At 47.5% G+C, this 281,545-nt stretch overlaps 5 protein-coding genes across 10 annotated transcripts; 3 read left to right on the top strand and 2 right to left on the bottom strand.

Moving 5' to 3' along the window:
- The first annotated feature begins 104,644 nt into the window (after positions 1-104,644).
- DUS3L (dihydrouridine synthase 3 like) lies at positions 104,645-118,482 on the top strand. Its single transcript, XM_074939775.1, has 13 exons — positions 104,645-104,747; positions 107,203-107,509; positions 108,104-108,715; positions 109,841-109,882; positions 110,040-110,192; positions 110,397-110,513; positions 112,064-112,129; positions 112,219-112,329; positions 112,826-112,922; positions 114,647-114,722; positions 116,159-116,347; positions 116,495-116,623; positions 118,340-118,482. The coding sequence occupies exons 1-13, from the start codon at positions 104,707-104,709 to the stop codon at positions 118,410-118,412; spliced, it is 2,013 nt and encodes a 670-aa protein (XP_074795876.1). The 5' UTR covers positions 104,645-104,706; the 3' UTR covers positions 118,413-118,482.
- A 15,544-nt stretch (positions 118,483-134,026) lies between these two features.
- On the top strand, positions 134,027-137,364 carry PRR22 (proline rich 22). Its single transcript, XM_074939648.1, has 3 exons — positions 134,027-134,153; positions 134,391-134,453; positions 136,053-137,364. The coding sequence occupies exons 1-3, from the start codon at positions 134,027-134,029 to the stop codon at positions 137,225-137,227; spliced, it is 1,365 nt and encodes a 454-aa protein (XP_074795749.1). The 3' UTR covers positions 137,228-137,364.
- A 12,892-nt stretch (positions 137,365-150,256) lies between these two features.
- Positions 150,257-156,607, bottom strand: LOC141977865 (la-related protein 6-like). Its single transcript, XM_074939615.1, has 3 exons — positions 156,441-156,607; positions 153,929-154,139; positions 150,257-151,318 (listed from the first exon to the last, which is right to left on the bottom strand). The coding sequence occupies exons 1-3, from the start codon at positions 156,605-156,607 to the stop codon at positions 150,257-150,259; spliced, it is 1,440 nt and encodes a 479-aa protein (XP_074795716.1).
- A 9,159-nt stretch (positions 156,608-165,766) lies between these two features.
- LOC141977972 (CD209 antigen-like protein C) lies at positions 165,767-172,371 on the top strand. The gene is made up of 6 exons (XM_074939807.1): positions 165,767-165,845; positions 166,488-166,592; positions 167,586-167,750; positions 168,105-168,256; positions 169,366-169,478; positions 172,028-172,371. The coding sequence occupies exons 1-6, from the start codon at positions 165,767-165,769 to the stop codon at positions 172,179-172,181; spliced, it is 768 nt and encodes a 255-aa protein (XP_074795908.1). The 3' UTR covers positions 172,182-172,371.
- A 5,716-nt stretch (positions 172,372-178,087) lies between these two features.
- RFX2 (regulatory factor X2) lies at positions 178,088-275,951 on the bottom strand. Of its 6 annotated transcripts, none has more exons than XM_074939710.1 (18): positions 275,817-275,951; positions 229,396-229,505; positions 225,381-225,470; positions 224,522-224,601; positions 222,103-222,367; positions 213,837-213,911; positions 206,108-206,289; positions 200,317-200,436; positions 197,726-197,841; positions 195,851-195,969; positions 194,733-194,845; positions 190,507-190,658; positions 188,033-188,130; positions 186,804-186,953; positions 185,392-185,600; positions 184,751-184,904; positions 179,958-180,000; positions 178,088-179,239 (listed from the first exon to the last, which is right to left on the bottom strand). In XM_074939710.1, the coding sequence occupies exons 2-18, from the start codon at positions 229,498-229,500 to the stop codon at positions 179,130-179,132; spliced, it is 2,181 nt and encodes a 726-aa protein (XP_074795811.1). In that variant the 5' UTR covers positions 229,501-229,505; positions 275,817-275,951; the 3' UTR covers positions 178,088-179,129. The 6 variants fall into 6 exon arrangements, with proteins under 6 accessions (XP_074795811.1, XP_074795810.1, XP_074795813.1 ...); XM_074939709.1 differs by having other exon boundaries at positions 229,396-229,508; positions 275,817-275,939; XM_074939712.1 differs by lacking the exon at positions 275,817-275,951 and adding an exon at positions 274,922-274,944.
- Positions 275,952-281,545: the final 5,594 nt, after the last annotated feature.

The following is a 281,545-nucleotide window of genomic DNA, read 5'->3' as shown; positions in this document are numbered from 1 at the left end:
TTTTTCACGTTACATATGAGGAGCTCAGGTATTTGACCAACCAGCCTCCAACTTCTTCCCAACATCCTCAATGCAAGTTCAGGTGGCTTTGACTATCTGCTCTGTACGCCGGAGTCCAAACAGTCCACCAGCTTTATGGGTTAGACCCAACAAAAGCTGGATGGAGAAGACGGTGTGGAAGGCCTCATACATGCTGGAGGTATGTCATGGCTTCCAACCTTGCAGTATAGAGCAGGCTGCAACATTGGCAGGAGACCAGAAAATGGGTGATCTGAAGTGTGCGCTGTACACTCCATAAGCAGGAGAATTAAGGAATGAATGAACGTCTTGGGTCTCAGTGCAGTGACCTGTCCACTAGACCATGCTTACAGCATCAAGGCCTGCTTGCACAAACAGCTGCCTTTGTTCTCCCTTTATGCCGCATCCAATGTTCAGATCTGAAAGAACATTAGTCCATAAAGGGCTTTATCTCCTGATCTAATTAGGCTGCCTAATTTCATAATTGCATGTTCTCATGACGCAACCAATCTTAGTACATAAGGTTAGACCACAGCGAGAGATGGGAGCTTACAAGCAGAGCCTGAAAACATTGGACCATCATATCAATAGTACCGATTCCCTGGAGAAACAGAGCCAAAGATCAGAGTATTCTCAATAGTGGGCCACTCCTGACTGTTCCTAACTGGGAATACACTGCCAGCATTCATAGATTTGTAGTTTAAGGTAAGAAGGGACCATTTAGACCTTTTAAGTCTGACCTCCCATGTATCACAGGCCATTAAATTTCACCCAGTTACCTCTATATTGCGCCCAATAACTTGAGTTTGGCTGAAGCAGATCTTCCAGAAAGTCAGCCATCAAGTGATGGGGAATCTGCCACTTCTCTTGGGAATGTATTCCATCAGTTATTCACCCTCCCTGTTAAAATGTGTGCCTTACTTCTAATTTGAATTTGATAGCTGGGCCGGATGAATATAGACCACAAACAAGGAGACTGTGCATTCGGACGCTAGTGTACTAAATAAAATCCCTTCTTCTGAGCTATTCCAGAAGGCTGATTCGACTACATGATAGCCAGGAGAGATATAAACCCAGTTCCTGTGACAGGCCTCAGTTCAGCAAAGCACTCAAGCATGTTCTTAAATGTCAGCATAGAAGTAGTCTCATCCCTTTTCAGCAAAGTGCTTAAGTGTACGCTTGATTGCTTTGCTCGCTGGGGATGGGTTATTGTGCTTCGCCGAATCAGGATCATATTTAACAGACTTGGTCTGAACCTTTCAATTTGTTCAGGTTAAGGACTGCACATCTCTTTCCCCACCTATAGGGGTCCCTCAGCTGTAGGTGCCGCTCTACAGAAAAGCTGAAGTTTTCTAGTTTAAGAAGAAGGCCCCGTTTCTTTCCCCCAAAGGCTCTGGAATGTGCAGAGCTCTGGTGCTGTCCTGCCAAAGGGCAAGTCTGAATCTGACAGAGACAAAAGAAGCAATGAGCATTTTTGCTTTTTCTGGCCCAGCCACTCCAGCGAGTCCTGATCTTGGGAGATGTCCAGCCTCGAAGAGTTTGGACAAGGTAAGGAGGAGCACAGCCAGATGGACTCTCTCCCTGCCTTTGGACAGTCCCCCATTGTCACTGGATGGTGTGTAATGATTTTACGTGAGGCTGTCTCACCGCCCTGTGATGGGCCAGAGCATCAATCTCCCCACTGCATCATCCTGGAGTTTCCAAGTTTGCTACTTCCTACGAGCTCTGTCTTGAATCTCTGTGTGTGAACAATGTGTGTCTGTGCACTACTACACTCTTCTACATGGAATACGGCATGTACGAAGAGACTTCTCCCACCGAGCTTACTGGAGAGAGGTCTATGCCTTTGGAACCAGCAAAAGTCAGTTCTATTCCCACCTGGCACATGGTTGTCTGACAGCCTCGGGTTCTGAGACTGGACAGGTGACCATTGTCAAAGTTTGACTCAGACTCACAATTTATCAGACCACTCTGTTTTATTAGCAAAGCTGCTCTGCTAATACATTTAGAAGTGAGCCCCCCGAGTGGGGCTTGTGTCTCTTAATTTATACAGCTTGCTGGAGAACAAGTTACAGAGAAGTTACAGACAAAAGAAGAAAAAGATTTTAGTCACCACCCTTCGAGATTCCTGAGACCAGTCATGTATCTTCAATTACCTGCCACCCTTAACAATCTCCTTTAACAGCTTCCAGTTAACTTAACTAATTGCCGTTCACACCTTCCATTCTGATGCCTGCTTCTTAGACGTGCTGGCTCTATCTTAATTGCTTTTCCATTCAAAAGCTAACTGTCCCTACGTGTGCTCCCTCAGATACTTTGTAACATGTTTTGGCATGCCCTCTCATATACAATGTATCCAGCATGTCCCCTTATACAACGTTATACTTATACAATGTTATACTTCCACACCATGAAGCCTTCAACCACGGTCCTGCTTCTGCTCTTGCTTAGCCCAGCCTACATCAGGAAAGACTCTGCTGAAGTCATCAGAGTTACAACGGTTTGGAAGTGGGGTCGGAGTGAGGAAAACCAGCCCCGGTGCTTCCACGCCACAGCTGTGGCACCTGCAGACTTTGCATTCAGTTTAACCTTGTGATCGTGCGAGAGAGTCACAGGAAAGTAGAGTGACAGATATTGCAACTGCACACAATATCTTTGGGGATTGTACTGTGTACATGGTTTATGTTACACAGTTGGCCAGGGATTGGATTTTACTCTGGGGCGGGGGGGTTGCACATACTGGTTCAAACTGGTTTTTCCAGAAATCAACAGCCAAAGAAAGGGCTTTGGATATAACAAGGCTGGGTTTAAACTGGCTCAGGGCCTTCTTTCTGAGCCAGTGAACAGACAGGACCTTCTGTCCAAGGGGAGCCTAGCCCCTGTGGAAGGGATGGAAAGACCTTGACCTACCAGAGACCCATAAGACTGATAGGTGACCTTTGGTAAGCTCTGAGCATGTGTATAGGAACTTTGGTTGTTATACGTTTTCTTCTCAATGCTTTTACCTTAAGACTAAAGGTACTTGCTTAGAAAGAGCTGGGTGGTAACTGGTAATGGCTGACAATACATGGGTCAGAGCCCTCAGAGAGAAAGCAACATACAGGTGCTGGTCTTTGGGCAGATTGGCTTGCTGGGGATATCAAAGCTTATGGCAGGGAGATGGGCAGCCTTAAAACCCCCTGTGAGGAGGAAATGTCCCAGAGACAGGTGGCAGCTGGAGACCTGAGACCACTCCTGGAATGGACCGTGGAGTGGGAGGGATACACCTGCAGCTGTGACAAGTAGCATCTCCTTGGAGACAGATGCCCGAGAGAAAAGTATCTGTTATAATAGAGAGGCAATGGTGTGTTTCCAAATAGGGCGAAAGCCCCTAGCTGCTTTATGGGAATAGCTTCCTATTCCTGCTCTGAGGCTCCCCAGATGCACCACACTGGCATCTTGCTGCTAAATTATTTGCACTGGGGTAGCAGCTAGGAGCCCCAGTGATGGGCCAGGGCCCCATTGTGTTAGCTGCTGTACAGACACACAGACAGTCCAAATCTGTCCAGCAGCAACACAGAAGCAGCAGGATTTGCCTCCCCTCGCGTGGCCCAGAAAGCCGTTTGCAACCCTACGTGAACTTGGATTTACCAGCGAAATAAATCTGCTTCACTTTGCGGCTGCTTGTTCAGGGCACTCTCGTCAGGCCGGTGGCTCCCATAAAACACCCTTGTTTTGGCACCCACAGCAACATCCAGCTGCTTGAATTATAGTGGTTCCTGTGGCCCAGTGAAAACCAGTCCGTTCCCAGAGCAGTAAATTAAAGGGCTGCTGTGACCAGGCTTGCTGGCCATATAGCTGTACGGCGCTGGTTCCACCAATCACTCCACACAGGGGGACGTTCCAAAGTGGGAGCTGTGATGCTTCCAGGACAAGTGGGTTCGAAAGGCTGCGTTTCCCTCCTTTGATCTATGCTGTTGGAATTCCCTGGCCTATGCCCCTTGTTTTGGCATCCCAGGCTAGAGGAAAATGAGCAGCAGATGTGCCCAGCACACCTGGATTTCATATTTCCGCACTGATGAACGGGGAGAGGGAACGCGCTCTCTAGCGACAGCACGGCCCAGTGGATCGGGCCCTGAGATCTGGAGATCTCCAGGCTATTCCAAGCTCTGTAACTTTGGCCAAGGCACTTTACTCTTCTGTGTCCCCTCCCACCGTTTGTCTGCCTCATCTTACTTGTAAACACTTCAGGGCAGGAATTGTCTCTGGTCATAGAGCAGTTTTTAAACTAAGGGCTGGGGGGAGGGCTAGCTCAGTGGTTTGATCATTGGCCTGCTAACCCCAGGGGTGTGAGTTCAATTCTTGAGGGGGCCATTTAGGGATCTGGGGCAAAAATTGGGGATTGGTCCTGCTTTGAGCAGGGGGTTGGACTAGATGACCTCCTGAGGTCCCTTCCAACCCTGAAATTCTATGATAAAAATACAAGTAGGATCTGATGAAAAAGAGGCCCATTCAATTACATCACATAACGGCAGACAGATAAAAAGGGACAATTTTTTTTACGTGCGTATATACAAATGCTAGAAGTCTAAATGATAAGATGGGTGAACTAGAGTGCTTCGTATTAAATGAGGATATTGATCTAATAGGCATCACAGACACTTGGTGGAATGAGGATAATCAAAGGGACACAGTAATACCAGGGTACAAAATATATCAGAAGGACAGAACAGGTCATGCTGGTGGGGGACCAGCACAATATGTGAAAGAAAGCGTGGAATCAAATGACGTAATAATCTTCAATGAACCAAACTGAACATTGTCCATTCACAAATCAGGCATATTTGAAACCAAAAAGGTGGGGACTGTGTAAAATAAATGTCCTATCAAAATACACAACACTCAGGCTGGTCCTGGTTGTAATATTTATTTACATCATTCATTCATTAAAATCTGCTTTTTAAAATGTATCTGAGGTTCTCGTTTGTATGACACCTAGAGGCCCCATCGTACAGGGTCCTGCAAAGACACATATTGAGACACAGAGCCTATCACAAAGAGTTAATCTAAATAGGCAAGGTGGCCAGAGGAGGAAAGTTCAGATCCACAGAGGTATTTAGGCACTTAACTCCCCTTGAAATCAATGGGAATTAGGCACCTAAATACCTCTGAGGATCTGGGCTGTAACTCCCCTTGAAATCAATGGGAATTAGGCACCTAAATACCTCTGAGGATCTGGGCTGACATGGCTTGCTCAGGGTCATGCAGCAGGTCATTGCCAGAGCTGGGGATCAAACTCAAGTCTTCTGTGTTCCAGTCCTCTGCTCCATCCACTAGGCCACACTGCCAGGGGGATGCTGCTGCAGAATCGCTACCTGAGTGCTAAAGACACCCAGAGCTTATGTGGGGCCTTGATCATAGAGAAGTGACACCTAGTACAAGCCTCATATTGCTCCAGTACAGCACCATCTACAAGTATCCCTTGTACGACGAGCCTTGAGTCACATTCACCATAGACCCTTTTCTATTACGCTCACAGCTGTCTCTCCGAGGGGCTTTAGTACCATGTATGGTATGAAGTGCAAACCATACGAATATTTCTCCCCTTGCGTCACCTCCTCATTCCAAGGGGAGAGAAGACAAGGGAAATACCCTTCCCTCCACCCCCTGCCGCACCAGTGCGGATGTTGCAGCCAAGCCTCTCCTTCTATCACAGGCAGGGGAAATTCCCAGATGCCAGAGGAGTACCCACCTGAAATTAATTATGGGAAGTTTCCAAACAAAATAAATAAAGGATTAAAAACTGATGAGAGGGAGAGGGTGAGAATCTGGAAAGGGTCTTCCGGGAACATGGGAAGCATGACAATTTCACATGGCATCTTCTGTAGTATCTGAACTGGTTGTACAGGTCAGATTCTATAGGGCTGGATGGGGAGTCCAATGGGGTGCTTATCCCTTTAAGGTTTGTTCCCGACCATATTTAAGTAACTATTCTCTTAACCTCTCTGTGCATGCTGCCAGGAGTGAGTACCCCTTTAAGATCAAGGCATGATGGGAACCCCTTCTAGGGTGTAAAGCAGAAGGCCCTCCCTTTAGTAGAGGTGCTGAACAGAAGACAGGTTTGAAGGAAGCAAAGGGCTTGAAGGCCCAGCCAGTGGGATGAAGCTGACTTCATGGATGGTTTATTCCCTCTTTTCTCCCTTCTCTCCCAAGTTTGCTTCCGTAAGTATTAATATGCTGGGATTGCTTTCTGTTACACACACACTGAGTCCTTGCATTTCGTCTGGGAGGTCTGGGATCCTGATGGCCCCCATCACAGGGAGAATATCATGAGAGGTCCTGCAGTAACATAGCACATTACTCTTCCATTGCCATAGTGCGCAGAGCCCCAGTCTCTCTCTGGGTCGGTACTTTCGTGTCGGGAGGGTGTTTACACTGAAGCCGATGGGCAAACTTGAGGTGGCAGCTGTTGGTAGTGCTGAGCTGAACATCACTCTGCTTGGCAATCTCAAATATGCCAAAGACATTGTCTTGCTGGCTCAGTTTGGCGAATCGCTGTAGCTGGCGGCCAGTCTGGTCGGGCAAGAAGCACATTGGGCTGGTTATTAATCTGGATAAAACGAAGTCCCGGGCCACTATCAGCCTCCATCTCCAGCTTACAACCAGCTCAGAGAGGCCTCTGTGCAGGCGGCAACTGTCAGAAGGGACCAACTGTCAGAAGGTCAGAAGGGACCATTATGATCGTCTAGTCTGACCTCCTGCAGAACGCAGGCCACAGAATCTCACCCACCCACTCCTGCGGAAAACCCCTAACTTATGTCTGAGCTATTGAAGTCCTCAACTCGCGGTTTAAAGATTTCAAGGTGCAGAGAATCCTCCAGCAAGTGACCCCATGCCCCACGCTGCAGAGGAAGGCGAAAAACCCCCAGGGCCTCTGCCAATCTGCCCTGGGGGGGAAATTCCTTCCCGACCCCAAATAGACCCCATTCCCCCCACTTATCCCAACTCTATTGCATGGCGGTGGAATGGGGCCACTGAGGAAAACTGGAGAGCCGCAGATTGACTTGGTCGTCTTCGTCGGCTGCTTCAGATTAAGTGGCAGGAGAAGCTCAGCAATGAGGATACTCACAGGTGAGCCTAGCAACCACCTCCATCGGCTCCTCCACCTCCATCAGCACTGGTTCGACTCCAGCGGTCTTTTTGGTACGGACGTAATATTAGGCCGGAAGACCAACAAACGACAAAGCGTGTGTACCAAAAAATGCCACGATGCAGCCAGTGATTGAGCAGGCACCAAACGCTTCAATGGGGCGAGAAGGTCGCCAGAGAGGAGCGCAGCCTGAAAAGCCAGCCAGACCATCTTAAAGGACCTAGCTAGAGACCGATCTAGGTGGTGCTTTATCTGCTCCATCCATCCCTTTGGAATTTGCCTGTGCCACACCAGGGTCAGTCATTGCATCACAGGACTTGCTGGACTGGTCCCTCTCTCCACTGCAGCAGTCAGTCAATCAGCAGGATGCAACACAAGGCTCTCACAGAAAAGTCACCCCGGCTGGGCTGCAGAATCCCCCGCATGTGAACGAAGGCCGTTCCACACGCAGCCCCCGGGGCCCCCAGAGAGAAAACAAAGGCCACCAAGGCAAAAATGTCCTGCCAAAACCGGTAGCTGCTAAACAAACAGCTTAATGCAAAGCAGCCTAAATGGAGCGGAGGGGAAAGTGCCTGGGAAAACATCGATGAAATTACAGTGCTGGAGCAAAAGGACACAGAGCAGGGAGGGATAGAATTAGCGTTTTATTTACAACAGGTCGAATACGAAGCCAGCAGATAAACATCATAGGAAGACTTGAGAACTCAGCCCAGAGCTGTGAGCAGAACAGTGATTCGCTAGCTAGCTTGGGGATTTATACTGCTGCCCATCACTGTTGTATCTGGGTGTCGTCCATGTAAAGGCAAAGGCAAAGTCCTAAGGGGATTTCAGGGGGTCTCTGGGTCTTCTCCCTCTTCACGGTCAAATCACCGCTTGGGGGAGGGTTTTTGGTTTGGACTTTTAGATTGTATTGATCTCATTTTTGGTTGGTCGGGGAGCACAGGGTTGTGAGCATCATCCTTGTGGTGGAAAGACATTAAAGACAAGACAAAGGCTGCAAAGGTATAAAGCTAGCGTCGTTCTGTGTGGATCTCGGGAGGAGTTATTCCTGATTTGCATGAGAAGAGGATGAGGCCCACAGAATAAGTCAGGGGTGTCTCTTTCAGGTCACCAGAGATTACTGTTGAGTGAGCGTCATCAGCAGGGGTAGGCGGTGCACAGTGCAGAGACAGACACCCTGCCGCAAGGAACTTACACTCCTGATCAGAGGGACAGTCCATGGAAACAATGCGCCCTCTAAGGAACTACTCCCAGATAAGCAGACAATGCACCAATGTCAATAATTCTTGGCTCTTATATTGCACCTGTCACTGTAAATTTCCTTTAGAAAAGGAAGGTGAATGTTGTTATCCCTATTTTACAGATGGGGAAGTAGATGCACAGAGAGGGGGAGTGACTAAGGTCCCCTAGCAGGTCAGTGGCAGGCCTTAAAGCAGTGCAGGCTCTTCCCACCCACCCCCGCCTTCCCTTCTCTTGTGCCATATGTTTGAAAGCCTTTACAGGAGCAATGTCGAGGAAGGAGGGGGTTGAAAGAGGGGAGTGTAATTGTATAGGGATAGGAGGAGAGGGAAACTCCTGAGTACAGCGCGGGAGATGGAAGAAGATCTGAAGAGCATGAACCAGATTCTGGCCCTTGTGCCCCACTCTGGCAGCATCTAGGCGCTATAACGGACTTATAACAGCCAGGACGAGATTACCCCCCAGTGCAGGAGTAACATAGGACTGACATACACAATCCGACACTGCCCCCTCTTGCAGTGCCAGGCCTAAGGGCATGCCAGGGCCAGCGGACAATGAGGACAAGTCACAAGTTAGGGGAGCCCCTGGGGCTGCTCTGACTTACGTCCTGGGTCACACCAGCCCCCAGACCTGGCAGACACTAAGAGGCACAAAGGTGGTTGAAGGCCACCTTTGCCCGCTCCCCACCTGGGCCGAGCCTTCTGTGCCAGACCCCAGAGGGGAGCAGCACCAGCTGTAGCCCTTTGGGTTCTGTGCTTGTCCAGCACCTACTGCGGCCCATAGCTAGCGCTCCTGTGTCCTATGGCAACACAACTAGTAAATAATCTATCTAGGCATCCCTTGCTCATCACCAGGGTGCCTGAATGCCTAGAGAAGGAGGGCGGACAGGGTACAAGGAGGAAGAGATTGCTTCATTGTACCTTATCCGCCTAATACTGTGACTGCAGCAGCTGTCTCTCCCTCAGCTGAGGTTTGGCCTCCTTGCAAACATCCCATTAGCAACTCTGTTCTGTTGGATAACCAGTGCCAAGAGGTGGTGGAAGTTTTATTTAGGGTCTGATTTTATAGCCCAGCCTGGAACGCGCATGCTTTTAGAGAGACTCGCTATACAGGTTTGGGCTGAAAATAGCATTCCTGATGACACTGCTGCCTGATGTTGCCTCGCTGGGACAGATGTTCCTTTGGACACACGTGTCCAACATGTGGCTGCTAATAAAAGGGTTGCTCCTAGCAACAGGGACTTGAAAGCTCTCCTCGCTTCCTTTGAGATATTTGGACCGTGGGGCAGATTGGTGAGGGGAGCAGGCCGGTTAAAGCCGTGGGGACAGGAGCAGGGGGAATGAAACTGGCTGGGTCGGCCATTGCAAAAATGGGATGTTGAAACAGGGGGCATTGCCCAAGGTCCGGCTGGTGGGAAATGGAGACCCGCTCGCCTCAAACGACTCCAGATCCCAGGGGACCCTCTCAACGACAGGCAGGGAAGGGGCGGATCCCGCCCAGTTCCCAGGCGCGCCCCTTCTCACCAGCAGAAGCAGCAGGTTGCTGGAGGAGCGGGGACAGCCTCTCCCAAGACGCTTTCACCCCGCAGGATTTGGGATGATTCATCCCCTGGAACATCCTTTCCCCTGCTGCGCTGGATAATTCAGCCCAGTGTCGAGCCACGAATTGAATTGTGAAGGTTTCCATGGAATCTCCCGGCAACCTCCCCTCAGTGCTGCTCACGTCCCAAACCCCCTCCCCTCTTGCCCCCACTCCCCCCAGTGCCGCTAGTGCCTCGAACCCCCTCCCCTCCAGCCCCCCCAGTGCCGCTAGCGCCCCCCGTCGAACCCCCTCCCTTCCAGCCCCCCCAGTGCCACTAGCGCCCCCCATCAAACCCCCTCCCCTCCAGCCCCCCCAGTGCTGCTAGAGCCCCCCCTCAAACCCCTCCCCTCCAGCCCCCCCGGTGCCACTATCGCCCCCCTCAAACCCCCTCCCCTCCAGCCCCCCCGGTGCCGCTAGTGCCCCCCCTCAAACCCCTCCAGCCCCCCCAGTGCCGCTAGCGCCCCCCTCAAACCCCCTCCCCTCCAGCCCCCCCGTGCCGCTAGCGCCCCCTCAAACCCCCTCCCCTCCAGCCCCCCCAATGCCGCTAGCGCCCCCCTCAAACCCCCTCCCCTCCAGCAGCACCGTATTCATCCCAGACTCACCGCCCCAGAGCGCCTCCTCGTGGCGACACCCAGCACCGCAGGCCTCTGCCTCCTCCTCCTCCTCCAGTGATCTGGGGTCACGTCACAGGGAGAGTCCCAGCCCTTCCAGGTGCACCACCTCCCAGTTCACAGCTCAGTGGAACGAAAACCCCTCCACCCTTCCCGGCCTCCACCCTTCCCGGCCTCGCGCCTCAGTGGACAATTCCCCCCTCGCCCAGGCTCTGCAGAGTTCCTCTTTGCTCTGTTAGGCAGCGCTTTGCCCAGGGCTTTGCCCCACTGGCCCACCTCCTCCAAAGCCACAGGCACGCCGGGCTTCTCCCCTGAAGTTTCCCCAGCCTGCCTGAGGAGTCTCCAGCTTTCCCTTCAGAGACAGCTCCAGCCAGGACACAGGCTCCTTCCCACAGGCCCCTCTCTGGTTCCTTTCCCAGAGAGAGGAAGGACCCCAGGGCAAGGTGGGGCACAGAGGCAGAGACCAGCCCGTCCAGGAGAGAGGCACATGGGAGTTTCCGCTCTCTGATTCCTTTCCCAGAGAGAGAACTCCCACATGCCTCTCTCCTGGACGGGCTGGTCTCTGCCTCTGTCCCCCACCTTGCCCTGGGGTCCTTCCTTTATGGAAACCGCCCAGCCTAGATCCCCTCAGCTGGTTCTAATCCTTAATAACCCGCCTCCCTTAATTGGGTTCAGCAGCTCCCCTTAACCCCATCACTGCCAGGGTGGCGTTGATATCCCCCATCCCAGCAGGACGATATGCCTAGGGGCCCAATGGAGATCAGAGCCCCACCGTGCCAGGTGCTGTACATACACACAGTGCAAAGAGATAAGACAGACAGCGGGCAGAAGGGGGGAATGGAGCTGTGTAGATGTTCAGGTTTGGACTGGAGCTCTGGCTCTGAAGCCCAGGGAGAGGGGTGGGCTCCAGGCTCCAGGCCCAGACATCTACAAGGCTATTTTTAATGCCACAGCGCGAGCCCGAGTTTGTAGCCCTGAGCCCTGAGATTCACTGCTGCGGGTTTCTGCTTGCCATGTAGACATGCCCAGAGCGGGGAAGGGACTTGCCAAGGGTCGCTCAGCAGTTCAGTGGCAGTGCTGGGAATAGAAAACAAAGTCTCCTTCACCGTCACGCAGCTCGTTCACCATTGTACCACACTGTCCCTCCTCTCTGCAGCCCTGCTGCTCGAACCTTGAACCCCGCTGCAGGTCCTTTGCTGCCCCCCCCAGTCCTGACCACTAGCACTGCAGCAGAGAGGTTGTTCTGACCTCTGGAGAAGCACTGAGACTGAGACGGCAGGCCTGACTGTCCTGTCTCTCACCATGTCAGCTTGCCCTGACTCCTGTCCCTGATCAGCAGCCAAGATGAGAACCGGAGCCTCCAGCCAGATCTCTGTCAGCCTGGGCACAGGCTAATGCGGCTCCCCCGGAGTCCGCGGGAACTTTTATGCCAGGGCTGAATTTGCCCTATTGCGTTTCATTGTTAATAAATCCGATGCCAGGTGTTTGCAATTACTTGATTTCACAAGGGGAATTAAATTATTGGGATTGGAGGAGCTGACGGATTTGATGCTGAAAGTGTCACCAGCGTATAAAACTGCAAGCCCCGCTCTGCGTCTGTTTCAGAGTCGTCATGATTTCCATGTGCTGCTGCTGAAACCCGAGGAGCTAAAGACCTTGCAAAGGGCATTTCACACACATCTCCGTCCCCCACGTCCATGCTGCTAGTTTAAATATTTATGCTGCCTTGTCAAATGGGAGGAGCCCACAAATGACTGAGACCCTGCCTACATGAGGGAAATTTACACCAGTGCAGCTACCTGACCACGAGTAATACCTCACTGTTATGTAGTGCTGTTCATCAAAGGAGGTCAGTGTCATTATTCCCATTTCACAGATGGGGAAACTGAGGTACGTACAAGTGAGGTGACTTTCCTGAGGTCACACAACAGCAGACTCAGGAATGGTATCCAGCTTTCCTGAGTCCCAGTCAGGGCTCTATCCACAAAGCCATACTGTCCCCCTAACACAAACACCTAATGTAGACACAATGCACCAGAGCAAAATGTGGTTTACATCAGTGCAATTTCGGACTTGTCTACACAGGGACAGCCATTAATCTGAATTTGCTAAAGGTGTGAATTTGAAGTGGAGTAGTTAAACTGCATTAAACCCTGCGGGGATGCTGTGATTCAGAATTAAAGTGGCCTTAATTTGGTTTAGTTTAATTTACTTCCTCTGCAAATTTCCCTCATGTACACAAGGCCTGAGTAAAGGGCTCCTAAAACATCAGGTAACTCTTCACATCATAGGGTCCAGTGCTGCCCGAAGAAGTCCAGGCTAATCTTTACCAGGTTTGCACTTGGGCTGAAACCCATCCCAACATGGAATATTCCATGCAATTTACGCCCCACTTACGTAAGGGGAGGGAGCAGGTGGGGTAACTATGTCATGGGCCTCTGATTCCACCCCCTGTAGGCATCAGGGGCTCTCTAAACAGGCCAGCAAAGAGGGGGTCATTGAGGGCAGCTTGGGGCAACTGGATCTGAGTATTTATAACTAATGGCCCAAAAGCCACATGGTTGGGGGGGCGGGGCAGCAGCCACTGGCTTTGGTGGGGTTATGCCGCAGCCTGTGTGGAAGCTGGGGAACCAAGCTGGGAATTTGCAGTGTGCAAAGAGGGGCGGCTTTCACCCTGTGGCCGGATTCCATCTTGATGCTTAGTGACGGGGAGGGGGAGAAATGAGGCTCTTTGCCTGTGAAGAATGCCTGTCTGATGCCCCTGGAAACGGGGCTTCCAGACCGAATCCCCAGCATCCATAGCAGCACCGCATGCTCTTCCCACCCCATGGCTCTGCCCCAATCTGTCAGAATAGCGCCCATGGGCAGGAAGGGCAGACCAAGTCCTACCGGTTTATTCACTCTCTGCTGGGAATGACGTTTGGTCCCTGTCAACGGGGGCTGCATTTGGACTAAATTTGAGCCAACTGGTTTGGACAAACTAAGAATCTACATGAGCCTGCACCCCAGACTCAGCCCCTTGGCAAAGGCTGGCGGAAGTGCAGGGCCGCGTTTGTTTTAAAATGACTGCAGGTTGTTTTTGCAGGAGCCTCGGCCTGCCCGGGTTCCAGCCGGGGCTGGAGCTGCAGTACAAGTGCTGGGGGAGAAGCCAATTCTGACCTAGCCACAAGCACCACATGTAGGAGATGTCACAAGGAAACCGGTTCTTGCGAGATGTCAGGACCAAGACGAGGATAAACCTCTGAGCATTTTAGCCTCCAGACCTTGGGTCCAATCCAGCTCTCACCGAATACAATTGGGAGGGAGGCTTTCCACTGACTTCGATGGGAGTTGGATCAGACTCCGGCTGAGGTTCTCCCACCTCTGGCTTGTACCAGCAGCCTCACAGTGAACGCTTCAGAGTCACGTTCCCAGCCCCCTGAGCACACGCCTGACTTGGTCCCACCCAAAAAGCCCCCATAGCACACAGCTGACCTGGTCCCACCCCAGTACAAGGCAAATCTGTCTGAAAATGGAAAATCCAGCACTTGCCAGCCCTTCCGTGCAATATTGCACTCTTGGAATAATTGCACAAAAGTCCCCATATGAACCTCAGCTTTGCCTACGCTTAATGGCTTCCCTGAATGTGGATCTGAAATGCTAACGGCCAGCAGTGCACGGGACGCGGATTGTGGCGTGGCAGGAGGCATGATAAAAGCACAGCGGGGGCCTTGCACTGCATCTTTGCAAGCCAAGCTAGCGCTTAGCACGTTTCAGCTCCCCCCTCCTCTCATTACTCAGAGTCCAGAGTGACTTGAGCTAAGACGGAGACGGAGCCCATTACGACGGCATCTGCCCAGGGCCAAACTCTCTGGGGACCCCAGAGTGTTCCCCAAGAAACTGTCAATGATCATTTGGGTGGGGAAGAGCTAGGTTTTCCAAACTGGCATCCAAAACTGGACGTGCAAAATATGCACGTGCAAAAAGGCTAATTGCATGTAACCAGATCTGCAGACCCTGGGGCGCTACCTGTATTCACAGTTATTGCTGCTCGTGTGGGATGCACAGGGTGGGGAGGAGAGGGGCACAGGGAAGCCTTCGCTGCCAGGCACAGCGAAGGAAGAAGCAGCCAGACTGCTGGGACATGCACACCTTGCCTTCCAAGAGCAGGACGCGAGTGAAGCCAGCAGTACTAGCACCATGGAGAGTGGGGAGTGGGAAAGCCCTTGGTCTCCACCTTCTGCACCAGCGGGCAGAGGACATATGGCACCTTCATACAGGATCGAGCAGGGTTCATTCTTGGGTGCATCTTCCCACAGCAAACCCTCCTGCAGGCAGAATAGCTCCAGGAGCTGCCCCGCCATGCAAACCCCAGTGGCTTGTAGAGCCCTTCGTTCGTACACCCACCAGCATTGCTCACGGGCACCGCTTCGCAAAGGAGTCTGGGTTTGGAAATATCGGGCTCGGTCCTGGTCTTGCCCACCCTGGTTCGAAACTGGCGGAAATCCAATGATGCGAGATGGGGTGACCTGATTTACAAGTTGACCACAAATGGTCATGGGTGGTGAACGCCTGGGAAACTTTGAGCATTTCCCTTTCCCTTGGGAGCCACCTCTCCCAGACAGCCAGTCTCGATGTGGAGATCGAACATAGGCGGGCCATTGCGTGCGGATGGTGGATGCTCGTCTTCCAAAGCAAGTCCTCTTTTCTCAGCTTAGTCATGGTAAGAGGACCTGCGGCGGACAGAGGAAATGCTACTAGGACACCCTGAAAGGAAGAAGGGAGGCGCTGACCCCACGACTTGGGAAGGGCTGGCTGACAATAGACTGCAATGGCATCACATCACATATTCTGCCTCAGCCTGTCTGGAAGAGACTCGTCTTGCCCAAGAGGCTGAGAAATGTCAGAGGAGGAAGGAAAGGAAACAGCATCTGGGTCAGCATTTGTGCTGTCGGCAAGCAACCACCCACCACATGTGGGGAAACCTGTAGAGCCCAGACTGGACTCCTCAGCCACCTTAAGTCTCATCATTGAATCTTCCCCTGGCAGACATCATCCTCGTTTCAGTGTCCCATGTCCATGACAGCAGGATCACACTCTTGAATCTGCACCTCACTCAGTTGCACCAACGTCCATCTAGATCAGGGGTCTCAAAGTCCCAGCCCGCGGGCCATCTGTGGCCCAAGAACCTCCCCACCATGGCCCGCAGAGGACAGACGCATGCAGACACGCTGCTGGCAATGTCTGCTGCAGGCGCCGCCCCCCCCCCCGCAGCTCCCATTGGCTGGGGGAGAGGGACAGCAATACCATCACTAGTCGCCGGGCAGAATCAGCCATGGAGGCAGCATCATTGGTTGCCGGGCAGACTCAGCCAGGGAGGTGGCATCACTTTTCCCCCACAATGAATGTAAACAAGTCAAAGTACCGACCACAACTGTCTGATGCCCACCTCGCTGCAAGCCTGAAGGTTTCAACTGCTCAGTCACGCAACAAACGGACAGAACTGAAGCGTTGCCAGGTGTCTGGCCAACATGAAAAACTCTCTGGCAGGCGAAGAATCGTCTAAAGTTGTGTGACCGTTTTATTATTTCTAAGCAATTCGAAATAAAAAGCACAATATAAACGGTTTCTTTTCTGAACACCATCTTCAGGGACACGATTGACCCGCTGGGAGGAGTTGGGGACTGGCAGTGGCCCTAAGGTAAGCTGAGTTTGAGAGCCCTGATCTAGATTAACACCATTGACTCCAGCGGAGTTCCTGTATTTACACTGGCATAAATAACAGCTGGATCATACCTAGGGCTCCACGGCCACGAAAAATGCATGATAGACCATGAAATCTTGTCTCCCACCATGAAATCTGGTCTTTTGTGTGCTTTTACCCTACACTATACAGATTTCACGGGGGAGACCAGCGGTTCTCAAATTGGAGGTCCTGACCCAAAAGGGAGCTGCAGGGGGGTCACAAGGTTATTTGGGGGGGGGGGGTTGCGGTATTGCCACCCTTACTTCTGCGCTGCCTTCAGAGTTGGGCTCCCGGCCAGCAGCCGCCATTCTCCAGCCGCCCAGCTCTGAAGGCAGCGCGGCTGCCAGCAGCAGCGCAGAAGTAAGGGTAGCAGAACCACAGCCCCCCCTTCCATAACCTTGTGACCCCCCCCACACACCTCCCTTTTGGGTCAGGACCCCTACAATTACAACACCCTGAAATGTCAGGTTTAAATAGCTGAAATCGTGAAATTTACCATTTTAAAAATCCTCTGACCATGAAATTAACCAAAATGGACCATGATTTGGGTTGGGCCCGAATCATATCCCATGGCTTTTTGATATTTCTAATTGGATCAAATCACTCTCACACAGAAGTCACTGGGGTGGAACCGCCATGGTGTTAGACCTTTGTAGCTACCAGAGAGGAAAACTCTGCTTTTCATTTTTCTTGGTGAAGAAATTTAAATCCTGAGTCTGTTGTAAACATCATGATTGGCAATAATGTGTGTGTGGGGGGGGATTCAACCAGGAGCTGGTTACAGGGAGCAAGGAAGGGAGAAAGTGGAGAATCGGAGCAGGGAAGGAGCAAGTGTGAGAGGAATTAATGAAGAAATCTAGGGCTCAATCCTAATTTAGAACCCCCTCCCAACCTCCCCAGGGCTGGACTCTCCAGTGTTGCCAACTCCTGCGATTTTATTGTGGGTTGGCTGATATTTGGTGTTTTTATTAAATCCCCAGCTTCTGGGGTCATGTGATTACAAGAGATCCTCAGGTTTCTTTCTTTTTTAAATGTGTTTCTAGCCCTCATGGTCGCAGAGAAAAGCTGGCAAACGTGACCAGAGGGTGTCCCAAAGGCTCAGACGCCAGAAGGCAAATAGGTAGAACCCAAAATGCGTTAGTTGTTAAAAATAAATCTCATGATTTTTAAGCCAATCTCATGGCTGTTTTGAGATCGGACTCCTGTTTTGAATTTCAAAGGCTGGCAATACCAGAGCTCTGCCAGTGCACGTCAATCCTCCCCTGCAGCCTCTCCTATCCCAGTGCTGGGCCCCCAATGCCACTCAGTCCTGACCCACAGCCACCACCTCTAGTCCATTCCACAGCTCCTCCAGCACACACTTTCGCTGATGCCTCTCAATCTTGACCCGCAGCCCCCCCCCCAGTTATTGCAGTCCCAGGCTTGCTGCTTTCCTCCGACACAGCTCCACCAATGCCCCTCTCTCGTGACCCACGACCCGCCCTGTTACTCAGGGCTTAATTTGTAATGAAAGAGGTGCCAGGGCTCAAGCAATTTTTTTACTTTCATAACTGATGCGGCAAGCCCAGAGGTGCTGGGGCTCTGAACTGCCAAGCCCAGAGGTGCCAGGGCTATGAACGGCCAAGCCCAGAGGTGCTGGAACTCTGAACAGCCAAGCCCAGAGGTGCCGGGGCTCAGCCCTGGTAAGCCCTGGTACAAATTAAGCACTGCTGCTAAGTGCTGGGACCAGATGCACCACTGAAGCACCCCGATGAAGCTGATCATAGACCTGGCTGAGGGCCAGGACTTTAATTAGTGGCAGGTCACAAGAGTCCATTTCTCCCGCCAGTATTTACACATGAAGATAAAGTACCAGAGTGACACAGTGCAAGCAGCATCAGTGGTAAGGACCCTTGAAAGTCTCTTCCATATAGAGACTTCTTAAGAGGAGTTTTCTAAGCACCCCTCCTCGATTCAGATGTCATTCCGACACTTTGGCATACACATTCCATGTTAAATATTTCTCTCGTCCACCTCCCAGATCCCAGTTAATTCATCAAGCCATGTGGGAAGGGATGTTTTAAATACATGATACACAATAAAAGGAGACACTGGAATGGAGTGAAAAACTTGAAGGCCGCCGGAAAGTGCTCAGTACATAATGTCTCAGTCAAAATCTAATATGAGCAAATCTCCATAAACATAAAGGGAAAAATCTAAGCAATTAAGTCATTGGAAATGTCAGCTAGCCCGTGGACCCCACATTCTGACATGACGGATGGATAAAAACATAGACATTAAAAATTCTTGAAAACTAATAAAAGAACAGTGATTAATCTCTCCCTGTTCCTGGGCAATCGCATTATATACACACAAAGGAGCCATAAAAATTCCATGATGACGGAACACAAAGTCCCTGAAGAGCTTCACCGGTGAAATACAACCATGTTTGAAGAGGCTGGAAGCATTATGTATAGGGCTGCGCCTCGGACTGGCTCCCACTTACGGAGGGTGCATGATAGACTCTCTGGAGCATTTCACTGCAAGGTCTAGAGTAGACCGTTGCTAGTAAAAAAAATAAAAATAAAAAATTCTGCTATGCCACTGTAAAGGATCTACCCAAGCTTGGTGGCAGGAATAGCGCGCAAGCCCCTGCCACTTGTGCGAAAGGTACCGCTGTGTTAGGTGCACAGAAGTAGTAGGCTGTTATCCTGCATGTGAATCTACATGAGAATGTACATAACCCCATGGAGAAAGAGATGGGCGGAAGGTGTCGGAGCTGCCCCTCTCATCTCCCACAAGATGAATGACCCGAGGAAACCAGCCTCCAACTGGAGCAGTCAGACCTGACTTTGAAGGGCTTATTAAAAAGCAGGTCAAGGCACAGTTTGACTTAACTTGATGTCGTGAAGAAAAGAAGATGAGTGCCTCAATGTTCGCACTGTATCGGTTTGCTAAGGACATAGAGTCATAGAATCATAGAATATCAGGGTTGGAAGGGACCTCAGGAGGTCATCAAGTCCAACCCCCTGCTCAAAGCAGGACCAATCCCCAATCAAATCATCCCAGCCAAGGCTTTGTCAAGCCTGACCTTAAAAACTTCCAAGGAAGGAGATTCTACCACCTCCCTAGGTAACACATTCCAGTGTTTCACCACCCTCCTGGTGAAAAAGACTCGATCCTGGGAGCTGTCGAGAACCTCTCGGGAGGTGTACCACGCTCCTGAGTCAGTGCAATGCCAAGTGTGAGTTGAAGGGTTCTCAGGTCTGGCTCCTCAAAGGTATTAAGGCACCTAACTCCCTTTGGCCTCAGCATCATACGGGACGAGGCTCGTGGGACTCAGCTGCACCAGGCGATGCTGGCCGCTTTCCGGTCCTCTGTGCGCGGTCTAGCCTGTCAGTCACGTTGAGAGGCTCCTGCCCCAGGCCTGAGCGGTCAGGGCAAGCCGGCAGAATGCAGTGGGAGGCAGGGAGCCCCTGCGCACTCACCATCATTGCTAAGCCAGGGAGGCGAACCTAGAGAGCCATTCACAAGAGGCTGAATTTCCAGAGCAGGCTTGGGTAATAGTACCTATGAACAACTGTTCTAAGGTAACAGCTGGAAGCCCAGGACCTTTGATTTCCCACACACACGGGGGGGGGGGGGGGGGAGAGAAGGGGGGTAGCGGAGCAGGAACCAAGTCTATAAGTCAGGAAACACTGGGTCCTAGTCCTGATGCTCTTCTGGCCTGGGACAAGTCCTTTCAACTCTGTTTCTCACACAGACTTTTACTACCTGTATAGCTTCCCAGCTCCCAGACGCATGCACAGCACCTCGCTCAGTGGACTCCGGGCCTTGACTAGGTGCTACTGTCATATAGATAATAATTCAGTGGAGGGGGATGCCTGTCAGCGTCTCTTTTTCTAAAAAAAGTGGGTACTGGTTTCCATTGCCAGCGTCCCACTTCTCCACTCCTGTCAGAGGGGCCCCGTCACATTCTGTCTGGAACGGGCGGATCTGTCCAGCAAAGCGACATCTGGACTCCTTGAGCCAGGGATCCCTTGTGGATCACACCGCGTGACTGAGATTTTCTGGCTAAGGAAAACAGTTCCCCAAAGAGATTGATGGAAGCCCTAGTACTAGAGAGACACCAGGGGCTTGGCACATCTGCAGCTGGACCCAGCGGTGCTTTGCTGTGCAGTCGTTTGGCAGAGGAGCAGGTCAGGGGCTCAGCAATGCTTCGACCCTCACAGTCGTCCTGCTGTTGGAACCTTGGTACCCAGCAGAGTTTGCACCGGACGCTTCACCCTCTCTTCACCCGTCGTCTTTGAAGATGCTCTGTGCCTTAGGCTGGGTCTGTGCTACACAGTTATGCCGGCGAAGAGGGTGAAAAAATCACGGCTATGTCGGCTGGAAGGGTGAGAAGATCACCCCCCCTTCACTGATATAGCTAGGCCGGGAAATCCGCAGTGTAAAAGCAGAAAGCCGCTGCTGTCTGCGCAGCTTGTGTCTTTCTGATCAGTGGTGTTTCTGCACCATCAGAACTCCTCCTTCTGTTGGCATACGCTGGGTCTACCCTAGGGAGCTATGCTGGCATTGGCTCCGAACAGCAGACCTGGCCTTAGACGCTCAGGATGAAATTCACCTGTGCAGAGGGTCAGTATAAGGCCCTTGGGGTTAAATGGGATTTCAGCCTCGCACTTGGTCCACGACCCCCGAGCACACCTTGTACGCCTCAGCCTTGAGTGCTCTGAAATGCCTTACAGTCCCCATTTCACGTGCTCCATTGTGGCACTGAATGGCACGTACCTGGTGCTTCGATCAAAGCCACCCACACAAGGCCCGGGGCTGCAGCAGAAGCTGACAGAGCCAAAATGATCAGGCCGAGGTCTGCGTGACACAAAATCTTGCAAGAGGGAAGCATAGCAAAACACTGTGCCGTCGACCGTAGAATTCTCCCTTGGGGACAGCTGGGATTCAGACCCATTCATGCAGTAACAGAGCAGGGGGAGAGATTTTTTATTGTCACGTAAAAATGTTACATTTTTGTTTGTCCACATCCCTTGTTATTCTTTTGGCTTGATTTCTGGGTCACGGGGTCTAGTTTCTGGTAATTATTGTTTTAACATTCTATCACGCCCCAGGTGTTTGAACTGAGCACTTTGGGACATCATGAAATTAATGGATAGAGTCAAGTCATTTCAATCCAAGACAGATTTTCTTTCTTTCCTTAATGAAAAGAGGATGTTCCAAACCAAAACCACAAAGAAAACACCATTAAAAGAATTAGAAGAGGCCATGGCTTAATAAAATAATACTGGTTGTTTGCTTCTATGTGGTGCCTTTGATCTGGGAGCCTCTCAGCACTTGGCAAAAGTTCCCTGAGGAAGTCTCTCAATACCTTCATGAGGCACAGAAGGCAAGTATTATGGACCATGCCATGTCTTAGCTTACCCATCTGTAAAGTGAGTGGTAGGTCTCCGGGCTTGATCCAAAGGGCACTGAAGTCAAGGAGAAACTTTCCATTGATTTCAGTGAACTTTTGGATCAGGTCCTCTGTGACATGTTGAAGGACACACAACAAATTGGCGCAAAACCCAAGAGTCCTGACTGACATAAGAACATAAGAATGGCCATACTGGGTCAGACCAAAGGTCCATCAAGCCCAGTAACCTGTCCTCTGACAGTGGCCAATGGCAGGTGCCCCAAAGGGAATGAACAGACAGGTTACCATCAAGTGATCCATGCCCTGTCACCCAATCCCAGCTTGTGGCAAACAGAGGCTAGGGACACCATTCCTGCTCATCCTGGCTAATAGCCATTGGTGGACCTATCTTCCATGAATCTATCTAGCTCCCTTTTGAACCCCATTATAATATTGGCCTTCACAACACCCTCTGGCAAGGAGTTCCAGAGGTTGACAGTGCATTGCGTGAAAAAATACTTTATTGTGTTTGTTTTAAACCTGCTTCCTATTAATTTCATTTGGTGGCTCCTTGTTCTTGTGTTATGAGAAGGAGTAAATAACACTTCCTTATTTCCTTTCTCTATACCACTCATGATTTTATAGACCTTTATCATATCCCCTGTATTGTGCTTCTCCCCAGAACATCCTGTCCAAACTTGTGTAAAAGGGAAAGACAGACAGTTCTGTCTTGCATGAAAGAACTGAGAGACAAGATGGGTGAGGCAGTGTCTTTTAGTGGACTGACTTCTCTTGGCAAGAAAGACATGAATAAAGGCATCTGGCCGTGACAAGGATGGGAATAGCATAAACAGGCAGACAGTGGGTAGGACATGTAGACGCTGGCAGACAGAGACTACGCCATTATGTGTTACCAAACACAGAGAGCAATCAGACTGGCAGTGTGAATGGTTTTTGTGTTAGATTAGGGGAAAATATCAACCACGACGGAACCAAGATCCTCGGCCGATCTCCGAGCAACTGCGCCTATATGTGTGTGTGTGTGCGAGAGAGAGCGCACTGTGTGCCATCTCCATAACACAGGCATAACAGGTGTGTACTACACACGTTCTTCGTAAGCCTCTGAGCCGAGAGACCTGTTTTCTCCCAAAGCAGCTACGTTCTCTTTAAGCTCGCTGCCATATCCTGAAGAAAGCCCTGCGCATGGGGCGGGGGCTTGCAACCCAGCTGTGTAGCTTGGTAATGACTCACTCACCGCTGGAGTCCAGCTGTTCTGCACCTGAGCTGGGACCCCAGCTGATAAAGAGGTTGTTCTCTTACCCTAACGCGCTGTGAAAATTCTAGGACCCTCAGGATACGGAAGCACGTTCGCCAGGCCCTGACCCACAAGGATTGGTTTCAAACGTGTCAGGAAAATCATCTGGCCCGTGGCAAAACTACGTGAAGCAGCCTGAGTGTGAGCAGCAGGGAAAATCCAACAGGAAGACTCCATGTGTGGAGTTGGGAACGCTACCAACCTCATCTCACTGGGGGGACCGGAGTCTTTGCCAGAGAGGAAGGCTGGTCCAGGGATTAGGGCATTAGCCAGGGGCCTGGGTTTGGGTAGCATTGCCCTGCCTTATAAGGGTGCGATTGTGAGATTTTCAGATACTATGGCAACCAGGGCCAGCCCACATTTTGGCACCTGAGGCAGGGAGCTCAAATGACGCCCCCATGCTCCTCGCTTGGGCCAAAACTTTGAAACACTGGATCCTAGTGGCACCCCCCTGCAGTCTGGCACCTGAGGTGGCCACCTCAGTTCGCCTCATGGTAAGGCCAGCCCTGATGGCAACGGGGTGGTTATACGTCCCTCAGGCAGCTCTGCCATGGAGGCCTTCTCGTCACTAGGAAGCAACATCAGGTTTTCACCATGTGTTAGCGAGCCTGTGTTAACTAACATGCATTATTCTATATTATTTGTTCTGCGGTAGCTCCTAGAAGCCCCATGATGGACTAGGACCCCAGGGTGGTAGGCACTGTAGAGAGAGAGAACAAAGAGATGGTCCCTGCTCCAAAGAGCTTCCAATTTGCAGAGTAAAATCCTAGGTGAGAACAAGATGGTTAGCAGCTTTCATGTGTGTTAGCTGGTGGTGGGATACCCTCCCCTCCCCTCCTCACATTTAACTTGACCTGGTGAGGCGTGAAAATGACAAACTCCCTTGTCTTACTAGGATTTTAGCTGAAGTGTGAGAAAAGCACCCGAGAAACAGCATCTACCAATGCAGAGGGGACTGGATTGGGAACTAGGAGACCTGGGTGCGATTTCTGCTGTGCAACTTGGGGCCATTCTCTTCCCGCTCTTTGTCTTGTCTGTTGGAATGTAAATTGCTGGGGGCAGGCACTGTGTATATACATCGCCCAGCACGATGAGGCCTGGATTTGAGTTGGAGCCCTTAGAGGTTACCAGAATGCAAATAATAGTCAATTGCTGAACCAGGTCTTCATGGGAGCGATGCCCATTCCCCAAACAGGGGGGACTATTCCCATCAACCACTTCCTTGCAGATGCCATGAAGATCCCTTGTAGAGCGGTGCCCGGCCTTGCCCCAGTTCCTCCCATTAGCTGTGCCCGCCCCCAGAGTGGCTCGTGGCGAGAGCCATGTGTTTGTATTTCCTATCTGAATTGGGCGGTGCTGGTTGTTTTTCATTTCCAGGCGAGATGGGCGGTGTGAGCATCATGGTAACAGTTACACAAAGCAGCAACAAAATTCACAAAAATCACGACTATCTCACTTAGTCTGGAAGAGGCAAAAGAGGCCTGGGACCAGATCCACTGGCCCTGGGAAGTGTTTTTAAATTTTGTAGCCCATGTGATCGTCTGGCCTCACCTATGGCCTTTGTTTTAGGAATGTTGCCTCTTTCACTTACAGCAGGTCAGCTTCTGATCACAAAGAAACCCTCCCTATTTTTCCCCTCTTGCTTTCTTCCATGTCATTCTCTGCACTTTCACTCATTCTCTGTTCCCCAGCCCCTCTTCCAGTTGAGTAAACAGCCTGGAAATTGAAGCAAAACCAATTTGAGAACCAAATCTGGTACCTTCAGGCATTCCCATGCCAGATGCAAGCTGACCCCATCAGTCTGCGGTGAATGAGGGCTATCATGGGACTACCCCACCCTCCTAAAGACATTGTCCATGCCTCTCAGCTCTCCCTGAAAGGGGAAATAGATTAACCCTTCGGCATGCCCTAAAGGTCAATATGTTCTGGCTATTTGGAACATAGGACTTGCCAGACCCCCCTTCTCAGAGAAGCGGCTCATCTTGTCCAGGGTCCAGTGCCTGTGACAGTGGGCAGCAGTAGTCTTGTGTGGCTTGAGACTTTGCCAGCTGGCTCGCACACCCATGCCCCAATCCCTGCCTGACTAGGGAAGGCTCCCAAGGAACTATCTGTGCTGGGCAAGGTGGAGCTGTTGAGGTTTGTGCCCTCAAGAATGACTGTCAAGGAAAATCTGAAAACTCCTTGGGTTTCAAAAACCATTGTCAGCGGAAAAACATCCAATGTGACCCAAACCCACTTTTATTTTATTTTTACAAACAGAATAATCACTTTTGGTTTTTCATTGGAAAAACTGGAAAATTTCAATGAGGAGGAAAGTTTTCCAAAAAATGTTGCCCCGCTCTGATAGTCCAAATCCATCTCTCCTACCTCCAAATCCAGCTCTCCTAGCCATTTATGTCTCCCACCTAACATCCCCCAGGAACAAAAACTTAATTTTCCCTTGTGTCCACAAAAAGGGCAAATGGAGCACTGTATGAGAGGCAAGCTAGTGTCTGCTTGGGGGAAGGTATCTGTAAGAGGGGACAAAGAAGTGTGGGTTCGAGTGTATGTAAGAGGGAGAACATAAGAACTGCCACACTGGGTCAGAACAAAGGTCCATCTAGCCCAGGCTCATTCACCTACACATCTACCAATGTGATATATGCCAGCATGTGCCAGCAATGCCCCTCTGCCATGTACATTGGCCAAACCAGACCATCTCTACGCAAAAGAATAAATGGATACAAATCAGACATCAAGAATTGTAACATTCAAAAACCAGTAGAAGAACACTTCAATCTCCCTGGACACTCAATAACAGACTGAAAAAGCAGCAATTCTTCAACAAAAAAACTTTGAAAACAGACTCCAACAAGAAACTGCAGAACTGGAATTAATTTGCAAACTGGATACCATCAAATCAGGTCTGGATAAAGACTGGGAGTGGCTGGGTCACTACAAAAAGTAATTTTTCCTCTGCTGCTGCTCACACCTTCCTGTCAGCTGTTTGAAATGGGCTGCCTGGATTGCATTGGCCTCATTAGCACTACAAAAGTAATTTTCCCTCCCTTGGTATTCACCCCTTCTTGTCCACTGTTTAGAATAGGCCACTTCCACCTTAATTGAATTGGCTCGTTAGCACTGACTCCCCCCCCTTGGTAAGGCAACTCCCATCTTTTCATGTGCTATAATATATATTCTGCTTACTGTATTTTTCACTCCATGAATCTGATGAAGTGGGTTCTAGCCCACGAAAGCTTATGCCCAAATAAATATGCTAGTCTCTAAGGTGCCACAAGGACTCCTCGTTGTTTTTGCTGATACAGATTAGCATGGCTGCCACTCTGAAACCTGTCTTCCAACAGTGGCCAGTGCCAGGTGCTCCAGAGGGAATGAACAGAACAGGTCATCATCAAGTGATCCATCCCTTGTCACCCATTACCAGTGTGATAAGTTCCCCCACCCGAGCTTCCACCTGGAACTGGGGTACCACTGAGCCCCCCCCCCGCTCCACCAGCCTGGGCTCCCTTTACACTGTATTGCTGTGACCAGCTCACTCCAGCACACATCCAAGTAAAGACACACCCAGCTGCAATTACATGCAGACACTGTGATCAGCCCTGCATGGGAAGGGTCCAGGCACGCACCCCCTCTGGAGTGTAAACCCAAAATTATACCATCTTGTGCTGCACGGGGAACTGTACAGGGTAAGCTTATGAAATTTGCACCTTCCCTCAATGTAGAGAGGAATATACAACAGCTTTCTGCCTCGAGTTATGACTCCCACACACTGGTTTTAGATAAAGCAAAAACAAGTTTATTAACAGCAAAAGATAGATTTTAAGTGATTGTAAGGGATAACAAACCAATCAAAGCAGATTACCTAGCAAATAGACCTAAAAACCAAACTGAGCTTACTATACTACATAGATAGGACATGAATAGCAAATTCTCACCTTAAGTGATCATATAAGCAGACCGCAGATTGCTTACAGCTTGGAATCCCCAGGTTTAAAAATCCCTTTAGCCTGGGTCCAGCACTTCCCCCAGTTCAGTCTTTGTTCCTCAGATGTTTTCAGGAGTCTCTTTGGGTGGGGAGTCAGTGAAGAACCACGGTGATGTCACTTCCCTGCCTTATACAGCTTTTGCATATGGCAGGAACCCTTTGTTTCAAAGCTTGGGTCCCTCCCCAGTTAGTGGAAAAATACTGATATCCCAAGATGGAGTCCAGCACTAGGTGACCTGGTCACATGTCCCCATAGTGTCACAGAAGCCATTACTCAGAGGTTGTCTGCAGTGTCCTCAGGAAGGCTCCCCAGGTGGGAAATAAGTTTCTTCTAAGGCCTACTGTTCTCTCTAATGGCTCATTAACTTGAATGGGCCTTTCCCAGCCATCCAAGGTTTCTCAAACTGGGGTCCGTGGAGAAGAGGAGGGTCTGCAAGGGTACTCCAGGGGGTCTGTGAGTCATGTCCGGAGCTGCCAGCCCCGCTGATCAACTCCTCCCCCTCCCTCCCAGTGCCGCCTGCACACTGCGGAACAGCTGTTCAGTGGCATGCAGGAGGCGCTGGGAGAGAGGGGGAGGAGCGGAGATGGGACACGTTCAGGGGAGGGGGGTGGAAAGAGGCAAGGAAGAGGAGGGGTGGGGCCTGCAGGGAAGAGGAGGGGTGTGGCCCTGGGGGAGGGGGAGAGGGGAACAGGGCCTGAGGTTTGGGGGTCCGCAAAAATTTTTAAATAAAAATGGGGGGGTTGGGGTTGCTAAAGTTTGAGAACTGCAGATCTAGACTGAGAGCCTTTTGCCTAGTAGGCGTTGCCCAGGAATAGCTACAGGTGAAATAGATACACAGTCTATAGTCATAACTTCGCATACAAAAATGATGCATGCATACAAATAGGATAATCATAATCATAACCTTTCCAATGACATCCCACATGATTTATCTTGCATAAAATACAACATAACTATGCCATAATCAGATCATAATAATGTCACTGTGAAGAATGCGGGGTGCAGTGTCACACCCAGCTTCTGGCAAACCAAGGCTAGGGACACCATCCCTGCCCGTCCTGGCAAATAGCCATTGATGGACCTATCCTCCATGAATTTATCTACTTCTTTTTTGAACCCTGTTATAGTCTTGGCCTTCACAACATTCTCTGGCAAAGTGTACCACAGGTTGACTGTGTGTTTGTGTGAAGAAATCCTTCTTTTGTTTGTGTTAAACCTGCTGCCTATTCATTTCATTTGGTGACCCCTGGTTCTTGTGTTATGAGAAGGAGTAAATAACACTTCCTTATTTCCTTTCTCCACACCAGCCATGATTTCATAGACCTCGATCATATCCCCCCTTAGTCACCTCTTTTCCAAGCGGGTGGGGTTGAGGAAGAAGTATGTATAAGGAGAAGTATGGTGTGTGGGTGTGGGTGTGTGTGAGAGAGAGAGAGAGGATGTGTTGTGTGGGGAAGGTAGATTACATACATAAGGCAGACCTGGCTGAAATGAAGTCTTAAGAGGGCCTTACGCATAAAGTCAGGAATCTGATGAGAACACCCTATTGAAATTATTTTACTGCAAGTCCTGTTATTGGAAGGGACCGACAAACTCCCACACATAGCCCATGAATTAGGAGCATGCTCGGGTTGAAATGTGGCAGAATAAACCCTTTTTCTTTTCACCCAGGGCTGGGCACTGGACATATGATGGACCGCCAGGGAGTTGCTCCACGCGCATCTCTTTGATTAACGGGTCAGATTATCAGCAGGTTACAAATTCAATTGGCAAAGACCCGATTCACTAAGAGCGAGCCAGAGCCATCGGCAGCGCTGGGAAGCCCAGGTAAAGGGAGCAAACTCTGCAGCGAGGCATTTCTTTCAGTCTTCTCTGTGCCTCTTCCATGCATAAGCCATTTGGAGTGCATCTACCCAGGGAAAATTTGGGAGCCGAGGGAACAGGAAGCTTTGTGGTCCAGCGGCTAGGGCACTAAAGTAGGAGCCAGGACACCTGGGTTCTGTTGCTAGCTCTACTGTGTGATGTGGGTCACATCATTTCTCCAGGGTCTCCCCTCCCATTTGGCCTCATCTCTTAAGAATGTAAGCTCCCTGAGGCAGGGGCCATCTTGGATTCCGGGTATGGACAGAGCCCAGCACAATGGAACCACTGTAGTACAAATAATACAGCTCCCCCCGCTGGAAATGGGTAGTAAAAGTGGCCACGCTGCCCAGTGGTAGGAGACGGTGGCGGGCAGGGGGTTCTACCAGTGCTGTCCTCCCCATGCCACTGCTTCTCTAGGCATGTCCAGGGAGATGCTGACATCTCCTCTCCCCATCCCCAAGTGGCTGCCAGGGGGACTGTGGAGTGGCTCTTTGCTCCCTCCTCCACCACCTTCCCTCCGTCCAAGGAACAGGGTGGTGGGGTTGGGGAGCATCCCAGGGTGGTGCCCTGAGAGTCCTTGCCAGCCTCAGTGACTGACCACCACAGCTCCAGGCGTCCTTAGCCACCACTGCACTTTTTTACATCCCTGTAGGAGCCCCACCACCTGCAGGGCTATTTGCATACTGGGTGTGTCATTCTGTACCTCATGGGAACACCCAGCACCCCCATGTTCATCTTTGTAAAATGATTGTGTGGTATCCAATGCAAAGTTTATCATGTCAGGTGTCTTCAGAAGGCTCGTGATGCACTGAGCATTGTTGTTATAGGGATGTTATAGTAATTGTTGTTACAGTAATGTTATAGGTTGTAATTTCATGTATATAGTTATGAGGCTGAAAATGTGTCTTCATGGCTTAAAATAAGCCCAGCCAAAAACTCTCCAAGAGCAGAGGGACAGTTCACACCTCATCAAGTACATGTATGGGACAAACCTAACCAGGCCTCACAGGAACAAAGGACACTGGCCTAAGCACCAACAAAGGATCTGTTGGACTCTTGAGTGAGTCACCCCACTTCCTTTGGTCAGTTTGGGACTGTGATGAGGTAATGCTGACTCTGAAGGGTGGGGGTGGGGGGGCAAAGTCAAGAGGGAAGAAGGAACATGATAAAAGGGAGAGATGTTTGCCATGCTCTTCCTCTCTCTTCCACCTCCATCTACAGACACCACCACGAAGTGACTGAAGCGCGGATCAAAGGGGAGAGCCTGGCTGAAGGGCAACCAGCCAGCCTGTGGTGAGAAGCATCTAAGTTTGTAAGGGCACTGAAAGTGTTAAGATCAGCTTAGAATACATCCTGTTTTTATTTCATTTGACCAAATTTGACTTGTTATGCTTTGACTTATAATCACTTAAAATCTGTCTTTGTAGTTAATAAATCTGTTTGTTTATTTTACCTGAAGCAGCGTGTTTGGTTTGAAGCATGTCAGAGACTCCCCTTGGGATAACAAGGCTGGTACATATCAATTTCTTTGTTAAATTGATGAACGCATATAAGCTTGCAGCGTCCAGCGGGCATCACTGGACATTGCAAGACGGAGGTTCCAAGGGTTGTGTCTGGGACCGGAGATATTGGCTAGTGTCATTCGGTTGCACAATCCAAGGAGCATCTTACATGCCAGAAGCTGTGCGTGAACAGCCCAGGAGTGGGGGTTCTGACAGCAGAGCAGGGTAAGGCTGGCTCCCAGAGTCAAGGATTGGAGTGACCTAGCAGATCTCCGGTCCGGATAACACCAGGGGAATGTCACAGTGGGCACAGTCAGTAGCCAGCTTCCCCCCCACCCAACCCCCAGCGGTGGCAGCAGCCAGCCCTGCCTTCCTTCGGGCTCCTTCCTCTTATCCCTGCCTGCCTACTTAGCCCCAGCTACTGAATACAGAAGGGATCCTTGAGTCTGGAGACAGACCCTGTGGCTTTCTGGGGATTTGCAGCTCCTACTGTTGCCACACTGGGTTTTCCTAAGACATGGCCCGAGCAGAGATGGAAGGGACTGCATCAGGGATGTACCCAAGGTACTCTGCAAAGCCAGCTAGGGGACGGCTTCTATTCCTATTCTGTTCTTTTCTACAAAATACTCTGAAAGTTGCTGGTAGCTAGAGATGCTGGGACAGAGTGGGGACAGTCTGGGATAATAAACCATCTGGCAGTGGAGAAATATATATCCTGCTGGGCTTGCTATGGCAGTGAACAAGGTCCATCTCTTCACCACCGGGCACCTGAGAACCATGGTGGTCTTTCCACTGTCCCAGGCAGAGTTAGTTGCCTCTCCAGTTGACATGAGGAGTGGTGGAGCCTCCATGCAAGATTGGGACAGGAAAGATGGGGTGGGAGTCTGTGGCATTTCCAGGAACAGTCTTGGGTTGCTGGTGGTTGGACACCAAAGGGAGGGGCAGCGCAGAAATTACTTAGGTAGCTTAGACAGGCCAATTTCCTTCCTTCCTGAGAACCTGAACTCTGGCAGAGATTGGTTCAGCTGCCCATTTTGGAGTTTGCCCCTCCCCATTTGTGGGCTTGTTAGCTCCGTGGCAGGAAACACAGCGGCAATGGTATTGCTGGCAAGAGAACAACAGCTTAATGGGATTCTCTTAGCGATGGCTCATGGGAGGGCTGCTGTTTCGGAGGATTTATCTAATGCCCTTGATGCCGTCAAGTACAGTACCCTAATCTCCATGACAAGTGTTCACAAAAGGAGAATTGCATTAGTCCCGCTCTTATCTGTCTAATGGGAAACATCTTGAAAGGAGCAGCCTGGAATCTGATCTTCACCTCCGGCAGCTGAGCCAGCCCACAAGGAGCTGTTCCTGGGCCTGTTTCCTCTCATTTGTACAGGAATAACTCGTGTCCTGATCAGAGAGTCCTAATTGCCCCTTGGATACAGATGAGCGGAGGGATCCAGTTACTGAAACGCACTGGGGGCTCCGGGATTGTTCTCTCCTTAGACATAAATCTAATAATAAAGTGGTGACTTCGTGATGCTTCAGGCGTGTTTTGCTCAGCGCCAAGCCAGGGGGCTGCTCCCAGCTCCTGATTTCTGTTTTATAAACAAGGGAATCTTCTGGAGACTGCCAAGGTTCTTCCTCGAAAGCCAGGCATCTTCATAAGAACTACACACAACGATTGCAGAGTGCCTACTCCCACGGGAGGGCCATTACTGGCAAAAGCAGTACCCTGAACAGCAGTGGGAGGAAGGGGTTCACGGTCTGGCCAAAAATAGTTTCCCTGTTGAGTCCTGCCATAGTTAAAAATAAAGGGCTAGATTGGCACCCTTACTCACTGTGAGTAGTACCCTACTTTACAAGTAGCCCCATGAATTCAGGGGAACTACTCATCGGGGAAGTTACTAGACAGTGTGATTAATGGTATCCCCCATCTGGCCCGACTTAATTAGGCCTTGATCGTGGTTTTGCCATAAGCGCCGTGCATGGGGCAGCGTTGTACCTGGGCCACATCAGATATCAACGGGGGGAGCTCGACTCACCCCTGGACAGCGCCTCCTCCTGGCCGTTCTGGGGATTAGCTCTGCCAGGCCAACATCCCTTCCGGTGGTTGCACTCCATCACTCTGTCTTTTTCTCTCTCTCATTCCAGCCTCCTCTTCATGACTCAGTCCACAGGCCAGGCCAGCACCTGGTTTCTCCATCCCCGGGGATGTGTGAAAGTCCTGTCTCACCAGCAGCCTCAGGCAGTCTTCCCTTTCCCCACCCCACGGTGCCACTCCCTCAGGGGCTGGTGAGGGAACCAGGGCCTGTCCTCTACTCTGGGTCCTAGCTCAGGGACCATCTAATGAGCAGCCAAGGTCTGTTCCCTCTTGGATTTTACTCCCTTTCCCCGAGCCCTTTCCTTACCATCTGGCACTATGGGTCTGCCAGCCTCCTCCGTGGGAGTAAATGTGAGCTACCCTGTCTCTGTAGCTCCAAACACACCTCCCTCCTCCCAGAAAATCATAGCAACCTTTCCCAGCTGTACCCCCCTTCTGCAGCTGACTTCCTGCCTTTATAAGTTCAGCCCAGCTTGTTCCTCCTCAGCTGGGCTCCCTCACTCAGCCAGGGGATTACTTAGCCACCTGATGGCCCTCAGCTGTGGCCTGATTGGGTTAATTAGCCCCCTTCTCATAGACTATCAGGGTTGGAAGGGACCTCAGGAGGTCATCTAGTCTAACCCCCTGCTCAAAGGAGGACCAATCCCCAATTTTTGCCCCAGATCCCTAAATGGCCCCCTCACGGATTAAACTCGCAACACTGGGTTTAGCAGGCCAATGCTCAAACCACTGAGCTATCCCTCCCCCCTCAGTTTGCACATGTGGGGTGAACACCTCATCACTATGGGGAAGCAGATAGTCCACTCTCCGAACTGGCTTTGCAGAGGACCTTGGGCATGTCCCTGTTGCATGTATGCAGTCATAATGCCCTTCCAGGTCTGCCTCCTCCAGGCCAGGAGCTAGGGAAACCCAGTGCGGACCTCAGGCAGCAGAGGTGGGGAGCTAGAGACCCAGAGAGACCCACAGGATCTGCCTGTGGCCAGCAGCCTCACGAAAGAAGTCTCCTTAAAACCACCCCAGCTGCGTCCTGCTTGTTCCCACTGCAGCATCCAGTCTCCAGCCTTTGCTCTCTCATTGATAAAGGATGCTGGAGCTCGGCCCGGCGCTCCTTCCAACAGAGCAACATGTGAAAGGCTCACCTGACACGCTCACTTTGGGTGGCCCTGCCAGGATCCTCTCACGCCGTGAGCCACGCTCACTCCCCTGGTTTACATTCCACCCCACGGCTAATCCCTGTAACAAAGCACAACCAGTTTGAACGTGCTGCCTTCCTGTTTTATTGGCCCGTCTTGCGAGCCCGGCGCTGGCTGAGCTTTCGCAGCTGTAACCTGCCTGCAAGAAAGCAGCGGCGAAGGCCAACGGGGAAGGCTTCAGTAAGGAGGAACTGAAAGCCTCGGAGGTGTGCAAGGACCCCGTGCTGCTCACCACGCACGCCATGGGAGTGAACCTCTACAGACAGGGCCCGGAAGAGGCTCTGAAGGACGACTCTGAGTATCCTGACCCGCTTTTCCAGATGCACCTTGGCCCCCCCCAAGACACTGGAGGAGCTGGACCCTGAGATGCCTCAGTACTGGAGGGTCCTGTGGAAGCACAATACCTGGTCAGGTTTCTGAGCCTTGCCTCGCTGCCCTGGGAGCAGCCGAGCGAGGACAGTGTTTACTCAACGAGGTTGGACTGCGCTCTGCCACCTGGAGCGAGAGGGATGGAATTCAGACATGCCAAAGGGGTCTGCAAGGGAACCAGAGTCCACCTGCAACTCACCCCCTTTGGGGTTTTAAAAGAACACGTCGCTCATTTTTATTATTAATATTGGGGTGGCAGCTAGAAACACGAGCTGAGATCGGGGGCCCGTCTTGCCAAGCACAGGACACATACATAGGGTGCATCTCCACAGCAGTTAGGAGCTGTAATTCCCAGCGCCGGTGAACGTACGTGCCCTAGCTCACATTAAACTGTGGAGATAGTCACTGGAGGACGTACCTATGGCCTCGGACAGTTAGTCTGTCCTGCCACCCATGCTGCCACGGGCCCACTGCTATTTTTAGTGCACTAGCTCAAGCAGAACTAGCTTGCGTACGTCTACCGGAGCTGGGATCTACACCTCCCGTCTGTAGCACCGACGCAGAGCCCATGAGCGACTGTCCTTGCTCCCAGAACTTCCAGTCTAAACAGACACGGGGCGAGAGGAGAAACAGGCGCAGAGAGGGAAAGGGACTTGACCATGGTTACCAGCAGGTCAGTGGCAGAGTGGGGGAAGAACAATTTAAAAAAACCCCCCACCGCCGCGTCTCCCAAATGGTGAGTCGTGACCCACCAGTGGGTCGCAGGAAGGTTCTAGATGTGTCCTGGGGCCGGTGTGCCGTGGGTCAGGTTGGAGAGCGAGAGCCAAGACAGAGAGGCAGGCGAGCCAAGCAGCCCTACAAGGTTGCAATGCTTGGAGTGGGGAGCCAGGCTCACCCCATGGGACAGGAGCCACCACTGTAGGGTGAGGCAGGCCAGGCTCACTCGCCAGCCCTCCCCCTTAGGGCCTCCCCACTGGGCTGGACCGAGGCACTGGGGAGGAGACTGCTGCTGAGGGGGGGTTGGTGCAAAGGCCATGGACTCTGCTCCTGAAGCCCTTACCAAGGGACTGTCTATACCTGGCATATTTGTAACCAAACCGATATAGCTGTCTCTCTGCCCAGGTATGATAAGGGGCTGACACTGCTGTGCCTTGCCCCAGTTTGAAAGCAGGCACCAGCGCATCTGGGCGCCTCCAGGGGGTTGGTGTATTACACGCCTTGCAAATATCCCCAGGATCACCAGGCCTTGGGGCAAAATTCCCACCGGTGTCAACACACGGTATGCAGGATCAAGCGCCGTCTTTGAGTGGTGAGCGCGTAACCCATTGATCAGCACATTGCGGGTCCCCCTTGGTGGATATCGGTTTATTCCAGCGCTGTGGAGTGGGGGGGTGCTTCTTTAGCTCACAGTGTGAAGACTTATGCTTTCAGGTCTAGAGGTCGCAAGTTCAATCCCCGAGGTGTAGGGCAAGATGGTGCTTAGCATAAGTGCACTTAGCCCCTCTCTACGAGTCTTGCATCTCCCAAGCAAACTCTCTCTTCGCAAGCCGGAGAGCAGTGTGAATTAGCCCTGGGTGCAGGGCAGGCCAGAAGGGTGGCTTCTCTGGGCACCACCATCTTCCGGGGGGCATGCTGCTCGGATGGATCTGGGGTTTTTTGGCTCAGCCACTCCAGAGGGAGAGTCAACAGTTTTATGAGCGGAGTGCATCCTTGTGAAGGAGTCAAATTCTAACAACCTTACCCCCAAATCTCCCTTTGTTTGCCCAGCGACCGCCTGTGTGAGGCAAGGGAGGGGAGACGGTGAATAGCTCCTGAAAATGGAGTCGAAAGTCAACTCCCAAAACCTCTTAGATGAGTAGGAGAAGTTCCCTTTCCAGTGACACATGGCCTGACCTTCCTTGTCCAACTGACCGCGGAGAGTCCAAGTCAGGCTGCCGGTGCCCTCTGACTGTCGGAAAACTATCACTGAGAATGCTCTTGATTTCTGAGTGAATTAGCAAGGCTTTGTACAGGAGTCGCCTACTCTGGCTTTATAACTTGCATCCCCCACTATTCCCCTCCCTAAACTTGCAGGACTCCAGGAATATCTGGCCAAAGCACTTTCTCCTCCCACAACAGAAGCATGAAATAGGCTTCATGCCTTTGCTCTGGAATCTGCCGTCTGCTTACAGCTGTGCAGAGAAAACCTTTCCTCCGGGCCTGCTCTAGAAGGCACCTTTGAGGATTGCTCCTCTCCGTCATAGCCTCGTGGCACCAGGGTAGTCGTGTATGTGTGTGCACTGCACTGGGCTGATAGAGTAAAACACAATTAGCACCACACTATCACAGAGCATCTGCCCTGTGGGTCTACATCAGCATAGCCACATCAGTATAGACAGGCCCTTACGATCACTGTCTCCTGGGGCTGGATTCAAGCTGGCAACCTGGAGAGAAATAGCCATGATTAGCCTCCAAGACAAGTAGGACTTCAAGTGCTATCCAGCAGCTGGGTAATTAGGTGGAACATGAACTTAATTTCCAGGAGGGGAAAGAAGAAGGGGGAAAAAAGCAAATAGGATTATATTTGACAGGAGGAAATTAAAAGTCACTTAATCACTGAGCAATTAAAGAAAGTGTCCTAAACTGCACAGCTAGTAAAGAATGCCTCCAGCTACCTAGGATGGGGGGCTACAGCACCCCATGCAGCCTCTATCTGCACTTCATGCCAGTTCAGTCAGCACAGAGAGCTCTTGCTACTAAATGCCCTTGTCTAGGTATCTATTCCTAAAGCACCCCTCATTTTCTAAGGCCAGCTTACCCCGCCGGCTTGCCTTTGCTGGGGAATGATGAGAAGGCGCTTGGCTTGCAAACATGTGCTGCTCTCCGGCCACATCTCCTTGGGCAATGCTCTTTTCAGCTCAGCGTGGCCAGACTGGTGGTGAGACGGGAGGCGGGGAGGTAAGGCAGGGCTGGTGGTAACTCACTCTACAACCTGAGTCAGTGCCGCGGTACCCCCCCACCCCCAGGACAGAGAGCTGGGGGAGAGGTGAGGCAGTGAGAGTCAGAGGGCTTGATCCTGGCTGAGGATGGAGGGTTAGCTGAAAGCCGGGCTCCCCGGGGCGTGGGGTCACGTAGCCAGAGGTGCATTGATTTTGGAGACCGTGCGGCTGGTTCCAATGTGCCTTCCCAGCAACTGCTTCTAATGTAAAGGTTGTTTTCTGAGCGTCCTGAGCAATTCTAGCTGACACCTTGCAGCCCAGGGGCCTTCTGACCAGCGGCTAATGAGACGTGATGGTGACGGACAGCTGGCAGTCCAGCACAGGGCTCAGTGGGAGGGCAACTGGCTGCGCCAGCGCAATGGGGCAAAACCCAAGCGACGCGTGAGCGATGGCTAATGCCAGCGGAAAGAGAATTGCCAGCCAGATCCAACTTAACGAGCTGCTCCGGGCCAAATTCCGCCATAGGCACCAGCACCAAGGTGGGCTTGCCAGGTCTGTGCCAGAGTGCGACGAAGTGAGCTGTAGCTCACGAAAGCTCATGCTCAAATAAATTGGTTAGTCTCTAAGGTGCCACAAGTCCTCCTTTTCTTTTTGCAAATACAGACTAACACGGCTGCTACTCTGAAACCTGTCAATATGCAAGGCACTGCATTTAGCCGTATGGAGTGGAAATCTATCAACAAAAAAAAAGGAATGCATCCGATGAAGTGAGCTGTAGCTCACGAAAGCTCATGCTCAAATAAATTGGTTAGTCTCTAAGGTGCCACTAGTCCTCCTTTTCTTTTTACGTTCCCCTTTGGAGCCGAGTTATAGGAGACTCATGCTTTTAGCCCTGGAGATCCCGGGTGGAGTTTCTCATGGCAGTCCAGAGGCTGGCCATTACATGAGGAGGGCTCATCTGGGATTTGAACCACTGGGAGCCTCAGACCCTCGGGCTGGCCTGCCTGGGTCCCCAGGAATATGGCATCCATGGGTCAGTGTGTTCCAGGTGCCCGATCCACAGAGCGTATGAGTCTGCTGTGGCTCTGGGCTAGAGACCCTGAGTCTTTGGCTCCAGTGGGAGCAATTCATGCCTTTAGCACGGGAGCCCCAGAGCACCCGCTGCTGGGAAGATAAATGCCCCCGGGGTGGTGAGAACCCAGCGCCAAAAGGTGCTAAGCGAGACTAGAGCTCCTCCCCAGGGAGGGAGGGACAACGATTATTCGTAATATGAGACCTGGGCCAACAAGAAACCAGCTGACTCCTGGCCCCAGCCCCAGCCCCAGCCTTCTTGCCTCGGTAGCTCACTCTCAGCTCCCGTGGCCCTTTCCTTCTTCCCCACTTTCAAGTCCCCCGAACCCTCAGAGCCTCCACCGCTAGGATCAAACTGGGCTCAGCACCACTGTGTCCTGCTAACAAACCCTGGCCTCTGCCTTGAGCCTTCCTCCAGGGCTCCCCTCCACTGCCTCCCAGCTCCTCTCTGTGCCACTGGCGCTCTCTGAGAACTGCCCACTCAGCACCACTCCGAGCTGCAGCAAAGCCCCTCGGCTCCCCCTCTGCTGCATTGTCACTTCCCTCTGCTGCGCCTCTCCCCGGGGCGTGGGAGCCTGCGCCCGCGCCGGGGGCCTCTCCCCGGGGCGTGGGAGCCTGCGCCCGCGCTGGGGGCCTCTCCCCGGGGCGTGGGAGCTCCCCCTTCCTCCTATAGTGGCTCAGAGCTCCCACCCTCTGTCCATCACCCCAGCTTCTAGTGGCCCTTGTGCAAGTCAGCCAGCAGGGCCATGGGAGAGCTCCCAGGGCTTTGCTGAGCCAGTGGTGAAAGTGGGGCAAGCTGGCAGCCAGAGAACAGGGAAGGGCTGGGGCCTGAAGGCAGCAGGCAGGCCTGTTCCGACTGATGATTCCTTTATTGCCCGGTGCCACTGGGACTGGAGGTGCTGCGGGAACCGCAGGCGCAGAACTAGGAGTACCTGAGCCGTTTCCCGTCCCTTTCTGCCCTGGCGGCTCGCCCCGACGAGCGCTGTTGTTCTCCGGCAGCATTCGCTCCACCTAATGCCTCGCATTCTCGGTCCTCCAGCCTCAGTTCTCGTCTCCTCGCCGGGGAGCGGAGACCGGCTCTTCCGTTGGGGGGCGCGGCGCACAAGCCTCGGGTTAGACTTGCTGAAATCCCACCAGAGGATGGGGTAGGACCACTAAATCCTAGTTCTGATGACTATTCCACCCGTTCGTCTCTGCCCTTCAGCATCCAGCCGGTTAGAGTGTTTGTTCTTCTTCTTGTGGCTTTTGTGACCCAAGGACCTCCTGATGCCAACTGGCAGAGGGCATATGGGGTGCATAAGGGACTATAGGGCTCTCCTGGGTCTGATGCCTACATAAAAGTGCACCGTGGCCAACAGCCAATAATGCAGTATGGCCGTTCTTATAGGTCACCTTTCGTTGCCATCAATTATACTCGCTCCGTCTTGAAGCTCTGTTCATTGTTAAATAAACATATCTAAGTGCAGTGTGTTAAGCGGAGCGGTGATCCTGCCGTGACACTGGTAAGCGACTCCTTTGGGAGTAGCAGATCTGTGAAATCGCTGCCTGCCCAGTTGACCAGGGGCCTGACATTCCAGGGGGCACTTGGTGGGCACAGGGGTCGGAGCGTGCCGATTGCTTCCCAGCAGAGAGACAGCGGAGCCCGCATAGGCTGAGGGGTGTGTGTGCTTGTGTTGCACATGGTGGAGCCAGGGAGCTGACCCTCACACTAAAGGCAGGTGCCACACAATGCTGGGGACCCCGGGAAGCTTCACACCTTTCCACCTCTTCCAGGCCGATTTATCAACAGCAGCTCAGAGAATTTGCAAGAAAAAAAAAATCAAATTCCATTGGGATCCCCAAAAAGCCTCCCTTTGCAGTAAACCCCAGAGTCCTCCCTTCTGCCATGTGACCCTCTCCTCCAAACCCACCTCTGCCATGATGCCAACCAAACGCCCCACTATGGCTAAGAGAGGCAAGACACCCACACCAATGTGGGTTGTGCCCGTTGGCTGCCTGTGTACCAGCAAGAGAAAAATGCCAATTCCAGCAGCTATAGCTCACTAGCATCCAGTTACCACGTGGACACTTCCACGGGTGTCCAGTCGATAAAATATCTTCCAATAGACAACAAGGTGGGCACGGACTTCAGTAAAAGGATGGGAACAACAGCATGAGACAGGGCCTGAGCGAAATTATAAGAGCGCCCATTTGTTGGATGCTGGGATCCCGGGAGGTAAATACCACAGAAATGCCATGATCACAATCTCATGTACTTGTCCTGTTACTGCTCCAACACAATGGTGTTTGTGTGTGTATGTTTCTCATTATCCAATGACAGCCAGTGAATAGATTGCTCCAGCAGAGACAAAACCCTAAAGGCACCCTAGAAACACTCAGAACTTTGCCTCGGTTTTGAAATATTTCTTTGAGCTCCGACAGCGGACCCAGATGATCATCTGAAGTAATGGGGCTCGCAGAAGGCTGCAGGCTACCCTGTTCTCACACAGTGGTTCCCAAACTTTTCCCCCCTTTGGTGTCTGACTAGATGCCCCAGGCCCCTTTCATTTCCAATACTCCTGGAATGCCTCCGTCATCATGGGAATGCTCCAGCCAGCGTGACCTCTCGCACACAGTGCATACGAGGTCATGCTGTACAAAGGATGCCTCCATTTTGTTTTCAAGTGTGCCAGAACACTGGTCCAGCCCTGGCTCAAGGGATACTCCTGCACGACCCAGGGTGGATCCCCAGCAGTCCGGGGACCCCACTTTGGGAACCGCTGGTCTAGCAAATAGGGCAGAAATCTGGGATTGAGGAGACCTGTGTTCTAGGATTGAGACCTTGAGCAAGTAACTTAAGTGCCCTGGGTCTCAGATGTGATGGAAGTGCAGCTCCTCAGTAGTCATTTATGAATGCTGGGTGACGACCTGGTTATTGGGATGCTTACTGTGTGAATATGTCGGGGTAGCTTAATAGAGGGGCTGGAAGGAAAACAAGCTGGAAAAAAACAGCATGGCTCAAGGTAAGCCACTTCTCTGCAAACACAGGAGGGTTGTTAAGAGACAATGCCAGGACGGGAAAAGGCCAGGGACCTTTTATACAGAAGATCATACAGACTATAGTAGTTTAAAAAGGGACTCACATAAAGGTGGGGGTTGGGGGTTGTTGCTGGGAAGCAGAGTAAGCCTGCTGGGAGGTCTGAAGAAGACAGACCTGCCTAGCAACTCTCAGGGGATGAGGCAAGCCTTTCAGTAGGACAGACATGCCTGTAGACTATTGTTTTAAACCCCTTTTCCTCAAAACGCTTTGTTCCTATCGTTAAAATAGTCAATACCATGGTTTAAGAAGGCTGCCTGGTCGCTGTACCTGCTCTTATACGTGCATAGCGTTACCATACAGCTGTATTTTCCCAGACACGACCTCTTTTTTTGATCCTCCGATCTCTGTCTGGCCACATTTTTTGAAATATGAGCAACACGTCTGTGATTTTGGTCTCGCCACCCTTCCTTCTGCGCGGCTGCTGGCGGCGGCGCTGCCTTCAGAGCCGGGCGGCCGGAGAGCGGCGGCTGCTGGCCGGGATCCCCGCTCCGAAAGCGGAGCGGCCGCCAGCAGCAGTGCAGAAGGAAGGATGGCCTGGTACCTCCACACCCCCTCCAACTCCACCTCCCCCCGGCAATGTCCTCTATTTGGGAGCTTGAAATATGGTAAACCTATATATGCAGGAATCGCGGACGGTGGAGCAGGAATGCAAGTTGGCCAGCAAAGCAGCCAGCACCCTATATATTTATGATGAGGCACCAGAAGTATCTGCACAGCCCTATTGACTGGCTATGCCCTCTGGGGCCAAGAGAGGGTTTTCTCTCAATGCTCACTCAGTCCTCGGCCTGACTGGCAGGTCTGCCAAGCAGGGGGCAAGTTAGTTCCCGTTGCCGTAGTGGAAACTAGCCTGAGACCTACCAACTCATTTCCCCCAGGTCACCACACATCTACCAGACAGCAATGACCAATTTGGGCTGGATTTGAACAGCTGATTGGAAACAAAAGGCTTATCATAGAATATCAGGGTTGGAAGGGACCTCGGGAGGTCATCTAGTCCAACCCCCTGCTCAAAGCAGGATCAATTCCCAACTAAATCATCCCAGCCAGGGCTCTGTCAAGCCTGACCTTAAAAACCTCTAAGGATGGCGATTCCACCACCTCCCTTGATAACGCATTCCAGTGTTTCACCACCCTCCTAGTGAAAAGGTTTTTCCTAATATCCAACCTAAACCTCCCGCACTGCAACTTGAGACCATTACTCCTTGTTCTGTCATCAGCTACCATTGAGAACAGTCTAGATTCATCCTCTTTGGAACCCCTTTCAGGTAGTTGAAAGCAGCTATCAAATCCCCCCTCACTCTTCTCTTCGGCAGACTAAACAATCCCTCAGCCTCTCCTCATAAGTCATGTGTTCCAGTCCCCTAATCCTTTTTGTTGCCCTCCACTTCTTATCCCATTGCCAAACCCCTGGCGCAGCCAGTTCCCCTGCTAAAAATCAATCTTTCAATCTGTAGACATTGGAGGGGTCTGCTCACCGAAGGGCTCCCAAGTGGCTTGTTTATTCTTTGCTGCGTGTCTAGGACGAGGCTAAGAAGAAAGACGCTAAATGAGTCAGCAGCCAAAGTGTGGGGCTTTGACTGGCCAGCGATAGCTGGAAAGGGTTCAGGGGATGCTAATAGTTGTCCCACATCCTTCGCAACCTCACGCTGAGCAGAAGAGCTGAGCACATGGAACATGATGCTATTCAGCTGTTACCTTTGATGTCAAACTCGGAGTGATGCTAACCAGATGTTGAGGACATATTGTTCTCTCGACATCACTTCCCCAACACCTCCAGGCCCAAGCATCTGTACGGACAGTTACGAAGCATTTTCTATGCAAAGGGACACTCCCGTGAAGTTGAGCTGCGCTCCTGTTGATGCTCTTATGGGAAGGCAAAGGGAGGTCCAGGTTAGAACAAGGCAGTCTGAGCGGAGAGGGGTGGGGACTCTTGGGATCCAATCCCCTTGGACTGGGTATGCTAAAGCCCTCAGAGCAGAGCAGAAACCCCCGAGCGCTGCTGTAAGCGGTAATGGAAATTCGATAGCTGACTTGGCTCCTTCCAGATCTGTACTGACCCGTTCTCCCATCACGGTGCCAGGGGCACAGCGTTGATCGGGATGCTTTGGAGGAGATGCCAAATCCAGGTGGCCATTAAAGATCCCACGAGAGGAGAACCTGGCCCGTTATTTAATTAATCCTCAAAACAGTCCGGTTAGGTCGGTCAGCATCCCAGGTGCCGATTTTCCAATGTGCTGGAGGGTGCTCGGCCCCTGCGGCTCTGCCCCAGGCCCCGCCTCCCCCAAGGCCCCACCCCTGCCCTGCCTCTTCCCACCCCAGTCTGCCCCTCCCCCGAGCATGCCAGGTCCTCGCTCCTCCACCTTTCCCCCCAGAGCCTCCTGCACGCCGCAAAACAGCTGATTGCAGTGGGCGGGAGATGCTGGGAGGGAGGGGGAGGCGCAGACCAGCAGGGCCCGCCAGCATGCAGGAGGAGCTGCGGGGAGGGGGAGGTTCTGATTGGGGGGCTGCTGGTGCGTGCTCAGCACGCACCATTTCCCCCCTGTGGGTGCTCCAGCCCCAGAGCGCCCGCAAAGTCAGTGCCTATGGTCAGTATCATTACCCCACAGTCACAGGGAAATGAAGGCAGAGGGGTCCAAAGACCTCCCAATGGCTACAAAGGGAGTCAGGCCTGCGCTGTGCTGAAAGGTTATATCAGCATAGCCACATCAGTCAGGAGTACGAAAAATCCCATGCCCCTGACTGATACAGTTACGCCGACATTGCCCTCAGTGTAGACACAGCCGTGTTGGCAGAAGACGGCTTCTGTCCACGTAGCTCACTTTGTTCGGGGAGGTGGTGTTGCTACGGAGACAGAAAAACCCCTTCTGTTGGGGCAGGCTGCATCTACACAAGGGGGCTGCACCAACCTAGGGCCGCCAGTGTAGTCTCCAGAGTGTAGAGGTACTTTCGGGGCTGGTCTACACTGAAAACTTACATCGGCATAACTACGGCAATGAGAGAGGTGAAAAATCCACACCCCCGAGAGAAGTCGCTCTGCCGACCTAACCTCAGGTGTAGATAGCGCTAGGGTGACAGAAGAATTCTTCCGTCAACCGAGCTACCTCCTCTCAAGGAGGTGGATTAACTACAGCGATGAGAGAACCCTTCTTGGCGTTGTAGCGAGTGTCTCTGGCGAAATGCTGTCGCATTTTAAGTGTCGACACAGCCTCAGTGTCAGAACAGGAGTTCCTGGCTCAATCGACTAGACAGACAAGAGAAACGTGGTTTTCCCTGTTTTACAGATGAGGAACGGACGCATGGAGAGAGTAAGTGATTCGCCCAAAGAGAAGAAAATTGTAAAAATGAGGAGAATTGAACCTTCATCTCAATTGGACCCAGATAAATGCCTTTTAGCCACAAAACCATCCATCCCCCCAACCCCACGCAGAAGTGCATGTTTGCATTCCTTTCTCCCGGTGTTACTAATAATGACTATTGTATGAATTTCAATGTCTTGCTCACTGCATTGTTGGTTTTGGGGAGCGGGGGGGAGAGTCTTTGTTACTTTACATGGAAAACATTAATAATGCAATAGTTTTAAATTCTGCTCTGTGGCTAGGGAGTTTTTAAAAACTTTTCTGCTCTGCCAGCCCCGCTGGAGCTAACTTGCCCAGGAATGGAAAATAGGTGTTTGCATCTTTGGGGAAGGGAGAGCTCAGTGGTTTGAGCATTGGCCTGCTAAACCCAGGGTTGTGAGTTCAATCCTTGAGGGGGCTATTTAGGGATCTGGGGCAAAAATTGGGGGATTGGTCCTGCTTTGAGCTGGGGGTTGGACTAGCTGACATCCCTTCCAACCCTGATATCCTATCTTAGGAAAGCAGCTGGCCTGGGTCAGGCTTTTGGCACAGTGGGACCTATTGAAACTAGGGAGAGTTTTGCTATCACCTTAAGTTGAGCTGTATCGTACCTGAATCACACAACCTTTGCTCAGAAAAGGAATCTGATCTGCAAATTATCCTACTGAAGTGAAAGGGGCCTCTCCCAGTCCCAGGTCACAGAGCTGGCCTAAAAAGGGGTTACTCCACTAGTGACGGAGGACTTGATCCTCCATTACTGCAGCCCTGTGTTTTTCACTAATGAAATGGCTACCGAAGCCTCTTTTTGCTTCTCCTTATATTTCCCCAAAATGGCCTGTTTTGACCCCAGAGACAAGACCATCCCTGCAGCTTCAGTCTCGGCTGATTTCACATCCCCTCCTCGACCTGGCTTTTCCTGTTGACTCACATGCAAATGAAGCTTCCTTTGTGTTGGTTTCCCAATGCACATCGGAGGCAAAGAAGTAGCCAGTCTGAAAGAAAACCTGTTTCCCCTGGTGTTTGAGGACAGACTTTCAAACATAATATCAGCAGGGATCCACGTATAGTATTAACACACACATTTCACAATGATCTTAGCAACCAGTGTGTCACCAGCTCTCTTCGCTACCTTACAAGATGTTTTGGGGATAAGCACTTTTGAAAACAGTGTGTTAGGTGTAGTGAGTTTGTCAGGCCTGATAGGAGTTGCTGGCCCTGGGTAGCGAACCACCCGTGGGCCTCTGCGTTGCAGCGTTATTTTGCATTTACGAAAAACCTGGGGCTCTAGTGACAGCTCAAGGTGCAGGACAGTGTAGAATCTAGCCACAGCCTTTACTGCTAGTCTTAATGGATCATTATTTTAGGACTAGTGTCAAATCCCATTCTTCCAAATCTCAATTATCTGAAATTCTCACTCATCATCTCTTCACGATGGGTTTGTCTGCTCACTTATAGAGGCATGCAGGGAACAAACACTGCATGCCTCTGTGACGTTCCCCTCTGGTGTTATCCGGACCGGTGATCTGCTAGGTCACTCTAATCCTTGACTCTGGGAGCCAGCCTTACCCTGCTCTGCTGTGAGAACCCCCACTCCTGGGCTGGTCAGGCACGGCCTCTGCCATGTAAGCTGGTCCTTGGATTGTACAACCAAATGACACTAGCCAATATCTCCAGTCCCGGACACAACCTTAGGAACCTCCCTCCGCTGGACTCTGTAAGCTTATATGAGTTCATCAATTTAACAAAGAAATTGCTATGCACCAAGCTTGTTATCCTAAGGGGAGCCTCTGACATGCTTCAAACCAAATGCATTGGTAGGAGTTGGGCGCCTAACTCCCCGCAACTCTCCAGAGAATCCCAGCCCTTGGACCCAGTGAGGTGGCCATCTGTCCACTGGAAACTGGAATGACTCCCCCCTTGCCAATTCACTCCACAAGGGCACCAAATTTTAGTCCCCACTGACCTACTAATGGAATCCAATAATTCCCTGCCAGTTATAGGATCAGCTCCAGTTGAAACATCCTGGGCAAAATGTTCAAACTGGGATGCCTGAAGGCAGGTTTTAGGTGTCTAAGTTTAGACTCCCATGTCTGAAAACTCCGACTGCATTGCCTTGCTCGTGGGTAACATGCTACTCAGCTGATCAATACGACATCCAGTTGAACTAGTGCTCTAAATACACTGGGAAGTGCTGACATGATGGCTGCGATAGAGGGACACGCGGAATCTAGGACGTTGCTCTTAAATGCATCCGCACCCAATTATGTTCTGGAAGTCAAGCATGCGCTCACTCTGAAGGGCTCACGACCTTCCAGTAGGCTCAGAAGTGTCTATCTCTGTCTAACATGAAAGCCTTGACAGCTCACATGGGTTGATGAAACCCAGACGGGGCGGGCTGTAGGTTTCAAGTTGGCCAAGGCCAAGTGGGAAATGGCTACCCTTCCAAGCCCACAGTTGCTCCCACAGCAGAGTCACTGAAGATTTTGCCATCCTGAGTGACTGGGAATATTGTACCTGGCCCTGGACCCAGAGGCGGCCAGCAAGGGGGGCCCAGGAAAGTTCTCCTACTTCTCGCTCTCCCTCCCACCTAGAATTCCCTGGGTCACTGGGATGCTTCAGCTGGTGCCAATGGATATGTCTACATGGCAGCCGGGATCGTGCTTCCCCATGCAGGTAGACAGACACGCGTTAGCTCTGCTCAAGCCAGCACGATAAAAACAGCAGCGTGGGCAATGGTCTGGGCTAGCCACCCAAGCACAAACCCTCCTGAAACCTCGTATAAGTTCTCAGGAAGCTAGTCCGGGCCATCACAGCCACGCTGCTTTTAGCATGCTATCTTGAGCAGTGCTAGATGAGGTCTGTCTATCCATGCTGGGAAATATGCACCCAGCTGTGATGCAGACATAGAAAGGAATCATAGAATACCAGGGTTGGAAGGGACCTCAGGAGGTCATCTAGTCCAACCCCTTGCTCAAAGCAGGACCAATCCCCAATTTTTGCCCCAGATCCCTAAATGGCCCCCTCAAGGATTGAACTCACAACCCTGGTTTTAGCAGGCCAATGCTCAAACCACTACGCTATCCCTTCCCCCTTATGCCCTATATCACGCGCAGGCTGCACCTCCCCACTCAAGGTCACCTGAAGTACATACCTCCTTCTCCCGATTTAGCTTAATCTGCTTCCAAAGTGGATTAACCTAATTGGGAAAAGGCATTCATTAGGCACCCAACACCCACTGAAATTTGGTCCGAGTTGGATGCCCACCTCCCTGCAGTGCTTGGGTGAATCCCAGCCGGTTGTGATGCTGTCCCCGGTGACATGAGGTGAGACAGAATGGGAGGGATGTGTTAGGGACAACAAGGCCATTTTGCAAAGAAAACAAGTTTGCTGTTCTGAAAATTTCAGCCAGCTCCGCCTACCCTGCCACTTACTGCTTAAAAACCATTCCCCTCCCCGCCACTATTCTGTGCCAACTTGGCCCAGAGGTACACAGGTGAGGACAGGACAGGGTAAGCTTCAGTGAAAGCTCCATAATCTCAACTGGTTTTCCAGAGGATGCTGAGGTTTGGAGAAGCCAGTGTTTTTGTGTATTCATTTGCCAGGTGTTTTGCATTTAGGAAGGATCTCCAACACAGCCGTACCTCGCACCACAAAGGACAGGATCCTTGTGACAGTGCCCAGCTGACCCAGGAGAACACAATCTTATGGCTCTGGTGAGAGCTCAGTCCACGTTGAGGAATTGCCCCGGCCTGTATGTCAGGCAGGGTAATTATATCAACACTTGCCTCTGCGTTTGCATGGCATGATCCTGTCACTGCTCCCTGCATGGGTGTGTGACGGGGTCCTCCACTCGCCACAGGGATGGCACCTCCTCCTTGCCATTCTGGGGATTAGCTGTGCATGGCCAACACCCCTTCCTGCACTTGCACGCTGTCTCCCTGTCAACCTGCGGCTCCTCTCTCACTCCAGGAATCAGTGTCCTCTTTGTGACTCGGCCCTCCGGCCAGGTTGCTCAGCGTTCCCCCACTTCCAGGGTACAGTCCTTCAGAGTCTCTGTCTCCCACAGTGACCCAAGCAGCCTTCCAGTTCACTGCCCCACCGGTATCATTTCCCCAGGGGCAGGTAGGGGGACCTGGGCCTGCCCTCTACTCCAGGTTCCAGCCCAAGGACCCTACAACATGCAGCCAAGGTCCGTTCAGTCCCCAGCCTTGCTGATTACTCCCTGAGCTGCTTCCTACCCCACGTCCCAAGGGCTCTCTTCTCTGCCCTGCCTCTGGGCTAGCCCCCAGGGTTCTACTCTCCCTGGGTTCCCTCCTTCCCTCTCTACTAAGCAGAGGGTGACCACAAACTCCCCCCCAGTCACCCTTGCTGCTACCAGTTTCTTAGGTTTATACGAGCCCAGCCCACCTCTGGTGAGCTTCCTTCTAATCAAGGCTCTCTTCCCAGCTCTGTCTCCCTCGTTTGCTGCTTAGTAGGTTAATTGGCCCATCTGGCCTCCATTAACCCCTTCAGGGCAAGCGGGGGGGGGTGGACACCCCATCACAGGGTGAGATCACTCATTGGCCAGTTGCAGGAGATCAGGATGGAGCTTTCCTATGGCCTGGGGCTCAGAATCAATAGCACCCCTATTCCAAGGATGTGGAGGACATGCTGAAACCTGGCTCAGTTCTCAAACACTTCCATTCTCCTGACCAGCTACGAGGTACTTTTACTAAGAGGTTTGGTGACTCTAGGCCTCTCTTTTGTGGTCTCCTTGGTTTCTTTAAGCTCTGATTCCATATGGGCCAAATGGGGTCACGCCATCAGCGGACGGGTTCACGGCAATCCCTAGTGTGCAGAGAATGCCATTTTGCTCTGCACGGCCTTACCTCGCATGTACAGTGTGTGTAAGATCACAATTGTCAAGGCTGAATCCCCACTCTGGTACTTCGAATGCAGAAGGTGGGGGCCCGCAAGGATTCTAAAAATTAATACTGGCCTGTCAAGTTTCCTTCCCCACTCTGAACTCTAGGGTACAGATGTGGGGACCTGCATGAAAAACCCCCTAAGCTTATTTTTACCAGCTTTAGGTTAAAACTTCCCCAAGGTACAAACTATTTTACCTTTTGCCCTTGGACTTTATTGCTGCCACCACCAAGCGTCTAATAAATATATAACAGGGAAAGAGCCCGCTTGGAAACGTCTTTCCCCCCAAAATCCTCCCAAACCCTACACCCCTTTCCTGGGAAAGGCTTGATAAAAATCCTCACCAATTTGCATAGGTGAACACAGACCCAAACCCTTGGATCTTAAGAACAATGAAAAAGCAATCAGGTTCTTAAAAGAAGAATTTTAATTGAAGTAAAAGAATCACCTCTGTAAAATCAGGATGGTAAATACCTTACAGGGTAATCAGATTCAAAACATAGAGAATCCCTCTAGGCAAAACCTTAAGTTACAAAAAGACACACAGACAGGAATATACATTCCATTCAGCACAGCTTATTTTATCAGCCATTTAAACAAAACAGAATCCAACGCATATCTAATTAGATTACTTACTAAGTTCTAAGACTCCATTCGTGTTCTGTTCCTGGCAAAAGCACCACACAGACCGAGAGAGCCTTTGTTTCTCCCCCCCTCCAGCTTTGAAAGTATCTTGTCTCCTCATTGGTCATTTTGGTCAGGTGCCAGCGAGATTATCCTAGCTTCTTAAGCCTTTACAGGTGAAAGGGATTTTCCTCTGGCCAGGAGGGATTTTAAAGGTGTTTACCCTCCCCTTTATATTTATGACATGGCCTCTCCAGGCTTGTATTAAACTCCGAAGGTTACAGTTTCTCTCTGACCTTGGATGGGTAGATGCTGCTACCACCCAAATGCAAAAAACTCCTTTGAAACCAGAAAGGCGTACTTGGGAATTCCTTCCTGTGGGGTACCCTCAAGCCCTTTCACACACACACACCCCGCCCCTTGGGGGAAGAGCTGAGAAAGACAAACAAAGGAAATCAGCTGTTGCCACCAGCTAATTAAACATCATCTGCACAAACCTCTTAGGACACCAAAAATCCAATGCTGTTCTTAAAAAAGGTACATTTTATTAAAAACAAACAAAAAAAGAAAATACATCTGGAATCTACGGGTTAAAAAAACCCACTTACAAAATGTAAAGATCAAGAATAACCTTTTTGAGGTCCAGCTTAAAGGTTACAAGCAAAACAAAAAAAGCATTTGGGGTTAGCACAGAGGAGTCCACAAGCCAATAAAAAAATAAAGAAATAACCCTAATCCTGCACATTCACTAATTTACTTACATTTTGGAGGGTTTAGATAAGCAATCTTTAGGTATGATCTGATGGTTTTTCATACCTGGCTTTCAGCTTCTCACAGCATAACTGCTCCCTGTTCCCCTCTTTCCCAGAAAAACACAACACACAGACAAAGGGAAGTTTTTTCCCAATTTTAAAAAGTTCTAGCCCTTCCATTGGCTCTTTTGGTCAGGTGCCCACTCCTTTCCTTTTACCTGTGTGTTTGTTAACCCTTTACAGGTAAAGCAAGTAGAGAACAGATACTAACAGGGGTTTTAGAATCATAGAATATCGGGGTTGGAAGGGACGTCAGGAGGTCACTTGTCCAACCCCCTGCTCAAAGCAGGACCAACACCAACTAAATCATCCCAGCCAGGGATTTGTCAAGCTGGGCCTTAAAAACCTCTAAGGATGGAGATTCCAACAATTCCCTAGGGAACCCATTCCAGTGCTTCACCCCCCTCCTAGTGAAACAGTGTTTCCTGATATCCAGCCTAGACCTCCCCCACTGCAACTTGAGACCATTACTCCTTGTTCTGTCATCTGCTACACCTGGGAATAGCCTAGCTCCATCCTCTTTGGAACCCCCTTTCAGGTAGTTGAAGGCTGCTATCAAATCCCCCCTCACTCTTCTCTTTTGCAGACTAAATAACCCCACTTCTCTCAGCCTCTCCTCGTGAGTCATGTGTCCCAGCCCCCTGATCATTTCCATTGCCCTCTGCTGGACTCGCTCCAATTTGTCCACATCCCTTCTGTAGTGGGGGGACCAAAACTGGATGCAATACTCCAGATGTGGCCTCACCAGTGCCAAATAGAGGGGTTATAATCACTTCCCTCGATCTGCTGGCAATGCTCCTATTAATGCAGGCCAATATGCCGTTAGCCTTCTTGGCAACAAGGGCACGCTGCTGACTCATATCCAGCTTCTCGTCCACTGTTTTATAGCTAACTGGCTGGGTGGGTGACCATAAAAGGGAGCTCCCCCCCGCCCCCCGTTTATTTATCACAACAATGCATGGAGGATGGATGCCATTTTGCTCCACAAAACGCTGTCCTTGGTGCTGTCCGGGGTCCTGGGAGGAAATAGCTCATTAAAATGGGGTTGTGCCAGCAAAAAGTTTGGGAACCCCTCAGCTAAGGGCTGCTGGAGCAGCAGGGGGGAAGCAGCTTCAGGTTTGGGAGAGCTTTAGGAGAGTAACATGGAGCAGCAGCCTGCATTACCTACCCTCACCTCGCTCTCTCTGACTCTCACTTTCGCTAGCACCGACCTTTCCTTTGGGCCTGGAGCCAGACTGAAATCTCGTCACTGGAGAATACATTCCTTGACAGTTTGCAGAGCCTGGCTTCCAGCTCAAATGCTTTGGGTTCCTTTGTTTCCCATCACCCGGAAAGCGGGTGTGAGAGGAGCTAGTGTCCCCGAGTGACTCCCCTGTGACCTGGAGGTGTCCTTCAGCTGTGAGGCGTTCCCCACGTGGCCTGGAAGGAAGCCAGAGCCAAACAAACAATCAAAAGCTGAACGCACACATGCTAGTTAACAGAATCTGTGCCTGCCCCAGCCAGTCCAGTCACTGCAGAATAATTCCCCGCTTCCTGCACTGAATGCAGCCCATGGTCTGGGGCCCTCCTGCCAGACCTTGAGGCAATCGGCTGAAATGCAGTCAGAGAGAGCTGTCAAAAGAGGTGGAGCTGGAACACAGGGGCTAAGTGACATAAGAACAAGTCCCCAGGATGGGGTGGTAGAAATCCAGAGGGAATATCGGCAGGAGTTCTTCTGCCCGTGTAGGAATACCTCCTCCCCAAATGATGTTAGCTATGGAGACAGAAACCCTCTTCCATCAACACAGCTGCATCTACAGTAGGGTTTTTGTTGACATAGCTGTCGGGCGCGGGGGGGGGAGGTGGTGGGTTTTCACATTCCCGATCTATCTTTGCCGATATCACATTAAAGCGCACACCAAGACGAAGAACGAAGTGGCCAAGCGGGTAGCAATAAAGTGCCATCTTTCGTTAGAATCGGCTACAACGCCGGGGACGGAAGGGTAGCGAATATCACAGCTATCTTTTTGAAAGCCAGCACGGATCGTTTGTGGATAGAGAACCCAAGAACCTCGGCACCAGCCACACAAGCCCCTGGCACGTTAATGCAAGGAGCAGCGGCTAACTTGAGTAAGCAGCAGGCTGTTCTCCCCAGCGCAGGTGGAGCAAGGAAGACGCCAGCCCACACGCGTGGCTTGGCGCTCTGTTTCGTCCCACCTATGTAAACGGCCGCCGTGTGAACTTTGCGATGGTGCCACGCCCTCAGGCGTGCACAGCAGTTCCGTGCTCTCAGGTGTGCACGATGGTTCTGTGTTCTCACGTCTTCAAGAGGGTTCTGTGCTCTCAGGCCTGTGTGATGGTTCCCTGCAGTCGTGCATGTGTGCTACGTGCGACAGCCAAGCGGGAAGGCAAAGCACCACCCCTCCCCTCCCACAGCAGAGCCTCACTGAGGGGAACTGTGCTTGGGTCAGTCTTCTCCCAAGTGCCCCCTTGTGGCCTGCGATGGCTCTGCGATGCCCTGCCTCAGTTTCCCCTTGTGCTCAGGACTCCTTAAGAACGCCACACCACAGAAGGAGAGTTTGTTCTGTCCCCAGAGAGGCTGGGCCCATCTCCTCTTAAAGGGGCCAGCCACACTGGGACAGGAGCACCCTGGGCTGGCTCATCACCAGTCCTCCATCCCTGTTTAGGCTCACCAGGACCCATTCCAACAGGCTGGCCCCAGCAACACACACACACACACACACACACCCCAACCATGTGGAACGGCAGGCTCCAGCATACTCTGAATGTGTTGCTTCTTGCAGGCAAGCCTGGGCCAGGCAACGCACAAAGCACAGTCTGTCCTGCACATCCGCTCGGGTCTGGGGCATGCGCTGGAACAACCATTTGCTATTGGAAGCTGCTGGCTGTGGAATGCAGCGATGCCAAGGCAGACATACCAGGTCTGGGCTTCCTTTCTTCGTGATGCCTGGCTCTTAAAGGCCTTCAGAGATGACACTGTCCCCAGAGCATCTCCCACATTCTTCAAAACAGCAACATATGGGTTTTTCCCCTATGACAACTTTACATCAAACAAACAGTCTTTCCCAGAGCAGGAAAAATGCATTTTCTGTTAAGAGAAATGCTGCTGGCAAACGCTGGAAAGCGCATGGTGTTTCCCTGGTTGGGGCAGCTTGTTGTCAGCAGCCAGGGGCCCAGCTGTTCTTCAACGTTTTTTGTTTTTTTTTTTTAAAACGCAGATCAAGCTACATAACATCAGCTCTTAAAGAGATACAGCTAGAAGGCAGCGTGGTTTAGTGGGTACAGCACAGAACACGAGACCTGGGTTCTACTCCCAGCGCCACCTCTGAGCGGCCATGTGGCTTTGCACAAGTCACCTCCTCTCTCTGTCTGTTTCCCCACCCATTTTCCATTTAGACTGGAAGCTCTTTGAGACAGGACCTGGCTCTCACAGTGTCTGTGCAGCACCTGACCGAATGGGGCCTTGGTCTCAGCTGAGGCTTCTCGGTGCTAGTGGAAGAAGTAGAAAAGAAAAGTGAGGCCTGAAAATCAGAAATGGACAAACACACACATGAGCCCATGGGGGTTAGCTGGACAGTCAAGAAGAGGGATGGTCTTTCTTGGGCAAGGTACCAGAGCAAGATTCAGGGCTTCAGCCTGAGCTTTCTTTCTTAGCAGGTGGAGAAGCCAGCAGCCTCTGGCCAATTCCATCTTGTTTAGCCACCATGCAGGGCTAATGCGGGGGTAATGAAAGCAAATGAGCTCTGGGTGAGTGGCAGTAGGAGGTGGAGCAGCTTCCAGCCAGAAAGGCATCATGAAATGAATCCACGTCACTTTCTTTCAGGCACTTTTTCAAGGGGCCTGATTTGAGCAAGGCAAGTGCTCAGCATGGCCTGGAAATCAGGCCTTTGCAGGTATCTCAGGCTGGATATTCAAAATCACACGTCCTGGTTTAAAATCTTGGCCATCAAGCACAATGGAGCATAGCAGAGACAAGAAACACCTGGGGGAAGATTCACTCTTTCAGTGGACATGTTCCCTCAGCTCAGCATCCTGGGCTTTCTTAGCTTCGTGAGGTCTCCATTCCAGCCACAACCAATCAAGGGACAAAAGCATAAGGACCCGAGATGGTTCCATAGCTGTCCCATAGGTGACATGTCCCATGCATGACAGTCCCATGTTTATCTCATGCGTGAAGTTCAGGACATGCCCGTCGCTCTCCAGGATGCGTGATAGGATCCTACGGTAGCTCACTGTGTGAGATGTTTATGTGGAGCCCCAGCTGGTGCTGCTGTTTTTTCAGACAGCTTATGTGCGAGGGGGTTTTGGCCAAAGGTGGCTTTTCAAATTAAAAAAAACAAACAAACCACCCACCCAGAGAGGAGCAAACATCTGGCACAAGATCCCTTTGATTCATTTTAAAACTTTCTAAAAATGGCTCCAATTCCCCAGAAGTTTCACAAACTCGAAACATACAATCAACCTCTTGCCATCAAAGAACATGTCCTCCAGCCCTAGAGAGGAGGGGTATGTGAAATCCCTTTCACCTTGAGATAAACTAAGGACAGGGGCTTGGTTCCCGTTATTCATTAGCTGGAGGTCTGAGGTTTAACCAGGGCTAGGATTTGCATTTGGCTTAACGTCTCATGAGCTGCTTTCTTCAGCCAAGATGGCGACGGCTTCTGACATTGGTCTAGACAGCCACCTATGTTTCCAGGGAACAGGGCCCTGTATTTGCTGTCCCAGCTCCGTGGTCTGCATGTGGGCTCTGGTTTCTGAGGGTCTCAAGAGGTTAATGGAAAAACTGCCCTGAGTTCTTAATGCCTCAGCAGAGCCTCTGCCAATGAGCTTATCTGAAGCGCTTTGTGAACAAAGTGAACCCTGGGAGGTGATGAGGCTCAGTGACAGGATATGCAGGATACAGGCCAAGTCTTCTGCTGCTGGTGGGAAGAGAAACTTCCATCTTAGAGGAGGGACTGGTCCAGTTAGCTCACATGCCCCATCCCACACGTTCTCAGCCTTCCAGCCTAATAGCTGCCCTCCTAGTGGGGCAGCTGAGTGGCTCAAAGTGCTGGCAATGCCCCACAGAGCCTTTTCCTCTACAGGCTACCAGCTGGAATCCAGTCCAGGTTGGTAGCATGTCATAGCAGTTTGTTGGCCTACAGGAAATGTGTGTGTAGTCTTCGGTTCATTTCCTACTAGGCAAGTATCCACCATCATAATTAGCACTAACGTTGTAGTCACTGTAGAGAAGTGAAGGCTGGAATAGAGCATGGAAACCAAATGGTCTTAGTTTAAAGATGGTCTTGTCATTAAGGCACTGACTTGGGCTGCAGGAGATCTTCATTCAGTTCCCAGCTCTGCATGACCTTGGACAGCTGACTTAATTTCATTATGCCGCAGTTCCCCAGCTGTAAAGTGGGGATCGTTGCCCTTGCTTGGGTGGCTCCAGAGCGTAGTGGTTCTCGGCTTGGATTTGCATACAGAATATCCTGTGGGGTCAAGCCCCAGCAGAAGCAGGAAGCCACAATGGTCCCTCCAGGCCTTAAAACAAACTGAACTGAACAGCATAGCTAATGCATGGGCAGGAGAAATCCAGTGCAGCCAGCACTTCACGGAAGCCAAGTGTTGATGTTCTCTTTCCAAATTCTCAGTATGTCACAAGGACTGGAAATGGAAAGAGAGTGAATCCAGCCGAGTGCTCTTTCCATTTGCAATGTAAGTGTGGTGTAGATAAAAATCATCTGTAACTGAGTGCAGACCAGCTATAATTTTGTTTATTTATAAGCGGGTAAATCTGCAGTTCCAAAGAATCAGGTCCTGCCAATTCCTGGAAACAGAATCTGCAGATCTCTTCTCTCGAGCTACTGTGCATGGCTATGTGAAACAGGGCTGTGGAATCGCAGCCCCTTCAGCACAGCTGGGAAAGAACTGGGAAACAGCCACCCTTGGCCTGGGTTTTACTGTTCTTTGTAACTTGGAAACACGTCACAGCCTCAGTCAAGCTCCATGAGCAAAGCACGAGGGAAAGTCCCTGCGATCCTGCCTGACGAAATGCAGAGAAAACCACTGTGTGCACAAATGGAACCCAGCCCAGCCCTGATAGGACATGTCTGCAGTCAAGACACTGCTGGGATTGACACCAGGTGCTGAGCGCAGCAGTATCCCTGCTCCTTCCCCAGTTTGGTGCTGGAATCTCTGTCCAGAGAGAATGGAGTCCAGCATCCACCGTGTCTAACCTGTGATTTAGAACCCTGATGCCGTCTCAGGGTAAGGCTACCCTGCCGTCACGGGGCGCGTTTGCAGCTCAGGTGGAAGTTACTGAGCTAGCTTTGCTCTCGCTCACTCAGGTATTGGAACGGTGAAGCTGCCGTAGCACACACATCAACATAGGCTGTACAAGTCCCCAGAACCCCAGGTTACTATTCAGGCAGCTAACCCATGCTGCCGTGGCTTCGCATTTACCGGTATCCGAGCTAGGTAGGTTAAAAGGAACTGAGTGCGAGTATGTCTAGGAGAGCTGCCCCCACACCCCATGACTGCAGGGTAGACATCCCCGCAGTGTCACTGTGTTTCCAAAGCATAGGCCCCAGCTCTGCTAGGAAGTGGTGTGGTGGACAAATGTACAGAACAGAGATTCTGCTAGGTTATGCTGGTGTCAATCTAGAGTGACTCCCCTAAGTAGATAAGTCTGATTCTGATCTGACTTACACCAGGGCAACTCCATTTATTTCTGTGAAGCTACTCCAGATTTACACTGGGGTCAGTGAGTGCGGTATCAGAATATAAGCGCCAGAACCCAGTCCTGCCCCAGGAAGTAATTTTCCCAAAGGCAGGTAGGTGTACATTGTGCAGCCAGGGACACCGGTTTCCTCCAGAGCAAGAAAAGCATATCCCTGCACTAGCTATCCAGTGCTTCAAACGCACTGGACACATTTCCCTGGTGGGAGCCAGCCCAGTTGAGCATGGACTGAAGAAGCACCAAAATTACATGGACCAAGATTGTGAAACATAATTAGTGTTTTGGGGGTCCAACCTGAGACATCTTCCAAGGGTCTGATTTTCACAGGCTGGATTCAAAGCCCACGTAAGTCAATGGGTGTCTTTCCATTAACTCTGATGGGTCTTGGGTCAGTCCCTTAGGGCATGGGGTGATTCTCAGGTTGGAACCAATGGGGATTTTGCCAGTAACGTCACCGTGGGTTGGGTCAGCCTTCAAATAACTGTATGGCTCTCGAGGGTGCTGCAAGAGAAGGAATTCATGCAGCACAGCTTCCACCGAGCTCCATGGGGCCACGAGGACTTCCCCAAGGGTCTTCCTCTTTCCAGTTGGTCGGAAGAAGGAGGAACTCTCCATCTGGGGCTTTATTCAGCCTCTGAACTCAATCTAAGAAATTCAGAAAAACACCTAGCCAACAGACAGGATTGTGTACGGAAAGATCTTGAATTTCCTTCCAGCGTATCCTCATGGGCCCAGCTTGCTAAGTGCTGTCAAAGTTCCACAGTGTGGTGGAATCTAATCACGTGGCTTCAGGTTCTCCGGCATCATGGAGATGAGCACAGTGTGAACCTGAAGCCCAGAGAGAGGTTGACGAACCTGCTGCAGGCTTGGCTAACAGAGCAGTGTCTTTCATCTCAGGCTCATGTGTTAATAATCAGAGATCTTAGGTTCAGCGCCACTGCTGATAACCCACCAAGGGGCATGGTGTTACAGCTCCCTACATGGGATCAGAGGAGCTGATGACACAGAACTGCTGTGTCCCACTGGATATGCTGACTCAGGGATTTGACTGCCAGTGTAATTGATGGTGCAGTATTAGGGGGTTTCAAAGGTGCTGGTTAATCACTTTCTGATCGATTGAATTGGTGTTTTACCTTCTTGCCTTTGCAAAACCCTCCTAGAAGCCAGAAAATAAAAGGCCAGATCCTCAGCTGGTGTAGCTAGGCAAATGGAGTCAATGGAACCATGTCTATTTGCACCAGCTGATGTTTTGGCCCCAACTTGCTCTTCTGAGTAACTGTGACTTTTCACCCTAGGCAGAGTCTGACATTCCCCCCCTGTGTTTTGAAGCCAGGGTCAGTTGGTGCCACTGACAGTCCAACAGTTGCAGAAAGAAAAGGAGGACTTGTGGCACCTTAGAGACTGACCAATTTATTTGAGCATAAGCTTTCGTGAGCTACAGCTCACTTCATCGGATGCATTCAGTGGAAAATACAGTGGGGAGATTTACATACACAGAGAACATGAAACAATGGGTGTTACCATACACACTGTAATGAGAGTGATCAGGTAAGGTGAGCTATTACCAGCAGGAGAGTCGGGGGCGGGGGGGGACCTTTTGTAGTGATAATCAAGGTGGGCCATTTCCAGCAGTTGACAAGAACAGTGGGGGGGAAATAATCAAGGGGAAATAGTTTTACTTTGTGTAATGACACATCCACTCCCAGGCTTTATTCAAGCCTAAGTTAATTGTATCCAGTTTGTATCCCCCCCGCTCTCCTGCTGGTAATAGCTCACCTTTCCTGATCACTCTTGTACAGTGTGTATGGTAACACCCATTGTTTCATGTTCTCTGTGTATATAAAATCTCCCCACTATATTTTCCAGTGTATGCATCCGATGAAGTGAGCTGTAGCTCACGAAAGCTTATGCTCAAATAAATTGGTTAGTCTCTAAGGTGCCACAAGTCCTCCTTTTCTTTTTGGGGATGCAGACTAACACGGCTGCTACTCTGAAACCAACAGTTGCAGCTTACTCTGACACTGAACATTTGTGAGTGTGTACTAACACTACCAAGGGTGGTTGGATGGCACATCCACGACATGGCTGAGCTGGGAGAGGAGCACCGACCAACAGGACAATGGCTTCTCCTGTACTGGCTCCTACAGAATTGGTGCCCTCCTCTTCTCTTTCATTGCACTCATTTCTTTGTAGCTGCCAAATGTTGTTTATGGATCCAGAGGTGCAGGACTTTTTAGGGAAGCATCAGCTTCCCACTAGCTCCAACCTGCGAACAATGGCAGATCCGATGGCAAAAGATGCCAGAGAACAAAATCTCACAGACTGCTCCCAAAGTCTGTCTCTTGCAGTCGGTGGAATGGGCCGGCTGGTGCCAGAGTAGCTGTGATGTTCCCCTGGTGTTATCCGGACCGGTGATCTGTTAGGTCACTCCAGTCCTTGACTCTGGGAGCCAGCCTTACCCGGCTCTGCTGTGAGAACCCCCACTCCAGGGCTGTTCACGCACAGCCTCTGGCATGTAAGATGCTCTTTGGATTGTGCAACCGAATGACACTAGCCAATATCTCCGGTCCCAGACACAACCCTTGGAACCTCCGTCTTGCAGTGTCCAGTGATGCCCGCTGGATGCTGCAAGCTTATATGCGTTCATCAGTTTAACAAAGAAATTGATATATACCAAGCTTGTTATCCCAAGGGGAATTTCTGACATGCTTCAAACCAAACGCACTGCTTCAGGTAGAATAAACAAACAGATGTATTAAATACAAAGATTGACTTATAATCACCAAAAATCTAAACAAAACAAGTTGGATTTGGTCAAATAAAATAAAAGCAAAACACATTATAAGCTGATCTTAATATTTTCAGTGCCCTTACAAACATAGATGCTTCTCACCACAGGCTGACTGGTTGCCCTTCAGCCAGGCTCTCCCCTTTGATCAGCGCTTCAGTCGCTTGGTGGTGATGTCTGTAGATAGAGGTGGAAGAGAGAGGAAGAGCATGGCAAACGTCTCTCCCTTTTATCATGTTCTTTCTTCCCTCTTGGCTTTGCCCCCCACCCTTCAGAGTCAGGTGAGCATTATCTCATCGCTGTTCCAAACTGTCCAAAGGAAGTGGGGTGACTCACTCAAGAGTCCAACAGATCCTTTGTTGCTGCCTAGGCCAGTGTCCTTTGTTCCTGTGAGGCTGGGCTGGGTTTGTCCCATACATACCCTGACGAGGTGTGAACTGCCCTTCTGCTCTTGGAGAGTATTTGTCTGGGCTTGTTTTAAGCCATGAGGACACATTTTCAGCCTCATAACTATATACATGAAATTACAACCTATAACATAACATTACTATAATAACAATTACTATATCATCACTATAACAACAATGCTCAGCACATCATGAGCCTTCTGAAGACACCCGACATGATAAACTTTGCATTGGATACCACACAATCATATTATAAGGATGAATATGGGGGTGCAGGGTATTCCCCCGAGGTACAGATCATCACAAACATATTCATAGAATCATAGAATATCAAGGTTGGAAGGGACCTCTGGAGGTCATCTAGTCCAACCCCCTGCTCAAAGCAGGACCAATCCCCGATTTTTGCCCCGATCCCTAAATGGCCCCTCAAGGATTGAACTCACAACCCTGGGTTTAAGCAGGCCAATACTCAAACCACTGAGCTATCCCTCCCTGAATGGCAAGTTTTCCAATATTAGTGTTCCCAAGTTTTATCAATATCTGGGATCAAATGATCTCAAACTGAAGTCCTTTGCATCAAGAATTCTTTCCATGGTTGGGAGCACATGTGTGCGCAAATCATTATTTTCCATCGTAAATATCCACACATTTAAACTATGTTCTCCACAGACTTACTCCTGAGTTCTATACTCAAGATAGCCTCAGCCCAGTGGTTTGCTCCAAATGTTGATGCATTGGTTCACGCTAAGATGTGCCAGGTATCGGGGAGCAGCAGTCCCTAAAATCAAAAATAAATGTCAATAATGACAAACATGATCTATTTCTATTTTAATAACTTTTGCTGAATGTGGCAGGGTATCGGAGCAGGCCCTGCCACATGAAAGAAGTTTGACACCCTTGCTTGAAACTAATTACAGCCATAACTCTGCACCACTCTTCTGTCTGGGAATCTTAACTGCTTTGCTGCAAAAGTTTTCTTTCTTTCCCGGGAGAGCTGTATCCTGGCTACCCTGTACTGGCACCTCCTCATTTTGTTACTGAAAGCTCCTGTCTCTTTCTCTTGCCACACGTTTTAACCTTGCCAGTGCCCTTCTTGGAAGCATTTCAGAGATTAGCACTCACTCAGCTGGGCTCTTCCTTCATGCATCAGGCCTCTTGTGCCCTCTTATCAGACAGCAGGGAGAGGTGCTCACGCTCTGCTAACCCCACGTGCTGCCGCGCAGCCTGCATCTGCTGTTTGTCTGATAACTCGCTCGCTGGAGCTGAAGTGAGGCGCTTGTCCTTTGCTGCTGCCCCCTGATTTACGCAGCAGCTTGGCACCGTCGTATTTGCATTTTCTCTGGTAGGTCGTTAACAAGTATTCGGTGATCTCACCCCGCATGGCTGCTCAGGGCAATTCATGGTGGCAATTCAGAGTCACTCCTAGTGACAACGAATAGTCATTGGGCCAGTGAAAGAGTGTGAGACTGATTCTACAGCTTGGTGATCAGGGCATTTACCTAGGATGTGGGAGACTTTAAGTCCCTGCCCCAGTGACTACTTAATTATTTACAAAAAGTGAAACAGCTTCAGCAGGAAAGATTGAGGGAGACCCAGATTCGAGATACTCTCCTGGAACATGGGAAACCCACATGCCAATCTTTCCTCTAGGTGAGGGAGAGGGGTAGAATTGAACTTGGGTCTGCTACAGCCCAGCTAATGCCTTAACCCCGGAGGTAAAGGCTACCCCTGCCTAGCTGCTGCCTTATGAACAACAAAATTGTCTGAAACGTGTCCGCAAACTCATATCAAATTTGTGACTAATTCCAGGTCGACCGAAAGTGCATTTTTCAGCCGATGAACTGTGTGTCAGAAAAACTTCTCCCACCTCGACCCTGACCATGCACCCGCCTGGGGGAGAAAGGCCTGCCCCTCCAGTCCCTTCGAGACTACCTGCATCACCGAACCGGGTGCTCCTCCCTCGTTGGCACAGACGGACAGGAACTGGGAAGGCAGGGAAAGAGTGTGGCCAGACCCTTGGCTCCAGCCCCCCAGGATGCCAGCTAATGGCACCGCGGGAGAAGCAACGCATTGCGTCATTGAAAGAGCCGCCACACCCCCGTGGAGCAAGGGGCCGCAGGCACTAGGGGAGGACTCCGATGAGTCGCCATTCACGCAGCCTGTCACGCTGGCTGAATGGCCCGGGGACGAGACAGCCCTTCATTCCTCGCGCCGCGCACTTGAAACCCCACCTTGAGTGTGACTCGGCTGCTGCAGGCCAAGCTTTAGCTGGCTACACTTCGCTTGCTGGAAGTGCCAACCGGCTCATACTGTGTTTCTAAACTTATTAACTAAATTACTCACGGTGCTTTCTGTTCTCCTAACGCCCCAGCCAGAGCCCAAGAATATTTTCCTTGGCTTTGAACCCCCCCCCGCCCCGCACACTCCATGCACAAACGACAGGAGGAGTGCATATTAGACACCTAAGCAGGCCGTCGGGGTAGAAGGTCTCAGGCTACATGGCCACAAGGTCTCAGGAGCTCACTTGAACTTAGAGGGTAGGTCTACACTGCAATGAAAAACCCGCCAGCTGACTCTGGCTCGTGGGGTTCGGGCGAAGGGGCTGTTTAATCACCTGCTGGCTCCGGCTGCAGCCCCCCCAAGCTCCAGGACTCTCCCACCTTGCAGGGTCCGAGAGCCCGGGCTCCAGCCGGAAGCCCAAACGTCTACACCACCGTTAGACAGTCCCTTAGCCCGAGCCCCAGGAGAGCGATTCAGCTGGCATGACGGGTTTTTCATTGCAGTGCAGACATACCCAGTGCCTCACTGGCCAAAGCAGCCGTGGTCCTGGCTTCGCGAGTTACAGGCAGCGTTAGTCAGGCCATTAAGAACCTGACTCTGCCCCAGGCTGCAGCTTGGATAGATGAGGGGTCAGCCTTAGGCTCAGCCCAAGGGCCTAGTGTTGATACTTGGCCCCATCAAGCTCCATACCCATCCCCGCTGTCGTGCCCCACAGGGGTGGGCTTGCTGCAGAGGCCACCTGCTCTGCCCCTCCAGAGCGGGGAGCGCCCCACACGTCACGACAACCCCTGCAGCAGCACTGAGGGGGCTCAGGGGAGAGCCCAGTCCAAGCTCCCTCCTCCAGAAGAGAGGCAGAGCAGGGAGAAGAAATACCAGTGAGGGCACTGGGAATTTCCACAGCAGCCGTGACTCCTCCGGCATCTGCAGGCACAACACCCTCGTCGTTTCTGTGGACGGTTGGGGATTCTGGGAGAGACTGGACCACTACGGTGGGGGGCAGAGGGTAGGGGAGGGATGGAACGAATGGAGAGGGCCAAATTCATCCTCGGTGTCACTGTACTGAGCTGGCTGCAGTTACACTGGGACGGGGGAGCTGAGATGGTGCAAGCTGCCTACGGGGTTTGGGTGCCCAGTTCCCGTTAAAATGGACAAGATTTGGGCATCCAAGTCCCATCAGTGGCTTTGCAAGCTCAGCCAGGACAGGACAGACTGTCCAGGGAGCTCTGATCGGCTCCAGGGAGGGGCCTCGGTACTTGACCAGGGAGTACCTCTCCTGCCTGAGCGGGGCTGTTCTCAAAGGAACAGGAACATGGAGCCCCATCCCCTAAGGGGCAGGAGCCTAGGGAAGCAGGAAGGGGCAAGAAGAGGAGAGGAGATGTGGTAGATGGAAAGTGTGGAAGATGAAGGGGGCAGCGGGGCAGGGGAGGGGCAGGGCAACACACAGGATCAGGCCCCAAGGGGTTGTATAGCAAACGGCTGAGCATTATGGCACAATTTGTTCTCAAGTTAGAGAGGCCCCATCCCTGCAAAAGCCCCCGCCCCACCCCCCCGGGGCAGAGTCCTCACCCAGCCTTGCAAGCAAGCTGCACCCCTTTCACACACCCCACCCCCTCTGTGCACCCACACAGGCCAGGTGCCGTCCGGCCCTAACAGCTCATGTGCCGGAAGAAAAACGTGCTAGATCCACAACTGGGCCCGATTCTCATTCACACTGGAGCTACTTTCCACTGCCAGAGCAGTGTGAATGCGACCCAGGGCCTGCTTATTTATATCATCTCCAGGAACGATGGGACAGGTCCCCAGCTAGTGTAAACTGCCAGAGCTCAGTGGAGCTACTCTGATATGCTCCCCGAGGACGGGGGGAGGGGGCAGTTATTCCTTGTTAACAGAGAGTTGTCTGTGGGTCTGTCGGTGCTACTCAGTGACGGTGTCACTGTAGCACTGACAGGCACACCCATAGCTAGCAGAGGTCACAAGCGTAGTGCAGATGGGGCAGTGCAGGCTGGCACCCAAGCACAAGCCCATCAGGAAGTCGAGTTGCTAGCCCATGTTGACCCCTGAGCCGCCGTGTCTTCACTACAGCTTCACGACACGAACTTGTGGGCTCTTCCTGGTTGTGTGTAACCAGAGAACTGACTCCACCGCGCATTAGGGTCCTGGCCGTCCCAAGGCGTTTGCAGCTCCATTCCCCTTGACTCTTTCTTTTTCCGGGCTGATGTGCTGCACGTGTGCACCCGGTCTGAGCAAAGCCCGTCGGCTTTGCCCTGTCCTGTGACACACACACTTTTCAGAGCTACCAGGGGATGCAGCTGGAAAATAGTCTCTTCGTGCCAGTCTTTGCCTGGATCTAAGCCAATGAGGTCTGTTACATAACGGCTGTATGGTGACGGGAACGTTTCACACTCGTGGGCTTAAAGGGAAACAATGTGGTTTATTTTTTTTATTTTATTTTTTTCCTTGAGATGAAAATTTTTATTGACATCCTTAACAGAGTAACAAAAGGTTATGATCTCGGTCTCTCCTTCTTGCCTTTGCACAAGGCTAAGAGGGAAACATTGCCTACTTTGACTTTAAGAACAGCTGGATAAGGTGCTCAGACTTGGTCCAGATCCTGAGCTGGTGTAAATCAAAAGTCGGTAAAGCTGGGGCAGTTTACACTAGCTGAGGACGAGCCCTATTTCTATATAGATGGCATTAGCCCTGCAAGTAGGCACCCCATTGTGCCAGGCACTGCCCAGACACCTAGTGAGAGACAGATCTTACAATCTACACAGACAAAGCAGGCAGCGGGGGAAGAAACAGAGGGAAAGTGATTGGCCCAACCGTACCTGAACCAGGAATAGAACCCAGCTCTCCTGCATCCCAGGCCAGTCCAGTGCCCTTTCCCCTAGAGAGCACCTCCTCTTGGCAGCTTCTTTTTAAGTGTACCCATTACAGAGGAAATTCACCCCAATGAACAGGCTCAGCCCGAGAGCTATGCACCATACGAACCGCACTTAAGTCCTCACTCTATAATGGCTTGGAGCAGGGGTGTTCCCATTTACTCAACCCAGTGGCTGAGAAAGCCCATTTCTCACCCTTCGTCATCTCTTGGGTGAATATGGAAATAGAGATTTTCATTTGGGATGGGCATTTTCTGAGCCTCCCTGATGGAAAAGTGACACCTATTAAGATGAGAGCCCCACCGGGCGAGGTGGAGCCAGCCGGGAATTTTTTGACACAATTTCTTTCGAGGGAAAATGCTGATTCATCCAAACGAAAACTTCTCGTGGCTATTTATGTCTCACTGACACTTCCTCGGGCCCAGGATGGAAGTGAGTGAGCACCCCAGTTCCAGACAGCCAATCGCTTGGTGCTGAGGGGGCTCACGTGGGCTGGAGAAGACCAGCTTTGAGTCCCTGCTCTGCCTGCATCAGAGCCCAGGGTTGTGAGTTCAATCCTTGAAGGGGCCATTTAGGGATCTGGGGCAAAAATTGGGGATTGGTCCTGCTTAAAAATTCTTTTTCGGGGGGAGGGATAGCTCAGGGGTTTGAGCATTGGCCTGCTAAACCCAGGGTTGTGAGTTCAATCCTTGAGGGGGCCATTTAGGGATATGGGGCAAAAATTGGGGATTGGTCCTGCTTTGAGCAGGGGGTTGGACTAGATGACCCCCTGAGGTCCCTTCCAACCCTGATATTCTATTACCTGAATCTGGGTCTCTCCCATTCCAGGTGAGTGCCTAGACTATGGGATCTTTCTCTTGCTAGTTTTTCATTAAAAATTTCCACAGGTCTTGGGTTGGTCCTGACGCGAACAGAGCCTCTGACGTTTTTCATGAAACCCAATTCTTGTTTGCTGGCCAGCCCGAGTGCTAGGCATACTACACTTGTACATCATGAAAGATTCTCCTTGCCCCAAAGAGCTTATAGTTTAAATAGACAAGAGAGACAAAGGCTGTGAGAGGCAAAGTGAGGTGCCCAAGGTCACGGTGAGGACTGGACACAACTCTTCCAACTCTCATTCCAGAGCCCTAACTATTGGGCCACATGACACTGTCCATCTTATATGTCCTGCAACCCCATCTGAACCCGACAGGACCCAACGACAAGTGTCAGGTTTGAGTCAGATCAGAAAACAACCCAACCCTCTCCGGCTTGGTTCGGGGCAGTTCTCCTTCTCCTACCCCCGGGGAGGGGGGGGGGTTGGGGGGCTGCACACCCCGTTCCTGCCAGCCGCTGACACCTCACTGTGCTGCGTGTGAGGCAGAGTTAGTGCACAGAGGAGTCACAGCTCCTCTCACTGCCCGGCACAAACCCAGCGCAGCAGGGGATTGCATTCACCGTTGCCTGAGGTGATGCTGACTCAGGTTCGGGTCAAAAAGCAATTCAACTCGCTCAGTTTGGCTTCAGCCCAGACAGCCCTCTGCCCTGGACGTTATGGGAAGTGATGTCAGATAGCTTGAACCCAGTTTCCATTCTGGGTAAACAGGGAAAACTTCACCACACCCTATGAAATACTGAGCTCTTCTGCAGATGCTTTAGTCACGAAGCAGGATGGAAACTGGTTTATTTCACGCTGTAACTCTCACAGATGATGTCATTTTATTTCCCCTGCAAGACGGTGGCCAAAAGCCGGCAGCTCAGAAACGCCAATTTAATTACAAAAATTATTCCAAGTATTATTCACAGTTAATAGCTGGCACGAAATACTCACCAAGTGAACTTGCAGATCACTGTCCTGCAGAATAGGGGACGATTTCTTTTCAGTATGTGTGTGTATGAAACCGTCTTGGACTCCATCGATGTATGAAAATTTTAAACCAACAGGCACTAATTGCAACATATCACTTGAGTACATTTTAGCACCCTGGAGCCCTCAAAAACATCTCTTACATTGCGTTGGCATAACTGAAGGAGACAGGGGAACATACAAATCTTCCATTCCATTAGCACTGGAAAGAATGGCGAACTCCATGGTTAGGATAGGGCGCAGACTATTGCAGATTACGGATTGCTTCCTTGATAATAAATCTAACGTCACGAAACAGTGCATATTAGATATTTTACTTTGCGGTCCTGGCTAGTGCAAATTGTCACTGTCACTGCTCCATTGATTTGTCCTAGATGAAAATATGGTCCCTAGTCTGTAAAATAGTCAGACCTAAAGACTAGATATGGGGCTGATTCTCCTTCTACATTGGTGTATGTCAGGAGTAACTCCATTGTCTCCAGTGCTGCTGTAAAACCCGTGCACATGAGAGGCGAATCAGACCTATGACATATATACAGCGGCTAGGTACAGCAGCAGGAGCATACGTCAGTGAAAAGAATTATGAGTCTGTTTCTGGTCTCTAAACAAGTTTTATACTAGAGACTTCTACTAGCTTCAGTGGAGTTACTCCAGATTGACACCAGAGTGTGTGAGATCAGAATCAAGATCCGAGTATACCTGGGGAGGAATACCATACCTAGGGCACAATATCATCCGTTGAGTCTGAATGTTCTTGCTGGAGAAACATCTCCTCGGAAGCACTCCAGCTCCAATGATCCCACATTAGAATGGGTTTGTTCATTTCTGTCTAGCACCTGCTCCTGTCCCTAGTGTGTAAGCTCTTCCAGAGAGGGACTGTCCTATCACCAGTCACCTTACTTGACAGGAGGAACTGGAAGAATTAGTACATAAGCTAAATTATGACTTAATTGGCATCACAGAGCTTTGGTGGGATAAATCTCATGGCTGGAATACGGGTAGAGAGGGGCATAGCTTGTTCACGAAGGAGAGGCAAGAGGGAAAAAGGAGGAAGTGGTGTGTTATATGTGAAGAATATATACACTTGTTCTCAGGTCCAGGAGGAGGTGAGAGGCAGACCAGCTGAAAGTCTCTGAAGATAAAAAGGGGAGGAAAAAACAGGGATGATGTCATGGTAGGCATACGCACCGACTCTGTGGGTGCTCCGGCCCTGGAGCCCCCACGGGAAAATATAGTGGGTGCCCAGCGGGTCAGCGCTTCCCCCACCCAGGGCCTCCCGCCCACTGTGATCAGCATGCTCTGTGGCATGCAGGAGGTGCTGAGGGGGAGGGGGTGAGGAGATGTAGGATGGGGTGGGGGTTTGGAGGAAGGGGTGGAGTGGGGGGCGGGGCCTGGGACAAAAGTGAGAGCTGAGCACCCCAGGGATCTGAGTAAGTCAGCACCTACGATGGCAAGGGGTCTACTACAGACCACCAAATCAGGAGGAGGTGGTGGATGAGGCGTTTCAAGAACAACTAACAGAAATATCCAAAAGACAAGACCTGGTAGTAATGGGCGACTTTAAATACCCAGGCATCTGCTGGAAAAGTTATACCTCAAAACATAAAATGTCCAATAAGTTATTGGAGCGTACTGGGGGCAACTTTTTGTTTCAGAGGAAGTAACCAGAGGGACAGCCCCATTTTAGACTTGATTCTGACTCAGAGGGAGGAACTGGTTATGACTCTGAAGGTTGAAGGCAAGTTGGGTGAATGTGACCATGAAGTGACAGATTTCAAGATTCTACGGAAAGGAAGAAGCAAGAGGAGCAGAATAAGGACAATGGAGTTCAAAAATTCAGACTTTGACAAACTCCGAGAATTGGTAGGTCAGGTCCAATGGGAAGAAAATCTAAGGGAAAAACAAGTTCAGGAGAGCTGGCCGTTTCTCAAAGCGACAATGTGAAAGGCACAACAGGAAACTATCCCACTGAGAAGGAAATATGGGAAGAAGTCACCAGTGTTGCTCCATCAGGAGCTCTTTAATGGCCTGGAAATCAAAAAGGAATCCTATCCAACGTGGAAACATGGCATGGACAAATTGCTAAGGATGAGTTAAAAAAAAAATAGCACAAGCACGTAGGGATAAAAATCACAAAGGCTAATGCACAAACTGAGTTACACCTAGCAAGGGCCATAAAAGTCCATAATTAAGAGATTCTATAAAGACATTAGCAGCAGGCGAGAGAGGAAGGAACGTGTAGGTCCCCTGTTATTCTGGGAAGGAGAACTAATAACAGATAACATCAGCAAAGCCGAGGTGTTTAATGTCTATTTTGCTGCAGTCTTCACTGAAAAGGTAAATTGTGACCAGATACTTAACACAATTAATATTAACAACAAAGGGGAAGGAACACATCCAGGTGTGATGGGGCTGTTGGTGGACAATCTGGACAAAAAAAGAAAAGGAGTACTTGTGGCACCTTAGAGACTAACCAATTTATTTGAGCATAAGCTTTCGTGAGAGCTCACGAAAGCTTATGCTCAAATAAATTGGTTAGTCTCTAAGGTGCCACAAGTACTCCTTTTCTTTTTTTGCGAATACAGACTAACACGGCTGTTAGTCTGAAATCTGGACAAAGAGTGTTGCTTCTTTTGTTGATTGTTTATTTTATCTTTTCACGCAGAAACTATGCTTGCAATGCTGCATCTGCTGCATTTTGTATGCAGGCGGTGTATTGGCCTGGTGGGTGACAATCAGTCATAGGCCTGGAAGGGACCCCGAGAGGCCTTCTAATCCAGTCCCCTGCACTCAAGGCAGGATGAACATAAGTATAATCATACTTATTAGCAGCTGCTACCCACAGAAACCTCAAAGAATCTACTGGTAGCATTAAGTAGAAGGCATCTCCTTTCGCTCAAGGGATAGGGCCTTGTGCCATTGACGCTGAAGATCCTGGATTCTGTCCCTCCTAAGGGTCAGTGGTATCTGTACATAGGTAAGTGGATTCTTATAAAAAGATATCCCAGATCCTCCTGCTCTAGAAGTGCAGGTCCCATCCACTAGAGCAGCAGTTCCCTAGCCATGGGTTGTGACCAAAGGGTTCCAGGAGGGTCACGGGACATGCATGGGGTGCAGTGAGAAGCAGCGGTGCACCCCGTCCACCACTGCCATATTATGTGGTGAAAGGCGCTGGGGCACACACAATGGCTGGCCCGACTGAGGCTTGCCGTCACTGCCATGCCGACCCCATAGGCAGGAGGGGAGCCCACCCAAACTGAGCCCGAGGGAGTCGGGTTGTGGTCTGACCAAGCCAAGCAGACACTTGTTGCCAGGTCCCATCGGGTTGAGGTCAGGTTGCAAGGCTCTTAGACCCCAGTGAGTCGTGTTAACAGTGGTGAGCCCAAAGGAGGTTGTGGGCTAACATAGTTTGGGAACCAGGGCACTAGAGAGCAGCGGTGAGCACTCTATGCCAGCCAGCTGCTTAAACACAGGGTGTTTCTGGCTAAAAAAACCCCAGGCCCTTTTGTTGCCTTTGACTTTGCTTTTGAGGCAGTACAATATAGCCGCAGCAGTTTGGGCCACTTCCCTTCTCCTGGTCACAACTCCCAGAGCTGTGATGTCAGGAGAAGGATGGAGCTTCAGCATAACTCATTCAGGGATGTTGGGTTGGGTTTTTTAGCTGAGCCAGAAGCAAAGATTTTTATTTTTCCAAGGCCAGGAAAAGCAACTTGAGGCTGATAAATCTCTGTCAGCAAAATACATTAGCAGAGTAAATGAAGTCACCAAACCGTAAAAAGCTGCCGTTTCTAGTGAAATTGTTCAACAGCCCTCCCCATGAGGTATTTTTAATGCATTAAATATTTTCCATAGATTTGCACAACAGTTGTCCTGTTAGACGGTCTGATCATCTGAACTGACCTAAAATTAAAAGCGCATTTCTGCATCATGAGGACTAAACAGCTGCTTGACATCTGCTTTTTCTTTTGACACTTTCCAGTCTGATATGGTGACCACCAGACCAGAGATTGAACCTCCAGCCTTGAAAGCTTAAGATGCTATAGCTTGAGGCCGTATTTCCTAATAGATAGAGCCTTGAACTGGGACACAGGAGACCGGGTTCTATTCCTGGCCTGCTAGGTGACCTTTGGCACGTCACTTTGCTTCTCCGTGCCTCCGTTTCCCCATCTGTATAATGGCGATAAGGATGTAAAATGCTGGATAAGAACTAGGGATTATTATAACTGAGCGAGACACCCAGGCTAAACAGCTGGGGGCTAGAACAGACTCACATCCTCTGTAGATCAGGCAGAGGGAAGATGTATCAAACACACTCACTCACCCCCATTCAGGAAATGTGCACTGGCTGTAACCGCATCATACAGTGTGCGCCCCTAAGGCATCCTACGAAGGCACAAAGCAGAACACACACCGTTGCAATCTCATCCAGTAACATCCCAAAGTGACCCGCACCTAATGTGAGCTCCCCCTTGTGCTGGCTCAGCTCGCCCGCTGGTAGGCACTGATGTCCTTATGTCGAGGTACCGTTCTGTCATGCAGGCAGGGCCTCAATCAGGAGGCTCTGGCAGCTCACTCCAGAGGATGTTGTTAAACACCTCTGTTAAAGAGCCTCTCTTTCCAGGTTTTATCTGATCTGGGACAGTGAGGCAAAGACTCAAGATTTCAGCACAAATCTCATGATTTGTGGTGTCTTTTCTTAAAGCCCCAGCTCCCGGAGTCATGGTAATCTGTGAGAATCTCAGCCTTTATCTTTTCTTAAAAAAAGGGTTCTAGCCCTTGTGATTGCAGAGAAACATCTGGAAACTCGACCTTGAAGGGTCCAAAACCAAAAGGCAAATAAAAAAGGACCCACATTTGATTTGGTTTTTTTAAATCTCCTGGTGGGTCCTGACTCCCCACTTTTGGATGCTTGGGGTTGGTAATACGGCTCTGGTATTTACAGACCGCCAAGCACCATCGCATCTGATCGCTTCTCCTCACTGCGTAAAGCAAAAGCAAATTGGTTGGACAGCAGCATCCCGCTGTGCCCATCCTTGTAATCCCTTGCCACAGAGAACTGTAGGGAAGCTCTGGTGAAAAATCCTGCTCCATTTGAAATCAATGGCACCCCTTGCCCCACCCTCCCAGATCTCGGCAGGACTGGACTCAACAGGACTGATTCTCCATTGCCTTGCATCATGGGCAGTCAGCCGCTCCAGCGCAAAGCGGGCGTATGATACCACCATTCTGATTTGTTGGTGTTTCACACCTGGCTTGCACTGGTGTAAGTGACTTCATGAGGCGTAGGACAGCAGAGAATCAGGTCCTAACAAGAGGGGAAATACTGAGAAGCGAAGGAAATCAACAATGCTCTGCACAGATGTTCTGCGAAGGAAATCTACTGCCTGCCAGCTTCTAAAGAGGTGGCTGGAGAATCAGTAGCGGCTCCAGGCTGCGGAGCTGAATGGGGCGAACCAAGCGGTGAAGGAAATGTAATAAAACAAACTAAACAGCTGCAATTGTCTGAATAAGGCAATAAAGAAATTGTGCTGGATCATGAAAATTCCACTTCCTAGGCTTTACACTGTCTGGGTCAAATTCCTCCACTGCATTCAGTGGAGATGTAGAAGGATGAATTAGGCCCTGTTGTAAAGGGGTGCTGGGCCTTCCACAGCTAAAGGAGACACTGGCTTTTGTGGTTTTCAACCACTGCCGATTCCAATTTCACCCAAACTAAATGGCTCCCCCTAACGGCTGCAGGTTACATCTCATCCTAAGGTAGATTTGTATCAGACAAGGAGCTTCCAAGATTTGGGGCTTTACCAATCTCTTTTCTAGCTCATCCTGTCTCTGGAAGAGGTTCAAACATCAAGCCCTCAAGAATTCCTGAGAGGATCAAAGCTTCCCATGGGTTTTACAGGAATTAGGGAGATACTTAAAGGTGTTCATGTGAGCGCTCAAACACCCAGACATCAATGTATGTTCTATAAATCAAACCGTCCTTTCCAAGGGGCTGAGTCTGCTTACATGCAACCCCAACCCAATTCAATATCTAATTATAAATTCTTCCCCATTTACTAGTCAGGAGGTAGCACACAGCAATTAGTTCAAGGTCACAGAGACAGATCTTCTGATTCCCCAGCCTTTGTTTTTGCCCCAAGACCACAGCAGCATTTAAACATTCACCTGCTTATCGGAAAGGTCCCTCTTTGGAGGTTCCCTCATCAGGACTTACAACTTGTGTAGTCAAAGTGATCAGCAAACAATTTTTGGGGGGCCCAACTGGATACCACTGAAATGGGAAGGTCTGATCTTCGGAAAGTGCTGAGCCTCTGGAAACCTGGGCCCTGTAAAGTGTCTTGAGTTGGGCAGCTCAAATCACTAGTCACTGCTGAAAATCATGCCATTGGTTCCTACAAGGAGACACCACGAACTCCTTCCTTACAGAAGCCTTCAGATGCAAGAGGCCTGGGGGCCACCGTGAGGGACAGATGTTCAGTGAATAATCTCTCAACCAGAGATTGAAGAGTAGGCCTTTGAATTCTACCTTGCTCCATGGGCCCCAACACTGCTGCGGAAATCTGAATGCAGCTACAGCTCAGCGAACCACTTGGGATACCCTAGAACCCTCCCTCCCCTGTGATCCCCTCTGTCCCGCCTTCCGGAGGCTCCAGAAGGTTTCTCCCACCATCGGTTTTCACTCTCATTCTCTGCCTGTGCTCTGCAACTCCGGCCGATCACAAAATCGCCTCATGGATAATTGCCTTCACAGTATTGCCGGAAGCAGGAAGCACCAGGTGTGAAGGGAGAGAGAGATTCCCAGCCCAGTTCTGCACACGCCTGAGACATCCAAACGGATGGAGAAAGCCCAAGCACTGGACCCAATCCTTCAGCAGGAGGGAAAGTGCTGCAGAATCAGGGACCAACCCCTTCCTCCATAGATGCAGAGGGCAGGGGAAGCAAGGTGATGCTATGGCCCCTCTCCCCAATGCAAGGGGGCATGTTAGAGCTGTAGGAGCCTTGGAGAGAAGTCTCTTCCCTCTGTAGAGCTACCTAATTCAGCTGCTGGTCTTGGGTCTGTGCACTGGGACAGCATCTCTAAGGTACATAGGAGCTAAAGCCCCATGTTCCTAAGAACCTCATGATTCGCTAAGGGGGGAGAAAAGGGGGGAAACTCTGTCTGCTTGCAGAAAGGTGTCAGGGGCTCATGTACAGCCAGGCCTCAGCGTATGTCGGCAAGGAAGGGTCTGATGGACCCTGACAGGTTATTTCATCACCTTAATTCAGGGCTTTCCCAGCAGGTTTGCAGATGCACCGCAGGAAATTGTGCTCTGCTGAGCTCAGCTGGGTGGACGGCCGGCAGACACCGGGGATCCCAGACTCCCAGCAATCAGTCTTCAAAACTTCAGCCACCCAGTAAATGAAAGGGGCCCACTGCTGGAGTTTGGAGCAGGGGAAAAGTTTTAGGTTTTTTCATAGTGTTTTTATACAATAAGCTCTTGGGGGCAAGGTCTGCCATTTACAGCATGTTCGTCAGCACATAGAACAAGGGGGCCCTGTCTCCATCTAGGCCTCTAGGTGCTCCCACAACACCAATACCACCAACCCTGTTCTCCAGTTGCCATTAGCTAAATCTAACCAAACCCTGAGGAGGACGACGATGGTGATTTGTACAGCGGCAGCATCTAGGTACCCCAGTGATGGACCAGGGCCCCACTCTGCTAGGTGCTGGAAAGACACAGAACAAAAAGATGGCCTCTGTGCCCTGGGAACCAGAAGGCCTGTGCTGTGGCTTCTCAATGAGGCCTTGTTGCCATTACCCTGACCTACCAAAAGAAGCAGCAACCCCCTGGTACCTTTTTGCAACACTCCTGGGGATCATTGTGACCCCCCGGTTGAGAACCCAAGAGACAGACCATGGATCTAGTCTTCTCATCAGGATGTCAAACAAGAGGGAACCAATTGTTCTGTCTGATTCCTAGGTAAGATTTTCTTATTTCTCTGGGGAGAGCATGAGAGAAAGACTAAGCCTCACATGACAGATGCGAGTCACGTCGCATAATGCAGGACCAGAAAGTTCAGATACTCGAGCAATTAGGAAGATTATGAGCAGCTATTCGGTATACAATAGTCTAGAAAGGAACATTTTCCAAAGAAATTCCCACCTCCCCCAAATCCTCCCCTTGTCTAGGATTCACACGTCGGGAAAACTTATGGCTCCCCTGCCCAAACGAGAGGCAAAGGCAAACCATTCTGTGAGATTACCGCCCTCTAATTCCAGCCAATAAAGTGTTTTGTGAACAGCTTAAGAAGCCCATATGCCAAAGATCTGCTAAAGCTCCCATCACCTTCTTGATCCCTCCATTCCACCCATTTGCTGAGCAGGTATCACTTCCTCCCATATGGACTTTATCCAATTCGTCCTTCTGCTAAGGACAGGCTTGTTCGTGCACACATCAGCTGTTCACTCCCCCAGCTGTACTTTAATCATGGCTCGAGCACTGTAAAGCTTCAGGGCTACTGAAAATACTTGGCAGGGCAGGGCCATTCCATCTGCAATGTGTACAGTGTCAGAGCAGAGATGGGCCTGTAGATCAGGAGGAGGCAGATCAAGAGCCTTTACTGCCTGATGGAAAACTCTGACAAACATTCTATTTAGGGAGTGTCTGGCTCTTCTCTCCTGCTGCTTTCTGTCCTCCCCTTCCTACAGAAGATAACCACATGATAAATAGGACCTTGCCTCTCAAGAGTTCCATCTGCTCCTCGGGCTCATTCCCAGCCCGAGGTCAGAATCTTATGTTCTGGGGACGAGAGAGGGAAGGGAACAGAGCTTTTCCCAGCTCGGGAAACAGGTTAAAGCAATGGGATCTGACATCTGTCAAAGCTCTTTTTATCTCAAAAGAAGCCAAAGCTCTTTAGACGCCATGAGCTACTGACCCTGCAATCCTCACCCAGGTGAGTCAATGGGCAGGATTCTCCTCTGACCCCAGTTTTACACTGGAGTAACTCCACCATCTCCAGTGGGGGTGTTGCAAGATGCACACTGACGGGAGAGGAGACTCGGGCCCTGCGTTCTGTTCTGAGTTGGACTGGCGTAAATTGAATTATGCAGGCATAAATCCAGCATCACTCTATTGAAATCCGCCCAGCTACTCCAGATCTTACACAGGCCGGGCAGTTGTGCCTTTTGGAGAGGGGGGGAAACGGAGACACTGATGTGGCATATGACTTGCACAAGGTCATGCAGACAGACTAGACCAGCAGTTCTCAATCTTTTGGGGCTCAGGACCCATTTGTAAATGGTTATGTGGGGGGTCACAACACAGTAAACAGTTTGGGGTGGAAGCCCTGGGTGGTTTCAGTCGGATCCTGCCCCCCTGGGGGTGTTGGGTCCTGCCTGGCACTTACTTCACCGTGGAGGCTCCTGCAGCTCCTGTGCTGGGGGCTGGCTGGGCTTGGTTCTCCGCTCCGGGTGTCGCAACCTCTGGGGTTGCAGCTCCGCTCAGGTTTGCCCCTCACGCCCACCGAGTGGACCAAATTTGTCTGAGTGGAGTTGTGACCCGACCCATGGGGTGGCGGTGCCACTCACTCAGATTTGGCCTACCCGGACTCCTGTTGCCATGAGGGCTGGGCCAAACCTGAGCAGCGCTGGGACCCCAGAGGTTGTGGTGCCTGGAATCAGTAATAAGGTGAGTCACTATAAACGCTCCCGACCGCGGGAAACGAGGGGCTGGGATTTAGCCAGGGCTCACTTGTCACATTCCTCCGTGGTTGGAAATTGGGGCATCTCTGCTACAGAGCAGCGCAGCCTATTCTGGGAACAAAACAAAACAATCATAACAGCTGATACGCTGGATGCCGGATGAGAGAGCTGACAACATTTACAAGGTGCCAGCGTGACGGGCCCAGAAACTGGTGGTTGCTGCAGCCAGATGCCAGATGTCACTCCCAGGCCACCAGTGTCACTGCAGTGCAGAAACCAGCTATCTCCCAAGGCAGGCAGAGAGGCTGCGGCAGATTTTGCTCATGGGGCAGGCGTGGGCGGGAGGGGGGGGGGGCCTGTTTTGCACTACACAATGCTCCCTATCAGCAAGTCTGCATCGATAACAATCCCAGGACCTGCTCTGGCAGCCAACACAGCTCAGTTTAGTTTATCCTCGAAACCAGCCAAGAAAGGCAACGCACAGGGGGATGGAGAGAGGGATGGCTCGGGCCGGCTAGGGCTCCAGGCAGCTCACTGGGTTTGTGTCATTGAGCATCGCTCCCCCTGGTGGCTGGTTCAACGGACTCACAGTCAGAGCTGGGGGAAGGGGAGAATCAGAATTCCCTCCTGTTGAAAATTCTGCTATTTCCCGAATTTGGTTTTGCCCCAAATTGGAATAAAACCGTGGAATTGTTGAAAGCTTTCTGAAAGTTCTGGAAACATTTCTATTCAAGGCACTTCGCTTCAACATCCCCCGAATCAAAATATTTTCGTTTCAGCTCGACATTAATCTGTGTCCCCCCTGAGTGCCGCACGCAAGGTACAGCTCCAGCGCCTCATGCCCCTGTTCTCCACTCTGGGCAGCTCCCCAGCTAGGCTGAATCTCCCATGATACACCAGGGTCTCATGGACTTCAGTGATGCACTACTTTGATTCAGCCAGAGAAGAGACACCTTGGGGGCCATAGTCCATCTGATGACATATGCCTGATCAGCTCCACTCACTCTTAAAGGCATCACTCCTGGAGCAGCTTGTGCTGAAGGTCTGGGGTTCGATCCCTGCTGATGACTATAGCGTCTATGTACGCGGCCCAGAAAACCTGGATCTCATTTCTGGTCTTGCTTGCTGGATTGGGAGTCCAAGAAGGAGCATCTCGCATCACTCAGTTGCGACTCCTCTGGCCAAGAAAGGATCAGCATTGATGTGTGAAATGGAGCTTTTGAGAGAGTGAGCATGTGAGTGAGAGAGTGAGAGAAGCAGCGAAAAGGATATGGAGGAGGCCTGGGTGAAAGAAGCCCTCTCAGAGTCCATATGAACTTTCCACAGGCAGGATAAAACCTAACGGGAACTCCCTTTGTGAGTTTGGTAAAGCTGGAGAGCCCCATCCAGGGAAGATCCCAGGGGGAATTCCAAAGAGTCCTGCTTGCCACTCCACAGGCATCTGGTACTTCCCTGCTTCTGGCATTAGGAGGCACTAGCTACGCAGGGGCAGGGAAAGGAAACATCTGGTAATGAGGGAGACTTGGTGGCACGTATCTTTCTGACTCCAGGGACGGTGACTTTGAAGAGATGAGAAACACCCTAGGGAAGGAATTTTGACTGGAGATCTTTAGTGTCTGGGAAAAGGGGTCCAGAGATATGGGAACAATCTAGCAAACAGCTGGGGACTGGGGCTGAGATCCATCCTGGATCATTCAGGACAGAGGAAAAGGCACCAGAGGCCAAGGCGGTTAAGTAGGGATATAAGGAGCAGCATAAGCAATCAGCAGAAGGCTTTTAAAACTATAAACACTCTGCCGTGGAGGAGCTTTGTATTTAAAATAAGCAAAGGCAAATTAAAAAAGGGGAACCAGGGGAATGGAGACAGCGAGAGGGAGTGGGACTGAACAAAGACCGGCAAACCCTTTCAGGTGAAAAGAAAGATCTTCCAATGCATTTGCAAGAGATTAATGGGAAATGGCCTGAAAATGGCTGGCTAGCGGGGCCTATGAGAGAGAACACAAGAAATGAGTGAAGGGCTCCAGAGTGAAGGGGCCCCACGTGCTGGCATGGATGAGGAGCTAGACAGTTCTGCACAGAGGTTCTTAACTGCTTCCCTGCTGGGTGAGTGAACCAAGGAGCCATAAACCAGCAGAAGCTGACACTGGTTACTGCCAGAGAGCAGACTAGGAGGATGCGGCTGAAGATGGCTTGGTGTCTGGTCTTCACTCTGACCTGCTGCTGGGTTCATTTCCAGGGGGGTTTGTTCAGCGAGAACACAGAGCAGTCACCTGGAGCCAGTCAGCACCAAGCCTAACCAGAAGCCTTTCCTGTATGGTTGCCAGACATGCTTGAACTCGGGCCAATATTCCCCCCAGGCCTTCCTACAGGAGAGGTCTCCTCACCATGCCTAATGCAAGTGACAGCCCTCCAGACAAGGGAATCTACAACCCTGCCCTGCAACAAATGGGCAGCTGTCTCCCAGAATGATCCTGGTTAGACAGCCACAGTGAAATGCAACTGGCAAGGAGGAAAAGCCAGAATCCCAGCTTGTGTGAAGTCCTTATGCTGAACTGGGGGATTGCGCCCTTGCCTCTATATGAGCTGCAGAAATACATGGGTTAAATAGTTAGTGTAGAATCTAATAACAGGGAACTATCTAGACAGGCGGGCTGCTTGCTCATTAGCACTGCAGAGCAGGGGGTAATCCCCTTGCAAGAAACTTGCCTTTGTCACACAGCCCGGACAGTGACCCGAATGAGCGGCTGGAGGAGTGTGATCCATTAGTCCAAGGAGTTGGGTGGAAATGCAGACAGGCCAGAACTTTAGTTAAAAAACTCCGGCTAGAAGTAGGGTACAGAAGACCCAGAGCTTTCAAATATTAAATTGTATCTTTGTTTGCATTGCAGTAGCACCTAGAGGCTAAGATCCCGGCCCCGTTGTGTTAGGCCTTGCACAGACACACAGTAAAAGACAGTACTTTCCCCCCAAAGAACTGAAGATCTAAGCAGACAAGGTGGGAGAAGAAACTGAAGCACACAGGCTAGGTCTTTGCTGCACAGTTAACTCAGGTGATTGGCTGAGCATCACCACAGCAAAGCCTTACCCATGTTACTGTGTCCTTACTCTTCCTGCATCCACCCAGGTGTATCTAGGGGCATATCCCATGGTTCTTTGTGCTGAGCTTGTCTAGGATCCTTCCACAGTCACTTGCAGGAGAACTTGTCTGTCCTCCAGGTTGTGGGAAGGCATTGGAGGACTATCAGAACTCCAGTGATTTAGCCTGCAACCTCACAGCATAATGGAGAGAATCTAGCCCAAGTTAAACAGAAGCCCGGCCTTAAACCTTGTGCAAACCTGGATGTGATGGGGTGTTCACCCCGCACCAGCCCCTGAGAGGGTTAAGGTGGCTAGGAGGGCCAATTAACTGCCTATACTGCACCTGGAGGAGCCAGGAAGCAATGAAGAGTAATTAAAGGATGAAACTCATCTGGGCAGGAACAGGCAGGCCTTGTATAAAGCCAGGTAACTGAGAGCAGAAGTGGGCTGCAGGAAGGAGGTTTTTGCAGTCGCTTTCCCGGAGGGTAGGGAGAGAAGGGAGCTAGGCCTAGAGGGAAGGGCATATCTGAAGGAAGGTGGAAAAGGAGCCTGACAGAGGCATTGTAGGAAGCAGTCCATGGAAACAGCAGCAAGGTGTGGGACAGTGCAGACGCTAGGCTGGATGCACTCCAAGGGTGAGTAGGACACCCCGTGACACTGGATCAGAGGTTTATTTGTGTGGATGGTGGGGGGAATTGGACTAAAACCTGGGTTAACTGTGCAGTGAAGACATATCCATAACAGTGGGATGGAATGACTTGCCCAGAATACACGGATTCACCCGGTACTGCACTGGATGCAGAGAATCTGCTCTCAGATTTTTTTTTTTTTCAGCTCATTTTGCAAACTCGGGTGCTCTAGATGGTCTGGTGAGACTCCAGACTTCAGGATATTTATCCAAAGCCAAACTTCAAACTCCTCCATCGCCTTGCATTCCTAAATGGTCACCTCTGCATGGGTTGCATTACTAGGCAGCAATCGATGTGTTCAGAAAATATTCTTCAGACTCCCTGAAAGAAATACAAATAAAACACCCAGCTCCTTTAAACCCAGGAGGCCCCGGCAGCTTTTAGCACTGCTGGGAAGCATGGGAAAGTTTAGCCCAGCCAAGACACTAATCAGACCTACATAAACTGTTGAGTCAGGAAAACTCAAGTGATTTGCAAGAGGCCAAAAGCTTAATGTCGTCGCAAGCATTCCCCTTCCACCCAGCTCAACAGGTTTAATGACTGCACCAACCGCAAGCCAGTGGGAAAGTTGTGCTCAACTCATGTCATTCCATCGCAGCCTTGCTCCCGGGGGGACAAGGTCCATTCAATTAGACAGCCCTGGAAGCTTGCTGCAGCTCTTGATGATGGGCCTCTATCGATCAGCCCCTGGCTCTTGGTTTTCTATCTCCATTTATCAGGCCTCCGCATTCCCTTAATCCCGTCCCAGACCTCCCCAGAGTCAGGAGATAAGCAGCAGGCTGGCCAGGCTGATAAAAGGGAATCACGCAAATCCATTAATGCGGCTTCTGTGCTCGGAATTACAAACCCGGCCCTTGTTAACGATCTCGCCCGGCGAGAGCCTTGAGACACCAAAGGCCAAGAATGGGGATGCTTGCTAGCAACTTGCTATGTGAAAGGGGGTGTAATGTAGCAATTAAACTACGACTGGGGAGCCAAGACCCCTGGTTTCTGTTCCCAGGTGTGCCACTGACTTGCCACATGAGCTTGGACAGCTCAATTAGGCCAACATCTTTAGGGTTACCATATCTGAACATTCCAAAGAGAGGACACTCCGTGGGGGGTGGTATTTGCTCGTGTCCCCCAGCTCCGCCCCAACTCCACCCCTTCCCCGCCCCCATTCCAACCCCTTCCCCAGAGTCCTTGCCCCAACTCCGCCCCCCTCCCTGCCCCATTGGACCCCTTCCCCAAATCTCTGCCCTGTCCCCGCCTCCTCCCCTAAGTGTGCCCCGTTCCCCCTCCTCCCTCCCAGCCATGCGAAACAGCTGTTTCGCAGCTCAAGCGTTGGGAGCTAGGGGGGAAAAGCGGGCACTCTCTAGAGTGATCAACATTCACTTTCTTTCTTGAATGATCAACTCTTCTTTGGGGAAAAAATAATAATGGCAAAATTCCAGACGTTTTTAGATATTTAAAAATACCTCCTGGATGGCAATTTAAGGACCAAAAAGCCGGACATGTCCGGGAAAATAAGGACGTATGGTAACCCTAAATATCTTCAGCCAGAGGCCTTAAGGTCAACAGCTAAATGTCATGGTTCCCAAGGGTGCTAAGCACTTGCAGTTCCCACTGAAGTCCCTGGGAGCTGTGGGTGCTTGGTACCTTGGAAAAATCAGGCCACTTTTATTTAGATGCCTGTGTCAAATCTAGGGGTGCTCTTTGGTGATTAACACTGTACCTGGATCTGTTACTAGCGTGGGATGATTGTAGCATAAACACCGGTGGATATTTCAGTCTGTCTGGGTAGCAGAGCCTAGGAAGAGAGGAAGCCTTTCTAAGCGTTGTCTAACAGTGTACCCTTAAGGGTCATTAAGAGACAATGCAAGAGTGGGCAGCATTAATGGCTCTAGCCACCTCAAGGGGAGCTGCCAAATGAGTTTGAACAAGAAAGAACCAGATTGAGGGCTTGTCTTTCTACATAGGGGAATTGGCCTGAATAGCTATTACAGAATAAGCTATTCCACTCTAGCTCTGCTGGAATAACTCCTCATGTGGACACTGTTCTTGAATAAGTCACCGTATTCCAGAATCATTCCTCCACGAGAATAGCTTATTCTGCTGTTGCTGTGCCTGTCGATCTTCCCATGTGGACAAGGAGGATGAGCACTGGCTAAGAGAATGTAAGTGGCTTCTGATCTGCCCCAGTAACTTAACAAAAAAGCCTGTCTAATTTACAAGTTTCAGAGGGGCAGCCGTGTTAGTCTGTATTGTAGTCTTATTGGTCTGTGTTAGTCTGAATGCATCCGATGACGTGAGCTGGAGCTCACGAAAGCTCATGCTCAGATAAATTGGTTAGTCTCTGAGGTGCCCCAAGTCCTCCTTTTCTTTTCGTCTAATTTAGATCATCATAGACGATTAAGGTTGGAAGAGATTTTTGGAGGTCATCTAGTCCAACCCCCTGCTCAAAGCAGGACCAATCCCCAACTAAATCATCCCAGCCAGGGATTTGTCAAGCTGGACCTTAAAAACCTCTAAGGATGGAGATTCCACCACCTCCCTAGGGAACCCATTCCAGGGCTTCACCACCCTCCTAGTGAAATAGTTTTTCCTAATATCCAACCTAGACCTCCCCCACTGCAACTTGAGACCATTATTCCTCGTTCTGTCATCTACCACCACTGAGAACAGCTGAGCTCCATCCTTTTTGGAACCCCTCTTCAGGTAGTTGAAGGCTGCTATCAAAGCCCCCCTCACTCTTCTCTTCTGCAGAAGAAATAAGACCAGTTCCCTCAGCCTCTCCTCATAAGTCATGTGCCCCAGCTCCCTAATCACTTTTGTTGCCCTCTGCTGGACTCTGTCCAGTTTTCAGCCCCCCCACTACAGAAAGAATATGGACAAATTGGAGACAGTACTCCAGATGTGGCCTTGCCATTGCCGAATAGAGGGGAATAATCATTTCCCTCGATCTGCTGGCAATGCTCCTACTAATGCAGCCCAATATGCCATTAGCCTTCTTGGCAACAAGGGCACGCTGGTGATTTATATCCAGCTTCTCGTTCACTGTAATCCCCAGGTCCTTTTCTGCAGAACTGCAGCTTAGCCAGTTGGTCCCCAGCCTGTAGCGGTGCATGGGATTCTTCTGTCCTAAGTGCAGGACTTTGCACTTGTCCTTGTTGAACCTCATCAGATTTCTTTTGGCCCAATCCTCCAATTTGTCTAGGTCACTCTGGACCCTATCCCTACCCTCCAGCATATCTACCTCTCCCCCCAGTTTAGTGTCATCTGCGAACTTGCTGAGGGTGCAATCATCCCATTATCCAGATCATTATTGACAGATCCCTGAGATTTCAAGCATGAGTGCCTCAGGGGTCTATCCTGGGGCCGGTTTTGAAGATACTGGCTGCCAACTAGACATGGAGCTGTGGATCACTACCCCTTGAGCCCAACGATCTAGCCAGCTTTCTATCCACCTAATAGTCCATTCATCCAATCCATACTTCTTTAACTTGCTTGAAAAAATACTGTGGGAGACCGTATCAAAAGTTTTGCTAAAGTCAAGGCATATCATTGAGTACTTCAGCTTTTTCAACATCATCTGTCACTAGGTTGCCCCCCACCCCATTCAGTAAGGGTCCCATACTTTCCCCAACAGTCTTCTGGATGTTTACATACCTGTAGAAACCCTTCTTGTTACCCTTCAGATCCCTTGCTAGCTGCAACTCCAGTTGTGCTTCAGCCTTCCTGATTTCACCCTTGCATGCTCTAGAAATATTTTTATACTCCTCCCTAGTCATCTATCCAAGTTTCCACTTCTTGTAAGCTTCCTTTTCGTTGTTTAAGCTCACCGAAGATTTCTCTGTTAAGCCAAGCTGGTCGCCTGCCATATTCGCTATTCTTTCTGCACATCGGGATGGTTTGTTCCTGCGCCCTCAATAAGGCTTCTTTAAAATGAGTCCAGGAGAGCTGGCTGTCTTTCCCCCTCATATTAGCCTCCCAGGGGATCCTGCCCATCAGTTCCCTGAGGGAGTCTAAGTCTGCTTTTCTGAAGTCCAAGGTCCGTATTCTGCTGCTCTCTTTTCTTCCTTTTGTCAGGATCCTGAACTCAACCATCTCACGGTCACTGCTGCTAAGGTTGCCACCCACTTCTACTTCCCCTACCAATTCTTCCCTGTTTGTGAGCAGCAGGTCAAGAGGAGCACGGCCCCTAGTTGGTTCTTCCAGCACTTGCACCAGGAAGTTGTCCCCAGTATTTCCAAAAACTTCCTGGATTGTCTGTGCACTGCTGTATTGCTCTCCCAGCAGATGTCAGGATGATTGAAGTTCCCCATGAGAACCAGGGCCTGTGATCTGGAAACTTCTGTTAGTTGTCCGAAGAAAGACTCGTCTACCTCCTCCTCCTGGTCTGGTGGTCTATAGCAGACGCCCACCACGACATCACCCTTGCTGCTCTCACTTCTAAACTTAACCCAAAGACTCTCAGCAGGCTTTTTCCAGTTTCATACTGGAGATCTGAGCAATCCTACTGCTCCCTTACATGAAGTGCAACTCCTCCACCTTTCCTCCCCGGCCTGTCCTTCCTGAACAGTTTATACCCATCCATGACAGTGCTCCAGTCATGTGAGTTACCCCACCAAGTCTCTGTTATTCCAATGACATCCTAGTTCCTAGACTGTGCCAGGACTTCCAGTTCTTCTTGCTTGTTTCCCAGGCTTCTTGCGTTAGTGTTCAGGCACCTAAGATAACTAGCCGATTGCCGTACTTTCTCAGTAGTGATGCATAAGAGCAGAGGAGGCTAGCTAGGTGTACTTTGTTGGTTTAAAATCTTTTCTCTAATGCATTCCTCTAACTACTGCATACAAATACTTCATTTTGAGAAGGCTGTTGTTGGTCACTATATCACTGGTCACAGATTCCCAAAGGGAAGCAACACGGGTGCCCAGACTGCAGTCGGACATATAATGTGATAAATGGTCTGGCTGCGTGGGGCACTGTACCCAGGTCCTGGTCTGAGAGTGGAAGAAACCTGAGATTCCACCCCGAGATGGGTAAGGGCAAGAGGCTGAAGCTCCAGACCTGTGCTGGTTGCACTCAGAGCCCAGAAAGGAGGCAGAAGAGCAGGAAGTCTCATGACCTTCTGTAGAAGACTCCATGGTGAGCATGCCCAACCTTGGCTGGATGTGGCGTTGCAGGGCCTTCCCTCTTGGTCACCTTGTCCTGACGACCGCTCAGGCCCTGTGGTGGTCTAGTTCTAGTGACTCAGCCCTCCGGCTAACTCACATACAGTCTTGCCCTTCCTGCATCCGATGAAGTGAGCTGTAGCTCATGAAAGCTTATGCTCAAATAAATTGGTTAGTCTCTAACAAGTACTCCTTTTCTTTTTGCGGATACAGACTAACACGGCTGCTACTCTGAAGCCCATCCCAATGTATCATGTCTCAAATAAAGTGTCCAGAACAATATTGGTCATCAATACCACGTCTTCCACCCCTCCAGGACTCCTCTTCAGTGCCAGCTTTCCCACAGCAGAACTCAAAGAGCACCAAATAAAACCAAACACAATTTAAGCCACTTTGCCTGGAGCTTGAGCTCAGACCCTCAGGGTTCTCCTCAGCATCCTGTTCCTCTTCTGGAAGAGCCAGCACAGGGATACTCCATTCCTATGGCTTCCCTGTGGTTCCATTCCCAGGGAGAGGGAACTCTAGACCCCTTTCTCCTAGGTCTGGCCCACATGAGTCTCCCCAGCTGGGTCTGTATAAGGAATGAAGACGCAACAAAGTGGTATACAAAGGTATACACTCCATGACACCGTGACAATGCCCGACAATATGTATTTCAATGGTGAACTTAAGCACCCAGGCTTGAAAATGATGGGATCCCCTTCTCTCTGCCTCACTTTACCCATCTGTATTATTGTTATGTGCGCTACAGTAGCGCCTTGCGGCTCCCACCAAGACCAGGGCCACACTGCGCTAGGTGATGTACAAACACATAGTAAGAGACAGTCGTGTCCTTAAAGAGCCTGCAATCTAAACAGACAATATGGGAGGGGAAACAGAGGTATGTAGAGGGGAAGGACATGCCCAAGATCACACAGCAGATCAGTGGCAGAGCCAGGAACAGCACCCAAGTTACCTGTTTCCCAGGCCAGCACCCTACCCACTGGACTGCCCAGGTAGCCTCTGTAAAGCCAGGAGCACAAGAGTTCTGTGATCCTGGAAGGACATGGGCTTTTCTAATTTCTGGGGAGACACTTGCACTTGTGATGTTTGGGGAGTAGGAAACTCTAGAGGTCTCAGTATCTACCTTATGAGCCAGTTCTGGAGCCAACAGCAGGCATTAATGAAAGGGGCTTTTAAGCCTCATCCTCCCTGGATGGCAGGAAGGAACTTCCACTGACAAGAACTTCAGTCTCCCTTGTGAGCAGTTTGAGAGATTGTTAGGAAAGAGACCTAATTATGTTTGATGGATTGGTGCTGGGGACTATTATTCGTCCCTGGGCTGGAGGCAGAACATTACGTATATTTTACAGAAGAGTTCAAGCTGCTATTGCACGTGACGTACCGGATTCTGACCTCACCCTGCTTTTACACCTCATTACTTCATTTACACTGCCTTCAGCGGGGAGATACTCCTGATTTGCACCAGTGTAAATAAGATCAGAGTCAAGCCCCTTATGTTCAGCTTCATGTTATCTAGCTCTTAAGTTTTGCATTCTCCCACCGTGATTAATCTCTGTGTCTATGTACTCTGGCTGTGCACACGATACCCATCCATCCACCAGCAGGTGACAGAAAGCAACGCTGTCTAAATATGAATAGCACTAGAGACACACAGATGGATAGAACTAATGTCAGACAGAGCTCAGCTTATATATGGAGAGGCTAGAACAATCAGATGTGTACAAGGTGCAGGTACAAATGTGAAAAATCATTTCTCGCCAACAGAACCATTCAATCTTCCACCGAATCGGAACGACGAGGAAAAGTCTGTTTATTATTTCCTACACTTCAAATGACTCCACACATCTCCCCCTGAGAACCCAGCCCTATCTCTGAAGAAAGGGACACAAGGTGATGGCAGAGCAGGAAAGGGAAATCGACATGCTTTTAAATAATTAAAATAATCATTTGTATTACATTAGTGCCTGTAGGCTCAAACAGAGATTGAGGCCCCCCCCGTGCTAGGTGGAAACACACAGGAACACATACTAAGAGACAATCCCTGCTCTCAAACACTAACAGTTTAAACAGACAAGACAGAGGAACAGTGGAAATGGAGGAACAGAGACAAAGTGACTAGCAGGTCATCAGCAGACCCAGGAATAGAACACAGGTTCCCTGACTCCCAGTTTAGAGCCCTTCCCACTAGCTTTAACCCCAAACCAATGAAAGCAAACAACTGTGCAGGATCTTAGCTCCTGAGATCAGTGGTTTGTTTTTCCAACCCCTGATATGCAATGCGCACTAAACGGTCAGGTTGACGGGAAGTGGGAAGAGTCTTCTATTGACATTTCGTTTATGCAATTGGTTTCACACTCTCATTGTAACACTTATTCAAATATCTCCTGCTTCGGGTGGTTTGGCATGCGAGCGGTTTGACATGTAATGGCAAATCAGAGCCTTGGATCAAAGTGAATTGCAGAATTGAGTCCAAAAGTTAAGTACATAGCATATTTCTTTCCCCCCCAACAAGAAAAACTACCTAATTAATGGCAGGTATTTGGTTTCCCACTCCCCGATGTTCCCACAAGTCAGCTAGATGGCACAGAAATGTACCTTCAGAGTCACTGATGAACAGAAGTTGTGGGCTCTTTGAAAGAGGGCATGTAATTAAAGAAGGAAGTGTCTGATACCGAACTGGATGGCTGTAAAATATGGCAGAGGATATCATAAGTTGGGGGAAATAAGGGCTTTTTATACCAAGGCAGAGGTACAAAAACGGACATTTTCAAGCTGTTATTATTGTTATTTAATAAATTGTGGTTACACCTAAAGGCCACAGCAAGATTGGGTCCCGTTGTGCTAGGTGCGGTACAAACCTAGTCAATAAATGTCCCTGCCCCAAAACGCTTACAAGCTACAAGGTGGATGAGACAAACAAGCGCGCTGCAGGAGACAGGGTAGCAAATATAAGTGGACGTGCCCAATTCCTCGCCATTCAGTAGCAAGGATCACACACGCCACCGGCCTGGCACTTTAAGAGCATGGCACATGTCAGAGCACCCACTGGGACCAGGTAAGGCAGCGTTGGGCTCATTGAGAGTAAAATGGGCTCCAGTACATCATGTTCCCTCCAGCCCCTCACCTGCCCATTTCACTTTATTTACACAGACGTTTTGGGGGCCCCCCAAGCTCAGGGCCCCAGTATCAGTGTCTTCCCTGTCCACCCTCATTATGCTGGTGGAATGGGGTGCTCAGTCCAAAGTATCTTTCCAGATGCCCCTGGGATCTGACCTACCCATCAAGGTACTTATTTGGCCCCTGTTACCACAGCATCTGAGCACCGCCCTCCCCCCAATCTCCAATGGATTTATAAACACAGCACCCACCGGGCAGAATGGCAGTGCAATTAGCCTCCACTTCAAAACTAAAAGATGGAGAACTGAGGCCCAGGGAGACTAAGTGACTCTTCATGCCCCCTTCCTTTAACTCCTGGTGATTGTCAGTTATGAGGGTGAAGCCACAGCAGGGCAAGATAAGGGAAGGAGGCTTCCGCAACCCATGCCGGCAGCCCCTCCTCAGCACCCCGCTGAGGGACAGCAGTTGATGGGAAAATGTGAGCGACAGGGCCGGAAAGCCGCTCACTGCCCTTCAGCGTGGGCTGTGAAATTAGGCTATCTGTGAAGGTGAGGCCTTGGCCTGATTCCATTGTTGCCGAGTGCAGGTGATGAGCTGCTCTTACGGGGCCTTGTCAACACACTGCAGTCCTGACCTGCTGCCCCTGCTCTTACGACTCCACTACGCTCATGGCTCCTGCCTGTGGCAACAAAGAACCCACTGCTCGCTGAGCCCCCTAACCGTGCTCCTCCTCCAGCTCAGCATCTCGTGGGATCAGGCCCTTCTCTGAGCCCAGAGCTGTTTAGAGCACTGCAAAGCATTCATGCGGACGATCTGCAGAGACACAGGAGCTGAGGGAGCTGTGGGGAGACAGACCCCCTGGAGCCAGAGCTTAGAAACCACTGCCCAGTGCAATGTGCCCCTCGAACGGTTCTCATTTTACGGAGAGACGGCTGAGATTTTCAAAGGTGCCTAGGGAGCACGGATGCCATTTTTAATGGGGAATTGTGCCTCTAACTCCCCTCCGGTTGCTTTGAAAATCTCACCTTTGTGTTTTTTAAGCCAATCTCATGGTTTGGGGAGCTGGACTCTTGATTTTTGAGCAGTTGGGGTTGGTCAGACTGCGTTATTGGCGGAGCACGGCCCGAACAGACTCTGTTGGGTTCATGTCTATGCCCCTTTTTCTCCATGCATGCTTCATTTAAAACACATGAGTATTCTCTGGGACTTGCTCTGATGCTCAAAATTAAGCACATGCTTAACTGCTTTGCTGATCTGGGGCTTCACGTTGGCTGAACACTAAAAAACCAATTGTGAATGGCACCCTGTCCAAGAAGGGAGTAGGGGCAGAAGGAGGGGAACGAGTGGCTAATGGACTCCTCTGCTCAGCACAGCCGAGGGGGACGGTCCTGAAGAGTTCTCGTGACTCAGCTCATGCTCAGATTCAAAGTCCCCAGCCAAAGCCCTTTTACTTGCTGCTTGACTTCTACAGCCTGCAGCTTGCCAAGGCCTAATTGGAAAAAGCTAACGACTGTTTCCCAGCGCTGCCAATTCCTCGCCCTCCAGCAGCAAGAGCAAAGCTGCCAGCGGCTTTAAGAGAAGAACAAAAAGCCAGAAAGGATCGCTCGCCCCACATAAACACACTGGGATCCTAAAGCTACCATCTGATATTTATTAGGGCTGCTCAGCCCAGGGAGTTTCACTGCTCTCCTAAGGGCTGGGTAGGAGGTCAGGTGACATTCTGATGCCTCAGTGAAAATAAAGTGCACTGCAAAACACTGGCTTCTCATTCTTGTTTTTCATTTGCATATCATTGGGTTTGCATTATATGGAATATGGCCCCCATCCAGAAAAGGAATTAATTTAGCATGCACTTAATTTTAAGCATGTGATTAAGTTCCATTGAAGTCAATTTGGCGCGTGCGTAAGTGCTTTGCTGAATCGGGCCCTTTACAAGAAATCATTTCAAATGCTACGATAAATCTGTGACCGCCTCGGACTTCTTCCCAGTCCCCTGACAAAGTGGGGCAGACAAATGAGACCCTCCCGCTACGAGGCCACGCAAGGCAAAGGAAAATCTCCATTAGCAAAAGGGCCCCATGACCCACAGCAGCACAGTTCCGACTGCACCCAGGAAAGGGCAGTAGTGACAAACGAAATAGCCCGTTCATCAGAATGCATGCTGATGGCAGGGCCACTCGGCTGCCTGTGCCCGCTTCTTGTGTACTAGCTCGAAGGGACCTAGCGCCTGTATGGCGACCCTTGCAGCGGGGAGGTGTGATTCCCAGCAATGTCAACAGAGCCGGCGTTTGATTTTTTGTTATTTTTATTTTTTAAAGGCAGGTGGCTAGCCTGCTGTGCTATTTTGTCCTATGGAACGCAGATAGGATGAGAGGGTGTCGCTACATTTGGGATATGAGATGACAAGACAGAGGCAAAACTGGGGGTGGTGGTTTTGAGTTTGGCAAAACCTCGACGGGGGCCACAGGAATGGCTCGGATTGTAGCGTGTGTGGCTCCGGGTTCAGTTAACTGTGGGTCTATGTTGCTGCACCTTTCCGTCAAATATGGAGACAGAAAATCAACTGGGGTTCCATTTATCTGCCTCTCCCATAAAGTCAGAGATGAGGGGGTTCCATAAAAGGTCTGGGTTTGTCTCACCTCTCGGATTTTTTTTCCAACCTAACTAAAATTTGAGATTTTTTTCTTTATTTTTAGTTTTGTAAACTCTTACCCCAGAGATGAAGTTAGCCTTTAGTCTGGATTTCATATTTTAACGAGTTCCTCTTCTTTATCGTGTGTAATAGGAGAGATGGAGCAGGAGGGTGAGATGCTGGATCTAACAGTGCAGGCGGCTTGCAGGGTATCAAAGCCATCTGATAGTCTGGACCCAATTCTCCGAGTTACACACGAAAGCAGTGGGAACAGGCTCATGCTGGCAATGCAAAACCCACCCTCCATATTGGATGCCCCTAGGAGGAAAGGTTGTACATGGGAACACTAAGGCACAACGGGCTATCAGCTCTGTTAAACTACAAGCAGAGGGAGTACCGGGAAAAACAGTGCTTTTGGCGTGTGCTGCGATTGCTCCCCTCTGCAGCTGGCTGGTGTGGAAGTGAGGGAAGGAGAAGGTCACGGCCTTGTTTTCTCCCCGTTCTTTTGGGGAAATCACTAGCCCTGAGTGGGAGAGGGGATTGCAAGGGCTGCAGTTGTGGCCAGAGAACATCCAGAATGGATCGACCCAAAAAAGAACACATGTGGAGCGCTCCGAAGTGGGGGATTGGGTTCCCCATCACTGGAAATGCCACCTATCTGTCTGGGGGCCATTCCTCCTCATCTCGTGTAATAAACTAAACCAAACCGGGTGCAACTCTATACATCAAATGATGTTCTTTGGCTCCGAGTCACACAACAGCCATAGGACCAGCTACACTATGACGGTACAGCAGCCCTGCTGCAGTGCAGACGTGATGCCCTAACTGCTCGGATTGTACATAGGCAGAATAAAAACCACCTCATGTCTGTGGCATGCCGAACGTTTAAAGCACTAGGCAAAGCCATTTGTCTGAGCCCTGTAGCACGTAGATGTCAAAACAAAAGTAACACATCCAGGTTTCTATTTCACTTCTCTAGGCTGTGTGGATGCCCCCTCGTGGTTCAGAGAGATTCTGTTTTTCAGCTAAAGTCTGCAGGTAGCCGGTTGAACTTTGGGTGACACATCTGACTATTGCTTGCAGTGATGATGTAGCCGTGTTAGTCCCAGGATACTACCAAGTGGGTGGGGTAATATCTTTTATTGGACCAACTTCTGCTGAGGGAGAGAGACTAGCTTTCGAACTTATACAGAGCTCTCCTTCAGGTCTGTGTAAGTTCGAAAGCTTGTCTCTTTCACCTACAGAAATTGGTCCAGTAAAAGATTACTTCACCCACCTTGTCTCTCTAACATTTGACTGTTGCATGGGAGACGGTATTTTCATTAATAAACAGGTCTTGTTTTTCTTGGCCATTTAAATGGCTGAACTCTTTCTAACTTGGTTCCCTTTGCATATGTCACATCTGCCTGTGACTGACCTTTCCCTTTTCTGATGTGGCCTTTCAAGGCAAATGAAGTGGGTGGGGGAGTGGGTTTTTCCCCCTCTTTAAGTGGCTTTAGTGCTGATGAATGATGTTGGGTTGACAGCCCTGGAGAGTCAAGCCCCATGTTTATCCACAGAACCAGTACAGAATGGGTAGCAGTACTGGAAGCTTGATACTCATATGCTCCATCCACCGGCCCCAGGACCCCAATGTGACCTGGGTAGCAGTAGGGGTGAGTGGGGAGTTAACTCTCGGGGGCCCATTCAATTCTGCACATCCCTGTTGAGACTGCCAGCAAGAGGGGCAATGGATGGAGACCCACGGACTCATTTCCCATATGCCACTAAGCAGCCATTGATTAATTTCAAGCACTTTCAACATGGGCTTGAGTTAAGCTGGCCACGTGGAGGCTCCTTATTCCATTTTCAAAGACCCTAAACCAGAGTCCCTCAGGAAAGTCACTTTAGATTCCATTTCCTGTGCTGCACTGGAGGGGATCAGAATATGGAGGTCTGTGACCTCAGCCAACCGCAGACAGAGTCGGAAGTGGATTGCTCTGACTTTGGGCTTACTGCTCCATAATAACACCGGTGAAATTACTTCATTAGTCCCCAGGGCCCCATTTCCTTCCTTCCCTCAGCCAAAGTGAAGCTGAAAATAGCGGTTTGCATTTCTCATATTTCTCTCCAAAACATATTAAGATCCAATCAACCAAAACCTCTTCTCCTGGCAGCCAGTCCTGAGCATGTGACCTACACCTCCCCCCCCCACCCCTTCAGAGAAGGAAAGAGCTTTTCTGCTACCTCAAAAATTCCATCCCAAATACAATTCTGGTGGAACATGGAGGGAGGAGTCCCATTAAGTCCTCAGAAGTCAGGAAATACCAGGGATAAAGCTGCAGGGGCAACCTTAACTCTGCCCCTGTGTGCATGTACACCTGTCTTTAATATGTGATTAAGGCTACGATTTGGTCACCGAGGTTGCGGAATCGGTGACTTCTGCAGACCACCGTGAATTCAGCCCACAGCAGCTGGGAGTTGCAGGGTACCCGCACTGCCCGTGGTGGCTGGGAGCTGCAGGGCACCCAGGGGATCCCCCACAGCTCCCCAGCCTAGGGCAAGAATCCCCCAGAGCTCCCCAGTCCCCGGGCGGTGGGGGATCCCCCATAGCTCCCCAGCCACTGCGGGCGGGGATCACTCCCAGCCACTGGGCAAGGGCAGGGGGCACAGCTGCCAGCCACAGCAGGACAGGGTGCTGGACCCTCCTCCCTCCCCATTTTGTCATGGACATTTTTTGTAAAAAAGTCAGGGACAGGTCACGGCTTCCATGAATTGTTGTTTATTGCCTGTGACTTTTACTAAAAATGTCCATGACACAAATCACAGCCTTATATATGATCAAATGCTAATTCTCAAATGCAACAAGGAGAGCCCTAGACTGTATCGGGGGTCAAATGAACCCCCACCAATACCTACATATGGGAGACACAAGTTGCTTCTTGGAGCAGCTATTCTGGAACCCACAAGGGGAGAGGTGATTCTTAATTTAGTCCTAATTGGAACACAGAATCTGGTTCAAGACGTACCTATAGCTGAAACACTCAGTCATAGTGACCATAATGTAATTAAATTGAACGTCCTCGTTGGGGGGATAATTCCAAAACATCCACCAGGATTACATTTAATTTTAAAAAGGGGACGTACACAAAAATAACGATGCTTATTAAATGGAAACTAAAAGGACCTATAGCAAGGGTTAAAAGTCTGCAAGCAGCATGGGGGCTATTTAAAAACACCATAAGAGAGGCTCAGACTAAATCTACACCCCAAATCAGAAAAGACACTAAGGTGATCAAAAGAATGCCACCATGGCGAAACAGCAGAGTAATGGAAGCTGTTAGAGTCAAAAAGACACCCTTTAACATTTGGAAGTCAAACCCTAATGAGGATAATAAGAAGGTGCACAAACTCTGGCAGGTTAAGTGTAAAACTATAATACTGCAGGCCAAGAAGGCATTTGAGAAGCAACTTGCAAAAGATGCAAAAACTAACAGTAAAAAACGGTTGAAGTATAGCCAAAGTGCGAAGGCTGCCAATGAGGCCACTAGATGACAAAGATGCTAAAGATGCATGCTTCACATGCATCTGATGAAGTGGGTATTCGCCCACCAAAGCTTATGCTCCAATACGTCTGTTAGTCTATAAGGTGCCACAGGACTCTTTGCCGCTTTCACAGATGCTAAAGGAGCACTCAAGGAAGACAAGGCCATTGCAGAGAAACTAAATGAATTCTTTCCATCGGTGCTCATTGCAAAGGATGGGGGGGGAGATACCCACACCATAGCTATCATTTTTGGGCAACAAATCTGAAACAGTGTCCGGCACTGATGTGTCAATAGAAGAGGTTTTAGAACAAATCGATAAATTAAACAGTAATAAGTAATCAGGACCAGATGGGATTCACCCAAGAGTTTGAAGGAAGTAAAATATGAAATTGCAAAACCGCGGTATATAAACTGGTTTCAGAGTAGCAGCCGTGTTAGTCTGTATCCGGAAAAAGAAAAGGAGTACTTGTGGCACCTTAGAGACTAACCAATTTATTTGAGCATAAGCTTTCGTGAGCTGCAGCTCACTTCATCGGATGCATTTAGTGGAAAATATAGTGGGGACATTTAGCTCACCTTAAGTGATCACTCTTGTTACAGTGTGTATGGTAACACCCATTGTTTCATGTTCTCTGTGTATATAAATCTCCCCACTGTATTTTCCACTGAATGCATCCGATGAAGTGAGCTGTAGCTCACAAAAGCTTATGCTCAAATAAATTTGTTAGTCTCTAAGGTGCCACAAGTCCTCCTTTTCTTTTTGAGTATATAAACTATCATTGAAGTCAGCTTCTGGACCAGGTGACTGGAGGATGACTAATGTAACATGGATTTTTTTTTAAAGGAGGCTCCAGAGGCGATCCTAGCAATTACAGACCAGTGAATCTAACTTCACTACCAGGCAAATTGGTAGAAAGTATGGTAAAGAACAGGATTATCAGACACAAACATGACCGGTTAGGGAAGAGTCAACCCAGCTTTTGTAAAGGGAAGGCATGTCTCACCAATCTATTAGAATTCTTTGAGGGTGTCAACAAATGTGTGGATAAGGGTGTGTACCGGGGTGGTCACCTGCTCTGGCCTTAAAGGGCTTAAAACAGCCCAGGAGAGCGCTGTGGCTGGGAGCCAGCAGTTCCCAGGCTGACTGGGGGAAGCAGGCTCAGCTGGGGCCATGCCCCAGTCAGGGCTCAGCTGGCCCTTATAAGAGGGCCGTGGGCCAGGAGCAGATAGTCTCTTCTAGCTGTAGAGGGAAATGGGCCTGGCTGCTGGGGAGCGTACCTGAGGTGGAGCAGGGCTGGGGGAGGGCCAAGGGAGTGCCGGCCTGGAAACCCCGCAGGTTGCAGGCCTAGTGTAAGGCCGGATAGGTACTGGGGTTGCAGGGGGCAGCCCAAAGGTAGGTGGAGGCAGCAGGTGCAAACCCCCCTTGTCTGTGGCTTATACACTGCAGTCCACCCCAGTGTGTGGGGGCTCAATGGTGACTGGCAGTAGCCAAAGACTGAGGCGAGGTGGGGATACTCGGTGGGGGTTTCCCGGAGAGGGGAGACCCAGAGACTGTGAGGCACTGCCAGGGGGCAGCACCCCAGTAAAAGGGGCACCGGGGTCCGGGAGGGACACAGTGGCCAGCAGCAAGCGGGACACCGGCCTGCAGAGGGCACTCTGGAGGCTGGAAGAGCTAATTCCCTGAGAGACCAGCAGGAGGCGCCACAGGGGTGAGTCCCACACCGTTACAGGGTGATTCTGTTGATATTAGATTTCCAGAAAGCCTTTGACAAGATCCTTCATCAAAGGCTTTTAAGGAAACTAAGTAGTCATGGGATAACAGGGAAGGTCCTCTCATGGATCAGTAACTATCTAAAAGATATGACGCAAACGTAGGAATAAATGATCACCTCTCACAATGGAGAGGGTTAGACAGTAGGGTCCCCTAAGGATCTGCACTGGGACTTGTGCTGTTCAACATATTCATTAATGATTTGGAACAGGGAGTGAACAGTGACGTGGTAAAGTTTGCAGATGATACAAAATTATTCAAGATAGGTAAGTCCAAAACTGACTGCGAAGACTTACAGGGAGAATCTCGCAAAACTGGGTGACTGGGCAACAAAATGGCAGATGAAACTCAGCATTGATAAGTGCAAGTAATGCAAATTGGAAAAAATAATCCCAACTATACCTACAGAACGATGGATTCTAAATTGGCTCTTACCACTCAAGAAAGAGAGCTTGGAGTCACCCTGGATAGTTCCATGAAAACTTCAGCTCAATGCAGAACAGTGGTTTAAAAAGGCTAAAAGAATGTTAGGAACTAGTAGGAAAAGGATAAAAGATAAGACCGAAAGGATCATAACATCACAATCTTAGAAATGCAGGGCTGGAGGGGACCTCAGGAAGTCATCAAGTCCAGTCCTCTGTGCTGACGCAGGACAAAAAACCTAAACCATCCCTGACAGGTGTTTGTCCAACATGGTTTTGAAAACCTCCAATGATGGAGACTCCACAACGTCCCTTGGAAACCTATTCCAGAGCTTCACTACCCTCATAGCTAAAAAAACCTTTCCTGATATCTAACTTAAATCTCCCTTGCTGCAGATTAAGCCCATTACCTCTTCTCCTGCCTTCAGTGGAGATGGAGAACAGTTGATCACCGTCCTCTTTATAACAGCCCTTAACATATTTGGAAACTGTTATCAGGTCCCCCTCCTCAATCTTCATTTCTCAAGAATGAACGGACCCAGTTTTTTCAACCTTTCATCATAAGTCAGGTTTTCAAAACCTTTTATCATTTTTCTTGCACTCCTCTGGAATCTCTCCAATTTGTTCCACATCTTTCCTACAGTGCGGCATGCAGAACTGGACACAGTACTCCAGCTGAGGCTTCACCAGGAAAATTACCGCCTGTGTTTTACATACAACATTTCTGTGAATACACTCCAGAATATCACCCATTTTTTGCAGCTGTATCACATTGTTGACTCATTCAATTGGTGATCCACAATCACTCCCAGATCCTTTTCAGCAGTACGACCGCCTAGCCAGTTTCCCCCCACACTTTGTAATTGTACATTTGACTTTTTCCTTCCTTACGTGAAATACTTTGCACTTGTCTGTATTGAATTTCATCTTGTTGAATGCAGATCAGTTCTCCAATTTGGAGGACAGAATTAGAATTCAAAATGACCTTGACAAAGTGCTTGCAACCCCTCCCAGCTAACAGTCATGTGCAAATGTTATAAGCATACTCTCCACTCCATTATCCAAGTAATTAACAAAAATCCTGAATAGTACTAGACCCAAGACTGACCCCGGGGGATCTCACTTGATACAGCCTCCTAGTTGGACAGCGAACCACTGACAACTACTCTTTGGGTGTGGCCTTTCAACCGGTTGTGCACCCACCTCTGGGTGGGAGCCAGCATCTCCTGCCAATGTTTAGAGCCCAAAGCAGCAGTTACACCCTTAATAGATCCGGAGGCTCGAGGGCAACAGCTGTACCTAGCTGGTCCTCCCACTTCACTGGGTTCTGACCCAGGGCCCTGGGAGGCTGGTTCAGCTTCACTCACCCAGCAGTGCCTTGCATCAGCCTCAAGTCAGCTTCCCTAGGTCATCAGTTCCTACCTCATTGTGCATCCCAGCTGACTGCTGTCCACCCCTGGGTAGCACTGCATTCCAGGCTTCCAGCCCTGGTCCCAGTCTCCGGGAGCTGTGGCTCCCCCATCCCCTGGCTTAATGGAGGAATCAGGTCACATCCTGGCCAGGAGCTCCCAGAGCACATCCTTCTCTCTGGCCTGCCAACCCAACTGAGTTGTCTGGTGGCCTTTTAAACTCCACCTCCAACCCAAGCATGCTCAACATGGGCAGAGGGGCAGGGCCTCCTGAGCCCAGAGTTGCTCCCTAACCCCAACCCATCCAGTGCGGGGTTTATACATCCCGTCACACCACATAATAGTAATTTCATCGAGACCGCATTTCCCTAGTTTGCTTATGAGGATATCATGTGGGACTGTGTCAGAAGCCTTACTAAAATCTAGATATATCGCATCGACTGCCTCCTCCCATCCACGAGGCCAATAATCCTGTCAAAGAAGGAAATTAGATTTGTTTGTCACGATTTGTTCTTGACAAATCTATGCTAGCTATTCCTCAACCATATTATCTTCTAGGTGCTTTCAAAGTAATTGTTTAATAATTTTTTTTCCAGTATCTTTCCAGATATTGAAGTTAGGCTGGCTGGTCTATAATTTCCCAGGTCCTCTTTATTCCCTTTTTTAAAGATAGGTGCTATGTTTGGCCTTCTCCATTCATCTGGGACCTCATGCATCCTCCAGGAATTCACAAAGATAATTGCTAACCATTCTGAAATTGCATCAGCTAGTCTCCTTAAGTATTTTAGGATGAATTACATCTGGTCCTGCCAACTTGAATACATCTAACTTACCTAAATATTCTTTAATCTGTTCTTTCCCTGTTTTGGTTTACATTCCTTCCCCCTTGTTGTTAATATTAATTGTGTTGAGTATCTCGTCACCATTAACCTTTTTAGTGAAGAGTGAAGCGAAATAGGCATTAAACACCACAGCTGTCCAGGAATGGAAGACTGGGCTGGATAACTCCAAAACTGCCCTGTTCTGTATATTCTCCCTGTAACTCTGGTACTGGCCATTGCCAGAGACAGGATACTGGGGCAGACGGACTTCTGGTCTGGCCCAGTACGGCAGCTCTTATGTTCTTATGCCTCCTTTTTATCCATGAACTGGTGCCTACAGCGGCACACGAATGAATCTGTAGTTTTGGGCCTGATTTCCAGCACTCACTGAAGGCAACGGGCAGCATGTGATTTCAGTAGTTCAGTAGCAGGTCCAGCCCTTTTTCTCAGGACTCAGTGCTCAGGGGAGAATTTGAGAGCATTAATCATCTTTATTTTGCATCCTGAACTGACACCAGCAGGCCAAAAATATTAGAAATGACTCTTCAGCTGGTCTGAGAAGAGTCTCAGTGCCTTCCTGCCCTGTTGATTGGGCAGTTGTATAATGTATTAGGCCCAGATTTTCAAATGTATTTAGGTGCCTAACTCTCATTGATTTCAGTACCTAAATACTTTTGAGGATCTGAGCCTCAGTCCTTAGGATTTCTGGCAGCACACAGAACTGCAACCAATTTACACGATGGCTCAAACCTCCATGAGAAGATGATCCTGATTCCCACGGCCTGGGGGTATTATCTTGTGACCTCTCAATGTATCCTATTACCTAAGCACTTTGGGAGCTATCTCTAGGAGGAAAGCACTAAGCCATGCAGGTCATTGAAAGGAGTGTACGGAAAGCAGACAACCTCGTCCCATTGGCCATCAGGGACAGAAATACGAAACCTTCCCGGCTTGTTACTTGGGCTGAAATGGAAAATGTTTCTAAATGGTAATATGGAAAATTCTGTTAGCAGATCAACGGGCAGTGAAATCCTGCCCATGGGAACTCGCAAGAGTTGAATTTACTTTTCTGCTCAACGTGGGATAGTTCATACCCTCAGTTTAGATAAATGATTAGCAACTGGCGTATATCTTGCATTTGCCACCTTAAAGAGAATGATCTATGTACCATAAGCAAATTTAGAAATTTGGGAAATGACCTTAAAAAGCAAAGCGTCTTTTAGGGCAGGGTTAGCTAGGGTGGAGCTCCATGATACAGTCTGAAGCTACAGTTGTCTTTAACAATAGAGAGGAAGGACTTCTGCAGTTCAAACACAGCACTGAGAGTCAGGTGATCTGTGTTCTATTCCCCACTCTGCCATTTACTGGCTATATGAAATGGGGCAAGTTACTCCACCTCTCCTTATCTAAATGGGGATAAATAATACTTCCTTACTCCGCAAGAGTGCTAGAAAGCGTCAAGTGCTTTGAGATCCTTAGCTGGTAAGTTCTAGAGAAGAGGAAAATGTCATTATTCTTTAATAAGGAGGAGCAGCCCGTGGAGAGAACATTGCACCCAGGGACTTAACCCCCCCCAGCACCCCTTCTGACTTAAACATGAGGTTGACTGCATTCTGCCTCACTTTTTGGAAAACTATTTAACTCCTGGCCACCTCTCAATACAGCAACCCATCATCCACCTCCTACTTGGGCCAGTGGATTTAATCAACAATCAGATATTCTTTGAGGTGGTGTTGTAGTCATGTTAGATATTAGAGAGACAAGACAGGTGAGGTAATATCTTTTATTGGACCAGTTTCTGCTGGTGAAAGCATAGGTGCTGACTCCATGGGTGCTCCAGGACTGGAGCACCCACGGGGGGGAAATGATGGGTGCTGAGCACCCATCAGCAGACCCCTATCAAAACCTCCCCCTCCCCCTAGCGCCTCCTGCCCCCGGTGGCCCCGCAAATCAGCACCTCTCCCCCTCCACATCTCTTGCCCGCCGCAATCAGCTGTTTCGCGGCTTGCAGGAGGCTCTGGGGCCATGGAGGGAGGAGCAAGGATGCAGTGCGCTCGGGGGAGAGGGCGGAACAGGCCAGGAAGAGGTGGGTGGGGTGGTGCCTGGGGTAGAGCCAGGGGTCGAGCACCCCCCGGCCCATTGGAAAGTCGGTGCCTGTGTGAAAGAGAACAGCTTTCGAGGTACACAGAGCTCTTGTTAGAATACAATGAATTTCAGGGATGGAGATGAGATTCAGAGTTTAAGAGTTCATAGACTATCAGGGTTGGAAGGGACCTCAGGAGGTCATCTAGTCCAACCCCCTGCTCAAAGCAGGACCAATCCCCAACTAAATCATCCCAGCCAGGGCTTTGTCAAGCTAGGCCTTAAAAACCTCTAAGGATGGAGATTCCACCACCATTCCAGTGCTTCACCACCCTCCTAGTGAAAAAGTTTTTTCCTAATATCCAACCTAAACCTCCCCCACTGAAACTTGAGACCATTACTCCTTGTTCTGTCATTTGCTACCACTGAGAACAGTCTAGATCCATCCTCTTTGGAACCCCCTTTCACGTAATTGAAAGCAACTATCAAATCCTCCCTCATTCTTCTCTTCTGCAGACTAAATAATCCCAGTTCCCTCAGCCTCTCCTCATAAATCATGTGCTCCAGCTCCCTAATCATTTTTATTGCCCTCTGCTGGACTCTTTCCAATTTTTCCACATCCTTCTTGTAGTGTGGGGCCCAAAACTGGACACAGTACTCCAGATGAGGCCTCACCAATGCCAAATAGAGGAGAATGATCACGTCACTCGATCTGCTGGCAGTGGTCCTACTTATACAGCCCAAAATGCTGTTAGCCTTCTTGGCAACAAAGGTACTTTGTTGACTCCTATCAAGCTTCTTGTCCACTGAAACCCCTAGGTCCTTTTCTGCAGAACTGCCGCTAAGCTGCTCGGTCCCCAGCCTGTAGCGGTATATGGGATTCTGCCATCCTAAGTGCAGGACTCTGCATTTGTCCTTGTTGAACCTCATCAGATTTCTTTTGGCCCAATCCTCTAATCTGCCTAGGTCACTCTGTATCCTATCCCTACCCTCCAGCATATCTACCTCTCCCCTCAGTGTAGTGTCATCTGCGTACTTGCTGAGGGTGCAATCCACGCCATCCTCCAGATCATTAATGAAGATATTGAACAAAACTCGCCCCAGGACTGACCCTTGGGGCACTCCACTTGATACTGGCTGCCAACTAGACATGGAGCCATTAATCACTACCCGTTGAGCCCGACGATCTAACCAGCTTTCTATCCACCTTATAGTCCATTCATCCAATCCATACTTCTTTAACTTGCTGGCAAGAATACTGTGGGAGACCATATCAAAAGCTTTGTTAAAGTCAAGGAATAACAAGACCACTGCTTTCCCCTCATCCACAGAGCCAATTATCTCATCATAGAAGGCAATCAGGTTGGTCAGGCATGACTTGTCCTTGGTGAATTCATGCTGACTGTTCCTGATCACTTTCCTTTCCTCTAAGTGCTTCAAAATTGATTCCTTGAGGACCTGCTCCATGATTTTTCCAGGGACTGAGTTAAGCCTCAACCAATTTATTCTCAGCACTCAAAGGCAGCCATCATCCCACACTAAGGATGAAGACAGCCCCACTGTGCTCTTTCCACAGGACTACAGCTCTTCCAGGACACCAACCTTTTGAGAGTTTTCACAAACCCACACTGCAGCCTCTTGAATGGACACATCCAACCACTCAGCCCCCAAAGAGCAGGTTAGCCCCCTCAGCTCTTCACCTCTACCTCCCTGTGACGAGGTGTCAGCAGGTGCTAGGATGATGCAGGGCTGCCTTGCTCAGTTTGCCAAACCCAGGCATCCAAAGTCTCGAGTCAGGCCTCCCAAAATCAAGAGATTGCCTTAAAAATCATGAATTTCCTCCCCCCAAAAGAGTGTGGGGACTCTTTCTGGTTTTTGAGTCCCTAGGCAGTATGTTTTCACGCTGTTCTCCCACCACCATAAGGGCTAGAAAACTTTTTTTTTTTTTAATGGAATGAAAGCGGAGTCTTCCAGGAGCACATGACTCCAGGGACTGGGGCCTTAAGAGAAACCCCAAATAGCACCAGCCTCATGACGGGCTCACGCCAGCTGGCAGCACCGTGGGGCCTCAGTTGGCTCCAGTCCAGAGGGATGGAGTGCCCTTCCCTACGGCGGAGGGGACCCTGCCAGCCAGTGCCTGGAGAACCCAGAGCACCAGCCAAATTACAGAGCCAGCATGGCCAGGGTGCAGCCCCAAACAGAGGGTCATGAAGGGAGTCTGGGCAACACCCAGGGTGGTGGCTGCGCTTCCAGCAGCTGGGGCAATGTCCCAGGGTCACCTGCCCGCTGGCTGCTGGGCAGGCCCCTTGCCCCAGGCTCGCCCCTTGCTCCAAGCCCCTTAGCTTCGTCTGGGGCTGCTGCAGCCTCTGCCCCATGCCTGTGCCTGGAACTCTGACCCACCCCAGCCAGGCCATTACTGTCGTCCCCTATTATCCGGGTCACATGGTATGACCTGGGTCCCCCCCATCCTAGACCACATGATACGGTCCTTCTCCCTTGTTTCCTTCCTCTCAAGGCAGCCCCGGCCCCGCCCCTCGCGTGCGCGTGACCCAGGCGCGCGCGCGCTCTAGGAGCTCAGCGCGCGCGCGCGCCCGCCGTCGTGGGCGGAGCCAGCCAGCGAGCGGGCTGGGCCGGGCCCTTCCCCGCGGCATGGAGGCGGCGGGAGGCGGCGTGGCGCCCATCAGAGCCCCGTGAGTACGGGCCGCCCGCGCCCCCACTCGCCCGGCCAGGCCTCAGCGCCGCCCCACTCCTGGGCCTCCCCTTCCCCCGCCTCCTCAGGGACCCCCCCCCCGACCTCTCCGGGGTCCCTTTCCGCCTCCTCCTCAGGGATCCCCCCCATCCTCTTCCTCAGAGACACCCGCCCCCGGGGTCCCCTTCCTCAGAGACACCCCCCCCGACCTCCCTGGGCCTCCCCTTCCCCCGCCTCCTCAGGGACCCCCCCCCCGGATCCCCTTCCCCGGGATCCCCTTCCCCCGCCTCCTCAGGGACCCCCCCTCGATCCCCTTCCCCAGGGACCCCCCGCACCTACCCCCCCCCTCGATCCCCTTCCCCCGCCTCCCCAGGGAACCCCCCCCGGACCTCCCCCACCTCCCCTTCCTCAGGGAAACCCCCCCCCATCCCCTTCCCCCTCAGGGAACCCCTCTCCCCAGACCTCCCCTTCTCAGGGAACCCCGCCCCCCCCCGAGACTTTCCCCCATTCCTAGCCCCCTCCCTCCTTCACAACACCCATTTCCTGTGCTACCCCAGGAGCGTCCCCGCCCCCCCATCCCCAGCATCCACCTTCCCCCACTACCCCAGGAGCTACCTGCTCCCTTCATGCAAACTGGTTCTGGCCTTTGGGTGCCTGATGCATGGTCGATGGAGCCCTCGCTGTGGCAGAAGTTGAGTGGCTTTGGGCCAGGTGCTCTGGGTTCCCAGGCCGGGGTGACTCACTTGGAAAACCATATCGCTCACCTCGTCTGGAGGGGGGGGGGGGGAAAAATCAGTTATTCGGTTACTTGGTACTTAAAAGAAAAGAGTCAGCAACAGAGGACCTGCCGCGTTATTAAAATACCACAGTGCCTTTCCCCAGGCTGCCCTCATGACAGATGGCCCTGGAGTCCCCATCCCACCACTCATCCTGTTTGACATTGTGGGTTGAGGTAGTGGCCATTCAACACCCAGCAAATATCAACAGGTGCCTTTGACAGAGACAGTATCTGAGTTTGCAGGAAGGCTCATAAGAGGCCTTGTAAACTACGGAGAGAGCGCAAATACGGGAGAACTGGGAAACGTTACTAGCCTTGTGACTGTTGCCCTGGATGAGTTAAGTTACTGTCCTCAGCTAACCAGTCAGTTAGTGGAACCTGTGAGAGACCACAGCAAGCTTTGAGAAGTTACGTATTTAAAAGTCAGTACCTAAATAAAAATGGCTAAATTTTCAGAGGTCATGAGTGCACACAATTGTCATTGAAGTCTACAAGAGCTGAAGGTGGTTGGCACTTCTGAAAAATCACACCACTTTTATTTAGGTGCCTAAATATGGATTTTTGGTCCACCCTTCTGTTTTACGATACCACCCTAAAGTATCCTCAAATGTTCGGTTTATAATTCTGCCCCACCTCCATTAAGCAATCAGTCTTTTGTCAGTTTTGTGAGTAAATTTTTCTATTAACAGTGTAGCCTAGAGGCCTCAAAGATTTGGGGTCCTGTTGTGCTATACGCTGTACGGACAGTCTCTGCCCCGGTAAGCTCACAATCAAGGATTATGACAAAACATAATAGGTGGAAGAAATGGACAAACTGGGAGGAGGAAGTATCGATAAAGGTGGCACATCTTGCATAAGTGGTCACTTATGACAAGTTTCACTGTATTTTGCTGCTCTCTGTAGAAGATGCTAGTAATAAAGGCCATCTGTTCTACTTACAAAGGTGCCCATCGTGCTTCCTTAGTTTTTCAGTGGTAAAGACCTCTTTCCAACCCCAAAGATCTACCCCTGGAGACGAGGAATACACTGTACATCAGGCCGCATCTTTAATGCGGAGAGTTCAGAACACATGCTACAGGCCACAGCCTGCATCACACTGGCTTAATCCAAGTGGCTTGGGAGCTGTTGTGTGTACAGATTCCATGTCCATACTGAACATGAGGCAAGCTATAAACTCCCCTATTTTTTTTAATATATGGCACACTTTGCTTACACAGCACAGTTGGGGATTCTCAGTGGAGCTATTTCCTTCGCCAGTTATCCCCCTATTCTTGTATAAGGGGAAGAATACAGTGGAAGGGGGACCTGAGCTCTGTGGTACCTGATCTTCTGGATCACCTGGCATCAGCATTGCAAGTTAGAGTAGGACCCCTCTAACTGCCCACTGTGTCTTGTCGTAGCTTCAGTGTGGTGGGGAACTGGGGCCCTAACTTGGTTTTCAATAACCTTGTAAGCCCAATGTCTGTAGAGCCCATGAAAAGACGAGCTCAAGAACGATCCTACTTCACGTTTTGCTTTGTGGCATCCCTGTGGTCAGAAAAGTTAATGCTGGTTTTAATTTTTGTGTAGAATATGCTTCTTTCAGTCTGCCTGTTCTTTCATCAGTAAACTTTGCTGTCTAATGTAACACATGTCAAATGATCTGTCAGTTTAATGAGAGCACTCTCTTGCTTTGTAGGTATCTCACCTCGAAAGAACAGTTCCATGCATTTCTCAAAGCAGAAAGGGAATCCAGGAATCAGGAAAACAATCAACATGATGGGGAGGAAGATTCTAGTAGCAATGACCAGACAGAGCCTCCAGCAAAACAGATGAAACTAGATGGTGGTGATCAAGTTAGGAAGCAAGGAAGCCAAGAGGAAGTTGTAAAAGAGGATGAGAAGAAACCCCAGGAACGGAAGAGAGCCAGAGGACAGAATAAGAGTCGGCCATGTATGAAGCCAAATCACTATGAAAAGGACAGGCTGTGCCAGTCAGTAATCCAGGTAAGTGGCTGGCCTGCTATGGTTGGCAACTTCAGGTTCTTTAGATAAGAATCTCTTTAGCTGTGAAACACCTAGCATGCATTAATTAATAGCATGCATTAATAATATGGCATGAATAAGCCATATACTTACCTATGGAATGGATGTTACTTATTCTCAGGTGGGGGTAATTCAGCTATAAAGCCTCAGAGAGCTTGCACTTTATTTAGGCCCTGTCTAGTTTGGTGGTTTTTGTGCTGGCACAACTCCTGCATCCCCCAGTGTAGATGCACTGCAAGAAGGTAATAAGGAATATGCACTAGTGCAACATATCCCCATAATAAGTCACTGGGGTCAGTTGTATGAGTGCAAGCCCCATTTTGCACTGACCCAGTGCGTCTACATTAGCAGCTTGCATTGGTGAAGTTGCATTGATGTTTTACACTGATGCTAGTTTCTCTAAACTAGACAAGCAATCAGGAATGGTCAGAGTGTGCGTAACTGAAGTCCATGGAACTCTTCCTGGAAACAAAGCTGACCCACACAGTAAAAATGAGTCCATTTACATAGAATGGTTGTTGGTGGTTTTACATTGAAAGTGTTTTGTCATTTAAGGAATGTGCAGAGAAGTGCTACTTTGGCTCACAGTGCCGCTTCCTGCATGATGTTGGGGAGTACATGGCTGTGAAGCCCTCAGACCTCGGGGATAGCTGCGTGCTCTTCAAGACCTTCGGAAAGTGCATTTATGGAGTCACATGCCGCTTTGCTAGGGCACATCTGGGGGAGGACTACAGGAACATCATTAATGAGGACCTTGTAAAGCAGTGGGAAGGGAAACCACTGGTGAGAAACAGCCTCAGCAAAGAACTCCAGCAGCGACTGCGCAAGAAGAAAGTTTGCTTTGACAAATCCAGTAAGTACCTTAGTCACTTGGGCAAGCCCAGCAGCGCAGACAATGTGGGAAACAAGGCAGCAGGCAACTCAACAGGGGAGAAGAGGATGACAACCTGCACAGCAGCCAAAGGGAATGTAGAGGGCGTTGAGGTCAAACCTCCTGGAGAGGAGGCACCAGAATGTGTCTCAGTGTCAGAGAAGGGAGAAGCTCCTGAATCAGTGGTCCTGCAGAGTTCCTGCGTAGCAGATGCATCAAAGGATTCCACTCCCAAAACAATAGGCCCGGTGACAGATGAAGATGTTATAAAACTGCGGGCATGTGAGAAAAAAAGAGTAAGTGCTAAAGCTGAGGATGGGGTCCTATTCTGTGGGTGCGTGTGGTAGTGGGCAACAATCAGGTGGTTTTAAAGCTGCATTTGGAAAGCCTCAGCTAGGGTGACTGGCAATCTTGGCTGAGGTGAGTGTAATTGAGGTGCCGGTGAAGCACTCCTCGTGTACATGCCCTTAGTCCTTGGGTGGAGGAAAAGTATTTCTGGTTCTGCATTTAAACAAGAAAAAGGGTTTTAACTTGTTGGGTCATATTGCAGTGGAGGTTGGTATCTCAGACCCCTAGTGAAGGGAGAGGCCTCAGTACAGAGCTGTCTAATGATGCTGTCTACTGTGATTAGAGAACTCCTAGGTCTCCCATCCGAGCCTTTGGTTTAAAATGTATTTTCAGTGATTCTCTCTTTATAAACAGAGTAACCCTAATTATCCAGCCTGTGAGTCAAAAAACGGCTGCCGCCCCCATGTGCGGTGGCAAGCATCATACGTTGCTCTCCTGCTTATCCAAAACCCCTTTACCCACTTCCTCCAAGTTTTGTTCTCAAACATGGTTAGATAGTTAATGATTTGGATCTTTGAAGGTTGTGATGTTAATTGTCATTTTGTAATAAATGCTTTTCAGGTCCGCTGTTCAGAAAAACAAACACATTGTCTTGCTCATGTGAAAACTTCCTAGTTGTAGGTGGTGTTAGCGCTGCCTGATCTGAACTTGCCTGGCAAATGCCTCGGGATCTTCAAGAGGAAATGTACCCAGAAAGGCTGTCAGGCTAAGAAAAAAAATCCTTGTTTTTCCAGAAAAACCAGCTCTCTTCCCTTTCTTATACCATCTACCATTACTAAAATGTTGTTTTCCCCATTTCTATAGCTCTTTTCACTTCACTCAGCTAGGGCAATGCAAATAGACGGGTCAGTTTAATTTTCTAGTCCTCCTGCCCTAGCGCAGTGCTGCAGTGTGGGGTTTCAAATGCTGCAGAGGAATGCTTAAATTAAAAAAAATACAGTTTTCATGGAAACTAAAAGGAAACATGATAAATTCTGTAAAAGCCAAACTCCCAGAGTCTCTAACTGAAATTCCCCACTTGGTCTTCACTATTTGAGCTCTTCTAATATGCCTTTCCCGTCTTTGTTTTCCAGTTGGATATCCAAGGCAAACTCTACCTGGCTCCCTTAACAACGGTAGGTAGAATAGTTCTAACAGAATTATTCTTTTTTCCCCACTTGTGAAAATTGGCTGTAAAACCACTTGGATGGGACAAGTTCCTCACATGAGTGGTGCAGGTCAAAAATGTTGCCAATATGTATCCTAATCCTCTCCGGTTGCTCTGGGTTTCAGTGTGGTAACCTCCCGTTCCGGAGAATATGCAAGCGTTTTGGAGCGGATGTCACCTGTGGCGAAATGGCTGTGTGCACAAACTTGCTCCAGGGCCAGTCATCTGAATGGGCTCTGTTGAAGCGGCACTACACAGAAGATCTCTTTGGAGTGCAGGTCCAGTATAGTCACTTCAGCAAGGCGGGAATCCAGAAACAACTCATGTATTTCTTACTTGGGGGAAACATCACCCACTGGGCATCTGCAGGGAGTAACTTTCCCTGTGGGTGAACTGCCCTTGTGTCTTTGAGCTGAGACGTGGGCATTTCTTTTGGAGAGGTCAGCTCATTTTGACTGAATCGGTTCTGTTTTCCCTTTCAGCTGGAGGGAGCATTTCCAGACACTATGACCAGATGTGCAGAGCTTCTGAACCAGACCATTGAGATGGATTTTGTAGACATCAACGTTGGGTGCCCAATAGATCTGGTGTATAAGAAGGTAACATTTAACAATATCCTCCATCCTTTCTCTGAGCAGGTGTCTTTCCTTTGCTTTACCTCCCAATCCCTGGTCTGTTCAAAACACAACTTAAATGTTACCATTGCGTGTTCAGTCTAAGGACCATCATCTCTACACACAGAGTAACCTTCTCGATTCCAGGGCTTCTTTCAAATGACTTCATAGCAAATGTGTTCATCTTACAAACAACATGGCTTTTCTAATGGTCAGCACTGCAAACCCAGCCTGGGATCTGAAAGTCAAGCTTAGGTTTATTCTGAATCCTGCAGCATCTCGGCAACAAATCTTCAACTGGAACCTAGGTCATAGAAAATAAGGGCAGAAGGGACTGTTAGATCATCTAGTCTGCCCTCCTGTACTGCACAGGCCATGGAATTTCAACCACTTACTCTTGTAGGGAGCCCAGTAACTTGTGTGAACAATTAATACTGGTTAGTTCTGTTGCTGGTGTGCAAGCCAGGCCAGAATGCAGCTCTTACGCTGCAGGCCGAACACACTAGTGAGAGCTTATTTTGTCAGTGACCTCAGCAGCCACAGCCCTAAATTTTACACCGGGGCAGATCCGTTGGAGAGGTGCAGTTTGCAGAGGGGCCTGTCTGATCATTGTCACAGGTTCAGGGTTAACTGCACCTTTGACACCCCTCCACCCCAGTTTTCCTCAAGGGCTTCCATTTAGGTGACAGCTAGGAAGCCTGAAACCTTTTTCTCAGGTGGACACCTGTGGCTCTTTTCCTCCAGACGGGTGTTCAGGCTTGCAGTCCCTCTGTATTTCACTGAGATTTCCCCAGCACGTCTGGCTGGGGTCCAGCACCTGTGGTTAACCTTTCCCCCGGTGTTTCCACAGTGTATACCAGTTATCAGTCAGCTGTCACAAAGCAACCAACCTTTACAGCGCAAAAGACATTTATTCTTAGGGCAAAAGCATTACAGAGAAAACATACTAAAAAAAACAGTAAGTCCCTATCCACATCCTAAAAAGCTTACCAGAGGTCAGCCACCAGTCTTATGGCTCTTTGGGCATGGCAAAGTGTTTCTAACCCTTCCACAAGGCTGAGGACCCCTTGTGTGCAGAAGGTCCTGTCCATTTGCTGAATCAAAAAGGCAGCCCTGTGTCAGTTTAAACTCAGCCCTTTTATACCAAAAGCCCTTTCTTTGTCTGTTGATCTCTGGAAAACCCAGTATGTGTGAGCCACTTGCAGGGATGGTCCAACCTCTCTGGGGTTGTTTTAATTACTCGCCTTAATCACCCACCACTGTTTTTTAGTTCCTGGAGGAACTGTGGTAGTGCTCCCACCCCAAGCTGCATACAATCCCCGGCCCACAAGCCATTCCTGTACGTCACACAGTATGGTCCCCCAAAGCTACAGCATGCAGTTGCTATATCTGTCAATCTTGACTGCACTTCAAGATAAAAGTGCAAATATTCTCCAGTTTATACAAATGAAAGGCAGCTGTCTGGTTAGTTTCAGCAAGGTTCTCGGTTAGGTGAAAATACAAGGATCTCTGACTGTGCCTGTTTTATCCCATAGGGGGGTGGATGTGCCTTAATGAACCGTTCCAACAAGTTTGAACAGATAGTCAGAGGAATGAATTCGGTGAGTACCAGGCATACCCTGGCTGAGAAGAACAAGCTTCCAAACAAAGCTGTTTTGTCTGGTTTAACTTTACTCCTCCCTCTCTGTAGGTACTCGATGTTCCTCTGACAGTGAAGATAAGGACTGGTGTGCAAGAAAAAGTCAACCTAGCTCATAAAGTAATCCCCAACATCCGGAAGTGGGGAGCTTCCATGGTCACGGTATGGGCCCCTTTCTGTGTTTGATGTCAGGAATTTGGCCAGGATCTCTGGTGCTTTGTCTGTCTGTCTGTCATCATTTAAGTAAATCTAGTCCAATAATCCTTTTTGTAGTGACTTTTGCATGATGCATCAGGATAGAGGCATGAACCCAGCCATCTGTGCAAAGTTGTATTGTGAGAGGAGGAGATGCTTCAGGGAGGGACACATTATCATTAATACCACTCTGGTCTCTGTCCACATTAATAATCCCTGTGGCTTCTTGCTCTAGCTTGCAAGCACTGACAATGTTATGTTTGTTCATGATGTCTTTTTGGATTCTGCTAACCAGTTCCCCTACTGTTCACTGCAGCACTGACCTCTGCAGAATGCTTAGGTTCTGTGCTATCAATGCATTTCACTCATATCCATTTTGAACTTGTTGCCTTTCTTGCAGCATCTCGCCCTAGCTGCTTTAGATACTTGATGAGGTACTAACGGTAACTCTTCTTTCTGTTAGCTTCATGGCCGATCTAGAGAACAGCGTTACACAAAGGTTGCAGACTGGGAGTACATAGCAGAGTGTGCTAAATTAGCCAGCCCAATGCCTCTATTTGGTATGTTTCTCTCTGCTGATTTTAATTTTTTTAAGCTTTTTAATGATTAGGTAATTTTAAAACAGCTTGTTTCTCTGAAATGTGGTCTGTGTATGGTTAAAATATTACTGGTCCAATTAATGTAAGATCCATCCCCCCCCCCCACAAACTTGCATCTCCTTCGGTGAGAATGCCTTCGTTATTTGTTTGAGGTAAAGTTAAGACACAGGAGCACATTCAGTGTGGGGGGGGGGGGGAGAAGATGAGTGAAGCAGAGACAGAACTAATGACAAATCCCTAAAGTGATGTCAGAGAGGCGATAGATCAGCTGTCATCAATAGTGGTTGGCCACTTAGCTTAAAGTGCAAGTTCTGATCTGAAAAATTACCCAGCAGTTCTACTGTGGTGTAACTCCATTCAGGTCAATGAACTGACAGATGAATCTCCTCCATGGTCCCCTGGTGTATTCCTCGACCATTAAACTCCTCTTAATGTTGTGGAGCCACGAGGGCTTGGGCAGAGCAAGCTGTAGTTCATTCCTGTTCCTAAATAGTCAGTTGAATTTTTGTCTAACACAATTCTGTCCTCATGCTTCTGAAACCCCAGGGCAAGATAGAGTTGCACAGGTGTAACAGAGCTGAATTTGAAAGTTACTGATGGTAGAACTTGACCTGTAAATTATTTACACACACACACACACGTACGTGTGTGCATGTCAGTCACCACCACTCGGGTCTGAGAAACACGGCAAATAGCGCTGCAGCCGTGAAGGGCGTTCTTCTCTGTCCCACCCCGCCCCAAAGACTGTGCAGTGAGGGTCCGATAGGAGGTGAGCCATAGTGATTTTCCATGGCTTGGGGCGCTGTTGGATTCACTGCCCAAGCCACAGGCTGTGTACTACACTTTTACTGCCCTATGTGGGCCTTGCTGGACTATGTTAACATGCTCTAGGTATCTAGAGCTAGCCAGCAGGATTCACGCAGGGCGGTCAGAGTGCAACACAGCCTGGGGCTTGGGCAGTGAAGCCAGCGCCCCAAGCCCTACTAACAATCACCGTGGCTTGCCTCCTCTCAGACCCTCACTGCTCAGTCTGTGGAGGAAGAGAAGCTAGAGGGGCAGGAGGAGGCAATGACAGAAGAGAGGGAATGTACCAGAGGAAGGAGAAGAGGAGGAGGATCATCCAGGAAGGAGGTTCAGGCCCAGCACTGGCCAAGGTAATTAAGGGCCATAGGAGGGCAGCTTTCCTAGGGTTGATCCTCCCCTTCTCCCTGTTTGAGGGTGGGGGTTAGGGGGTCCTTGCCCTCCCCTCGGCCATAGACAGCGAGGAGAGGAGGAAGAGTTCCCGGTTTCTACGGGGGGGTGGGGGGGCAGGGAAGGGGTCCAAGAAACCTCCCTAATTTTTTTAAAAACATTCTAAATGTCTTAAAGGAAGCTTGGCATCTCTGAATTGTTGGGCAGTGATGCACAAGGCAAACAAACCCATCATGACCCTCAGGTCCCAGGTTGAATTTTCAAGACTTGACAGTTGGGGGGTGCGGGGGGACGGACACGCCCACCACACAACACATCCTTTTGTAAAGGGAATAAATTGAATCTGTAGCACCTGAGTATAAACATGGAGCCCCCCCCAATGCCATTTTACAGGATCACTTTTCAGATAAGGGCACTTTTGAGTTTCATCCTGTGCCATTTCATTTTGACCTGATCTTGTGTGCCACTCTGGCCTCTCTCACTCTCCCACACAGGAAATGGAGATATCTTGTCCTATGAAGATGCTAATCAAGCCATGCAGACTGGCGTTTCAGGAATTATGATTGCAAGGTAAGTGGCTGCCTTTCCTACTTACTTTTGTTTGTGAGCTATATTGGAAACAAATAAAAACAAAAAAAAAGCCAGTGATGACAAGGGTTTCCTCCTTGGCAAGGCTGTTCTTGGAGGCTTGTTGTATATCTGGTATAAGATAGATGGAGTTGAAAGCTACAGCATTATTTGCTACTTCTGGTGTAGCCTTTAAAAGGAGGCACCATCAGTTTACAGAGAGCTGGAAAGTCTCAAACTGGATGGAGGTGTAAGCAGAAGTGCATGGTATTGCAAATGATTCGCAGCCAAACCAGACTCTTGTGCACGTGATTTGGGTGACACTCCTGTTTAATCTTTGGGGTAGAAGCTGGTGCTGATAGGGTTGGCATAACTCTTATATCAGCTAGCAGGTTGAAAAAAAAAAAACGCAAGTCTCTTTAGCTCCAAAGCTCCAGCTTCGATTAACCTCTCTTGCTACATCAGAGAGATTAAACTGATTCTGACATTGGACAGCACAGCACAAGTGATTTTGGGGCCTGGGGCCTTTTTTTCTTATCCCTGATCAATTTGGCCCACTGGCCTATCTCTAGTCTGTTTGAGAATTGACCCTATCCCTGCTTCAGAAGCAACTTCCAATTTCATTTCTCAGATCCCAGCCTTAGAGTAATCCTGATGATTAACCTTATGTTTGCTCTGCCCAGACTCTCACTTCTATGGGCTCTTGTGGTTAAAGAACAGACCTGAGCAGGGAATAAAACCTTGATCTAGTTCTCTGGCATCTGCTTCCTGTGTGACATTAGCTCAGTCAACTTCTCTGGGGTTGTGTGAATACAGACTAACACAGCTGCTACTCTGAAACCTCTGAGTGGAATTTTCTAAAGGTATAAGGGATTTAGAAGCAGCCTTCCTAACACAATTACATGCCTGAGGGATGAAAGGTATTAGTCAATTTAAATATACTCACACCTCCTGTTATCCCTGAAGTTAACTAGATGCTGGTACAGGATTGCTTCATATTCTGTCTTGGCTCTAGGCAGGCTGCTGGAGTATAAATAAATAGGGCAAAGGGGAAAAATAGTTAGGGCTTAGTTATTCCCTCACTTGCAGGGGTACAGCATCTAGGGAAATCAATGGCAGTTGATCATGCAAGAGGAGAGAATTAAGCTCTAAAGGCAGGTCAAAGTGAAAGCCAGCAGATTCCCTGAAAAGGTTGGATTGTCTTGTTCGTGGTCAGATCCTCCTGCCAGAGCTGTGTTTGTAGGAGACTTTAACTAGAAAATGAAATGCACTCTTCCTGTGCCCACTGGGAGGTAACTCAGTAACGCAAATGTTGTCTGGCCACAGTCATCTTGTGTCTCACATATACGAGTCTGTAGCTAAACTTCAGTTTTATAGCTGGACAGACTTTCTTTGGTTACAACCATTTTCCTTTCTGATCCGATCTTGTCTGACCGCAGAGGAGCATTGATCAAACCTTGGATTTTCACTGAAGTTAAAGAACAGCGACACTGGGACATCTCTTCCAATGAAAGATTAGATATTCTCAAAGACTTCACCAATTATGGCCTTGAACACTGGGGTTCAGATACCCAGGGGGTGGAGAAAACCAGGAAGTTCATGCTGGAATGGCTGTCCTTTTTGTGCAGGTAACGGCTGTCCTTTTTGTGCAGGTAACTTGCTTTCTCAATGTCTTTGGATAGAAAGCTTTTTCTTGCTGGGTCTCTGCCTCTACTGTAATATTTTGTAGAATAATAAAATTCAGTGACATTTAATATATGTATTTGCATTGCAAGGTATATTCCAGCTGGCTTATTGGAGTACCTACCTCAGAAAATCAATGAGCGGCCCCCTTACTACATGGGGAGAGACTATCTGGAGACCTTAATGGCAAGCCAAAATGTGGACGACTGGATTAAAATAAGGTAAATGGCAAACAGTTGTCATAAAATAGACAGTTGGTCATAGTGATTTCATCCTGCAACCTAATATTCAAATACCAGATGTTGCACAATCATACTGGCATGGAAGGATCATGGGAACTTCAGGTGTTCTAGTTTATCCTGCCTTCTCTGCCCACCTCCCAACTCAACATGAGACTTCTGTAGGGCTGGCTAGGATCATGATCTACTTCCCCAACACAGTAAGACTGACTAGAATGGTGCAATACCCTCATTTCAGTAGGTTTTCAGTTAAGCCTTGTATTGCCATATTACTCTCTCCTTGTTTGTATGTGCCCACAAGTGCCTCTATTGTGATAAGACTTATCTGAGATGCTAATAAACCCAGAGGAATTGACAGTGTGCTTCCCAGACAATGATTTGAAGGTTACCACCAAGGAGGAAAACTGATTTTTCAAGATTACTGACTGCACAGTATCCAGTATATTAATCTGGATTGCAGTAGCATGTAGGAACCCCAGTCATGGGCCAGCACCCCTTGTGCTAGGTGCTGCACAAAACAGAACAAAAAGACCGCACCTGCCCCAAAGAGCTTCTAATCTAAGTAATTCCACAGCTTGGGGAGTTGCTGGACTTTCCCCTGTCCAATCCCCTGCAGGTTTCCAGAATTAATGTTAGACTTTAGGAGACTTTTCTTGCATCCAAAAGTCTACAGACACTGCTTGAAAAAAATGACTCTGCAGACTTCAGGCCCCAACTGAAATGGCATTCTGAGAGTGTAGCCAGCGGCTTTGTCCCATCCCGTGGAAACAAAAAAGCAGCATGGCTGCAGCTTCTTTTGAGGGGGGGCGGCGGCGCTAATCTGTGTCCTTTGTGTTAGTAATGGAAACAGCTGCCTACAACCAACCAAGTTACTAGAACTTCTGTACATTTCAGCCAAGTTTTGTAAATGCCATTTTCTGAGCAGAACCTTGCAGCTTCAGTATCCAGTTAGCTCCTTTGTGCTATACTGCTCACTGGAAGTATGAAAACTTTTTAAAAATTATTTTAAGTCTCTTTGCACTTTAATAAAATATTTGTTACCCTCAATGTTAACTAAATAAATGTAGCACTAGCCTGCTTCCAGAAGTGTGGTTATAATGTATACAATGTCTGCTCTGCATTCAGGTAGCTTTATATTCATGCCATAGGTCTGTAGTCTGTTGGTACGTAGTTGCTCACTCTACTGGATTTCACTGCCTACATGTCTTGTGGAAAATGATACTGCATTAATAAAACATTGGGGTCTTAGGAATTTTGGTTGTAAACAGTTTATATACAAAACAAACCCTACTGTTCCTTAATGTGAACTTTTAGTACTTAAATATATCATTTGAGTTCTGTACTATTGATAGGCCAGATCCTCAACTCCTTTGAAGTCAATGGGGCTACACAGATTTACTATGTCATGTTACACCAACTGAGGGATCTGGTTGTTAACATATGAGCACCAACAGTGTGTCTAGCTCAGTGCAAGCAGAAGGAGAGGTGGGATGGGGAGATTCAAAACACATTCAACTTAGTGAGAATAAGGCACCTGAAAGTCAGTGGGAGTTAGGCACCTAAATTGAAAATCTACCCCTTGGTCCCTACTACAAAGAGGGCACAGCTTACCACAGAGTGTATGTTGCATGGTTGGGTGTCAGTGTGAGGTATTGTCAGACTCTGAATGTATTTGAATACAAATCTGTTTTGTTGCAGTGAGATGCTTTTGGGGCCTGTACCTGCAAACTTTACCTTTCTGCCTAAACACAAGGCAAATTCTTACAGATAGGACTGATTGGAAGAGTCCTTAAACAGGCACAGTGAGAGAAGCCAATAACATGGATTATCTGCCTCTGGCTGCTGGGAATTAAATAAAATTTTATTGTTTTTTAATGTCTAGTTAATGTTTGTCATTACATGATCTTATAACTGGACAAGTGTCACAACTCAGCCTGTTCTTCCATATGAGCTGCCCATCTTCCATATGGAGGATCTCTCTAGCTACAATACTTCTGTGGTCTTCATTACCCCTAGTTTGAGAACTTCAGTTTTAAATGTGTTTAGCTCCCAGGAGGGTGAGTAGCTTTTTTTATTCCCTTTTATAGGTGGGAGAAACTGAGGTAGAGCTGCCAAATGGCTTGCCCAGGTTGTCACAGGAAGTCCATGGCAGAGCAGGGGTTTGAACCTGGATCTCTCCAGCCCAAAGCTAGTGCCCTAACCACTGGACCATCATCTCTGTGTAACTTTTGTGTCTTCTCCAAAGCCTTCTCATGGACTTTGGTGCAAAAATAAAGTGCTTGGTGATCAGTGGCTTGCCTCACTTCACCATGTGAGCTTTCTTATACATTTGCACATTGTACATCTCATGTAGGTGCTTCTGTAGCAGGGGTTGATAAAAACCTTGAGGGTGTGGTCACTAGCATCAATACAGCCTTGCTTGGTCCAGTGTGACACATACCCCTTCAGCCATTTCACAATTGTTCTTTTTTCAGTAAGAAAGTAAATTTCCTCAGCTCTTCTAGGTGTTCCATCAGGGGAGGAGATTTTTTCACATTGATATTAGACACCTAGAGGAGCTGAGGCAATTTACATTTGTACTGAAAAAAAGCATGTTTTTTATGAGTGGCAGTTGGATTAATACAAACCATTAAATAACCCCACAGTCTCCCAGGAGAGCCTTCCCCTTAGTCTCTTCAGGTTTTATTCAGATTTATATTATTTTGACACATTCAATACATTGCACAAACTCCCAGCAGGATACAAATAACTCTCCCAAATGCGTTTTGTGTACAGCGATAAAGATTCTGCACTTGGGATTTGAACAGATCTGTCAAAGTTGTGTGGGCTAGAACAGAATTGAGCTCATTCTCCCATCATTAGGTCTGCAGCTCTAACATGAGTAAAAGCCATAGAAATTGATTCTAGCCAGTCAGTCTGCCACATATGACCCTAAATCCATATCTAGAGCAAATCTCTCAGTTCAGAAGGTGCCACTTTTACCGACATCCCTTCCAAGTGAAGGAGTCTCACATTGATGTTTATGTACAAGGAGTCAGTAAACACTCTAGAATTGGCGTTGTGGGGCTGGCTCACTTGCATGGAGATTGGATTGTAGTGGGAAAGGTGAGTGCAGTTCCAGTCCCCTGCTCTCATCCATACAAGCCATGTGCCATACCGATGCAGAAATTGTAATGAGTAAGGCAACAAATTGGATGCAGGTGTGGTGTTCACCCCTCTAGGTTCCTCTGCCTTTCTAGAGTTACTTCTAGAAGGGTGTTCACATGCTCCTTTTCCAAGTAGAACTACAGTTGAATGCATTACCCTTAGTACATATTTAATCACTATGTACAGAAGATACATTTGGACCAGAGAATTTACATTTAAGAATGCCAGTCTTCACTGCAGAGAAGGGAATACCTAAAATTAACCTGTTATGATGGCTACTGTCTGAACAAGCTTTGGATTTTAAATGATGTTCCTGTGCCCTGTTAAGATTAAAGAAAGTTGGATTTTCAAAAGCACTTAGGCTCCTAAGTAACTTAAGTCCTATTAACTTTCAAGGCCTGGACTCCTAAGTGCTTTTGAAAAACCCCACCAAGACTCTTAACACCATAAAACAGTTGCACAATACCTTGACTAGCTCCACACCTGTTGGTCACTTCTTACCTTGAGTAAGTCTGAATTAGACTGTGGACCCGATTTTTCCATTATCTTTCATGTGTCATGGGCTACACTGTGCCAAATTAGTAAAAATGCTCCAAACTCAGACTGGACTTTTCCCCACTCGCTTTGCATAGACAAACACCACATGCAAGCAAGTAGAGAATCAGGCCCACAGTATTCACATGCAGATGTTAAGCAGTGGTGAGCATTTTCCAGAGAGGCTGAACACTTGCAGCTCCCAGTGACTTAAATTGGAGTTGGGGGTACTTAGCACCTTTGAAATTATGGCCCTGTGTTCACCTGTAGAGTTGTCTAAATAAACTTTTCCTGTTCTCTAGGGTCTTCCAGCTGCTTATGAGCTGGCATATTTCCATATCCTTTTCAGGCAAGGAAATTAAATGTAAATCATTGTCCATGGTGACCAGATTGTAGTTGTTCATGGGAGGGGGAAACAATACTCTTCGAACGTTTCACAGTCATATCATAAATCTTGCATAAAAGCAGCTCAGGCAAGAAAAGGCGATGAGGCAGCATGAAAAGTTACTGGCATGAATCAAAGGTGAGATTTAATAGGGGGTTTCCCTTTAATAATTTCCTAGTGTTTAATATTAAAAGTCAATTTCTCAACTGCCTCGAAGGCAATGAGTTCATAAAAACACTGCTGAAACTGCACCAGTATAATGCAGCAAAGCAACATTGGGGCTTGTACATCAGGGGAGAGAAGCTATGGCAGATCCAGCTTTGCACTGATCGGTTAATATGCAGCCAGCTTGGATAGGTCACAGCTCCATTAATGCATCTACAAGGGATCTTAGAGATGTTGGTTTTTACACAGGGGGCTCCTAGGTTGAGCCTTGTGTAGGTATTTTCTGCTGGCTGGGCCCTTGAGCTTTTAACCATGAAATGCCTTGGTAAGTGGATAAGGGTACCTCGGCCTATGGAGGGGAGCTTTATCTGAGAAAATCAGGAGAGAGAACGCGCAATGGTAAACACTTACAAAAGTGGAAGTCTCTTCAGATGCAGATATACACTTGTAAATGTAAGTTTACAGGTTAGGTGCTTTAACTTCCATTGAAATCAATAGGAGCAAGGTGCCTAACACAGTTAGGTGCTTTTAAAAATCCCAGTACATATCTTTCTGCACCTTTAGGTGCCTGAATACCTTTTAAAATCTGCCTAAATCCCTTTAAATACAACTCCAACAGCAGGTGACCATGCACAGGGATGATCAACTTAAAAGGCTCTGATCTTTGCAAGACTCTGCCGCTCCCCAAAGCGCATGGACTCTGGTTGGGCTGCATGCACCTTTCTAGTCTACAGAAGCCAATGCAGAATAAAGGGTTGTAGAAATGTACTGGTGGCATGACAAGACGAGGCCAAAGATTGCTATCCACAGAACTAATCCAGTCCTCCACCCTGACAGGACATGGAGCCAGTAATTGCTATCTGGGGACACCAAATCATCTAGTCTGACCTCCTATATATCTCAGGCCACCTCTGCCACCCAGCACCTACACACTTAACCCAGTGACCAAAGTATGACAGCCCACAGGAGCTTAGACTTGTGCCACAGGCAGAGAATAGGCAGGACCGAGATGCCTGAGGCCCCCTGCAATGGCAGGGAAATGAGCATTTATGGCTCAGAAGGAATGGTTCTCCTGAAAGGCATTTGATTCCCAGTAGATGCAGATGGAACAACCATGTTCACCTTGGTTCATTTTCATGGGAGAGGGAGAGTCCAAACTCCCTCCTCTCACCCCAGCTCTCTGCTCCTTTGCTGTCCTACAATAAGGCATGTCCCAGACAGGAACTCGGGCTGGGTGGGACACAGATGTGGGATTTCTGTAGTAATATTTACTAGATGCAAACACAGTGATTGGGTTGTTAAGAGGCAGTGGACTGATCCTCAGCAGAACTGGGTTCAATTCTTGGTTCTGCCACAGTGTGAGACAAGTCACTTCCTCTTTGGGCCTTGGATTCCCATCTGCGATATGGGGATAATCCTTCCTTTCCCCCCACCCTTTGCCTGTCTTTTCTCTCAGGTGTAAACTTGTTGGGGCAGGGTCTCACTCTGTGCAATGCCCAGCCCATGGGGCCACAATATCAGTCAAGGCTTCTAGGCATTACTGTAATACTGTTCTGGGGATTTTACCAGGAAAAAAGTGCAGTGGAAGGGAGTGAATGGGACTAAGGCTACCGTTTCCCAAAGTGACCACTGCCTGTGGGTGCCTCTGATTTTGGGTGCCCCAACTGGGGACCCCTTAAGGTGTGTGCAGTCAGGCACTCAAGATCAGTGGCCATTTGTGACAGTACTTCTGTAAGAGCCTGACTGGCCCCCATCGTGAGTCACAGATCCAATCCCTTCTGAACCAGCTCACTTCCAGCACTACAAAAGCACCGAGCCTGCAAATCCTTACATGTGCAGACCCATTGTGTGCGAGTTCAAAGGATTCCATGGATGAGTAGGTGTTTCTTGAAGGGCTGATCCAGCAAACAATGAGATGATCCCACTTATCCCAGCGTCTGTTTCTCTGGGCCTGTCCAGAAGAGAAGGTTCTTTCTGACTCACTGCTGGCTACTAAGATATTTGTAGGCCTGCAAGAGCTTTCTCCTGCAGAACCAGCCTTCTGAGTTTGGCTCCTTAAGTGAGCCTTCAGGGGCTCCCCTGGATCTTCAGAGGGACCCCGCTTCTTTAGAGTCAGAAGTGAAATCAGTCTGCATTCCCTTCCCACGCTACCCTAACATGCCTTAGCCGTGGGGTAGAGGCTAGGAAGACTTGTTTTACGTACTAACCATTGTAGGTTCCAAACAAACTCAGAGTCACAAGGTTCACATTTCATTCAGGGGAGTCTGTGAGGAAGGGAGCAATGAAAATAGACACACATGGGGCTTGATGGTCTGTTGCCCTGCACCTTGTGTAAAAGGCTAGCAAATCAGCAGGGCAGTGTTTTATGCCAACTTTGCCCTGACTGCACAAGGTACAGGGCAACGGGGAGTCGGGCCCACAATCTGTAGTATATACAGGGGCATCCGCTTGTACTAGTTTGGTCTGGAGACCTCTTCCATCCCTATTACACAGAGGGATAGTTTGAAATCCCCTACAGACACCAAGTATTGCTCAAGAGGTTCACAGCTCCTGAAACAGTGTGAAGTTCACACAGATCTGGAGATCCTGGGGAAACCCTCAGCTCTGTTCCTTCCTTTAAAAAAAAGGAAACAAAAACAACTCTCATGCAAGCTGAGCTTTGCATCCAACCACAAGACCTTTTGTTCCCCTTCTTTCCAGGCATCGTTACAGCCACTCCCCTACCATGCTCAGAGTACAGGAGAAATTGCTCCTCTCCTAGTTGGACATCCTTTAACTTGGTCTGTCTCCTCCCTTAGGAGCACGCTCCATCTGGTAGCAATTTGCTCTTCACATTGCATGTGTTTCCATTTGACACCTCCCTCGACCATGTCTGTGAATCATTCAGGTGAATAGGAACCAGTAAGACATTTCAGCACCCCCTTGCATTTGAAATGGCTTACACTGCAAATTAGCTTTCCAGCCACGTAGAGGGAATCAGAGAGCTCCTTCAAGTTCAACAGTTTATGTTGGCCCAACCTTAGCCAGTACTAGGGGATGCCTAGGTCTCTCTATATCATTGAGTCCATTGACACAGAAGGACTGTCAATGGCAGTCTGAAGTTATAGGAACGTAAAGTATGTCCGAAGGGCCTTCTGAGAGCTTCCCTTCACTGGGCATCCTGAGGAGACGAAGGGGTTAATGCAGCTACTCAGCTGAGGAAAGGGACTGCATTAGCATCTTCATTAGCAGCTTCTGTTCCACGGAAAAGCATATTTGCTGGCAGCTGAACTGCCCACACATGCAGCAGGGAACTGGATAGCTCCATCTTCAGGAGCTACGGACTCAGTCATGGCCCAGATGAGCGGTGACTGGAAGTTACCACTTGATGGTCTATGTGAAATGCGTTGCTGGATCTCAATCTGGCTCCCACTGGATTGGTGTTCCCATCACTCGTGACATCGATTGGCTTCCTGGCTGGCAGGAAAGCAGCTTTGAAAGTTCCCAGCGTAGACTCTTGAACAGAACCAGAAGCTAGAAAGTAGCCCAGGTGCACAGGAAGCAGGAAAGATGTGGGGGGAGAGAGCAGGACCTGACGGGGTCAGGTAGATCCAGACTGCTGGGGGGATATAAATTGGGTTGAAGGTGTTATTTCGAAAATGAAAAAGGTGGCAAAGAGACACCTGTCTTGCCCTGATGCAGTATCTCCTGCAGCAGGAGAATGTGCCAACTGGCTGACTTTAAAAATAATGGATGAACTAATTCGAGTTTAGGATTGCAGTTCTCAAGTTCAGAATCAGGCTGCAGCACTGCAGGCATGTTGTGTCAGTGCATTACGTGAGGGCACATCCACATCGGCATTACATCGTCACAGCTGCACCTCTGTAGCAGGTCTGGTGACGACGTGCCGTGCTGATGGGAGCACGCTCGCCCATTGGCATAATTACTGCCTCTCGGCAAGGAGCGGAAGGTAGGTCGGCAGGGGAGCGTCTGCGCTGGAGTGGACAGCACAAAACTTTCATCACGTGGGAGGGGGCTTTTTCACACCCCTGAGCGGGGTAAGTCAGATCGACTTAAGCAGTAGTGTAGCCCTGCCCTAAGTGTATGCAGACAGGCATGCAGCACGGTCGAGTGGCTAGACCAGGGGAGTAAGCACAAGGATTTGTGGGTTCTGTGCCCAACTCTCACTAATTCACTGTCAGACCTGAACCACCAGCTGCCTAGGTTTCTCAATACCATAGGAATCACATTTACCTTCCTTGAGATCGATGGTGGAAAGTCCACTGTAGCTTGTAGCTGGCAAAACAGTCCATAAAGTTCTACCATGTGGCTTATGGGCACCATCACCCTTGCAGGGACAGTGGGCCTGCTACCTGGCTGGCCTGGTTCTGATCTCACACTGGTCTGAACCCCACAGACTTCTCTGGAGTTATGTCTGTTTGCACTAGTGCAGACAGAACCAGGACCATAAGTAGATCCCAGCATCAATGCAGCCAGTCCGCTTCAAGGTGGAAGGATCTTTGTACTGGAGGAGAGTTGACATTCAGTGCAGCCCCTTAGGGTCTTAGCAAGTCACCAGTGCAGCCTTTGATGGGGTGAAATTTGTACTCCCTCCCCTGGCATGACACCTGTAGCATTGGGGATCACAGAATGTGAATTCTGACACAATGTCATGAAAATTCTTGTGCGTTCCTTGGGTCAACGGGAAAATTGTTTTCCCCTTGCCTCATTATCTCCATGTCACTGAGCGATGAGGTCCAGGAAACCTACCTGCAGAGGTGTGCCTGCTCTCGAGTTGTGAAATGTTGAGCCAGTTGGGAGAAGTTACACCATGAGAATTCACCTTCCTGAAGCAAGCCTGACAGGACGGAGGGATGCACGGTGAGAACCGCTCTAAGCGGGAAGAATGGTTTGCACGTGTTCAGGTTAACAATACAATCACAAGGGTCCAGAGGGACAGAGAAACGATACAGGGAGGAAATATCCTATTAGAGACTTGGTGGTTGGTTGCATTAAAAATACTGTCACAGCTGAGACCATGTTATGGATACTTGGATAGACACTGGGTCCATGTGTGTGGTGCAGCTAAATGAAGTCTGGAGTGGAAGCAGCCAGCACCAACTGTGTGTCAAAATCCAGTTCCAGCGGAGTAGGGCAGGGGATGCTTAACAAGGGTTCTTCGAATCCCTACACCAGCAGGCCAACGGTTGGGGCAGCTAGGGTGCAGTCATTTACACCAGTGCAAAGTGGGGTGCAAACTGCTACCACATCAGAATGGCAGCCTTTCACCACCACTTTGCACTGGTGTAACCTATAAGGCACAGGGCAATGGGTGTCTAGTCCTTCATGATCAACAATATGGTGCAAAAAGGGTCATTTAAAAAAATAATCCAGGTTATATTCTGGGACGGGGTGGCCAACCTGAGCCTGAGAAGGAGCCAGAATTTAACAATGGACATTGCCAAAGAGCCACAGTAATACATCTGCAGGCCCCTTCCCCCCCCGGCACGTCCCACCCACCCGCAGCCCCACCAATCAGCACCCCTCCCGATCAGCTGTTTCGTGGCACGCAGGAGGCTCTGGGGGGGAAGTGGGGAGGAGCGAGGGCACGGCAGGCTCAGGGGAGTGGGTGGGAAGGGGTGGAGTGGGGGCAGAGTCAAGGGTTGAGCAGGGAGCCCCCCCCCCCCCCCCCGGCACATTGGAAAGTTAGCGCCTGTAGCTCCAGCCCCGGAGTCGGTGCCTGTACAAGGAGCTGCATATTAACTTCTGAAGAGCCGCATGGGGCTCCGGAGCCACCGGTTGGCCACCCCTGTTTTAGGAGGCTTCACGGGAGGGTGTCAATACTGACAGCCAAGCACAGCACCCAGAGGCTGGACCAAATTCATGACCACTGTAGGGCTCCATTACGCCCTATATTGTGGCTACTGCATGTAACTGCCATCCTCCTACTCCCAAAAAGCACAGGCCTCTACCAGCTGAGCTGAAGGGGACTCTGCTAGCTCTTAGAGTAGGGAACTGTGGTGCGCGCACGCACGCACACACACCTTAAAGTGCTCTCTTGCAAATGCTGCTAGTTCTCCTTTGGATCCTCACCCGATCAACCCTCCAGCAATATAAACAGCAGGATTTTAAACCCTTTCAACCCCCATCTCCTCCCCTAAGACTGACGAAATTCAATTTCTCCAACACACCAGAAAGTTGGGACTTCAAACTTCCTGTGAAACTTGTAGATAGGATGACCAGACAGCAAGTGTGAAAAACTGGGACTGGGCGTGCAGGGGTAATAGGAGCCTATATAAGAAAAAGACCCCAAAAAAATCGGGACTGTCCGTATAAAATCGGGCTCTCTCATCCAACTGGCCTAACTGACTGCAAGCCAATTGCTCCGAGTTATTCATAGGCACCAGAGCAGTAAAACCCTGATCTCACATGGCACGTGTGCATGAGGCAGCACTAAGCAACTGCTATTTGTTTAGACTCCTCAAATTGGATGGTTTTAAGAGGCCAGTGCCAAGAGCACATATCTGAAACCCTTGGACTCAGCCAGGTTTAGTCATGACATTGCTGGAAGGGAGCAGACAAGACTCTTTACCAGGTGGAAACCAGTGATTTGGCTGGAGGCTGAAATGAGCCATCCTGGGGAGCAAGAGATGAGGCTCAGAGGGATTCAAAAGGATCCGGTCTTCTGAAGCACCTGGCATTGGCCACTGTCAGAGGGAATGAACAAAACAGCACAATCAAGTGATCCATCCTGTCATCCACTCCCAGCTTCTGGCAGTCAGAGGTTTAGGGATACCCACAGCATGGGGTTACGTCCCTGACCATCTTAGCTAATCGCCATTGATGGACCTATCCTCCATGAACGGATCCAATTCTTTTTTTAACCCAGTTATACTTTTGGCCTCCACAACATCCCCTGGCAATGAGTTCCACAGGTTGGCTGTGTGTTGTGTGAAGTAGTACTTTCTTTTGTTTGTTTTAAACCAGCTGCCTATTAATGTCTTTGGGTGATCACTAGTTCGTGTGTTATGTGAAGGGGTAAACACCACTTCCCTATTCAGTTTCTCCACACCACTCATGATTCTATAGACCTCAATCGTATCCCCTCTTAGTTGTCTCTTTTCCAGTCTTTAATCTCTCATCATATGGAAGCTGTTCCCTCTCCCTAATCATTTTTGTTGCCCTTCTCTGTACCTTTTCCAATTCTAATTGTAATATCTGCTGGTAAACCTTCCCTCATCCTCCCCAAATTGGCCAAGAATCTCCCTGCTTTCTGGGCTTCACTTCAAACCACCCATATGGGTTAGGGATGCTTCTTGGCACAATGGACAGGTCCCCCAGCAGAACATGTCAAAAGGGCTCCCCTCTCTACCCAGACCTCCAGCTGCAGGATCCTCCTTCTTAAGGGAGCTCAGAGCTCGCATGTCAGCAGGAAGAGGAGAAATTACGAAGGACCCACCATGTCTGCAAGAGCAACACAAAATGCCCGAGCACAACCTGTCCCTTACAGAAGGGACATGTACAGTGGTGCTTTGCCACAGTGGCTGCTTGTGGCTTTACTGTAATTTAATACGTTTCCCAAAAAGATGGGCTCCCTTTGCAGGAAAGCAAAACAAATTGTGCCCCCACCATGCAGGGTTAAAGGCCAGCCCAGAGTTTAGCTCCTCATAACATGATCCTTCCTATCTTTTCTTCCATGCTTCAATGAGTAGTGAAATAGTCAGTATTGTCATTTAAGGTATTATCATTGGCATCTAAGATAGCATCCATGGAAATGAATGGGGCAAGTCACACATCAGATGGTTTGTTTCAGGCTCTCTGCAAATTCAGGCAGATGTCGCTACCTTGGTTAAACTCAGATCATGTTTTAAAGGTTTTCATCGCAACCATAACAGCTAGAAACTACCCTTTAAGAGAGAAAACGAAAGCAAAGACTCTGAAGAACAATTTAGAGAGCTGTCCAAATTCCCCTGGCTAGTCCTTGATGCCCCTGAAGGGAGCACACCCCACGCTTTGGGAAACATGTTAGTAACAGGTACCCTGTAGGGCCATATTCTCCTCTCACCTACTCTGCTGATGACCCATCCATTCATTGTTCTCAGCATCACTGGCTGGAGAACATGGACCTGAGTGGCAATTCTGAACTACAGTATTGAGTACCAACAACTGCCTGGTGGACTACAATGCACCACACTTTTTACCTCCCCCTGCAGTCGCAGCTGGATTGAGGCACTTGGTATGGAGCCCTGCCCACCCCTTAGAGACTTACCCCCTGCTTGGGATGTTGATTGCAAGGGTTGCCCACACAAGAGCCCTCTGGTGGGGCAATGGGTGGCCGACCACCAGCCTCCAGCTGGTCAGGAGTGCTCCCTCCTCCCTGACTGAGGGACACCCCAGCTTGCTGCTGCCGCTCTCCTTTTGGTGGGCTGGGGACCTTCCTCCTGCCTGCCCTGCTGCGCTCGACCTTCATGCAGGCAGGGATCCCTATGGGATGGGGCGGTCCCATGCCCCACACTCTGGTATGGGTCCTTATAGGACTGCGGAGGCCTTGGTGCCCTGCACAAGCAGGGGGGCCCTGTGAAAGAGGTGGTAGGAACGCGTCTCCCCCATCAGGGGGTTCCCAACAGAGAGGTCAGGCCATGGGGGCCTCTCCCCATACACAACCAGCACCACACAACCCCTGGGGTAGGGGGATCCAGGGGCCCCACAGGGCCCTCTGCTCCAGGCAGGTCTGGCTGTGCCTCCTCTCTTTCCACTCCAAGAGGCCTCCTGGTCCAGTCTGTCTGTGGAGCCAGAGCCCTGAGGCTACAGCAGCCAGGAACCACCCCTCACAAGCTGCATCAGTGGCCTGGGCTCCCATAGCCAGGTACTTAACCCAGCCGGACCACAGGTAGTCCTGGCACCAAGCCCCAGGCCTGGCTCCCATCTTCCCAGTCAGCACCCGCTGTGCCCTCAGCCCTTTCCTCCAGGGAGGGACCCAGAGGGGGCTGGGGAAGAGCCCATGGCAGAGACACAGGAGAAACCACCATCGTCTCAGCAGGAAGTACAGCAACCTCTGAGCAAAGAGCCCAGGCCGGGTGGGAGGTGCAGGGCAGAGAGAAGTGGGGAGACCAGTGTGGGGGAGACTGCAGGGGAGTGAGGGCACCTTCTGCGAGAGGCCAGTGGCAGAGACTTTTGCTATGGGGGAGTGTCTCTCCCCCATCTGGGCTGCAGGCGGGATTGCCGAACGAGAGTGCCACTCAAGATGCAGGCCACTTAGCAGTGCTCTGTGGGTTACCCTGCACTGCAGGCCGTGGACCAGAACTCAGGCCCTCCTGCTCCAAAAGTAAAGACCCTGCTGCACCAGCTACAGGAGGATCTACATTAGCAGCGGGGGGCCTCTGACACACAGCTGAGCAGTTCTCATCCTGTCCAGTAGAGGGTATAGCCATTCAGGGCCATCAAAGCACTTGGCAGATAATTAATGAAACCGCCACACCACCCTTGCGAGGAAGGTAAATCTAATCCCGCTCATTTAGCAGATGCAAACGCATGCACAGAGTGGCCATCTAACTATTAACAATGGGGGATGGTGGCTATTTTGGAATAGGGTGATTCTTCATGGACTTCTCCACAATAGCACTTTTATTTATGAAAAACAGGAACAAGTTGCCGTTAATCCTAAAAATTATTTTCAAAAATCTACCTATTGCACAAGATTCACTTCTCTGCCAATTTTTGAAGGAACAGACAGAGCTGAGGTCATTTGGGACAAAAAAGTACCAAATTTCTAAAAGGACCCATTTAAAAGTTATTTTTAACTCAAACTAATGAAGGGGTTTATTTGTAAATGCATTTGGTACTCAAAGTGCTGCAACTTTGAGGATACAGGATGTTTTTCCTACAAAGAATACAAATCTCTGCTTTAAATGCAAAATTCAGCTCAGCTGTAACTACAGAGCCATGGCTGGCATCTCCCAAATAGTAGTCTCCATGGGAGAGGATAATCTTGGTAGTCCAATGTGTTGTAAATATAGGGTTATTTTCAGAGTGGGGTGACACTGTAGAGAAGATTTTAACTAATTGTTTTGCAAAATTGTCTACAGTCTTACTTCACCTGATTCCATGCCCCTGATCTTTCATTTCTGAGGGGGGGGAGGAGAATTTGCAGAAAGAGTTGATTTGGAAACAAACAGGTAAAATCACCCATTTCACTTTGTTAGTTTCTTTTTTGCAGTGAAATGGAGGTCACTCAAAGGTTTCATTTTTGTTTTGAAATTTCACAACCCCCCCCCCCAATGAAAAACTACAAATTTAGAATTAATCATGAAATGCAAAAAAGATCCATTTGTAGCACTTCTCCATCTCTGGGCCTCAATTTCTCCACCTGTAAAATGGGATAATGATTCTGACCCTCTTTCATAAAACACTGAGATCTTGATTTTTTTAAAAAAGCACAATAAAAGCCATGTATTATAACAATTAATACCAGCTGCCTGAGCTATAAAGCCAATGTGTATTCAAGGAATTTTAATTTTCCTCTTACATATTTAAAAACACTTGTAAAGAAGGCAAATAGGAGCTGTAAATCTATCCTTAACACCCAAATTTGCACAATCCCTTGCAGTGCTTAAGGCAGTTAGCAAGATGAATTTATGTGAGGACAGTGCCATCCTCTGGCCCCAATTGTTTATTAAACTCTGCTGCTCAGTTCAAGCATGGAGAGCATCTGCCCTTTGGCTGACCAGACTGAATCTCACTCTTTAGGGCGTTTTAGTGGCTAAGCTCCTAGACTGGTGCCCATTTATGACCAGGTTTAGCTGACGGATACATTTATGTGGTCTGCAAACCTTGGGAAAAATTACTTATGAGAATACATGTTTTTTTTATTTCTATCCCTCCAAGTTTTGAATTCCTGATTTTGCTAGAGGCCAACCTTCTTGCTAGGGAAGGATGGGCAGATTTGACTGACGCTCACCTCCCCCATTTCACGCCTTTGTTTATAGCTAATGTCACTCTCCCGATAGAGAGTTTGATTTTCCAAACCTCTTATCACAGTCCAAGATGTCCTTGACTTGCCCCCATTAGGTGCCAGAGAAATGAAACTAACCATTATTCTCTGAATATACCAGTGTCAGGCACTTTATCAAACTGTACACATCATCCCTGCTCATCGGGCTCTCTTCCTCCTCCCAGCCAACCAACCATATCAGACTTGTCCAATGTATCAAACTATTTTCCACTTAGAGCAGGGATTTGTTTCCTTTGCAGAGTCTGAAGAGTACAGGGTATGTTCTCTAAAATTACACCACTTACTTTGTGAGTACCAAGTGGATTTTCTGAGTTCATTAGTCAGGTAAAATGAATATTAATTTTTTTTTAAAGTTGCACTTTCAGATCTTTGTCCCTGGTAATTTCCACTGCAGCATTTTCTAGCTGCACAAACAGAGAGGTGACTCTTGAGTAGAGCTGGTGCAATTGTGTAGTTGGTGGTTTATTTTTAATTCTTTTAGGATGAACGGTTGGTTTTTCTGCTGTTACTTTTCAGCAATGAAAGTTTCTCCTTACACAGAGGCTGGCACATAAAGTCTCCTTTAGAGAAACTCACCTTATTTTGTAATGGCCACCATCAGCCAATGCTCTCAGTGGAGGGAGACCTGAAGTTGCCCTCAGTTAAGATGATCGCTCGCTCCCATTGCGGTCAATGGGAGTGAAGCCAAGGTGCCCTCAGCGAAGACAAACCTCTATGCTGTCTGGTGGCAGGCTCTCTGATGCATCTAAGACTCGCTGGATCAAGTAGGAGTACGCATTGAAGAACATTTGCAGCAGAGTTCATAAGAGTGATTATCTGTGCAAAATACACAGGAAGCTGGAACTGCTGGTAGAAGGTCTTGTTGTGTGGTGTGTAAGACATCATAAAAACTCCCTAACGACATAAAGGTAATATTAAATCCTCCTCCTATACCAAAGTCTCCTCTCACCCTGGCTAGTCAGGCCACCATCTCCCAGCCTTGCAAGGATCCTCCACTACCCTTCCCCTCCGCAGTCATTCAGTTCCATCCATAGAATAAGCAGAGCCCTTGTGAGATCACAGGTCTATGGGATGTTGGAGTGAGCCAAGTCTCCAGAGGGCCTGGGATGTGGGGAAGCTCCCAGCTAACACAGCAGAGCCACCTGCCTGCTGGACCTCAGGCAGAGCAACACGAAACACTCGGGGGGGTGGAGGAAGAGCTGATTCTCCATCCACTCCCACCAGGACAACTCCATGGACTGCAGTGGGTGCATCAGTGTAAGTGAACGGAGAAGCAGACCCCTGGTATTCAGGGTCAGGGCCACTGATCTCACTGCCCACTTCGCCAAGTGGCCTCAACCAGGAAGGAAGCTCTTGCCTGCTGCCTTGGGCAAAGCAAAGGAGCTGAGATGGCAGCTACGGAGCATTCATTCAGAAGCGGCTTAAGCCCATTTTGGCCTCTGCTTCCTCCCAAGGGCAGGGGTGATCTACATGGGTTACTATCCCATCCCTGGAGATGAGCTCTCGGTGAGCATGGAGGATCGTTAGCACCCACCAACCCCTTTGGCGTCCTGCACTCCCAGGGAACGCGTGCACTTGGGGAAAGTTCCGTGGGAAGAATGCGAGCTTGTGCCAGATACCGCTGGGAGAGAAGCTAGAGAGAGTGCATGGGGGCGTGCACAGGCAGGTGAGCCGGAGCGAGAAGATGGGGCAGATATTTACCTGATTAACTAGCTGAGGTGTTGAAGGATTAAATGAAGATGCAACACATTCGTTTTGTGCTGAGCGGCAAGAGCTAGCATTTTGCATGTGCCACATTAAAGCTGAGGCACCCGTTCTCATCTCATCACCATGCCCCATAGATCACACTTTAGCTAACCCTTGTTGAAACATCTCATGGCAACACCACCCATTCTCCCCAGACAAGGCAATCCCAGGATCAAACTTTTACTGCCTGATTTTTTAAAAAAGTTTCCTAATATAAAACTCAGATAGTCATTACCTTTGGAGTGACCTATCTCAGCACTTTTAGGGGACTTAGAACCTCAGTTGTTACCTGGAATTCTGTCCTGAGTAACCACCAAAACAGAACTTCTCAGCCATGGCAACACTGGAGCCAATTCTCCTAGATACATCCAAAGAGCAGTCGTGTAACCTGACTGTCCTTCAAACTGACACAGCAATTATGCAGCAACCAAAACTGTTCTACCAGCAACATGATGCCTATGTTCCCAGACCCTTAGATCAATCAGAGAGCCAGTCAAACCAGCCACTTCAAACATTTGTCCTTCCAGACAACCCTGTATCAGTAGGTAAGATAACTAATTCTCTGTTCTTCTGTCTATTCCTCTGTTATATTCTCCCCCTCAGATTCATCAGTCCTGGGTAGTCTCTTCAGGAAATATACTGCTGGGTTCTCTCCTTTTCATTCTCTTCCAATTTTCTTTAATCCTTTAAAGTTAATAATTTTACACCCTTTCAAAATATTCATCAAATAAAGTATCACTTCATAATGGGGACCTTGTGACTTTTCTGTGCTACTATTTCAGGACCATCCAACTTGTACCATCCCCCAAGTCAAGAGAAAGACATTTTCACAGTACCCCCTGCAGGTATGTTTAGGACACATAAAATTTAAAGACATAAGAATTAAGAGCTGGGCACTGTCCAGGGGTGCGCTACTCACCATTGGAGCACCTCCTTGTGGTCCCAGAGGAGGATTAGTTCTGCGTATCTGATGCCTCTTCCTGCCAATTCTCTCTCAGGACTCAACTGCTCCCTCCTCATGGCTTGGTTCTCCCCTTCTGGGAGTGCAGACCAATGGCTCCCTGTCCCAGGCAGTCTTCCAGTTCACTGCCTGGTAAGGGGAACCCAGGCCCACCCTCTTCTCTGGGTTCCAGCCCAGGGACTCTACACTCAGCAGCTAAGGTCTGCACAGTCCCACACCTTGCTGCTGTTTCCCTGGACTACTTCTTATATTGCCTCTATCAGTCTATTTCTCTACCCTCCTCCAGGCATGTCCTTCTCTCCAGGCCTAGCTCCCTTCTCTCCCTAATCTCAGGGAAAGTGACTACAAACCTCCTCCCTATAGCCCCATGCTGCCTTCAGCTGTCTGACTTTATATAAGCCCTGGCTGTTCTGCTCAGGTGAGCTTCAGCTTTTAATTAGTCCTCATTGCTCCCTGGCTCCTCCTCCAGGTGCAGCCTAGGCAGTTAATTGGCCCATCTAGCCACCTTAACCCCTTCAGGGGCTGGTGTGGACATCCCATCACAGGCACCTGATGCCCTTTGCAGATCTCATCTGTAAAAGATATCAAAGGGTGCTGGGCAGTCAGCTACCTGGTATCTGGAGAGAAGGTCTGCTTTCCCTTACGGTCTCCTGTTGGTTGCTCTTTCTTGTACACCCTCTCTGGCGTGTAAGCTCCCCTCATTTTGCACACACACACATGCCATCTGAATGGTAAATCAGTGCAAGCTAAAGTGCAAGTGTAAAACTGTGGCTTAGTCAACACTGAAAAGTTAGGTCGAGATAGCTATATCAGTCAGAGGTGTGAAAAAGTACATCCCTAACGAACAGAGCTGTGCCAACCTAACCCCCCGTGGAGATGCAGCTACACCAATGGACAATGGAGGAACCCTACCGTCATTCAGGGTGGGGGTGTTCCTACACCCATGGAAAAACCCCTTCCGTCAGTGTAGGCTGTGTCTACACTACGGGGTTGGGCCGGCACAGATACAGCAACCTAGCTATGCCCATCTCATCTTTGTAGCCTAGACACACCCTGTGATGTCAACGGCACCTGCATTGTGATCAGTTTACACCAAACATGTAACTTACACTGTTCACTTGGGCCCACAGATTCCATGGGAACTGCACCCTCTGACTCCAGACTGCATTTGCCCCAAATCCCAGATCAGTGCAAGTTACGCTATGTTTCCACTTGCACCGGTTTCAGACCAGATGTGTACCCTGTGTGTAACTTATTCTCCTACCTGGGCCACAGCAGAACTTGATCCTTTGTGCCAGACCCTTAGCTGGTGCACACACACAGCCCCATTGAAGTCAATGGAACTACACCACCAATTTACACCAGCTGAGGATCTGGCCTTTGGCAGGTCTTGGCCGGGGGTGAGTCACATGCTCCCGGAGGATTTATTTACTCATCCTCTCTGGGGGTCACCACAAATGATGTTTTTATCTCCGTTGCCCAGGTTTCCAGATGGCACCCTGTGGGTGCTTTTTCGATCCCCGGATATATCGCATAGAATGGGCAACGACCAATTTCGTGCAACCGTCCATTTATAAACTCACGGGTGGATCAAGTTCACCAAACGCTTACCTTCTGGACACCCACAGATACCTCAAAAGTCCTGTCCAGACAGTCCCCTACCCACCCTTCCACCCGATCCCAAGCAACCCCCAATACATCATGCCTTATTTCAATCAGGAGGGCCCTGCTAATGGGACAGAACAAGTTAATTTGGTCCCTCACCCACTCCATGACTCTCCATTTCTTGAGATGCCTCGGCCCCAGGAAGAAGGTCAGAACAATGACAGCAAACTGCCCCAGCTCCTCATATCGCTGCCTGGACTCAGCCAGAATGAGCAGGGCCTCCAGATAAGCTCCTACAGCCACCTTAAGGGTACGCCAAGTCCCCACAACCCAGAGTGTGAAGGGTTGGATGGTTTGCAGGTGGAGGGGGAAGAACTCAAAGAAAATCACGTGAGCCAGAACCTCCTGTTGAATACACAGATCCCAGACATTTGCATCGAAGATCAAAACCCTCTTTCTAGTCCCAGTGTTGCAAACGCGCAGGTGATGGTGAAGGCAGTGTCCTGTCCCCTGCAGGACAGCCTCGGAGCTGAAGACAGCACAGTGCTGGACACAGAGGAGCCCTTCGATCTGCCTGAGAAGGTTTTGTTGGAAGATGCGATGAAGCTGTTTGATTGCTCTCCAGCTAACTCGGACTCGGAGGTTTCCAGAGACAACCTGAGCCGCACCCTAGCGTCCAGCGAGAGCGAAAGCAAAGATTGCGGCTTCCCGTGTGACGACTCGTCCAGTGACATACGGTCACTCAACCTGCCTGATGAGCTGCTGTCTTTTGACTATAGCGTGCCTGAGATCCTAAACACAGTGGCAAGCGTGGATTATTTCTATGACCTCAAAACTTTCAATGAGGACCCCAAGTGGGATTTGGAGCTGGTGCTGCAGCCTCCCCAAACCAGTGGGTCGCTCCAGGGCCCCAGGCAAGAGCCTCAAGGAAAAAAGAAGCACAGCAATGCATCCACTAAGAAAGGAAAGCAGAAAGACAGCAAGAATAAACCTGCTTCTACACAGGGTAGCAGCACACCGGACAGGCAGGAGTGCCCGGTGACAGGCATCTGACTAGCACTTTCGGAGCAGCTGTGCGGAAGCAAAACTGGGCTGGAGCAGGGCTCGGTGGTTGCAGTTGGTGACTGGACCATCCCACTGTTATTCTATTAAAAGCGATCTATCCGGAACCCCAATCTGTGCCCGCATTTACGAGAAGGTGCTAAGTGTGTCACACACGCTGCGGTAGAGGGGAAGGAGATGAAAAAGGGCCAGGTGTCTGCAAGGGTCATTAAAACCTGCAGACCGAGTCCAACATCAGTCGTTCATCATTCCCAGATATTACAGTTGGTCAATGAGTTACAGGTCTCTTAGACTATATATATACGTATCTGTGCATGACTAATGCAGACTGTTTCCTTAACTGCCTTTTGGGGATGCATTCAGAGCTGGTTCCCAGAGGTGCAGAAAGTCCCTAGGGAAATTAATTGGTTTTCCTTCTTCGAAGAAAGCAGGTTTCAACAAAAACCGGCGTCAGTCAGTGCAAAGGGGGGATTTATTCCAGTCGCGGGTGCCTTAAGCGCCTGCAAAGTGGGTGTGTCAAGTACAGTGCAGGATGGTGAGATTAGACACCCCCATTGGACAACCCCCTTGGACCATCCAAGGTGCTGGGCTGTGGAAAAGGAGGCCCTCAGCGAAAGCACTGAAGCCCGCAGTCCTGCCCAGCCCGGAATGCATGGCAGTGGATTGCCAGCTGGGGGTTCTAACCCAAGCTGGTCATGGGAGTGTGGATCCAGCAAGCGGATCGTGGGGAGATGGCAAGGGAGCACCAGGCACAGGAGCATGGTCTCAGAGTTCATGATGACTAGACTCGCTGTAACTATTACCGAGCTCCCTTCGAATGAAGTTTAGAGGAGCCGGGTAGAGACGGTGTAACCCCCACTTCCACCCCACTCTGCTCAGAGTGTAAATTAGTTCTCAGCAGCTCCGCTATGCCCACCCCTAGGATCTCCTCCTCTATGACTCCCCTTCACCCACGTGCCCCACAATTGGGATGCAACTGGTCACAGCATGGGCCCTGGGCACACAACGAGGCCCCAGATCCTTGGTGCTGGGCCGGGCGGCAGCATCTGGTGTGTGCAGCGGGGAGGGGATATCCCTTCTTCCCCTCTCGACGCAGCGCAGAGGTAGTTGAGAAGATGGGGGCCAAGGGAAAAGGAGGAAGAGGAAGTAGCTGCAGCCGCTACTGCCTGGAGGCTGGGGGAGAGTCTGCAGGTGGCAGCTGGTGCCTCTGCCGGAGTTTGCCTCCTGCTTCTTACTAGCTGGTTCTGGGGTGCAACCGATCATGCATTTAAGGAGTGAACGCTGTGCTGGCCTGGTGCATAGATCACCCCACTACAGAGCCTGGCCGGGGTGACTCAGCTTCTGTCTGCTGCAATGTTGGAGCCAGTGAGGATCATTGTCCTTGGTGACTTCGCTGTCCATGTAAACAATGACTCGTGGGGGTTAGTTCAGTATCTCAGGGCTGCCACCACAAACCTGGGGGCGGACCCAGCTGTTTTCTGGCTCTGCACTTAGAGCAGGCCACAAGCTGGCAGTCATAGAGCAGGTGGAGGTTACATCCTGGCCATGGGCAGACTGTTCCTTCACTTGGTGAGAGCCTGTTTCATGGGCCATGTCAAGGTTCCTCCCCCACTCTGAACTCTAGGGTACAGATGTGGGGACCTGCATGAAAAACCTCCTAAGCTTATCTTTACCAGCTTAGGTCAAAACTTCCCCAAGGTACAAAATATTCCACCCTTTTGTCCTTGGATTGGCCGCTACCACCACCAAACAAATACTGGTTACTGGGGAAGAGCTGTTTGGACACGTCTTTCCCCCCAAAATACTTCCCCAAAACCTTGCACCCCACTTCCTGGACAAGGTTTGGTAAAAAGCCTCACCAATTTGCCTAGGTGACTACAGACCCAGACCCTTGGATCTTAAGAACAATGAACAATCCTCCCAACACTTGCACCCTCCCTTTCCTGGGAAATGTTGGATAAAAAGCCTCACCAATTTGCATAGGTGACCACAGACCCAAACCCCTGGATCTGAGAACAATGAAAAAGCATTCAGTTTTCTTACAAGAAGACTTTTAATAAAAATAGAAGTAATTAGAAATAAGAAATCCCCCCTGTAAAATCAGGATGGTAAATACCTTACAGGGTAATTAGATTCAAAACATAGAGAACCCCTCTAGGCAAAAACCTTAAGTTACAAAAAAGATACACAGACAGAAATAGTTATTCTATTCAGCACAATTCTTTTCTCAGCCATTTAAAGAAATCATAATCTAACACATACCTAGCTAGATTACTTACTAAAAGTTCTAAGGCTTCATTCCTGGTCTATCTCCGGCAAAGACAAAATGTAGACAGACACACAAACCCTTTGTTTCTCTCCCTCCTCCCAGGTTTTGAAAGTATCTTGTCTCCTCATTGGTCATTTTGGTCAGGTGCCAGCGAGGTTACCTTTAGCTTCTTAACCCTTTACAGGTGAGAGGAGATTTCCTCTGGCCAGGAGGGATTTTAAAGGGGTTTACCCTTCCCTTTCTATTTATGACACGCCCCCCAAATCTCAGCTAGGGTGAAACACTGGCTGGGATTTCTTCCTGGAGCTCTAGGAAAACAGAGTTAATAAGACACATGCATCTCTAAATATACTACCAAGTACATAAAGACTAACAATATTTTCCACATCTCAAGGACGATTTTAACCAGTTGATTCTGGGAAACTTTCACGTGAGAGTGCATCAGCCACTTTGTTAGAAGCTCCTGAGATGTGTTGGATGTCGAAATCAAAATCTTGGAGAGCTAAACTCCACCGAAGAAGTTTTTTGTTAGTTTCTTTGACGGTGTGAAGCCACTTCAGTGCAGCATGGTCGGTTTGCAGGTGGAAACGCCGTCCCCAAACATATGGGCGTAGCTTTTCCAGAGCGTAGACAATGGCGTAACATTCTTTTTCAGTGATTGACCAGTTGCTTTCCCTCTCAGACAGTTTTTTGCTGAGAAACACTACAGGGTGGAATTCTTGATCAGGTCCTTTCTGCATTAAAACTGCTCCCACACCACGCTCGGACGCATCTGTGGTTACTAGGAACGGTTTGTCAAAGTCTGGGGCCCTTAGTACAGGGTCAGACATGAGTGTCGCTTTAAGCTTGTTAAAGGCCTTCTGACACTTTTCGGTCCACTGCACAGCATTTGGCTGTTTCTTTTTGGTTAGGTCTGTCAGTGGGGCGGCGATTTGGCTGTAGTGCGGTACAAATCGTCTGTAATAACCGGCCAAGCCTAAAAAGGATTGAACCTGTTTCTTTGACTTTGGGACAGGCCACTTTTGGATAGCATCCACTTTGGCCTGTAGGGGGCTGATAGTTCCTTGACCCACCTGGTGTCCAAGGTAAGTCACTCTGTTTAGGCCTATTTGACACTTCTTAGCCTTAACAGTTAGTCCTGCCTCCCTTATGCGCTCAAGGACTTTTTGTAGATGTTCCAGGTGGCCTGCCCAGGAATCCGAAAATATGGCCACATCGTCAAGGTAGGCGACTGCATATTCTCCTAATCCCGCTAGGAGACCATCTACAAGTCTTTGGAAGGTGGCGGGTGCATTTCGCAGCCCGAAAGGGAGTACATTAAATTCATACAGCCCGAGATGTGTGGTGAAGGCTGACCTTTCCTTGGCAGATTCATCTAGTGGTACCTGCCAGTACCCCTTGGTTAAGTCCAAGGTAGAGATGAACTGGGCCCGTCCCAGTTTCTCTAATAGTTCATCTGTGCGTGGCATTGGATAGTTGTCTGGGCGAGTTACAGCATTTAGCTTACGGTAGTCCACGCAAAAACGTATTTCCCCATCTGGTTTGGGAACTAGAACCACTGGAGATGCCCATGCACTTTCAGAGGGGCGGATTACACCCATCTGTAACATATCCTGGATCTCCCGTTCTATAGCAGTTTTAGCTTGAGGAGACACTCGGTAAGGTTGGACTCTAATTGGGCGAGCATTACCTGTGTCAATGGAGTGGTATGCCCGTTCAGTCAGTCCTGGGGTGGCTGAGAACGTTGGCGCGTAGCTAGTGCACAGCTCCTGGATCTGCTGTCGCTGCATACGCCCAAGGGTCATGGAGAGGTTCACCTCTTCCACACCACCAGCACATTTCCCTTCGTAGTAGACACCTTCAGGCCACTCAGCGTCGTCTCCTCCCTGGGCTGTAAACTGACAAACCTTTAATTCTCTGGAATAAAAGGGCTTTAGAGAATTAATATGGTACACCTTAGGCTTTCGGTTGAAGGTGGGGAATGCTATGAGATAATTAACAGCTCCCAGGCGCTCCTGGACCGTGAATGGCCCTTCCCACGATGCTTCCATTTTATGGGCCTGGAGCGCCTTTAAGACCATGACCTGGTCCCCTACTTTGAAGGAACGCTCTCTGGCATGTTTATCATACCAGGCTTTTTGCTCTTTTTGAGCATCCTGTAAGTTTTCTTTAGCAAGGGCTAAAGAGGTTCGGAGGGTGTTTTGTAGGTTGGTTACAAAGTCCAGAATGTTAATTCCTGGAGAAGGTGTAAATCCCTCCCATTGCTGCTTCACCAACTGCAATGGCCCCTTAACCTCACGGCCATATACAAGTTCAAATGGGGAAAACCCTAAACTGGGGTGTGGTACAGCTCTGTAGGCAAAGAGCAACTGCTGCAACACTAGGTCCCAATCATTGGAGTGCTCATTTACGAATTTACGTATCATGGCCCCCAAAGTTCCATTAAACTTCTCCACCATGCCATTTGTTTGATGGTGGTAAGGAGTGGCAACCAAGTGATTTACCTCATGAGCTTCCCAAAGGTTTTTCATAGTTCCTGCCAGGAAATTAGTCCCTGCATCTGTGAGGATGTCGGAGGGCCAACCTACCCTGGCAAAAATGTCTGCTAGTGCCTGGCACACACTGTTAGCCCTGGTGTTGCTTAGAGCTACTGCTTCCGGCCATCGGGTGGCAAAATCCATGAAAGTCAGTATGTACCGCTTTCCTCTGGGTGTCTTTTTCGGAAAAGGACCCAGAATATCCACAGCTACTCGCTGAAATGGAACTTCAATGATGGGGAGTGGCTGGAGAGGGGCTTTGACCTGGTCTTGGGGCTTTCCCACTCTTTGGCACACCTCACAAGACTGGACATAGGTAGAAACATCCTTGCCCATTCCCTCCCAGTGGAATGACCCCCCCAAACGGTCTTTGGTCCGGTTCACCCCAGCATGACCACTAGGGTGATCATGGGCTAAGCTCAAGAGCTTGGCCCGGTATTTAGTTGGAACTACCAACTGTCTCTGAGGATGCCAGTCTTCCTGGTGTCCACCAGAAAGAGTTTCCTTGTATAAAAGTCCTCTTTCTACAACAAACCTGGATCGATTAGAAGAGCTGAGAGGCGGTGGGTTGCTCCGTGCCGCCGTCCAAGCTCTCTGGAGGCTTTCATCTGCTTCCTGTTCGGTCTGGAACTGTTCCCTTGATGCTGGAGACATCAGTTCCTCATTGGATTGTGGACCTAGGCTTGGTCCCTCTGGAAGCGATATAGGGGATGGAGCTGTTTCTGTTGACTGTGAACCGCTCTCCGCTGGTGCACTATGTTGGGGTTCAGGCTCCGGCTGAGCCTCTTGTGTCGGGTTATCGGCTGCTGCCAGTTCAGGGTCGGTGGGGCCCTCTGGTGTTGAGGTTGCAAGTACTGGATTCAGTGCTGACAATGGGTCTGGTGTTGGTTGTTCGGCTGGTTCCGGTTCTGGGACTGGTTCCGTCTGGGTCTCTGGGACTGGATCCACTACTGCTGTTGCAGACATTGGCCTGGGGTCCAGGTCCATCACCTTTGACCGGGTCCTGATAGAAGTTTCCGGAACAGAGCTAGGCCTCACGGCTTGTTTAGCCTGGCTGCGGGTGACCGTTCCCACCCTCTTGGCCTGCTTCACATGATTGGCCAAGTCTTCCCCCAACAGCATGGGGATGGGATAATCATCATAGACTGCAAAAGTCCACATTCCTGACCAGCCCTTGTACTGGACAGGCAACTTGGCTGTAGGCAAATCGAAAGAGTTGGACTTGAAGGGTTGAATCGTCACTTGGATCTCTGGGTTGATTAAATTGAGGTCCACTAAGGAAGCATGGATAGCTGACACTTGTGCTCCGGTGTCCCTCCACGCGGTGACCTTCTTCCCGCCCACACTCACAGTTTCCCTCCGCTCCAAGGGTATCTGGGAGGTATCTGGGCCTGTGGACCTCTGGTGCGATTCCGGTGCAATGAACTGTAATCTGTTGGGGTTCTTGGGGCAGTTGGCCTTTACATGCCCCAGCTCGTTACATTTAAAACATCGTCCAGCTGACGGGTCACTGGGGCGAGGAGGGTTGCTGGAGAACGGGGTGGTGGGACGATAAGGGGTCTGGAGGGTTCTTTGGGAGGTAGGTGGGGCTTTGGGCGGCCCCCGGTAATAGGGTGTGGTCTGGGGTTGTCCCTTCTGGTCTCCGCTCCAACTGCGACCAGTTTTCTTCTTCTCTGCCACCTCCACCCATCTGGCTCCAATCTCTCCTGCCTCGATTACAGTTTTGGGCTTCCCATCTAGGATGTATCTTTCTATTTCCTCAGGAACACCCTCTAAGAATTGTTCCATTTGCATTAGGAAGGGCAAATTTACTGGAGATTCAACACTTGCTCCGGATATCCAGGCATCCCAATGTTTCACAATGTGGTAGGCATGTCGGGTAAATGACACGTCTGGTTTCCACCTTAGGGCTCTGAACCTCCGACGAGACTGCTTGGGTGTTATCCCCATTCTGACTCTCGCCTTGGATTTAAACAGTTCATACTTGTTCATGTGTTCTTTAGGCATTTCAGCTGCCACCTCAGCTAAGGGTCCACTGAGCTGCGGCCTCAGCTCTACCATGTATTGGTCAGTAGAGATGTTGTACCCAAGGCAGGCCCTTTCGAAGTTTTCTAAGAAGGCCTCAGTATCATCACCTGCCTTGTAGGTGGGGAACTTTCTGGGATGGGGAGTGGTAGCTGGAGAAGGATTGCTAGGGTTTGTTACGGTCACTCAACCTGCCTGATGAGCTGCTGTCTTTTGACTATAGCGTGCCTGAGATCCTAAACACAGTGGCAAGCGTGGATTATTTCTATGACCTCAAAACTTTCAATGAGGACCCCAAGTGGGATTTGGAGCTGGTGCTGCAGCCTCCCCAAACCAGTGGGTCGCTCCAGGGCCCCAGGCAAGAGCCTCAAGGAAAAAAGAAGCACAGCAATGCATCCACTAAGAAAGGAAAGCAGAAAGACAGCAAGAATAAACCTGCTTCTACACAGGGTAGCAGCACACCGGACAGGCAGGAGTGCCCGGTGACAGGCATCTGACTAGCACTTTCGGAGCAGCTGTGCGGAAGCAAAACTGGGCTGGAGCAGGGCTCGGTGGTTGCAGTTGGTGACTGGACCATCCCACTGTTATTCTATTAAAAGCGATCTATCCGGAACCCCAATCTGTGCCCGCATTTACGAGAAGGTGCTAAGTGTGTCACACACGCTGCGGTAGAGGGGAAGGAGATGAAAAAGGGCCAGGTGTCTGCAAGGGTCATTAAAACCTGCAGACCGAGTCCAACATCAGTCGTTCATCATTCCCAGATATTACAGTTGGTCAATGAGTTACAGGTCTCTTAGACTATATATATACGTATCTGTGCATGACTAATGCAGACTGTTTCCTTAACTGCCTTTTGGGGATGCATTCAGAGCTGGTTCCCAGAGGTGCAGAAAGTCCCTAGGGAAATTAATTGGTTTTCCTTCTTCGAAGAAAGCAGGTTTCAACAAAAACCGGCGTCAGTCAGTGCAAAGGGGGGATTTATTCCAGTCGCGGGTGCCTTAAGCGCCTGCAAAGTGGGTGTGTCAAGTACAGTGCAGGATGGTGAGATTAGACACCCCCATTGGACAACCCCCTTGGACCATCCAAGGTGCTGGGCTGTGGAAAAGGAGGCCCTCAGCGAAAGCACTGAAGCCCGCAGTCCTGCCCAGCCCGGAATGCATGGCAGTGGATTGCCAGCTGGGGGTTCTAACCCAAGCTGGTCATGGGAGTGTGGATCCAGCAAGCGGATCGTGGGGAGATGGCAAGGGAGCACCAGGCACAGGAGCATGGTCTCAGAGTTCATGATGACTAGACTCGCTGTAACTATTACCGAGCTCCCTTCGAATGAAGTTTAGAGGAGCCGGGTAGAGACGGTGTAACCCCCACTTCCACCCCACTCTGCTCAGAGTGTAAATTAGTTCTCAGCAGCTCCGCTATGCCCACCCCTAGGATCTCCTCCTCTATGACTCCCCTTCACCCACGTGCCCCACAATTGGGATGCAACTGGTCACAGCATGGGCCCTGGGCACACAACGAGGCCCCAGATCCTTGGTGCTGGGCCGGGCGGCAGCATCTGGTGTGTGCAGCGGGGAGGGGATATCCCTTCTTCCCCTCTCGACGCAGCGCAGAGGTAGTTGAGAAGATGGGGGCCAAGGGAAAAGGAGGAAGAGGAAGTAGCTGCAGCCGCTACTGCCTGGAGGCTGGGGGAGAGTCTGCAGGTGGCAGCTGGTGCCTCTGCCGGAGTTTGCCTCCTGCTTCTTACTAGCTGGTTCTGGGGTGCAACCGATCATGCATTTAAGGAGTGAACGCTGTGCTGGCCTGGTGCATAGATCACCCCACTACAGAGCCTGGCCGGGGTGACTCAGCTTCTGTCTGCTGCAATGTTGGAGCCAGTGAGGATCATTGTCCTTGGTGACTTCGCTGTCCATGTAAACAATGACTCGTGGGGGTTAGTTCAGTATCTCAGGGCTGCCACCACAAACCTGGGGGCGGACCCAGCTGTTTTCTGGCTCTGCACTTAGAGCAGGCCACAAGCTGGCAGTCATAGAGCAGGTGGAGGTTACATCCTGGCCATGGGCAGACTGTTCCTTCACTTGGTGAGAGCCTGTTTCATGGGCCATGTCAAGGTTCCTCCCCCACTCTGAACTCTAGGGTACAGATGTGGGGACCTGCATGAAAAACCTCCTAAGCTTATCTTTACCAGCTTAGGTCAAAACTTCCCCAAGGTACAAAATATTCCACCCTTTTGTCCTTGGATTGGCCGCTACCACCACCAAACAAATACTGGTTACTGGGGAAGAGCTGTTTGGACACGTCTTTCCCCCCAAAATACTTCCCCAAAACCTTGCACCCCACTTCCTGGACAAGGTTTGGTAAAAAGCCTCACCAATTTGCCTAGGTGACTACAGACCCAGACCCTTGGATCTTAAGAACAATGAACAATCCTCCCAACACTTGCACCCTCCCTTTCCTGGGAAATGTTGGATAAAAAGCCTCACCAATTTGCATAGGTGACCACAGACCCAAACCCCTGGATCTGAGAACAATGAAAAAGCATTCAGTTTTCTTACAAGAAGACTTTTAATAAAAATAGAAGTAATTAGAAATAAGAAATCCCCCCTGTAAAATCAGGATGGTAAATACCTTACAGGGTAATTAGATTCAAAACATAGAGAACCCCTCTAGGCAAAAACCTTAAGTTACAAAAAAGATACACAGACAGAAATAGTTATTCTATTCAGCACAATTCTTTTCTCAGCCATTTAAAGAAATCATAATCTAACACATACCTAGCTAGATTACTTACTAAAAGTTCTAAGGCTTCATTCCTGGTCTATCTCCGGCAAAGACAAAATGTAGACAGACACACAAACCCTTTGTTTCTCTCCCTCCTCCCAGGTTTTGAAAGTATCTTGTCTCCTCATTGGTCATTTTGGTCAGGTGCCAGCGAGGTTACCTTTAGCTTCTTAACCCTTTACAGGTGAGAGGAGATTTCCTCTGGCCAGGAGGGATTTTAAAGGGGTTTACCCTTCCCTTTCTATTTATGACAGGCCATCCTCTGAGATTAAAGGAACCAGTCCACTTCCAAGGGGTTCACGGGCACCTTCCTCCGAAGCATCTGGAACTAGCCCCTGCTGGAGACAGGATAGTGGACTAGATGGACCACAGGTCTGACGTTCCCTCCTTCCTAGAGTACTGCTTCACGCAGACACCTTGTTACATCGCCATTCAGAAGCCAGTGCAGACTCCTGATTGGTTTCTAGGTGGGATTGATAGCGCCAGTGTTGATCCATAAAGCCCTGTACAGTTTGGGACCTTGCTACTCCTTACGTCTCCATGCTACGCCATCACAGTTGCAATTTGCAGGGGCCCAGAAGCCAACAGCCCCCCAGCTTAAGCCGGTGGCAGGGGACATCTTCCATCTAGGGAGCCTAGATACAGGTACTCACTCCTCCTTTGTTCCAAAACAGCCCAGAATGGATGAGCTCCAGACTCATCTTGTGCCCCAGCTTTTCCCCAGAAGGGCAAGTTAAGGGATAAGGGTTGGTTGGCTGGAGGAGCCAATTAAGTTGGGGCAGTTCAGTGAACTGGGTGATTTATATTTCAAAAGATGGGGTCAGTGGGCAAGTGTTTATGTGAAGATTATTTCTATAGCCATATGTACATTATACAGCTTTGCTTTACAAGCACCTAGGACCCTGGAGAGGTGCCTTATAATGCCAGATAAAACTGTATAATACAATAAAATCACTTGTTTTCAACCCTGTTCCCAACATTGCATTTCAGATGGCCTCTGCTTCTTTACCCCTCTCCGGCTCTCCTACAGCTGCCCCTTAAATAGGTACCTTTGTATGATATGCATCAGATACATAGAGTCCCATTACTGTCATGTTTGTAGTCAGGCTGCTCACAACATTAATTCACAAACTGTGTTGAAAGTGGGAAGTTGTTTCCAAGTTGCAGGGTTTCAAACAGCTGCAGTTCTGGTCCCCTCACCCCCCAAACATACCTATTTATAATTTACCAGGTTTTTGATAAACAAAAAAAAATCCAATAATTATTTCAATAGCAATTGCATGTGTGTCATGCACCCTGGCTTCTGCACTCATAGGGTGGGTTTGTAAACACAGTTGTGTGTGTTCCAGCCTAGGCTCCATTTTACTAATATTTCCTTTGCCTGTCTTCTTTGGACTGTAAACTCCGTAGGGCAGGGACTGTCTCTCTCTGTGTTTGAGCAGCCCGGGGCCTCACTCTGCGTCAGGAGGTGACACTATCATTCAGAGATGCTAGAACTTGGGGTTGAGGGGGTGCAGCAGCACCCCCTGGCTTGAAGTGGTTTCCATCATATAGAGGGTTTATAGTTTGGCTCTCAGCTCCCGCACAATACACATTGTTCCAGTGCCCATGATTTTTAAGTGAGGTAAAACTTGGGGTATGCCAGAGAAAGGGGTACAGTAGGCTGGAAAGGTTGAGAACCACTGAGTTAATGGACTTTTCCTCTTCGGTTCAGTAGTGGAGGCTCACGCTCCAGCCGACCTGGTTCGATCCCCACTGATGATCCCAGCCAGGGATGCCATTACATTAAGCACCCGCATTACGACTCCATAGGGAAACCACGTGGTTATTTGCACAGTTGTCCTTTGTGCATATGTTCTATCTACACTATGCTGCTGTACCACCAGAGGGTGGACACTTCCTTCTGCAATGGAAGAGGTTCTTCTACTGATGTAGGAAAGCCACCCCCCCAAGTGGCAGGAGCTAGACTGACAGAAGAATTCTTCCGTGGGCCAGGCCGCATCTACACCAGGGGTACAGTACTCTGGGGTGTGAATTTGTTATACCACTGAGCAACGTAGCTCAGGCAAGTTAAGTTTTAAGTGTTGACTAGCCCATAGAAAGCACTTTGTAAAACGATGCAGAATCCTTGATTGCAAAACTAGTGATTTCAACCTTACTAGAGCCCTGGAAGGTAGATAATTAAGTATCTATCCATCCCCATCAAGAAGCCTAACCCCCCATACATCCCTCCCCCCCACCCCATATCTTTTTTTCCTTTGCAGATCTCCTATTTAAAGTTTTACCAAGACCAGTATTCAGAGCAGACACAGAAGTCGTGTCTACAACCATGTGGGTTCTAGGGAAGAGAACATGACACCCTTTTATTGAGCCAACAAAACAAGCTGCTTTGGAGACAAAAGTCTATATGGGTGGGGAAGGGACTCTCACCCCCAAATTACCTTGCCAGTGATGGATACAGGAATGAAACAAACAGTGTCCCGATTCCATCCTCTAGAGGCAGGCCTACTAACTGTGTCATAGAACCCATACCACTAGTGAAGATTCTCCGAGTCTGTGGGATAAGTGTCTATTCCTTGGGGAGAGGAGGACTTTAATTTAATCCCTGGCAGGAAGCGGTGAAACAGCCTAGGTACAGGATGAAATGAGCATCCCTTTGCTAGGAAACTCATTTTGAAATCAGAACGTTTTCAAAAAGAGGGAGATATTTTTGCAGCCTGCAGATCACCCAGGAAAGATGTGCAAGGAGAAAGCAACAGCTCAAATGGTACAACAGGTGCCTGGAATACTTCAACTCTCTTTATTTAACATTCCATCTGCATCACCTCTCATGTCAACACAGATAATACTCCATTTAGAAACAACCTATTTACATCATCTGCTGCCAAGCTGTGCTGTTACAGAGTACCACATCCTGAAAGCCTGGTTCTGAAAGGGTATAAACTCACCCATAGGTGACACTGCTCTGAGAACTGAAGGCTACATTACTGGATCAGAAAGAGGAATATGCCCCTGAGTCTTGCTAGTGATAGGTGCAGGCTGAGATATACATGTAACTATTTGGTGGCTGATAGCTTGGGAGTTAGTGGAATAAAACCCTTAGCTACAATAAAATCTCAGCAGCATGGCTCAGCTTAGAAAGTCTAGATACTAGACAGCACATGGACAGAAGCGGCCACTACAGCGAGAGAGAAATGGCGGTGGTTTGGTACATCCTCTTCCTCAGCATCTCACCTCCCAAGCCGACTATTCATTGAACATCCCTCTTAACCCCTAAGTTTCTAATACTTCAGACTCCAGCTTCCTGCAGGGCTGTGCTTATGTCGTTAGCAGATATCCCAGTGACCCTGGAAAGAGGTTAATTTACTTGAGAGAAGAAAAAAAACAAAAACAAAAGAACCACAACGAGACACTCTAGTGTCTTAGGACCAGCTTTCCTCTCCCGATGCTGTTGTAGAAGCCTTTGGTGCCATCTGGACCACGGGGCAGGCGCATCACCCCAGGTCGAAGGCCAAAGGGATCTGGCATCTTTCTTAACTCCAGAGAGCAGCAGGGTAGAGCTCTGGTTTCCAGAGACTGGCTATGGGCAGCCACCCGTCGCCGCTGGACCCATGAGCTGCCAGAGCCAATCCCGCTGTCCCAGCAGGACTCGGACAATCTTCGGAACTCGGGACTCATGTCTGGGCTGGAGGAGCCACCGTTGCCCAGCTCGGCAGCCAGGGGTGAAGGGCAGTGGGGGTGAGCCAGGCTTTTATTGGAGAGAAGAGGGCTGGCGTGAGGGCTGCTGAAGAAGGAGGGTTTGAAGCTCACGCCCAGGCTGCAGGCGGACCACGCTGGAGTGGAGAGATACTTCTGCATCAGGACGGGAGGGGAAGCCGGCGTGCTGTCAGACTCCGAAGAGCTGCAGAAGAAAGAGTCTCCCGTGGCATAGGCCAGCCTCTCCGACGCCTGCTGCTTCCTGGCCAGCTGGTCCACCAGCTCCACCTCTTCTATGTCATCCCCGCTCTTCTTTTTGGAGCCCTTCCCAGAGAGACGGACCACCTTGATGCTCTCCCTGCCGGGGGAGCCCTGGCCATGGTTCAGCTCCTCATAAGCCTTCCTAGCACTCTCCAGGTTTTCATACTCCACCAGGGCACAGCACTTGGTCAGGAGCTCAGGGTAGCGGGAGGAATACTTCTTCACGTCAGAGGGCAGCTTCTTGCCCGGCCTCAAGATGCGGATGGAGGCGATGGCGCCGAAGGGGCTGAACATTTTAGTGATGGTCTCAATGAAGCTCTTCTGGAGCGGTGGCGACATTCCCTGTTCCTGGGGTAGGAGGTTCCAGGCAAGGAGCAGCTTGCTTGGCGGGATGCTCAGGAGAGACTCCGGGATGGGGATTTTCCTTCTCACTTTAGTCCCTTCTTCGTTCACCTCCAGCAGCTCCGAGAACTGCAGGGCATAGAGAGTGATCCTCCAGTCTCGGGTTAGGTATTTCACCTGTTAGCAAGAGAGAAGGGAAACAATATTCTCCTGCCATGAGGATATCAAATACTCCTCCTACTCTTGGGATGTACCTGCACAGAACCCTCTGCCCCCATGCACCAGGAGCTCTGGTACTGTCCATATGCGGACATGGAAAGGGGGCACAGTTCCCCACATGCTCCCGGTTTCTTTCATTCCCCCCCCCCCCCAAGCAGCCAGTCAGAATGATGTTCCCACCTCCTTTATCCCCATCCCAGCCCTGGGCAGGATTTCACTCCCAGTTCCAAGAAGACAGGCAGTGGGAAAGTTGCGTATGGAAGAGATCCAGGAGGGAAGCACCAGGGGAAGATATGAATAAAAATGTTGCTCTGGTGGGAGCTTCTGGAAATTGCCCTGATCCAGACGCTCTGTGGAGAGCAACTCCTCACCTCTCCCTGCTGGAGGGGAGCTTCCCGCTCTGAGCTGAAGCACGTTGCTTGGGAGGAACGTGCACGGACGCTGTCCAGTGTGCCGCCTGGCCCTCGGTTATTCAGACAGAGGCCTACACGCTGCTCCACAGAACAGGGCCAGAGACCCCAGAGAGTTACTGAAAGGGGCCTCTTGGGTCACTGAGGCCAGTCCCCTGCCATTGCAGGCAACCCCATCATAGAATCCCATAGGTTTAATCAAACTTCATCTTAAAACTAGTTTGCCACCACTCCTATTGGTAAGCTGGCAAATCCCTTCGGTTACACCAGTCATGGAAACAGGCCGTGTTGGTGGGGCCGGGGGGAAGAACACTTCCCAGCTACAAAATATTCAGTCTTGGGTGCTCTCCTAACTTTTCCATAGCATGCATCGCCCAAGAGAGGATTGCCCCAACCTCCCACCGGTTGTTGGGTTACATCTCTGGGGAAATGCCAGCTGATGCTGACATGTGCCGGGTTGATGTATTTTAATTGGTCTTTTAATACCATTATGTCCTCCTCCTCCCCCCACCTGCTCCCGGTTCCTCTGCTTTCCTTGTTCCCTTCTCCTACTGCTGTCCTCAGGTTCCAAAGCCCATCTGTCTCCTTTCCCTATTATGGCACAGTGACCCCTAGGAAAGAAGCTTCTCCTCTTTGCCCTCAGCTGCTTTCACAGAAGTCCAGGCTAGCACTTGGGTTTCCCCCCCCCACCTGCCGAAAATGAGAAGAGCTCAGCTGTCTGCAGAGCACAGTTTGGGAACCTTGGTTCCCACTTATTTTCAAGGTGAGGAAGGGAGAAGAGGTTTCATAGATGGTATGGCCAGACAGGACCATTAGATCATGGAGTCCAACCTCCTGCATAACACAGCTCAGAAACTTCCATCCAGCTACACCTGTACTGAACCCAGTAATGTGTTTGGGTAAACCTCGTCTTCCAGAAATTTACCCAGTTTTCATTTGAAGGCTATGAAGAGCCCAACACTTCCCTTGGTAGATTCCCCTCGCCTCCACCAATGGGTAATCACTCTGTTAGGTGCCTTTGCTTGGTTTTAATATGGACAGACAGCGGACTTGGTATGGCTAAGGTGAAGACTCACTTTCCAGCGGGATGTACCACTCCACCCTTAAAAAGCAAGGTCCTTCCTGCTTCAGGTGAAGCGTGTCCAGTCTGTGGCCAGCAGAGGATGGTTTGACCAAATCTGAAGCAGTTTGGATAGGCCTTTGTGCGTCTGAGCAGACTGATCATGTACTGTCAGAGCGCACACAATATTCTCCCACAAGCCAAGAACAGCTAAACATGAGTCAGAGCTTGAATATGTAGAATTCCATAAAAGGCCGCTGACGTGTCTGTTTAGGCCAAGATTTCTCAAAATAGGAACCTAAGGTTAGTCTCCCAAGTAAAGGGCCCCATTTCTACCAGTGCTGGGCAATCACTACCTCCAGGAGCAGCCACTGAATGTTGCTTCTTTCCCAGCACTTATGAAAATTAGACCGCTTTTCTTTTCCAGAGCCTATCACACAATTTAAGAGCCTAATTTGAGGCCCCTATTTTTAGAAAATGTGCACCAAACAAACAGTTAAAATCTTAACATCTACATCGAGCACTTTTCATCCTGAAAGATCCTAAAGGATTTTACAAACCACCCACTTCTGTCTACCTCTGAAATGCAGCCACCTCTGGGGTGAAGCACAACTTGATAACAGAGCAAGGCTGCACAGAAGTCCTGCAGCTGGAGGAGAAGGCCAGAGGATGGAGGCCGAAGCCAATGGGCCAGACCCTGGGGTCTGCCACCACAAAGCCAGTGCCCGGGACTGGAGCCCAAAGCCCCACAGCCAGGGCTGGCTGCCCCACTACCCCGGGAAGGTTGGGGACTCACTGGTTGCCTGCCCCTCCAGCGCTGTGCCCCAGGTGACTCCAGACAGTGGCAGGGCCCAACCCCTGATGGTGGCCCCAGCAACCAACACCAAGGAGCAACAGGGGCATCCAGGAGCAACAGCGGGCAGGGGTGGGGGGGGGAGAGAAAGAGGAGGCCCTACTTTGGAAGGGCAATCACAGCCCAGGAGGCTGTGGCTGCAAGAAAAGCCCCTGGTGGCCGCATGCAGCCACAGCGGCCGCATTTGAGAAACACTGCTCTAGTCACGTGTACCAGGATGTTAGCGGCAAGAGGGAACCACCCACCTTCTTGAAAGATGTCAGCAGTTTGATGCTGACAAAGCCCAATTTGTTCTTCTGAACGTGCTTCAGGAGGAAGGCATCCTTGGCCAGGTTCTCATCAGACAAGTAGAACTCCACTTGAGACACAATCCTCTGGATCAGATGGGCGTCGGGCACCGAGGAGTCGCACTCGAACGAGTCAGCCCCAAAAATGTCATTCAGGTCATAGAAGCTCCTACAAGCAAGACAGCCAGGATCCCACCCAAGGTTAACTGCACTTGCAGCTGGGATAAACAAGCACACAGGCCTGGAGCTGGGTCTGCACACACCTTAGGAAATTGCACCAGGCCTGGATCACTTACAGTGGGCACCAGTCACTAGCTGGGTTACCCACTTACAGACAAACACCCAGGTACCCCAGTGGGGCTGCAATTGAGGCAACGCCTTTAAGGATTCATCAATACAAGGAAATCCCAGAGGAGCTTCCAGCCCTCAGTGCAGGTAAACACAGCACTTTCCCCACTGCTGTTCCTGGAAGTGACCTGCATTGCAGACTGGGTCAGCATCACTCAGGAGAGGGAGGTGGCTGGGTTAGAGACCAGGAGCGCAGCTCTGGATTGGAAGTGCCAATATTGGCTGGGCATGGAAAGATACCCACGAGTCCCTACCTATTTGGGCTACAAGGCTGAGGAAGAGCGCGTGGTGTAGCAGCTAGAGGAACAGAACTGGGACCCCGGAGACCAGGGCTCTGTTCCAATTATTATTACTGCTTGTGCAGATTGGCTGTCAAGGTGCTCACCTGGGGGAAGGCCGTTCAAACGGCCTAACAGGAGATCAAGAGGTATCCAGGATTTGTTTCAAGAGGGTACGGAATAGTCTCTGGAATGACTGCAACATTAGGATGCAAGCAGATGGCGCTACTGCAAATAGTGTTCAGCTTTGCTTAACCAGACATTTGAGCATTTAGCTCTTGAAAGAAATGCTGATTGCTAGCTGAAATACTCAGTGTATTACCCATAAGACCTGTTCTCACCCCGATTCTGTTGCTGCCCGCTAATTAAACCCATGCGAGCAAGATGATCACCGTAATGTTTTGGCAGCACGTGACTAAGGAAGGAAGTCCAGGTATGGTACATTTGGGAGGGACAACGTGTTGGGTCAGTCAGGCTCCCTTCCACACTCCCTAGAAGAGCTAGTTTCCTGATTAACTCCCCCTCTTGCCCCCACCATCTCCTGAAACTGGGTCACTTTGAAAGAGTGGGGAAATGAGATAAGGCCTGGATCTCATTCCCACGTTACAGTGCTCACCCTGAAACACTGCGGCGGGGGGGGGGGGGGGGGGGAGATCTCTGCTGCAGTAGTAGGAAGAGAACCCTTGGGAACAGGAGAGCCCCTTAATTAGCGATGGGAGAGTTGTCCTAGATTCAGTCCTGCCTCAAGTGCAGGGGGCTGGAATAGATGACCTGTTGATGTCCCTTCTGGTCTCACATTTCTTTGCTTTTATCTAACTCCCCGGCAGAGAGACCCTGGGGGAAGGTGGGGCGAGGCTCTTTAAGGGAGAAGCTGGGAAGACGTTTCTCCTATTTGATACCAACTCCCTTCCCCACTCCCAGGATTCTCCCACGTTTCCATGCATCTGACCAGCAGACATACAATAGAGGGGGACCAAAAGCCCACAGAGAATCGGCTCCTCTGAGAGCTTCCAAGTTGCAAACATAGTGTCCTCTCTCGGGCCTAGTGCAGGGAAGTGGGTCCCGTTAAAAAGAGATCCCCAGCCTGCACTGAGCGGGTAGCTCCCTGCTTGCGTGAGAAAGCCAAGCGAGAGCCGGGAGAGAAGAGTATGGATTTTAGCCACAGGTTAAAAAGCCATAGGGGGGGGGGGGTCAAGTCCCCATTGCCCAGCTCTGTCTCTGATCTGCTGTGGGATCAAAGGCAAGTACCCTCTATGAACCTCTCTCATCCATTTAGACAGTTGGTGCTTCAGGCCGGAGGCCATCTCACCGTGCGTTTGGACAGTACCCAGCAGGCCCCCAATGGTCTCGAGGTATTAGTGCTATGCAAACCAGTAATAACTCAGCATGGGAGCATTATACACCCACTGTGCCCTGGGGTAAAGGGCTACCCAAGTGGCAGGACACTGCAGAGCCAAGCCTGCTGGGAACTAGCCGACTCCAGCCTGTTGGCGCTAGGTTAGAGGGGAACTTTCAACTCTAGAGCGCTAGCTCGAGTCCAGATCAGCGGCCAACGGAAGCGGAGAAGATCAACGGCCCTTTTGGAGGCACACGTAAAGTGAGTTGGGGTCTCGGTCTAACCCCCAACAGCTGTCATTGGGCACCAGTTGCCCCTTCTGTTTGCAGTCTCAGCAGAGACAGAGAATTGAAGGGAGCCCTGAACTCCCTTCTCTCTCCTAGGGTGGGTTCCTCTAGGAGATGCATCATACTGCCTGCACTGCTAGGAATCTGTAGGTATTCCTGGAGATAATGCCCTAGTTATCAGGGAGGGGCAGCCCCACAATAAATAGATAGTGGATACATACCCATCAAAGTTCTCAAAGAAGTCTTCCTGGCTGAGTGGGGGGAGAGGCTGGCCCTTGTGTGGAAGGAAGTGCAGAGTAGAAAAGGGGGTCGTCTGCACTTGCATGGGGGTGCTACACCTGGGCTGGGAACCAAGCCCCAGGGCCACCAAGGAACCATGGGACGACATGGTGCTTCATCTAGCAAGGTATAAGAAATACAGAGAACAGTCACAAGCATCTCCAATGCCTCTTACTGAATGAGAGGGTGCTTAATTAACAACAGGGCTAAGCCCCCGCAGCTCTGGGCTTGGGAGTTCATAGCCCAAGTACCTCTGGGCTTGGCATGTCAGTTATGAATGTAAAACAATTGCTTGAGCCCCAGCACTTCTTTCATTACCAATTCAGCAGTATAAGGAGAGTAACTGGGAGCCCACGGTACATATCCCCTCTTTCCCCCCAGCAAGGATCAACACTACACCCCAAGAAGCATATGATGGGCTCTAGGAAAGGGCTGGGCCCAAGAGCAGGAGAAAGCAGGTGCAAACACCAGCTGCTTACCTGTCTCACCAGGTGAAGATGCACTAAGAGCCCACCAGCTCCTTCTGCTACATTGTGGAGACCCCTAAGTTATTGCCTTTCCCTCCCCCCCAGCACACAAACTGGCCCCACTAATGATACAGAGAGAGAATCCCCTAGACCACTAGCTTATAATGGAAGCCACAGCCACCCAGGAAACCACACAGCAGAGCTTTGGGGGCTGCCCTGGCTGCTAAGAGGAGGCAAACGAGCATCCAGGTGAAATGTGTTCTCAGGTTAAACAGCTTCACCTGCTCTGCATGAGACTCCTGCAGGAAATCGGGCAGAGCTCCAGCCTGAGGAGACGCCTTTGGCTTCCTAGCAGGTGTGCCCTGGGAGCTGAGCCATGCTCTGCTCAGGGCTTTTAATGGAGTTCACCAGGTATATTATGGGGGAGGGGGAGTGGGTGAATTGCAGAGTTAACTCTCCCTTTGTAGGCATGTTATGGACCCTGAGCTCAAGACAGGGAAAAGTTGGTGAGCCCTGTCCATGACTCTGCTGGGACAGGGAACTTTCTGGGGGGCCCTTTTGCATCCCCCGCTATAATAAAATTACTAATTTAGATCAGCTGCTGAAATGCTGCCTCTTGCCCTTTGGGCAGGCTAGAAAGGGGCTGGTAGCCAGAATCAGGACCCCAAGTTCCAAGGCTACTTCCTTTGCACTTGCCTGGGCTGGCGGGAGCACGGTTCTGGCACGTCTGGAAAGGGGCAGGCAGCTATCCGTCTGTTAAAGGCAAGCTATAAACTGCAGGGAATGTGCCCTAGCTGTGTAAGCAGGGGAGTGGAGCTGACCCTGCTCCGAGCAGGGTCTCCTCTCACCTAAATAAAACCTGGGTGCGGCTGGTTTCTACCCAAACCTACAAAGGCCAGGCCGGCGTGCAGCTCCTAGAGCTGAGATGACGCTGTTGTCACAGGAAGTTCCCTGCTTTGACCAGTTCCCTGCCTGGTGGGGTTGGCATTCAGCTGGGGAAGGTGTGAACTAATGGGTAGGGAGTGAAGATATGGTAACCAGGTGCCTTTTCCTGTCCTGGGGGGAGATGGCTGGAGGGAAACCCTGGGATGGAATCAATACAGAAAGGGGGTGGGGAAGAACAAAAAACACAACCCCAATCCCGATTGTGGGCCCAGTCTGACCTGTGCCAATCACATGGCACAAATGTGCTCCCTGGATCCTCTGCCCCAAGCTGATCTCCCAGCATGTCAGAGCAGCCCCTAGGCTGCTCTAAATTCCACCAGGCCCTCTTTCCTTGATAATACCTCCATGCCAGGGGCACCCTATTGCCTGTATGCCAGCCAGGCTAGCTGTATGCCAGAATGGTCTTCCCCATCCCTATGCCAGGGGAATTCCCAGTCAGCGAACTCTGTCCCCAGGTGCCACACAAGTGCATTTGTCTGCCTGCTCGCTTTTGACAGTGCATTAATAGAAAAAGAACAAAATGAGCTAAGTAGCTGTAACCACCTGCTGGGGCCGAGCATGTGAACTGTCTGTCGGACGCCAGGACCAGAACAGATCAGAGCTGGAGCAATAGAAGGGGCTAGAACTGGGAGTGAGGCACTGAAATTTGGACCGGGAACACAGAGGCTGCGCTTCAGGAAAATGTTCCATGTGCTGAGCTCTGGGGGGCTGTGGAACGGACCACAGGGGAACCATCCGCACTGGTCTGATGGGACTGGTGGTGGATGGACCAGCTGCGTGACCCTGGCTCTCTCCTCTCAGTCTCTGGGGCCTCGGCGCTCGTTTGGGCTGTCTGACAGAGCTTGTTACTCAAGGGCTTTTCCACATCAGCCGTTCACCTTCTGCCTCCAAAAAGAGGAACTGTGCTGCTGAAGAAACAAGAACTGCTTTCTTCAACATCTTCCCCACGGTGCTTTGGACACAGCTCAATGAGCAGGACGACACATGCTGGGGTGACCGGCCTGCCCTTGTCAAGAGCCAGCTGCAGCCCCATGGTGTTCCTCTGACCGAGGAGAGAAGAGAGCCCTGCTGAGTACTTGCTCTGCACAGCTCGTACAACAGCAGAAGACAGGAGAACGCTACTGCCGAGTAAGTGCTGGGGTTCGCTGGGCATGGGGAGAAGGACTCTTCCCCAGGAGGGGCTGACTGTTGTCTGCATTTTAGCCACCGTTAAAAAGCAGAGCTGAGTCCAAGCCAGGGAGGTCTTGGTTCGAGCTCTGCCAAAGGAGAGGGATCTTCATGCTGGGGATTTGGGGCTGAGCACATCCAAGGCTGGAAGTGGGCTGGGTCACACAGGGTTGCAGAACCAGCCAGAATGGCAAGCTCTAACCCAGGGGTCGGCAACCTATGGCAGGCCTGCCAAAGGCCACACGCGAGCTGATTTTTAATGGCAGGCTCTGGCCTGCCGGGCCCCAGCTGCCGGCCCCACTCAGCACCCGCGGCCGAACCCAGGCCAGGGCCCCGGCAGGCAGCAGCGAGCCATTAAAAATCCTGCCCGCCCCGGCCTGGTCTTCTCTGCCCCCCGGCAGGGGCAGGGTGAAGAAGCTTGGTCTTGCTGGCGGTTGCTGCAGGGCAGGCAAGGTCCCCACTCCCCTGCCTCTTCCCCCAGCCTGCTGGGGTCCTGCTCCTCCTCCTCTCCCCGCTCCCCTGCCTCTTCCCCCAGCCTGCTGGGGTCCTGCCCCTCCTCCTCTCCCCGCTCCCCCGCCTCTTCCCCCAGCCTGCTGGGGTCCTGCCCCTCCTCCTCTCCCTCCCTGCCCCTGATCACCTGATGGCCCTTGCGAGGGAAGGGGGAGAAGCGGAGCCGCATTGCGCTCGCTGCTCCGGGAAGGAGGCGGAGAAGAGGTGGGACAGGGCCTTGGGGAAGGGGGGTGGAATCAGGGCATAGCCCCTCCAGCCCCCTGCTGTGAGCTGCTCTGGACAGGGGGCTGGGAGGACCCCCACAACCCTAGCCCACAACCCCAGCCCTCTGCCCTGACTCCTGCACCCTCCTCACACACTCCCAGCCCTCTGCCTCGACCCCTGCACCCCCCACGACCCCAGCCTTGACTCCAGCACCCCCCACACATACCCAGCCCCCCATGCCGACTCCTGCACCCTCCTCACACACCCCCAGCCCCCTGCCCTGACTCCTGCACCCCCACACATACCCAGCCCTCCCACACCCGATGCCCTGACTCTTGCACCCCCCACATTCTCACCCCCACCGTGAGCACCAAACGGGAGCTCCTGCACCCCCCCCCCATTCCTACCTGGACCCCTCGCACCAAATGGGAGCTGCCCAGGTAAGCACTCCACACCCAAACCTCCTGCCCCAAAGCTAAGCCCCCTCCCTCATTCTAGCTCCTGGCCAGACCCTGCACCCCAACCCCCAGCCTGCTCCTTCACCCCCAGCCCTGGACTCGGCGCACTCCCACCCTCAGCTCAGTGCAGAGAGAGAGGAAGAGAATGGGCTAGAACCAGGGAGAAGGTAGGTACCCACTCTCTGTGGGCAGGGCCAGGACCCCAGACCGGCAGCGGGCTGAGTGGGGCCGACAGCCGGGACCCTGGCTGGCAGGAGCCGGCGGATGGACCCCCAGACCGGCAGTGGGCTGAGCCACTCAGCCCACTGCCGGTCTGGGGTCCCGGTCGTCGGCCCCGCTCAGCCCGCTGCCAGCCTAGGTGAACGGAACCCCAGGCTGGCAGCGGGCTGGGCGGGCCGGCGGCATAAGATCAGTATTTTAATTTAATTTTAAATGAAGCTTCTTAAACACTTTGAAAACCTTGTTTACTTTACATACGACAATAGTTTAGTTATATAATGTATAGACTTATAGAGAGAGACCTTCTAAAAAACGTTAAAATGTGTCACTGGCCCGCGAAACCTTAAATTAAAGTGAATAGATGAAGACTTGGCATGCCACTTCTGAAAGGTTGCCGACCCCTGCTCTAACCCATGGCTCCCAGAGCTGGAATAGAACCCAGGAGTCCTGTTTTCACACACACACACACACACACCTCTAACAGAGCTGGAATAGAACCCAGGAGTCCTGTTTTCACACACACACACACCTCTAACAGAGCTGGGAATAGAACCCAGGAGTCCTGTTTTCACACACACACACACCTCTAACAGAGCTGGGAATAGAACCCAGGAGTCCTGTTTTCACACACACACACACACACCTCTAACAGAGCTGGGAATAGAACCCAGGAGTCCTGTTTTCACACACGCACATGCACACACACACACACACACACACCTCTAACAGAGCTGGGAATAGAACCCGAGAGTCCTGCTTCCCAGTCCTCTGCGCTAACCACTAGACAAGGCTGCCTCCACCAAAACATCCACCCCTTTGCCCCTCCCTTCCCCCCCCCCCCAAAGTCGTTCCCTCTTTTAAACCCTTTTATAGATTTACTCCGTTCGGCTGGGGAGTTTTAAAGATGAGTTGATTCTGTGGTAGCTTCTGGCAGCTAAGAAAGATGGCACTGTTGTGCATTTGGAACGGGAGGGAGGTCTGTGGGCCACGGTGGGTGTGGGGATTGGACCACAGCAGTAATGGATCTGAATTAGGCTGGGCGATGGATTGCATGACTTACCCAGCTGGGTGGGAGGGGCAGATATGGGGTCTGAGTTCAGCTTGTTGATGGGACCTAAATACTAATGCCCCGGCTTTCAATGGGCCATGTTTATAACCGTTCTCCTAATGCTGTTGAGTGAATAGATGCTTCCTCCCGTTGTAACTATTGTCAGGAAGCGCTGTCTGGGGGGGATTGCCGTTGCCGATGTAGTGTCTTACTGACTGCCTGGTGGAGACGGGGTCATGAGACCCCAGCTAGCTGTCAGCATGAGGATCCCCAGCTGGGTGTCACTTCAAGGCAGGAAAAAAATAAACCCATAAACACCCTGCGAAGAAGAGACAAGTTTAATTTTGCACTCTTCACTTCCCCCTAGATCTGAGGAGGGTGAAGGTAAAGCCCAGCCTGCACTGTTTACTACCTGCCTAATGCTCACCCTGGCAACATAATGGAAAGGATGGGCCGTGCTGGTTTTTTCATGTGGCTCAGGGCAGGACCCAGGAGTGATGATCCACAGCGTTGCCACTAAGGCTTGAGATAAAAACCCATGGCCCAGATTGCCCCTTCCTGTGTTAAAAGCCGGTGACCGAGGACTCCTCATGAAGAAACAGATTCCCTCACCTTAAGCTGTCAGGGGGATTTGTCCCTGAGGTGCACTGAAAACTGTTTTAAAATTGTAGGCTGTCACTTTAAATTTCAGAGGGTTTTCCTGGTCCTGCTTGCAGCTTAGGGGGCTCTGTAGGGAAGCATGTGTTCTGGGCTAGCAGCAGTCAGTCTGCAGACAGCCAGGCTAGTAAGGTGGGGTGCGTTATGCCTCTCTGTTTTAGGGAGCAGCCTGCTTTGTCTCTCTCTCTGTTTTGGGGTTCTTGTCTGTAATGGTGCCGTGTTCTAAGAAATAAAGTAGTGTTATGTTGCAACCATCCAGAAAGAGTAGTTATGTATTGAACTTTTCTGTAAGTATGCCATGAACATAGCAATATCCCACAGCCTGTGTGTGCACCCACCCCTGGTGGAGGCCCCAGGATCAGTGTGATGCCATGGCCATGTGCACACAAGCCATATAGCCCTGCAGCAGCTCTGGCCCCTGGTATCCCAATTTTTCCCTGGTAGCACCTCTCCATTCGAACCATGTTAGGAGGGGGACCCAGACTGCTACAGCTTCCCATTAGCAAAATTGATCAAGCCCGGGGTGGTATTTCATGTAAGCTCCGTGGGTCGAGGGGTTGATAGCTGGGGGCATTGTGGGTCAGGACTTAGGTCCTGTTGGAGAGGCGTCGAGACTAGAATAGCAGAGGGCTGCAACTCAGGTCTGAAGTGCATTGGCAGAACTGTATGGGGGGGCTGGATGAGCAGGGGCTGTTACAGAGCAGGCCTGAGGTTCCTGGGCTGAGCTGTACATACATGGGGAGCCCAGGGCTGGAAGAGCAGAGTGGGGTGCTGCAGAACAGGATTGAGAGGCATTGTGTCTGAGATGCTCCCATGCCACCTGACTTCACAGGACACGTGGGGGTGGGGAAGCACCACGTTTTAGTTCCCCCTGAAGAAAATGTACAAAACTGAGGTGAAACCTTCCAACCAAGCCAGCTCCAAGATGGGATTTGGGCAAAGAAAGATTTCACTCTTCCAAGAGTCGGAAATGTGACGGCTTTCCCTCGGTAAGGGCCTGTACAAACCAGCCTGACGGGTCTCTCCTGAAAGAGGTGTTAGGATATAGATATCCAGGCCTGCCTGTAAAGGCCTATATTTTAAGAATTTAGGTATATGTTTATTATTTAACTAGTAATAGAGGTCTACAAGAGGAATTCTCCTTGCTCCAGCTGTGGAGACGGTGCACGAGGAACCCACAACGTGACCCATTGTCACTGAAACTTCCATGCTTGGCTGAGCCTGGGTGGCAGGGGGTTTCCGGGGCTGAGGGAAACTGACAGTTAAAGTTCTCCTTCCTTCCTTCCTTGCCTTGAATGACTCAATCACTGAACTGCCTCCCGCCCTGGCAGACACAGGCTATTTCGTGATCCTCAAAATGCTGGGCTGGAAGGGACCTCGTGAGGCCATCTAGTCCAGCCCCCTGTTCTGAGGCAGGACCAAGTCAACCTAAACTCTCCCTGACAGGCGTTTGTCCAACCTGTTTTTCGAAACCTCCAGAGATGGGGATTCCACCACCTCCCTAGATAACCTGTTCCAGGGCTTGGCTCTCCTGCTAGATAGTTTTTCCTGTTATCAACCTAAATCTCCCTTGCTGCAAGTTAAGTTGATTCCTTCTCCTCCAACCCTCAGTGGACATGGAGAACAACTGATCACTGTCCTCTTTGATATCAACCTTGTCCATATTTGAAGACTGTTATCATGTGGTCCCTCCACCCCAGCCGTCTCTTCTCTAGTCCAGTGTTTCTCAACGGCCTGTCCGTGGACTGGCACCGGTCCCTGAGATCTCCCTGACACAGTTTAGGAAGGCACCAAGCAGGTCCCTGGTATCAGAAAAGTTGGGACACTGAGAGACACTGCTGTAGACTAAATGGGTCCATTTCTTTCAGCCATTCCTCAGAGTCCAGATTTGCTAAAGCTTTTCTTGTTCTTGTTGCTCTCCTCCGGAAACCGTGTCCAATTCGTTCACATCTTTCTTGAAGTGCAGTGCCCAAAGCTGGACACAGCTGAGGCCTGGCTGGTGCTGAGTGGCGCAGAACAGCTACTTCCTGTGTCTTGTATTAACAGAGTGTCCAGGTAGATGGGTTATGCCTCTCTCTGGCTAACTCGCTGCTTCCTGTCCAGCCGAAGCTAGCAGTGACCATCTGATGGCAGGATTTGCCATGTGGAATAAGGACCTAAGGCTGGGGTATGCTGGCAAGAAGCCAACACTTTATTTTCTGGCTCCAATCCTGTGACTAAATGTCCCTGTCATGTGACAGGACTTGAGATCAACTGACTCCAGAAATACCGTCTTAATTCCCCCCCACCGCCCCCTTTTTATGGCAGCCAGTTACCAACGTCCATCTCGGTGCTACGATGGTGGTGACCCTGCAGCCGTTTCCTGGTCTCAGAAGGGTTCCTTCTCCAGCGGCCTCTTCCACTGCCGAGGCGGAGCTGCCACGTGCAAGATTTCTGTTGTCAGTGACTGGGTGGCAACTCCGCTGGCAGCCGCCTGCTAGGGGCCCTCAAGAAAGAGGGGAGCCATTGTCCTCCTTGGTTTTATTTGGAGGTCTTCTGTTCCTCCTTTGGGACTGACCATTCCCACCCTCCTCAGATCTACGGGGAAGTGCAGAGTGCAGAATTAAACCTGTGTGTCTCCTTTGCAGGGGGTTTGTGGGTTGGCTTGTTTTTTTCCTGCCCTGTCATGGGGGCAGCAATTTGGGATTCTTGCTGTAATATTTCTTCTCTGGTCTGGTTTTTGATATGAAAATACTACCTAGTCCTTGTCTGGCGTTCTTTATCCGGAGATCTCAAAGCATTTTACAAAGGAGGCAAATATTATTCTGCCTGTTTTTCAGATGGGGAAACTGAGGCATGGAATGGCACAGTGACTTGGCCCAGGTCCCACAGCAGGTCAGAGCCAGGACAGAACTCAGGTCTCCCAAGTCCTTGTCTAGTTCCCTATGCACCGGGTCACTTGGCTTCCCATTAGTCTTAGGGAAGGTAGTATGGCCTTGAGGCTAGATCACTAGATTAGAACCCAGGTTTTCTGAGTCCCATTCCTTGCTCTTCCACTGGCCTGCTGGGTGACCTGGGGCAAGTCACTTCCCCTTTCTATGCCTCGGTTTCCGCATGTGTAAAATGGAGGCTCTGTCTCTGGCCTCCTTTTGTGAAGTGTTTTGAGATCGACTGAGGGAAAGCGCTAGTTAAGAGGTGGTGGTGTTGTTAAATCAAGTTCTCTGATGTTTGCTGGCTTTTTTACTAAGACATCTGGATGTGCCAGGATGAGCAATTAAGGGGTTCAGCTAACTTTGTTTCTCCTATTGTCTTACACATGCACGTTTCCTGGGGGCCGGTCACCTGGGTCCACCAGCTGGCCTGTTCCAATCACTCCCAGACTCAGAAAACCCTTCCTGGCCCAAGCAGTGCCCACTAGCCTGGAGGTCGCAGTCACTTACGTGGCCAATCTTATTACTCAATAACCAACCCCAGCTCCTTAACTGCATCTCTTACTTTGATTCAAGTTCACTGTTTGCTCTGGAGGGATACATGGTGCTTGGTCTCCGTTAGCCACGGCCGGGTGTCTGGCAGGAGGAGGAAGCTGAAACGCGGATCTGTGGGGAAAAGGAAAGATGGATCCGGAAGCTGAGGTCACCTACGCGGATCTGAAATTTCTTCCCAGATCGCAGCAAACAGATGTGAAGAAAGCAGGTAACAGTCCGCCACAGAAAGACCCTGACAGGTGCTTCTCAGGTGGGAGTCCCAGTGAGGAGCTTGGAATATCAACGTCCCCACGTGTTACATGTTACATAAAGGGTCCCAATCCAACTGGGCCATGTCGTCTCAAGAGACTGGGCTCTATTCCCGGGTCTGCCACTGTCCTGCTGGATGATCTTAGGCAAGTGCCTTTGCCTCTCTCTGCCTCAGTTTCCCCCGCCACCCTCTGCCTATTTTGGCTATTTAGATTGGAAGCTCTTCAGGCCAGAGACTGCCTCTCACAATGTGCATGTAAAGTGCCTATCACAATGGGCCCCAAGGCTTCGGGGGGGTGGGGGGGTGTCTCTAGACTCTACCTAACACTAATAATAAGCTCAGATAAGACGTTCTCTTGGGGCCTCCAAGCACAGCGGGTTGCACGAGGACACTGGATGCTGTAGCTATTTCTGAATGCTAAGGACCAGCTGGTGTAAATTAACGTACGCCGCTGGAGCACCTGTGCTGAGTTGTGCAAGCTGAGGATCTGGCCTGTGACACTCTTCCTTCTGCTGCTGATACCGCGTAGGGTCTGTACCAAATGCACACCAGTGTGGTGTGTGGGTGTTTGTTCTTTTTCCTTTCTCCCTGTACACCCAGAATCAAAGCCCCCTGCCCAGAAGACGTCTCCGTGGGCTTGGCTAGCAATAGTGGTGATTCTCTGCGTGCTGTTCCTGGTGGCGCTAATTTCCCTGAGTATCCTGTGTAAGTACTTTTGATGGAAAGGATGAGGGTTGGGGTCCCCCCTGCCCTGTTAAATGGAGAGAACAATGCTTTCCCCAGCTGAAGTGTGCTCGGAGATCCTCAGCCCACTGGGCCTCCCTGAAACACTCCTCCTAAGTCCTCTGGTTCGCTATTTCATAATAAACTCATTTCCAACTGTCAGCTAGTGGATGGCAGGACATCCTTGCCTCTGAGCAGTGTACTCAGGAAGCTATTGTGTCAAAAGCTGGCAACCGTGACTCAACACGGGTCATGTGGGAACAACTTGTCGGTAGTGAAATAGTTGTACAACACTCTTTTGACTTGGAAAGTGCAGTCCCTCTATTCTAGGTGAACCTCCTTTCCTCGGTTTCAGAGTAGCAGCCATGTTAGTCTGTATCCGTAAAAAGAACAGGAGGACTTGTGGCACCTTGGAGACTAACAAATTTATTAGAGCATAAGCTTTCATGAGCTACAGCTCACTTCGTCGGGAAGATCTCTGCCCCCGAGCCCTAGATTTGAGATCTTAAACCTCCAGCAAATGCATCCTCTTCCCTTAGCATCTCCTCCACCTCCCTCCCTCCCTCCCTCTCCATAATTTCATCCCTAATGACTCTCCTCAAGTGTGACTGGCTTCTAGTGTGGGCGGCCAATCCGTGCCTAGCATGATGGGCACCTCAAATCCCCAAGGCTGGAGGGGTCAGTTAGATCAACCTAAAGAAAATAGTTTAATGCAACAGAAAAACCAGATGGCCGGTGTGACGGCTGGGGCTTGGAGGCAGCTCCCATAATGTCCACTCTGGCAGCCTGACTCCCCACACTGTTCACACAGACCTTTCAGACCTGCGCAGCCTCCTGATTAAAGGCCAGGAGAGGCCATCGATTGAGGCCACAATTGGCCTAGCTTTCATTATCAATGGTGAGACTGATGCTGAAGTAGACTGCCTTTGGGAAAGGGCCGCCCCACTCAGACGTGGTGTCTTCTCCCTCTGCTAGATTCCCGGCTCCTAGCTGGCAACATGCAGCTTCTAGAGGAATCCAAGCAAGCCAAGAGCAAACTGCAGCAAGCGGAAGGGAAATACTCCCAGTTACTGCAGTTGGCGTTGCACACAAAGATCTGCGCCCTGGAGTCCCCGTCCTCCAACACCTCAGAGCCCCGCAGTGAGTACGGTGCCATTGTCCCCGTTTCACAGAGGGTGAAAGGAAAGCCCTGAGCAGGGAAGTGACTCTTAAGATGGCGGGGCTGGCAGTAGAACCCAGGAGTCCAGGTTCCTAGTCTCAGCTCTGAACACCCACCTGTTCGGATGGGCCTCAAGGAAAGGGCAGATGCGCTGCTGCCCGCTTCAGCTGCGAAGGCCGCTCCCTCCTGCTGCCTCGGGCAAAGGTGCGGAGCGGAGATGGCAGCTGCCTAGCGGGCGGGAGGGGCACAACGGCCAAGTCCAGGGGCTGGTTGTTCTTACGCGGCCCCCTGTTCTGAGCCAAGGTGTGCTCAGTTTCCCTCTCCTCCCTCCTCAGACATCAGCTGTACTTTCTGCCCCTACCAATGGATTTCAAACAAAGGGAGGTGTTACTACTTTTCTCCAAATACTTTATCGTGGAACGACAGCAGGAGCAGCTGCCAGAGGGAACAGGCTGAGCTAGTGGTCATTACCGATCGGGAGGAGCAGGTAACGTGAGCCACTTACTATCATGGAGCCTCCTAGGGCCGTAGATATTTATTTATTTACTTATTTATTTTTTAATGCCTCTTTTTGCAAGCCCATGCTCTGGGAAGTGCTGAGGACCCCCACGTCAGTGGCCCTGGCCCAAGACATTTCCACCGGGGCTGTCCCATGACCCTTAGCACAGGGCTTGTGTGTTCCTTAGCTACTGCATAGCGCTTAAGAGCTGCTGCAGCTGGGGCAGGATTGTTCCCTGCCCCTGGGGGGGACAAGGGGTTGACTCACTTCCTGCCTCAATCTCCTTCCAGCCTAGGGGGTGAATGCATGGCTTGCTAGTTGGCCATTCTGCCTTGTGCATGGGTAGTGGTCAAGACACTGCAGACCCACTTCCAGAAGGCAGTGAATGGCCCCAAATGGCGGGGCGTGTGCCTAAGGAATAGGAGCTTTTCCTGTGGGCCCCAAATTCTAGCTGAATTTTTCACATGGCCCCAGTGCTGAAGGAAGGGACTAAGCTGGACTCCTCCAGCACTGTTCTGTGGGCCCCCTCCGATCGGAGCGCTTTGAGGTGGCCTCTAACAATGCCTACCAGCTCAGGCCCCACAGGGAGATAGGTGGGGGGATGCCACGTTCGAGCACCAGGCCAGGCGCTGAGCAGCAAAATGGCCTCAGAACTGAGGCCGCTGGGGGAAGTCTTGACCTTGTCCATACCAGGAACCCCCAAGATCGTGCCCTTTCCCTCGTTGACAGACATGGGAAGGGCAGGGTGGCCGTGACCCCCCTGACACCTGTTCTTGACTCCCAGGTTAAGAACCACTGCAGCAGAGGAGCCAGTTCTGGCTTCCATGATCCCTGGTGTCCCATAACAAACCACTAACTAAAACAGGGCGAAAATCTCTGGGGATGAAAAGTGGGGAGCTCCCGTACCACAGTGAAGGACCCCTCCTCCCCCAAGTGAACAGGGCCAGCTGGGATCCCTTCCCCCTGCTGCTTTTGGGAAAGGGCCCTGTTTTGTCAGTTCAGTGGCCTGGTGCGATTTGTGGCTGAGAGCAGAGTGGAGCTTCTTTGTAGAAACATTGAAGCATCCCTCATGCGGCGCTGTCTGTAACCTTCTCCAGGACTTTCTCAGCAAGCAGCAAAGCCTTGCGGCTTATTGGATTGGCCTGACGGATGTGGCCCAAGAAGGCTCCTGGAAGTGGGTGGATGGCACTGACTTAAACCAAATGGAGAAGTAAGTGTAGCAGGGTCCTCCGTAGTGCTCTCTCTGGCTGAAGGACACTCGCTGAATGTCTTCCCCACGCAGCCGTACAGCAGCTCTCTAAGAGCGGAGCAGGAGGGAGCATGCATTGATTCAACAGCTGCACTGAAGGGGGACAAATGTCACCCACACACCTTCTGGGGGTGGCGTTCGGTCCCATCTAGTGGCACCGAGACCACTTCAAGAGAGAGAGAAAATGAGTCTGCTCTACAGCCAGTTGGCTTTTGGCTCATGCACTAAGCTCCAGAGGCCCCAGGTTCGATCCCGCCTGCTGACGACTGGGGTCTGTCAGCGTTACACAAACAGGATAACCTGTCCCCCTCTCTTCCTCCTGCCCTCGCCCCCCACCAGATCGTCTAGTCTGACCTCCTGTATAACTGGCCCCAGGACAATTCCTGTTTGAATAAGAGCAGATCTTTTAGAAAGACGTCCCATCCTGATTTTAAAAATGGTCCGTGATGGAGAACCCACCATGACCCATGGTCAATTGTTCCAGTGGTTAATTACCCTCGCTCATAAAACGTATGCCATATTTCCAGTCTGCACTTACTTAGTTTCAGCCTCCTGCCATTTGATTGCATTCTACCTTTGCTTGCTACTTTGAAGAGCCCAATATCAAATATTTGTTGGCCCTGTCGGTACATATTGACTGACCAAGTCACCCCTCAGCCTGTATCTTTGTTAGACTCTAGGAGCTCCGTCTATAGCTTATCACGACAAGGCAGGTTTTCTAATCCTTTCCTCATTCTCTGATCCTTCCCCCGTTTATCAACCTCCTTCCCGCGTTGTGGGCACCAGAACGGGACACAGCTGCTTGCTCCCGAGCCAAACGCAGGCTGGGTTGACGCTAGGGCTCGCGACAAAATCCAAAGTCACTTCCATTAAAAATTTCAAACAAAACTATTTCTTTCGATTTTTTTTTTATGGCAAATTGAGTGAAAAAAATTTTAAATGAAAATTGGCCCATTTTGAATTTAAAGATGCTCACTTTGGTTTTGGTCTTTGTTTTGTTTTTTTGTTTTTCTGTTGAGAAATATAAAATGTGGCCAAAATCAAACAGTAGTGTGTTTTGGTTTGGGGGTGTTTTTTGGACATCTTTTATCTTTTGATGGGGGAGCAGGGTGGGGAATTTCAGCCTGCAGGTCAGATTCTGTTCAGCTATGTTGGTGTAAATCTGGAGTAATCCTGGTGAAGAGGAAGAAGTAGGAATATGACTATAGAAATGTAAGGCTGGAAGGGGTGTCAAGAAGTCGGCTAGTCCATTTTCTCCAGCTCCCCACTCCCCCCACATGCTGAAACAGAATTAAGTATAATTAGATCATTCCTGACAGATGTTTGTCTAACCCAGGGGTGGGCAAACTTTTTGGCCCGAGGGCCACATCTGGGTATGGAAATTTTATGGTGGACCATGAATGCTCATGAAATTGGGGGTTGGAGTGCGGGGGGGGTGAGGGATCTGGCTGTGGGTGCAGGCTCTGGGATGGTGCCAGAAATGAGGAGTTCAAAGTGCGGGAGGGAGCTCCGGGCTGGGGCAGCGGGTTGGGGTGTGTGGGAAGGATGGGGGCACCAGCTTGGGGGGGGGGGCCTCTGGGGGGGGGCTGAGGATGAAGGGTTGGGGGTGCAGGAGGATGCTCTGGGCTGGGACTGAGGGGTTCAGAGGGTGGGAGGGGGATCAGGGCTGGGAGTTGGGATGCGGGAGGGGGTCAGGGGTGCAGGCTCCAGGTGGCGCTTACCTCAAGCAGCTCCCGGAAGCAGCGCTATGTCCCCACTCCAGCTCCTATGCAGAGGCATGGCAGTGGCCAAGCAGCTCTGCGTGCTGCCCCGTGCACAGGTGCTGCCCCTGCAGCTCCCATTGGCCGCGGTTCCTGGCCAATGGGAGCTGCGGGGGCGGCACTTGGAGCAGGGGCAACGTGCAGAGCCCCCTGGCTGCCCCTATGTGTAGGAGCCAGAGCAGGGACATGCCTCAGCTTCTGAGAGCCATGCGGAGCCACGGCACATGTGGAGCGGGGCAAGCCCCGGACCCCGCTCCCCAGCGGGAGGTCAAAGGCTGGATTAAAACGTCTGAAGGGCGGGATGTGGCCCTCGGGCTATAGTTTGCCCACCCTGGTCTAAGCTGTTCTTAAAAACCTCCAGTGCCGGGGGGGATTCCACAACATTCCTAAGTCACCTGCTCCAGTACTATCACTCCTTGTTGTTCGAAAGCTTTTCCTGATAGCCACCCTAAATCCATGTGATCTGGACCCAGAAAATTGTGATTGCTCACCTGTAACCGAAGCTGTTTGAGATGGGCTCTGCACATCCCCACTCGTGGGGCAGGCTGCAGTGTCTGTGAAGTCCCATGGGTGCGAACATACAGAGGCCTCTTGAGTCAATACACCCCTGATGCTGTAGGATGGGCCAGGGCCGTACTTTCCCTTGGGTGCAGCAGCCGGAGGAGGGCCCATCACAGGAAGGAGAGAAATCTGCATAGTTAGTTTCTAAAACGCAGATCCTGACCGTTCCATTTATTTTTTCCCCTCCAGATTTTGGTTCTCTCCCCAGCCAGATAACTATCACAATGAGGACTGTGCGACTCTGACCACCAGACAACCCCTGCCACTTAACTGGAATGATGTCCCGTGCTACAAATTTTTCCCCTACATCTGTGAAAAGGCAGCCAACACTCTCACCATCTAAGCTTCCTCTGACTCGGAACATCTTGTTCACTGTGGCCAATGATGCAGCATCCCCGAATGCCACTGGGCTCCTCCTGAGCCAGTTCATCTCCTGCTGGACAAACGCTCAGTAGAGGGTGCTGAGGACTCACCTTTGCAGCTGGCTTGGCAGAAGACACAGGCTGTCCAGTCCCGTTTTCCAAAGTGTATTTTTGCCCAGATCCACACAGGGTCTTCGGAGCTTAGCTCCTGGGTCTAGGCACCGCGGAGGTCCACAAAACCCCTGCTCAACTGTGGCCTAACCTTGTAGGCACCTAAATTCACTTGGCACCTAAACTTTTGCTCTAAAAATCTCTCTAGAATCCTAAATTTTCTACCTCTGGGCATGCCTGCTGCTGCATCAGGCAGACACCCAGCGCCTGCCTCCCAGCACAGAGCAGGTGCAGGGAGGTGTAATGGAAGGCTAGACTGTATTCTGTAGTTCAGCCACTTGGTGATACTGTGTGAGTAACCCTTATTGAAGCTAACCTCGGCCACACTTGGCCGTCCATCAAAGATCTTGTAGTGAACGCGGCTGGTGTGATCTGTCTGCAAAGGAAGCTCTGTAGCCAGTCCATATGTGGTGCAGAAGCCGGACCTGCTAGAGGCAGCCCTGAAATCTAGCATGTACAAGGTGCACATGATATGGTGTCAGGAGTAAACTAGTGCCAGAGGGGAACAGTAACAGGTGGTGGTCTCTGAGCACTCCTGATTCTGCACAAAAGGACCAGTGCAGGAGGAGGATTCCCTGGTAACTCTAAGCCCAGGGGTAGGGCCTCTCTCCCCACATATTGAATGGGCAGCCCAGGAGCCAAACCCACGATTTGTGGATTCCACTGAGTGGCTAGGTAGTTAGGTGTTGCACCCCCAAGGTCCCTTAGTGTATCCAGGCCTTTAGATACGCCTGGTTTTCCTTCCCCACCCTGCTTTTTACAGCTGCATTTTGGTTGGGTTTTTCTTTTTGAAATAAGACAAAGGGAGTCTAATATTTAAAAAAAAAAAAAAAAGTGTTGGAGGAGGAAATGCAGGAAAGTGTCAAGCCAGATCTCTTCAGCTTTGCCCCACGTCCTGTCGGAATCAGTGTCCCTGACTTTTGTGTGTGTGTGTGTGTGTTTTTTACGGTGGTGGCCATGATCCCTGGCTCTTAGCAATAAAGTGACTTACACAGGAGGTCAGTATCACAATTTTACAGAGGGGGAAACTGAGGCAAAGTGACTTGCCAAAGGTCACCTAGCAGGCCAGTGGCAGCACTGGGAATAGAACTCAGCTCTAGTGAATTCTATCCCCTGTATCAGAGACCTGGGTTCTATTTTCAGCTCTGCCGTGGACTTGAGCAAGTTACCTCTCTCTGTGACTCAGTTTCCCCATCTGTATAAGAAGGGGGTAATGAGGCTGTGAGGCTACAGCCACTTGTGTACAGAATGCTTTGAGGATGGCAGCACAGATTTATTACTGCTTGTGCGCACACAAACTATTTTGAAAGAATTCGAAGGTTTCAGTATCAAGTGCGTGACAGTGGGGAAGTCCCAGACTGGAAGCTGCTTGTTGCACAGTGTGAGTGGAGAGCTGATCGCCTGCAGCAGCAAACCAGGAACAAGTGATGAGATCCAAATAGATATGGGATTTGATGACTTGAGAGCTGCTACCCTGGACAAACCTGAATGGATTTTCAGTGATGCAAACCACTTCCCTGGCCGAGTCCCCAGCCACAGTTCTGGGAGGAGATCTGCCTAGCACTTTGCATGCTTGTAAGCAGGACTTTCCCAAGACCCTGATTCAGCTCTTCTGCGGTAGGAAACATCTGCAGCAAATGGCCTTGCCCCCCAGCAAGCTGCAGTTCCTGAAGATAAGAGTTTCCTCCATGCTATAACAGCAAGGGGGCCACATGACACTGACTCCAGGACAAGGCTGACAGTCCCTTCTCCCTCCCCTGCTCCTGCGACTGGGTTGTTCTTGAGACACTGAGATTCGGCCTCAACACGTGGAAGGCCTTGCAGTTAAAGCCTTAGAGCCGAGCATGAAATGTAATGGCCACAGAGGTCTTTCCTGGGGACGCAATGACCTTTGGCACTGCTGCAATCTACGCTGCTGTGCGGGTGAACGATCAAGGAACATTCAAGCAATGGTTAAACCCAGGGTAACTCAGGAGCGCCGGTTACAAAGGGCAGCTACAGGCTCCAGCCCTTGAAGAGGCTTTTGGCTTATCTAAAAAAGCCAGCGTTGCTCCTTTTCTATAAAATAAGATTTAGCTGCATCCCACTCTCACAGAGGGGAGTTGTGAAATGCCCTGAGGCTTCCCCGAAGCGTGAGAATGAGAACTAGCTGATGGGCAACCAGCAGGAGGGCCTCAAAGGAAGGAAGTGGAATTTTGAAATATAGCTATATTTGTCCTTCACTAACTTGGGGCCCAATCCAGGTGTTGCATAGCTCCAGCTTTTCCAACCCCTAACTGTTTCACGGGCCCAGTTGCTGCCGGTCTAAGGCAGTTTGGTCTCAGAAGGGGATGCTCTTCTCCTCTCTAGGTCAAGCAAGCCTGTGAGCTCAAGCTGGAGAGCAGACCTGGCTTCTGACTTTAAAAAGCACCAAAAGTCAGAGCATTTCTGAGACTTCATTATGATGATGGCATTTGAGTGGCCTGAAGAGGGGGCTGGTGAGCAGTGCTCTGAAAATGCCATTCATTATGACTAGGGCCCTAACAAATTCAGGGTTCATTCTGGTCAATTTCACGGTTGTAGGATTTTAAAAATTGTAAATTTCATGATTTCAATATTTAAATCTGAAATTTCAGACTGTTGTCATTGTAGGGGTCCTGACCCAAAAAGGAGTTGAGTGGGGGGGTGGGGTTGGTTGCAAGGTTATCGTAAGGGGGAGGGTAGCAGTACTGCCACCCTTACTTCTGCGCTGCTGTCTTCAGAGCTGGGCAGCTGGCATGGTATCGCCATCCTGACTTCTGCACTGCAGCTGGCGGGGCCCTGCCTTCAGAGCTGGGTGCTCAGCCAACAGCCTCCGCTCTCCAGCCACCCAGCTCTGAAGGGCAGCAATACCATGACCCAGCCCCCCTAAAATAACTTGACCCCCCCCCCGCAACTCCCATTTGGATCAGGACCCCCAATTTGAGAAATGCTGGTCTCCCCTGTGCAATCTGTATAGTATAGTGTAAAAGTGCCCAAAAACCCAGATATCACTGGGGGAGACCAGATTTCACGGTCCGTGCTGTGTTTTTCATGATTGTGAATTTGGTAGGGCCCTAATTATGACAGTTGCATCTGGAAGTTCTAACCAAGAGTTTGGCTCCAGGGTGCTGAGCGCTGTGCACACAACCCCTCCATCCTACAAGAGCTTGCACTCCAAATAGACAGAGAAACTGAAGCAGAGAGAAACTTGATCCTGGTCCACTGAGCTAGTGAGTAATAAGAGCAAGGAATAGAAGCTGTGACTTCTTCTGGCAAACCTGCCCCTACTCACTGGACCCTGGGCCTTCCCTCATCAAGTTACTTGTGCATATTGTCAGACTAGCTGCTTCATTTGTTTCTCGAGGATTCAAATTGTAAGCCTTTTTCCTTGTGGAAGGGGAAAAAATTACACACTCCCATATTTGGCCTTTTCTGACATTTTAATCGTTAACAACAACTTATCTACATATTTCAGCAGCTGCCAAATAAAAGAGAGAATTAAGTCACTGCCAGCAAGACTGTATTCTGTAGCAACTACTGGAAGTGAGCAAATCAGCATCTGCGATCAAGGGTGTTACAGAAACGGTTTAGAAATGGGGCCCACAACACAGGGTCCAGAAAACTTTTCAGCCTTCCCATCCAGCAGCTGCATGCTAGGGGCTGTGTCCCTTCCAAAAGGCAGGCTGATGGTGACGTGAAAGGGGTGGTGAGGCCCAGCCAGCTGCTACCCTCTGTCTCCGTATGCTATGGATGATTATGGGGTTAAGTTCAATGGGAGTTCCCAAGTCAAATCCTGCTCTCATCCCTCCCACAGGTAGCTCCAGTGATGACAGTAGCAGGACTAAGGTAGGTAAATGTTTATTCCTTCCGCATCTGAGATGAGGTGGAAGCCTTATGCATAGGCCATTTCACTGAGAGCGTTTGTTATTTGGCCAGCACAGTAGCAAATTGGGAATAAGTTTGCTGGACAGCAGGCGTGAAATGGTCCTGAGCAGTCAGTGCACCCTAGTCATGTGGCCAGCACAGAATCACTAACTTTTTAGCATCTGTTCTCTACTGTTTTTCAGACTCATGTGGAGGGAAAGCTTCCCTGGCCAGGCCCAAACCCTTGCAGCTGTATCTATGCCACATGGGAGGCTATATAAAGATAGTTTGATATAAGTACAAAGGCCCCTCCACCACCTGCCTCTGTGAACCATGTTTATATGGTATTTGGAGGAGAATATGTTTGGGGGGGTAGACTGTCAAGTCTTCAGTGTTTCCCCCGCTTCCCTTCCATCCCCTGACAATGATTAAAGTCGGGGGGTGGGCGCAGTAAGGCATTCTCTGTAATTAAGGCTCTGAGGTGCTAACTCACTGTGAGGTCCTATCCTCTTCTCTCACAGCAAGCACCACAGTACAGAACCCCATAACCCAAGCAGATAACTCCAACTGCAAACCAGCAGCTGTGCCATGCCAAAAGTCACCTGCAAAAGGCTAAGCCTGAAAAGTAAGATGACCAGGTTTGCTTTAAAATGACAATGCACTAGACCGCCTCTGTGGATCCCGTGCTTGCCCTCTGACCGCCTACAACAGCGGCCAACTGCAGTAGGGTTTGGGTAGATAGAGAAGGAACTGGGGCCATAAGAATTTGTTCTCATATAGGTCTGAGCATGCATGTTTATTACTGTTTTTAAGGGGGATTTTTGTGCATGTCCCTTTTGAGCATCTATCAAAATAGCTGGCAGACCTCATTTGTAGCAAGCAGAAGTTTGATGTATTTAGTGGTTACAAGCTGCAAAGAATAACAGCTGCAGTTAACATCAAATGCGTCAGGAGCAAGGGAATGTAAGACTGGGGTGGTTGTCTTTAAGCCTCAGCATCTGAGGTTGAGACACTGGCTAGGACACTAGACGGTGTCGTTCTTTATAAATTTAGTTTTGCTAATAAGTCTCACTTTCCCATGTCTCTCCCTGAGTTTGTGACATATTTATAGACACACAGCACCCTCGCATGGACAAACGTACTGTAGCAAGATCTGCTACTTGACTCCTTTCCCTTAGCTCTCTCACTTTGAAAAAGATTGCTACTGCAATATTATTACCTTTTGGAATTAGTGAGTATTATATAGTGGACAGATTATACTTGGATATGTAAATGTACATGAGGGTCTTGGGAAAAGCTCACAGCAAATACTCAAATCAGAAAGAATAATGAAAGCTAGTTATGACACCGCATTTATTCACAAAGATTTGCACTTTTTTTTTTTTTGCAGTTTGGTTTGATGCTAGAATTTTGTCCCTTCTCACACTGCATAGGTAATGACATAACATAAGCCCTCCAGGCCATAGCAGTGTACATAAACACATTGGGACAGAGTTCTCTAAGCCACACATGTTCAGTGATCGGTCACAGCAATGAGAATGATCTGAAGTGGTAAATGATACAAGGCTGGGAGTTGCCACTGTAGGGTGGAGCATGAATGTGGCCAAAGGGCCCCACCAGGAGCTCACGAATGCTACATGGAAACTGGCTAATTTACTGTTTTCAGACCTCGTGTTCCGAGCGACAGGCACTACTGTATCAGTTTAAACTGGAACGGCAGAGGAAAGCAGGTGCGCTGGTCCTCCCTAAGGCACTGCAATGTAACCCCAGCATCCATGCTCATGCCACGGGCCTGCGCCCTGGGTTAGGTGCCCCCCCCCCACCCCCAGACCCTACATTCAACATTTTGGCAGCATGGCAGATCTGACTCTTAAAAATTATAACGGGTGCTGAGGCTCTAGGCCTAAATCTGCCTTGTGCTGAAATATCCCAGTGAGGATGTACGTGCCTTATTCCTTTTGTTGTCTCCCTACAGTTACTGTTCGCATTAGAGCATGGAGGGCAAAGAACAAATGTTGTGACCAGCTGCTGCTTCCTCCAAATCCTTTGGTATCTCAGATCAGACAGAAAGGGTCCCAGACGCTCCCGCGAGAGTCAGTTCTGGACCATTTACGGGGCGGTCACAGAATCATCCATGGACTAAAAGCAGCAACACACAGCAAGTAACAGGAGCGGGTAGGAAAGTTGTCATGCAAAGTCCAAACTACGCACCACCCTGCACAGGTCAGACAGACACACAGCACAGGGCCCTTCTCTCCAGGTAGGTACAAGGAAGGTTGTACTGTAATCCCACAGTGTGAACGATTTGGCAAAGGCAGGGCCAGGCTGGACGCCCCATCCCAAAAGGGCATAGGCGGGTTCTTCTTGGGCACTGACTGGTGCAAGTTCCATATCACAGTGACGTCTGAAAAAGCGGAGAAGAAACCCAAACCCTTCCCCCTGAAACAGAAGCCCCCTTAACCCCTAATCTCACCCCCTCTACTCCAAAGCAACCTGATCAGTCCAACAGGACTCAAGCAACCTGTCCTGAGAGCATCCCAAGGCCAGGGAATTCAATTCATTGTCAACAATGAAGGCATTGTCCTTCATGGATTTTTTTTGAACCGTCACCCTTCAACTACCACTTGTGCTCCTTTTACAGGGAGACAGATGGAGAAAGCAGGCTTCCAATCGGCTCTTCCTCTACGGACAAACTGCTACCCTCTTCACAAACCGCTGCATCCTTTACACATGCTCACATGGCCTTAAACCCTTTCTCGAACAGAAGTAAACATTAAGATAAACTAAGAGGCACTAATATCGCCGAGTACTAGGAAACTCAGGCTTGACTTTCAAACCCGGGTCCAAAAGTCTTCAGACATTTCAGCTGGCTGGAGGAAACCCAAGTCCCTGTTCTAGATCTCCTGCAGCGAGTAGCCGGGGTCGCTACGTTCTCGCTTCACTAGTGGCTCGCCGACACTTCGGGAATCTGCGTCTGCCTCGCCTCCAAGGTCGCTAATGTCATCTGTGGAGGACAATTCCCAGCATCAGCATTTTGGGGGGGATAGAAAGGTGCAATTCAGTTAAACCAGAGGTAGGTTGTGCCAAGTTTTCATTTACTTTTTTTTTTTTTTTAAAAGTATTTTCATGCAACATTATTTCTCCTGAGATGGCACCCTGGAAACTGACCATGTCCCCAGAACACAAGTTTCTGCTCCCCACAACAAATGAACTGAATATTGACTTAAAGGAGCTACCTCTATATCAGAGGTGGGCAAACTATGGCCCGTGGGACCGTCCTGCCCGGCCCTTGAACTTCTGGCCAGGGAGGCTAGCCCCCAGCCCCTCCCCTGCTGTCCCACCTCCCCCACAGCCTCAGCTTGCCGTGCCGCCAGCGCTCTGGGTGGCAGGGCTGCAAGCTCCTGCCGGGCAGCGTGGCTGCCAGTCCCGCTGCTCTGAGCTGCATGGTAAGGGGGCGGGAGCGGGTTGGATAAGGGGCAGGAGGTCCCAGGGGGCAGTCAGGGGACAGGGAGGAGGGGGTGGTTGGATGGGGCAGAGGTTCTGAGGGGGGCAGTCAGGGGGTTGGAAGTGGGAGGGGGCAGGGGCCAGGCTGTTTGGAGAGGCACAGCCTTCGCTACCCAGTCCTCCATACAGTTTCGGAACCCCGATGCAGCCCTCAGGCCAAAAAGTTTGCCCACCCCTGCCCTAGAGGAGAAAGAGAGAACAACAGAGTTGGACGATACCTTTATCCAGCAGTGTTGAGGACATGGATGCAAGGTCACTGAACTGAAAGAGAAAACAACTCGGATGAGTGAGGTTTAAAGAGTCCCCTGGATGTACATCTGTTTCAAACCCATTTTAATTAATAGCTGATTTTAAGCACTTAACAGAAGTTACAAATCTTGGCAGCTTATTCCCAAGCAGCACAGAAGGAGGTGCTGAGCAGTCAGGGACTTGAGCTGCCCAAGACCATTCAGGCCAGATGTTGCCTCCAGGGCCAGATTAACCATTAGACTAATAAATCTATAGCCTTAGGCCCTACTGGTCAGGCAGGGGGCACGGCCGGGGCCGGGTGAGTCAGCTTGCTCATGCAGCCCTGCTGGAGCGCTCCTGCCAGCAGGAAAGGCAAAGCAGCTTCCTGTGGCTTGGAAGGAGCTCAGCCAGCTGGCAGCTCATGCTGCAGGAACACATTGCCAGGCACCCGGTTAACACTGGTGATCGGACACTAAAAATCCAGTTACCACGTGAACCTGTGCCAGCTGTGGGCGTAGTTTGAGCAGGCATTGCGTGCCCTCCCCCCACTGATCTCTCCAGAGCTCTGCTTAGCTGTCAGGGAGGGAAGAGGCTCCCTCTGTCCCTCTCCTGTGCTGAGGCTGGCAGGAGTTCCAGGACGCTGGGTCCTAGTGCCCGTCACTGTCATCTTCTATGTGTGCTGAGTCCTGTTTCTGGACAACAGGTGAGTTCCTGGGGAGGGTGAGGGGGGGCAGGGCAAAGGGGTGGCGGGGGGGAAGAGGCAGTACCAGAGCAGTAGGGTGGGAAGCTTGCACAGAACCTGCACACACTTTATTCAGCTCCAGCCAGAACAATTGCCCCTCCCATGTATAAGGAACGAATTCCCACACGTCTGTAGGAAAAACAAAACAAACCATCCCATTCTGGATACCAGTCCTTGAACTTTTACAGAACCTTCCATTGAGGGGCTTTAGATGTATGATGCACTGTGTTCAATACTGTATTGAACTGTACTAAAAATCAAAGAAATCTAATTTTTTTCTATGATGTATTTTTCTGTACTGGGATGCACAGGGCAACTAAGTTCTTTCCTTATACTCAACCTAGTTCCACAGGCCAATGCATCTTTGTACTTTTAAGGGGTTGCAAAAGCACTGGAGGAAGCTCTACACACAATGTTGTGGGTTTCTCCCTCCCCCCTCTCTGAAGAATTTTAAATCCACTTCTTAGCAGGCAATGACAGACTAGTTGAATAGACTAAAGGCAGGTTCTGTCCATTTGCTGGTTCTCCAGCAGTTTAATCCATCATAAAAGTACCTCACATTTGATTTCTTTTGAGTTTCATTCCAAATACTTAAAGCTAAATAAACCTGAAGTTAGTCCTCATTTTTCTGCCCCAACTCAAACTCACTTCTTTCGCAAGTGGAAAACGTTGGGTAGCATGGAATGTGTGTGATTCGAGAAGGGAATGAGAACACAGGCCAATTCCTGATGACAGTCACACCTGCGGAGTCTTATTGACTTCAGGGAGAAGAGATTTTTGCACAAGAATAGATTTTGGTCCCTTCTGCTTTTTCACACCTGGGATAAGCAGAATCTCATTCACTTTCCTCCCCTAAACTCTGAGCACTTTAAGGAAAAAAATAAGCAAGGTCTGCTTGATTTACACCTGCAAACGAAACAGGAAGCTCTCCCTTCATTCTACACCAGCCTTAATGTAACAAGAGTGTCACTACAGCAGCCTTGGTTGGACTGTTCTTTTGAAAGATCCTTAATGGTTCTTTTAAGATGCTGATTTTTCAATGAAGCCTTTTTGTTCAGGGAATAGCTCTGTTTTGTCAACTCCTAGTGATTCAAAAGCTGAAAGGCTTTAGATTAAGTTTGTTTAATGTTTGTACAGTGATGTTGAAGAACTAACATAGTACAGGAGTGCTAAATATCATGACTGGGCTGGGCAACCATCTAAAAGATCTGTGTCACTTCTAGCTGTTACCTTTTTCTTACAAAAAGGAACGAGGAGTCCGGTGGCACCTTAAAGACTAACAAATTTATTTGGGCATAAGCTTTCATGGGTAAAAAACCCACTTCTTCAGCTGCATGGAGTGAAAATTACAGATGCAGGCATTATTATGCGTGTGTGTGTGTCTCTACCTGCGTGCTGGTGAAAGTGTGAGACTGGGAGTGGGTGTGCAGCTTGTCACAGCCTCACAGGATGAGTGGGAGCCCAGGCTGGTGGGTCAGGGGGCTCCGTGGTACCCCACTCTAGGTGGAACCCCAGGAGGAACCCATCACAGCTCCCATTTAAGTCAGTGAGCAAATTTGTATCTAACATGCACAAAGCCCATACACAGCTCAAGAGACAGAAATTGACTCTCGTAATGTAAGAGGAGAAACTTGCTTATCCATTTCTGAAATCGCGAGCAGACCATCACTATTAGAGACTTGGACCTAAATTTTGTTTTTAAAAAAATGTAATACCCAGAGCATTTATATTATTATTTGTATTACTGTAGTTCCCACGAGCTCCAGTAGTACCTAATAATAGCTAGCACTCTTACAGCGCTCTTCATCTGTAGATCTCGGTCAGTAAACTGCTCTAATCACAAACAAGCAAAAACATATTTGCCTCTTTCGAGTTTTTATTGTTACTTGACATCTGTAGATCAGACAGCTCTGTGCAAGGCAATTTCTTTCATTTAAAATATGATCTTCTGCTTGAATGGCCACAGTGCCACCTCCTGGACAAAGAGAGCTGCTGAGAGTCAGTGTTGGTCAAAGGCACCATGCTGAGGGCTCTAAAACTCCTTGTGTGCTGTCCCCAGAGTGCCTCACTGCTGAGCTAGACAGAGAGGAGGATTCAGTCTCCATGGCCCATTCAATGCTTGGCCTTTCTTTGGATGTATGCATTAAGGGGGCAGATTAGTGCCAGTTGAGGTGCTGGTGATCTACTGGGAACACTGTCAACACTGCACAGCTGGGAGATGGCAGGGACTAACGTACCTAGGCTAGATTCAAAGCAGTGGCTTCAGAGGTGAAAGGCTCCATCTCCTATTGCCACTCCTCAAGGCCAGTGAGACACCAGACACTACTAGTTTTTATCCCCAGTTAATTTTCTCCTACAGGATAGAGTATCCTGAATTGGATAACCACTTGGCCCTTGTCAAAGACAGCATCCCTTTTTAAAGAATGTATCTAGCTGTGAGGCCCAAACTTCTACCTTACAGGACCCTAAACTCAGTCTGCAAATCTGTGAGCTCCTTGTGGAATTAGGCTTGAAGCACTAAACAAGCGCAAACTTGTGCTGAGCAACCTGTCAGCATCAAATGGCAGGATGCTGGGTTTCTCTGGGCTCACAGGCACACACACGACCATACACACATGGCACCTTCCCTCTCTGCTGCCTGTCTGCTCTGCTCTTAACAGCAGTCATTGGATTGCAATAAATAGCATTCACGTTGCGTGTGTGTATCCAGCAACTGAAAGAGGAAGCAGAGCTACCGTGAAGCCTTTCACCTTACCATGGCCACTCAGACAGCCTTTAAAGAGCAACTTTAAATCAGCTGCATTAGTTACTTTGCTTGCCTCTTGTTAGTTTAGTAAGTCACCTGGAATGATAAATACTTCTCTGACTTCTTGCAGTGCCTTATTACTTTATAATAATTGAGGCACCAGCTGAACTGCTGGGTAAGACCATGAAAAACAAAGCTGTAGTAAGAACATAAGTTAGTAAGAGCAATAAAATACTGAGGAGATGTAGGTGAAAAGATGGGATTAGTTCTCTTATGCTCTGAAGAATCCTTCTCCTTCTGAAGTTTATGGCGCATACAAATATTTAAAAAAAAGAGTCTAACGAAGGAAAATCCAACCGTCAAACAGTTAAAGCCCACAATCAGGGCTTGTTAGAACTATAAACAGAAATAATTCCATAGCATTTTAAAATTCTTTTTTAATTAAAACAAGTTTTTGTGTATTTAAACAATCTACTGCAGTGTTGAGGTCCTAACAAAATTAAGCCCTGGGCTAATGGATCAGAATCAGAAAGTGAAACTAACTAAACAGATGGTGAAACTTGACTTGTCTAGGTTCACTGTGTCAGTTGCAGGGGAAAAAAAACAACAACAGTATAAACTCCACATAGCAAATTAGATTTTTAAATGTATTTGTTTTAATCTAGCATGTTAATACTAACAAGGAAACTTTCTTACTAAATATTTTCTATGTGGACTGCAAGCTTTAAGGGGACACTATAAACTTGAGATCCAGTCGGTTTAAAAGGTGATTTGGCAGTGGCTTTAAGTGTAGCATCTGTGTCCGAGGCCCTCAGTCATAAAACCCCAAAGATTTGGCAAAGTGGTGTGATTTGTAAAAATACTTTTCCCTCAAAAACCCAAAGAGGGGAAGTGGTTGACTGTGCACATAGGTTGAGGTTTTTGAGGAGCTAGGTGCTCCATCCCATTAAAAGTCAATGGGATTTGGGTATGTAACTTGCAGGGATGTCTTAGACACACTCCCCCAAAGTGCCATCAAATGGGTGCTTCCATATTCTGGTACCCAACTTGAGCCAATTTGTGTGTGATTTTTCAGAAGTGCTGAGCACTCAACTCCTGGTCATTCAATAGGAAGAAACTGAAAGGTCAGGCCCAGGGCATCTCAAGTTAGGTGCCAAAAACAGAGGCACCAAAAATTAGTGAATCCTTCAGAAAAAATGGCTGGTACAACATGTTCAGAGCACAGGGTAGCTGGTGGTGTCCCTTTAACCACTGTTCAGTTTGGGCTCTGTTACTGGGGCATAAATAGTGCTCACCTCTCCCATAACAGCAATTGGTGTCTCCCCTGTTGCCTGGGCAACACGATGCTCTACCAGATAAAACATGTATTCATCATAGAGCAGGCGAATCAGGTGGAAGGAACCAAAGCTGGCAGCACTGCGCAAGGTGAGGTCACGGATCACCATAGAGCTAGAGAATGGTTGGAAACAAAACATTTTGGACACATTTTAGAACCACAGATTGGCTGGTGTGAATTCTAGAGTGGGGAGAATCATGGGAAATGCTGAGTCATACTGTGCAGTACCTAATACGCAATCGTTAAATTCTTCCTTTCACCCAAAATCTCAAAGCACTTTAAGAACATTAGTTAATTTAGCCTCACAAACCCCCTAGCAAAGGAGATTCGGATTATTATCCCCAATTCACAGATGGGGAACTAAGACAGAGAATCAGGGCCTGATTTTCCATTGCCCTAAACACTCGTGTAGTCATTCACGCCAGGGTAGAGTGATTTAGGAACCTAACTTTAGGGACCCAGGTTTTAGGATATTGACCTTGGATAGCTTTTCTTTTTGAAGTCTGGCCTGCGGATGGACAAAATACAATTTAGCAGCAAGGTATTTAGAAGTCCCCAGCAGGTACATATACACTTCCAGGATAAAAAAAAGACCTGTACCTATAGAAGGACCACTTCAGCAGGAACTGCCTAGCTGCCTTGGGGAAGCTGGGGCTGTCCTCGTGGTGCTTTAGAACTTGGGTGACAACGTTATCCAGCCAACTGGCCCACTGATCAAGGGAGCTCTGCTGCTGTAGTGTGAGTTTGAAATCCTGCTCCAGCTTCTGCACCATGCCTTCTTCACACTGGCACACCCATGAGGCTTGCTCCTGCCAAGGGCACAAGAGGAAATTAGAAATCAATATTTACATGCCTGAGAAAAACTGCTGTTCATTCCATCTCATGGCTTTTGGTGCATCCTGACTCATATCGGGCAAAGGAAAAGACGCCAAGTCAGCAGAATAACATTCTGCCACAGTGCTCCATGACTAGAACTTCTGTATGTAGCAGCAACATCTGGGATTTTCAAAAGATGTCTCATTAGGTGCTAATAGGCAGTAGGTTTAAAACAAACAAGAGGAAGTATTTCTTCACACAGTGCACAGTCAACCCGTGGAACTCTGCCAGAGGATGCTGTGAAGGCCAAAACTATAACAGGATTAAAAAAAGAACTAGATAAATTCACGGAGGATAGGTCCATCTATGGCTATTAGCCAGGATGGACAGGGATGGTGTCTCTAGCCTCTGTTTGCCAGAAGGTGGGAGTGGATGACAGAGGATGGATCACCTGATGATTACCTGTTCCGTTCATTCCCTTTGAAGCACCTGGCATTGGCCACTGTCGGAAGACAGGATATTGAGCTAGATGGACCTTTGGTCTGACCCAGTATGGCTGTTCTTATGTTCTAAACTGCCACTGAGTTAAATGGGATTTGGGCACCTAACTCTTTAGTCCTGGGTGAGATTTTCAAAAGCATTTATGAGATTTAGGCGCACAAGTCCTGTAGGTTTTAAAAGGGACCTATACTTCTAAATCACACAGGCACTTCTGAAAATCCCACCCATTAACCCTTTCGCCAACCGATATCAAAGTGGTTTTTAAACATTAATAAGCCTCTCAACCCACCACATGGTGTAGGTCAGTACTAGCGTCCCTGTTTCATTGGGTGGGAACCTGAAGCACAGAGAGGTTGTGACCTGCTAAAAATCAGGATTAAGACTCAGGAGATTCCCAGTCCCCTGCCCAAAGCACTAAAATCAGGGCTTCTCAAACTTGTCCCTAGCATGAGCCCCATTTTATAAAGTGATTGTCTTGTGGACACCTCCTTTCCTACTCACAACTGTATGACATCCCTAGAAAAGCAATACTGGGAAAGCATTTAATGTATGCTTCATTGCCTTGTAGTGCAATCTGGTAGTTGGAAATAAGGAGGAGCTAGCATTATGTGACCAGTCAGATTTCTGCAGGCCACTGTAGTTTAAGAATCCCTGCACCACATCTCGCGGCCTCAACTGAAACATCAAAAAGTCACCTGCACATTGGCGAAGTCCACTCGATTGAGGTCGCTGAGCATCTGGTTTATCTGGGAGGTGTTCTGGAGCACAGCGCGAGCTGCCTGAGCCAAATGGTTCAGGGAAGTGTATCTCCGTAATGTCTGTGCAAAGGCACTCACTACTCCAACCTGTAAAAGGTACACGGACCACAGGGCCATTACACACATACCTTCCAAAACACTTTGGACACAAGCACTAAGCCACTCTTGGCTACTGCATAAAGGCACAACACTCTTCTATTGATGCTGCTACTTAAAAATCTTTGCTAGCACTCTTCACTGTAATAGCTCATTGTTACTTCATATCAACCTAATTTTCTTCTTTGAAAGGGTACTGGCCTCATGGATAGAGAAGTAGTAGACAGAGAAGATATCGTTGATGCTGTGTCAACACAGAAGCTGGACTTTATGACCTCTCATGGTCCCTTCCATCCCTACATTTCTGTGATCCTCCCAAGGCAATCCTGTCACTTCATTTGTCTAAATGAGTTGTCAGAGTGGAACCCTTGACTCCATGTCAGCAGCAGGGGAGAGTGTTACAGAAACGTATGACTGGAGGGGAAAGTGAGCAGCTTTGATCACGGTTATCAGCTTGGAACATTTAGTGCTTATGTAAATCAAAGGCTGGCAGAAGTGACAAGTAGAGGAGGCAGTGCAGTTAAACAAGACCTGCCAATGCTCCTAAGTCACTGCCTGCATTCCAGCTCTCTCTCCAGGAAAGCATCATTCCATTGCAGATGCCTTATCGCACACTGTTTTACCTGCAACTACAGGGTGTGATAAGTGCTTGATGAACACCGTGTCTGAACCATTAATCTTCGCTGTTGAGTACTACATTTGAAGCCTGGAGTTAGAAATAGCAAATCCAGGCCCCAACATACATGCTTCATGAGATGAAGTGGCTGTGACCATATATCCCATGAGGAGATATCACCACATCCAGATGTCCATGTCAGGTTATCATGGACCTCTCCCCACATCTTGCTATTCTGGCTCAACACTGCCTGTTTATTACGCTTAGTTGAGCACAGATTATGCCCAACTGGCCAAGTGAGCAGTGATGGTATAACAAGGCCCAGCAGAGGCATGTCATTAAGGTGAGCCAGGAGTGCCAGTCACCAAAGCCTGAAATACCAGTGGCTTGGAACCACTGCATAAAACTGTTACAAAACACTTCCCCCTGTTTGTAACAAACTCCCGCTGTTTACCTTTGTCTGGACTATCTGTGGGGGGAAATCGCTCATTGCATTCATCAGCCATCCTTCCAAACTCTTTGCAAAATTGCGGATGGCTTGCGTCAAGGTGCCTGCAAGAGAAAAGTCAGGATAGTTAAAGAGGCTTTTCCAAATTGCTTTAATGAGACCTGTCAGCCTCGAACCACTCTTGGAGATATTAAATCGAGATAATAGCTATTGGATCAGAAATTGTACCATGGGAGTCTAGTGCCGTTACAGATTAATCCAATGAATGCAATCCATTGGGGTCTTGCAAAGTAACGGAGACTGAAATATATTAATCAGGCTGTGATTTTTATCCAACAAATTAAATAGCTCCCTCTTATTATTTGAGGCACATGTGAAAACTTTTCTAAGACTACTGGCATCTATAATAATAACAATAATGTTCAAGTGCATGTGTGGGCCAGGGTATGAAAATCACAGATGACTAGAAGTTCACAGCACTGAAGCTATCAATTGCCTTTTAAAAACAAGATGGGATCATTTTTTTTTTTAAAGATATGCTCTAGTTCAAACAGGAATTATTTTGGGTGAGTTCTGTGGCCTGTGTTCTACAGGAGGTCAGATTAGATGATCACAATGGTCCCTTCTGGCCTTGGAATCTGTGAATCTCTTTTGTTTGATATGCACATGTATAGTAATAGTAATTAGCAATAAGGCCCAACATCAGAGTCCATTCTCTGACCAGTATGGACCAATAATGACAATTAAGCTTCTGTGCAAAAGGTACTTATGGAGACAGGCTTTTACTGAGGACCTTGGCTAACATTTTCAAAGCTGGGTGCTTGAAGGCAGGCTGTTAAATCCATATTTGGGCAACTAAACAAAAGTAGCCCAGTGTTCAGAGATGTGAAGTGAATGGAAGCTGCAGATTCTCGGCATCTCTGAAAACTAGGTCACTTATTTAGTTGCCTAAATATGGAGTTCAGAGCCCAACTCTGTGTACCCAGGTTTGCAAATGTTTTGCCTTGTGTCCATTGTAAAGCTACATTGTTAAAGTGCCTTTTTGATTGTTTTTGCATCAAAACCAATTTAATGTGTTCCTTTTTATTTACTAGGTCACAATAGTAAATAAACATGTTTTTTAATATATTTTTGCTGGGTTTGTGGTGAACAACAGAAATTGCGGACAGGAAAGAGGCATTTAAAAAACAAGTTTTCACTTTCAGTAACTGTGATGTTGTGAAAGGGGAGGGCCTGGCAGTTCTAAAGAAGCAAACCTTGTTTATTCCTGGACAAAGCCAGGCAGTGACACCAAGAGTTTTCTCCACGCCGCCTAGCTAACAATCCTGCTTCCATCCTGACATATACAACCCCACCTATACCGGGGTCATTTATAGCCCACTCGGTCCTTGCCTCTTCCATTAAAACTGAACACTTAAAGTACTTACCTGGCCCCCATTACGGTTGTATTTGAGCATCTCATAATGATTTGTGTATTTATCCTCACTGCCCCCAGAGGTAGGGAAGTGCTATCATCCCCATTTTACAGAAGGGGGACTGAGGCAAAGAGAGACAAAAGACCCAGCTTTTTAAAGGTATTTAACTCACACTGATTTCAATGGGAGTTAGTTACCTAAATACAGTACCTTTAAAAAGATGGCCTCAAGTGACTCTCCCAAGGTCACACAAGAAGTCTGTGGCAAAGCTAGGAGCTGAACTCATGTTTCCAGAGTCCCAGCTTAGCACACAAACCTCCAGACCATCCTTCCTCTCCTGCCAACAGAAGGGCACACGGTGGTGGTTTTCTGCCACTAGTGACTGCACTGATGCCATTAGCTCACCAAGGAGACACCAGCAGGCAGCACCTTTTGGTCACTATTGACATGGACAGAGTCTGAGCTAGTGAATGAGGGACTGATCCAGTAAATTACATAAGCATGTGCTTCACTCTCATTACTTGCAGTGAGACTTCAGTGATTGCTGAATCAGGGGCTTGGGGGTAAAAGCCTCTGCATCCCATGCTAATCTCCCAAACCAGTATCAATATATACAGAGAGAGTGTGCAGCCTGGGCCAGAATGATGTGACATAACAGAAAGACACACATCTCTAAGGAAGTATTCAACATGGATTAATTATGCTTAAATACATTCTATGCGTATTAAGCCTACATTTTCCAGTTTGGTTCTTGGGCAAAGCCTGAGGCTGTGAAAATGTGATTAACTGAATTTTTAAAAGATGAAAAAATACATCTAGGCATCCAGGAGCCATGATATGGATGGGAATCATTCCATATAGAGGAGACGGCTGTTGCCATAACGTACAAGCTCTAATACAAAACAAAACCCTTCTGCACCAGCCTTTATGGCAAGTGGTAGCCAACCGCAGTGACCCATCTATTTCTATCGCACAATATGGAGTGAAACAGTAAAAAAAAGTGGGGAAAGTTGGGCAAGAGTCCGGGCTCCCCAGGCCATTCTGATCACTTCACAACATATTTACCAGGCACCGGCCTTAGCACGTCAGGGATGAGGATCTCCACCAGGGCCTGATACAGGATGTGATCACAGCTTCTCATCCATTTCAGGATAGGATCATATTTACACAGGGTGATGAGCTTGTCCTTTGGGATGACCCCTTCATGTTCTTCTTCACTGCATGGCAAGGAGTAATGTAGTGTTAACGGCATGTTTCACTTTATGCATGGACAGTTGTTCCCTAGTTCTCATTAGAACAACACAGCTTGGGTTCTTAGTGAAAGACAACCTCTGGAGTCTCTCTGAGGAAGTGGTGCTTGATCATTTGTAGGGACATAACCACCTCTGGGAGCTCTGCTCTCTGTCATGTCTCTGCCAGTTCTGGCCAGGATCTCACCTCCAATCCACACACCCCATTTGGCTCATCTGGAGCTCCCCTCATTCCTCCAGTCCTCTCTCAGAGGTTGGTCCTTCATTGCCACCAACCCAACCACCCACAACAGTTCCCTGCCTCCTTCTGGCTCAGTGATTCCCCATTCCTCTCTTTCTAAAACAAATGCAGCTCATAACCCCAATTTTTTTTCCACTCCTTTCAACAAGCAAGGGCTCATCTGGTTCCTCACAATGCGGCTTGCCGTTCCCAGACATCCACACCTCTCTTTTCTGCTGTCCAACTGACTCCTTTTGACTATCACATTGCCGCTGAGCAGTCAAATTAAGTTGTATTGCCAGGTATTGTATATGACCAGTGCCAAATTTGCCCGGAAAACAAATACTGAAAACATTTTCATGGAGGAAAAGCCAGTCCCATGCTGTGACAAGGACACAGCATTGTCTTCAAGTGAATGAGGTCAATTTAACCTGCCTCAATATCCCTTTATACATGGGCAAAAGGATCTTTACTCTTCTTTTTAGTATTTTTAAGTAACTTTTTTTCTCCTGAGATGGCACCTGGAAACTGTACATTATCTTGCTCATAATTACAAGACTCTATCTTAGGAATAAAGTTAGAAAAATGACTTTCTGATGGGGAAGCAAAGGGAAGCTGCAAGAGTGGTCACATGCCCCTCCCCCCGTAGTGTGGGCACATCATTTCAGGCACCTGGAGCAGCAGGCAGAGAGGAAATCACTGCGTGGGTGGGGAGGGGGAGCTGAGGATGCCCTGGCCGGTGGCCCCTACCCTGCGCTGGGCTTAGCTGCTAGCCCCAGCTGGGGCTGGGCTGGGGAGGACAGGACTTCCTCTTCCCCTGCAAGCCCCATCCTCCTGCATCTGGACCACCCTGCCGAGCCCCCCGAACCCAACCCCCACCCCACTAAGCCCCACTTCCCGAGCACCCAGACCCCCCTGCAAGAGTCACCCACATGGAGACCCCCCCCACCGAGCCCCATCCTCCCACACTGAGACCCCTCCTGCTGAGCCCCAACCACCTTCACCTGGACCCCCCCATAGAGTCCCATTTCCCCTGCACCCAGAACCCCCCAATGAGCCCCTGTGCATCCAGATCCCCCCCGCCCCCAACTGTCCACACCCAGATTGCCCCACACAGAACCCTCTCACTCCACACCTGGATCCCCCCACATTAAGCCCTCCACACTTGGATCCTGCCAGGCTGAGCCTGCCTGTCCCACACCTGGATCGGGGGCCAGGGCTGAGCATGTGTTCAAGACTCTGTCCCACTCACTTGCTAGTGGGAGAGGAGCTACAGTGAGTGCTGCATTATTTATTAAGCGGATGACACTAAGCTGGGGGGAGAGGTAGATACACTGGAGGGTAGAGATGGGGTCCAGAGTGACCTAGACAAATTGGAGGATTGGGCCAGAAGAAATCTGATGAGGTTCAACAAGGACAAGTGCAGAGTCCTGCACTTAGGATAGAAGAATCCCATGCACTGCTACAGGCTGGGGACCGACTGGCTAGGCAGCAGTTCTGCAGAAAAGGACCTGGGGATTACAGTGGACGAGAAGCTGGATATGAGTCAGCAGTGTGCCCTTGTTGTCAAGAAGGCTAACGGCATATTGGGCTGCATTAATAGGAGCATTGCCAGCAGATCGAGAGAAGTGATTATTCCCCTCTATTCGGCACTGGTGAGGCCACATCTGGAGTATTGCGCCCAGTTTTCGGCCCCCCACTACAGAAGGGATGTGGACAAATTGGAGAGAGTCCAGCGGAGGAAAACGAAAATGATTAGGGGGCTGCAGCACATGACCTATGAGGAGAGGCTGAGGGAGCCTGCCCTGGCCCCGGAGCGCACCACTGACACCCTGGAGCTGCTCCAGGTAAGCTGCGCCAGGCCAGAGCCCACTCCCCGAACCCCTCCTGCACCCCACACCTCAACTCCATGCCCTGAGCCCCCTGCCTACACCCCAACCCCCTGCTGCATCTCGCACCCCTCCTGCACCCCAACCCCCTGCCCTGAGCCCTCTTCCACACTGTGCACCCCCTCCTGCACCCCAACCCCCTTCCCTGAGCCCACTTGTACTCTCCGCACCCCTCCTCTGCCCCAACCCCTCGCCCTGAGCCCCTTCCTGCACACCACACCCCCTCCCGCACCCCAACCCCGTCCCAGACTACATTCATGGCCCTGTATGCAATTTCCCCATCCAGATGTGGCCCTCGGGCCAAAAAGTTTGCCCACCCCTGTGCTAGGCTGTTTTCAGTGGTAGCAAACGACAGAACAAGGGACAATAATCTCAAGTTGCAGTGGTGGAGGTCTAGATTAAATAGGAGGAAAAACTATTTCTCTAGGAGGGGTGAAGCACTGGAATGGGTTCCCTAGGGAGGTGGTGGAATCTCCATCCTTAAGAGATTTTTAGGGCCCGGCTTGACAAAGCCCTGGCTGGGATGATTTAGTTGGGGATTGGTCCTGCTTTGAGCAGGGGGTTGGATTAGATGACCTCCTGAGATCTCTTCCAACCCTAATCTTTTATGATTCTATGTTCTTGGTATGCCTGGTGTGGAGGGGCAGGACCCCAGGGGGTTTCTGGGACAGGCTCGGCCCCTGCACTGTGTTAGGGTCAGATACAGCCTCACCGCTGAGTCCGTGTCCTGGGTGGGGGGATGCAGGATGATTTACAGACGCTCCCCACTGCCATGCTGGAGCCTCCACATTTATTTATTTGCAAATAAAATACGCAGAATTTTAAAATATTGTGTGCAGAATTTTTAATTTTTTGGCACAGAATTTCCTGAGGAGTAAAATCTTGCGAGACTGCAGATGCAATGCATGAAACTGATGTTTGTGTCTTCCCTGATTGTGCAGCCTGCCTGTAATAATTTTCTCAGTGTTGTAAGATTTTTAACAACACCTCAATGTTCCATGACTGGATCCCAATTACTATGCACTCCTATTTTTGTTTCCTATCTGTGACTCTCTAAACTGAACATCTGAAAAGAAACCTGCAGTTACAGTGTTTCTTGGCAGCGATCCACCCGTTGAGCACTATCTGAGGAGGATAATCAGGTTAGAATTTTAAGATTATTAGGAGAATGAGGGGACTTTCTCCCCATTTCCCAAATGTTTACAGTCCTTGCTCGGAGTATAAAACATTAGGACCTGAAATCCTTATATATAGTCAGTGGAAGCGGATACTATTTAGACTTTCATTACCATTCAAACTATTTCAATTTCCTCTATTTTCACTCACTGTCCGTTTCCCTGTCCCTTGATGGCAGGTTTCTAACACATAAACAGGGAAGAATAGGGAATGACAGAGAACCAGGCAAGAATGCAATTAAAAGATCAAAGCAGCACATTTTGTCATTATCTACCCCAGAACACAAGGCTTTTTTTTTTTTTTTTTTAATTTTCATGGCAACCTGATTAAGAACGAGTCCCAGTTTATCCAAATGTCATTACGTTCTTATTGGCTTCCTCTGATGTCATTCTGTAACAACATTCAATGGCATGCAGTTCTAAATGTCTGCTTAAACGGGGCTTCTACAAAAGCAGTGACCCATTCCTGTTAGTCAAAATAACACATGTTTTAGATTAGTGTCTGTAATCAAAGGTAACAGCACATCAAATAAACAGATAGTAAAATCCTCTGCATCTGGTATATAATTACAATAGTATACTTCTAACTCTATTCCTAAAATAGTGTCCTCTCCTGGTAGGTAGTTAACATCCTTAACTCTTATAGATCAATACAATCATGAAGCTGAAAACTGTACCACTCGTGATCTCTAAGGTAAAACACTAGTAAAACTTAGGTCATCCAAAGTTTAGCAAGGGTAAGTGTGTAACCATTTACCTGGAAGGCATGGTGGTGGAGCCATCACTGGATGGTGTTTTAGAACTCCAGAAGGACTGCCATAGCTTCTCAATGTAATGAAACTGAAGGTTCATTACAACATCCAAAGTTGCCTAAGAATAAAAGACGACAGCTCATAAGATGCTCTGATAACATTCAGTCACAGTTTCTTCATAAGTGGAATACCCTGCTGTATGGATTAGATTAGATACAAAGTAGAACAATCTGCAATGTGTTGTTTTAACACAGAGAATATAAGCAGATCACAGAGGGAGGAAATAACTTGAATTATGCTATCAAGCCAATCAGAAACATTCCTGTTCAGAACCCACTCCTCAAGAGAGCAGGACTGGAGTGCAGGGAGCACACTATGGAATCAGATCCTAGATCAAGCAAACAGAGCCTATATCAGGGGTGGGCAAACTTTTTGGCCTGAGGGCCACATTGGGTTTCCAAACTGTATGGAGGGCCGGGTAGGGAAGGCTATGCCTCCCCAAACAGCCTGGCCCTTGCCCCCTATCCACCTCCTCCCACTTCCCACCCCCTGACTGCCCCCCTCAGAATTCCCAACCCATCCAACCCGCCCTGCTCCTTGTCCCCTGACCGACCCCTCCCGGGAACCCCCGGCCCTAACCACCCCCCCTCCCCAGGATCCCCCCCAGCCAATCCCCCCTGCTCCCTGTCCCTGACTGCCCTGATCCCTATCCACACCCCGCCCCCTGACAGACCCCCCCCCCCCGCCCAGGACTCCCACGCCTATCTAACTGCCCCCAGTGGGACCCCATCCCCCATCCAGCCCCCCCTGCTCCCTGTCCTCTGACTGCCCCCTGGGACCCTCTGTCCCTTATCCAACCCCCCTGCTCCCCACCCCCTTACCATGCTGCTCAGAGTCCAGCGGGAGCCACCCACGCCGCCCCACTGCCCAGAAGGAGCTCGCAGCCCCGCCGCCCAGAGCGCTGGTGGCGTGGCGAGCTGAGGCTGCAGGGGAGAGGGGACAGGAGTGGAGAGGCCGGGAGCTAGCCTCCCCGGACAGGAGCTCAGGGGCCAGGCAGGAGGGTTCCATGGGCCGGATGTAGCCCACGGGCTGTAGTTTGCCCACCTCTGGCCTATATAGTTACCTCACAGTGTCGTCTGTAAAGAAGCTGTAGAGTCTTGACATCATTCATGGTGATCCCCTCTTGTAAGAGGACATTTCCTAGATCAGGTGCCGGGAAATCAGGAAAGACATGGGTTACATCTAGGAGAAAAGTTGGGAAAGATGGCAAACTTTAACAGGCATTCATAGTTTTATAAGACTAGGAATTAGAATGAAATTTTGCAGCAGCCGGTTGCTATACTTCATATTTCAGATAACTAACAATGAAATTAGTGAATTGAGACTGATTGTCCAATACTTCAACATGTCACTTCCAAAAAAGAACACCACTGTCCAATTATTCATTGCAGAAAAGAAAATGTTTTTATTGCAACTAGGAGGAAAGAAACATGAATGCTTTGTACCACTATAATGTGCGTTCCCATTAGATTTTCTCTGAAGTCTGAATTACATCCTTTAGGTATTTTGAGAGTACAATGGAAAATTTAATTGGATGGCAGACATAACAGGTACAACTGCATTTTAGAGACTGCTCAGAGATGGCCGTGTTCTTGTGTGTCATTACTCAGAAATATGGGGAAAAAACCTCAACCCCCACACCTACAGTTTGGACTGGGAAGTAATTGGGTAAACTATTGGTCTCACTTTTTAGTACCCACTTTCATTCCTCTTAGGTTCCTTTGAAGGAGGAGCTGGTATCCAGCAAGTTCTTAACACAGTCTTCCTTAAATAGAAAAAATGCGGTCAACTGTGGCAACTATTAGGCAGTGTATGTTGCATCCAGTTCTCCTCCCACACATGTGGAAATCTATATAGGAGGCCAGCCTTATTAGGCAATCTCCCCTCTTAAAAGATTGCCCAAAGTATATGGAATATAGTTCAGATTCATTATTAGAAGGCCACCCGCATTAAGCAGTAAATATTTGTTGATCTCTTGAATGCTTACTTAAGGTTTCAGTGTAATAGATGCATGCACTGCTGGACGTGAACCTCACCCAGAGTAGTTGGACTTGAATGGTATGTCTTTGTCGTAGGAAAGATTAGCTTCCCCAAGACTTGAATGCAAACCTTGGAATGGACAGCGCAAGGTGCACGCTTCTATCATGTGTGTATGAATTGCAATCACAACAAATCTACCATCTTGGAGGCTCTCTCATTTGAGTCATCCCCACAGAAAGAGCTAGGATTAAGACTTTTGTTACCCTTGTTCTGCAGAGCTGCTAGTTTTTCCATTATCAAGAGGAATGGAAGCAGATCCAAAGGAGAACGTGGGCCTTATTGATTAGAATGCCATGACATCAACATAAGGACAGGAGAATAATTTTCATTTTATTGGAAGTTTATCTTAACCTTTACCCCCAACTCAGCTTAAACTGGAGCCTTTTTGAGGCTCAGTGAAGTTCAATGAATTGGAAACCTAGATGCAAGCAAATATAATTTAAAAAATGACTAGTTAAGGGCTCCATTCTTCTGGTTGTAGTGTGTCCCACCCTGAGAAGCCCCACATAAGTCAGCAGAGGTAGAATCTTAAGATTGCAGGGAGAATTTTAAAGAAAAGATGGCTATTTCTAAGTAATATATATAATTAAATGCTATTTTTAAGAACCGAAGCATGCGACACATGACATCTTTGCAGCGTGACTGAGGAAAGCTGTGCGGATTGTGGGTATAATAGGGTGAGTGAGGGAAGTTGCAAATGTAAAAATAAAAGATATGGTATAATAAGCACTTATTAGGATATCTTTGGCAACTGTCAAAAATAAACACACACCTAGAATGGCAATAGATTGGGCCTGCTAAGCAAGGTTGCAAAGCCTTTTCAAGTTAGAAATCAGCAGCATTTCCTAGAAATGAGAAAACTGAAAGGAAGCGTGGAATTTGAGTTGAATTTCCTCACCTATAAACTGCTGATGGTGTTGACTTTGAGCTGCAACAGACTGTTCTGGAGTAGTGTGCAGGCTACTGCTGGATCCACTCTCCCTTATGCCTTCCATCTTCTGTGCAGGTCTATACCTAGGGATATAAAAAACCCTCAAAGTACAGCTTGGTAGTATGCACATTTAAAATGTGCAAACACACACAGAGTGAAAGAGGTCTCTGGCAAAGTCGTATACCAGTATAACACTTCTGCATTAAACAAACAAGTCGCTTAATAGGTCAGCGTACATTTATAAATAGTTTATAAAGGGTTAATAAATTATAAATAATTGTTTTAATAAATGGTTAATCGATTGTTAGATCAACAGATGGTTTATAACCATGGGGTTTGCAAACCTTCTGCTGATGTGCTTGTAACTATAACTCATATTATTCATATCTGTGATATGCTTATAACATCGATTCATCATTTATTAAGCCTTTATAAACGTATTCTTAATATAAAATGTGGCCAAATTATCCATCTCAAACAATCCCAAAGAGGTAAATATATTGTGTAAGTAGCATCAAATGCAGCTTGTTTCAACACAGAGTTAATAACAGGAAGGCAGCAGTGTCATTTATATTGCTCTGCATTTAAAATAAAATGACACACACTTGAATGGCACCAAGCACAGTGGGTCCCTGGCCCACAACTGGGGCGCCTAGGTGCTACTCCAACACAAATAATAACTAATAGTAGTGGGCATTTCCTGACTAACCTCAGAGAAGCATTGTATCTGCTTTTTTTAATTGCTAGATGTTGAAGACAATTTAGAGCAGGTGGATGGCTCTAGTTTGACTGCCCTGGGGCCTGAAGTCTTCTTATCCATGGAGTACAAGCAGAAGAGTAGATGCTCCCCCCTCAGCCTTGACCCAGAGAAACAGCCACTAGGACTCTGTGGGTAATTCAGTTCCTATGCTCTGTTTGGTTCTTGGCTTGTCTGCCGATACTGCTAGTGAGGGAGCGGGGCAATCAAAGCAAGTTGTGGTTGGGGGTTTTGTGATGATGACAGCGCCCACTGGGAATGGCCTAAGACCAATCAATTTCACATTGGGGTGGGGAACCCAACCTGGTTTGGATGTCCCATGTGCATTCATGGTTTGCCTACATTTACTGGGGGAGGGAAATGCTAAAATGAATAAAACCATTTGGCTCCAGTGAAGGGACTGAGGCTCTGATATGTATATTGTTAATTGCACTAGTTGCTTTTACTGTGCCCCTCAGGGTAAACAATCAGGAATGTGTCTTAAGTGCCTGGGATGCCATTTACAAGACAGAATATGAAGCACATTAACTTCTCCTTCATATTACAAATGGGCTGTGTAAACTGATAGCTGGCCCTCCCCCCACTGCTCCTAACATATCAGACATGCAATAAATGTTAGGACGATCCATTAAAGTGAGGCAGTACCAGTAAAAGTCTAATGTCTGCCTGCATTAGAGCTTTACCACTTATTTATAATTGTGTTTTAAACAGTGTTTAAGCATGGTTTCACAAGCCTTTTCTAACAGAGAGCCAAACACTGGTAGGTTAAAAAAGTGTTCTAGATAAATAATACTGTTTTACACACAGGTTTTTTTAAACCAAGTAAAAACATTGTTCTCTAAAAGCGGCAAGATTTCACTGAAGATGAGGCCTGATACCAAGCAATCTCAAAAATACTATGGAAGCTTCAGGCAAAAATAGGATGGAAACAACAATAAATATTTCATGTCTCTGTACCACCTTCTCCAAATGCTTTATATACATATATTTATGAAACCTCACATCATCCATGTGAGATAAGTATTATCCTCCCCATTTTATAGACAGGGAAACTGGGGCTGAGAGAAAGGTTACATGATTTGCTCAAGGTCAGACAGCGAATAAGCTATTTTTTTTTTTTTTTGCTGTTTGGGAACTAAAAAAAGTTGAGATTTTTCCATGCCTCCACTCCAACCAGAAGCAAGAGTGCTGAAGCGCCCAAGAGGCAACTCAAGAGTTGCTTTGCATTGTAACCTTCTTTTAATTTTACCCAAAATTACCAGATGAGAGTCTGATTGGGCCCCATCTGAAGCTCTTCCACTAGCTGGTCTATGAAAGGAAAATAAGACCCCTTCCACTGGTTAAACACAAATAACTGTACAGCAGAGGTCAGAAAAAAGTTGCATCACTGGGATGCAGTGAAAAGGATATTCTGTAGTGTTCACCATAGCAACAGGCAGCCCAAGTCCAAGCCTTTGCTGCACAAAAAAGGCAAAGAGGAATAGTTTGTGGAATCAAAATTTTTCCTCAACCCTTCTTTATCCTTGTTCAGTATCAGCACCTTCAAGCTCTGTTAAGTGCAGTGCCTTCCTTTGCCCTATAGCACGTACTTTACCTTATCACTAAGTTACACAAGGTTTTTAATGTATGCCATGCACTACCCTGCAGCGTACAGTCCCTTTGCAAATAACCAACGCTAAACGTCTCAAGCTCCTGCTGCTGCTGTTTGAGGTGGGACCCAGTGTTTTGCTCTTTTGGGGAAACCACTCCTCGCAGCTTCCATTGCCACAACTAGCAGGTCTGAGAAGCAGGGGGCACATACCTTTGTTTCTGGTGTATGGGCTGTTGCCTCATCGCCATATACTGGGTGTCTTCCTGTAAGTGATTCAGTGGAGATTCTGGCTTTAGACGGATCCCATAATAATGATACTTGGAGTTTCCCCTGCAAGCATAACATTAAAATCTATAGATGTCAGATATTTCATGGAGATGACACACGAGCATTGCAATTTACTTTTAGGCTTCAGTGAAACATTTGACAGTGCTAATGGTTTGTGGATCATAAATGTGCGATATAACTTCTGTCTAATCCCAGATGCCAATTTAGCATAGATTTACTTTGCTGAATAAGCATATTAAGAACCTAATTTCACATTCAGAAGTATACGTGTTATTTTCAAATCTTGCTTTAACTAAGATCGTGGAGTAGAGGGTTTATACCCCAAACTTTGAAAGCAATCAGAGTCCAGGATTCCTTTTACAAGATTTGTTTGAACATGGCACTTATCTCTGGGAAAATATGGTATCGTGTCTCAAAACACAGTTCAGTGACATCTACATTTAAAATCTTGCAGCCTAGACCCATTTCAGCCTTACTTTCAATCTACTCATAAAACCTTCTTCACAGGCAGATAACGGATTATCCAAGTCAAAATACTTTGAGCCAAATCTACATTTAATAATGGAAACATTACCATTGACTTCAGCAGTAGCCAGACATGACCCTCTGTTGTGACGGAGTGAAGGTTTCTTTATGTCTAAGAATTTATAACAGGCTCATCACTGTGGTATCCAGAAATATACTGTGCTTTAAAACACCAATGAGGGAAATCCCAGCCCCGCTGAAGTCAATGGCAAAACTCCAGTTGGCTTCAGTGGAGCCAGGATATCACTCCAGGAGTTGAATGTTGTAGTGAGAAATGCTCTTGGCTGGTGGTCCTCCATGGCTTTCAGCCTGCACTCTGGAGCCACAGAGATGCTGAAATGTATCTCTTCACTCAAAAGGGAGCTGTTCTGATCTTCTCAGCTCCTGTCTCAACCCGGAACTGACAGTGTCACATTTGATATCAATGTAACTACTTTTTTAAAATTGCAATTGATGTTTCAGGTCACAGACTCTTTCATTTTAATTGCAACCTGTCCTTTAAGTGGTCAATGGCAACTGGAGAATAAGAGGTAAGTGTCAGAATGCAAACTGTTATTTACATAGAATGCCACAGAGACCTTGGAGTCATTCTACCCTTCAATCTGAATTGGCTTTATACAGCAACAGAACTTCACCGCAGGGCAGGGCTCGGCAACCTACGGCAGGCTGCTGCCTGCCGGGTCCCAGCCGCCGGCCCCACTCAGCGCCCACTGCCGAACCCAGGCCGGGACCCCAGCAGGCAGCAGTGAGCCATTAAAAATCCTGCCTGCCCTGGCCCGCTCTTCTCCGCCTCCCCCACCCCCCCACGGGGGCAGAGTGAAGAAGCTTGGTCCGCGGCTGCTGCTGCAGGGCAGGCAAGCTCCCCCCACCCCCGCCTCTTCCCCCAGTGTGCTGGGGTCCTGCCCCTCCTCCCCTGCCGCTGATCAGCTGATGGCCCTTGCGAGGGAGGAGGAGAAGTGGAGCCGCAGCGCTCTCGCTGCCCCGGGGAGGAGGCGGAGAAGAGGTGGGGACAGGGTCTTGGGGACAGGGGGGTGGAATCAGGGCATATCCCCTCCAGCCCCCTGTCGTGAGCCGCTCAGGGCAGGGGGCTGGGAGCACCCCCATGATCCCAGCCCACACCCCCAGCCCTCTGCCCTGACCCCTGCACCCCCTTCACACACACCCCAGCCCTCTGCCCTGATCTCTGCACCCCCCACACACCCTAGCCTCCTGCCCTGACCCCTCATCCCCCCACGACCCCAGCCCTGACTCCAGCACCACCCCACATACCCAGCCCCCCACACCCCATGCCCTGACTCCTGCACCCCCTCACATGCCCTCTGCCCTGACTCCTGCACCCTCCTCACATACTCTCAGCCCTCTGCCCTGACCCCTGCACCCCCCACGACCCCAGCCTTGACTCCAGCACCCCACACACATACCTAGCCCCCCATGCCCTGATTCTTGCACCCCCCACATTCTCACCCCCATTGTGAGCACCAAACGGGAGCTCCTGCAACCCCCCCCCATTCCTACCTGCACCCCTCGCACCAAATGGGTGCTGCCCAGGTAAGCACTCCACACCCAGACCTCCTGCCCCAACCCTGAGCCCCCTCCCTCATTCTAGCTCCTGGCCAGACACTACACCCCAACCCCCAGCCTGCTCCTTCACCCCCAGCCCTGTGCTCTGTGCACTCCCACCCTCAGCTCAGTGCAGAGAGAGAGGAAGAGAATGGGCTAGAACCAGGGAGAAGGTAGGTACCCACTCTATGTGGGCAGGGCCGGGATCCGAGACCGGCAGCGGGCAGACGGAACCCCAGACCGGCTGAGCTGCTCAGCCTTCTGCCAGTCTGGGGTCCCGGCCATTGGCCCCACTCAGCCCCCTGCCAATCTGGGGTTCTGGCTGCCAGCCCCTTGCTAGCTAGGGTCCCGGCCGCAGGCCCTGCTCAGCCTGCAACCGGCCTAGGTGAACAGAACCCCAGGCTGGCAGCGGGCTTAGCGGGCCGGCGGCGAAAGGTCAGTATTTTAATTTAATTTTAAATGAAGCTTCTTAAACATTTTGAAAACCTTGTTTACTTTACATACGACAATAGTTTAGTTATATAATGTATAGACTTATAGAGAGAGACCTTCTAAAAAACGTTAAAATGTATTAGTGGCACGCGAAACCTTAAATTAAAGTGAATAAATGAAGACTCGGCACACCACTTCTGATAGGTTGCCAACCCCTGCTGTAGGGGTTAGATTTCTGCACATAAAATTGGATAAAACCATCCAAATTGACCCCTCACCAGGGGGTGAGAAAAATCTGGTTCCCCCAACTCTTACCCCATGCCCCCAAATTATCTTCAGTCACCATGGCAGAAGGTAGATTTTATACCTGAGCTAGTTCATTTTCATGGTAGTTTTGCAAGGCTGAATTAAGCCTACACAAGATTTCGAAACAGCAGGAATGGCTGGGAGTTCTTCTCTGGCTGATCAGCGCAGCTCTGTACGGTCTCCTAAGCTGTCAGCATTCCACATGGATGACTCAATTAAAGTATCCCCACTAAGCTAGGTGTTCTTTTTTGATCTACCCAGTGCTTGGCTATAGGAATGAGGATGGTAATTACACAGCCTGGATGTCTGAAGATAGTAGTTCTGCTCAATCAGACTGCAGCAAGAGCTGTCAATTTGTAACGAATGATGGCCAAGCAGGTCCTCACTGGGACAGGATAAACGGCTGGGAAAGCACTCGTTACAACCTCAGAGACACCCGCGTTGGTGCTCTTTAGAACGGTTATGATTTTCACTGTATTGAAGAGTCTGAATACACCTTGAATTTAATGATGCTTTCACAGCCCAACCACAGAGAATTTAGAGAAGGGAACTGCTGTCTGACAACTGTTTTTCTACATGGACCCCTCTCCTTCTTGGGGTAGGAATTAGTCTCTTCAGGTTTATAAAGGGAAGATTTCGGAATGCTTAGCCCTGTCTGTTCCTGCAATGAAGGATTTTGCAAGCTTTGTGTTATCTGCTTAGCTATTGTAATATATTTTACATAGCTATTGTCTTAACCCATTTAAAAGGGATTTCAGTGGACCTAAACTTGTGACTCGAAGTTAAATAACTACTATGTTTATTTAGTAAGAGTTTGGTATTTCTGCGTTTGTTTGGCTGCACTCTTCAGAATCCACACATCTTTCATTTCAAATGTTTTTACTAAGGGCCAAGTTTTCCAAGGACTCAGAACCCACAATCAGGGCCAAATTTCAAAACAGCTCAGCTCTTATTTAGGCACCTATGGAAGGGCCCGATTTTCACAACAACTCAGCATCTAGCATGCACCCAATGTGCTGAGCTCTTATCAAAATCTGGCTCCTTCTTTCATCTCCCATTTAGGCACCAAACTCTTTAAAGTCTGGCTCACATTGTGGGTGCTGAGCATTTTTAGAAAGCATAGCCCCAAGAGCACAAATTCTCTTCAGGTAGGGCTGGTTGAAGTTTTTCCAACTGAACATATTTCCCTCAGAAAATGCTGTTTCAACGAAATGGAAACATTTTACAGGAAAGCACTGTTTCACAGAAATTTGACAGTACCTTGACTGAGTGTCAAATTTTTATAAAAATATTTGTCACCCCAATATTTATACCTTTATACGCACGTGTGTGCACAAACACACACTTTGACCATTTGTTACCTTATCAAAAAATGTCAGTGTATTTTACTTTCTCTTATAAAGCAATACACTCCTTCAAAAATATATGTGCAGCAGCATGTTTGGGGTTTTAACCATCTTCCAAACACAAATATTCAAGTTAACCTTTTCTGTTTTAGTTACGGTCCTCCCACTTTTTAAGAACACTCTGCTCATGGGACTCGGCCCAACACCCTGGAAGTTGTATGGGTAAGAAGCCTACTTCTGCATTAGAAAACTCTGAAAAGCATGTCTGTATCTAAAGGGTTGGGGTCAGATTCTGATCTCAATTACAGTGGAGTAAAAACCTGGAGTAACCGCTACTGAAGTCAACAGAATTCTTTTGGTGTAATCTTTTAGTGAGATTAGAATCTAACTGTTTAATTGCAGTATGATTCTCTAAGTCTCCAGCTCCTGGTAGCAATCTTGATGAAAAGGGACCTCATTTGTGACACTGATTGGGATGAGTGGAACAGAGTGTGAGATTGGAAAGCAGTTTCCCCATCTGCTGTAATACTGAATCATAATGCCAAAGTTGAACTTGACTGTTTAGCTTTTAAAACAATGGGGTTTATTATTGTTAAGCCAAAATTCAAAATAGAATAAAGACTGCTTAAGAAACTGGCTTGCAAGCTCTGTTCACCTCCCACCATGGTCAGGCATCCCAAATGAGATCTCTTCAGCAAAATGGCTGCCTCTCCACCCTGCAGCCGATTCAGGAACACCACTGTAATTAAACGTTATCCTCAAATACATGACACAGCTGATTCCTGCAGAGAGAGGACTCTTACCTTATGACCTGTTAAGATTACGTATAGCAATTTTCCATTTGAGATATTGTTTGGTGGTTACTATATAGATCTAGGAATAAACGGCTGTTACAGGTGAATAATGTTGGGTGGGTCTGCAGCACCAGGGACAGGAGGGGAGGAGCATTTTGTGGTATAGATTGCGGCAGAACAGGGCAGTAGTTCTCCCTCCTGAAAAATGTAAAGTCAAGAGCCACTGTTCCTAAGGACAATCTGCAACCACTGAAAACAGTTACTACTACAACCTGAGGCTCTCAGAGGCTTTACAAACTTCAGTTAAGCCTCAAACACTCCTCTGAAGGAAGTATTAAACCAATTTTACAGATGGATAAAATGATATATAGGCAGGTGAAGGAGCTTGCCTAAATCCCCAATAGCAAGTCTATGGCAGAGCTGGGAATTATCCATGACTCCTAATATTAAGATCACTACACAACAAAGCCGCTCAAGTAATCCACACCACATTATTAAAATGGTGATAACAATAAAAAAGATGGCAAGTCGTTGCCCGTTCATCCATTACTCATTGCAACATCATTGAATGCAGTGAGTGTCCGGTGCAATGGTATTTAGCATTTAATTTAATGAAGTGGCATTTGAGCTCATTGGCCTTTCCATGACCTTACAGAAACAGTGGTAAAGTGAAACAGGTAGGGGCCAAAGGAAGGTGGGAATGTGCTTCTGATACCACTGAGCCCTAATCTCAAACCCCTTTATACCAACCTTGTTCCCAAGCGCCGAGTTTTCAGCCCCATGAACACAGAACGAATCAGTTTTCCAAAGGAAGCAGCATTCACCGGATCCAGTTTGTGCTCTTGGCAGTGCCGCAAGTAATGGTTATACAACGAGCTCCTGGGAAGACTCACACCTTCAGCAGTCTCATAGTTGTCCAGCAGCCACTGGAGCTTTATGTACAAAAATGTAATTTTTTAAAAGCCCACACATGTGAAAGACTAAAGATGTTTAAAATGGCCTGCTTAAAAAGATGACAACATTTAAAAGGGAGGAGAACCTTCTTGATGTGATCAGAGTTCAAAAGGACTTAAGTGGTTGGTAGTTAGTACATAACTGCAGCTAACTCTTGTGTGTTTCAATCTGATATTTATGTCCTCCATGATGTAGGAACAGTGTGAAATCAAAAAAGGCTGTCACATACAGCACCCAAGTATACATTGCCACTTATGCTGGTGTCTTCCCTTTACTCAATTCCATGATTTGTATTCCCCTTGCATTCATGTAAAGCCAATCAACCAATAAAATAAAATAAAATAAAATAAAAAAGTCTCATGAGGTCACTGTTAAGGAGAACAAAGGCTACGATACCTGATGCTATTTACTAGGAAAGAAAGATCTCAGAGGAATCTGAATACATTGCTTCTCTGTCTATTAGCAGTTTCCAACTGCTAGGGCAGCAGGCAAAGCTTGTTTGAATTAATGTGTCTTAATTTCAAGCTTAAAATGTTTACACCTGTCCCCTTAACAACAAAATTAAATGGCTGCCAAACTCTACCTTAAAATCTGACAAGTTACCAGCTATTTTTCAAAATGTATTGTCTGAACTTTACTTCTCTTGACATTTATCTTGATCAGAGTTTGCAATTAGATATGAATTATTTATGTTCAGCCAGTTTGAAAGGGTAGGTCAGTCACACAACTGCAGTTCATGAATTAGAATATAAAGCCTCTAATTGGCTAAATGCCAGATTCAGAAAAATAAAAAGAGTACAATTTTAAAGCAAATATTGACTAATCAAATAAAAAAGCAAAAGAAAAGCTAGATGTACAACCAGGAGTAAATATTGATAAGGTACTTCCTTTAACAAAAATTAGGAGAATCCTGATGATATGTTGGGCCAACGTTTTCAAAACTAGGGCCTGATTCTGATCTCCCTTTGTGCTTGTGTAAATCAGGAGTAACTCAATTGAAGCAGATGGAGTTACACTGATGTAAAGCTAACAGGACAGCAGAATCAAGTGTTGTGTGCCAAAATCATATCTGCAAAATATGACCCTGGTATAACAAAGCATTCAAGTATGTGCTTAACCTTAAGCAGATGCTTTGTCCCTGAAGTCAATGGTATTAAAGCTCATGCCAAGTGCTTTGTACACTTGTGCATGCAGGTCTCTGTTCAGCAAACACACACCTGCTCACACACAAAAAGGCCTGTATCTTCCTGACAGCAGGTTTATAGCAGCAAATCTCTAGCAGCCTAATGCACTACTTGATACTCAAGTTTTACAGCAGTAACTCCACTGAAATCAGAACTCAAGTATGCAGTGGAGAATCAGGCCCATTTATTTCAACTGAGGTATTTTCAACATATGTTTCTGTCAGAGTAGAATCAGAACTGAAGGATGCACCATACTCCTTTTATGCACAAAATGAGCTAATTACATCTATGCACGTGTTTTGTAGTTGCAAGTTGAATGCCTAAAATTTGAAACTTCAGATTATTATGAGCTACTGCATACAAGATAAATTTAAAAGCTACATTTTAGGTTTTATTTCTTTATATTAACAGAAAACCTTAGGGCCTGACCCAAATGCCACTGAAATTCATCAAACTGTTTCCATTGATTTCAATGAGCTTTGGATCAGATCACTAGATACCAGGGCCAGAAGAGACTACTTGGGTCATTTGCTCTGAACCCTGTATTTCGGAGAGCTGCTTGGAGCATTATTCCCATTAACATCTTATCTGCTCTTTTATACACATCTCACAGATGAAGAATTTTCAAAATCTAAACCTTCAGTCTCAAGCTCTGTTTTAAAAGGGTATTAAGAGTATGGTGACCCACATCACTTCATACCCTTATTTGCAGAGGGAGTCATATCTCCATGGATCCCTGAAATGAGAATGGCACACTAAATTCTTACAATGAGCCATGCTGTAGCCATTAAGTTACGGATTAAGCCACCTATAACATGAGATGAACCCAAGCGCTCCTAGCATGCAGATAAGTAGTGCTGTTTTAAATGAGTCTGTATCCATGTTCATTTTAGCCCACCCCATGTATTTAGAAGATTCATTGGCCGTAAGTTAACCTTTTTCTTCATTGGTTCCATTTGTCCTGTGGACCCAACTCAGTGCTGATCAGTCACAACTAGGTTTGACCTTCTAAACATGTTCCAGTTCCAAGGAACTCACTCAGGAAGTTAGTTGCTAATAACATCTAAGGACTTGCCGCGGGAAGCAGATGTTACGAAGATTTTTGTGCATTTCTCTTTTTTAGCCCCTGAAAAGTCCTAGCATTAATTACATGTGTCCAAAGTAACCAAAAATAGGGGGCGTCATCCTGCAATTACACCATTGTTTGCTGAGACGTCGTCTCAAGGACTTGATCTCCTGACTTCTTTGTCACAGAAGTGAAGATTCATTCTTCTTTAGCTCACTGCGTTCCTCCTAGTCTGTCCATGGAGAATTATTCCCTGAAGTAGTTTTACTAGTGCTTTGTCCAGTCTAATTTTAAAAGAAATTTGGGGTAAAATGCTGGCCCCATTGAAGTCAATGGCAACATTTCAGTTTCTACCATTTCCCAAAGGAGATTAGTTTCATGGCCAGGAAACATTTCCTGATATTCACTGCGTATTTTCCATTGCTCAGCTTTATCCAATCATTAGTTATACTCGGTAATAGAACCCTACGTGATTCCCTCCTTAAAGATTTCAGCAGGAGGAGATTTTCAAATATGGTTGGCTGACGCTAAACAAGCAAATCCATATTTGGGTGCCTAAAGAAATGGCTTGGTTTTCAGAGATGCAGAGAATTAACAGCCCCTGTAAGTAGTGGGTGTTCAGAACCTGTAGCTGCTCAGAACCTCTGCAAATCAGACCACTTGGTGCCTAAATATGGATTTAGGTGCTTAACTTCAGACACACACACTTGAATATTGTAGCCTCATTTAAGTCTCTTCCCAGCATCTGAAAATTCATATAACCGACATCCACAGAGCCTTCCCTCTGACCTAATTGTCTTATGCTACGCATGTGATTAGTGCTGTCTCAGCAATAGTTATAGCGTATATAGTTATATGAAACATCATTTCATAAATAATTTCATGTGTCACTGTAGCTATAACTTTAGCCTCAGTTTCTAGCTTTCTGATCCATCAAGTACACATTACCATATGCAACAAGAACTTTTTGGAGGGCTAGGATCTGATCCCACAAAGACTTGCTACCAAAAGGAGCTCATACTCATGTGAACAGTGTCCTTGACTTCAATAGTATAAATTGTGTGAAGAAGGGTTTTTACAGGAATGGGCCTAAGGGAGTAGATAAAGTGATCGCCCGATAAATAAAACTTACTGGTTTTTGAAATCTTGACATGATACAATTGCTGCTGGTAATATAGGAATCTTTATCCTAGGAATTTACAGATTTGTGTAACATGAAGTATGAAGAAGTAAAACAAACCTCAACAGAATACTTAATGAACTTAATGAAAACCTCTGCAAGGTTCTCTACGACCTTAATGAAACTTTGCACAAGAAACAAAGAAAGCAACTAAGCCCTAGCTAATACTATAATTGTCACTCGCTAACAACTTCCCTGGGGAGCCAGTTTCCTTGTTAGAGGGACACTCAGGGCCACACCGAGATTTTGGAAGCCCAGGGCAAAAATCTGACACTGAGCCCCCCTGCAGCCCTTCAAAAAAAATTACCACTAAGGGTAGGCCTCCAGGGAGGACAGGGTGGAGAGTGAGCTCCCTCCACAGTGACAGCTCCTGTTCTATAAGTCAGGGCCCAACTCCCCGCTCCAGGCATTGCAGCATAGTGCAGGGGGTTGCTGCACCACTCAGGTTTGGCCCAGATGCCCACCCCCCATCATGATGGGGCAGTAGACAGGCCAAATGTGAGTGGTGCTGCGACTCTGTGCACCAAGTTGCAATACCATTTGGTTTGGGGACCCTCTAAAATAGGGGGCCCAAGGCAAACTGCCAAGAGAAAAATGCAATCCTTGCTCATGTTACTAACAGTGCTTGGAATAATCAAAACAAAGTTTTAAAAAAATCTATTTTTATTTGCATGATTTATGCCAAGTTAATTTTTTCCCAGTCCATTCAGCTTGGACAGACCGTTGCCTCCTTTTGCCTTTCACTTTCTGATTCTCATGCACAAGCCCAATGCTGTTGTATTCGGGTTTCTAACAGCAGGGTTGCAAACACTAAGATGTATACACGTTTTCATGAAAAACACGTATACATATTAGGTTTTGTAAAAACTTATTTATAAAAGAACCTAAATAAAACTACAGACAATTTAAAGAAACCTTCGTTCTTGTTCTTTACTTGTACACTGTAAAGTAATTCCATTTAACATAGAACAGAAACAGCAACGGTTTGTTCATGAGAAGGAAAAAGGAAACTCAAACCAGCCAGTTACTTTATCTACTCTACCAGGGATTTCAAAAGGACATGCTTGCAGCAGGACATGCTTGCAAGGAAGCTAGCAAAGGATTTTTGATTCAGAGATTTATTTTATTTTTAATGCTGGAAGTCAGAAGCATTTTTGCCTCCACACAGAAAAAAAGAGGAGCCTGCCTGTTGTAATGGACATTTAAATCGTCAGACACAGCTGGGTGGCCTGAGTTTCTGACCCTTCGGCCTTCTGTCCTCCTACAGCACTTCATAGAATCAAAATTATGATATCAGCAGTGCTCTTTAGAAATTCCCAGAAATACTAGAAGAGATTCAGTGCTGCCAACTCCCATGATTTTATTGCAGGTCTCACGATATTTGGTGTTTATCTTAAAGCCCCAGTTCCTGGAATTATGTGATTAAAAAAAATGAAAGCTGAGATTCTCCTGTAAAGTAAGTTTCTAGCCCTGTGGTTGCAGAAATAAGCTTAAAAATGTGACTCCTAGAGGTTCAAACCGAAAAATCAGACAAAAAGAATCAATTTTAAAAAATAAATAAATCTAATGATTGTTTAAAGCAATCACATACTTTTTGAACAGTTGGGGAAGGCAATACTGGAGATTTCTTATAAAATCTGATCAAACAGAACACTGACTACAATAACTCAAAAATAAAGTTGATATACTTGAAAAAAACTGGTAGTTATTTTCTGGTGAAATTCACCCTAGTGCAGAATAGCCAGGCCTGGCCCCAGGCTCCAGAATGAATGCTGTTCTACTCAGAGACATGACTATTTTAAAAATTGGTCAGAGTGGGATTCCACATTTATTGCAATATTTTTCCACATCAAAATGTTCTCAAGGTGACAAGTGTGTATTTTTCCTACTGCCAGGTCATCTAAACCACCCTGTGCTCTAACAGCCAGGTTATTTCCAGCTTATGCACCATCATCAATAAGGCTGACTCTTTTCACAGTAGCAGCCGTGTTAGTCTGTATCCGCAAAAAGAACAGGAGGACTTGTGGCACCTTAGAGACTGACCAATTTATTTGAGCATAAGCTTTCGTGAGCTACAGCTCACTTCATCAGATGCATGCTGACTCTGTACAGCAAATGTTCCCATAGTCTCATCTGTGCTGCTCTTCGGTGGAGTTGCACACGTGTAACCATGAATATAATCTGATGACACAGGAATTTGAAGGCCTGATCCTGCAAGGTGCTAAGTGATCTCAATTCCCATGGACTCAAATGAGAGTTGAGGGTGCTCAGGGCCGAAAGGGTGGAGTTCAGCACCTCGAGGGATTGGACAATTCAATTAACAGTTTCGTTGACGTGTGAACCAAAAAGATGTCCGGTTCACTACAGCAGAGCTGTGCTAGTTCTCCACGGCAGGGGCGTAGCCAAAGGTGGGCCTGGGTGGGCCGCAGCCCACCCACTTAGCATCCAGGCCCACCCCCCAGCCCCAGCTCTGATCCGGCCCCAGCTTGCCCCACTCTGCCCGCCTGCCCAGTGCTCCAGCTGCGGAGTGGAGTTGGGGGGCAGGAGCTTGCCCCATTCTGCCCGCCCGGTTCTCCTGTGGGCAGCGGGGGAGCGTGGTTGGGGGCTTGCCCCACTCCGCCCGCCTGCCCAGCGCTCCAGCTAGGGAGCAGGGTTGGGCGCTTGCCCTGCTCTGCCCGCCCAGCGCTCCTGCCAGGGAGCGGAGTCGGGTCATGGGAGCTTGCCCCACTCCGCCCAGCACTCCAGCTGGGGAGCGGGGTCGGGGGCTTGCCCTGCTCTGCCTGCCCGGCGTTCCAGCTGGGGAGCGGGGCAAGCCCTGCGCCCCAACCCCGCTCTCCAGCGGGAGCACCAGGTGGAGACGCCCATCTTTCTGGGGCCCCCGCAATTGGCTGGGACCCCTGGGCACACCCCTTTGGCCCAGTGGCTAATCCGCCAGTGGGAGGAGGTCGAGCTTCAGGTGACCCCAGGGTGACAGAGGAATCCTGCCGCTTGGGGAGCCAGGCCCGGCATGCCATTGCTGCTGCAGAGCGGCATCTCCTCCCAGAACTGGGTGTGCGCCTGGGGGCCCAGAGGTCCCCTGGCCAGAGCATCCATCGCCCCCACACCCCCAAGGCCGGCTGGAGGTGGTGGTGGGAGGCGGGCCCCGATCCCTCCTTCCCCCTGTCACTGCCCTCCTGCCCACCCAATGTTGGGGCCCACCCAAATGTTCCATCTTGGCTACACCACTGCTCCAGAGCTGGTGGGGGGTAGTTATTCTTTTGTTCCCCAACAGGGTCAACAGATCTGACTTTAAATGCACAGAGAGACCAGGACTGTGGGAAAAGGTGTCATTTTATACCATGACTTTTCAGTGTAAAACCACACTTGGGGCCTGATCCAAAGTCCACTGAATTCAATGGGAACCTTCCTATTGACTTCAGCACGGTTTGGATTAGAGCCTTTTAGCCCCACATAATTATGTGCTTAAAAATTACACTTTGCGGGATCAAGGCCTGAAGACATAACACAGAAGACCTTGTATAGACCCAGAAGACGGGGGTGAATTTCACCCAAAGCAAAGAAATGGTTGCTATCAGTATGAAATGGAAAGGTCCAGCAAGTGGGTTTAGCATAGCTTTGGAACAGTCAAGGCCTTTCCTGGCTATAGAAAGAAGAAATACAGGCTCACGCACTCCAAGACACAGACACACACAGTATGCTTTTGTTACACAGGTGTAGGGGACATCTGTTACGATTCACTACAGAGTGTTGCTGCAGAGCCTTACAAAACTGTTTTCCAGCAAACTTCCAGTGAAGGGAGACAAAACTCTCAATGCATTTACCTAAGTGCCTGCAGTTTCCATTTCAAGGCAGATTAAATAAACAAATATGGGGCAGAGACAGATAACAGAATCCAGAGCATCTTGACAAACAAACATAAAAATCATTGCAGGCTTTTGCACACTATTGTTTCTATGGACAGGGCTGCCATGGGGAGTGCAGGCAACCAAACCCTAGGCTGCTTTGATTTGCCCAGATTAGCTGGTGTACAAAACGTCTATAAATAATGCTCCTAACAAAGCAGGGAATAGGTTGTAAAGTCCAATAGTAACTTACATGGCTGTTGAGCAAACTGCTTTTGTGTGATGTAATCCCTTCATTTTTTTGTAGGTTTTCAATCGCCATTTCAAGCTAAAGAAAATGTGCACGAGAAAAAAGAAAAGAAAGGAAATCAGATAGTTAGCAACAGCCAAGATTTGTCTTTATTAATAATCTGAATAATGATTAATGCTTTCTATAAACAGGCTCATGACAAAGATGCAAGGTAGATGAGATACAGTCCTTATGGGCTGAAGGTGCAGCAAAGAAATGTTATTGTAACACATGCAAACTAACTGTGCAGCCAGGACACACATTAAGGATGAAAGAACGGCGCTAGGATCATTTCAGAACTTGCGTTTTAAATTCCCTGTTATTACAGAGATGTCTATGTCTTTCCCCTTTTCTGCTACAAATATAGTGAATCACTCCTCCAAAAATTCTCATTGGTAGCAATGAGCTATTGCATGTCTAAATAGAGAACCACATAAAGATGGTGCATTTTATCATCAGACCCATCTCTGTGAAACCCAAATTAATAGCTTTGGTTATTAGCATTCCCTAAATTACTAATAGAAACAACAAACAAATTAATAGTAGTTGAACAAAGTACTGAATGCAGCAAAGCTACTACAGATAATGCACTAATGGGCATAAGGTGTCACTCTAAAATCATACAGCCTTGCGGTATGCCATATTGTATCTTACTGGCTAAACAGAAGTGGGCCCTGTCAGTAGCTGGATGCAAGACCTCCGTGCGCTGAAAGTCTTTCACTACGGGGCACTCTCCCCTTTGAACCAGAGTTGCAGAATGGTGTCAGCCCTTGGGTGAGAGTTTAAACCAATGTCTCAGCCATCCATGGTCATGATCTCATGGCACTCTACCCAACAGATATTCCACCTTGAGTATTTACATTCTGCGGGCCTTGATGTCCATGCACATTCGATTAAAGAAGTTATCCTTCATTTCCTCATTTAATACACTGCTGTGTAGTGTTGCTGGCTTCAAACCAATGGCGGGGGAGCCCCTTTAGACAGTCAGTAGTAAAGCATTCAGCATGAAATCTGCTATGTAATTATAGGTGACTATTATTAAGCTCAAGAACAGGCAGACCCCCAATAGTGGACGTAGAGGCCCATTCACCTTTCATTGTCAGAGCTGCTCCTTTTGGGGATGGCAGTCTAGTCAGCAATAGACTGTTCTGTCTGTATAGCAGCTTTGCAGTTTTCGTTTTGATACTTAAAGGTGTATTTTGCTTTTCCCACCACAGGCAGCAGAGGAGCCCAAATCTCCTAGAACATTTTTTCTCAGCATTCCTGCAAGGGGACACCCCAACCAGGTGGCAAAATTCTTCAGGATTTGGGGAAGGAAAACAATATTTTAATCAGTATTTCCCAACTGATGGGTCGCAACACCCAGAGAAGTTACCAAAGGCAAATATGGGGGGTCATGAGGCACTGAAAAATTTGTTACAATCTAAAGAAATAAAATCTTGTTCCCTCCTCTCCCTTGCCCTTCAAGGCCAAGTACTATCTGTCAATCTCTCAAAATACATACAAATGATACGCTAAGACCTGGAGAGAGGGCTCTTGGATCTTCTGCAACAACTGGTGACCTTGGTAACAGAGGGATGCAGCTCCCTGAGCTGTATAAGCTGTCAGTGACGGAGGGCACTGGTTGTTTACAAGTGAAGCAAATAAGACCCAAGCTTAGGTCTTGGCAAGTATACACCCTCCAGTTCCCCGCTTACATGCGCAGTAGTAGAGAAGGCCTAAGCAACTCATTATTCGTGGCTAGGGCCCTACCAAATTCATGGTCCATTTTGGTCAATTTCGTGGTCATAGGATTTTAAAAATCATAAATTTCATTATCTCAGCTATTTAAATCTGAAATTTCGCAGTGTTGTAATTGTACACAAGGAGTTGTGTGGGGGTCGCAAGGTTATTGTGGGGGGGTTGCGGTACTGCTACCCTTCCTTCTGCGCTGCTGCTGGCGGCGGCGCTGCCTTCAGAGCTGGGCAGCTGGTGAGCGGCGGCTGCTGGTTGGGATCCCAGCTCTGAAGGCAGAGCTGCCGCCAGCAGCAGTGCAGAAGGATGGCATGGTATGGTATTGTCACCCTTAATTCCGCGCTGTTGCCTGCAGGGTGCTTCTTTCAGAACTGGGTGCCTGGCCAACAGCTGCCACTCTCCAGCCTCCAAGCTCTGAAGGCAGCGCAGAAGTAAGGGTGGCAATACCACAATCCCCTAAAATAACCTTGCAACCCCCCTGCAACTCCCTTTTGGGTCAGGACCCCCAGTTTGAGAAACCCTGGTCTCCCCTGTGAAATCTGTGTAGCACAGGGTAAAAGCACACAAAAGACCAGATTTCATGGTCCGTGACGCGTTACTCATGGCCTTGAATTTGGTAGGGCCCTATTCATGGCCCATTAGTGGAGATGGAATAAGAAGGCACACATTGTCGTAATAACTAATAACGCACATCCAGGTAAGAGGTATCATTAACAAATTCTCTTTCCCAAAAGTGTGTTGGCCAAGATGGCTCATATACTGCACCTGCCACCATTTAGCAGACGTATGGTACAGAGAATTCTACAGGATCACCCCTGCAGAGCATCGCTGGTTTGAAGCTGCAGGTGTAAGTGTTGCCATGTTGCCGACAGCCTTTGCCTTGCATTTGTTATCCGAATGGAGATCACCCTGCTTTTGGTCTCCTTTATATATGTTAGCTTACTCCCTATGTTGCAGTTTATAGTGTGACCCACTGCATGCTAGAAGGTGGCCATAAGGTAAAGTAGAACAATACCCATTTTCAAAGCCTAAATCTGCCAGAGCCCTAAATGAGTGGAATGGATCCGGTTACTTCAGTAGCCAAAGAAGTGGTTTCCACAATGTCTGTGCCTAGGTGTTGTCCCCTCCCTCCTGTACACTACCCTGCAGAATAAATTCCTTTGTTTCCACTCAGGAAATAGTCAGTGACATACAGTACAAAGTATTCAGGCTACGGTGCTCCTTAGCTTAACAAGATACTATCTAGCTCAAAAAAGGGCCAGTTTCAAGGAACTAAGAAACTTAGATGTTTCTAAGAGACATCTCCAGCATCCTGTGATAACTGGGAAAAACCAAAACTCATCAGCACAGGCAGACTGCTGATGTGGCCTTGAGGAAATCAGTCAAAATGTCATAGGGAGACACCGTTTCCTTCCCCTGTTCAAGACAGGGAGACAGCGGAGCATCTGCATTGTGTATGCACCCACATAATGCAGTGACAAGCAGCAAGTCTATCTCATAGGCATGCAGTGATAAACACAGCCCTAAAGAAGTGTGAATGCTACGTTTTATATCCCCCCACAAAAAAAGAAGAGGCTGGTAGGAAGTGCCTAGATATATTTACAGCCCCACATTAAGGGGTGTCCTTTTAATCAGAATGACAACAGCCCCCCCCTCCCCCGCCATGATTTGCTACTTTAGTGGAAGGGACACTGAAGTTTGGGCAACTCGAAATATCAATTGCTTTGGGCTGACACAGGGCTTTTGTAGCCTAAAGCAGCGTTTCTCAAATGCCACCGTGGCTGCATGTGGCCACCAGGGGCTTTTCTTGTGGCCACAGCCTCCTGGGCTGGGGGGCGGGGCAGCAAAGTAATGGCTCCTCCCCTGGGGCTGCCTGCAGGGATTGGTCCCTATCCCCTTCCGGGGCCACAAACACTGTAGGAACAGGCAATCAGTGAGAGTTCCCCACCTTCCCAGGGGTGGTGCAGCTCAGGCTTCTGCCCTGGGGCGGTGGGCACGGCGTGGCTCTGTCCCCAGCCACAGGGTTTGGGGCGCCACCCCCGGACTCACCCCCCAGCATCACCTCAACCCCCGCTGCCTCCTCCAGACCCTCGTTGCCCCTGGCCCCCCTGCCTCCTTACCCACCTCCTCATCCAGGGCTTACTTTGTCCCCCAGCATGCCAGGGCTGAGTAAGTCTGCTGTGAAAAGTGCTATTAACAAATATACAAATATCACTTTTCACAGTAGCAGAATTATTAACTAGCAATCTAAAAAAAATCAAAACATGCAAAGCACTTTATTTTTGTTTCTATTCTGTTTAGGTCCAGTAAAAAGCAGAGACAACTGCACATTATTTGTATTATTGAGTCTGCAAAAAAGCCTACATAAATAAATTACAATGATCTGGATATGTCTATGTGCATATGTATTTGTTTTTCCTAAAGTTAATTAAGTATTTTAGGAAAAATTCTCAGGGTGGCCACCAGCAAGAGTTGGTGGCCGCACGCTGAGGCCGCCAAAAATACGTTGTGTAAGGTAATGTGGTTCAGCAGAGCACCTTAAGAAACTCAGCTGCTGTATCTTTCCCTCCCTCCATCCCAGCTTTAGCCCAGGACAGAGAGGAACTAGATCTTTGTTATTTAACAAGAAAGGTCAACCGGCAAGCCAGAGACATGCATTATTTAAGATTTTGCTGGTTCACATCATGAACACTGGTGTACAAGGTGACAACAGTTCAATATTAACTGCTACTCACTAATTGGTGGAGAGTAAAAATGGGTACAAACCTGTTTCCTGAGCAAAGAGCTAAAATCATCTGGATTACTGGGGCTCAGAAAGGACCAGAGGAAGAGAAAGGTTCTGGGGAGCTACGGATATGAAAACATCAGGCTGTCCTGCCTCTGGACATCTGATTACACACACACCCTCTCCTAACACAGACATCACAAACACCCCTCTCCTAGAATAGGCATCATCATATGACTTCATATGAGTCCTACTTCTCAGCCCATCTGGTAGAGCTGCTAGCTATAGACCATGGAGAAGATCATTATTCCAGCCATAATCACAGTCATACAGAGAGGTTGATAAATTCAAATTAGTTGTTACCACTCAAGAAAGAGATCTTGGAGTCATTGTGGATAGTTCTCTGAAAACATCCACTCAATGTGCAGCGGCAGTCAAAAAAACAAACAGAATGTTGGGAATCATGAGGAAAAGGATAGATAATAAGACAGAAAATATCATATTGCCTCTATATAAATCCATGGTATACCCACATCTTGAATACTGCATGCAGATCTGGTTGCCCCATCTCAAAAAAGATATATTGGAATTGGAAAAGGTACAGAAAAGGGCAACAAAAATTATAGGAGTATGGAACAACTTCCATATGAGGAGAGATTAATAAGACTGGGACTTTTCATTCTGGAAAAGAGACGACTAAGGGGGGATATGATAGAGGTCTATAAAATCATGACTAGTATGGAGAAAGTAAATAAGGAAATGTTATTTACTCCTCATAACACAAGAAGTAGGGGTCACCAAATTAAATGAACAGGCAGCAAGTTTAAAACAAACAAAAGGAAGTATTTCTTCACACAACGTACAGTCAACCTGTGGAACTCTTTGCCAGAGGATGTTGTGAAGGCCAAGACTATAACAGGGTTCAAAAAAGAACTAGTGCGTTTATGGAGGATAGGTCCATCAATGGCTATTAGCCAGGATGGGCAGCAATGGTGTCCCTAGCCTCTGTTTGCCAGAAGCTGGGTATCGGTGACAGGGGATGGATCACTTGACGATTACCGGTTCTGTTCATTCCCTCTGAAGCACCTGGCATTGGCCACGCCAGAAGACAGGATACTAGGCTAGATGGACCATTAGTCTGACCCAGTATGGCCATTCTTATGGGGGGTGGGCTTAGATGCTTATTTCTTTTTTAGGTTCACACAGATCTTTACTAGTAAACCCTTTGCCAGGATTTCAGTAGGCTTTACCAGCAAAGATCAAGTTAAGACCAGAAACATTCCTTATGCTATCACCAGTTTGGGACTGCGGGTTCTTGACCACAGATTTTACATATGAAAATCATTTGTCCTCTCCGCTTGAATGTCTCGCTGTCGGCTTCATTCATCTCCCCTCCCAAACACTCATCTTCCCCCATTCTGTCACTGTTGACAGCACCACTCCCCTCCTGGTCTCCTCCCAGTCACCCAGGCCACACCCAAATTCTGCTGCTTCCTCCTCTTCAATATCACCATGAGCTGCCTTTTACTTTCCATCCCCACAGCTGAATCTCTTCTGCAGGGCCTCATTACATCCTATCTTCCTCTTTGGCCTCCTTAACATCCATGCTGCCCTCGCTTCAGTCTATACAAAATGTTGCAACTAAAGTCATTTTCCTTGATAATCAATTTGATCAGGTCACTCCTTTCTTTGAATCCTTCTGCTGGCTCCTCACCTTCTACTGCAGGAAATTCAAGCTTCTTGTCATTACTTTCAGACTTCTAGGGAACTCTGTCCGCTCCACTTATTTTCACTTGTCTCACTTTGTGTTGTTCACATCTACCCTCTACACTCATTTTCCTACCTTCAACCATCCACATGAACATTTCTGCACTTTCTTCCTTGCTGCTCCATATGCAGTGCTCCCTTCCTGGGCCCATCTGCAAGGCTCCTATCCTGGCCACATTTACAACCCTTTTGAAGATCCACCTCTGCTGTGCTACCTACAGTGAATCTAGTTCACATGTATATTCACTTTTTAAAAAATTATATGTTGTTTCTTCTTCCTGCTAACCTGTCTTCTTGTCTATCTGTCCTTAGATGGTGAGCTATTTAGAGCAGGAATTGTTCCTGCTGGTCTGTCTCAACAGTAAGGGGCCTAAATCCTGAATGAAGCCAAAGAAGAGAGAAAGCCAAGAAAAATCCCATAACATAAGACAGCTACAGCAATTAGACCTGTTAGTGAGACGATGCTATTGACATTTAATTCTATTAAGGTTCTTGTACTGTACCCATCACCACAGTATCAGAGCACCTGACAACATGAGTAATCCCATGTTGCTCTGCAGACTAAGATACATCCCCAGGCAGGTGACAAGATCAGCACTTATTTGACTCAAAATGACAAGGACAGACATAATCAAAATAAGCAGAAGGCCCTGTATTTTGTTTTTTAAATGCATCTGAAATCAAAACTATGTATTTACACACACATACAAGCCACACAGGTGGAGTGATATCCCTGTGCTAAATGAATTCCTACTACTCCTGTCCCACCTGGCATTTACTCTAACAGCTTCCAACAATGGCTTTTCCCCCTTCAGCTCAAAAACAACCTGCCGGAGAAATGTTTCCGCCTCTTTCTCCAGAAATGTGGAATTTCTCACCCAATGTCCAGAACAGGCAAAATTCAGCTGTGGATCAACAACAGCTCTTCTAGGCATGAAAATGCAAAAAATTTAAAGTCTTCTATTTCAAAACCCTGCAGGGCTAGAAATGAGAACTTTACTGGCCACGTTTTCAAGAGCGTTCTCCAATTAGAGGTTCTCATTTTTCCCCAAAGTAGCGGGTGCTAGCTACATACATTTGTAACAAAGTTTACATATTTATATATACACACCCACACACACCAGCCGTTTGGAAAGGGAGATGACCGGTGTTCTAACAGGACATTAGCACCCAATTAGTACTTGCTTTTAAGATTGGAAAATTCCAACATAACACCCCTGATATTTTTAAATATTAAAAAAAAAAAACTTTTTTATCCCATTGAGTCCAGTACAGCTGGGCTCATAGGAACTCAGCACTAGACTTCACAGGTGGAGGAACACGAAAAATATAGTCCCAATAAAATTTTTTTTTAAAACTCTAAAATATCCTGAAATTGTATTTGCTATGTGGCATAAACAGACTACATGATGGCATAGGACAGCATAAAGATTTTATCAACATGTGTTTGAGATGATCTACTTAACAACCAATAGACTCATACATTCCAAGGCCAGAAGGATCATTGTGATCATCTAGTCTGACCCCCTGAATGACACAGGCCACCAAACGTCCCAAAATAATTCCTAGAGCAGATCTTTTAGAAAAACATCCAATCTTGATTTAAAAATTATCAGTGATGGGGAATGCACCACGACCTTTGGTGAATTGTTCCAACAGTTAATTACCCTCACTGTTAAAAATGTACACCTTATTTCCAGACGGAATTTGTCTAACTTCAACTTCCAGCCATTGGATTGTGTTATACCTTTCTCTGTCAGAATAAAGGGCCCATTATTAAATATTTCTTCCCCAGGTCTATACTTAGAGGCTGTAATCAAGTTACCCCTTAACCTCATGAGTAATGAGACATCCCAAGCTCATGCTAATAAAACACTTGCATCACACCAGCATGTGTTCTCTCCCTCTCATTCATTATATATATTACACACACAAATCTTATTTATTTTCTGAAGTCCTTACAATTCCTGGCCCTGTAGTGGCAATAGCTTCAGGGCTACATACCGTTGCTGGAGAGGAGCGTGAAGTTAGTGACAGAGAGTGTCTAGTGTTTTCCATCCCCCCATGAATGAGATAGGCTCCCGAGCTGGAGAGGATCTGACTTCCCCCAATGTCCATAGTGATGCCCACCATGCTGTGAGAGGGAATGGCTGTAGGAGAGGATGCCACTGTAGTCACCTGTGCTCCACCTCCCTGTGGTTCGAAATAGGAAGCTGCGCTGCTGGGGGCATAAATCTGAGCTTCAGTGTTGTAGGAGTAGGCGGCTCGGCTGTCAAAGGAACAATACGGTTAGGATGTGAAGCACACACGAACGGAGAGGAGCTTAAATATCTAATTTCACTCTCACACTGGGATCTTCTGTAAGTTTTTTTTAAAAGCCTTGACTCCATTGCAGACGGGATTTGCTCTACTGAAATTTAGTTCAGATATAGAAGTCAATTGACAACATTAATCTCTCTGATGACAGCCCTGAAGCAGGCCTCAAGCCAGAGCCCTTTGGAACATTTGCTTTGTCAGAGGTGGAATGTTGGGCACAGCATGACAGGGCCCAAGAAGGAGCCTTCTGACAGCCTGGCTCTTCAGAAATGAGGGAAATTTTTCAAAAACACCCAAATGAGACTGAGGCCTAGTCAACACTGAAAAATGTTTGCTACTGACAAACCCTCAGTGCAGACACAGTTTATATAAAGGCAAAAGAGGGCTTTTTCTGGTATCAATTCTAGTAAGATAAACTGGCAAAATTGCATCTATACCAGGGCTTTTTCTGGGATAGATATGTTGTTTTAAAAACACAAAACCAAAACTTCAAAACCCTAACGAACACTATTATCCTAGCAAAAATTTCTATCGTAGAACTGGCCTGACGCTCCGAAGTGCCTAAGTCCCTTTTGAAAATGCGACTGATGTTTTTAAGTCATTTAGGTCTTTTGAAAATTTTACGCTTTATTGCTCAAGAATCTGCGGTAAATAGAGCTGGTTGAAATTTTCTCATCAAAATATTTTTTTTCAGTAAATATGGCTTTTTGTCCCAAAGTAAAGCTTTTGCCCAAAGGTTTCAGTTTTTCATTAAAAAACTAGAAATTGATTTTTTTTTCTTTTTTGGTTTTCCGTTGAAAAACTGAAATATTTTTTACACAAAATTGCAGGAAAAGGTTAGTTTTTTTAAAATTTCTTGCAACAAAAATTGGCTTTTTGGGGGGGATAGAGTGGGGGGGGGGAACCATCTCTGATAATAAGTTTCAGGAATTGGCCAAGAAGTCTAGTGGAAGTGCCAGTGCCAGAGAATCCAATCTCAAGTTTACCCCCCTAATAGCCATCATGCTCAAGAGAAGGGCAAGATGGGTAAGAACCAATGTCATCTATACTCAGAGCAACATTGAGACCCAGGGTCTCTACTCTTACAAGTCTATCCATCAGGGCACCCTCGCATGACGTGGAACAAATGCAAGGTAATGCAATATGAATGCGCTGCATGAAAATATTTCTTGGGCTAAGAGAGTTGTTTTGGCCCTTGTTACGGTCCAGCACCACAGAAACACAGAACAGGTAGCAACCCACAATTCCCAGGGGGAAGGACACAGAGAGGCTTTCAAGTGGAAAAGAGAAAACCCTAGAAAGAACCTTCCTTCCAATTAGAATGGTCTCTCATTTATGTGGAGTTTCCATTTTTAAAACCCCAGCTCCCTAACAGATACAAAAGGGTTTGGAGAAGGAATATAGGATCCGCTTACACAGGGCATGTCTACACTTATCGGTAGATCGGCACTGCTGCAATTGATGCAGCGAGTGTCGATTTAGCGGGTCTGGTGAAGACACGCTAAATCGATGGGAGAGCACTCTCCCATCGATGTGTGTACTCTGCCTCCCGAGAAGTGTAAGGGAAGTTGATGGGAGACGTTCTATCAACACAGCACAGGGGAGCCACCGTGGTAAGTGGATCTAACAACGTCGACTTCAGTTACGTTATTCATGTAACTGAAGTTGAGTAAGTTAGATCGATTTAACGCAGTAGTGTAGACCAGCCCATAGAGTGAGCTCCATGTGGTTTAGGGTGGGATCTCCTCACACACACACACACAATGTCTCCAGCATCAAAGAAGCAGTATGACCACTGCCACACCCATTAAACAGGATAGTGCGTGCTGCTTCTCCTCTTGCTCACTCTCCCCTTTATGGGAGCTACTGCCTGCAGCAGCACTAGAATGGAGCAAACCTTGTTACGGGCCAAATGTAAGGACTGACACTGTACCAAGCTGCAAGGTTGGGTGTATGAAGTGGAGAATAAGGCTTTTTGTGTACTCTCTCTCCACCTTTCAGGGCAGACACAATTGTGCTCTGTCTCTCAAAGAAAGCAAAATGAACTTTTACATCTGTCAGGCTGGCATTTATTGGCCCTAGTAATGTGAATGACAGAGACTCTTACATGGTTCCATTGGTGTAGACAGCCTCTCCTCCTTCCACATACTGGACCTGGGTTGGGTACACATGCTGCACAGTTTGCACCTGAAACACGTGACAATGCTGGGTTTATAGATGAATTAATGACAAGCAGTAATGGATGACACTACACACACAAGCAATTAGCATTTAAAAGGGCACTCAAAGCTGTTTAAGAATGAATATTAACGTTTAACTTTCTATTTGTCCTATTTTTGGAATGTATTTATTTTTTTAAAGGCCTCATTTTTTAAAATTTGACATCAACGTTCACACAACTAAGATACACATGGGCAATTCTTTGCACAAACAACACTGTTCTCATACCCATCCGTTCTGTACATGCAAACACACACTTTGTCAGCACAACTACTTGTTTGGGCCTACTATGTGAATGCAAGTCAGGATTGTTTTAAAAAACCATTGGCTCTAGACAGTAATCTTTACAGAAGAGTGCAATAATTATTTTTTAATATTTATAAAAATAATTTTAAAATAAATCTCTCCCTAGACTCTATAAAGTGAAACCTGATGCAAGACAGGTGCCTAGGAGAATTTGATTTTAAACCTTAAACAACCTTGAGAGAGAGTCTCCTTTATCATCAATCTAAAATAAGGAATAATCATGTGAAAGGACAGAGGAAATGGCTCTCCCTGCCATCTCAAGTTCTCTGGTCAGACACTGTTCTAGAAAAAAATCCACATTTTAATTGATTAAAGAGATAGCCTATATAGTTTCAAGCAGCCCATGCTGGACATGTGGGTAAGGGAAGGGCTGCAGGTTGTGTTTGCTTTCAAGTGACTGAATGGCAATAGCATTTGGTCCCCCACTCCATTGATATTACCTGCTGTGAGACCTGCTGAACTCTGGGAATGGAGATCTGCTGCATCTGTGCTCCTTTGGGAGAAGAGCTTGTTGTTTGAACCAAAATTCTCTGAAAAAATAAAAAAAGAGAAACGTGCATTTAGATCCAGTGTTACAGTTGGACCCAGAACACCCCATTCTGGCTAGGCCATTTCCTGCAATACATATACTAGAGGATTTGCTCCAAATTCCCAAATACAGGCAGCAGCTCCACCATACTTTATGGCTACCCACACACACTCCCTCTCATTAAAGCCTCCACACATATTCCATTTAGTCTAAACTACAGTTAAATTGGGCATGGGCCCAAACCCAATACTTTAAACTTGGGGAGAGCTCAGATGTGGATCCAAATGGTTTGGCTGGGCCCATCTTTAAGTGAAACTTGGTTTAAGCAGCCACCCCAGGGAATAGCAGAAACTGGTTGCTTAGTAAAAGCAGGTCTTAAAACAAAAGGTCAACCACAACTATTGTGGAAAATCTCTGCATCTTTCCCCATGCCTGCATTTCTCCTATGCAGGGAAAACTCTTCAGAAGCTGCTACTCCAGGCCACTACCCTTTTTCAAAGTTCACTTCTGCCATAATCCCTACAAGGAACAAAGCAAATACATTTATTGATCTCCATTCAGTGCCATGATGAGCACTAACCCCGACTGAATTCTCTCTTTTCAGATGTAGAGCCAATAACATTAAATTGAAATGCCATTTTTAATTCTGGATCCTTGAAGCCATTATTGCATAATTTGCCATGTTCAAACAACCATCGTACACTAATGTCAAAGCTGATTTTCCTACTGCTTCCTTTAATTTTCTCTCTCTTGTTATTCACTTGCAGAATCTAGAAGTGGGTCTGCAAGTTTAAGTCTGTCTGGAGGAGACTGTCCAGGACAAATTGCTTCAATCACTTCTTCAAATTGCTCTTTTTGTGCTACATTAAAGGTGATGTTAGCATAAAAGAATTTGATAAGAAGTTGAAACCTTTAAGTCTTTGCCTTTCAGTTGTTCTTAATGGCATAATCACAGATTGACCTGTGACATATTTGGACTGTTGATGATGAACAGAGATTGCTTTAGAAAGAAACTAATGTTGAAGAGCTGCTGGAAGGCCTGGAAGAGGAATGTAAATTTTTAGTGTGGGTATCTTTCGATGACATTTGTGGCATCCAAAATCGATGTTCCAGGATCAAACTAAATATTCTGCTCCACCAGAGCAATATTCCGCTATTCCTTTAATAAGCAATGTTTCTTCAGGGTCAAATGGGCCACTAAATTAATCTGAATAAACTGATTTACTAGACTTTTTCAAGAGAAGCATGATTCTTTTCTATCTTGCTGCTGGACTTTTGTAAAAGTTTACATTTTACTTAAGAAGAGTCATCTGTTTTCATTACTTCACTCTACACAAACACTTGATTCATACAGAAGGGATCAGCAGATCATCTAGTCTGACCTGCTGCATATCATGGGCCATTACATTTCACCCAGTTACCCCTGTGTTGAGCCCAATAATGTGTGTTTGAATAAGGCATAACGTACATATGGCTAAAGTATACCTTCCAGAAAGGCATCCAGTCTTAATCTGAAGACATTAAGAAATGGAGAATCCACCACTTCCCTTGGTAACTTGTTCCAATGATTAATCACCTTCATCAATTTCTATCTTATTTATCGTTTGAATTTGTCTGGCTTCAGCTTTCAGCTACTGGTTCTTGTTCTACCCTTCTCTGCTAGACTAAAGAGCCCTTTAGCATCCCGTATTTTCTCCTGGTGAAGGCATTTATACACTAATCTTGTCACTTCATTCTTTTTGATAAACTAAAGAGACTGAACTCTGCGGTCTCTAAGACCTTTTCTCTAGCCCCCAAATAATTTTTGTGGCTCTTTTTTCCCCATCCCCTCTCATTTTTCAAAATCCTTTTTAAAATATGGACAGCGAAAGTGTAAACAGTACTGGTCTCACCAATGCCATATACAGAGGTAAAATCGCCTCCCTACTCCGACTTACTATTCCCCTCTTAATTCACTGAAGGACCACATTAGCCCTTTTTGCCTCAGCATCACACTGGGAGCTCATGTTCAGTTGCTTGTCCACTATCACCCCTAAATCCTGTTCAGAGTCAGTGCTTTCTAGGATACAGTTCCCCATTCTGTAGGTATGACCTGTATTCTGTGTTCCTTTGCCTTGGTTGTATTAAAACGCATTTTGTTCGAACGGGCCCACAAGCGATCCAGATGGCTCTGTATGACTGCCCTGTCCTCATCATGGTTTACTACTCCCCCAGTCTGTGTGTCATCCACAAGTTTTATCAGCAGTGATTTTATATTTATTTCCACAACTGATGAAAATGTGGAAGAGTGTCGAGTCTAGTACCGATTCTTCTTTTTGATGATGATTCCCTATTGACAACTACTTTTGAGATCTGTCAGTTAGCCAGTTCTTAATCATTTTAATGTGTGCTTGATTGATATTCTACCGTGCTAATTTTTTAAATCAGAATTTTGTGTGACACTATGTCAATGCAATACAAACGTTTATTATAATTTAGGCTTGAATAAAGACTGGGAGTGGATGTGTCATTACACAAAGTAAAACTATTTCCCCTTGTTTATTTCCCCTCCTACTGTCCTTGTAAACTGCTGGAAATGGCCCACCTTGATTATTACTACAAAAGGTTTCTCCCCCCCACCCACTCCCTGCTTTCCTGCTGGTAAATAGCTCACCTTTCCTGATCACTCTCGTTACAGTGTGTATGGTAACACCCATTGTTTCATGTTCTCTGTGTATATAAAATCTCCCCACTATATTTTCCACTGTATGCATCTGATGAAGTGAGCTGTAGCTCACGAAAGCTGATGCTCTAATAAATTTGCTAGTCTCTAAGGTGCCACAAGTCCTCCTTTTCTTTTTGCGGATACAGACTAACACGGCTGCTACTCTGAAATATATCTACGCAGTTACCTTTATCAACCAAACCTGTACTCTCAAAGAATGAGGTCAGGTTTGCTTGACAGAAGCTATTTTCCATTAAATCATTTTGACAGCATTAATTATATTCCTACCCTTTAATCGTTAGAATGAGAAACAACCTTCTGGTGAAATCAACACTGAAGATCAAAAAATACGATGAACAGGCCAATTTTATAGCAGGACCACACTCTACTCTGCAAGTTGGGCAGAGCAATTTCAAGATTCTAGCAAACCAAGTGTCCAAGCAGTTCCCAGCTCCATCCACTCCCCTCTTCAACATCCAATAATAGTTGATTCTACCCACTAGCTACACCTCTCTCTCCAATCAATCACTCCATCCTTCCATCTGTTCTGCATCCTTTCTCATAGTTCCCTAAGAGACATAAGTGGACCCTCAGTTTTCTCATCACTTCCTTTTAATATTCTCAAATACAATTTTCATTCACAGATTGAAATTAGAACCTAATATTTCTAGTATCACAAAAACTTTCAAACATGTTATATGTATGTAAATGTGTCAAAGCAATACACACTCAAAAAGTGAAGAAAATACCTCCAAAATCACCCCCTCCCTGCCAAAAAACCCCACTATGTTTTTTTTTTTCTGATTTACACACAAATTCTGCTGATTTTGATACATCTTTCAACTCCAGGAGATGCCTTTTTAAACAATGTGGTACAATTTGCAACTTTATTGCTTTTATTGACACATCAAATAATGACATCAGGACACTGCAATGGCGCAAACACCAAATTGGCAGGAAAGAGTTTTCTTGGCAACATGGCTAAATTAAAATATAAGTCTCATGCCTTAAATCAAAGTGTGTTTTTATTACAAACATTTATATGGCATTTATCAATGTCATATCTAGGTAGGCTTCATCACCACTTACACACACACGCACTCTTCAGGTTGATTTTTTAACAAAATTCTTTGAGCCAAGAGTTAAAGCATATTCTTCATTAAAATTAGGTTTATTTTCCATGGAGACAGCATTAACAGCTGTGCAGCTGTAGCAACGTTACCTGCTGGGAGGCTGGCACTGGCTGCACAACTGGAGCTTGAGCAGATGCAGAAGTACGCAGTGCCACAGACGTCGCTGAATCTGATCCACCCTCTGAATTCTGCATGCTCACTGCTAGAGAGAGCACAGAGGAGATCAGATAGAGAAGAGACAACTTTACTAATTTACAGTTCTCAAAGAAAAGTAATCAGAGTCCAAAAGAATAAAATCCCAGTAGAAGGTCTATGACCTGTCAGAGAAAGGTAACTACCACCCTACTTGGAGGATTCTTTTTAGTTTTGGTTCTAATATTACTGCTGTATTATATTAAGATAAATTTACACAATTGTTCCACAGAAAGAGAAGGAAAGGGAAGGAGCAGAAAATGTGTTTCTGAATATAAATATAACAACAACAAAAAATAGCATTGGGAAATTATTGTGTCATAGCAGAAGTGCAGCTACTCCTCACGGGGACAGAAGCACACTCGAAGAACAAGAAATACAATTTCTTTCCAACCTGGTCTTAGCATATTTAGCTACCTCCAAGTGTTTAAATAAAGCCAAGTGCCAAACAACTTGATTCTATTCCCAGCAATGTAACCACGACACAGTGTGTTAGAGCACTAGTTCTCAACCTTTCCAGACAACTGTACCCTCTCAGGAGTCTAATGTCTTGCATACCCCAAGTTTCACTTCACTTCACTTAAAAACTACTTGCTTACAAAAATCAGACAAACATACAGAAGTGTCACCGCACACTATTACTGAAAAATGGCTAACTTTCTCATTTTTACCATATTATAAAATAAATCGATTGGAATATAAATATTGTACTTACATTTCAATGTATAGTATACAGAGCAGTATAAACAAGTCATTGTCTATATGGAATTTTAGTTTGTACTGACTTCGCTAGTGCGTTTTATATCGCCTGTTGTAAAACTAGGCAAATCTCTAGATGAGTTGATGTACCCCCGGAAGAGCTCTGCACACCCTCAGGGGTACATGTACCCCTTGGTTGAGAACCACTGTGTTAGAGCCATGCCACGTTGGACAGTAATATCCCCACCTGCAATGGTGGGGATACTCTGACTAGAGCAAATTTTGTATAAAAAAAAAAAAAATACAAAGTGCTCTCTTATCTCTAAACTGAAAGCTTAAAATAAACAAATAAAAAACCCCACACTCATGCTCCCTTTCTGGTTTCTTATCAAAACCAAAGATTTAGAAATTCCAAATCTTGAGGTTTTGTTTTTTCTCTCTTCTTCCCCTTTTGCCACTGAATGCAACAGAATGAAGACTTCTGGAGTCTCTTTACACACAAACACTCTTTTTCATTCTTTCCTTTTATTTAGATCTTTCTGTCTGACACTCACTTTTCAAAACGTCCTCAACTTTGGAAAAAAAAAAGTTTGAGGCAAAGGAAAAAAAATGAAAATGGAGGTAAAAATCCAAAACTCTGGATATTATTCATCTTATTGCACTCCATGACAAAGAGGAAAAAAGGAAAGCAGGGAGGGGGACACTGAATATTTAAAATAGTTGGAGAACTGAACAAGAGATGTTTCCATTTTGTGTGGTCAAAACAGAACAAACTTCAATATTTTTCAGAGTTATTTTTCCATTTTTCTAACCAGCTCTGATCCTGCGCAATCATGTTTTTTCTCTCTCTACTCCACCCAGCCCCAAACAGCTTGTGAGTCATTTTCTCTTCTATGTTTCTCCTGGACAGGGACAGGACAAGACAGGCGATACAGGAATAACATAGTCTCAGCTCACTGCTCAAAACACAGCTAAAGGACCAAGAACCAAATACTGCAGAAACAAGAGAAAGCCAAGTCATATTCTGCATCATAGTTCATATCCTCTTCCTAGGCACCAAGTCATATATACCCTCCATTCTCCTTGGGAATAGTGCACAGAATAGGTTTGCATACAACTAGGGTGACCTGGTGTCCGGTTTTTGACCGGAACGCCCGGTCGAAGAGGGACCCTGGTGGCTCCGGTCAGCACCACCGACTGGGCCGTTAAAAGTCCGGTCGTGTCCTGGGGCCCTGCACTGTGCCCTGGAAGCGATCAGCAGGTCCGGCTCCTAGGCAGGGGGGCCACAGGGCTCCATGTGCTGCCCCTGTCCCGAGCACCAGTTCCGCACTCCCATTAGCCAGTTCCTGGTCAATGGGAGCTGGGGGGAGCTGGTGTCTGCGGGCAAGAGCCGCACATGCCGCAGAGCCTCCTGCCCCTCCCTCTGTCCCCACCTCGCCTAGGAGCTGGACCTGCTGGCCGCTTCCGGGGCGCAGTGTGGTGCCCCAGGACAGGCAAGAAGCCTGCCTTAGCCCCCCCGCTGTGCCACTGACTGGGAGCCACCCGAGGTAAACCCGCACCCCAACCCTGAGCCCCCCAACCCCCCGCCCCAGCCCTGAGCGCCTCCAAACCTGGAGCCCCCTCGTGCATCCCAAACCCCTAATCCCTGGCCCCATCTCAGAGTCTGCACCCATAGCCCAGAGCCCGTACCCCCTCCTGCACCCCAACCCCCAGCCCTGAGCCCCTCAACCCGGAGCCCCCTCCTGCGCCCCAGAGCCCACACCCCCCAGCCGGAGCCCTCATCCCCTCTCGCACTCCAACTCCTTGCCCTAGCCCGGAACCCCCTCCCACACCCTAAACCCCTCATTACTGGCCCTAGCCCAGAGCCCACACCCCCTTTTAGAGCCCTCACCCTCTCCTGCAACCCAACCCCCCGCCCCAGCCCAGTGAGAGTGAGCGAGGGTGGGGGAGAGCGAGCCACCGAGGGAGGGGGAGGGGGGCTCGGGTGTTTGGTTTTGTGCCAATAGGAAGTTGGCAATCCTACATATAACTCCATTATACCAAATATCTGCTGCCTTGCCTCACTGGCTGAATGTATTTTTGAAATGTATCTAAAAAAAATTATTTATAAAAAGATTCCAGTTGCATCAGTACAATGTGACAAATTTATATATATAAAAGAATAATTCTCTCCCCGAAATTAAGGAATAGCATCACATCTGTACTAGTCCTGGGGCCCACATTATTTGCAAGTAAACAGGTGGTCAGCACAAGACCTTTGGCGAAGAAGATAAATGTATACATTAATATAAACAGAGGAATAAACTGCCTCAAGGAGAAGAAAATCTCATTTGTGAGCTCCATTATAATGCAGTAGGATCACAAATGCACCTTTTTCTCATTTCCATTTTTCCTAAGGACTTTTCACAGTGCTGTATGAGACTACATCTCAAGCATAGTAGTAGCATGTTGCTCCAATACCAAATTGCCCTCTATGAGCCTGATGCTTGCAAGGGATGCTCAGGACCTTGGCAGGGTCAGATCCTGAAGCACCTGGTCTATAAGAGAGATTTATAAAGTGAAGCTACAGTTGGAAGAGGAACCAGATGAAAGTGGCACCATCTCAAATATCTGCTTCTCCCTGTGCCTTCAACTCACATGTGCTCACCTTTACTGACAAGTTTTTCTCTTCCAGTGACCCTGAAAATCCTAAAGGGATGGGAGCTGGATCTTATTTTCCTCACACTTGCATCATCAGCATTGTCAGATTTGTTACAACTGCAGACTCTTTACTACTGATGATGATGCCATAAACACAGAGAACCCAGCTGGATTTTCAGATCCCAAGTGAAGTTTGCAGCACTGGCCATTAGAAAAGCCATTGATATGTAAAACTGAGCAAATGTGATTTGGAGCCCCAGAATGACATTTTACATAGTGATTTTTTTTAATTGAGTGAAAACCTCCTTGGATAATTTCCACCTGCCTTCAAAGCTGTTCCATGCTTCTTGGGAACGGAAGAGGCAAATATGTTTATGCCTTCTGCTAAGATTCACTTGTGCTGCTGACAAGCCTAGAACATAAACAGAACTCCTACACTCAGTGATGACTCCTACTCTGTGAAGAGCTGTACACAGTGTTGCCCTGTATCTTGGGAGGACATTTGCACTCACGGGAGCTGACTGTTCCAGGGCAGTGGCAAGGAGCACAACATTGAGAGCCAAAGAGGAGATTTTCAGAGGCACAAATAGGAGTCGAGCACCCAATTTCCACTGAAAGTCAATAGAAGCTGGATACGTAACTCCCATTTATGCCATTGAAAGCCCCCTCCCCACCACCCCGTCATTTAGAGCTAATGCTATGTCTACACTATAGATCCTCTACTGGCATAGGTTTGTTGGCATAACTTTGCGAGCCCAGCCTGCTAGTGTAGACGCAGCTTATACCAACGGAAGGAATTTATCTGTCAGTGTCGGAACACCATTTCCTAGTGTAGACAAAGCCTGAGCGTTAAAGTGAAGAGCCTTGTCTTAGGTGCACCACCCTGATTTATGTCAACAGTACAGCTGCTAACTTCTCACCTAGCACTTTGGAAATTCTGCTCACTGCTATGAAACTGATGCCTGCTACAAGTTGTAAAGAGACTCGCTTTATCTCTCTATCTGGTTTCTGACCTGTCCTCAGCGCACCAATTCCATGGCATTCTAGATCAAGTGCTCCTAATGCAGACTCAGTTGCGCAAATTAAATTCTGCTATATGTCAATGATGCAAATTTTGCTCCTATCCTTATTAGATTTGGCATAAAGAATAGAAAGATACACACAGCCAAGTCACATTGGCCATATGACCTTGATATCAGGAGGACACTGAAGTCAGCTATCAGCATAAAAGAGTAACAGAACTATTAAAAGCCGTCAATGGACCCTGGTAGCCAACTAATGAAGTGACACCTGTGCAATCCCATTTGTCTCAATAGATTTGTACAGGTGAAAATGATTTAACAACTGTAATTCCAATCAGTTGATGATGCATAAGAAGGAATAGAATCCAAAGCTGACTCTCTCAGCTGTGTTGGCTCTTGCATGGCTAAGAAGAGTAAAAAGAAGTCAAATTATTTTTGTCAGTAAAGTCAGCAGACCGGATTATGAGCACTCACATGGGGCACAACTCTGTAGTAAGAAGGGACCTTTTAAAAAATATTCATTTTCAGATTAAGGCAAGCTTTAAAACTCTGGTGATCCACCTGGTGATGCAACAATACCGTGCTTGTGACATCAGAGTTCACCACTATGGAAGTGATTGGAAAGGTCTAAACTCCGGATTGCAACATCATTAAATGAATAAGGCAGATGCAGGAGGCTGCTGTACTCTGGAAACCTTCTGTTTACACACAGCTATCTTGGTATCCAGGCAAACAGCAGTGACAGGAAAGGAAATACAGAAAAAGCTAATAACTTCTGGGTTCTATTTCTGGTTCTACCACCAACTTGCTTTTTGACCTTGAGCAAGTCATTTCCCCTCTCCTATCACTCAGCTTTTCCATTTGTAATGAAAAAACTGAAAATTAGTTTCCTATCTAAGGTGTTTCTAAGGTATCCACCTCAGAATGTTAACACTCAAAGGCATTAGAGAAAGACTAGTAATATTAAAAAACATTGAAAATTGCTGACACGGCAATTTCATACATTCCAATTTTTACTGTTTAATTCATAAACCACACTGCCTTAGTATGATTGGTCTTGTCGATTTTAATCCATCTTGTCTGGGCGTGCCTTAAAAAGCTGGGAAAACAAAGATGAGTGTTTCAAAATACTTTCCACAGTCAGCGTTGCAGTGAGGAAAAAATAAAAGTAAAAATAGACTGCTCAGGAGTAAATACTACTTTCCTAGCTTTCCCCAGGCATGTCTATTTTAACTTTGTAACAAGGGAAACCCCACTCACTACCAATTCCCAGGCTTAAAAACAAACAAACAAACAAACAAAAAGGTAAATTTAGCCCTGATCCTGCACTTGACTGTCTATGGGTGCACCCCAGCATCCACGCAGAACTCCACTGAAGTCAATGGGACTCGGGGGGGGAGGGGGTTCCCAATTGCAGAATTGTGGCTTTAAAGAAGAACTGCAAGTATCTGTCTACAGATTGTTTTAACAGAGCATCAGCTCCTGAATACTCAACTAAAGTTTCTAAGCTACATGCTGAGGCCTCGAACATATATCACTGCTGATCAGAGTCAGGGCAGGGAGTCTGCCTATGAGAAAATATTTCATTAACTTAACTCCAGTATTCTGGTCCTGATTCAGCAACGTATGCAACGACATGACTAACTTTAAACAGTAGAGTAGTCCCATCTGCTTTAGCTCCTTTCGCAACCAGGGCATAAAGGAGTACCACAATGACTCACTTAATGGTGTGCCTATTTACACACTATTTTTATACAAAGAAGCATATGCAAAAGGTTGTGGTGTTGCCATTTGTATTGAACATATAAATATCAAAAAAGATCAAGGATTATATAATGCTGGGTGGCACTAACATTGATGCCCATGGAAACCAGGGTACCAATAGCAGATCTGACATATACCATAGCAATGGTATTAATTTATTCTCTATTATTTTTTTAACCTGAAATACATAAGGAAAAAATAATCAAGCAGTAGAGAGAATGTCTCCCTTCCCCAATCCAAAACAATCAATGAATGTAGATATCACATTATAAAGTACAAGAATTAATATTGTTTTTCAGAAAGTTATTTGAGCATTTTGGGAGACAAAATTTATGTTAAAACTATTTTGGGGGGGAAAAAATTCAGTTCACCTTTATGATAAAGCTTATTTGGCCACCAGATTTTCTTTAAACTTCGAGGATATTTATAATCCTTTTATCATCATTTTGGCAAATGTTTAAAGTTTGTAAAGTGGAACATCACATAAAGGACAATTCAGTAGCGTGAGGGCGGATTTGGGTTGAGACTTTTACAGAATACTAAAGAATGCTACTACTTTATATTTCATGCTTTCCTCCTAAGGATTTTAAAGCACTTCACAACTATTAATTAAGCTTCACAATATCTCTTTGAGGACAAGTTATTACAACCAGATGGTAAACGAAGGCATAAAAAGTAGTTGGTTAAGCAACTTGCCCAAGGAAACACAGTGAGTCAGTAGCAAAGCTAAATATTTAGAACAGCAGAATATTAAAAAATACTAAGTCTTCACGTCATGTCTTTCATCTAAGGATTTCAAATTAAGACAGAACAGTGGAAAACAGACCAATTACAATTTTTCACATGAAGTGCTGTATTCCACCTGTAGCTGACAGCAGAGGCTCTCAGACACAGACCTTTGCCTATTCTAATTTCAGTTCACAATAGAGTCCCAAGGAAAAACATAAGTCATGCTAAATAAAAATATTTAGGAAGGAAAATGGGACAAGTAGACATGTCAGGGCAACAAAAAGGCATAACAGTTCAGCAGCATCCATATTCAATAATGCAAGATCAAGATCAGCATTTACTAACACCTCCTCATATTAAATTTCTCTTTAAAACAATGCTGCACATAACCTTTGTATTTATCATTAACATTAGTTAATTAAAAGTAATATTTCCAAGGCACACACCAGATTTTCTGCTGTGCAGAGCTTGTGCTGTTTCATGGATTCTGAGCCATCCAGGGACCAAAATGGACCCAGTGTAATTTAAAGTAGTCTAGTTAAACTTCTAGTCCAGTATGCTCACTGCATGCAAGGTTGTATAAAGAATTTCCAGTTGTATCATGAGTCTCACAATATTTGGCATTTTACTTAAATCCCCAACTCTTGGAAACAAGTGGTTATGTGAGAATCTCAGCTTTCATTTAAAAAAAAAAATTAAAGATTTCTAGCCCTTATGGTTGCAAAGAAAAGCTTGAAAATGTGATCCAAGTGCATGCTAAAAAGCAGAAGGCAAATCAAAAAACCCAAAGTTTATTGTTTTTTTTTTAATCTCAATATTTTTAAGCCAATATCATGATTTTCAGGGGGCTTGGCTCATGGATTTTAAATGCTTGGAGTCAGCAATACTGAGTCTGTATTATCCATATCATTTGACAAATACCATAAAATTATGTTAAAAGGTCATATTTTTAAAGTATATGCAGACGGATGTAAAGTGCAGCCTTAACTTTTAGAATTACTTGACCTGAATGATGTCTCACCCTTAACACTGGTTGCTAGAATCTAAACTAAACACCAGGGTTTGCTTTGCACGGAACTTTTAAGGAAGAGTAAATTTTAAAAAGAACAAAAAAAACAAAACAAAAAAACCTATGTTATTCAGCTTCTGGAGCTTCTATCCAGGTTTCATTTGCTTAGAGCATTTTTTTATTTATTTATTTCTGTAAAGAAGGAACTAGTAACAGCTGAAATCAGAAGAAATAACTTCAAGTATCAGGCCATCATGTTCTCAACAGGCATTAAGAGGGTATTTTCTCCGAAGTGTGTCTGTAGCCATGTACATATATAAAAAAGGAAAAAAAAGTATTAAAACAGTTTCAGTATATACTAGAAGATATTAGTTCTCAATACCCTCCACAGTAATAAAAAATATGTAGTAAGAAGGAAGCAGAGGGCTGCTGTTTTTCCATTCCTTCACCAATAAATGCTTACTATGAATCTCCAACAGCAACTATGCCACACTTATTTAAGAAGGTATCATATGGTCAAATATTTTCCACTTCACTTGCCACTTTTGGCCTGCCCTCTTATTTAAAAAACTGCCCTGAAATGGAATTAATTGAATTTTAACTGAAGCATATAAAGTGTAGGAGATAAACCTTCTTAAATGATTTTGCAATGAATGAAACTAAGATCAACTCAAGTAATTAAGCCAGTTTAAGGCAGAACTATGTAAGATAATATCTGCATCAGAAATAGATTATTCCCTGCCTGCAACCTTAACCCAACACATTCATCTGTCTTTCTCCAGGGCACACAATCTCAGAAAAATGCAAGGAGTTTCCCTAAAATTCAGATGAAGGGAAGAAAGTTTTTCCAATGTCTATAGAACTTAAAAGCAGGAGGAGCACATTAGCAAACACTTTCAAACTGCCAGCAAATGACTCTGAACCAGAATCCCGGGCCAAATACCCCCCAAATCTTTGGGAAAGTTTGGCTCCAGATTATCCATTTCTAAAAGCTTATTGACCTGAAACGAAACCCTTATTACTTTCTGCCAGCTGAACTAAGCCAAGACTCTGTTCCTTATGGGTCCAATCTATAAAAGCTATTCAGTATCTTTACTTTCCAGTCTAAGAGAACACAGAGGGTGCCTATAAAGAGACAAGGCTCTCAGCATTGTTGTTAGTAATAAGCGCACCTCAAAATATTTGCAAGTCTGGCAGCCAAGCATCCGAGTTTAATGCTTCTCCAAAATGCAATGTGCCTGGAAATCCTAAGATCAGGTACACTCATGAGATCTACAGTATTTCCTGATTTTTTTTTTTCCAGATCTGTCCATAAATCAGGAAAGAATAGCCTCTCCTATTTTTGCTTTCAGATAAAACCAGGAAATGCAGCAGTACATTAAGAACATATTAAATCTAGGCCCATCAGAACCCTGGCCTCCATGCCAAGATCTGCCATCCCAGCTCAGTCAACAGTGTCTGCAGCGAACAGTCATGGGCCAGTGCTTCTCCACTTTCATCAGATCACACAACTTGCGGTATTGTGGGAGGGCACCCAAGATCCTTGTCTACAAGTCCTACAGTAGCAACAGTGAGCACTCATGTGCCATCAGCTATTCACGGACCTATGGCTGCATCAGGCTGCCCTAACCACTGGTCCAGGTCCCAATAATTCTTCCTTAATCCTTCCCTTGATTCACCAAAAGAGTTGGGTGAAGGTTGGGGCCAGTTATAAGTATCTGTTTTAACATGCCCTTCACTATGGTATCAGAGCACATTGTTATGTTGTTTGAAATAGTTCACTCAATTGTGGCTGATCTTTCCTTCTCTCTGCTACTCAAACTCAGAAATAAAGTGGAATTATCCTGCCATGCAAAACAGGCTCATCCAAGGGCTCTTGTGAATCATGGGTAATGGCGTTTACTCTTTCAATAGCCTGAGGTAAGTGGAGGGCGAAAATGGCAAGGAACCTGATAATGAGCTGATTCTGGAATCGCTGCTTTTTAATTGATTAAATTGCTTCAGAATGTTATAAAGACAGAAGGCACCAGAACCTTCCACTGATTAAGTTAAATTAAATTAAAACAGAGACAAAACACTGCTTCTGTAAGAGCTCTAGTTACCTGGAAACACAGATGAACCCAAAACATAGGTTTCAAGGCTTTCAAGGACACCAACAGTATATCTGTATTTCAGGAACATGGCCCTCATGGAAAAATACACACTTGGAAGGGACTTTTTCTAGCAATAGTTAATACTACAAATATACCCTCAGTCTTGAATTGGATTTCATGGAACTGAATCATGTAATATAGATATTATATTATCATGGAGCCAGGGAAATTTAATGGTCTTCATTGTTTCTTTAAGTTTCCCTTTCACTGATGTGGAAGAGTGCTAGGAACTTTTTTGTGTTGATAATTTAAAAGGTGTTTCCTTAAGAGTCAGTTGAATGTGTGGCAGAAGCAGCAACAGCATATGCTGCTGGCAGCAGGATGTTGATGAGTCCCCATGTGTGGTATCTCAAACCTGAATGCAAGGAGAGTAACTCTATGAGCTGCAGACAAACCACAAGGAAGTTCCCATACACAAAGTGACCCATTTTACATGCTTTTCGTTTTTGAGGAAGAGAACTTCAAAAATGTCAGAAGGAGAACTTAACTCCTTCGGCCCTGAATTCTAGTAGCCATATCCAGAACACACCACTTCAGTGGCTCTTAGAAGTACAGAAGTTAACGAGCACCCAGTTTTGCGACCATGTTGAGTTTCAACCTTAGGCTATCAGTGCCCTAACCTATCTGAACTCCAGGGCTCCGAAGACTCAAAAATGATACTTCAAGAGATATCAGGTGCCAGACTCTCATTGTCTATCTCACCATTGTGCTGTCCAACCATTCATCCAACCACAGTAGTCCAATGACTAAAACATAGTGCCCTTAAAAGAAAGTTATAGGAGCACACACAAAGTTAGTGATATTTTAAGTAACAGAAAATTAATGGTTCTAATTTTAAAGGGAAATTGAATTTTTTTTTAAAGATGACACAGAAACAGTTCCCAAATTGTTAACACAATACATATGCAGACTTGAGCATGCTTGATCAATGAATACATGAATAAGTCTGTTCCTTTTCTACAGGCCTGCCAAGTCCTGACTTCAAAAAGAGGTTTCTTTTGCTACGATTGAAGGCAACTAATGTAGCATGAGAAATGCAACTTCTTGTGTTGTACTTGGTGTCAGTGGGTTATCAGCTGTAGCTGGGGAAACCAGAACCGTGCACTCAGATTTACTGTATGCCTAGGCCTTTCAGTTCACCTTTAAATTGTAGTTATTGGTAATAAGAAAGTCAGCAGAGGGATAAAGTGCTGCAGTCTCAAACTTTTTTTTGTTTTTGTTTCTATACCATTTATATTTAAGACATAGCTTCTTTTCAGTATAGTTTCTTTATCCTGTATCTAGGATAATGACGCAGCTACTAATCAAGAGCAGTTTCTAAATCAAACATATTACTCTTCAAATACACTTTTATACATCTTTAAGACACACTGTCAGGTTAAAAGTATACTTGTTGCTTCAAAAATCACTCACCCGGGTTACAAGAAACATTTGAAAAGTATTCACATTGGAAGATTTTTAAAGATCTAATTCACTGTTCACCATTCATGCTCTTTTTCTTTAAGCTTCTCTTATCTTGGACAAAGAAAAATAAGCTAGTCAGTCTCAATTTCTACCTTTTTCTCCATTAGCACAATGTTAGGTTGCAAATACTGCAGACGAATGTCTAAATGCAAACAAATGGTATTTACTGATTTTACACTTTCAGACATTTTTAATAGTGATTAGCTTCTGTAGAAATTTGGACCCAATTATGTCCTATACCAGAACCACACATACTGCATTGAAACTAAATAGATTTGGATGAAAGTTTACAGAAACAATGAAACCCTAAGTAATCGGGTTGTTCTTTCCCTTTTCCAAGCCTCCAAGGTTTCTCCCAAATAAATTAGCACACACTTATTTGCCCCTCCCCATTCCCGAATCACAGTACCAACACTAAGCAATCTGAACAGGCTTGCCTCTCACATTTCTCAACATCTCCCATTTTGGAAAGGACTGTGTTGTGACTTGCTTTCCTTCTTTTACTAAAATCCTATAGGGAAACCTTATTTTTGGATATACACTATTTCTGGAAGGGGGCATGGGATACATAGGTGCCAATTAGTAGGTTTCAGATCTTCATATGGGCAATCATATTTAACTTCAATACAAACTATACAGGAACTGTTATCACATTACAGTGAGGCAAGAGGGGAAAGGAGAATAGCATTGTACATGTAACAAGAAGATATTGACAGAGCAGGAACACAGGATCAGGCCATTGGTCCTTCAAGTTGTGTATCCTGCTTTAGGCAGTGAAGAGTACTTGATATTTCAAAGGGAAGTGGGAAGGGGAAACTGGCTCTGGCTAATTGAGCAATGCACTACATACACAAGGTCAGGAAAAAGTTCTTTCCTGAGCCATATGGTGGTCAATTTATCCCCTTAAATGTGAAATTTGATTATCCTCATTTTAGGATGCATATCTACAAATATTGGCTATAAAACTGAGCCCCTTTTCAAACCCTGCTGTTCTAGGTTCTCCTATGGCAAAGAATTCTACAGGATGATTACACATTGTGAGAAATCGTATTTCACTCTATTTATTTTGACTCCAACAGATCAGCTTGATCTCAACCTATCTGGTTATTAGTACTTTGTTTATGCTTGTTTAGGTCAGACAATCTTTTTTTAAGGGAGCAGGAAAGCTGGCCAGCCACTGCTCAAGTTAAGTGTGAAGTGGAAGGTTCAGTTTTGTATTTCAATTTAGATGTGGGGCAGTAGCAGCTGTCCCTGTCATGCCTAACTGGTGAACAACAAACACAGAAGTATCTCCTGCCAACACATTATTGTTATTTATATTTATATAGCACCATTCATGAGTGTTCAGAGAGTTCGGGCAAACAAACCACAAACACAAATTGTGGTCATTCATAAAAAGAAATCTTCAAATTAGATTTTAAAATAGCAACTGGCCCAGCAAACTGGAGTTCTCTGGGGAGAGATTCGACCACAGGGGCAGCAAAGGTTTGAAAAAATATGGTATTCGGGATGAACAAATGGCAGAAATATTATTATTACATAAACTCTGGGCCTGTGCTGGACAGCTTCAAAAATCAGTCAGGGCAGACTAAGCAAGGATAGAATCAATTAAGAAACTGCTTTATTTATGAGAAAAGTTCCTAAAGTCCCTTTTCCAGGCAGGGTAAAAAGTCTTGTTTACTTTCTGACACTGGGAGCAAGTTTCTTTCCTTTGTCCATTTAAATTGCCTGGGTGACCTCTCTGACCCTTCTCTCTCAACCTACCCACTTGCACATAAGACATAGATGTTGTCAGGGTTCCTTCCCCACTCTGAACTCTAGGGTACAGATGTGGGGACCCACATGAAAGACCCCCTAAGCTTATTCTTACCACCTTAGGTTAAAAACTTCCCCAAGATACAAACTTTGCCTTGTCCTGGAACAGTATGCTGCCACCACCAAGCGTTTTAAACAAAGAACAGGGAAAGAGACCACTTGGAGACGTCTTCCCCCCAAATGTCCCCCAAGCCCTACACACACCCTTTCCTGGGGAGGTTTGAGAATAATATCTAACCAATTTGTTACAAAATCATCAAAGACCCAAACCCCTGGATCTTGGAACAATGGAAAAATCAGTCAGGTTCTTAAAAGAAGGATTTTATTTAAAAAAAAAAAAAAAGAAAGGTAAAAATCACCTCTGTAAAATCAGGATGGAAAATACTTTACAGGGTATTCACATTCAAAACACAGAGGATCCCCCTCTAGCCCAAACCTTAAAGTTACAGAAAACAGGAATAAACCTCCCTCTTAACACAGGGAAAATTCACATAAAACAAAAGATAAACTAATCCGCCTTGCCTGGCTTACCTATACCGGTTGCAATATTGGAGACTTGAATTAGGATGGGTTGCAGAAGATGGATTTCTGTCTGGCCTCTCTCAGTCCCAAGAGAGAACAACCACATAAACAAAGAGCACAAACAAAAGCCTTACCCCACCCCAAGATTTGAAAGTATCTTGTCCCCTTATTGGTCCTTTGGGTCAGGTGCCAGCCAGGTTAGCTGAGCTTCTTAACCCTTTACAGGTAACAGGACGTTGCCTCTGGCCAGAAGGGATTTTATAGCACTGTATACAGAAAGGTGGTTACCCTTCCCTTTACATTTATGACAGATGTGCTTCCTCTTGAAGCCTGAACTAAGCTCAGAACCTATTTGTCAGGTGTGGCCCAAACCAAGCAGAGACAGTTCCATTATGGGAGTGGAACTGGGAAGGGTTGGGCCAGTTCAAAGAAACACATCCAACCAACCAAAAGAATTTCAGAGTGCATGGTAAAGTCCACCCAGGGAATTGGGGCTGGCATCAGACCAAACCAATAGGATGCTGAAGAGAAACTCTTCTTGTAAGAAGTTTAAAAATTTTTTTTTTTATAAATTAACGAATAATAATTCTGCGATAAATTCAGCTGGAGAAAGTACATATTATCAATTTTAGAAGTGCATTCATCTCAGAATCCCAGATTGCGTGTTGTGTGGTCCCAGCAGCTCCAGTCACAAGTAGTTGCTAATTACTTCATCTGTTTCATTGCAGGACCGAGTGCGAATAACGCAACAAGCGAAATCACTTTCCAGACTGTTGCTCCGCTACAAGCGGAGGGAAAGTTAAAGCCTGTTCAGATCCTTGGAGCTGTTCATTAGGCTTTTGGTAACTAGGCATGTGCTGTAACACACAGGGCTAAACAAAACCCACCCAAATAAAAGGAAAATACAAGGTTATTTATTGTATTAGCCATAAACTGAGATGTGATCCTTCGTGGAAAGAAGATAGAATGGAAGGGCTGCTTTATCTTCACTAGAGATGCAGTTCTATAGGGCACATTCTAATGCTCTTCAATTAGAAGAGGCCATTGTAACCTTTTGGGTTAGGATGGTAGTAAGACTGACTGCATTCCAGATGAACAAGAAAAGATAAAGGCCTGTGAGAATGTGCACTGGTTTAACAGTCCTCCCTTAACAGTTGTGTCGGCTACAGAAAAAAGGATGAACTGTGTCACCGAGTCTGAAGTAAATACTGTGCTGTATCATTTACCCAGGCAAAAAATTCTTTTACCCAATGTTTTGAGGGTTACGAGAGGAGTCTTGACCCATTCACCTCTTTGGTTCCAAATTTGTGGAGGGGAAGAGGGATTCAGATATATAAAATCCGATGAAGTGAGCTGTAGCTCACGAAAGCTTATGCTCAAATAAATGTGTTAGTCTCTAAGGTGCCACAAGTCCTCCTTTTCTTTTTGCGAATACAGACTAACACGGCTGCTACTCTGAAACCCATAAAATGGAAGGAGTTTTGGTTATCCAATAAAGGGCAACATAAAACTGGGATTAAAAAAGAAAAAGATATTTGCATATGTCACAATGTTAATATATCAAAATTGTACTTACAATTATCAACCTGATTAAGAGACCTTACGTGATTATGCAATACATACCCAACCAGGAGGAAAACTGAGAGATTACTGAGAAATAAAGGTTCTTATTTTGAGACTACTTTTATGGATTACAGGAGATGGGAGGGGGAAATGCCCTCTCAACTTCACATAAGAATAAACAAAAGGAATTAATTTGGACAAGATAATCATGCACTTTGTAAATAACCACACAAAACTGGCTCAAGCGTATCTGTCACAGACAAATCAAACTGAGACACCATTTAATCAGAGAAAAACACATGCAGATGTTCAATTAAAAACTGGAGCCTACAGTCTTGGCTCTGTTTGCACTGGCCCACATTGTTTGTCGAGTAACAACGGTTGCTATGGGTGACACAGTCCACTCCCGTTTCCAAGGGCTGGTTGCTCAGCGACGGAGAGAATACTTCCCAAACCAAACAATGCTATACCCCAGCCTATCCCCCCCGCATCACACATTAACCAGATCGAAAACACACTTAATATGTCAGTGATTATTTTCAGAAGCCCTGGGAGGACTGATAAATAATTTCTTCTCTATAGTAACTAAGGAGGTGGGGTGGGGGGAAGTTTATTCTATTTATTCTGAAATAATAAAACAGTCCAGGCAGACAGTGTTCTTAGAAGCAAATGTCGAGGAAAGGAGCACTTTTAAATCCCTCTTTTATTTTAAAAATATCAACAAATTAACCTCTCTTTGAGGTGATAATAACTAGTCCTTATGCAAGTAGTTGTCTCCTCTTCTAGCTTCTACAGGAAATATACAGTACAGGCTACAACACAGCAAGTGTACTGCAAAAACAAAACTACCATGCAAACAAACAAGCCCTAGAGGAGAAAATTTTAGGCTGTTTTTGCGTCCTGTAACTGTAGTGCTTTGGAGAAGAAATGCACTGAAAATATTTTTTTCAGAATTCTGTGAACATATGAAACCAATTTGAACTCCACATTCTGCATTATTGTAGTGAGATTTGAAGCTGGAATTCATTGCTCAGAATTAGTGAAGTCTTACAAAGTGTTTTAGGCAAGAGCTAAGGTGGCTGGTATAAAAATACAGGATATATATTTTTTAAATTTTATTTTGCTAGATTGGTAGAAATGGAACACGATCATAGGTACGATGGCATGAACTGAAACAAAGGATCTGCTGCACTTGCTAATTATTATTAAAGCCACAGGCTGCCCTTTTTATGCTCCAAAGTCAGTGGGAGCTGGGTCTGTGCAGCATTTGTCCCATAGCTCAGACTTTGAAACCAAAGTTCATTCACTTTTAAGGTCACCATGACATTGGCTCATCTTCACACTCATTAAGGACTAAGTTTACAGGAAAAGTCGCTAATTCTAAATATTTGAGATTTTTAGGAGTTTTTAAATAATGTGTCATGAAAATGGAACAGATTTTTTTTCAGATTCTTATCCAACGATAGCTCAGCCTTACAATGTAACATGCCAGAATTACAGAAAGACATTCTCTCTTCTGCAACAGGAAATCATAAGTAGCAGAAATGAAGTCCACAGGATCGTAAATCATTGCATTAAATTCCGTAGAAAAACCTGTGCTTTAATGCTTTGAACTAAGATTTTGTGATTGAACTGCATAGGCTTTTTTTAACTCTATCACTGACACAAATGAACGTGCTCAGCAGTCTTTTGCCATCTAGTTGTGTTCAAACCCATGTGAGGGGGAATCCAAGTTCAGACCTTTGCTCCCAAGAACAACTTGGCCCAGTGGCACTGTAGAGGGCATGATCACTTTCTGGCTGATGTTCCGAGCGACGTTAACAGAAACTGGAGTGACTTTCACCCTATCTCTGTAAATCAGACAGGAGGTCAGCAGAACTCAGGGCCACTGAAATGGCAAGAGAGAAGTAAGAGGTGACAAAACTGAAGGATATACCCCAAAAGCATAAAACCAGCAGTGGGACAAAATGCATATTGGGACCGGTTAACAATATGCTTTTTACACTCACTTTGCAAAGCTGTAAATGAACACACAAGGTGCAGGGTAATGGAGAATCAAGCCTGATATATTATCATGAACTGATCTTTAACACTCAACTTAATGGTAAATTTTGGTACTGAAATATAATATCCAGCAATACAGGACAGCACAAAGACATTAAAAACATAGGGTCATCTATGAATAAGATCCTTTAGCATTATAATATTCAGCCATGTATAAAGAAGCTGAAACCAGGTCTGATGTTGCTCAGGTTATTTCAGCAGATTAGGGTGACCAGATGTTTTTTCTTATATAGGCTCCTATTACCTTCCACCCCGTCCTGATTGTTCATGCTTGCTGTCTGGTCATCCTACAGCAGATTGACTTGGAGTGTAAAGAAGAAAATGCCAGGGTTGGCAAGCTGTTCAATTGACTGGTCCAATAATGTCAATTGACCACCTATTATTTGGCCACAGTCAAATATTATCAAATATTCCAGCAAAAATGCCCTGATGTAGGCAGCAGCCTACTTTTCTGATTGGATCATGGTGCCATTCTTTCATTTTTTAGACCGTCATTTCATTGTGTTTCACATTCTTCTGAGTTACATGTTGTGTTATAATTGCGCATGCATATCTATTTAAGGCTAAGCCTGATGGAGATCACAAAGTCTTACTCTTTTTTGTTACTGTTCTAATAAATTAGTGGTTTGAAATATCTGACCATTTTTTACATTATCTGACCAATATTGACTGGTTAACTGACCAATTATTTTTGGACCAGTCAAATGCCCAGTCCTAGAAAACACTATTTAAAAGTGTTCCGAGCGGGCAGTGCATCTTTATTGCTAGAGTCTCCAGCTTTCATAGCCGATTTTTTTGTTGGGGAGGAGGTGGGAACTGAGTTTTGGTGAAAGGTGCCAGCCTATTTGATTACTTTGATCAATAGTTAGAGCCCACTCCAAAGCAAGGAAAGGCCCTTTCTGTCAAGTGACAAACTATTTGAGTCAAAAACTGAACAAAGAGGAATGGAGGTATAGGTCATAATGTCAAAATGAGGGATCCAAAGGGTAACGCAGAACAGGGAACGCTGACAACTCTATGATAGGTGCTAGACTGAAAACTGAAGAACAGAGACCTCTATTTAACCCTGAAGGAGAGAAGGCAAAAGTGGCATGACCTTTCATCACGCTGCCCCTCACCAACGTGTCTTAGCCCTGACCAGGAAGAGCTAGCTCATAGAGAGAGCAAACGCCCCCTCTCTCTATGTCCAGCTAATTCTTAGCTTCTTGACCCAGGCTGCCAATGAGTGGGGAAATGGGTGCCAAGAGATGGACAACTCTCTTCTAGAAACTAAACTGAGACCCACCAACTCATTTTTCAAATGCCAGTGTGAAATGATAACTGCTAGTAGTAACTACTGACCTGGGCTGGATCAAAGACTCCATGATCAGTCCTTCAAGTCAGCCAGCCCCATTCCAGCCTTAAAAACATTAAAAAGTCACAAGGCCAAGCCAAGGACATTAACATAGCAGGGTTGTCAACTCTTGCAATTTTATTGTAAGTGTGGGGTACTTGGCATTTCTCTTAAAGCCCAAGTTGCCAGAGTCATATTATTACCAGAGAATCTCAGCTTCTATTAAAAACAAAACAAAAACCAACCATTTCGAGCCCTCAGGATTGTGTAAAAAAGGCTTGAAAATGTGACCGTTAGTGGGTCCAACACCAGAGGACAAATAAAACCAAAAATTTATTGTTTTTAAAATTTCATGATTTCTAAACCAGTCGCATGATTTGTTGGGGTCTGACTCATGATTTTTAAAGGCTTGGGCTTGGCAATGCTGAAATAGGTCTATCCATGCACCATATCAGTCCAACTTTTTGTATATATAAAATCCGGAGGAAAAAATGCTCTAGAGAAAGATGCTCTAAAGACAAAGATGAAAGAGTCTCAGTTTTTTTTCTTTTTTTCCTTTCTTTCTGCAAGCAGGTGGATGGTTTAGGCCAAGATGACTACAGCAGCCACTTCCTAGCACACATGGAGCCTGCAGAAAATGCTGACTTACATCTTGAAAAAATATGAAATATTAATAATCTCCAAGCTGCACAAGGAAGAGAGTCCTTGGCTTTTTCTTGCACAGAATTTGGAGATTTTTCTCATTCCTTTTCTAAAGCATTAAAAACTGATGAGGAAAAACAGGGGGGAGGGGAAGACTGATGATCCTGCTAGAACTAAAATATCCATTAATGGTAAATTCCACCCACCTCCTCCCCCTCCTTAAAATATGAGCTCCCTGGGTCAGGTTCCACCCGCAAACCTAAAAACCAGCTCCAACCACATTGCTTAGTCAGACAGCCTTTTTTATTCTCCAGTGTGTCTAGCTGGCTGCTAGGCAACCAGAACAGCATTGTTGCTCATATGCATTAAGCAGTAACTATTATTTCATTCCAATTTTTTTTAAAAGGGTGACAACATCGATTTACAGCAGAATGTGCTCTCTCCAAATTAGCTTAGAACTCCGCTCACTTTCAGGAAAGTCCAAAACTAAAGGCCACTCAAAGTTTGCTGAGATTCCCACAGATGCATCTGGTAAGTTAAGTTGTCTTGATAGTTCAAGCCCACGTTGCCTTTGGTGTGGGCACACTGATGCCAGTAGGTGCTGCCCATGTGGATTGCCTCCGAGGGCCACAATACAGCAGCCCTTTGATGGAAGCATCCATTAAAGATTTTTACCTTTGTTTTGTTTTTGCTTCTAAATTCTGATGTTTGTACTACCTCATTTCTGGTATGCAGAGGAGGTCCAGGCCACAACAGTCCAGTTCCCCTGCCCGAAGACTTGTAAGGGAAGAATTTGGGGAGTTGCATAAAAAGAGTGAAGGGGGGGCGGGGGGTTGGTGAGTCAGATCCTTCCTTCTTTCAGTGAAACAGATCTGCTGCCAGTCTGCAGATTTGGGCGGAGGACTCCTTCCTGTCTTCTCCCCATGAATTGTGCCTCAGCATGCAACCAAGATACTCAGGCAAGGCTCCGGAAGTTTGGATTTGCCCATTCATGTCTAGTCAGCATATGCTTTTTAGAGACACCTTCAAGCCTGCAAACTGAGGGGGAGGGATAGATAAAGCAATGTACATTTAACAGTATGGATATAAGCATTATAGAGAACTCTGTACTCTGCTCCCTGCTCAGGCTAGACTCCCATTGACTTCAGTGGAAGTTTTGCTTGAGTAAGGATCAAAGGATTGGGACCTAAAGCTTCTTCTAGGTTTAGGGCTGCCCATATTTGGAAATACTAGTGCCGTTTTATACAGAGCAAAGATAAATGCATAGATATTCACTATGCAATTTCATAGTCAAGCATTATCATGTAATTATGGAATTAAACTGAGTTAGAAGACAGAAATATCTAGGTATCGTACCATTTATGAACAGTAGCTTACATGGTAATCAATCTTGGAATTATTTGCCAGCTTCAGATAAAAATTATAGACAGAAATATTAAATGATGGGCTATCAGAAACAAATGAATAATAAGTGTTACTGTATAGCATTCATGGTAAAGATCTTATGTGGTACTATGTGAACTATAAACTAAAATACTAGTATAAATGTTTTTGTCTTCATTGTTTACCTTTTCTTCATCCCTCTCTAGTATCTTTCCAGCTCTTTATGCATTTTAATATACTTTCACGGCTGCATTTCTATGAGCTCACACTTTGGTTGATCACACATCAAGTCCAACAGCTCTACCCTTGCTCCTTTCCTCCCCACAGAGGAGAATAAAAAACAAAACAAACAAACAAACAAACCCCAACTCGTTAGCTAACAACAAAATCAAATAGTTTTTTGGAAAGTGAAACAGCTGCTACCTCCGAAGCTAAAAGGAAATGGATTTTTCTGGCTGTTAAGCAACAGGCTCTGTGCTAAATATTTTCATAACTGGGAGTCTGCTGAAACAGTCGTGGAGTCAGAGAGCCTTGTACAGGATCTAGCAGTCTGTCATTTGAATGAAGTTTGGTCTTACAAATGCTACGCAACAGCAAGGACTTCTATTAACAAAGTAAACACCCCAAGATTTACACATATGAATAACTTCACTGGTGACTGTAACCCTAAATTTCAATGGGACTATTTGCATGTGTGAAGTCATTACAGGATCAGATCCAGTCACCACACAGCTATATACTACTAGATCAATAAAAAGAAAAGGAGTACTTGTGGCACCTTAGAGACTAACAAATTTATCTCCTCACTGTATTTTCCACTGCATGCATCCGATGAAGTGTTCCCCACTGTATTTTCCACTGCATGCATCCAGTGAAGTGAGCTGTAGCTCACGAAAGCTTATGCTCAAATAAATTGGTTAGTCTCTAAGGTGCCACAAGTCCTCCTTTTCTTTTTGCGGATACAGACTAACACGGCTGCTACTCTGAAACCATACTAGATTAATAGTAACTGCAATAAATTCTATGCAGAAACTCTGCAGAGTGACCAGAAAAATCTGAATGAAGACTTCTCCTCCAAAAAGAAAGGATGTTGACAGGACTTAGCCAAGTGTTCTACAGGCCCCACACAGATCATTTTTGAGTAATTGCAAAACCTTAAGGCCCATTATAATGTTAATTCTTAGCCTCCCTGGCTAGTTGTTGTCAAGAAATATAATTAGATGTTGTGTAGCCACGATACAAACTGGAAAGAATGCTAAGAATGTCCTTGCTTACAAGTAGAGGAACGACATTAAGAGACCACAAGCTGAAACATGTGTTCTGAGAGTTGTAAAAAATGTACACACATGCACCTCTACAGAGATTTAAAAGGAATCAGATTGAAGATCAGTTACTAGTAGGCACATATTCCCCCCCCCCCCCCGCCACCTCAACACACACACAAAACCCAACTATGTTCAAAATACAAACCAATAAAAGAAAGCAATCCAAAGGCAGTCCTCAAATTCTGTCTTTAACTCATAAGAATGGTCATAATGGATCAGACCAAAAGTCCATCTAGCCCTGTATTCTGTCTTACGACAAAAAGAAAAGGAGTACTTGTGGCACCTTAGAGACTAACCAATTTATTTGAGCATGAGCTTTCGTGAGCTACAGCTCACTTCATCGGAGGCATCCGATGAAGTGAGCTGTAGCTCACGAAAGCTCATGCTCAAATAAATTGGTTAGTCTCTAAGGTGCCACAAGTACTCCTTTTCTTTTTGCGAATACAGACTAACACGGCTGTTACTCTGAAACCTGTCTTATGACAGTGGCCAGTGCCCAGTGCCAGATCCTTCAGAGGCAATGAACAGAACAGGGCAATTATTGAGTGAACCATCCCTTGTTGTCCAGTGCCAGCTTCTGGCAGTGAGAGGTTTAGGGACACCCAGAGCATGGGGTCGCTGCCCTGACCATCTAGGCTAATAGCCATCGATTGACCTATCCTCCATTAACTTATCTAATTCTTTTTTGAACCCAGTTATACTTTTGGCCTTCACAACATCTCCTGGCAATGATTTCCACAGGATGACTGTGCGTTGTGCAAAGAAGTACTTTGTTATGTTTGTTTTAAACCTGCTGCCTATTAATTTCATGGGGTGACCTCTGGTTCTTGTGTTATGTGAAAGAATAAATAACACTTCCTTATTCACTTTCTCCACACCATTCATGATTTTAAAGACCTCTGTCATATCCCCCCCCCCCCCCCCCCCACACACACTTAGTTCTCTTTTCTAAGATGAACAGCTCCAGTCTTTTTAATTTCTCCTGATATGGAAGCTGTTCCATATCCCTAATCAATTTTGTTGATCTCTGTACTTTCGCCAATTCTAATATATCTTTTTTGAAATGGAGTGACCACAACTGCACGCAGAATTCAAAGTGTGGATGTACCATGGGTTTATATAGAGGCATTATGATATTTTCTGTCTTATTATCTATCCCTTTCCTAATGGTTCCTAACATTCTATTAACTCCCCACATTGTGCCCCAAACACCAGGGACCCACTGGTGCCATTATGTAGCACCATACATGTCATATTTCCTTGGCACAAAAGTAAGATAAAGATGCAATATTTTCCTTCACTTTCAAGTATCCTAGGTTCTATTGGTATCACAATCTTAATGCAAGTTTTCAGTCTATACTACTCGCTTAAAAGGCAAACCAAAAAATGTCTCTTTTACAAATAAAGAGAGAGACATTTCCTGGAATATGTGTTTGAGTTAATAAGCAATTACAGTATCTTCCACCTGTATAGCAATTTGCAGCAGAAGATCACAAAGTACCAATTAAACAAGCATCATGACAAGTGATGGGCATTAAGTGGTGCTTTGCCCATTTTATAGTTGGGACAAGAGAGGCAACCCTTAATAAAACACACCATAGTGACACATTTGGAACCAGAACAGTCTGTCATTTTTATTTGTTTGTTTATGAAATGTCATTGTTGACAAACCTCTAGATTTAAGTATTACTCCCCACTCTTAAAATGAGTTGTCTCAGTGTTAACTAAAATCTAATATATAGTTCTATACTAGATAATTAGTAAATTACTTCTGTGAACTGCAAGTGGGGATGACACTGGAAGAGGATATTCATGTGCAGTCTGTCACAAGTACTTATAGTTACCTTGCAGAATACATTTTTGAGGACTATAAGTAGTAACTAAATTTTGCAAGGGAGAAAAAGCAAACTAATCTTCCACAGCAAGAATAGCCTTACACTGCTGAAGGCAAAGTTACTGTACTTGCAGCAACAACTAATCAGCAGAGCTGATAACAATGGGAGAGCACAACATTAGCAAAAAAGACTCCTTCAATGACAGGGACTGTAACAACAAAAAGAAAAGGAGTACTTGTGGCACCTTAGAGACTAACAATTTTATTTGAGCATAAGCTTTCGTGAGCTACAGCTCACTAACATGGCTGCTACTCTGAAACCTGCAACAACAAAAGCAGGTATAGTGCAGTTTGATCAGTGAAATAGAAAGGAGGAGGAGAAGGCTCAGTAAGAAGTGAGTTCTTAAACAGTGTATGTCAACCTGGTGATCACAGAAAATTAACATGTCTAATGAAAGTTGCACTGAATAATTCAAAACATAACTGTTGAGACAGTCTCTTATTTCCTTTTTTAATATGTATTTCAGACAGCAGCAGCCTGTCACAATAGCTGTTAGTTTCTGGCACTGACCCCCACATTTTGAACACTATGGGCTGGGGTGGCTTTCCCGTGCTACGCTAGAACCCATCTCACCTACCTAAACATAATAGCTTGGCAAATTCAGATCACTCCAGTAATCAAGAAACTCAACTTTACATGGTAGCCTTCTTTGTGTAACGGTGATATCTGCATACATATCATGAACAGGAAGAAGGGTCCAGCTCTTTCAAAAGCTCAGCTCCCCTTTTGGGTAGCTAAATGGAGCAGCCACAAATTAGGTGCTTGAAGGGGAGGGGAACTCTCCTGAAAGTCCGGCCAAGGGATTGCAAGTTTACAACAGAAACATAATCCACAGTTCAAAGGTCGGCCAAACTGATTATTGTTGTATTCCCAGCAGAAGGAGGTTCAGTGTTACTCAAAGAAATGACATCAGCATTGGCTTAAAAGGGAATCACAAAATCTACATCAATTTTGTATCAAAGCTGGATGAATCTGGGAAGAGGAAACGAGGTAGGAGGATGTTCATCTGAGCTGTGGCAACTGGAGACTGGTAGCATCAGAAGCAGGATTTGAAGGCATCCTCCACAACTGTATTCAACATCACCAATTCAGTTCCTTCTGTTGTGCAAGCCTTGGGCTAGAAATACTTGGACTCCCTTGAACAACCATTCTTCTGCTATTGATAAATTGAGTACCATGAAGTTTGGTTGTTGTGTGAGAAGGGAGGTCCTTTCAGAGGAGATTTGAAAAACCAGGGTTCTGTCTCTTTGGTGTGGACCTTAAAACTGTCAATGCATTTTTTGCTCCAAAAGAGTTTTGCCCGGGTCACCTAATTCCCCTTTCCACCCTGCATGAACTAGCTGTTTTTCCTCTGTCCCTCTGTGCTTTGCAGTTGGTACAGCATCTTAAGAGGAAAGCTTTTATTATACATCTCTACCTTCAAAACTTCATTTTAAGGATGTTTTCTCATTGGGTGCATTAAAGAACCCATTTTTTAAAAGAAAATTGGAAGAGGAATAATATGACATGAAAGCATTACTTCCCCCCCAATCTACATGGGTGATCAGTGGCAGTCCGACCATGGAGTGATGAGCTGCCAAAATCTTAACAACTGGTTCCCTCCTCACCCCACGAGGGGGTCATTGCCCACCCCTGCCCCCCAGGACCCCTGTCCCATCCATCCCCCTCCCCTGTCCCCTGACTGCCCCCAGAACTGGGCAGGAGAGTCTCGTGGGCCACCGTAGTGGGTGCCCACCCCACCCCTAAGAGCCAGAGGGACCTGCCGGGGGGCGAGGTGGGGAGTCCCAGTGGTGCTTACCTGCGGCAGCTCCCAGGGAGTATCCGGCAGGTCCCTCTGGCTCCTAGGGGCGGGGGAGTGTAGCTGGGGGGGAGCAGCCGCTCCCCCCACTGATCATGTCAAAAGTGGCGCCTTAGGCGCCGACTCCGTGGGTGCTCCGGGGCTGTAGCCCCCATGGGGAAAATTTGGTGGGTGCAGAGCACCCACCAGCAGCTCCCTGCCCCAAGCCCGGCCCCAGCTCACCTCACCTCCGCTCCGCCTCCTCCCCTGAACGCTCTGCCCCGCTCTGCTTCTCCGCGCCACTCCCAGCTCCCTGCGAATCAGCTGTTCGGCGGGAAGCCTGGGAGGGCTGAGAAGCAGGTGGCAGCTTCACACTCAGGCCGAGGGTGGCAGAGGTGAGCTGGGGCGAGGAGCGGTTCCTCTGTGCCCCCGCCAGGGGTTACCTGCTGCGGCGCGGGCAGCCCTCCTCACACCCCCCGCCCCAGCTCACCTCCGCCTCCCTGGGCCCGAGTGCGAAGCCGCTGCCAGCTTCTCAGCCTGCCCTGGCTTCCCACGTGAACAGCTGATTCATGGGAAGCCTGTGGGGGGGGGGCGGAGAAGCAGAGCAGGGCGGCGCATTCAGGGGAGGAGGCGGAGGCAAGCTGGGGCCAGGAGTGAGGTGAGATGAGCTGGGGCAGGGGGCTGCCGCTCTGCACCCACCAAATTTTCCCCTTGGGTGCTCTAGCCCTGGAGCACCCATGGAGTCGGCGCCTAAGGCGCCACTTTTGGCCGGTCAAATTTAGAAGCCCTTTTAGAACCAGTTGTCCCTTGCGGAACAACCAGTTCTAAAAGGGCTTCTAAATTTAACAACCGGTTCTAGCGAACTGGTAGGAACCGGCTCCAGCTCACCACTGAGACCATGAACCTTTGTGTTCTGCACCAGAAAGGCAAAGAAGATGAAAGGAAGAGGAGGGGGAGAAGAGGAATGTTGAATTAAGAGTATCTTTTTTGGGACAGTCAAAGGAAACATTAATTCAATCCATTTATAAAAATATTAGACTTCAGTTCCTATCAACTTCATATTTGTCCCTTTTCTATTTTCATTGACTCACAGGTCGCTAATGGGGTGTAATCTAATACAGTGGTTTTTCCAACTGTTTTGGGCTCAGGACCCATTTGTAAATCTTGATGACCTGTCACGACCCCCTGAGATGGTCCCAGACCTGGATCCCTCTCCTGCAGGGATCCTTCAGCAGGGAAAGGGGCTCAGAGCTAAGATTCCAGATGCTCCAGCCAGATGTGAACAGCTGGAGAATCCCCCAAATGGCAACTGAGGGGGAAGGGCAGCAAGCTAAAACACCCCCCAAAAACACACAGCTCCCACACAATGTCCGTGGGGGACAGAGGGTAAAGAGGTGGGGAGAATTTGGGGTAAAGTGGGTGTGCTGGGGGAAGAAGCTGGAGAATAGAAGGGTCTGGGGGTGCAGTGGGGGAAGATCTGGGGTGCTGGGGGCTAGGATGGATGGGATGACAGAGGGGAAATTGCCTACCTATGGGAAAAAGGCACACTGGGGGGGTTGGGGTTGGAGGGACAGGACGGGGGTATGGAAGATGGGGTGTCACCCAACTGCAGTGTGGGAGGTGCATCGAGGGGCTGGTACTTACCAGAGAATGTGACACAAACTGCTCTCTCCTGGTCCCTGTCCCACAGGGCTGGCTGGGCTCAGCTCCCCACTCCAGGCGTTGTAACATCTGGGATTGAAGTTTGGTCCAGCCCCCTTGATGGAGTGCCCATTGGGCCAAATTTCTGTGAATGGAGTCACGAGCTGGCACATATGGTTGCAGCACTACTCACTCACATTTGGCCCAGCTGGCCCCACTATCATGACAGAGGGACGGCTGGGCCAAATCTAAGAAGTGCTGTGATCCTGTGCACCAGGTCGCAACGCCTACAGAAGGGAACTGAGCCTAGCCAGTCCTGCAATCCTTTGACATATCCTAGTGTCTTAGTTTTGGGTCGCAACCCACAGGCTGAGAAACCCTGATCTAAAAAAAAAAAGTGATTTTGAGTAAGTGTGCTTCGAGATTTATAAGATATTTGAACTATGTTAAGAGTATCACATCTCTCTGGAGACCTTCAGCCCAGTTGTCTGTCTTTGCAAGTAGCAGGCTACGTCAACTTCATTATCAGTTTTAAAATAAAATTATTAGTTTGCTTTTATATGTTAATCCCCCATGCCATTATGGATTATGAGATGAAGATTCAAGGCATTCCACACTGAAAAACAGTGTGGGGGAGAAGGGAAGAAAGATATTTACTGCACTGCAACCACTTACAAACAATTCCAAATCCGAGATGAGTTAGTCATTGAGCTGGAGGAAAAGTGAAAATGCTTCACATTAATGTGATAGCAGGAAACAACTAGCTTAAAATACTACACACAAATCATTGCTGTTAACAACTAACACATAAAATAGAATTCATGCCAATAAGAACAAGTTTATAACCATTGTTAATTCAAGCTAAGTATCGCAACAAAGTTATAAATCAGCAAATATGGTAATTTCTTCTTTAAATATTTGTTTGGATGCTACTTGATATCAGACTTCAGTCAAAATAAACTTTAGTAAGAGATATGTCAGATGATACCATCTGCCTTTCCCACTTCTGGTAGGCAAATGGGTAGATTTTTCTAATCCTTTTCCAGCTCAGTTTTTCAAAACAGAAGGGCCAGAGTCTGATCTTTTTAACATGATGTAAAATCAAGTGTAAATTCATTGAAGTCAAATTATTTACTCCATTTATACCAGTGTAATGAAAATAAGAATACAAGTGGGACACAAAGAACTGGCTTTACCGTTTAAAGGCACTGAAAATTAAAATCTTTCACCACTGTAATAATAAAATAAATAAATAAAATACCTAGCTCTCATGTAGTACTTTTTGTCAATGTATTTAAAAATGCTTTGTAAAGGAGGGCTCCCTATTGAGATTACTCCCATTTTAGAGATGGGTTTAATGGGGAAACTCAGGCATGGGATGGGGAAGTGACTTGCCCAAGGTCACCCAGCAAACCAGTGGCAGAGATTAGAATAAATCCAAGGTCTCCTGATTCCCAATCTAATGGTCTATCCACTAGGCCACATGGCCTGTAAGGTAGGTTGTCTTTTTTTAATAAAGAAAATACTCTTAAACTAATTCCCCAACTCCAAATGACAGTACTTATCATACAACACCCATGACAGTTTTAATTTCCAGTGCCCATGAATAGAGAATTAAAATCTTTCAGCCTTCTTCTGCAACCTCTCAGAATGGTGGCATCCATCTGATTGTTAATTGTTCTCTATTGTCCTGCGTTTAAAACACCACCACCACAAAGGAGAGTGGATCACACAAGCCTATCCTGGACTCTTGTGCGTCTACATGACGGAGCCATGGGAGGTGGGGAGACTTAACTCCTGTTGGACTTCTGTCACGCTACTAAGCAGAAGTAACTTCGCAATCATCACACAGTTGCTCCCCATCTATTCATGCAGGACTGGAGCCCCCTGTGTTCCATGTCTTGCTTAGCATTTTTACGTTGCACTTATATGTGCAGCACCTTGCACCTGCACCGGGCAGGATCAAAGGCCGGAGTATCTTTTGTGTTAGGTTGAAGTGCACAATATGCAGCAGTAATTTACAAGGTCACATACAGAGTGCTGTGGTATGAGAAGTAACATTATATGAACGTCCTAGTATGAGATTTTAGGCGATTCACCAATAATGTCATCATGCTAATTTATCTAAGAATAAGTCTAGCACTTTTCATGTGAGGAACAATCTACAAACATTAATTCAACCTCACAATATCCTATGAGACAGGTATCCCCATTATTTGGGGAAGCTAAATACAGAGACAATAAGTAATACCCTAACATTCAAATAGCAAGTCAGAGTCACAGTCAGGAACAGAACCTACTATTGCCAACCTAAAGCATTCAAAAATCATGAGTCAGAACCCAGAAAAATCATGATTAAAAAAAGTTAACATTTTGGGTTCTTTTAAATTTGCCTTCTGGCTTATGAGCTTTTTAGGATACTCAGGACATGTTTTCAAGCTTTTCTCTACAACCACAGGAGTTAGAATCCTGCATTTTTATAAAATCACATGGTATGAGAAGCTAAGGAATTACGAAAATCAACAAATATAATTAGTTTCACAATAAAATAATTAAAGCTGGTACAGTTTAGATACAGAGTAGGCGCACACACGTTGCCTGCCTACGTACATACATGCATGATAGTCATAGATTCATAGATATTTAGGTCAGAAGGGACCATTATGATTATCTAGTCTGACCTCCTGCACAATGCAGGCCACAGAATTTCACCCACCACTCCTACGAAAAACCTCTCACCTATGTCTGAGCTATTGAAGTCCTCAAATCGTGGTTTAAAGACTTCAAGGAGCAGAGAATCCTCCAGCAAGTGACCCATGCCCCATGCTACAGAGGAAGGCGAAAAACCTCCAGGGCCTCTTCCAATCTGCCCTGGAGGAAAATTCCTTCCCGACCCCAAATATGGCGATCAGCTAAACCCTGAGCATATGGGCAAGATTCACCAGCCAGATACTACAGAAAATTCTTTCCTGGGTAACTCAGATCCCACCCCATCTAATATCCCATCACAGGCCACTGGGCCTATTTACCATGAATATTTAATTACCAAAACCATGTTATCCCATCATACCATCTCCTCCATAAACTTATCGAGTTTAATCTTAAAGCCAGATAGATCTTTTGCCCCCACTGCTTCCCTTGGAAGGCTATTCCAAAACTTCACTCCTCTGAAGTCAACCCTTAAAGCTTGTATGGCTTGTGAAGTAGTCCCAAGCTAATACCTTAAAGAAAAAGTAAAGTTATTGTCAAATAATGTGATAAACTTTGTGATAAATGTGATAAATAATGTGATATACTTGCCTGTGGGAAACTATGTTCTTTCTTTACTTCTGTGACACTTTTCATCAAGTGTATATTTTTAATTGACAAGATCATTAAATCAGACTAAAGGTTCACTCTCAAATTATATTATTCATTTATTATTAATGAGGAGAGGGTTTTTTTTAAAACAACAACTCAGGTAATATTTAATATGTTAACATGACTTTAGACTGCATGTACATTTGGTGTAAACTGCAAGCCATCAGAATACAAAATAAAACCAGGTGAACTCAAAGATCTGATCTATAATTAAAGACATAATGACCTAAGCACAGAAGCATATAGAAACAGGTTTCAGAGTGGTAGCTGTGTTAGTCTGTATCAGCAAAAACAACGAGTCCTTGTGGCACCTCAGAGACTAACAAATGTATTTCGGAATAGAAATTAGTCATTCTAATCTAGGATGCTGAAGATTGAAAGGACATAAGTATATTTCAAGGATGGATTTAGTCACCAGAATTATTTTCTTCAGACCATTTCTCACATCCCAAATCACCCAAGACACAGATCCACACAGCTAAATATAAACTGCAGCACAGTAACAGAAATGGGGGTTAGGTAATGTCAATCATTTATCACACATATAGTGTTGATGTGAACTTTAGAAGCACCTATATATATTCAACCAGAAATAGAGACAAAACCAACAGTCTTCTTTAGCTTGTACTCTCAGTTAAATTGCTCATGCGACAGATACTACAGAGGGAATAGACACATTGTTGGGGGAAAGTATTAATATAAGACGTATTTTTCAAGTACATTATGTGCCACAAAGCCAGCTAGTCTCAACCTCTGACATGTTTTCAGAAAGCTACGGAGAGATTTCTCAAAGGTGCTGCTCAAGAAAGAGATGCATGGAAACATTTTAAGTGATTTATTATAAGAGTCTTTGTTGGTTCTCTTACTTAAAGAAAATTATAGCAATGATGCTTGAAGCGATTTGTGAAGAACAGAAAAGTCTGGCCCACAGCCTTGAGCTCCTGTTCTGTAAATCCCTCTTTGTGTCTGTACACTGTGTTTCTACAGGAGAAAAATCAATAAAAGTATTCTTATAAACTCATAAAACAGGATTAATACAGAGAATTCTTTACCTTCCAAAATTTGTTTTCAACTCACTGTTGGCTTTAAATACACTAAACCCATTGTACCCTACTAGACTAAGGTTTCTGGAAAAAACTTCTAATGTACATGCGATGTTTATTACATTAGTTGATCCTATTATTTCTTACATACCTCTCTTAGTGAGCCATGGGGCTTTGTAACCCATCAGCATGTCTCAGTGCTGACATGGAAGCACCATCTCCAAAGGCAAGAGGGTTGCTCAAGCTCCGTACCCATTCATGCTTTGCTGAGGGTACTAACAATAGTGCTATAAACATGGTTTTGTGAGGTGAATAAGTGGCACTTAGGAATCTGGTAGAAAATCATCAACTCATTTCACACAGACCAGTTATTAGTCAGTAATAATGACTTTCAGTCACTGCCAGTATAGGACCGATCTGAACCTGAGACTTAGTGGAAAATGGGTCTATATTCCATAACAGCTGAGATATAAAAATCAAAGGAGCTATAAATGAAATTTTAGAAAGAAATTGTCTACATATGACATTCCGCAGACTTATATAATGGTGGAGGAGAATTTGAAGAGGGATTCACAGAATGTATAACATGAACAATGTTCTGCATGTCTGAGATCAGAATATAAGTTCAACTAAACAGCTGCCAAAATGAAAACTATGATAAATTCCATAACAATAGACTAACTAATAGGAGATGTATCACAAGTCAAAGCATTAGATAATTCTTCAGGGAACATGAATAAGGATTACAGTATGAATGATATCTGAATACAGGTATTTGATGGCATTTAGAAAAAGAAATATTGCTGTTTTAGGGCAGGAATCGAAAATAATTCTAGATTGGAAATAATTATCTCTATTTAGATTGCCTTAAGAATGGTTTCATGTACCAGTGTTTTGTTTTCATCTTTTGAAAAAGCTTGCCCATACAATATTATGTTCTGTCAACTTTTCTATAAACTTTTCTCAAACACTTATAATATTTATACTCACTTATACACACACTTCCATTATATAGCTGGAAAGTTTCAGCCCAAAATGTAAATGTTTCAGAAATCTACAAATGTATGAAAAGAGGGATTGGTCATTCAAATGGTTTGGGGCTTTGTCGTTAGGTACTACAAAGCACTAGCTATTGCAGACACTGCATGGATAAAGCATTGGTCACCCAAGGATCTCAAAAGTATTTTAGAAACATTAATTAATCCTTCACAAACCAACCCAACTCCTCTTTGCACCTCCCACTCCCAGGAGGTAGATCAGCATTGATTTTTTTCTAGTACGTAGATGGCTAAATTGAGGCACAGAAAGGTTAAGGGCTAGTTTGTGTCATTAAGGCAAAACCCAAAGCAGGAGAGGAGTAGCATGACTTCAGGGGGAACTCTGGTGGGGATTGGGCCTCTAGGCTGCCTGGTACACAGCTCAGGAAGGTTTCACAACCCCCATTATCCTTTAGGATGGTGAAGCCTGCTCTCCTTGGTGCGACATACATCCCACATGTGCTTAGATGTCAGCTTCTTGGAGCAGGAACTGTCTTTTTTGTTCCGTGGTTCATACAGCACCTAGCACAATGGGGTCCTGGTCCATGGCTCGGGCACCTGGGTGCTTCAATAATACAAATAATAAATAATAATGATAGATACATATTATATGTCTAGGTTTTTCTATGGTACTGATCACCAGAGAATCTGCACAGCTTATCTATATTAACGAATGTGCTGTAAGGATACACTGGGAGGGAGGGACCAATGATTAACCAAATGTTACAGATCAAGGCACACAGAACTCGTATGACATAGCTGAGCAGGGAGCCAAACTGCAGTTGTCCATCGGGCATCAGTAACAATCTTACAAAACTGAACATTGTAATAAGGCATGTCACATTTTTAAGTGCAACTGTCGTCTCCTGGATCATATGCAGGAAAGCACTGAGTTTCTTCCACAGTATATATTTACAGAGACTATTAACCAGCAATCTGCTACTCACCTCTACTGCAATCCACTCGTACAATAACTACGGACAAATAAACAAACAGACATGAGCCTGGCCATCACTCTAGTGTGCTGTATACCTATAAAGGATTATGCACCAGAATCTTAGATATCTAATTTACTGCTTTAATTTGAATTTCTAATTTGAAGTTTGCCTATTTCCAGGGAAAAAAAGAAAGAGAAAAGCTCACTTTCCACATTCTTCCCTCATGGGGTTAGAGGGTCTATTTGTTATTAGTAAGTTTATCTGTATTATACACTCCAACTAGATTATACCTTAAATGAGCACGAAAGACATTTGTCTTTCTAAAGGACAGTGTGTTAGGACCCATCCCACTTTTTCCCTATAACTAAAAGGATGTGTCTATAGCTGTTACCCCCATCAATAGGGAAGATTAAGCACAGGCAGTTAAAGAGGTAGAACGCTGGATGGAGACTTGCAATCCCATAAGGATGCTTCTCTGACCAGCAAAACACTACTGCTAGAACAAGGGAATTAACCAGCATCTCTGACAAAGAGAAGTTCTTTTCTCTATCTTGTCCATTTAAATTGCAAGCTCTTTGAAGCAGGGACCGTGTCTCATTATATTTCTGTACTGCGCTTAGTATAACATGGCTTCAATCCCCCATTGGGGCCTCTCAGCACTATGATAACAAAATGATAATGCTATTTAATTGAGTTAATAATTAGCACTAAAGAATGAATCTGTATAAAGTTATTCCTGCTTGTTACATCCCTCTAATATATGATGCTTAGGCATTGCACTTGCTTTCAAAATTCCAGAATCCACGCAAACCTAATGCACTAACTAATACTAATATCCAGTATTGGCTGCACTGAAATCTCACCCCCTTCACTAGTGAGTGTTAATAGACAACTTGGCTTTCATCATTTTAAGGAATGTATACCAAGGACAGTTGTTTAATTGTTTAACAACTTACTCCGCTTTATTAAAATTGTACTATGAATAAGTAAACCAAGTCAATAATAACAATTCTATTATAATAATGAACTTTTAACACACCTAAAAGACCAGTAACTTATATAAACATTCTCCTAAAGCCCAGTAACTTATATAAACTTCTAATAGCTACAGTGTACAAGCAAATAATTCTGTGATTCAAGCAAAAAGTGAGTTTGTTATAATAACTGACGAAAAAATCAAGTTATCTCCCTGCTCTGGATCTCCCAGAGTGTTCTGTCTTTTAGGGCCCTGTCTGTAAACACTGCTGAGTGTATTGTTGGAAGGAATCTTATAGAAGACAACAAAATTCCAGTAGTAAACTCTATGCCTGGTAGAAAATGTCTGAATACCCTGGGCTGTAAGTACTGCAAAGCCGGTGCTATCTTTACTTTTACAGTGCCCAGCATATTCTCAGTGCTTAATAAATGATGATTGTGCATCATCAATTTCAGGGGGCAACAAATGGCTCAGATGGTGCCTGGACCATGAAGAGGGATTAACTTTACTTGTATCTATTTGGGAAAGGAAGTAAACCTAGAAAAGCCTCCACTTTAAATACATAAGAACACAAGAGCTGCCACAGTTGGCCAGACCACTTTCCATCTTGCCCTGTCTCTGGCAGTGGCCCATACCAGAGCTTCAGGGTCAGTGTACAGAACAGGGCAATTATGGAGTAATCCACCCCTGTTGTCCACTCACGACTTCTGAGTCAGAGGCTTAAGGTTGCCCGAGCATGGGGTTGCAACCGTGATCATCTTGGTTACATATTGATGGACATAACCTCCATGAACATAACCAGTTCTTTTCTGAACACAGTTATACTTTTGGCCATCACAACATCCCATGGCAATGAGTTCCACAGGTTAGTTGTGCGTTATATGAAAAAGTACTTCCTCGTTTGTATTAAACCTGCTGCCTATTAATTTAATTGGGTGACCCCTCTCTATTCATTTTTTCCCACACCATTCTTGATTTTATAGACTCTATCATACCCCTACTTAGTCATCTCTTTTCTAAACTGAATAGCCCTAATCTTTTTAGTCTTTCTTCATATGGAAGCCATTCCATACCCCTGATCATCTTTGGTGCCCTTCTCTGAATCTTTTTCATTTCCACTATGTCCTTTTTGAGTTGGGGCAACCAGAACTGGACACAGTATTCAAAGTGTGGATGCACCCTGGACTTATATAATGGCATTATGATATTTTCTGTCTTATTTTCTATCCCCTTCTTAATAGATCCTAACATACTGTTAGACGTTTTTTGACCGTTGAGCAGAACTTTTCAGTGAACTATCCATAGTGACTCCAAGTTCTCTTTCTTGGGTGCTAACAGCTATTTTAGAACCTATCACTGTATATGTGTGTGTGTGTGTGTGTGTCACACACACACACACACAGAGTTATTTCCAATCTGCATTACTTTGCACTTATCAATATTAAATTTCATCTGCCATTTTGTTGTGCAGTCACCAGTTTTGTGGGAGCCCTCTGTAACTCCTCGCAGTCAGCTTTTGACTTAACTGTCTTGAATAATTTCATGTCATCTGCAAACTTTGTTACCTCACTATTCATCCCCTTTTCCAGATCATTAATGAATATGTTCAACAGCACAGGTCCCAGTACTGATCCCTGGGGGACCCTGCTGTTCACCTCTCTCCATTGTGAAAACTGACCATTTATTCCTACCCTTTGTGGAAACTATATAGTCAGCAGGCAGGCTGCTACTTCTGTAAAGGTTTCAAGACCTGGGTGAAAGCAAGGACATTTCATTTCCCTCATTGGTGCAAACCTTGAGAACAATGCAATGTGTCTATCATATTAAAAAGAATAAATATTTGTCAGGCAGAAGATACCTCTGTAGAATTAACTTGGTGACCAAAAGCCATTATTGCCTCTTATTATCTGCACTTGTTAAAGAAATACCTCCCCCCATGGTTGTTCATCCTGAAGGTCATGCATATTTGATAAGATCCACATTTCAGGTGTTGGGTGGATTTTGATCTGAAACAAAATAGGAAATATGTTTAAATGCAGAGACTGAAGAAGAGATGACTAGAATCAATGTGTGTGTGTGCATGCGTGCGCGCATACACAGAGTCTTTAGGCACAGAGAGGATTTCAAGTTCTGTTAATTTATTGTCAGTACATCACAAAACAACTCAGGAGGAAGGAGTTGGAAAGAGAAGGGCAGTCTCACACAGAACCTTCAGAACTGCAATGCCCAAGAACAATGTAGCTGAAATAAGGAGTGCTGTCTTATCTCAGAATTTCCTTGCTTTGCATTTTTCGTGATCTTCACCTTATCAGAGGCTAGTGTAGAATTCTATTTTCTAGCCAAGCAAAAACATAATCTAGATAAATGAAATTTATTAATTTACTGCCTGCCTGAAAGGCTCCTGAATCTGGATAGTTACATTGACCGTTACATCTGGCCTAAGAGAAAAATGAAATCTGGCTGCCTGCTTCAGTTTCCTTGTGAATGCCACTGCAGGGAAAAAATAAAATAAAATAAATAAATAAAAGGATGATTTGCCCACCTGCCACATTTTGCTAAATCTTTCTTCCTGCTTCTCTCAGTGAGTTGTGGCCCAGACTGTCCATAACGAAGACCCTCTGGAGAATAACAAAAGAAACTCCTGCAGTCAGAGGGACTGATATAATCTTTCCCCTTTCTTCTGGTGCTTTCTTCACCTTATCAGCATTACCCAGCATTATCTGGGTTTAGCCTCAGTCAGCTAGCTTTTAATCTAGATAGCAGGTAAGTCTCTCTACACCAAATGACAGATCGGAGAATATAGAGTTGAGTGTCACCTGCATACTGAAAATACTGCAGCCCACACTTTATTGCTAACCTTCTTAAATCCCATACACACTCAGCAGAAGAGGCAGAAAAGTTGCCCAAATACGACTCTGAGATCTCCCACAAAGAAGAGAAAGCTCTCAAGCAATTCCATTTTCTCTTGCTGGTTCTACAAACTCATCATCCATATTTCATGGTCAATGGTATTAGAGGCATCTGACAGATCTAAAAGAATCAGCACAAATATCTGATCTTCATTTATCACCAGGAGGAGATTCTGTGTATGTACAGAGCCAAGCACAACTTTAGCACCTAACAGCACTAGTGGTGTTAGGTGCTAAAGTATACAAATTAATAATAAGAAAGAAAACAGGCTTCGTCTCTGTACCATACTCAGGATGAAGTTCTCATTAAATAGGGCCAAGGAAATCCAAGGAATCTAGACTTTCTTCACACTCAGCTTTTCAACAAGAGTCCTGTGGCACCTTATAGACTAACAGACGTATTGGAGCATACGCTTTCGTGGGTGAATACCCACTTCGTCAGATGCAACCAGATAAGGTATATTTGAGACAAGATGATAACTGGAGAGGTTGCTGTCCTCAAGCAATTAACTGAACAAAGACCTAAAGTTGTTCCATTAGCAGATGCTACATCTTTCCCCACCTTGAGTAAGAATTGAAAATCAACTCCAGTAAAGCTCTGGAACCTCCATGTTGGCTTACCCCAGCCAAGAGAAACAGGGATTTCACTCTCAGCCCACACATCCTCCATAATCTCCGGAACCTCAGTGAGAGGCACTGCTGAAACCCAAGCAGAAAGCTTCAGCTTTTATGCCAGCCACCCAGGGCTCTACTAAGTTAGTGGTAGATAGCTAAAGCAGACTCTATGAAACCTTACCTGCAAAATAACATGAAAATTCCTCAGTGAGAGATACGCCATCACCAGACGCAAGTTAGCTAGATTAACCACCCAGTACAGTTCTGCCCAGCAAATGCTATGCTATGGTGAAGGTGAAGTTACTCTTCTTCAAAGCCATGAAATAATCTTTTCAAAACCTTTTTGTGATACCATTGGTCACAGTGAGAAAGATTTCTGCCACCAATGCTACATCATTGTCTCCTCCTGTTTCATCAGTGGCAGACAATCAAAATACCATTGTGACCAGCAAATTTAAATGGCTACTTCCCTGATTTCAACAGCCACTGCATCAATAGTTTAGGATAACAGTTCATTATAAAATGCCCCCACCATCCACTGGCTGAGTGGCCTGTGGATAAGGTAATGCTCTGCTTCAGAGACTTCTGAAACCTAGCACACTCCCATTAGTCACCAAGGATGGCTATCAAAAGAAGACCTTTACTCTAGTCCCAGAACTGAAGAGATAGTCTATGACCTCTAAGAATTGCTATACTGGGTCAGACCAGTTACACATCTAATTTGGTACCTGCCTCTGACATTGGCCAGTACAAAGTGCTCCAGAGAAAAAGTACCAAACAACAACCTCCTCCCCATCCAAAGTTCAACACTTTGGAATAATTTGCCATAGGGGAATCCTTGTTTTCCCAACCCTCGCCCCCCATCAGTCAACAATTGGCTGATGCTCTGAAGCAGGAAGGTTTATATCTCTTTTTGCACCCCATCTAACATAAATGTGGATCTTCTTAACCACATCAATGGCCAATCCTTTTTTGAATCCTACTAAAAGTCTTGGCCTCAACAATATCATCCAGCAGCAAGTTCCACAGATTAGTTACCCTGTTACCTCTAATTTCATCCCAAAACCCAAATTCCACTGTTTGGCCAGCTGAATGTTGAGCCAGAAACTATCTGGGACAGTCCCATGGTTGTCATGGTGGCCATAGGATCTTAAGCTAACTCTGAAGAGCTGTCTGACAATGCCTAGGCAGGTGGTGAGCTGAGGCTACTACTTGGTAAAATGAACATGTTAAGCATACTATTACCTCACCTTATCCCCTGTCCTTTTCTATTTGCTGTATCTTGTCACACTCCTAGACTGTCATGTCTCTGAGGCAGGAACTTTCTTAAGCCTGATCTACTCTTAAAACTTAGGTCAATGTGTGTACAGTGCTCAGTGCTGTAAAAATTGCAGACCTAACCCCCGGTGTAAATGCAGCTACGTTGATGGAAGAATGCTTCTGCCAACCTAGCTACCATTGCTCAAGGAGGTGGTGTTCCTACATGGATGGAAAAACTCCTTCCATTGTTGTAATCTGTGTCTACGCTACAGGGTTGCGACAGCCCCATAGTGCCCATAGCGTAGAAGACATGGCCTTAGTTATGTCTCTGTGCAGTGCCATGCACAATGGGGCACCTGATCCTTTAATGAGGCCTGTAGGCACTACCATAATACAAATAATTAAGAATTGTCAGACACACAGATAATGAAGTCACCCAGGACACTTTCTTTTAGCAACTCCAGTACCTCTGCAGAAGTAAGTTCCATCAGCAATTTGTACATTAATGCAGGACCCATCTTAATTCCATCCTGTGACTTACATACGAGCTGGGTACAATTTAAAATCTAGTTCTGGAATGGGAAGCCATCTGTGTTTAGAGCCAGATGCAGTCAAAGCTACATGATTCACACTAAATGGGTATCAAAATAAACCACACAAATACAGACAAAGAATCAGACAGACAATGAAAAATAACGTTTCCATGAAGGCAGAAGCAACAGAGAGCATATTCATATATATTCAGTAGGTATATACATGCTTTACTACACTGGAGGTTGTTTCCAGTATGCAGACTTAACATTTCATAAGGTCAATATTGTATCTTGACCATGTCTTTTCCTGTAACTAATCCTCACTTTAGGGTTGAAGATTCTAGATTTACTAGCCATTCTGGATATTCTGGATACAGGTGGGTGCCTAAGAGGCGTGCAGTTGCTCCAGCCTAAATTCACTAAAATATGATCATAGCCTCTAAAAAGCCCCTTTCAGCATAATAAGCCATTTTCAAAAGATACTAAAATAAACACATTCCTTTCAAAGGAACCAGCCATCCCTTAAAAAAATCAGAGCTTCCCAGATTTTTTTTTTAAATATCAGAAGACCACCTAATAAGCCCATCAGAAGATTTAGTTGTAACATGCAAGTAGCTGTGATGGTAATAAAAACCAGCCTCATCAGTTGTACTCTTTGAAGTTGAATGGATAACATACCAACTCTGACACAAAGATCATGACTACATTCAATTTTGGACTAGGATCCATCTATATGCATTTCCCCACACATAGGGCAAGATTTTGGAAGTTAGCTCCCATGTATTTGTTAATAAAAGTGAGCCCAATTCACCCTTGGGGTAACTCCAAGAACATCACTGAGTTACACCAGGGATGAATCTGGCAGAGTCTGTCCATCTTCATCATGACTGATAGTACATGATGACAGTGAGGACACACGTACTATCACATCTATACAGTCTATCCCCAGTCCCAAAAGCTATTCCTCGTTTAAATAATTATTCGAACAAATGGCCCAAAGAGAACAAGATGAATGTGCGAACATCAGTTTTCTTTGTCTGCTGTTAATTTGTAAATATCCACATAGGGTATGTATCCACAGATGATTCATTACACTTCTTGCACATATCTTCCACACACTCATCTTCACGATAGTGTTTTGTGATACTGGTCCCTTTGAAAGTGTAACTGCAATGCCCAGTTATTAAGAAGGCTAAATTTCTAGCAGAGATTAACACAAGTATAGTAGGAAGTCAACTATGCTGGGAAGTCTTCCTGCATATACGTTAGATAACGATATGCTCAGGAGAATAAACTTTCTTCTAAACAACAACAAAAGAATCTAGTCCCATTATGATATGTAAATTACTTTACAAATGCCATTATTTGGCATTGGTACAGATCTTCAAACCCTACCTAGCACCAAATCAACAGAACACAAATCAAAAAAAATTTTAAGGTCATGGTTGGCAGAAGTCCTACCACTTTTACATTGCACAGAAATCTCCTGAAATGTTTCCCTCTATTCTCATCACCACACCTCAAAACTGTCCCTTGCTCTTCAACTTCATACAGAAAAAAAAAAGGACTACCTCCCTGTCATAAGTAAATATGAACATTCTTTAAACAAGGGGAAGCAACAGAATTCCTTCACTAATCGAAGAGATGAAATCATGTGTCTAAATGCAACTCAACACACTTAAAAAAACAAACAAACAGTTGAATGGTATCTACAGAATTTCGGTATTTTCTGTTTGTTCTTTAATAGCTAGTTGAGACAAAAGTACAGCAGTTTTTCATAGAACAACTTCATTCAAAGCTGAGGATTCCCTGTAGCTGGAAATATGATTCACACAGTGCAGTGCACTGAAATAATTCATGTCTTGCATTGTTCATTAAGAACACAAATTCTCTGTAAGTGGGTTCCCTGTACATTAGGATTCCCAGTTACCAAACGTATTAACGTGTACATGGTTCAGCCTGAAAAGATATATTATGTTGCCCATTAACGGATTCACATCATAATTAGTTCACATGCTACACAGACACTGGGACAGTTTAACTGAAGAAAGCTAGTACATTCTGAGACAATAAGGTGGATTTGTGGGTGTTTGAACACAGGAATAAAGAATTGCCAGTGCAAATAAGACAAAATACCTAGTCTCAAAGCACAGACAGAACAAAAGAAAAATCCATATGTTTCACATATCAGAAATATAATCTCAAATCACAGGATTGCAGTTACCAATGCTCAAGGAAATTAGATTGTCTGCTCAGCACCCCACTTCAAGTCCTATCATGCTACTCAGGACAGCACTTTGCTCCAGCTGGCATGTGTCCAGACTTTAACTGTGCTGGCATTTGTTTCTAGAAAAGCAGAGAGGGGGAAACTGGTTTAAATATATCTCAGCAGTCTTCAGCAGAAACTTTTGCTGAAGAGTGTAGCATTAAGGTGAAGGCATTCCTGATTCAATAGCTTATCATTATATGTCTTTGTGCTCCATAAGATACTTTTGGATTCAGAGAACATTTTCAGTACTAAATCTGGAGAATTGCACAAAATATAAATTAGGTCATCTATGTTTTCAGTCTGTATTTAAAAAAAGAAACCAGATCTCTATTAAAGCTAAGATGTGTCAGTCTTCTGGAGTTTTACAAATATGAAGCTATTTAAAAACTACCAAAGTAATTTGTTTTTCTATACAATTATTAATTTTGAACCAGCAAGAAAAGAAACAGTTGTTAACTATTGAGATGAGACAGTCTCATATCAGTCCTGAACAAGTTTGGCTTAGAAATCATATGAGTGGAGGATAAAAAGAAACAGTCCGGGTTAAATATAAGCAACTGTGATTTATTTCCCTTTAGCACTGATGTTATAAATTTGCAATTTAAGGGTCTGATCCTGAGAGATACCAAATACCCACAACATCCTTTGATTTCAGTGGAAGTTGTGGGTGCTCAGAACTTCCCCATGTCTGGTCTTATATTATTGTGATAAAGCAGAGATTTAAGAGATACACGGAACTGGCACAAAACTTCACAGAAAACAAGTTTCCAAGCCACATACCCAAGATTATACAGAAAGTGAATTTCAAATTTGTGCATATAAATAGCCAACCCAGAAGGGCTTGTGTAGACTTTCAGAGAACAGAAACAATACCATGCAATCTTCTATGCCCCTCCCTCAGTAGTACTGGAAGATCTCACGAACATTCATCCTCTCAGCACCAGTATCACTCCCATTTTACAGACTGGGAGCCAAGGCACAGAGAAATATGTCAGTGTTGCCAACTCTCACTATATTTGTTGTTTTTCTTAAAGCCCCAATTCCTGAAGTCAGGTGATTACATGAGACTCTTACCTTTCCTTTAAAAAGAGTCCGTTTCTAGCCCTCATGGTTTCAGAGTAGAGCTTGAAAACATGAAGTCTAGAGGCTCTAAAAACAGAAGGCACATTTTAAACAAGAAATGTTGGTTTCTTTTTAAATTACTCTCATAACTTTTGAACAGTGCTGGCAATATCAAGATTTTCAAAAAGACCTAAGCGCCAGGTTTTCAAAATGTAGCCATAAGTATCACAGGGGGAGCTACTGAGTGCTAGGTACTTTTAAAAGTCTGGTTCCAATTGTGGATACTGAAAACCTGACCCTAAGGGACTAGAGCAAGGTCTTTGGAGTCCAAATCCAAAGCTGTAAGCACAAGATTATCTTTCCTTCTAACCAATCACCACTAATCAAGTTATTTTGAGTAGCAATTATTGTATATTCACAGGAAACTATTCTTAGTCCAATCAGAGTTCATAAATTTTCAAACAAACTGAACAAAAGCATGTTCATCTTGAATAATGTAATTGAAGAAGTCAATAATCTGCTTGTGGATATTCCAAATGCAGAAAAATAAATTATATCATTTGTTGCAAGGTATTCACTCAGTTCTACCTCAAGTACTATAAACAAACAAGATTTTGCATCTTTTAAAAAAAAGATTAAAAAGGTAGAATGTTTAGTATCTAAGTTAAAGAATGGAATGATGTAGTCAGTCTACAGGAACTCTGTCTTAAATAGACACATTTGAGGTGGATCTTCTCTTACACTGATATTTGGTGTATAACAACATGTGTTATTCAAAATAAACAGGAGCAATCAAGTGAAGAATAGCCTGCACCTGCTTCACAAAGTTCCTATTAAGATTTTCACATATTACTCTAACTGCAGGAAAAACAGAGAGTAAGACTTGCTAGCTCCAGAGGATTGAATCAAATAAATGACAGGTGGAAACCAAACGAGTTTTGCTAGATGTGAAGTTAATATAAAAACCCAGGAGAAAAGGAGGAGGAGGAAAAAGGGAGCAAAGCTTATGCAAGTTCCTTTAAAAAGAAGCTACTTGAGTCAGCTACCATTTTTCCTTCTTTTTAATTTACATTCATGCCATGCATCCAGAAACTTACAATGTGAAAAGGAGAAGAAGGAACGGGTTACTTTGGCCAGTGCTATGTACCAACTAATTGTTCTTTCAGGGAATACTTTTGTTCAAAACAAAACATCAGAACATGAAATTCAGGGCACAAAAATAGGAAGAAATAATTTATCATTAGAGGTTTTGAACTCCCTAACATTTGTATCAATTCTTCCACCTCCAAGATAACCAGAGGGTAAAGAAACACAACTCAATGCCACACTTGAGTCCCAAGGCTGATTTGTATTTCTTTCTTTTTTTTTTTTTTAAAGAGAAGGCAACAGAGTTTAAAAGAAACCTATTAAATCATTTTGCATGATGGTGGTTACTGGAAAAGTTACAGAATAAGAGTGATAGGAAAGAAAGGAAAGAGATTAAAATTAGATGAGATAAAGAAAGAAAATAAATTAGAAAAAATGTAAAATCCAAACCCTTAAAAAAAATGGGAAAAAATGTTTCAGAGGAATGTGGCTCCATTTTATCCAATATCCTTGTCTTTCATAGTGGCCAGAACTGGATGCTTCAGAGGAAAGTGCAAGAAACTCTGTAGTGAACAATTTAGGAATAATCTACCCACAGGGGAAGTTTCTTCTTAAACTCTATCAGTGGAAGTTTGTTTATGCCCAGAAGCACAAGTGTTGAGATACTTTATAAAATCTCATCCTATCTAATGAAAACAGCAGATGCTCTCAGCATCTACTTACTTATCGAATCCTCTGTAAAATATTGCTAAACTCTTGCCGTAGTGAGTTCCACAGGTTACATATGCATTGGGTAAAAAAAGCATTTAATCAATGTCATATTTGTTGCCTTTCCATTTCACTGACTGTCCCCGTGATCTTGTATTATGAGAAAGGGTAAGAGCACTTAACTCACCTTCTCTATGCAATTGGTTAAAGGCAACATTTCACTAAAAGGAAAAGGCAGGAGAAAGTGTTGGGAGGAGAGTGGTGTTGTGGCAGGCTCTCTCCAAAACAGAGAAAAGGCCAGTGTGGTGTGTACATCATCTGATAACAAGCCTCCCCCACCAAAAATACCTCAGGCAGGGGCTGGGCAGAGAAATCTCTGAGCAGCAGCTCCCAACGCCCACAGGAAAAAGTTTGCAGAGAGGCAGCAGGAAAATAAGTTACATTAATAATAAATAACATGCAGCCAAAAGCCAGGGAGAAAGCCACGGCACAAACCGGTCTAACTCCAGTCCCACCTCCTCTAAAAATCAGATAAACTCCAGGTCCCCTCACACTGCCACACAAACAAGATTCACTCCAGCCCCAGTCCTCCAGATCAGTCAGTCCAGCCCCCACCCACATAAGCCAGAATCTCTCCAGCCTCCCTGTCCCTCCATAGGCTCCTCAGCTCCCTCTCCTACTAACCAGTCACTCCAGCCCCCTCCCACGAACTAGAGTCACACTCGTCTACACCAATCCAGCAACTCCTGCCCCCTCCATCCCCCGACCTGGAGTTACTCCTGCCCCCTCCCGCGAATTAGATTCACACTAGTCTACCTCAGTCCAGTCCCTCCAGCCACCCCCCCCCCGCATGCCTCCGAAGTCACTCCAGCCCCGTAGCACAAACCAGAGCCACTCCTGCCCCCTCCGCCCTCACCCAAATCGGAGTCACCCCTGCCCCTCCACCCCGCACAAACCGAAAGCCATTCCTGCCCTTTGCCCCCAAAACCAGTTTCACTCCAGCCCCCTGGCCCGTCTTGTGGCACCCCAAAGGGGGTGGGGCACCTCCCCTCAGGGACCCCATCCCATCCCTGCCCTCTCACCTGCCCTCCCCGCCGGGCTCCCCGGGCTGCGCTGGGCTCCGGCTGCCGGGGCTGCGTGTTGCTACCGTTGGCAAGTAACAGTCTCCAGGACTACGGTCACTATGGCGCCTCGCGCGGGGTCTCGAGGCAACTGTTGCTACCCTCTCGTCTAACGTCACATGCAGGCCTCGCCCTCTTCTCGAGGAAGGGAGGGGGTCTGGGTTCCGCGGCAGCTGGTTGGCCCTAGGGCTGTCGCTCACATAGAGGGCGGGGCGGGCTGCGGCCAATCATGTGAGGGTAGGGGTGGGGCCGGGAGTTGGCGCGCGCTTTGGCGCTTCAACTGGAGGGAGGAGAGACCGTTCAGGAGTGGGAGGGGCCAGCAGAGGACGGGGTCACCTCAGCCGTCGGTCTGGGGCATGAGCCTTCCCGCGCCTCCCCTCAGCCCGGCGCGGGGAGCCGGTCTGCTGCTGCCCCTCGCCCCGCCCAGCGGGCCACGGCCTCGGTGCCCAGGAGCCGGGGGCTAGTGAGGGAGGGAGTAATGGGGGCGGGGGCTGGCGGGAATGAGGGGGTAATAGGTGGGGCTGCTGTGGGAGAAAGGGTAACGGGCTAATGGGGGTCTGAGCTGGTGGGGGTAAGGAGGCAGGGTGGGGGTTATGGGGCAGGGACTGGTAGAGGTAAGGGGGCAGGGTGAGAGGGTAGTGGGGTGGGGCTAGGAGTAAGGGGGCAGGGACTGGTGGGGGTGAGAGGGTAAGGGGGCAGGGTGAGAGGGTAGTGGGGTGGGGCTAGGAGTAAGGGGGCAGGGACTGGTGGGGGTAAGGGGGCAGGGTGAGAGGGTAGTGGGGTGGAGCTGGGGGTGAGGGGGCAGGGACTGGTGGGGGTAAGGGGGCAGAGTGAGGGGGTAAAGGGGTGGAGCTGGTGGTAAGAGGGGTTGGAGCAGGATGAGGAGGTAATGGGGTTTGGAGCTGATGGGGGTTAATTAGTGATGAGAACTAATAGAGGACATGGGGAGGCAAGGCTGGGGCTGTGGGGGCAGAAAGGGGTACAGGCAAATTGGGAGAGAGGATGCTGTGGGGGCTGAAAGGGAAACACAAAATGGGGCAGGCACTGAAGTGGATGGTAGTAGACTGGGGAATAGAGACAGAATCCCCTTTTGCTCTAGGACATAGGTTCATGCCCTTCTTCTTATGAAGCGAACTGCAAGGTGTTTAATGAAGATAAGTGGTGAGGACTTCAATTTCCCTTCTCATCCAAAAGACATCCCATTCCACTCCCCTCCATCACCATGCTGTGGCATTAGCTTCAGTGCTGACTCAGGGATGAGCATCACCTTCTAAGTAACCAGCACCACCTAGGTGTTCCTTTATCCACGCACTGACTAGAACTGACCCCTACTTACCTTGCCAGACCTGCAAAGTTCCCAGCCTACAGCCATGGGTCATATTTAGAATTTCCCCTTATTGACTATGGTTTTTCACTTTTCTCCCTACAAATTCATCTGTTTTGTTAAAATTTGTAACATCTAGAGGCTCCACCCAAGATCTTGTGCTAGGTGCAGTACGTGAACACAGTGAAAGATGGTCTCTGTATTGAAGAGTTTACCATCTAAATAGATAAGACAGGTAACAGGTTCAGGGGAAAGTAGGGGTGCAGAGAGTGGAAGGGATTTACTTGCCCAAAGTCATCCAGCAGGTCAGTGACTATTGATGGGTAAGCTTGTTGCATAGATAGATTTGACTAGACATTTGAATCTTCACCTTTCAGTTTGTTTGCATTTTTTACAAGTGAAATTCTAGCCAGTTAAATATTAAAGAGCGGCTGTTGCATTATGGGAAACTGCCAAATCTCTCTGGAAATAGTCTGCTTATAGATTAGCTGCATTTCTGTTCCCTCACCCCTTTACCACACATGGTCATTTGCATCTAAACAGGCTCTTTGTTTCTTAAGAATTTATTTGCTCTTGTTTATTTCTCCCTACCTGAACTAATAATTCTCCATGACATCAAAATGGTTTCCATAGCAATCAATTGTGAAGTCACAAACAACAAGCAGAGGATTACAGTTTGAGTTGAGGTCAAGCGGCCAAAGTAGAAAGAAAGCAGAGATCCTGTATTAATGCAAATGTCCTTGGAAATAACATTTGAGCAAATACTGTTGTGTAGTGTTGCTGTATGCTGTTAAACATCTGCCATTCTCCCCCCAGACAAGGCTGCATTTCAGCACTGGGTGTGGCACTTCCAGAACATGGTGTTTGTAATTCGGTTTGGGGTTCTTTCTGGATGAAATGTGTAAACTACCATTTGATACAAATAATCTGTCGGCAGGATTGTTTCTAAGTGGAATATACATTACGGGTTTTCATGAGCCAGCCAGGAAATAGTCTACAGAATGTCTGACTATATAATTTGAATGGCTTTAATGGAAAGTCCATTTCCCTGTTAAGCTGTGTGTGTGAATTAAGCTAGAGTGTGTATTAAGGAGACATCTGCTGGTTGAGATTGCACAATGACTTGTAAGGCACATTTCAAAAGGGCTTGTCTAGAGTTAGGAAACTTCGGAGCAGTATAATAATGCTGATGAAAACATCTAATGTAGACATACTGCACCATTGCAAAATGAGGTTTGCACACTGGGACCATTTATGTTTGTACAGTGCCTAGCACTGTTGGGCTGAAAAACAGACCCACAAACACCAAACGGTACAGGCAGGACCTAAATCTCTAACCTTTGGACAAAGAGATTCTCAAAAGCTGGAAGAACGAGGAGTACTTGTGGCACTTTAGAGACTAACAAATTTATTTGAGCATAAGCTTTCGTGGGCTAAAACCCACTTCATCAGATGCATGCAGTGGAAAATACAGTAGGGAGATATATATATATATACCCAGAGAACATGAAAAAATGGGTGTTGCCATACCAACTATAACAAGAGTAATCAGTTAAGGTGAGCTATTATTAGCAGGAGAAAAAAACCTTTTGTAGTGATAACCAGGATGGCCCATTTCCAACAGTTGACAAGAAGGTGTGAGTAACAGTAGGGGGAAAAATAAGCATAGGGAAATAGGTTTACTTTGTGTAATGACCCATCCACTCCCAGTCTTTATTCAAGCCTAATTTAATGGTGTCCAGTTTCCAAATTAATTCCAATTCAGCAGTTTCTCGCTGGAGTCTGTTTCTAAAGTTTTTTTGTTGTAGTATTGCGACTTTTAGGTCTGTAATCGAGTGACCAGGGAGATTGAAGCAAGGACTGGCCTGTCTCCCAAGATCTGTAAGAGTGAGGGATCGTCCTTCAGGATAGGCTGTAGATCCTTGATGATGCGCTGAAGAGGTTTTAGTTGGGGGCTGAAGGTGACGGCTAGTGGCGTTCTGTTACTTTCTTTCTTGGGCCTGTCCTGTATGAGGTGACTTCTGGGTACTCTTCTGGCTCTGTTAATCTGTTTCTTCACTTCAGCAGGTTGGTATTGTAGTTGTAAGAACGCGTGATAGAGATCTTGTAGGTGTTTGCCTCTGTCTGAGGGGTTGGAGCAAATGCGGTTGTATCTTAGAGCTTGGCTGTAGACAATGGATCGTGTGGTGTGGTCTGGATGAAAGCTGGAGGCATGTAGGTAAGTATAGCAGTCAGTAGGTTTCCAATATTGGGTGGTGTTTATGTGACCATCGCTTATTTAGCACTGTACTGTGCAGGAAGTGGATCTCTTGTGTGGACTGGTCCAGGCTGAGGTTGATGGTGGGATGGAAACTGTTGAAATCATGGTGGAATTCCTCAGGGGCTTCTTTTCCATGAGTCCAGATGATGAAGATGTCATCAATGTAGCGCAAGTAGAGTAGGGGCGTTGGGGGATGAGAGCTGAGGAAGCGTTGTTCTAAGTCAGCCATAAAAATGTTGGCATACTGTGGGGCCATGCGGGTACCCATAGCAGTGCCGCTGACTTGAAGGTATACATTGTCCCCAAATGTGAAATAGTTGTGGGTCAGGACAAAGTCACAAAGAACAGCCACCAGGTTTGCCATGACATTATTGGGGATACTGTTCCTGATGGCTTGTATCCTTGCAACAAAGCCCATTACCTTACCTCCATCACAAGGATGTTGTGAGCAGCTTTTAGCAGAGAAGTGGGGGGCTGTGCTCTCTCCTCCACTCTTATTTTAACCACTGGTTGTAAGGCCGATGTAATGAAAGCTTGTACATTCCAGCAGCTCTGTACTCTAGCTTAGGGCATGGCTACACTGGAAACTTCAAAGTGCTGTCACGGGAACGCTCCCACGGCAGCACTCTGAGAGCTCTCCCAGCGCTCTTGGTAATCCACCTCCATGGTGGGATTAGCTCCGAGCGCTGGGAGCCCGGCTCCCAGCGCTCAGAGCCTGTCTACGCTAGCGCTTTAAAGCACTCAGACTTGCTGTGCTCAGGGGTGATTTTTCACACCCCTGAGCTGGCAAGTTAGAGCGCTATAAAATGTAAGTGTAGACAAGCCCTCAGCCTCCGCCCTCTGTATGGGCTTTGCTTAGCAGTACCTGCTTTTAAGTCAGCATTAACTATCAAGCTTCAAAGAAACCTTTTTGCCTTTCTCTGCAGAGAAGTTAATCCAAATGGAAGGGAGATTCGCACAGGTGTAGGCAGCCTGCCCGGGAGGGGTTCCCCTAGTAGTGTAGGTAATCTACGTCCCCAAGAGGCAGTAGCTAGGTTGATGGAACAATTCTTCCCTCGACCTAGCACTGTATATATTAGGGGCTAGGTAGGCATAGCTACATCTCAATGGTGTGGATTTTTCACACTCCTGAGAGACATAGACATTATGTAAAATCCTAATGTAGACCAGGCCAGACTTCCCTCTGCTGAGCCTGGGCCTAGCCAGCTCAGTCCTCAGGCTAGTTAATGAGCCCAGCTGGGCTGCAGTAGAATCACTTGATTCGTGACCAACACTGCTCCAACCCACACCCCAGTCCATTACAGTATAACTATGCCAATTAGGGGTGTGATTTTTTTTAAACTAAAATAGTTATTTGGGTATAAAATGTCTTATACTAGCATATCTTATTTCCCTTCCTTTATGGGAATAATCTATACTGGCATAAGCACTTTTATACCAGTGTAACTGTGTCCACACTAGGAGGGTTGTACTGCTTTAAATATACTGGTATAGTCAGAGTAGTACAAGTTTTGTGTGTAGACAAGCCCTAAGGAACAGAGCTGGGAGCGAGAAGAAAGACACATGAGGGACAGCTCAGAGGAAGATAGGTTGGGTCAGGATTCATTTTTGAGTCTCAGGCTTAGTCTACACTACAACATCTTGGCAGCATAGTATGTTGGCTAGGATTGTGAAAAAAAATCACACCACCTAGCCAACATAACTATATCAGCAAAATCTCTAGTGTAGGCATAACTATACTGACAGAAGAGTGCTTCTGTCAGCTTACCTCATGGGGAGATGGTGTGGTTATGCCAACAGAAATCTCCAATTTCCTTTGCTCCACCAGCAAAGGCTCTGTAGTGTAGACGAGTGCTTATTATTAAAATTCAAAGATAAAAGTATGCTTTTCTTTAAAAAAAAAAAAAAAAAAAAAAGTTTGCTGGTGTTGCGACTGCCAGCGACATGGGAGTTTTTCTGAGAGGAGAGGATTTTTCCGCACAACTTACTGTTGTAAGTGAATGTACATATCATGGATATTTTTAGTAAAAGTCATGGACAGGTCGCGGGCAGTAAACAAAAATTCACAGCCTGTGACTTGTCCATGACTTGTACCATATACCCCTA

The sequence above is a fragment of the Natator depressus genome, chromosome 25, assembly GCF_965152275.1.
Source record: "Natator depressus isolate rNatDep1 chromosome 25, rNatDep2.hap1, whole genome shotgun sequence".
In the NCBI taxonomy this organism is placed as follows: Eukaryota; Metazoa; Chordata; order Testudines; family Cheloniidae; genus Natator; species Natator depressus.
Note: the sequence above shows the minus strand (reverse complement) of the source record. Positions and strands in the feature narration are given on the sequence as shown.

Coding starts and splice junctions, on each gene's coding strand:
- RFX2 (XM_074939710.1), bottom strand. CDS start 229,500: ATGCAGAATTCAGAGGGTGGATCAGATTCAGCGACGTCTGTGGCACTG. Junction 190,659..194,732: donor TCCACCACCATGCCTTCCAG/GTAAATGGTTAC, acceptor CTTGCCATGCAG/TGAAGAAGAACATGAAGGGG. Junction 180,001..184,750: donor CAATTGCTGTTATGGGAGAG/GTGAGCACTATT, acceptor TTTCTCTTTCAG/TTCAGTGACCTTGCATCCAT.
- PRR22 (XM_074939648.1), top strand. CDS start 134,027: ATGCAGCAACCAAAACTGTTCTACCAGCAACATGATGCCTATGTTCCC. Junction 134,154..134,390: donor AGACAACCCTGTATCAGTAG/GTAAGATAACTA, acceptor CTACTATTTCAG/GACCATCCAACTTGTACCAT. Junction 134,454..136,052: donor TTTCACAGTACCCCCTGCAG/GTATGTTTAGGA, acceptor TCCGTTGCCCAG/GTTTCCAGATGGCACCCTGT.
- LOC141977972 (XM_074939807.1), top strand. CDS start 165,767: ATGGATCCGGAAGCTGAGGTCACCTACGCGGATCTGAAATTTCTTCCC. Junction 167,751..168,104: donor CAACACCTCAGAGCCCCGCA/GTGAGTACGGTG, acceptor CTCCCTCCTCAG/ACATCAGCTGTACTTTCTGC. Junction 168,257..169,365: donor TTACCGATCGGGAGGAGCAG/GTAACGTGAGCC, acceptor AACCTTCTCCAG/GACTTTCTCAGCAAGCAGCA.
- DUS3L (XM_074939775.1), top strand. CDS start 104,707: ATGGAGGCGGCGGGAGGCGGCGTGGCGCCCATCAGAGCCCC. Junction 114,723..116,158: donor TCAGGAATTATGATTGCAAG/GTAAGTGGCTGC, acceptor GTCTGACCGCAG/AGGAGCATTGATCAAACCTT. Junction 116,624..118,339: donor GACGACTGGATTAAAATAAG/GTAAATGGCAAA, acceptor GTTTTGTTGCAG/TGAGATGCTTTTGGGGCCTG.
- LOC141977865 (XM_074939615.1), bottom strand. CDS start 156,607: ATGTCGTCCCATGGTTCCTTGGTGGCCCTGGGGCTTGGTTCCCAGCCC. Junction 154,140..156,440: donor TTCTTTGAGAACTTTGATGG/GTATGTATCCAC, acceptor TCTTGCTTGTAG/GAGCTTCTATGACCTGAATG. Junction 151,319..153,928: donor TGCTGACATCTTTCAAGAAG/GTGGGTGGTTCC, acceptor TCTTGCTAACAG/GTGAAATACCTAACCCGAGA.